The 244169-nt window shown below is 44.6% G+C and overlaps 2 protein-coding genes across 2 annotated transcripts; one reads left to right on the forward strand and one right to left on the reverse strand.

Annotated features, from left to right (window-relative positions):
• Positions 1–61743: 61743 nt before the first annotated feature.
• Positions 61744–79970, reverse strand: LOC119812272 (ADP-ribosylation factor 2). Its single transcript, XM_038326818.1, has 5 exons — positions 79870–79970; positions 77488–77654; positions 72212–72322; positions 65288–65412; positions 61744–63498 (listed from the first exon to the last, which is right to left on the reverse strand). Exons 2-5 carry the CDS (start codon positions 77633–77635, stop codon positions 63337–63339), a joined length of 546 nt encoding a protein of 181 aa, XP_038182746.1. The 5' UTR covers positions 77636–77654; positions 79870–79970; the 3' UTR covers positions 61744–63336.
• Positions 79971–93469: 13499 nt separating this feature from the next.
• Positions 93470–239930, forward strand: Nsf (N-ethylmaleimide sensitive factor, vesicle fusing ATPase). Its single transcript, XM_038327691.1, has 21 exons — positions 93470–93544; positions 119641–119726; positions 121573–121672; positions 124457–124496; positions 138765–138931; positions 143333–143440; positions 144241–144316; positions 146859–147014; positions 178071–178270; positions 186475–186640; positions 187276–187350; positions 187817–188004; positions 198345–198440; positions 200554–200710; positions 204195–204328; positions 214568–214634; positions 216405–216484; positions 233629–233763; positions 234896–235009; positions 237949–238004; positions 238430–239930. The coding sequence occupies exons 1-21, from the start codon at positions 93533–93535 to the stop codon at positions 238449–238451; spliced, it is 2235 nt and encodes a 744-aa protein (XP_038183619.1). The 5' UTR covers positions 93470–93532; the 3' UTR covers positions 238452–239930.
• The last annotated feature ends 4239 nt before the right edge of the window (positions 239931–244169 follow it).

Consider the following 244169-nt stretch of genomic DNA (forward strand, 5'->3'; position numbering starts at 1 on the left):
AGCAAGGGATTAAGCTGGGATTGAGCTAGGCCATCCCTGGTGTAGTACGATTTGTGGGTAAAGGACACGTGGGGAGAAGGCCAAGGCTGAGGACAGCCATGAGTTGTGGATGTCAAAGACCTTTAGTACACAAAACTGTATTTGTGGGACGAGGGTAGGGGCATCAGCTGAGATCTTAGGGACCATTTAGAAGAGATGTAAGGCAGGTGCAAAGAAAACACACAGATGGGGTGAAGTGCTGGGCTCTGAACAAAGGCTGTGGATCACAACAGAAAGCTAACCTTTGTTGGATGTGTGTTTTGGGACGAGAGATGGCATCATTTTAGGTAGTGGCGCCAGTAGGATATAGCATGTGGCAGGAGCAAGATAGAATTTTCATCCAGCAACAATCCCGGTAAAGGTCAGGCAATGTTGGTCCAGAGCTGGAATTAGTATACTGGCACTGCCCAGTGATTTAGAAACCTAGTTAGCTGGGTACTGTGTCTTTGCCATGGCCATTGCTCAACAACAGAGACAGAACAATTGTTACTCATAAGGCCCACAATGATGCTATTATATCCAAGTCTCTTCTCTTTTGCATATTCCCCAGCTTTAGGTATCATCTGGAAATCCTTCTAGACCAATGTCTCCACATACCACTGCTGAACCTTTTCTGGATGAATGGGTGTATGACTTCAAGTGGCCATCAGAGCTAGGGGTTCTCTCTCTCCTCTCTCTCTCTCTCTCTCTCTCTCTCTCTCTCTCTCTCTCTCTCTCTCTCCTCTTCCCTCTCCCCCTCTCCTCTCCTCTCCTCTCCTCTCCTCTCACTCTCCTTAGGTTGGGTTGCCTGGGAAACAGACTGAAGTGAAAATCTACAAGCAGCAAATTTATGTATGATGCTGTTGGCACCAACTCCAGAGGGTGGGACCCAGGAGAAAAGCGAAGGAGTTGGGATGAGGCAGACAGGGGTTGAACGGCATGAAGCTTCAACGAGGGACTCAGCTACTCCTGCAGGGAGTGAAACTGTGATGACTCTCCAGATGTCCTTTTCTGGGACAAAGGGATGAATGGCAAATGCAGACTTTCTACAGGAGGCGGGGTGGTCCTGGGTGGGGGACTGCTGAGAGTCTTCATCTGCCATCACTCTCAGAAGCAGCTGAAGTAAGAACCTGAAAGAGGAGTCCATGTCCTGAAGGAGGCACCAAGATGACATTCAACGACACCTCTGAGGTATGAGCGGACTCAAATGATGTCAGTAGAGGACACACATCAGAATTCCTGATGGGAATATAGTTTAAAACATTGTCTAAGGTCCAGAGAAGTGACTCAGTGGTTGAGAACACTCATAATCCGAGTTTGGTTCCTGGCACCAATATCAGGTGGCTCACAGTTGCCTGTAACTCCAGCTCCATGTGATTCAGTGTCCTCTTCTGGCCTCACAGAGCCCCTACATTCATGTGTGCATACACACACACACACACACACACACACACCAAATATTTTTTAAATGAGGGTAAATAACTGACTTACCAAAGTCAAAGGAGGTGACTGTCCCAAGGATAGAGCAGGCAAGTAGCTAGTAAGATTGGAGCCCCCTGAGAGTGGGAGACTTATTTCCTGGGGGACCATCAAAGAAACACTCACTCCTTGCTTGCGGCCTTGTCCCTGGAACCAACAATGAACCTAGCCTGCACCTGGTCTAGAGACAGCATGCATGTGCTGGGAAGAAGGACTCCTGTGTCACTAAATCTATGCAGAGATGAGCTGACTTTTGGAAGCATCTATAGACTTGGCCTTTGCGCTCGCTATGTAGCCATGACTTATCCATTTCTGAGCGAATCTCTTGAGTCTTAACTAGCCCTTCATTAACCTTCCACTTGGCCAAGTATAGAATGGAGGCCAGTGAGTTGGAAATGACAGCCTGGCCTCCCCTGGGCTCTGACTGACCTGGTGGGCCACCTGAGTTTGTAATTACCTGGGCCAAGGCTGGGAACTCTTATAGGCTAATGAACCAATAATCTTTCACTAATAGCAGCCCTGGCCACAGAGCCAGCTCTCCGTCTCTCTCTCTCTTGATTATCTTCTGTGAAGCCAGGGGCAAGATGAAATAATATTGCTAAAATTTCTCTCTCTGTGTCTCCTTCTCTTTGCTTTTAATAAAAAAGAGGCCATGTGGGCTGTGATTCAGGAGAAGCAGCAGGCAGAGTGTTCATGGTGGGGGGTTATGTTCGTCATTTGGGGGGCGTTCATCAGAGAGTCTTCTCTCCCCCTCCAGGAAAAACCAGATGCTCCAATCGCATCCTACAGAGGACCTAAGATATTTCTGGAATGTGCTCCTTGGTGGATGTCAAAGCAATTTTGGAAGGCTGGCTATTGGCCTACATCACAAGGAGGAGGTGGAGAGGTATCAGCTGTCTCTGGCTCCCAGGACTCTCAACAGACATGATAGAGGAGCAACTGGGAAGAAAGGAAGGAAATAAAAGCAATAGAATAAAGAAAGGAGGGGAAGACCAGGCAACAAGATGCAGGGAAGGAAGATGGGATTAGGAATGGGAATAGAGAGGTGAGGGTCGCAGAAAGGAAGTCCCAAGCATGGGTAGGGGTTCCTGTCACTGAAATAGGACAGATTGGCAGTGACCTCCAAAGGATGTCACAGGAAGCAGGTACTGCTCTTCCAGTTGTTCAGACAAGAGGCTGAGGGACTCACCCACAGACCACCTGCTAGGGCCTCGGTCATCCTAACTACGAAATGGGTGTGAGAGTTTCTGGCTCATTTCACAGCACCGATGCGGGCATTAAGACGATCGTGTTTGTGAGGGTCTCAACAAGCGACAGAGAGCTCTTCCTACCTTCCGCTGAGCCTCTTCTCCTTCTCTAGTCCTCTTTGTCCCCACGCACCCCTACCCACTTTCCAGGGCACTCACACTCTGCCAGCCAACTTTCCCTCACCCTTGTCTGAGATCATCATTTCAAACGTGCATGGGAGGCCACATGACCCTGTCCATGGCTCCTGAGCTCAGCCCCATGTGCATGCTTCCCTGACCTTGCCCCCCTTCTCCTGGCCTCATTTCTCATCCATGTAATCATCTCCTGGCAGAGGCCTAATGTCATACGGCTAGCTGTCAACAGATGTGACAGAGTGAGTCCCGGACTCTGTGGGAACTGGCTCTTCTGTGTTGGAATGTCACCTGAGGACTCAAAGCTAAGAACGTAGGTATGAAAAGCCCACAGATCTTAAGGGAAATTATTAGATCATAATAATAATTATAAGAAATCATCTGGGTAGCTGACATACTTGGGTCCTTCTTGACTCTGACCCCCCATATTTACATCTGGTCTGTGAGCCAAAGAAGACTGGGTATAGATTGAAGAAATAGAGGAGAGTGGGTTTTGTGACTTAGCTACTCTTAGTAAGGGTTGGGCTGGCCTCTTTATCTTTTCCTTCCCAAGCAAGGTCAAGGTGCCCTGATGGCCTGATGCCACCATGGAACTGGAGTATGACAATGACCTGGGATACCCAGAGCTGGGAGAGCAAAGAGAGTGGGACCCAGCTCTTGCTGGAAAAAGTCCAAAGCCAAGGCCACCTGCAGAGGTCTGTGTCTGTGCTGTGCAGGGACACATATCCTGAGCAGATTGTAGGGGGGACAATACCATGCTATCTGAGGACAGGCTCATACAAGGAAAGGCTGGAAGGGGGGAGCTGTGTTGGGGGTCTTCCCTAGCCATGGCAGCCTTAGCAGAATGCTATGGGGTGACAGTGAAGGAAGCAGGAGCAGGACGCAGGCTTCTGGGGGCTAAGACGGTGGGACAGTGTGCCACCCAAGGTCACCAGTTGCTTATCATATTACTCTTCTTGTCTTTCCCAGAGGATGTGTAATACTCAGGCATTCCCCAGGAGGTGCTCTAGGCTAGACCACTTCACCTGCTCTCCCCCCATTCTGCCTCCAACCTCTCTACTCACAGTCCTGCTTTCCAGAGCACCCCCTCCCCAACACCCCACTTCTTTCCAGAGCACTCCACCCCGACACCCACTTCTTCAAGACCAGTCTCTCCCCACTCACTCAGTGGCACCTGCCTGTCCCAGCTGCCAGACATCAGTCGTCCCTGGAAATTTAGTCTCCTGGTGGCCCTAGCCAGTGTCTCCTTTAAAACAGAAAAGAAAAGAAGAGAAGAGAAAAGAAAAGAAAAGAAAAGAAAAGAAAAGAAAGGAAAAAAAAGCATCCTTCTTTGTCTTCACCAGGTGAGAGGACATTGAGAATAAGGACTGATTCTCACAGTCTCTTGTTGCTAGGGATGGCAAACGAGGTGTAAACAGCAACAATCGGAGCCAGCTTCCATTCAGTTTCCCTGAAAGACTCCTCACAGGAGTCCTTTAGCCTGCTTTGTCCCATTTTCCTTCCTCCTGATTGGAATCAGATCTGATGGATGGAGGTCTAGTAGCTGTTGTTGGACTGTGAGCTGGCAGTGGAGTGGAAGCTGTGTGTAAGGGTGACGGGGCAGGAGGGGAAAGGCAGTGATTGACCTTGACTGTTAACTTGATGGGATACAAGTCCCCTAGGAGACAGACCTTGGTGGTGTGGGCTTTTCCAGAGAGGTTTAACCAAGGAGCAAAGACCTACCACAGATGTGGTGGCACCGTCCAACAGGCTGGAGGCCTGGATGGAACAGGAAGGGAAAAGTGAGCTGAGCACCTGTGTTCTCCCTTTTTGCTTCCTGACTACGGACATGACATGGCCAGCTGCTGCCTGCTCTTGCCGCTGCTCCCGTCATGATGGACTTAATCATCAAACTCAAAATAATCCCATCTTTCTTTGAGTGTCTGTGGTGGTGTGAATGAGAATGGCCCCCATAGGCTCATAGATTTGAATGGTCAGTCACCAGGAAGTGGCTCTATTAGGAGGAGTGACCTTGTTGGAGCAAGTGAGTCACTGGGGGTGGCTTTGAGGTTTCAAATGTTCAAGTCAGACCCAGTCTCCCTCCCTCCCTCCCTCCCTCCCTCCCTCCCTCCCTCCCTCCCTCCCTCCCTCCCTCTCTCCTCCTCTCTCTCTCTCTCTCTCTCTCTCTCTCTCTCTCTCTCTCTCTCTCTCTCTCTCCTGTCAATCCAGGTGTAGAACTCTGGACTCCTTCTCCAGTATCGTATCTGCCTGCCTGCCACCATGCTTCCCACCATGACGATAATGGACTAAATCTCTAAACCCTAAATCAGTCCCAGTTAAATGTTTTCCTTTATAAGAGTCGTGGTAGTTATGGTGTCTCCTCACAGCAATAGAAACCTTAAAGACAGTGGGGTTTTGCCTGATAGATTAGTACAGTGAAAAAAAGAAACTGATACAGAATATCTTGAGATTGTGATACTGTGGGATACACAGTAACCTTATGGGTTCTGGGCTAGTACTTTTGCTTTAAATGAGATAGACACAAAAATGTATCATGCTTGTGTATCCATCCCTTTGTGTTCCTAAGGGACTAATCCCTACTCACTCACAACCACAACCTCCCCAAAATAGTGCCATCAACTAGGAACCAAGGGTCGGAATCCAGGAGCCTGTGGGGGATATTTCTCATTTAAACCACCAAAGGAAGAACCAGAGAACGGGGGGGAGGGAGGAATGGGGAGGACTGGCATATTACTGTGTGTATAATAGGGACCATCAGTCAGTGTCCTGCCTACTGTGTGGGCTACGCCACTCCCAGGTCTTCTGAGTCACTGGTCAACATTCAAGCTCAAATGCATTAAAAATTCATTGACTTTTTTTCCTGTTTAAAAAAATAGAATAAATAAATAATCACACAACAGTGGCCGAAAGGAAATGGAAGTGTAACCGCCCCACCCCCAACCCCAATAGTCTGAAATCACTGCAGCCCCTACAAAGTGGTCCATGCTGTAATCCCAGTACTTGGGAGCTGAGGCAGGAAGATGGGGCATTCCAGACCAGCCTGGGCTACATCGAGAGACTTTATTTCAAACAACAGAAGCAGAAAGAAATTAGTTCAACCACCTCTGGCTCTGCTGTCTCTTTCTGCTCATGCACCTTGCTTTGGCACCAATCCTCTTGCTCCGGCTAGGCCCTCCAGCCCCACATCAGCCTGGGGTCCCCCAGCCCCGCATCAGCCTGGGGTCCCTTTCCATCTGCATCCCCACCTTCTCTGCACAGTGTCAATCCAACCAACAGATGCAAGCTCACCTTCCTTTTGGTAGACCTTGGGAAGTCAGGGCAGCTTGGGAAACAGGCAACAGGCCTTCCTCTGCCTCCTGGCTCTGGGTTAGGTGCACAGTAGGCCCATCACCAAGCCCCAGTTCCAGATTGACAGGGAGAGAGGATGATTAGTAGGTGGACAGGTTTTAGCTGCTGCACCATCAGCCCTGGGACCTGTGCAACTTCAGAAATGCAGCAGGCACTGACTGTTCCCTCGGGTGGAAGCTGCCCACTGTAAAGAAACAACATGGGTCTGTAGTGCAGAGGGGCTGCTGGGAAGTTTGGCTCCACCTCTAAGTGTGAGCTAATGCCAGCAGGGAACTATACCTCTGTTAGCCACAGTTTCCTCTTCTGTAAAGCAGCGCATGTCCGAGTGAAATGCCAGTCCCCATATAATAGGAAGCAATAATTGCAAAGTACAGCCAAGACCACAGCAAACTGCAGTTCTCGTGTCCTTCTGGGGAGATGCCAGTGAGGCAGCCACTATGGAAAACAAGGAAAACTTTCAACATAGCATTAAGGATGACTGAAATAATCCACCCTGGGTCTACAGCTATGAGAAGTGGGTATCCATATTCACCATAAAACTCATACGGCAATGAACACAGTAATTTAAAATTGACGATCTAAACACCCACCCTCTCGTGAATATTTAAAGAAAATACTGTATACTCATAAAATGCAATATTACTTGGCCATAAAAAGTACTTAAGTATCCCCCCCAATGGAGATGGGGGGTCAAAGTCCTGATATTACAAGGGTAATTACTTAGGAAATATTCTATTTAGGATCCAAAACACAAAAACACAAAGAATTTAGAAACCCGTTTGCATTCAGTGTCCAGAATGAGCAAGGCTGTGAAGAGAGCAAGTAGTCAATCAGGGGTTGTCTGAGGTTGGGGGAAGAATGGAGTGATTGAAATGTTCTCTCACGTGCACACACACGTGTGTGTGTGTGGTGTGTGTGTGTGTGTGTGTGTGTGTGTGTGTGTGTGTGCACATGTGTGTGGGGGTGTGCTCACCTGTGTTTAAATATGGGCTTGATATGAATGTTTGCCTGAGCTTGAATGTGGAGATTTTTTTCCATGTTCTTGATGCATGCCCTCCATTGCCATTCAGTAGAGCTTTGGATCCAGCTACAGAGCTGAGGTTCCCAGATGTTCCTATTTCAATGACCAGCAGGGCCAGGAGGGCATGACCCATGCATTGCCTGCCCAGCCAGGGTCATGGTCGTACAGTTGCAGAATCCAGCTGCCGTCTCTACAGTAGACATCATTTGGCAATGAGGATACGGAGGACACACCCAAACCACCCACTAACGCTGCATCCCTGGGTGTGAGTTTTGCCTCCCAGGGGACATTTAGAAATGGCCAGGAGACATTTTTGGTACTTATACCTGGGCTGCTGGCACTTAGCAGGCAGAGGCGGGGATGCCCTCACTCTTCTGTGCGACACAGCAGCCTCTCCTGCACCATGGGGCTCAGCCAGAAATGACCGTGAGGCTGAGAAAGTCCCTTCTCGAGGGCTGTACGGAAGCTCCGGAGGCGTAGCAACAGTGTGATACCCAAACAAGGAAGGAAGACCTAGCCCGGAGGGGTGGAGAGCTGTTGGAATCGGACCCTCGGAGCAGCTGCTCTGCACAGCGGCTGAGGGAGAGTCAGGATGACACACGGAAGTCCCAGATAGCGAGGTTTGACAGCGTAGGGCAGAGCTGAGAAGCTGTTACTAGACACAAATGAGGTGGCTGTTGTGCCTGGCACTGGTTCCTTTCACATGATGGACATACCCGCTGCCATCTTAGTCATTGGTCCATTGTCACCCAGCTGAGCTAACAGTTGGCGCTGGTCCCACCTGAATCATCCTGGCTTCCAACTGCCGGTCTTTGAAAGCAGCAGGTCTCATCTTGAGATGGGGACAGGATTAAGTGTCTGTTTCACCATTTTGTGGTGGTTGGGGGTCAGGGGGAGACCACCCAGTTCAGCAGCAGTCTTGGAAACAGCAGAATCTTGAAAATCTGAAGAAGAGGTCCTCTGGGAAGCTGAGGCACGAGGTGGGAGGCGTCTGTTCAGGCTGCAAACCAGGCATCGTCAAGGTGGCAGAAGAGGACAATTGCTTTCTAAAGAGGCTATGTTTCTCAAAGTTGCAGGGATGTAAAAACATACTTAATAATAATTCTAGTGCGGAGGAAATAGCTCAGCCAGTAAAGTGCTTGGCTTGCAAGAATGAAAACCTGAGTTTCATCTCAGAACCCATACTAAAAAGCCAGGTACAGAGCTGGGCATGGAAGGCATGACTTTAGTCCCAGCCCTTGGTGGGCAGAGGTGGGTAGATCTCTGTGAGGCCAGCCTGGTCTACAGAGTGAATTCCAGGACAGCCAGAGCAAAAAGCGAGACTCAGTCTCAAGAAAACAAAACAAACATACAAACACCTCCAAACCAAAACAACCCAGATAGCACAGGCTCCCACTAGCAACCCAAGGCTCAGGAGATGGAAACAGGAAGACTCCAGGGAACAGGGAACAGGTTAGCCCACCTAGCTTGCTCGGCTCCAGGTCAGTGAAAGACCATGTCTCAAAACAAGAGGTGGATGATACACTAAGAAAGACACCCGTGGTTACCCTCTTTCCTCACACATCCTCTTAAACATGGGCACTTGCGCCCATCACACATGTGCACACACAATTCATGTGTGGGGTGTAATGGCACACACCTGTGATCCTAGCATTTGGGATGGGGAGGCAGAGTCAGGAATTCAGAAACTGTCTCAGCTACACAGAAAGTTTGAGGTTTGCCTGGGCTGTGTGAAATGTTGTCAAAAAAATAAAAAGACAAAATTTTAACTTCAAATTACAAAAAAAATTATTCTAGAAAAAACAAAGCCATAACTTTAATATGTTTGTCTCTTACAGAGAAAGAAAATCAGCCCCAGGTGATCTTTCTCAAATCGCTTTTCCAGCTCTCTCATCCTCTCTGGCTCTGGTGTCTCCATCCCCCTCCACACACTGCGGCTGTCTGAGCTCTGTATGCTTTGTGTGTCTGCGTCTCTCGCTCTTTTTCCACTGTAATTTTGTGCTTCTTTGAATGCAAATCTGTCACCCCGTGCTCTGTCTTTTCCCAGTTCTGACTGTCCTCTCCTTGCAACCTCCAACTCCTGCTCAGCTGCCACCCTTCCCTGGCTCTCTGAGTCCCCCTTTCCCTCACCTCTGGCCTTTCTCCTCTAATTGGCTGCGCAGGAGCCCAGCAGCATTTCCATTCTGGCTGTATTTACCGAGAGATACAGACTCCCCATCTTGGTTTTCTGAAAGCAAATGACTGAAACATTTTTTAAAAATTTCTCTTGCTCCTCAAAGCTCCTAGAATGAAGCTGTTTTGTGCTCTCATTGTTCTCTATTGATTTATTTTCTCATTCTATGGGCCATACCCTTAATAAGAAAAAAAAAACTCTCTACTCCCCTTTTGCTGTATTTCAGAGACCAGTCGGCCAGGTTGTTTGCAGAGGGCTCTGGTGCAGGAGTGGCTGCAACATGGTGTATAGAATCCCAGGGTTCATCGCCTCCTTTGCCCCTTGGTTAATCTGACTTTGGTGGAACTGAGCCCTGCTTCAGGTTTAACACATGCCACCCTGAAGGAATCTCGATGGACTCCTCAGTTGTCCCCCAAGATTCCTTGGCCTTCTGGGCAGCCTGGAGAGATGGGTGGAAGATGATTGAAGGCAATCCTCAGCCAGAAAATCCTTCACATCTTAACAGGAGAGCCATTTCCAGCCTGTCAGCACTCAGAAGGTAAGCCCAGAGCTCTGGAAGCTGCACTTTCTGTCCTTTAGATGCTGCCAGCTTTGCAGCCAGGTGGGCCGCTCCTGTTCACGGAGTTTACTCTCTCACTTTGCCCTGGTCCCAGTAAGCTGCTCCTGGCCCTTGCCAAGGGTCTTTATCAACAGTCATAGGTCACAGAGCCTCACAACTGGGAGGCTCAGTCGGTTTGTCCATCTGGTAAGAATCCGGCTCTCAGAGAGGGGAAATGATTTCTCTGAAGCACAAAGCTACTTGACAGCTGGTGTCCCCAGACTCTTCAGTGTGTGTGCATGTGTGTGTGTGTGTGCGTGTGCGTGCGTGTGCGTGTGTGTGTGTGTGTGTGTGCGTGTGAAGTACTGCCTTTGCTAGGCCTGGCCTGCCTCCAAGTGGGATGCTTTGTGACCTCTGTGACCTCTGACCCTACCTACCACCTGCAACAAGCCCATCCCTCTTCCTCTCTAAGGGTGAGCCTAGAAAAAAGTATCCTGTTTCATCTTCAGGAAAACCAAGATATTGAAAATGAGCTTCATCTTCAAAAAGAGGTAGTTCAGAGAAAACCAACTCCCCTCTTCCTCAGATGAAAACACAGGCAGATGGCTGGAAGAGTTTCCTGGGTTCATTAAACATGCTTTGGTTCTAAGTTAATTATGAACAAAGGCAGGGGAAGGGAGAGATTCTCTGCATGGCACAGATCCAGGTAATTGCGGGGAGTCACCTGGGAAGGCTTAGGGGCTCCTTTGCATCTCCTCATGAATGAAGATTCTCTGCTCAGAGGCCTTAGGAGACCTACATCCTGCCAAGGCACCTGACCTCTGCTGACCCGAGTGGCTGCGGCACACGTAGATTGAGACACCACCGTGCCTCCTCTTCGAGTCTCTTCTGAGAACATGATCAGAAACTCGGATGAAGATTTCCTGGACCCACATACTCTCCATCCCAGCATTTTTAATGGTGAAATAGAAAGCCACCTAGACACCTGCTATAGCAGATCTGACTGCGTGAATGCCGGCCCAACCAGACAACGACATACTAGATGTTCATTATGTGGTGCTTTTGACAATGAGATGCTGGCATGAGAGAATGTCTGCTTGTGTGAAGTGAGAAAGAAGAAGAAGACACAAAATTGTAGGTAAAGTACCAAGTAATTCCATAAATAGTTGTACGTGCGCACACACACACACACAAAACTGGCAGCGCATTAAATGCTAATAATATTTCTGAGAGGTAAGATCCTAAGAGAGTTTATTTCTTTTAATGTACTCTTTTTGTGTTCTCTTAATTCCTGGCAGTGAGCATGTGTTACCCATATAATCAGAAAAAATAATCTTGTCTTTAAATGCCAGCCATAATGGATTTCCAAGTGGGTTTGAATAAATTTTAGACACTGTCTTGGTTTTTTTTCTCCCTTCTTTTTCTTTCCTTTTTTATTTTTTTAAAGATTTTATATAGCCCAGGTTGGGTTCTGATTCACTATGTAGTCAAGGATGACCTTGAATTCCTGATCCTCCTGTCTCTGCCTCTTAAGTGCTAGGATTGGCAGAGTGTGCCACCACATCTGGCTTCACAACCTCCTGCAAGATGAGCCTTATGAAAGTCTGAGCTTCTTTGATGGATGAAGATGGTCAGTGGTTGATTTCTAGAACTCTCCACTAGAGGTGCTTTCAGGAGGAGGCATGGCTGAGACAAGTGCATGTCCCCATCATGGACTGTGACCTCCTCTGTCATTCCTGGTAACTATAGGGGAGTTGAGGAGAGAGTTGGTTCAGTGAGTTCCTGGAACTACTCAGTCTGAGGGTTAGACAAGACCTTGAGGCCCATGAGAGGCCAGGACTGTGCTGACCAGGAAAAAGCCTTGTGGCTCAAGGAAGGACAAGATGTAGCCAAGCCAATGGGTGCAATTTTAGAGCTGGCTGTAACAGGGCCCCAGACCTTAGCAAAACTATCTCCATGATGGGAGTGCCATTCAGGCCATAAACCTCAGCATGTAGACAGCACCACCTGCCTAGACTAAAACAAAGACCTAATCCATCAGAGTCCACAGTTCTGGGGAAGTCTCTAAATGTGCCAACACCTAGCTTTTTAGCTTCTGAAGTTCCACTTCTGGCTGTTCTTGTTAACTGAAGTCATCCCTAAATGTGTTTTTTGTGCTTAAAAGCTCACCCTGAGAAAAGCTTGGGGCTGCACTGAGATCCCGAAGACCCAGGTAGCTGCCAGTCGTCTAATAAAGACTTTCTATTGGCTTAACCCATGTCTGAGCAGTTTTCTCTGGTGAATACCCCCACAACACTGGCCAGGACTATAGCACTATACTTGTTGGTCTCTGACACTTTCTTCGAATCCCCAGGATAACATAGTGACAGTGGCAGCTGGGAGCAATGGAAGAGGGAGTTGTTGGTCACCTATACTCACTGGCATGGCAAGAGGTGGAGACAGAAGTAAAAGAAACATTCACAGAGATTCATGTAGGATGCCCTCCAGTATGCTGTGAGTATGTTTTATTACCAGTGGTTAATTAAAAAAAAACTGATATAGCCAATAGCCAGGCAGAATAGAGCCAGATGGGAAACCAAGCAAAGATACATGGAAAAGGAAGGCAGGGTCAGGGAGATGCCAACAACCATTGGAGAAGCAAGATGTGAGGTAACAAGCCACGAGCCTCATGGTAAAATATAAAATAATAGAAATAGGTTAATTTAAGTAATAAGAGCTGGCTAATAGTAAGCTTGAGCTAATAGGCCAAGTGATTACAATTAACATTAAGCCTCTGAGTGTTATTCGGGAACTGGTAGACGGGAGAGAAACCTCCAGTTACAAGCCACACACCATGGGAACGGTATGGCAGTCACCAGTCCTTAAGCAAAACAACTCGAATTCCAGTATCAAGAAGTGAGGACCCTCACCCATGACACAGGGGAAATTGGGGTCCCTTTTTGAGATTCTTAGTCCAATAAAAGACTTTAAGATGGGCTCAGACGAAAGCACAAGGACAACTTTGTTAGAATTTAGATGAGAAACCCAAGGGCAGGAAAACTACGAATGCCTCAAAAGCCATACTGTTTTAGCCTAGCTTGGGGTTAGACACATGGTTGATGAGCAGACACATGGTGGCGGGGAGGGGTGGGGTGGGGGCTTTATAGTAAGACTGAGGAAGCCTGAGATGTTGGGGGGAAAGCCCAAAGAAGTAAGGAAAGCATGTAAGAAGAAAGGGGGCGTCAAAGTGAGCAGACTTGTGAGCCTTGACACAACTGTAAGCTTCTACACTAGGGGAGAGGATTCTGGGAAGAGACAGTCCAGCATCTCTCTGAACAACTAATAAGTCCACTCATGACTTAGGGTGAGCCAGTCTTCCTAGGGGTGAGCCATTAGTCAAAGAGACTGGAGCAGCCTGTCTGGAAAGTTAGGCCCTTGCCAGGCCAGAGAGTCTATTCTCTTGACCAGGAACTTTCTACTCTAACACTCAGAGAGAAAATGGAGGTTATGTTTGGTCCCTGAGGAGTCCTGTCTGGAGATGGTACCCTGTCCATTGGGCCTTTGGCTATTAGATGATGCGGCCAGTCTGTCAAGGAGCGAACACTTCTGGGTGGGCCAGGGTGCTCTTAGTATGTGCTGGGCACACTTCCCCGAGTCATTCACATCCTGCCTGCTCCTAGACGGAAGACAAGACAATCGGTACAATCAGTAGACTACAAAGCCCCTCTGACTCCAGCTGGCTAAACCTCCATCATGAGCAGCACAAGAAGAGGTAACACCAGAGAAGCAGAAACTGTAGGGTGCCGGCTATGGTGCGGTGGCAATGCCAGGCATCCTCCAGGACAGCGAGAGGGGCGAGGTCAGGCGGTAGCTTCGAGTGCCTGAGGTAAGTGCTTAAGCAGGGCACCCTTCCGGAACTCAGCGGAATTCCATTGATGCTCTCATTTTAAGCTCCTGCTACAGGAAGGAACATCAATTACTAAGAGTGCTTTCAACTAGCTCTCACCATAGTCCCAGCAGGACACAGCCTTGGCCTTAGCCACCCAAACTTCTCAAAACCATCTGTTTTCCTTGAGAAGACCACTTTAATTTTATAATGGAATTAAAAAAAAATCAACTCACATACTGAAGAGTTGCTTTATAGTTTTCTCTCTCAGAATGGGTCAGTTGTTGAAGGGAAGATGTCTGTCTCCTACTTAAGGGTAACAAATTGTTCTTTCAACAAGCAGATCAATGTGTGACCCTAGAAACATGTCTGGGTCTGCACGACTTGACCTTGGGATAATCTCCCCAGCCACAGGTTAGACTGACATCCCTATGCTGGTTTTCCTACAGAAAACTTGGGTCCCCCACCCCAATATCCTCTGAAATGTTGTCACCAGGGAGAAGGTCTACTTTTGCAAAGTGCTGTTCTCAGGCTGGGGGTATAACTCAAGGGTCGAGTGATTGCCTAGCATGCACGTTGCCCTGGGTGCAAAGCCACATGAAAGAAAGGAATGCTGTTTCCTTGGCCTGTACCACCACATGAGGATGGTGTGGTTGTCTGAGTAGACTGTTGTGTTTATTGAAGCAAAAAAATGAACAAGCTGGGCATTGGTGGTGCATGCCTTTAATTCCAGCACTTGGAAGGCAGAGGCAGGAGGATTTCTGTGACTCAAGCCCAACCTGGTCTACACAGAGTTCCAGGAGAAAGAGACCCTGTCTTAAAATAACCACAAACAAACAAACAAATGAACAAATAAATAGATAAATAAATGAGCAAACATAAGAAAATAAAAGTACAGGTACGAGTGATAAGAAATGAAAGTCCTCTACAAGTTAATCCAGTTGGCATCCAAATGAAAAAATGTTAGGGCTCTGGCAGTGGCAAACCCTTGCTTCCAGCTGAGTGTTACATGGACCCAAGTGATGAACTCATCCACTCATGCAGGAGAAGACAGGCTTTGAAACCCATGATTTGCTCTTCCCTTTTAGCTCTCTGAATTCAGAGGTCACCTTAAAATGTGACCCTATTATCACAGTCAGTAGGATTTGAACATGTGTGTGTGTGTGTGTGTGTGTGTGTGTGTGTGTGTGTAATATATGAGCAGAGGAGCGTTGGTGTGTGCAGGTGTATGTGTGTACATTCATGTGAAGTCCAGAATTCAACCTCAGGTGTCATTCCTTTGGGCTGTCCACTTGTTATTTTTGAGGCAAGGTCTCTCATTTTTCTAAAACTCTACAAGTAGGTTAGGCCAGGCTGGCTGGCCAGTGAGCCCCAGGGATCTGCTTGTCTCTGCCTTCCCAGTGCTAGGGTTATAGATGTGAGCCACCAAACTTGGTTTTTACATGGCTGCTGGGGATTGAACTCAGGTCCTCATGATTGCATGATTACAACTTTACTGGTTGAATTACTTCCCCAGCCCCTCTTTGATATCTTCTATCCCCTTGCACAAGAACATCCGTGGGAGCGATAGTAATCATTCCCACTTTGAGAGAACTAAGACACGAGAGTTCACTCAGCCATACACCCAGGAGTGCTGCCCATTCAGTCAAGGTCATTCCTGTGGTCCTGTTCTAGACTGAGACCGGCATCCACATCTCCATGGTGTTCTTAGACAATCCCAGGAACTTGTCACCTGTGAAAACTGATAGCTATGGTAAAATTTTACTGAGATGGGATAGTACTTGTGGAACATGCCCCCTCCCATTGCTGTTCAGTTCTTAGGAGTGGGCTGTGGCTGGATTCTGAAGCCCAGGTTAAAGGGGGATTCTAGGGAGATCAAAGCCAACTCATTGTTAATGGGATCAAGGCTGTTCCGGCTCCAACTCCGCTTTCCCTGACCTTCTTGTTAGAAAGATGAGTTCAGTTCTGGGCAGTGCATTAACACTCTTCCACAAGGCTGAACCTGTGTGTTGGACACCAGACAAAACATCTTTGGGAAAGGCTGCTCAGATAGATACACAATGTGTGTGTGTATGTGTGTGTGTGTGTCGGGGGTGAATTTTCCCATTGTTGGGAACATGGCCATATCTTTGCTGTGACATGAGGCTGACCCACCGTTACATGGAGAGAAACCAAGTTCTGCCTGCAGGAGACAGGGAGGGAGGCTGATCTCTCAACTCCTGAGCCAGTTTTGGAGTGGGAGAGGGGCAACTGGGTGACTACTTATTGCTCCTGAACTTGGACATCAGACTTCCTGGAAGGGAACATCATGAGGGTCCAGCCTGGGCAATGTGCACTAAATCAGAGCCTTAGACCATCGCAAACATCACAAGCATGAGAAGCTGCAGACACTCCAGGAAAACAGCGTACGCATGCACAGAACCCTGGAGCAACACGGGCAGCAGCCATCTCCAGGCTGATCCAGGCTGAGCATCCCTGCAGAGTGTGGAGTGTGTGGGGGGGTGGGGGTGGGGAATGAGTTGGGAAGGCTAAAAGGGCAGAACCACGTGGGTCGTGTGATCGCCTTCTGGCTCAAGGCCAGATCCGGAAGGGCAGACAAAGGTCTCTGCACCAGGCCTTGCGTCAGAGCCCCTTACAAGCTGTTCTTGTTCACACTCTCAGCATCTATGCAATAGGTATGGGGGTGACTGCCTCATCCCTCCTGCGGCCATTCGGGAAAGGGGGCAGCTCCATGTTACGTCCATCTGTCCATCTCAGAACAGCACCCCATGCCCTCTACCGACACCCTCCCCACCTGCCTCTTTCTCCTGGGGTGGGTGATGGATAGAGGGTGTCTCCAGAAAGGGGTCAGCCTGAGGAAACCTCAGTAAAATGGTAAACGAGTAAATGGCACTGATCAAAACCTTCTTTGGAAAGCAGGGGGCAGGAATGCTCCTGGCTGGCAGTTCTTCCACCTGTACACAGAGCCCGTAGAGGCTGAGTGTGAGCTGTGGAGGAGATTTTCCATGAGCCCAGTTCTGTCCATGCAGAAACTACAGATGGAAGAGACGGGGAATTGAAGGCTGTAATGAGGACTGGAAGACAGGAGCCCTTGAGTGGACTCTGGACCACTCGGAGCATATAGAAGAGCATCAGATATTGACAGTGATGCCCATGGTCCCTACAAAGACAAAGACTCCAGGCAGCTTCCCAGAAGCGAGCTCTCCAAGACTGCTGCAGGTCCTAGTCATCAGTTTTGTGCTCCAGAGCTTCCACGCCTAGGAAAGCCACCCTTCCGTGGGCTGCGTTTCCTTCATGGCCACCACCTTCCCCATCAAGACCTCCAGGCAGCAAGAGCCCTAACTTGAAACTGTAGGTGACAGGATTGTCTAGGCTACATCACCCCAAGTACATGTATCTCAACTAAGTGCCTACTGTTGGCATGGAGCCAGGGTAAAGGTGAAGAGAAGCGCCGGAAGTGGCTTACAAATAGACATCCTTAGATCCGCAGCAAACGGGAGTGCCTTCCCTGGGTGCATCTTACAGAGCAATGCAGACTCTATGTACCTTGCATCAGACAATCCGAGGCAGTAGGTCAGCAGGCTCAGCCTTCTCACTGGCAAGCCCAGAGCCTGCTCAAGTTCATGGAGAGGGCCTTAGAAGGGGAGGGGCTTGCTCAAGATCACTAAGCTCGTCTAGGCAACACACGGAAGGATGGGAAAGCTGAGACCGGGGCAGACAATCTGGGTCCAAATCCTGGCTGTTCCATCAAGCAACAAATGTTGGCCAAGCGATGTGACCAGCTGCACTCAGTATCCCGACCTGAACCACAGAAGCATTGGCAGCCTTGTTGGCAATTGACGGACATTCACAAAAGCAATGCTTTCCATCCTGAAATGCTTGTCCCTGTCTTCTATAGGGGCTAGGTCTTCAAGCGACATATCTTGGCTCTTTCACCGTGTAGATGAAGGCTGTTGATGATGCCTTGGATATCTGTCATCAATGGCTGCATTGAAAAATGACCCACAATTTAGTAAAACAACATATTTTTATTGTAGCACAGATTTTTTAGTCAGGAATTTAGAAGCAGGAAGAATGAGTGGTGCTGGTCCAGGATCTCTAGAGGTGTTCCATAATATACATTGGCCTAGGGTGGGGCAGGGGACAGCAACGAGATGGCTCAGAATGTAAGGGTGCTTCCCACCAAGCTGGATGACCTGAGTTTAATCCCTGGGCCCCATATTGTGGAAGGAGAGAATGGAGTCCTGCAAGTTGTGCGCTGACCGCTATACTCCTGCTGTAACACACACACACACATGCACACACACACACACACACAAACAAATAAACAAATGTAATATTTTTTGATTGGCCTGGGCTGTAAGCCTTAGGCTTGGCTACAGGAGTCGCTTCCAAGACGATACCTTCACACAGTTCTTAGGAAAGGCCTCCATTCCTCAAGAGCTTTGAATTCACTCTGTAGACCAGGCTGGCCTCGAACTCACAGAAATCCGCTTGCTTGTGCCTCCTGAGTGCTGGAACTAAAGGTGTGCACCACTACCACCTCACCTGGCTCCTGTAGAGCTTCTGGTTGAAGGCTTTGCTACCTTCTGGGGGAATATTACCTCCTCATCTCTCTGTTGCATAGCTTTAGTGTCTCCTAGCACCACGCTGAATTCTCCTTCAGGGTGAGCTTTCAGACACTTAACCCATCATAACTACAAAATGCCTGGAAAAAACAACTTAAAGATGGAATGGTTATTTCATCTTACAGGTTAAGGTACTGGCTATCATGACAGGGAAGTCCCGGCAGATGACAGCTGTCACATTGCATTCACAATTGGGAAGCATTGTGAGAGTCAAAGTTATATTTTAAGTTTTAATGACTCTACCATAGAGATCCATGAAACAAAAAAGCCTCTGATCTGCAAATCTCTCGTCTCAAGGTAGTGAGAGGACAGAGGTGACTGTTTATGGGAGATGACACGCCACATGTCTTCACCCCCTAAGCAAGTTTGCTTGACCCATCTGCACCGGATGTGCTTGATCACAGGTGGGTGATGGGTTCACAGGCAGGATATACGTCAGGACGTACACTTGTCCCTGATGAGATGCAGGCCAGAGGTACATCAGGATGTATGCTTGCCCCCGATTGGACCTGATGGGAAATATTTAACATCGCTGCAAATCCTGTCTTGGGGCCATTTTTCTGTGAAACCAGAGATGGACCTGAGCAGACAGTCCATCAACCTGGCCAGTATTTCATTAAAGCTTGTTCAAATTCAGCTTTAAATTGTGGCATTGGTCTTATTCCTGACCGGTGGGGTTAGCGGCATCCACAATGAATACTGTGCTCAGTCCACGCTCTTATTCTATCCAGCCAGGGCCCCGGCCCCTAGAGTGGTACCGCCCACATTAGTGCGTCTTGTGTCTCTAGATCTGTCAAGTTGACTGTATTAACCTTCGTGAGGAGAAGCCCAAGAAAGTGCCTTTTGGACCCGGCTTAGCCGTCACTGTCATCTCCCTCCAGCTTGTTCTGTGCCTCTGAATCAGGCCACTAAGTCATCCACACTCACCAAGAGGAGGATCAGGCCATACCCTGTCAAAAGGAGTGCCAGAAAGTGTGGGTTCACTCTCTGAACCACCATAACTCCTCCCTGACCTGTGCCTTTGGCTTTTCTTACCTAGCCCAGGACTATGTCCAGGACCTTGGCAAGCAGGAGACTCTGCTGGTCAGCTTTTCACTGTTGTGGCAAAATCCCTGAGAAGACTAAATGACCCGTCGCGGTCCTGAACTCAAGATGGGGGATGTCCTGGAGTCCACTGAGATCAGTCTTGGCCATGGCGTTCCATCTTCTACCGTGGTGGAGATGATTTAGCTTGGCTTAGGAGTTCTGAGGTTTCCAGTCCCTATCACTTGGCTTTGTTGTTTCTGAGCCTGAGGTGAGGCAGAATGTCATGGTGGAAGGGTTTGGCAGCTAGGCAGCAAAGAAAGGGTAGATAGTAAAACACGCCCTTGGGCTAGGGTGTAGCTCCATGCTGTTTGGCTCCTCTGCAGGAAGCCCAGGGTTCACCCCCCAGCACTGCAGAAATTGAGCTCAGTGCTACTTGTCAGTAATCCCAGCCCTTGGTAAATCATGCGCCCAGTAACCTACTTCTTCCAGCAAGATTCCTAAGTGTCCACGGCCTCCCAGCAGTGCCACCAATGAGAGATGGAGCCTTCAACCATATCTTTCTGGAATGTTCCAGATCCAAACTGTACTGGGAACCTGTTAATACTTGCAGGGTTTGGCTAAATGGGAGATAATGTACCCGTTATCTCGAGGAACCTGTCGAGGTCTAGGATGACTGCCAGCAAACATCCCCCAGAGGACACAGCTGATGTGCTCAGGTGAAGAGAGAGCAGAAACCCACCCTCACCACTGGACTAGCTCAGGGCTGACGTCCAAAGCTGACTGGAGTACCTGAGCAACGGTGCCCTGGAGACTATCACAGCTGTTGCGATATGACATGCAGGCAAGGCAGAGCCAGCCAGAGCGTGCACCTGAAACAGAGCGGGTGGTGGGTAGTGGGGGTGTCATCCCTGCTTCCAGGTTCCCTGGGCATTTCCAGGAGTGCTTGCTCAAGGGCACGGTCCTGGGCAGAGCACAGGTGACATCTTACCGTCGCTGACACTGGGGGAACATTACAGCACTGAGGGAGAGGTAAGTCGGTTAGGGGCCACAGCCGGTAAACGTGACTCCTGGCTGCTTAGCAGCAAACCCCAAGTAAACAACTTCTCAGGACTCCTTCCAGTCTTTCACAGAGTGGAGAAGTCAGAAAGAGTTCAGGAACCAAGAGTTTAATCTCAGGAAACTCCCGGGGGGCACTTTCATTGACTATGGGGCCCTGCACCCTCCCTTGGGAAAAGAATATACACGAGATAGATGACGTGGGCAGGCTCAAGTTTTCCCTTGAGTTCTTAGATGTGCTGGGGGAGTTGGTGTCATGGGGCTCCCTGGAGCCCCTCTGGGGCTGCCCACGCCCTCAACAGCTTTAGTAGGGGTGGGTGTTTTGGCTAGAGTTGGCAGCTCCCCCTCCCCCGCACCCTACAAGCTGGTTCTGAACAGAAATAAAACCTGTCACTCACTCCAGAGGGGCTCTCATGCTCCCCTGTGAGTCAGTGCTGCACGTGCAAGCCCAGAATATGTTGGGGGGACAGATGGCGGGGAGAGGGGAGGGAACCAAACTAGGCTGGGTACAAACTGGCAGAGCCAAGGATTGCGTGGGAGGAGAAACCAACAAAAGGAAGGTTTGGCCCTACCTCCCCTGTCACCCACTCTATGACCATAAAGAGTTCTTTGTGTCTTCAGTGTCTTCATCTGTAAAATGGGGCTGTCATGAAGAAAGGCGGCAATGCACGTGGCCGCCAGCTCGGCTCTGGAGCTAAATCTGTCTATCTGAGCTAAATCCTGGCTCTAGTCACCTGACTCAGCCTTGGTGGGTCACCTGAAATCTGAAGCCTCTGTCCCCTCGCTTTTAAAGCAGACAGTTGTGGAGACTCGATATGCTGTCCTACATTAAATGGGCAGAACATAGTATATGCCCAGGTACAGACACTATAGATCAGGGACCCTGGGGACCGTGCCTGTCGCTCTGTTGTGCTCAGTGGCCTTTTGGGTATGCACCTGCCAAGGTTTCCAGCAGCATGGTGCTGGAGACATTTGTGAAGAAGAGAAAGACATTAGCCTTTCTTGAACACTTGGTGTCAGGCCACCGTTCTGGGTATTTTCATTCCAAGTGTGACTGACTCCATGATAGACGTGTCATTTGGGCTGCAAAACTCAGCAGGTAGACAGGCAGCACCGCCCGCCAGAATGAAACAAAGACCTGATCCATCCAAGTCCATCGTTCTGGGAAAGTCTCTAAATGTACTGATCTTGCTTTTAGGTCTCTGTGGCTCTGCTTCTGGATAACTATTTCTGTTACTTGATGCATGTCATCCCAGGATGTGGTTTTTGTGCTTAAAAGCTCACCCTGAGAAAGGCTCGGGACCACATGGGGGTCCCAAACGCCAGCTGACTAATAAAGACTTTCAGTTGGCTTGAACCCATATCCAAGCAGTCTTCTCTGGTGGACACTGCCTAACACAAGTGTTGCTTCTGTCAGCTCCTTCCTTTCTCTCTTGCCTTGTGTCCCTTCCACGCTCCTTTTCCCTACCGGGAAGGTCTCTTGCCTCATTTCTCTGCAAGACTGACTAGTAGGATAATCTTGAACTGAGGTCTTTGTTAATGGTGAAATCCTGGGAGCCTTAATGACTTCCCAGGAAGGCAGTATGGTTAGAAAGCAGGACAAAGAGACCATAGCCCAGACAGACCTCAAGAGGTGCAGGGCTCCCCTCACCGGAAAAGCAGATAGATGTAGTCGTAGGCGCAGGAGAGAATTGGCTAGCTGTCCCAGTGCTAGCTGTCCCTCAGAGTCGTAAGGGAGTTTAAAAGGTGTGCAGACCTGGGATCTACCAAGTATACCTGGGATGTGGGAGACATCAAGAGCTGTCCTTGTTCCTTCGTGATGCTCACGCACCTTCTGCAGGGCCTGAGAGCCGGAGATCTGGAATCGCACGAGTTTGCTGTGCTTGAGACAGGCTCTCACCTAGCCAGGTTAGCCCTGAACTTGCTATTCATGTTGGTGGATATTTCATCACACTGTGAACCCTGAGCTTGTTTTGTGTTAATTAAATAATATTAACTTTGAGTCAGGAGGAGTCTGTGTTAGCAACTAGTTGACAGAAAGTAATCATTGAGCAGCAGAGGGCATTGGGAAGAGATAAAGAAACACACCGGAAGTAGTAGGGAGGGGCTTTTGAGTGGCTTGGGATTTTTCTGTTTTGGCAGAGCTGAAGGAAGGGCTTTGGGGAAACAATAGCAAGGAGATAAGGTTAGCTAGGTACTATTCAACCTCTCTGAGCTGGCAGGTTCTCACCCCAGCCTTTGAGTCTTGAGTTTTATTTAAATATAAAAGGAGAGAGATTTAATTAAGCTATCTTCAGCAGCAGTGGCAGAGCCAGTGCCTGGGGGGGGGGGGGAGAATTCCCGCCAGGTTGCAGCCTGAGCAACCAGGTTGCTGGTAACTGCAGTGGCATTGCAATTGCTGGCTGAAATAGCAGTAGATTAAAGCACAGCCACTGTACCAAAGATAAAATAACATCCTTTTGTCTCAGGCTCCCAAGTGCTGAGTACAGGAGTGTGTCAACACAGCCAACTTGAGCCACGTTTCTGTTTGTTTGTTTGTTTGTTTGTTTGTAGACAAGGCCTCTCTGTGTAGCAGCCCAAGCTGTCCTGGAGCTCACTCGGCTCCGTAGACCAGGCTGACCTCGACCTCACAGAGATCCACCTGCCTCTGTCTCCCAAGTGCTGGGATTCAAGGTGCCACCACTGCCTGACTGAACCATGGTTCTTAACCTTCAGAATACTTAAGAAGTATCAACAGGTCTTGTTGTTTTTAGGGCCCACCTGGGTCTTCTCATTCAGCAGGTCTGTGGATTGGCCAAAGGCTGCACTTTCTTAGAAAGATTTGTTTTTATTTCTAATTATTTCTGCTGGGTATATGTGTTGTGTTTTTCTACATGTCCTCGTGTAAGAGTGCAGTGGTACCCACAGAGACCAGAAAAGGGTGTTGATCGCTTGGAGCTACAGGGCTTGTAAGCTGCTAGATGTGGATGTGGAAACCAAAGAGTCCTCTGCAAGAGAAGTACACTTTCTCAACCACTGCGCCCTCTCTTCAGCCCCGGCGGGTTGCGTTTCTAACAAATCTCCAAATGCTGCTGATGCAGCTGCTTGCTGGAAAAACCGTGTGGATAAAAAACAAAGACACTTTGCAGGAGGACCACCAGCTTAACGACGGCTGCTCTTTGGGTCAAAACCAGCCTGTTCTTGTAAATAAAATTTGATTGAAAGCCAGCCACTCCATTTGCAAACTAGCTAAGGCTGCCATCAGAACGACAAGAGTTAAGCAAACAGAGACCGTGTGCCTCACATAGCCTAAAATGCTTCCTGCCTGGCTCTCTTTAGAAGATCCCTGACTCCAGTTCTAAGGGGCTTGGATAGGCAGAGAGAGCAGTATCCTGCTTTCCCGGGTGACTGCCTGAAATCATGCTTTCCTAATGCCCTGTGATGTCATATGAAGCAGAAGTACCCATCAGCATTGTTTAATCCACTGTACGGGGTCCTCTACTTCTAATGTATTCTAAATCATGGCTCAGGTACACCCTGGCTATCCTTATGGCCTCTTGAACCTGTTTCCCAATCTGTAAAATATGCTATGCATCAATCTGGCCAGTTACTGGAAGAATAAAATACTCTATGAAGCCTGAGTCATCAGATCTTAGGTCCCTCACTACCACAGTTGAGGGGTGCTCTGTGAACTTTTCCTGAGGAGGCAGGTACAAATGTTTGCATCCCCCTCCAGACAGGGCTCCATTGACAGGCCCCAGTTCAGATTCTACTCAAGTCTAGCAGGTGAACCAAAATGTTACTAGGCTTGTCTCCAGGAATATGGGCACAGCACCAGAAAGTCTCAGCCCATCATGGATAACGACTTCCCCATCGATGAGGCTCCCCGATAACCTCTCACACCCTATATTTTCTTGCACCTTCTGAGATAACAAGACTAAGTGTAGCTGGGGCAAGATTGTGTTCAGCCATCAGGGAGTGGCAGGAGGGTAGGCTGAACTCTCAAGTGAGGGCTGATGACTCTACCCACTATGAAGGAGCATCAGGAGCCCTGCCTGATCTTGAGGATCTCGTGTGAATCCTCATAGCTACTCTGATGTAGATAGGAATAGTTGTTACCGTAGGAGCAGGCAGTGCTCCCCAACAAGGAAAAGAGTCATTTCTGCTCATCCCCCTTGCCAAGAACTCCCAGTTGGTTCAGGAAAAGCAGGTCACAATCTGGCACGCAGCAGAAAAAGTTGCTGAATGTCCTAGGTGTGTGTTTTCTCTTGAAGCACACACCAACGCCACCCCCACTCCTGAAACAAATGAACACTGCTTTCTCTGACTTGGCGGCTGTCACCAGCTGTTCACTTACAGACGCGTCCTCCTCTGCTCCAGCGAGCCAGTCTGGGAACAGATTTAAAATAGTCTCTCCAGGTAGGGAACCCTCTGACTAGGCTCGAGACTGAGGAAAGCAGGGTAAGAGGCTGCCCAGAGCCAGGAGGGTGCTACGTGAGAGCCCTGCATGCCAAGGCCAGTAATTACAAAGCTTCTGTTTGACTCCACTTACTGCCGGCTCTGGAGTGGGGCTGCCTCTCCCTCCTGCTGGTGGAGAGAGGGTTGTTTGGTCAAAAGTGCATCTTGATCATCTGCTGCGTGTCAAATACTGCGCCGAGGAGCCCGGGGCTGGGGAGAGTGCGGGAGACTCAGACCCAGAAATACCTTCACCAGCTGTGCCTTGAAGGACTCGGGCTAGAAGGAAGCCAAGAGGCATCATCAGGTTTGTGGGCTCAGAGGTAAAAAACAGCGTGATGCCGCACATCTGTAACCCCAGCCTCGGGAAGAGGGGCGGGAGGATTTCAAGGTCAAGACCAGCCTGGACTATCTAATGAGACCCCATGGAAAACAAACAGACAGCTGCATGGTCTGTCCTTGTCATCCCAGCGCTTGGGAGCAACAGACTGAATCAGGAGCTCAGGGTTATCCTTAGACACAGAGCGAGTTTGAAGCTAGCCTGTGCTTTATAAATCACTGTCGCCAAAAAAACAAAACCAGGGGCTAAGGAGATAGCGATCAATAATGTGTTCATTGTGTAAGCATGAAGGCTTGTGTTTGGCACTCAGAACCCGCATAGAAAACTAGGCCTTGTCACACATACACTTGTAACCCCAGCACGGGGAGACAGGTGCATCCCTAGGGTTCAATGACCAGACTGTCTAGTCTAATCCTTTAGCCCCAGGTCTCAAAAAATCTCCTGAACTGTCAGGAACTGTACAGATAGCTCCTGAGGAACAGTAAGCTAGGTTAGCCCCTGGATCACTATATGTACTTGCTTAGACAGCACCTGCAAGTACATGGGTATACCTGGGTAGTGCATGCAAGTGCACGTACACACACATACACACACACACACACACACACACACACACACACATCCACACAAACCAAAATAATAACGGAACTATAAAGGCTTAGGAGTACATCTGGGCCCAGAATCTTTGTTCTGAGTCAGGCGTGTCCTGGCCTGTTTAGCTTTCTATCATTCTGAATGTGAACTTTGTAAAAAGGACAAAGAATGGATATTTCGCATGACTGAGCCCTCCTAGACTCAGAACAAGAGCTTAATACAATCAAACTATGTGGGAAACATTTTATAATCTTTTAAAATTTATATTGTGTGTGTGTATGTGTGTGTGTATGCGTGTGTGTATGCATGTGTGTGTGTATGTGTGTGTGTGTGTGTGTGTGTGGATGCACATGCCGCAGCACACACGTGGAAGTCAGAGGACAACTTTGTGGAGCTGGTTCTCCCTTTCCACCTTTTCAGGGGCTCTAGACACTGAACTCAGGTCACAGGCTCGCTGGCGAGCACTTTTACATACCAAGCCTCCTCAACGAGCCTCAGTTTTCTTTACTGGCCAGTGAGTACATGATATCCACTGTGTGCAGAGTGCTCTTCTCAGGGCTGACTTGACTGTCAAATGCTGATGGGGCAGATGCAGTGACTGTCTCCATGTCACAGCTGAGAATACCAAGGCCCAGCCATTCTCTTCCTTGAGGATACCTCCCTCAATGGCGCCTCCCAAATCTGTCTCTGTACTCTGCATTGAAGTATAATGAACAACAATAAGAAGCCTACAGCCCAAAGGGGCTAAGAGGTCACACCTGTGACTTGGCGGTAGTGGCACACACCAGCACTCGGGAGGCAGAGGCAAGTGGATCTCTATGAGTTCGAGTCCAGCCTGGTCCACAGAGCAAATTCCAGTACAGTGAAGGCTACACTGAGAAACCCTGTCTCAGTGGGGTGTGGGGGGGGTTGAGGTCACTCCTGATTGTCCCCAGCTGAATTAGCATTTGCTTTCTGCTTTATTTTTGTTTTGAGACACTGGTGTGGGAGGTTCTTCTGTCTGTGTGCTGCTTTTCTTGGTTAATGAATAAAGAAACTGCCTTGGCCTGTTGATAGGGCAGAACTTAGGTAGGTGAGGAAGACAGAATTGAATGCTGGGAGAAGGAAAGAGTCAGAGAGACACCATGGATCTGCTGCCAGATATAGACGTGATGGAATTTTGCTGGTAGGCCGGCCACAACCTCGTGGTGATATACAGATTAATAGATAGATTAAATTAAGATTTAAGAGTTAGCCAATAAGAAGTTAGAGCTAATGGGCCAAGCAGTGATTTAACTAATACAATTTCTGTGTGGTTATTTCAGTTCTGGGAGGCTGGAACAAACAAGCGGCCCTCTCCTCCTACAAGACACCATCACCTTGAACTGATTTGAACCTCCAAATCCCATCCTTCACCTTCTGTGCGCTGGAATTATAGCCATCCACAATCACAGCAGGTTTATAAGGTGCTGGAAATCAAACCAGGACATCTTGTATGCTAGGCAAGCTCTCACAATGGAGCTATAGTCCCATGCTGGATTTGTTCTGTATTTTACAGATCTGGTCTGATATCCACAGGAGACAGGGAGTTGGCACCCACACCCACCCTTCCACCCACACATTATCTGGCTAATTGTCCCCTCCTTTGTCTGCTTAAAGCCAACCTGAGGGTGTTCCTCAACAGCCCTCTCCTTGAGGCTTGGGTCCCCCAAAACAATCTGCTGAATGCCAGGATGGACACCCCGTTCTTGGTGTGCCTTTGCTTTGCTCTCTGTCCAGGATGTCTGTGATGGTTCCACCCATACTGCATCCTTATGTGTCCTCCCTGCTTTCATTGGGTGAGCTTGGAAGGGGACTGACCTGCATTTTTGTATAGGAGGAGTTTCTTGATTACGATAGATCCTCCTCTGGGCAAAACTTCAAATGTCTGACCCTTCCTGTGGCCTCTTCCATCACTGCCATCTTCAGCTGCCCAGGGGTGTTCCTGTTTAACCTGGTTTCTTAGCCACCATCCTGTGGGCTCCATATCTGGGTAGGAAGCTGTCAGAAGAGAAGAGGGAAGCTGATGACTCAGAAGCCCTCTGGAGCTCTTGGATGCACCCAGGTATCAGCCAGCTGAGAGCCATCTAAAACCACCCTAAGCAGAGATAGCATGTTGGGCAGGCAGGCAGAACCTATAGAGGGGCAGTTTGAAGACACAGCCTCCAAGAACCTTCTCTGAGCCTGGTCCAATGAAGGGTAGAGGAGGAGGTTGGATAGGGGACAGAGGTTCTAAGCATCAGCAGAAACAGTAGAGGCAACTGCAGCACCAGTTAGCTTTTCCCACTGAGGAGCCCAGACATGCTTAGTAATACCTCAACCATCACAAAGACATTTGCGTTCTTTTTCAAGACAGAGCAACCTGGCTGGGAGACAGACACATATCCAACATTAGTGCTCAGGACTCAAAGCCTGACATCTGCAGAGGCTTCTGGGAAGAGTCAGGCTGCAAAATAAATGAAACGTCTTGACAGGCCAAGAAGAAGGTGAACATAAACCCAGGCAAAAGAAAGAAGCTCATTCATTCATGTTCTTCCTTTCAAAAAGTGTTTTTTTGTGGAGCTAGCGATGCTTGCCTAGCATTCAGAAAGCCCTGGGTTCAATCCCCAGCGTCGTATTGTTGTAGAATATTAGCTAGAGATATGCTACGTTTGTTTGTGCTGTGAAACATTTGTTTAATGATACAAAGATGTGTTGCATTCTTTTCTGTTGCATTTCTTTCTTTTTTTTTTTTTTTTGGTTTTTCGAGACAGAGTTTCTCTGTGGCTTTGGAGCCTGTCCTGGAACTAGCTCTTGTAGACCAGGCTGGCCTCGAACTCACAGAGATCTGTCTGCCTCTGCCTCCCGAGTGCTGGGATTTAAGGCGTGCGCCACCACCGCCCGGCTTCTGTTGCAATTCTTTAACTCTGTGAAGCTGTGTTACTTTGCCTGTCTAAAATACCCGATTGGCTTAATAAAGAGCAGAATGGCCAATAGCAAGGCAAGAGAAAGGATAGGTGGGACTGGCAGACAGAAAGAATAAATTGGAGGAGAAATCTAGGAAGAGAAAATCAGGGAATGGAAGAAGGAGAGGAGGACACCAGGGACTGGCTACCCAACTACACAGCAAGCAATGGAGTAAGAAGTGAAGAAAGGTATATAGAATAGAGAAAGATAAAATCCCAGAGGCAAAACATAGATGGGATCATTTAAGTTAAGAAAAACTGGCTAGAAACAAGCCAAACTAAGGCCGAACATTCATAATAATAAGCCTCTGTGTGATTTATTTGGCAGCTGGGTGGTGGGCCCCCCAAAGAGCTAGGAATAAAAGACTAAAAACAACCAGCTACACTGTGTGAACTGGAGATGGTCGATGCACATCTGTAATCCCAGCACACAGGAGAAGGAGGCAAGAGGACCAGAAGGTCAGGGCCATTCTCTTATAGATAGTGAGACTGTCTTACACACAAAAACAAGGGTTTCTTGATCTTGACCTGGCAGGTTTTCTAGGGACACAAAGACAAGCAGAAGGAGGCCTCTCTCATGAGTAAAGTGGAAGGTGAGGCAAGCTGAGTGGCGAGGATGTAATGCGAGGAGGCAGTCGCTATCAGATGCCACCCCTGCCCTCTGGCATGACCAAGAGAGCAGGCCCGTCTCTATAGTCTACGGTTTGTCCCTTCAGGACATCAGAGACTATGGTGGGCAGACACCTAAGGGCGGGAAGCTGTGACCTCCTTAGCATGGCAGTCAAGGTCCAGGCTTTAATTCCATCTACGATTGGAGAACACTGCTTTTAAAAAAAGATTTACTGGGGGCTGGAGAGATAGCTCAACAGTTAAGAGCACTGGTTGCTCTTCTGAAAGTCTTGGCTTCAATTCCCAGCACCCACATGGTGGTTCACAACTGCCTGTAATCCATCTCCAAGTGATCTGACACACAGACATACATGCAGGCAAAGCACTAATGCACATAAAATAAAAATAAATAAATTGGTTTTTTTAAAAAGAAGATTTACTTTAGCTAGGTGATGATGGCACACGCCTTTAATCCCAGCACCCAGGAAAGCAGAGGCAGGCGTCTGTGAATCAGAGGCCAGCCTGATTTACAGAGCTATTCCAGGACAGCCAGGGATACACAGAGAAACCCTGTCTCCAAAACAAACAAACACATAAACAAACAAACACTTTATTTTTTATGTGTATGTATGTGTGTCTGTGTATATGTGTGTACACGTGTGTGCAGGGACCTGAAGATCCCCCAGAGCCGGAGTTACAGGCAGTTGTGAGCTGCCTGACACAGGAGCTGGGACAGAACTCTAGTCCTCTGCTAGAGCAGCAAGCACCCAGTCATCTCTCCAGCCTCATTAAAGCTACCCCTTGCCTTTTCCCCTCCTGTTCCTGCCAGGACAAACCGCACTTACTCTGGATGAGCTACACATCTTACCTCCACCTGCACCCCCACCTGCGCCCCCACCTGCACCCCCACCTGCACTGCGCACTCCTGGAGTTCACCTGCTGGGCCAACTCCAACTCCACCCTGCTACTCAGTGGAGTCCCTTCTGTCTCTATACCCTCAACCCCAGAAGCAGAGCTGATGAGTTCAGTGCCCAGGACAATGGCAATAAAGGTGTCCTCAGAACACGCTAGGGGTGCCTGATGTGTCTGTAGAGGAAGTGTTGTAAAGCGTGGCTCCTGGGAGTGCTCTGTCTTACAGTCGCTCTTCCTACCAGGCTTAGGAGGGCATGTCTTCTCATCTCATCAACAGCCTTTGTCATTACACCATCAGAAATCGTTTGACTCAAATGTCGAACCCTCTATTGGCGGCTGGTCTGGGTCACAGTTGGATCTCCCTCTGAACTCTGGGAGCCATTGTGTGCAGCCATTAGCGCAGCGCTTGGAGCTCTGGTCTGCATTTACCTCTCCAGGCAGCCAGTGCTCACGGAGCAGTCAGCCCCGCTCATTTCCAGATAGCCAGGGCCATGGCCGAGCCAGAGTGGTTGATGAGCTGGGGGATGTGCTGGGGAGCAGAGGTGCTGTACTACACGGGAGGGCCAGACAGACTGCCACAAGGGTGGCTGTCGCTAAAATGCCTTTCCAGGGGAAGGTAGAAGCAATGTTTACTCCTTTTCCTGAGGTCCCAACAGCAAACCAAGGCACTATTCCACCGAAGTTCAATCTTGGCAACCGTTAAGTTTGTTGGACTTCCTTACAGAGCATAAGTGAGAGGCTATTTGCAGGAGTGTGTGTATTCCTCCCCCAGTAGGCCACATCTGGAAAGGATGTAGGCTTTCCTATCACATAGATGGATGCCCCATTCGGTCCTCCATGGTCTATATACTCTAGCCCGGTTCCAAGATCACATCCAGTTAAGGCAGAGTTGCATCCAATGGATGGTAGGGAGCTGTTGGATCCTCAGGTATGGGTCTCATGACCCTCCTCTTCATTCAGGGCCCAGCTGGAATGATCATTTACAAGACAGCATAGCCAAATGCCCCAAGGTGGCAGTTGCTCGGCCCGGAGGATAGACACAACAAAGACAGATGCCAGTTGAGGCAGAGAGGAGTGGGGAGAGGAGGATGGGAGGCCACAGGCTGTCCACCTGTAAGACAGTCAGAAAAGGGTGGAAGAAGGAAGATGGGCCTCTAGGTGGGCCCTCTGGTTCAGAGCAAAGCCAAGCCAGCAGCTCTGGGAAGCAGATTGAATGAGCAGGCTTGTCACTATGAGGCCGACCGCCTGTCTGCTCAGGAGAGGCCCTCCTTCCTCAGTGCATGGCACCAGATGCTTTGCCTGGGAGAAACCACAGGGAAATTACAGCCCCTGCTGTCAGTTCTACAGAGCTAAAAACAGCCCGTTGATCCCACACGCTCTGCATCCAGAAGGCTCTGTGGCCTCTTCACCCCCAAGGAGGCTGAGGAAGAGTTGGGGGCACCCTAACTGGGAAGAGGACCCTTGGAGGAGGAGGGCCACCCACGATGGTGGGAGGCTGGGTTTGCTGCCGAGGAGGAAGATCACATGGTGGCCCTCTGTGTTCTCCTGTTTCTGTCTGGACCAGAGTAGACAAGGGGAGGCAGGATGGATTTTTATCTGCCCCTCTTATCTTGATAGGGTGCATGGAGTAGGCCTGGTCTAGTGAGGGTAGGTAAACATCAGATGAACACTGACCCTTCTGCCAAAGTACCCCTTGGGAAAGCTCCCTCTACCCTGAAAGAGGAAGCAGGGGTGAGGAGCATGGCCTGAGGATCCTGAGTGAGGTTAAGTCTCAGGAAGACCCCATGGCTATTAGGGTCTGGATGCTTAGCTGGTTTCACATCTTATGTCAGGATCCTTAAAGCAGTTAGAAATACCTAGGGGATAGGGACTAGGCTTCAAATTAATTGCACCCAGTCTCCTTCCAAGACCTCATGTGGGCACATGTGCCACCCCCTCTCTTTTCAGCTGGCCTGGCTGTCTATGAAGGGCTACTGAGGAGGACACACACTATGGAGGCTACCAGCATAAAGGGTCTACCCTTCTGTGGAGGCTGTTTTCCCAAGCCCCTGGGATCCAGTGAGCCCTCAGTGGGACTGATGGCAACTCAGGAGCTGAGGGAGGACCACAGAGTTCCAGGGGCAGAGTCTGGATGTGGACAGGGCTGGTGACATGCGTGTGGGTCTCATCACACTCAGCCGCTCGCACCCCATAGCCTTTCCTCCACCATCCCCACGTGCTTGGCATCTCCACCACCTTGCAGTTTGGTTCCCTGCCTCTTACTTAGCTAAACATATCGCGCAGAAGGCTGTGGAAGGCACAGAAGTAGACCTGATACCAAAATGAAATGAAAATACTGGCTCATAATAGCTGCTGTTTATTAGACCTGGTTCTGTGCCAGGAGTGATGCCTCACATCTCACACACAATCTCTCTCTGTGTGTGTCTGTCTCTGTCTCTGTCTCTCTCTCTCTCTCTTACAAGGTGGGCACTCTGTCCCTTCTTCTACAATCAGGCGAAGCCTCAGAGGGCTCCAGTAACTTGTCTGACCGGAGTTCTGTTTCTTTTCTCACGCCCACATCTGCGACTCTCCTTTTGCCCCCTCTCAGACTGGGCAGGACCCAGCTCAAAGCTCTGTTCTCTGTGCCCATGTTGTCATACCTACCTTGCCTGTGGCTGCCTTCAGACGTGCGGACCCTGCACCCTTCTCTGCGGGAAGAAGCGCAGAGGACAACCAGGCAGGCTGACTTTGTCATTGTGAAACACCAGCCTGAACTGATGAGGGGAGAGGTGCATTCCTCAGGGACCTGCTTGAACCTTTCTCATAGTGAGGCATTTATTTATCTGTCTGTCTGTCTGTCTGTCTGGTTGGTTGGTTGGTTTTTTGAGACAGGTTTTTTTCTGTGTTGTCCTGGCTGTCCTGGAACTCACTCTGTATATCAGGCTGGCCTCAAACTCAGAGATCCACCTGCCTCTACCTCTGCCTCCTGAGTGTTAAAATTAAAGGCATGTACTTGGGGCTGAATAAAGGTTAGGAGCACTGGCTGCTCTTCCAAAGGTCATGAGTTCAATTCCCAGCTCACAACCAACCGTCTATAATGAGATCTGCCCTCTTTAGGCCTGCAGGCAGAACACTAAATACATAATATATGAATCATATATATATATATATATATATATGTGTGTGTGTGTGTGTGTGTGTGTGTGTGTGCACCACCTGGGCAACTGAACAAATGGGTGAGGAGGGACATAATGATGACATAATGAGGAAGTACTGCCATCTTACCTGGCCCCTGGACACGTGCCATGACAAGAGGATGTAGCTCCAGGGCTGTGTGGAGGGACTGAGGCTTTCAGACACCCTTGCTTTTACTTCCCCCCTCTCCCGATTCTGTTTCACCTGCTTCCTTTTGCACCCCTCAACCCCAAACACACGGTCTCCACTCCTGCTTCCACGGACTAGCCCACGTGCGCTCTGTGACTCTGAACTGACGCTCCCAGGTAGAGACAGGATTTAACTGTATCTCTGCTGTGAAGCTCTTCCCGCTCTGTAACCAGGGGCTGAGTTTACAAAGCCAAGCACCACAGCGGAAGGAGTTGTAACTGGCATCTTCTAGAGGTATCTTTGTTTTCACCCAGGTCTCCTGGGAACTCTCTTCACATGGCCTGTGGCCTGGCTCCTCTGCTCCCGCTTCTCTTTGGACATTTGTAGCACCACGGGAGCGACCGCAGCAACAACTTATGGTGCGTGGGTGGAGATGCTCCCACCCCAGCGTGTATTCTAGCCCCAGAGACCCCACCAGGGCCTCAGAAGTGATTTACATCCTGGCCTCATAAATCTAGAAGCCTGGGCATCACATTTCCCAGAGCAGGAAAGCGTGCACCCGAGCCTTATAAATGCAGTCCCTCACCATGCCCCACCTACTCCCTCAGAGAAACAGCTCTCCCAAACCTGCCTGCTTTCTTCTCTTCTACCCTCCTGGCTCACATTAGAGCGTGCCAAGGGCCTCTTTTCTGACTGGATGATGTGCACTCTAGGTTTGCCCATCATACTCCCTGGCTGACTTCAGGAAGTAGAAGGAAATTTGATAAACAGAATATACTCCTGTGGGTGGCTCAAACTCCACTGGCCTTCCCCACCCTCTATGGTCCTAGGCGCACTAACCTTTCACATGGGACTGTCAAGAGGACATTGAAATAGATGCCTTTTCTTCTGTAGATTGCTTCTTCTATCAGACATGCACACACACACCACATACACACACACCACATACACACACACACCACACACACACACCACACACATACACACACCACATGCATAAGCACACACACATACTACACACATCACACATACACCACACACATACACACACACCACATACACACATACACACATACCACACACACCACATACATCACATAAATACACCATGCCCATACACACACCACACACATACACCACACATATACATACACACACACAAAACATATACCACACACCACACACACACACACACACACACATACCACTCACACCACACATACACAGCTGGAGATATAGCTTGATTCATAGGATGATTGCCTCGCATATGAGGTCCTGAGGTCCATTCTTGGCACAGGGAAGGAGGAGAAAGAGAGACAGAGGAAAGAAGTTGAGCCAAGCAAGAGCTGAGAGGCTGGGACTTTGTCAGAACTATTAGAGGCCAAGAGATAGCAAGAATTCCCCCCCCCCCCCCGCCGGGCGATGGTGGTGCACGCCTTTAATCCCAGCACTCGGGAGGCAGAGGCAGGCGGATCTCTGTGAGTTCGAGGCCAGCCTGGTCTACAAGAGCTAGTTCCAGGACAGGCTCTAAAAAAAAAAAAAAGCTGCAGAGAAACCCTGTCTCGAAAAACCAAAAAAGAATCCCCCCCCCCCAAATCTAGAGCTTGGGGGAAATGAGAATAGCAGGATTGCTTGGCTCCTGAGCTAAAACAAGTGTCTGGGACATCTGTGTCATACAGAGCACAGCACGAGGCTCTGGACCCTGAGAAAGGCCCTCTGCCCTCAGCCGAGGCCAGCTTTAGCTTTCCTTCAAAGCATTTCTCTCACATATTGCCTTGCAAAGGCATTTCCAAAGTAATCCCTCGCCACACTCAGTTTCTGTCAGCCACTTAACACTCTGAATAAAATAGCAAGCTCTTACCAAGAACAACTCCAAGTAAAAAAAAAAAAAGTGGATAAAATTAATCCAAGGCTAAAGCAGGGCCTTAATTCCTGTGACAGTGCAGGGCCTGGCAAAGGCTGGCTAGGTAGGATGCTCACATTCTGGACAGAGCAGGGCAGCAGACTGAGGACTAGGGAGGAACTACTTCCTCGTGGTCCTCACCCCACCCAGCCTACCACGGCCTGAGTTGCTGTGCCAATGCTGCCTTACTCAGATACGGCAAAGAAAGAACATACCACGTACCTAGAGTAAGACAGAAAAAGAGCTGCCTGGCAGCTGTGGCTCAAATGGTCCCTCGGCCAGCAGCAGCAGAACCTGGGCAGCTGTTGGATGCAAATTCTAGGGTCCACACTAGACACCTGCCTAATTAGAAGCCCTGGGGGACCCCAGTGACCTGTGCTTCCCCAGGAGACCCCGTGCATACTCAATTTGAGCGTAGCGGTCAGAGCACCCTATACTTGGGCTACTGCAGCAGTTCTGGGGCTGAGCAGGCTAGGGAGATAAACACCACTGAGGATCAGGCCCAAGGAGCAGATCATGCTTCTTTCCTTTCTAGTTGCTGGGGCAAAGATAGAGGCTCAAGATGGCAAATAGCAATGTGGCTCCAGTGGGTGGAGCACAGGAGTCTCACCAGCAAAGAACAGGGAGCAGGTAAAGGGTTGGGTTGTACAAGCCCACCCTAGGGCCTGGGTCATTGACCCCAGTCAAGGGGTGGGCCAGGGGAGACAGGCTCAAGCGGTCCTGGATCTGGAGGACTATAGGAATGGGGCAACCGTTGCAACTAAGCAGGTTTCAAAGCAAATGGCAGCTTCAGTGTCCCGAAGCTGGCCCTGGTGTGTATATCTTTACTCACACAGGGCTGGACAGAGGTCAGTCCAGATTGTTCTCACAGATCTCTTCACACCTGTCTTCAAGAAGGCTTCACTCTGGGGAGGCTAACCCTGCCTATCTTAGCCTCTTGACACAAAGGGGCACCAGGTGACCTAGGTGACAGAGGAAATAGCGTCAAAGGAGAGTGATATAGTGTGGGTGTGCATACCCAGCTTATCTGTGGCCCTTCCCTAGAGAATTCTACAGTCAAGATCATATGGATAGCCAGTGTGGGATAACCCAGGCCTCCTGGTTGGAGTCACAGAGCAGTCATGGATGTACTCAGGGTGCTTTTCTATGACTTAGAAAAGCAACTCCCTCCCAGTTTGGAGATAGAGCTCAGTTAGTAGAGTACTTGCTTAACACACACAAGGTCCTGGGTTCAATCCCCAACAAGGCATAAAACTAGGTGTGCAAGTGAATGCTTGTAATACCAATATTCAAGGGACCATAGCGAGGCAAGCCTAGGCTACATGAGACCATGTCTTTAAATTCTCTCCCATGTATGGGTTTTAATTTTTATCTTCCATACAGTGAGGAGCTGAACTAGGAGAAGTGGGGAGTCCTATCTGGCTCTTACCCTTCAGGACACTTCAAAGGGGTCAAGCCAGGTATTGTAACACATGCCTATAATCCCAGTACTGGGAGATAGTTAAGAGGACCAGGAATTTAAGGTTAGCCTCATCCACATATGAGTTCAAGACCAGCCTGGGCTATATGAGATCCTGTTTTGAAGAAGAAAACAAATCAACCAAGCAATGAACCAATGAGGTGGGTCATGGTTTATGACCAGTAAGGGAAGATGCTTGACTCAGAAATGTGGAGGGAAGGGATTAACTGGAAATGAAGAAGGTACCAGGTGGGCCCATGGAGTGTTTACCATCTGAACTCACCTCCATTTGCCCAGTCCAAAGGACTGGAAAGAAGAAAGTACCAGGTAGGCCATGGAGTGTTGACGATCCAATCTCACCTTCATTTGCATAATCCAAAGGTCCATTTAATAAATTATCCTATAAACACCATTGGGACCTCAATCCCCAATAAGCTCTCATTCATTTGTAGTAATGATCATTATTGTGATTGGCAGCTCTGATTTCTGTGCTGTCTACAGACCTCATTGTCAGTACCCACAAACCTTCAAACTGCTGCATCATCGGGCTGAGGACTGCTGAGTCATGGGATCCTAATGCTGCTGGAATGACGAGAGCAACTCCTAGCTGAATTGCTGAGTCATCCTCAAGTGCCAATCCCAGGGACACCTCTATCCATGCTGTCCTCCAGGTTTTCAGTGCCCTCCTAGACCTTTGCAAAAGCCAGATTCCACTTTGAAGACCAATCTCTAGGTGTACTGAATGGATGTGACCTCATCTGGTTTGAGAGCTTGGTGAAGAATTGCTGATATCATCCTGATAGGTACCCGAGGCTCATGACAGCCTGCCTTGCATCCTGGTGCTTGACCCTAGAAAGCATCTCACCTGACTCACCTGTTCAGCAGCCATTCAGCTTCCCCAGGAGGAGCTCAGTTCATCCTTCTCTCCCCAGCTGCCTAGACCTCCTTCGTCTTTGTTAGACAGTCTCATATAGTCTGGGTTGGCCTTGAAGTCAGTATGTAGTCAAGAAGGCCTCTTAACCCCTGACCCTCTAGCCTTCACCTCCCCAGACTTGTTTTTCCCTTCTTCTTCTTTTCAACGTGCTGATGTTGGACCCGGTACTTCATACACAATAGGCAAATACTCTATCATTCCAGCTACATTTCCAGCCCCTCTCACCTTTATGTATAGTACATACCTAGTGTGTGATAAACTTTTTGGGTGCCCCCAGTTCTCCAGTAAGCCACGTGGGTAGACAAGACCATATCTGATCTTCCTTATGTTCTCCACACCCAGTCTAGAACCTGGTTCACTAAGAATGTCAACTATGCAGAGATCTGCATAGGGCCATCTAAAGAAGGCCCCTGACAGCTTGCCAGAGAGAAGCACAGGGGAGAAAGTACAGCCATGTCCTGCCTTTTTTGGGGGTACCCAGCCTCACTCACTACAAAAGTGAGCACAGCCTGCACCCCCCTTCCCAGAAGCCCTGCTGTGATTATGGGTAGCCTGGCCTTTTCCGGCCTCCAGCAAGGACTAGACTAAGGCTTTCTGATTTGTTTCCTGAGGCCTCTGGAGAATTAGGCAAGAAGTTGATTTCTCCTTGCAAAAATATAAGTCAAAACCTAAGTACATGAAAGCTTTGATATACTTGAAATTTGGTATATAATATCCACGGGCTTTGAAGTTCACTGATGAATCCCCTAAAGATATATGGCCCCAAATTAGAGGCAGATTCAGGAGGTTTAAGTTTAAAGTAACTAGTGTAAACAGGGGGAGAGATTCTCTGGGTATATCTAGGTTCACTGGATCACTATGAACCCAGGCATCCCATCCCATAGCATCTTGAGCCATCCTGGCAGCTCCCAGCCCCCTTCGCTGGCTAGGACAGCCTCTGTCCTCCCCCACTCCTGCTCCACACAGAGGCTTGCAGAGCTGGAGCTGTTTTGCCTTTGTTTCATTAGGCAGCCTTTTAAAATGCATTTGCAAGTCTGGGCTGAGTACAGTGTGTTTCTGAGCGAGAAGATGGAGCCAGGTCACCTCAGGGATGCTGGCTGTTTTTCTTCCCTCTGTAGCCATGTCAGGTCCTAGCTCAGGGTAACCAAAGGAGTAGAGTATAAACCAGAATGCAGAGCTGGGGCTCCCAAGGGCCTAGTCGTCCCACTGCACTGAATTGGTCCCCCACCACCACCAGGCAATCACCTGCTCAACTTGACCAAAGACAAACTTGAGGTATCTGTATTTATTGCCTTTCTTCTACTCCTCGGGCTCATGTTGACCTTGACCTCGGAAACTAAAGTAGCTCTTCAGAGTTATTTTCTTAGGGAAAAGGCTCAGGGGAATGAATACCTCTGCAAGGACATTCTAGGAGTCTGTGGCAGGGCCTGGGTGAGAGGGGCCCAGAAACCACGAAAAGTATGCAATTTTCTATTGGTTAAAAACTCAAAGATAAAAGAAAATCCTTTTGAGTCTGTCTGCAGACTGTAGTGATTACAGTTTCCCAGACACCATGGTTCAGTCAGCTCAAAAAGTCCAGACAATGTCAGGGACAACTATGGCGATGGGGCTGTCAGCTGGGCTTCAGACCAAGTGTCCAGCGGAGCTGCCAACGACGCTGTATGGCCGTGACATCTGACTCCAGTCCCACCAGAGGGTGCAGGGGTGACAGGTGAATGCAGCAAACAACTGAGACTCTCCTTCCACGGTGGCTGAGCTCGCTGCACAAGCAGGGACGTTCCCTATCAGGGCAATGGCCTCCCTGTACGCAGGCGCTGCCTGGAGCCTGCAGAGAGCCACCTGTCTTTCAGCTGGGTCACCAGTGGTGCTGCTCTCTGGTCTGGCTCTGTTTTCATCCCCTCCTCTGCCTGTCACCACCTGCATGCTCATATTCCAAGTTAGGGCCAGATGCTTAACCAGCACCCGTTGGCCAGGCCAGTGCTTGCCTTACCAACCCCAGAGGCAGGTAACCAAGAGCCCAGCCCAAGCCCTTGACTATATGTGAGCGTTCAGCAAAGTCTGCAGGGCTAAAGATTTGGGGAAACAGTCCATGAAGGTGATCTAGGAGTTGGAAGCGCATGTTTTTGAGGGAAGACCCTTACAAGTCTACTGGACTGGACTCAGTCCATAAAGCATTTGCCTGGCAAGCATGAGAACCCATGTTCCATCCCCAGCACCGATGCAAAAACTTGGTATGGTGATATGAAATCCCAATGCTGGGGATGTGGGGACAGGAGGGTCACTGGGGTTCACTGGCCGGCCACTCTAGCTTAATTGGTGGTCTTTAGGCTAATGAGAGAATCTGTTTAAAGAAGGTGGACAGCATTCCTGAAGATGATGCCCAACGCTGTCCTCTGGCCTCTTCATGCTGTTGGGCATGAGCATACATGTGCACTCATACACATGTGTGCATGCATACACACACACACACACAGATGCACACATTAAAGGAAGAAGTCTCTTGACTCCTGGGAAGTCATGGGCTTGTCCTGGCCTAAGGAGGATTTATTAGGCAGCTGGTAAGTGTATCTTCAGGCTCTCCACTTGAGAATGCCCCTTTCTTCGTCTTGTATCTGTTTTGTGCACATGATTATATTGTTCTTCTTACAGAAGACACTCAAAATAGCACAAGCTCCAGCCTTCATGATGCCCAGATCATGCCTGGCCCTGCGACTTTGGCTTTGCAAACTAGGAGGCCCCACATGTGGGGGCGGGGGTAAGGGGAGATCCCAGAGTCAAGAGGGTGCTGCGGTTTGAATCTGAATGTCCTCCACAGGCTCCGGTATCTGAACACTTGGTCCTTGGCTGGCAGTGCTGCTTTGGGATTGAAGACTTGCTGGAGGAAGGGAGCTACTCTGGGTAGGCCTTGAAGTCTCATAGCCCAGCTCCACTTCCTGTCTGCTGCTTCCTGACCGTTGGTGCTCCTGCCTCAACACCTCCCCTTCTGTGATGGCTGACACCCCCTTAAAAACTGTAAGCTAAAACCCCTTTCCTCCCTGAAGTTGTTAGTGAGTGGCGGGGGGGGGGGGGTTGTCTTGTGTTTTGGGTCTTGTGATAGAGTCTTGTTATATAAGCCTAGGCTGGCATGGAACTAACTGCATAACTAGCCCCCAAACTCACAGCAATCCTCCTGCAGCAGCCTCCCAGTGCTGAGGTTTAGGTATGAGCTACTGTGCCCAGCGAGTGACTGAAATTTCCCTTTTCATTTGTGACTGTTTAACCCATCCTGATCACTCATCCCCAGTTACCCTCAAGTTTACCTTTCCATGGGTGCTTAGACATTGACGTGAGCACAAAATAAATCAGTGGCAAGGATGCCAGGGAGGATGTCACTTTAAGGAACCTGGATTCAAATGAATCACTCAACCTCCCAGAGTCTCCTAGTCTCCCAGTTTAAAGAGTACCAATGCTTCCCAATTCTCTACAGGTCAAAAGTCTGTTCCTTCAAACATCTCCTGCCCCTTCTTGGGATTTCCTTTATTTTCTGACATTCTTTTCATTTAAAAAAATTAATTTATGTGTATGGAGTTTTGTTTTTTTTTTTTTTTTTTTTTTGCCTGCATGTTGATGTCTGTACACCATGTGCATGCCGGTGCCTGTGGAGGCCAGAAGAGGGCGTTGGATCCCCTGGAACTGGAGTTAGCGGTACATATCCACATGCAGACACATACACATAATTAAAGAAAATAAATCTTTGCCAAGTTTGATATAGTGTGTGCCTTCAATCCCAGCACCCAGGAAGCAGACTCTTGTGGGTCTCTGTGAGTTCCAGGCCAGCCAAGGTTACACTATGAAACCTTGTCTCAGAAAACAAAACAAACAAAAACTTAGTCACTTAGATTCAAAAGGTCCTTTTGGCTTTGTCCAGTACAGAGTAAGTGAGCCTCCCACTACTGTACAGAGTAAGTTTTCCCGCTACTCTATAGAGTAAGTTTCCCCGCTGCGTCTTTTGTGTTGCAAAAACACAAGGTAGATTTAAGTTTCTAAAGCAGCAGGGCGCTGGCACCCCACTCTGGCAAAGAAGAGCTGGTACTGAAAAGACCAAAGGTAACCGGGGCAGGGAGGATATAAAGAAAAAAGAAGCTTGGCGCTGTTGGTGCGAGTGTAAATTAGTACAGCCATATGGAAAAGAACATGGAGTTTCCTAAAAATCAATAAATATATAAATATATAAAAATAGGTGGTGGCTTATGGAGCTGTAGCCATGTAGCTATGCTAAGTCTGCCCACTCGAAAGCAGCATTTCTTTTTCCTTTGGTTATCGGCCGTAGCCTGGGCATGCTTCCACAGACACGCTGGGCTTTCTCTTTCCCTCTGAAGCCACCTTCAGCTCCCGCCATGCGGCTGCTTATAAAACAGCATGTATTTCTCTCTTGTCACATCTTCCTCCTCTGGGAAGCTTTGGAGATTTACATATTTGCCTACCTTGGGTTCTTCTTTTAAATTCTAATGGAATTTTGTCCTTGAGCTTTAAAAACAAATTAATTAAATTAAAAGTGAGCCAAATATGGTGCAAAGCCCTAGAACCCTAGTACTTTGAGAGTCCGAGGCAAAGAGGATCATATATTTCAGGTCAGTCTGGGGTACATAGCAAGGCCCTGTTTCAAAAACCTGAGGGCTTGGGGGGTGCAACCCAGAGGTATAGTAATCCCAGCACTTCAGGAGGCAGAGAGTCTCAGAAGATAAAGTGGAAAGCAATCAAAGTCGACACCCAACATCAAGCGCTGGCTTACACACACGTGTAACACATACACAAAAAAAATGAGAAGTTGTCTCATGTACATGCAGAATCTACAAAAAAAGAACAGAAAAAAAAGTTGTTCTCTTGGAAGTTGAGACTAAGAATATTGGTTTCCAGGAAGCGGGGAGAGAAGTAGATACAGTGAGTTCTGGGGTGCAGTTGCACGGTGGGGTGAATAAGATGAGGGAGAAAATGTAATATAGATTACAAAAAGCCAGAGAAGAAAGATCTGGAAAATCTTCAGCATTACTGATTTAAGCATGTGTGTATAGAAACATCCCAGGGAGCCCCACAAACGTGTCTAATTTTTATATTTGCACTCATAGCTCACAAAGTAAATTTAATTGAACTTTAAAATTTTTTTAACTCTTTCAAACGTAGCAAGTGAACACATGATGACTTCTTTCCTGCAGAAACCCTACTAAAACGTGACCTAAGCAAGGGATAAAAGGTGGGGGTTGGAGGGATCTGTCCACAAGAAAAAAAAAAAAAGAATGAGGGAAAAGCTCCAGGAGAGGATCAAAGCTGTCAACAGATTTTTGAAGCTGGGAGGCAGGGAAGGAGGCATCATGGGCACCGAGGCATCGGAAGACCACGTGCCCACACAGGGGAGACTAGCGAGGATGGAGCCAAGACAAGCTGTGGAATCTTGGCAAGGCCTGAAATTTCAGACACTGGGCACTGCGGAGACAGGAAGGAGGTGTACAAAGGAAGACCAGGAACATACAGGGCACAGCGGTACACACCTCAGAGGAGGAGGAGGCAGGAGGGTCAGGAGTTCAAGGTCATTCTTGGCTACATAAAGAGCTGACGGTCAACTGAGATACGTTGAGACAATTGTTCAAACAAAGGAAAAAAGTTGAACACCCCAAGTTCTCCTTTCCATTCAGTTCAGTCAAGTGACCCACCTTTCTCTAACCTAAGAAGTCTATTTGGTGGAGAAATCGAGGGTCTAAAGCCCCAACAGGAAGAGCAGAAAAGAATAGCACCATCATGGAAACCAGACGACTAGATAAATCTGTCTGCTGGATGCTCATACCTCCTTCCCCATCTTAACCTCCAGGCTGCAACAAAGCTACGAGAAGCCAGAACTGCACTCTGTGCTCACCTATACCATCCCCTCCAGACAGAAGTTTATGGGCTTCTGGATTCTTAATTCTTTTTATTGGTAGGCTTTATACTGGTGCTTAAAGTCTTATTTATTTATGCTTGCATGCATGGATGTATGCCTCTGTGTATGTTCGCATGTGTTGGGGGATGCCTGTGCACTCATGTGGAGGCCAGAGGAGGGTACCAGGGGTCCTCTGTCACTCTCCATTGTTCCTTTAAGACTGAGTCTCTCCCTCAACCTGGGGCTTGCATTTTCATGGCTTGGCTAGCAGTCAGCAGGCCTCAGTGGTCCTCAGAGCTGGGTTTACAGGTATGTGTAGGAAACCTGACTTGTTTTGTGGTTGCGGGGATCTGAACTCTGGTCCTCAGTAAACACTGAGCCGTCTTTTTAGCCCCCTTACCTTGATTTTCTAAATTGATACATGATTGCACCTACTTTTGCGGTACACTATGTGTGTGTTTGTGTGTTCACACCCATGCGTGTGTGTGTCTGTGTGTGTTCACACCTGTGCATGTACCAGAGGCCAATCTCAGGTGTCATTCCTCAGACACTGTCCCCTTGTTTTTGGAGACAGGCTGGTCTCTCGCCGGCCTGGGGCTTGTTGAGCAGGCTAGGCTCACTGGCTAGCAAGCACCAAGAACGTTCCTGCCTCAGCCTCCCCGGTGCTGGGATTACAACTGTACATATACCACATATCCTTGGCTTCTTTTTCCGTGGGTTCTGGGGCTTGAATGCAGGCTCTTATGTTCTCACTGCAAGCGCTTGCCTAACCAAGCTCTATCCCCAGACTTTACAGTGTGATTTTAAAAATCTATTTCTTTGCGTTATTTTTAATTGTATGTGTGCTTTGGGAGCAGTTTGCGCATGTGAGTGAAGGTGTCTGTAGAAGTAAATGGCATGGGACGCCCCTGTAACTGGAGTTACAAGCAATTGTGAGCCACTCGACATGGATGCTGGGAATCAAACTGGTCCTGTACAAGAGTAGAAAGTGTTTGTTTGTTTGTTTGTTTTTGATTTTGTTTTTTTGAGACAGGGTTTCTCTGTAGCTTTGGAACCTGTCCTTGAACTAGCTCTTATAGACCAGGCTGGCCTCAAACTCACAGAGATCCGCCTGCATCTGCCTCCCGAGTGCTGGGATTAAAGGTGTGCACCCAGCTGTAGAAAGTGTTCTTAACCACTGAGCCATCTCAAGTGTAATGTCTTGCTAGGTGTACACCAGGCAGAATCAGCAAATCAGGGCGATTCACATGCCTTCACTGCTAATGTGTATCACTTATTTGTGTTGTGACAGTCAAAATCCTTTTTTTCTGCCATGTCAAAACACACAGTAAATTACTGCTAGCTCTAGTCACCCTACTGCACTGTAGAACATCAGAATCTTTTCTTCTCTCCTATTCCTACCCAATAGTCCCAGGGACATAAAATTGCCTCCAGAAAAGACTCATTGCAGCTGACACTGGGAATCCCCCCCAAAAAGGCCAGGACCTCTGGCTCTGAGGATGAAATTCAGCAACAGCAGACGATGCCCATGCAGAGCCCATTTGATTTTAGTGCGTTAGTCTGCATTACTCTCGATGCTGCAGAAGATAGCCAAGAGCTAGGGGAACATCTCCAACATAAAAGACAGATGCTAGAGCAGCACAGAGAGAAACCTGGACAGGACAGGACAGAAGATTGATCACAGAAGTACGAAAAGCCAAAAGGAGATGTGTCACTCAAGAACCTGAGGAAAGACTGTAGAGGCCAGAGTCATTCAAATAAGGGTGTGGTGAAGGGCGCTCGTCTCTGAAAACGTATTAAAAACAAAACGAAAACTACTGGTTTTGGGCTGAGAGAGGACTCAACAAAAGACTTGCCCTGCAAGCACAGGGACCTAAGTTCAATACCAAGAACATATATATATAAAGGCTGGGCGGTGGTGGCGCACGCCTTTAATCCCAGCACTTGGGAGGCAGAGGCAGGCAGATCTCTGTGAGTTCGAGGCTAGCCTGGTCTACAAGAGCTAGTTCCAGGACAGCTAGGACTGCTAGGGCTGTTACACAGAGAAACCCTGTCTCAAAACACCAAAATCAAAACAAAACAAAGGGACGGGCCCAGTGGTGTGTGTTTAATAATCCTAGCACCAGGGAGACAGAGACAGATGGGCGAATCCCTGGGGCTCACTGGGCAGCTAGCTTAGCCTATTTAGTCACGTTTCAAGCCAATGATAAACCTTGTCTCAAAAAAAACAAAAACAAAAACTGTGAATGCTGTCTAATATACATTGTATCGGTGAACTCTACGTGCTGCTGTTTGAGCTCACCGAGAAGCTGCCTCTGGAAGCGTGGTCCCACAGAGGCTGCTAATCTTCACCCCAGCATACAAAAGTTCAGCCAAGGCGAGAAAGCTGCGCCAGAAACTCCAGCTGGCTGCCTCAACTTCCCCAGCTGGTTTCTGCTGGATGCCATGTGCTCCTGACTTGTTGCTGTCGTTTCTTCCCTGCTGCTGTTCGTTTCTTTACTTGGAAGCATGACCCAAGGGGTCACTGGTCTGCCCAGGACTCCCTCTTAGAAACTCCAGATGGCTTAAAGAGACCCTAGTTGATTTCTACTGAATGCTTTGAGAACCCAGTTTAATGCTGCTTTTCTGCCTATCTACCTATCTATCCAGCAATACACCATTCATCCACTACTTACTGTTTGTTTCTTTATGCTGGCTTGCTGTGTATTTCATAAACTCACTTATTCAAAACCAAAAATAAGATTATCATAGAATCTTCTCCAGGCTTTGCACAACATGGTGTCTAAAGAATAATACCCAGGGTTGTTCTCTGGTACGCACGCACACACACACACACACACACACACACACACACACACAGAGACAGAGAGAGACAGAGACAGAGAGACAGACAGAGACACACAGAGAGAGAGATTCTCTTACTGTAGACAAATAAAGTAAAATATTAATTTTGCGAAGCAAATCTCCGATGATACAAAATGTGTGCATGCAAGTGTGTACGTGTGTGATACACATGCACAAACATATGTGCAAGTTTCCATCTTGGCCTCTTCTGGTCTTTTCAGCTGTCTCTCACCATCATCTCCATCACCCACCATCCCTACACACTGCCCTCCTTCCTTGCCCTCATCCCTTCCATTGTCCCTGCCTCCCCCCCTGTCCGCTCCTAAACCGGCCACCGCACAAGGCAGGGCTCTTCACTCCTCAATGTTAAAATCACTTTCTCTTCTCTGCTCTCCATCTTAAGAGCAAAACAAGCTGAACACTTTGTTTCTGCATCCCCACATCAAATGAAGATGCTTTTGTGCTTCTCCCTCTGTGGCCTCTGTTGGTGTCCCCCTGGATTTCTGCCTGGGAAGCCCTGTGTTCCTCCCCCATCCAATGGGAATAGTTTAAGATATGTAGGTTGCCTCAAATGGGAACAATAGGCTTAGCTAGTTGGAGCTCAGACTCGGCATTTAAAGACCAATCCAAGCTGGTCTTTTCTAATTATTAGGAAAGAAAAAAAAAAGTTTAGATTTCTGGAATCCAACAGAAAGCCTCATTGCTCTAGATCCTTCTATCCAGCTGGCTTTTTATAAAAACCCTAACCCTTACAAGCATGTCTGTGACCCTATGCCAAGCTTCTAACAGGATGAGATACTGTCAATACACGTGCAGAGGAAGGTGGTGTCCACCCCTGTCAAATCCACAGACAAACCTGCCCAGCTGTTTGTTTCAAGAATGCACTATCTACAGCACAGGAGACACTAGATAAGTAATGATCTCTCTCACTTTCTCCATCCCTCTGTTTTCTTGAGGCCAGAAATCTAGCTCTGGCTAATCTGGAAATCACTATGTAGACCAGGCTGGCATGGAGCTTATAGTGATTCTCCTGCCTCTACCTCCTGAGGACTGGGATTCAGGCATGTTCTGCCATATTGGCTTCAAATAATGGTCTTTCGGAGTGACAGCAGTGGCAGGAAACATGCAGATGGTGTCATAGCCACTCATAGGAGGCAGCGCTCCTCTGTCCTGGAGCACCAAAGAGGAGGAGACACCTGGGACCCTGGCAGATGCCAGCAGCCGAGGGTAGGAAAGGGCAGGCTCTGCGGAGGAACAGCATGTCCCAGGACACTGAGGTGTGTAAGAGCATCCTTTGTGATTCTCGGGGATGTGACATGATTCCATAGAGTTCCCCAAGCCTCTCTGACGCCTGTCACTTGCAGTGTCTGGCCCAGGATCATTTGTTGTTCTGTGAGTGATGGCTCTGTCCTTTGCTCCCTCATTAAGAAGCTTTGGGATGTGAAAGCTATACCAACAACCACCAGCCCCAGACTCAGCTCTGATGTCCAATCTGCTCGCTTCTTAGGGGAGAAAAATCTCAGCTGCCCCGGAGGCTGAGAGTGGGGCAGCCTTGTCTCTTGCTATGTGCTGCCTGTCCCAGTCTTCAGGGCCTCTCTCCAGGCCGCTCTCCCCTATGGAGGAGAGAGCCACAGTGTTTGTAATTTGCTCCGTGTAGGCTTCACCATGGAGACTGGGTGCTGCTCCTCAGGGCCCTGCGGCCTTCCAGCTAGGAAACTGCGGATGGGCGGTGGTGGTCATTTCCTCTCTCCACTGAGGGTCAACACATGACCATCAGAGTCTGATCCCGTCATTTGCTTTGCAGAATAAAACGTGACAGTCAGCCAGCTTGCTGCCTGGTGCCCAGATGACTGTCACAAAGCCCCTGGGGGTCAGCACACAAAGGGTGGGTTGGCAGAACCCCACCAAGAAGTCTTCCTCCACAGGACCCACCATCCCTTCTCTCTTGCACCCCTCCTTCGGTAGCTAGCGTGATCTGCTCCCTCCGACCCCATTATACCTGCTCCTCATTGAATAGCAGTTCACCACTAGGAAAGCAGCGGTGCTCAGTGCAGCACCATGCACGCTGCATGCAAGGAAGGTGTCATCTTCAGTTCAGACGGGACAGGAAGGGCTCTGGCTCCAAAACCCTACTCTTTAGACTGGACCTGTAAGGTCTGCCTTTGAGTTCTGAGCTCCACACAGGACACTGGCCCTTTTTGCCTTAAAAAGGAAACGTATCTATCTATTTCTCTATCTGTTTATCTATCTATCTATCTATCTATCTATCTATCTATCTATTTATCATATCTATATCTATCTATCTATCTATTTATCATATCTATATCTATCATATCTATATCTATCTATCTATCATCTATCTATCATCCATCTATCTATCTATCTATCATATCTATATCTATCTATCTATCTATCTATCATCTATCTATCTATCATCTATCATCTATATCTCTATATCTATCGATTTATCATCTATCATAGCATCTACCTATCATCTATTTGCAACTATCTATTAATCATCTATATCTATCTATCTATCTATCCATCCACCCATCTACCTAGCATGCGTGTGCATAGTCACCTACTACACTATGCACATGGAGGTCAAAGGACAACTTGAAGGAGTCAGTTCTCTCCTTCTACCATGTTGGTTCCGGGGACTGAACTCACATCCTCGGTGCTTTGAACAAAGCCCTTACCTCCATGATCCGGCTCACCAGCCTAGGCCTTTTTGCCTTTAGTGTTGGCTCACCTCCTTCCTAGACTGCCTAGCTTAAGCATGGCTTGGAAAGGAAGTCAAAATAAGAGGGTTTCCCAGTGTAGACTTCCAGGTAGCTAAGAGGCTCCCCAGGGATTGAGGGGACCGCAGACACACTGCCTGCTCCAGTTCCCACCAGCCAAATGTGGGCTAAGTGGCTCAGTTTTGGGGGTAGACAACCTGTCAACAAAGGGTCTAGCAAGTGGAGCCTGGGCAGGAGGAGACTCAGGCAGGACCTTCAGCCCCATCCACTGGTTAGAATAGAAAAGGAGATAGAAGAGAGTCTTGGTTCCAGGTAACTGGCCCTAGAAGAAACCAACTGTGACTGCTGGGGATCTTGAAGGAGGGACACATACCCAGGACATATAGCGCTTGAAATTCAGGCTGGTGTGATCTACAGCCTCTAAAACCTCTTGAATGTTATCATCAAGCAGCCCCGGGTTTAGCTCTTCCAGCATTCACCAGGCCACAGCGCCACCTACAGGGAAACCCCTGAATCAACTCCAGGACTTATTAGGACCAGTCCCAAGGGTCTGTGACAGGCAGCTTTATGTGATGATCGTGGACAGCAAACATAGAGGGAAAAAAAGTTCATTATCCGGGCCTCGCCCTTTCCAGCAATCCTGCCTGTGATTTGGGAAGGTATTACTCTATCCTTTTGACAGGTAGAGAAACCGGACTCCTGAAAGCTAGAACCAGCCAGCTGACTGATGGCAGAACCAGGCAGGACTGCAGCTGGGGCCTTTGCTAGACATTTCTGTGCTCTACCGTTTCTCCCTACACAGAAAACAGGAGAAGAGAGACATGTGGTAGGTGGGAAATGGAACAGAAATCTGAGGGTTGGAGGGTCTCAAGAGCCAGAATTTGAGTCGCATGACAAGCCCCACCCACTCCAGCCAGGGAGTAGAGCGGTCCCCAGACAGAACAGCCAATTATAACACATAGAAAATCGAGCTGCTTAGGATTGTCGAGGTGGGGCACATGGATTTTTTTTTTCCTAAATGTCTCAAAAGCTGGCAGGATAATTGAGGACATTATATTTTTCCCTTCCAGAGCTTGTCTCAGTAACAAGCCCTTGTCAGCCAGAACTCGGAGGCCAAGCTTGTCTTCCCTAATGGGAAGGAGATGCACAAGCTGTCTAAATTCACCAATTTTCCTGAAATATAAAACCTATAATTTCCTGAGCTATGTTGTTACTCGGCCACCCAGATCCCCGAGTTCATATTTAAGTACTGTCAGGAAGAAAGCTAGCTGCCCAGGCGGGTCAACACTGCTAGTTTGTGTTCAATTAGTCACCGGTGAAGTGTCCACCCAGAGAGGTTCTCGGTGAGCACACCCTCTGGGACACCTCCTGCCACTCTTCTAGTCTGCGTTTCTGTTGCTATGACAAGCACTGTGACCAAAAGCAACCTAAGGGAAGGAAGGATCTATTTTGGCTTGTTCTTCCAGGCCCCAGTTCATCATTGAGGGAGGCTAGGACAGACACTTAAGCAGGAACCAGAAGCAGAATTCAGGGAGGAATGCTGTTTGCTGGCTCACTTGCTGACTCATGCTTTCTTCTTGTTTAAATTTTTCAAGATTTGCTCTTACTTTATTAGGTAGATGTGTTTGTGTGAGGGTATGCCGTGTGCATGCCGATAGCTGAAGAGAGCAGAAGAAGGCATCGGATCCTCTGGATCACAGGCAGTTGTAAAAGGCACGATAGGGGTGCTGGGAACCAAACTTGGGTCCTCTGGAAAAGTCCTTTCTCCAGCCCTCAGCTACCTTTCTCACACAGCCAAGGGATGGTGCTGCCCACAGTGGGCTGGGCTCTCCCACATCAATCATCAATGAAGACAATCTCTCACAGACATGGCCACAGGCCAATCTTATCAAGACAATTCTTCAGTTGAGGGTCCCTCTTTCCAGGTGCCTCTGGGCTGTGACAAGTTGAGAATAAAAACTAACCAGGACAACCACCCAATTTATACGTCCCAGCAGTTTATTCTGGGGACAGAATCTTGTTGCTACAGTCCCCAAGCAGATAGCAATGTTATCCTGATGACAGTCTAACTGGAAGGCAGACCTGCCTGCCAGCTGGCACTTCCTCTCCTATCTACACAAGGAGCCTTCAGAAGTCTTTGGACTAGCCCCAACAACTCTGCTTTTTGACCATCTATCCTGCAGCTTTGTTTGACTAGCTCACAGCCTTCCATATTTATGTTCCCTAATTAGCCAACAGCATCTAGTAATTGCCTGCTGCATATACACCCCTAGGATGTTTGCTTAGTGGTGCGAAGAAAATATATGCTTTTTTTGGGATGCTGGTCTCCTTGGGGTCTTCAGTCAGATGACTAGATAATACACACTGAACAGCCACTGTGTACAAAACACATGTCTGGAAACACACAGATCTGAGAATGGATGCCCACTGGAGAATTCCTACAGTTGGTTAAAAATAAGAAAGAAAACAAGTTCTACTGTTATGGGGTCTTCCCTACTTCACTCAGCCAGGGGAACACAGACTACTTTGATTTTGAAGCTTAGGGAGTTTTAGCACAAAAGATGGCAGTCTGCTATACAGATGATTTTTTTAAATATTTATTTACTTATTATGTATACAGTGTTCTGTCTGCATGTATGCCTGCAAGCCAGAAGAGGGAACCAGATCTCATTCTAGATGGTTGTGAGCCACCATGTGGTTGCTGGGAATTGAACTCAGGACCTCTGGAAGAGCAGGCAATGCTCTTAACCTCTGAGCCATCTCTCCAGCCCACAGATGATTTTTTTTAAAATTGATTTTTATTGAGCTCTACATTTTTCTCTGCTCCCCTCCCTGCCTCTCCCCTCCCCTTCAACCCTCTCCCAAGGTCCTCATGCTCCCAATTTATCAGGAGATCTTGTCTTTTTCTACTTCCCATGTAGATTAGATCTATGTATGTCTCTCTTAGGGTCCTCACTGTTGTCTAGGTTCTCTGGGATTGTGATTTGTGGGCTGGTCTTCTTTGCTTTATGTTTAAAAGCCACCTATGAGTGAATACATGTGATAATTGTCTTTCTGTGTCTGGGTTACCTCACTCAATATGATGTTTTCTAGCTCCATCCATTTGCCTGCAAAAATCAAGATGCCATTATTTTTTTCTGCTGTGTAAAAATACTTCATTGTGTAAATATACCACATTTTCCTTATCTATTCTTTGGTTGAGGGGCATTTAGGTTGTTTCCAGGTTCTGAATATGACAAACAAAGCTGCTATGAACATAGTTGAACACATGTCCTTGTGGCACGATTGAGCATCCTTTGGATATATACCCAAAAGTGGTATTGCTGGGTCTTGAAGAAGGCTGTTTTCTAATTTTCTGAGTAATCTATGCTGATGATTTTAAGGGAAGGGTTGCAGAGACCAGGAAGAGCATCTACTGTGATGGCCCTTCTTCTACTGAAAGATCCACCAAAGGGGAAAACAATGGCCTTCACTCTCTTCTCCAAGGGTTCTTCAGACTCATAGCCCAGGAAGAAAAACTAAGGGATACCACCATGTCCATGCCTGGGCAGACCATTTCAGGCTATTGTTCATATCCCAGATCCATTCACACCTCCCAAAAAAATATCCAGGGGGCAGTGGAGATGGTTTAGTGGTAAAGTGCTTGCTGGCAAGCTTGAGGACTTGAGTTCAGATCCCTAGCAACCACGTAAGAGCGGGGCACAATGGTGAGAGACAGGGGGCTCCCTGGGCTTGCTCATCAGCCAATCTTGTCAAATCCATTACTGGCCTATATATGCACATGTGTGCACACACAAAACACACAATTGCGCACACACAGCCAGATATAAACACACACACACACGCACACATACTAACAGATATAAACACACACACACACAAATACAAGTGTCCATCCTTAGGCCCTTTTGTTCCCCCTAAAATTTGTTTATCATTCAAATGATCTACATCCTCCACCTGCCTCTGCCCTTTGAAGTAGACAGGAGTGAAATCCTGGTCCCACTTGCCTGTTCATATTAGATCCACGTACGCCTGATAAAGCTGTCTATCAGCTGCATTTATTTATTTGTAAGCCCATTCCAGTGAGCCTTCTAAGGCTCAGGTTCCTCTCATCCACACATCTTCACTAATTAACTGTATTTGTTGAACACCCATCTCTCCCAGCGTGGCCCCGGGAGAGGGTTTTACAAAAACAGGGGCTCTTACCTCAGATTTGACAGCACAGTGGGGAGGCTAGATCCAATTTTTTAAACATGCAAATTACAGAAAGGAACAGAGGCGCCATCGGGAGTGATGAGGAAATTTGGCTCCTGGGAGATTGTCAGAGAGACTCTCCCTGCTGGAAGGGAAGCACTGTGTGCAGGCTCACCTGCCTGTTGCCAGTCTCTGTGGGCAGCAGCTCAGGAAAGGGAAGGGAGCCTCTCTGGACCTAACACTGTGCCTCTCATAGGTAACAAAGGAACTCCATCTGGAATGACTTCCTTCTCTGTATTTCCAGATCTTTCCCAGAGATCCCGGATGTTAGCTTTCTGGCTTCTTCTGTTCCATTGCTCAGCCACTGTTCTGTCCCCGCACATCCATGGACGCATTTTGGTTTTTACCTTCCAGTATGAAGTCATTGGTTATTCCAAATAAAGGCCTTGCATTACCCAGCTGATCCTAGGAACCTCCACTTCTGCAGGTCTTGGAAGGCTGAACTCTTGTCTGACCTTAGAGATAGGACCTACCACGCAGGAGAGCGTGAAGACATGCAGCCATCTTAATTCAGAGCTGTGGCTGTGTAGATGTTAAGAGGACAGGAGTAGGAAACTAAAGGACAAATGACAAGAATAGGTGGCTTCAGAAGTCTTTACAAAATATAAGTATGTGTAAGAAATGGAACGTGGTGTTTCAAACTTAGTAAGTGTCCAGTGAAAGTTGTGTGGTATTTTATTTTATTTTTCTACACAGAGTTCCTCTGTGTAGCCCTGGCTGTCTTAGAACTCACCAGGCTGGACTCAAACTCACTGAGATTCACCTGTCTCTGCCTCTGCCCGGATTAAAGGCGTGCATGACTACTCCCTTGGCAGAAAGCTGGGTGCTGTTAATACTGTTGTTACTGAATCTCAGAAAGACGGCCCCGCAGTGAGATGCAAGTGTAAAAAAGATGAAAATTTTCAGAACAAGAATAACAGAGATATGGGCTGGAGAGATGGCTCAGTGGTTACGAGCACTGTCTGCTTTTCCAGAGGTCCTGAGTTCAATTCCCAGCACCCAGCATACGATGGCTCACAACCGTCTATAGTGAGGTCTGATGCCCTCTTCTGACACAAAGGGCAAATGGATAGGTACAGATATCAAGCACTTGTATACTCAAAATAAGTACTTTTTTTTTTTAAAAAAAAAAAAGAATCACAGAGGTAGACTCAAGATGGATGGTAGGACAGACAGAGGACACAATATTAGTAAGAGTCTGAAATAATTTAACATCCCTTTTCTCCTAATATGACTTCCTTTTATTTTTTTTCTTGGGGGCGGGTCTGAAACAGGGTTTCCCTACACAGCACAGGCAGGCCCTGGAGTCATAGCAACCCTTCTACCTCAGACTCCTGAGTGCTTGGGTGACAGATGTATTCTGTTACACTTATTTTCTTTATTAAAGAGAATGTGGCCAGGCATGGTGACATACGCCTGTGATCCCAGCACTTGGGAAGCTAAGGCAGGATAGCCTGGAATTTCAGGTCACCGTAGGATAAATGGGAAGTCCTTGTCTCGAAAATAAGGAAGGAAGGAGTGAAAGAGGAGGGAGAGAAGAGAAAGGGAAGAAATAAAAGAGGGACTTGCAACAGAAAGGGTAGCAAAGATACTACATCCATGATTGTAGGGAGGCTGCGACCCAGGATAGCTAACACTCTGCCCTGCCTGAACTCTGTTCCCTTAATATAATCAAGAACTTGACAGTGTGACAGTGTAGATCCCTTGCTGCTAAGTCCTGGGAAGCCGAGAAAGCTAGGGTAAATAGGTACAAGCAAATGTTGCCCAGCTTGAGGAAGATGGAGAGAAGATTCTGGAAATTACAGACCAGATGTCTTCTCTGGGTGCTGGAGGTGGAACCCAGGTCCTCACGTGTGTAAAAGGGTACAGCCCCAGCCCCTTGTTACATCCGTCATTGCTCTGTAATCAGATGAGCTCTGAGCCTTTATAAAACAGCAGGAATGACTAATGAGCAGTGGAACTCACCAATTAGTTAAATTAACTTCATCTCCTCTGTTGATAGCTTGGTAATGGAGGCAACACTCACCATATTGCACGCTCACTTGTAGCAATGCATCTGACAGAAACTTTTAAACAAAGGCTTACTTATTCCTTTTGTGTGTATATAAATGTTTATCCGTATGCATCCATGTGTGTGTGTGCCTGGTGTCCTTGGAGGTCAGAAAGCATCGGGTCCCTTGAAACTGGAGGTATACATAGATGTGAGTTGCCTGGTGGGAGCTGGTAACTAAGCCCTCCTCTGCAAGACCACAAGAGGTTCTCCACTGATGAGCCATCCTCCAGTCCCACTGAAAGCACTTAAATTCTTTTATATATATATATATTTTATGTGCTTTGGTATTTTGCATGCATGCATGTCCATGTGAGAGTTCCCTAGAATTGGACTTACAGACAGCTGTGAGCTGCCACGAGGGTGCTGGAACTGAACCACAGCCCTCTGGAAGAGCAACCAGTGCTCTTAACCACTGAGCTATCTCTCCAGCCCTCAAAAGTACTTAAATTTAAAAAAAAAAAAAAAGACTAATTTCTTTGTGTATGGGAGCGTGCCTGTGCCGTGGTGGACTCATGGAGACTGACTAGAGAACAACTTGGGAGAGACATGTGGATCCCAGGAATCGAACTCAGGTCCTTAGCCTTGGTAGAAACACCTTCACCCTCTGAGCCGTCTCGCTGACTTCTGACAGACCTTTCAGGACTCCTGGTGGACGAGATGAAGACGTAAGGACTGAGACTTAAACTCTGTAGCCAACTTGAACAGGGCTGAACATCCGCGTGTGCCCCGCCATAAAGCAAGTCCAGATGTTCGAGATGTATCTGCTCCACAGATGAACTCAGCTGGGAGAGGCGTCTATAGCCATGCCCCAATCTCATTCAATATGAAAAGATGACTCGTGTGTCACGGTCTCAATTTACAGAAGGCAAAACTTGGAGGGAGAACTGATCCATTCTACGGAGAGACACAAAGCAGCCAAAGGCTTAGGATGCAATGGAAGTGCAAATGAAATGAAGCAAATGCAAGTCACTCATCCGGTTCCTAAGACAGCTACATGCGCAGAGAAGCGGGCACAAGGCTGGGCCTCGCACCATGGCAAGTTCAGTGTGTCTTGTTAGTAGGAAGTGGCTGCTGCAGTCCTCGGCTAGAGGAGGAGGGGGAGGGAGCACAAACTGGCACGTACTGAGTGCTCCCTGTGTGCCTGCACAGTGCTGTGTCCACAAGCATGACTTCACTATGTGTGCGGTGTAGTTTTGATCCAAGAGGAAGCCCAGAGCTGAGGATGTGACTTGGTTGGTAGAGTACCTTGTGTAATATTTTGTTTGTGTTCTGACAAAGCTTGCCTGGAGTCAGAGGGTGGAGCGAGCCACTAGTTAACCATCGAGGTCTGGAGGTCTGTACAGACAGGAGACAGGAAGTGGTGAGGCTGGGTGGAGGGAGGCAGTGATAAAGAGGGGCCTAGACAGGATCTCGGCCTCTTGGTCTAAGAATTGGGAGAGGTAAGCAGTGACTGTGGCTGCTCCTTCGCGTCTCTGATCTTTCAGCTTTTACCCTGCTATCTGATTCCAGGTTTTTATTGTTAAGACTATCTAGATTCATACTTAAGTACTGCTTAGCATTTCTGAGTCCTGGGTTCAAGACCCAGCACCACATAAAACTGGGGCGCAATGGCCTATGCCTGTAATCTCAGAACTCAGAAGCTAGAGGGAGAAAGATCAGAAGTTAAACATCAAGCCAGAGTGATGACTCAGAGGTTAAGAGCACTAGTTGCTCTTCCAGAGAGTTCAATTCCCAGCAGTCACATGGTGTCTGACACCATCTGTAATAAGACCTGGTGCCCTCTTCTGGCATGCAGGTGTACATGCAGGCCTAACACTGTACGTAATAGATATATTTTTTTAAAAAAGTTAAAGTCATCGTCAACCATATATCAATTAGAGTCCAGCCTTGGCTATATAAAATTCTACCCCCCCACACACACAAAAAAAAAAGATTCCGAGGCCAGCATGGTGGTACATACATGTAATCCTAGCCCTTGGGAGACCAAGACAGACAGATCAGGAGTTGGAGGACAGCCTGGGCTATGTAGTAATAGACTGTCTAAAGCCAACAAAACAAACCATGTCTACTGCATTGGAAAAGGGAAGATCTGTTTTACATAGATTAAGTCAGTGGAAATACAATGTACGGAGTCAGAAGGCTGGGGGTAATATTAGAAGGGACAAGAGAACAGACTGTCAGTAGAAGAGGTTGCTGGGTTTTTAGTATTTTTTGTTTGTTTGCTTTGTGGGGGCAGAGTCTCGCTGTATATTCCTGGCTGGAGCTTGCTTTGTAGACCAGGTTGGTCTCAAACTAAAGTCACAGGCCACCACACCGTTGGGTGTTTACACTTGTGAAGCCCCCTTCGCAGAGGAAGGGAAGTCAAGCTAGGTTCCATTGGAATGGAGACATAGTCCTGGCCTCCATGGACCTGAGCATCCCCTCAGAAGCCCTCTCCTCAGATGAGTGATACCACCCATGTCTGGAACACAGGAACCAAGGATGGGGGGTACGTGGCCTGGCCGGCTCTGCTCTAGTTTAGGGGAAGGGTTTGAGCAGTGAAGGGAAGGTGAGATCAAAAGACTTGGAAAAAAAAACGGTCATCAAGATTAAAGAAAACATAATTACATGTAATGGATGAAAGTTGATTGGATCCTTGTTCAAGGAGGGAAAATCCATTACAGAAAACAGCAGGAGACAACTAGAAAGTAGACGACAGTAGAAAATGACTGAGGATTTCCCCAAGTAAGACGGTGAACTTGTAACCTTCTATTCTCTCTCTCCTGTCCTCCACACCGCAACCTGTGCAACCTAGGCTTGCCTTTTTACTTTTTTTTAGGTGTATGGGGTGGTGAGTGCAGTGTCTGTAAAGTCCAGAAGAGGGCGCCAGACCCCCGGAGCTGGGATTACTGGCACTTGTGAGCCACTTGGTGTGGGTGTGGGGGAGCAGTGTGTGCTCTGCACTGCGGAGCCATCTCTCTCTCCAGCCCCCTGAGCTGCTTCTGCGAAGAAGGCTTGAATCCCTGCTGATGTTCTCGGGGACAAAGGTTCACAACATGTGTTATTTTTTTTTTTAAAGAAGTCAGCAAAAGAAAAACGGAAGTGGAGGTTATAGAAGAAATGTGGTCAAAGTGAGCAGCAGTATTTACACAAAGATTTTCTAGATACTTTTAACTTCTATGTTTGAAATTTTTCTAATAAAAAATGTTGGGAGAGCCGGGCACTTGCTTGTAATCCCAGCACTGAGGAGGTGGAATAAGGAGAAACAGGAGTTAAGAGGCAAGTCGGGGCTGGGTGGCGGTGGCCCATGCCTTTAATCTCAGCACTCAGGAGGCAGAGGCAGGTGAATCTCTGAGTCCGAGGCCAGCCTGGTCAACAGAGCAAATTCTAGGACAACAGTCTCCAAAGCTACACAGAGAAACCTTGTCTAAAAAAAAAAAAAAAAAAAAAAACCGAGGCAAGTCGGGGCTGCAGAGCCAGACCTTGTCTCAAAGGAAAAATATGGGGGCAAAGAAGTGACAGGAGGTACTGGCAAACATGTACTTCCTGGGCATCGAAGGTAGCGCATTAGCACTGTGGACACAGGCTTTGTGGCCTCACCTCTGCCTGCCAGCGGTCAGCAGAGGCCCCAGCTGCTGTTTTCCATTCTGTAGCTTATCATTAGGTATGGCTGCTTGAGGCCTTATCTGCTCTGCTGTTTAACCATCACCAAATCAAGCTGAGCCCCCCAAAAGATTACGCAGGGAGACAGTGCATATTAGCACAACCCCCACAGTAACTCAGATGAAGTCCCGGGTTCCGAGAGGCAGATTTTTTATTTATTTATTTATGTTTTGGTTTTTCAAGAAAGGGTTTCTCTGCGTAGTGCTGGCTGTCCTGGAACTTGTTCTGTAGACCAGGCTGGACTCGAACTCATAGAGAACTCTGCATCCTGAGTGCTGGGATTAAAGCCTGGCTTTAGAGATAGGTATTTTTAACCATGGTCACACAGGTGGCCTGTGATGGAGCAAGAATTTAAATCCCGTGTCTTGACTCCAGTATCCAAGTCCCTGCATCTTAATAATGTTGAGAAGCCCCAGCAAGTAGAAAGTCAGCACCTAGACCTCTCCCACTGTGAGAACACGGGCAGTTCTTCTCTAGGGTAAAGAACTAGAGAGAACACAATGACTCAAGCTCTCAGAGGTGCTGCAGGACAGCATCACGAGCATGAGTGATGGAATTCCTGACTTGAGCATGCCATCCCGGCTGCAGTGGCCGGCCCTAGAAGCCCTGAGTTCCCCAGAACGAAGATTAGAGCAGGGGCCAGGCTCCACTCTGAAATGTTCACCTCATACTGTGGCCAACTCAGAGCAAATTCTTGTTCCACTCCAGGTTCTCTCATTCCTGTTGGGTCCATGACTGTGCATTTCATACTTAATGAGGTATAACTTCTACACCATAAAACTCAGCCATCGTTAACACAGCTCCGGCTCCCAAAGTTTTCCCTCTGCTTCCCTCTCAAGCTCCTGCCAGCCTCCGGGGGCCAGCTGCGTGGTCTTCTGTGGATTCTAGGGCAGCAGTGAGCACTCAGAAGTATGTGGGTCCCAGTGTCACAGAGCTGCATTTTAACAGTGTCCAGGCGGCTCCAGCAAACCCCACTAACTTCTTCCTCCCTTCATTTCTTTACATCACTGGATATGTAAGTGGGCATGCCATGGCACACTCGTGGATATCAGAGGATAACTCGCAGGAGATGTTTTCTTTCTACCACATAAGGGTTCTAGGGGCAGAACTAGGGTTCAGTCTTCCCTGAAGTGCACCCCTCCCCCATTGCTGAGATCACTTTATCTTTTTATACTTGAGTTTCTCCCTCTGTAATGCAGATGCTGCTCATGTGCCTGCCAGGGAAGAGAGGAGGTACACAGTGTAAAGCAGGAGAGCCACTGCACTCGGACTGCCCTTGAGGCTTCTGACATCTTATTACTGCCCTCAAGGCTCTCTGTTCTGATACTTACTTCGCCTTTCTCTTCCAGGCACCCCTGTTTACAGGGTCACCCCTAGTGGTGTACCGCCCTTACTACCTGTAAGGGGAGATGGATTCCCTATTACTTGGGAGCCCCATTGCTCATTTGGGCAGGGCTGTGAGAGGAACTGGGGTAGAGCGGCAGCACCACCTAGTGGCAATGAATAAAAGCAAGCCATACACAAGGGGTTGTGTGGAGGACACTGTTTTAAGTCTCCAGACATGCCACACATCAAAGACAAGGGTGTAAATGATGGCCCACCAAATCTCCAGAGACTTGAACAGTGAGCTAGAGGTATGAGGGATGGGGGAGGGGGGGAGCTGCTGGTCAGTGACTGCTAAAAGCTCCACATTGTCTTCTCTGTTTGCAAGTATATCTGTGAACCACGTGTGTGCCTAGTACCCTCGGAGACCAGATAAAGGTGCCGGGTCCCTTGGGACTGGGGTTACAGACAGTTATTAGTTGCCATGTGGATACTGGAAATTGAACCCGAGTCCTCTGGAAAAGCAACCAGCGCTCTAAACCACTGAGCCATCTCTCTAGCCCTGATACTGTCTTTCCTATAGAAAAGACTCTCAGACTGGAGAGATGGTTCAATGGTTAAGAACTCTTCTGGGTTCAATTCTCAGCACCCACATGGTGGCTCACAACCATCTGTAACTCGTGACGCCTCAGTTCCAAAGCCATGTGAGACATGATGTGGCAGTGCTAGAGAGGGGGTAACCAGGGGTCGGAGGGTGGGGCAGCAGCTCCTGGTGTGTTCTGTTTGTAGGAGAAAGTCAGAAATAAGAGGAAAGAGACTAGCCAGGCGGTGGTGGCGCACGCCTTTAATCCCAGCACTCGGGAGGCAGAGGCAGGCGGATCTCTGAGTTTGAGGCCAGCCTGGTCTACAAGAGCTAGTTCCAGGACAGGCTCTAGAAACTACAGGGAAACCCTGTCTCGAAAAAAACAAAAAAAAAAGAGGAAAGAGACTGGACTCAGTTCACACACCCAGGAGTAATCGCCATGTCTCCTCCTTCCCCAGTAAGTTCTTTATTGTCTAACCAATCACCACGTTTACTGCGGCCTAGCACCAGGCCAGCCACACTAAGCATAATTACAAAGGGCAAGAGACTCCCTGCCAACGGGAGGCGTACAATTTCAACATTTTGCAGGAATTCCTCTGTGTCAAAAATCACATCTGGACTCAGTCACCAGTATTGCAATGAACATTCTTTAAGAGGATTGTTAAAGAATCATCACAGCCCACATTCATAATGGCATGGAATTTTTCCTAGTATAACTTTTTTACCAATGAACAGGTTTATCATGTTCCTTGAAATTCAACTTGCATTCCCCTTCCTAAAATAGGAATCAAGATTCTTTTTGAAAGGGATTTTAAAAGGTTAAGCAGAAGGCTTAGGTAAAATGTGGCCAAGAGTTGTATGGCCAAAGGGCTTGGAGCTGAACCCAGACCCTCTCCAGACCTTCCTATCTATCACTATCCGCAGGACAACACAGCACACATTCCCAAACAGCTCTGGGAACACTACTGCCATGGAGGAGGGAGTCCATGTCACCAGAGCAGTCCAGGTAAAAGATGCTTCTCAGAGCAAAGTTTAGCACCAACCCAGGGAGTACGAGGGGTCACTGGGAGCTTCATCCCCTACATTAACCTCATGACTGTCTCACAAACTCAGAACTCATGGGTGTGCAGTTCAGCAAACAGACACTAACCAAAAGCCTACAGCGGACCAGGACAACCGGACACAGGGCGACTCCACCCAGGAGTAACCGCTTCGTGCGAAGAACATTCAGCACAGAGCAGGAGTGGGAGCAGCAGCCTCGAGGGCCGAGACAGTGAAGCCAGAACACAAGAGCCACCTCACTTCACTTCCTCCAGCCAACCTGCGCTCCACTGTGGACCATGTGGCTTGGGGGAAGAGTCCTGGCCTCCTGCTGGGCCACCAGCCCACAGGGTCTCCATTTGGCAAGTAAGGGACAGGCTGGAAACTTCTCTAGTGTTACAGTCTTGATATTCTAATGAAAAAGGTCACCAATTCCTTGGACTAAAACAAGCTAACCAAGTCAGGCTGAACTAACAGAACTTGGGAAGCGGTCCCCGGAGCCTCTTCACACCTGTGGTAATCACAGATCTCCTCTTGCGATCGCTTTAAAGCATACAAGTGAGCTGCTAGCTTTGGCACGATGGGGAAGAATGACAGTTCCTTCCTTTCTTTTCACAAAAGGATACTGAAATCCAACAGGATTCTGGGTGTGTGGAGATGCCAGACCCAGGATTGCAACAATGGGACCTGTCTGGCTCCAGCTCTCTTCTTTTCCAGCCTGGAGATGCTCTAGCTATCACATCCAGGGGAGGCCTCAGCAAAAATGACCATCAAAGCTAGTGAAATGGAAGGTAGCATTCAAAATGTAACACTGGTTTTCTTAAAATGGAATACTGGTTTTCCTATAGCGTGTATAAGGCACGGTGTGAGAAAGCCGCCCCCACTCCCAGCTGCACAGCCCCATGGGCTCCTCACACGCTCACATGCACACAGGAAAGGCCAGCTGGCTTTGCCACAATGCACGGGGAATGGGCTGCTTCTGATCACTTCTGGTTTTTGAGCTGGTTGGAGAGCCAGTCCAGGCCTTCGTAAAGCCCATCTCCACTGGTGGCACACGTAGCCTGAATGTACCAGTTTCTCTGGCGAAGGGAATGTAAGCCGAGCTTGTCTGTGATCTCTGCTGCATTCATGGCATTAGGAAGATCCTTAAAGAAAACAAGCAGACAGTTTACCAACTGTATCCGTGCCATACAATAGGACTTTACTCTAAAACATACCTTGACCCACCATCCCTGTTTCAGTTACTCAGGCCCAAAACCTTCACTTTTTTTTTTCTCAGTCCACACAACAGGAAATCCCAACGGCCCTACCATCAGAACTGGTTCAGAATCTGACCACCTCTCCCGGCCTCTCTGCCACCACCTTGATCTGATCCCACCATAGCTCCTCACCCGGATAATGGAAACAAGCTCTTCATGGCTCATCCTGCATCTGCGCTTGCTCCTAATGCCTAGTCAATCACACCCTCCTATCAAAGCCACACCAGAATGGCCCCTCTCCAGGGAAGAGCCAAAGCTGCCACCATGGCCTGCCAGGCTCTGGGGCCTCTAAGTGGCTTACTTCATCTTTTTATCATAGCATCCCTATGTGTGATCATTTGATAAAAGTTATTTACTCAGCGTATTAATTATACACCATGTTTCTTTTAACTAGAAAGTAAGGCAGAAATCTTTCTCTTTTCTCTGACCCATACCTGGGTTACCCACACAGTAAGCTAAAACTAGCTGGACTAGATTAGCCTCAAAGGAAGATCTAGATGTACAATATGAAAGAATGTCAAATGTATGCTAAGCAAAAATACAGGTTACAAAACAGTGATACCATAACCTCTGGAATTTAAATAGAAATATAATCACATAATTGCTTATATAGACATAGAAAGTTTTATCTCTAGAAAGACATACAAAAAAATTGACTGTTTTATCCGACAATCAAAGTGAGAGGAACGGAAGGTAGCATTCAGAATGTAACACTGGCTTTCTTTTAATGGAATACTGCTTTTTTTACGAGCTGTCTAAGTCTCAGTGTAAGAGCGCTGCCCCCACTCCCAGCCACACAGTCCCAGGGACTCTTCACACGTCCACATGCACACAGGGAAGGTGTTCCACTTGACATTCTAAACTGCTTTTCAAATTTCTACCTTGGACAGGTTCGGTTTTTAATCAATAAAAACAAAGCCATTATTTTCTTGCTTAAAGCCTGCTGTGTCCAGAGTGAAGCTGCCTGGCACCCTATGAGCACGACAGGGTACAGGCGAGTGAACCATGAGGCGTTCCCCTCAGGAGGACATATCTAGAGTGGAGCTGAGAAGAGAACCTGTGGCTGGTCAGTCTCAAGTGACAGCACTGTCCTTCCAGCACAACCTCAGCTGCAGGGGGAAAGCAGAAGAGGACGCACAGCCCTGGCATTGGGTTCTGCTCAGACTCAGAGGTTGGGCAGCTCTGCACCTGCCTTCCTCCCATATTTCATGGACTTCCCTTTCTAGATGAGCCTCTTCCTCCCCAAGCTGCCCTCTATCTAACCCCCATCCCCACATTTTGCTTCTGGAACCTGTGGCTCCCTTCCGTCCTGGCTCAGATCTAAGAGTCACTCCCAGCACTTCCCACAGCCCTTCTGCACCCCCTCACAGAACTGACTTCCAGACATATTGAGTCTCTATTCACTGCCTCTCCTCCCACTACAGAGCAAACACAAATGCAGGGCCTTGTGTCGTGTTCATTGCTAAGTACCCAGAACCTGCGGCAAAGCCAGGAACTTAGCGGGTGCCCCATTGATATTTTCAGAGTGACTATGAGACATTATAAAAAGGAGATGGAGGAAAGGCGGTGGTTGGGACTGGTGAGGAGGAGGCAGACATCTAATTTAGATATCTATACATTTAAATGAGTCATCTGGCAGTAAATTTCAGTGTTCGGAAAGCTAACAACTGCATACCTGCTTGTTTACAAACACCAATAAAACTGCATCTCGGAGCTCGTCTTCTGCTAACATTCTGGTTAGTTCTTCCCGGGCCTCATTGACCCGCTCTCTATCATTACTGTCAACCACGAAAATCAGACCTGAAAAGAAATCCCAAGCATGTTAGTAACACGAACCGGAGAGCGCCGCTGTTCCTCTATCCACACAGCTGCTCCCTGCTCAGGCCTGGGATCCCAGCACTGGGGGAGGTAATGAGACAGAAATGTCACACACAAGTTCAAGGTCAGGCTGAGCTGACCCTGTCTCTCCCCCTCCCCCTTACACCTTTTGGAAAGTCTATATAATCTCCACAGTTGGGAAGCTTCCACATTTGTCTCTCCTGTCTCATTCAGAAGGATCACAGCCCCTTACCAGACTAACCAGAGGGAACAAAGAAAAGTTAGGCTTAGTTACTAGTCACCTGCTTTCCACCTCAGAGGGGAAAGAGTTTTGGAAGAGCATGGTTTATACATGAACAGCGTCTGAGGATGTTGCCCTAAAACAGAGCCTGAACCAAAGGCCTGGGAGCAGGTGTGCTGTCTTGGAATGGGTTCTTCAGGAAGCAGGTGTGAGGCCTTAAGGGCGCAAAGGACTGAAGGAAGGGACGGTTAACATAAAAACAAGCAGTCGGACTGGCAACTCCCAAGTGAACAGTGTTGGATGCTGTTGGACATTCCAAGCCATATGAAACCTTTTATCCCCCCAAAAAGAACCCAAAAGCTGTGAAACCCTCAACATTTGTAGGTCACATTTCTGAGACCGTCAAGAGATTCTTATGGACACCTACGGTAAAGAATTGGTTGCTCTTTTGTGGCCAGCACTTACAGTGGGAGCAGAGTCCACCTCTGCTAGTTTACACTAATGAAATTGTCCCTGGGGAAGGGAGGGCGGCAGGGTTTGACTCACATGGCCAAGTGATTCACTCCATGCGCCTGTAATGAAGTCCAATGAAAACAATGTGTACAAGAGCTCAGGGAAACTTCCCTGGTGGCACTTCTGTTCACCGTCTCACATCCATGCACTAGCAGAATCAGGTGCCGCTCCCGGAACTTGGGGGCAGCAGCCAACAGGAGCTGCGGCTGGCAGGCACCCTCCCGGGTCTTTCCCACTGCACTCATACTGTGATCGGAAGGACAGCTCTGTGCTGAGTTCTGGGATTCATCCCCCACAAGCTATCAGACCTACCAGTGGGGTGAAAACTACCAGAATGTAACCATCCAGCAGGAAGTCAGGGTGGCTGGGGGACCCCAATCCTACCACAGCTGATGACAGAAGTGAGGGGACCTCATACAAGACTGTGTCTCTAAACTGTGAAGTGCAGTCCAGTTCTGGGTAGTGGTTGTCAGAGCCTTGACATGCCCATAGATCAGTAGAGAAGTCCCAGGAGGTGAGAAACCCAGGCAGGCTGAAGGAGGCACCATGAGCTACCACACCACACCTAGGGAATGGCTGACCCCTGTACAGATTTGCCACATTGCTGGAGGAAGCAGTAAGGCAGGAAGAATGTGCAGGGGTGAGCACAGACTGGGGAAGAGTCCCTGTCAGTATTCCACGGGACAACAACAGTAGCAAGTTGGCAGTTGGCTGACAGCAAGGCCTTTGAGACAGAAATGAGAAGCTGCTGCCAAAAGAACTTGCATGATCCTCGGCTGAACTACCAGTAGTGACAGCTACTCCATTTCTGGGGTGTGGGTGCTGACAGGCTGATTTTCTGGGTATCAATCAGATTGTCCCTGGAATATTACTCTGCTAAAGTCGGACCCAAACACTCTTAAGTCACAGGCACTCTGGAGGTCTCAAAGAGCTAGCGGGACAAGGTATCAGACACTGGTCACGTGATATAAGCAGGGAAACTCCTGGACGAAAACACTTGGCAAGAGATTGACAGCTATCTTCAGACATCAGAAGGGCCATGGCATCGATCAGGGAGCTCTGGAGGCCTCAACGAGGAGACAGAAGACAAGCAGAAGGAAATCACAGGAAGTCCCCAGGACAGAGGCAGAGGACTGCAGAGAAAGTGAGCCTCTGCTAGAACTCTGCTAGCGGTGACCAGCTTAAGGCCCAGCTCGTGGGGGGTCTGCAGGAGGAGACTCTGGTAGGGAAACGGAAATAGGGTCAGATGACACTGAGGTTTCACAACAGTCCAAGGGAGAGAACCAGGCCTGGCCCTCCGCCCAGGCCTCCATGTGTCCCAGGCCCTCCAGGCAGTCTACCCAGAAGACAAGCGCTCTCAGGATTTCTGACATACTTATAGTCTTCATGTGAGTCAAAGCCGTATCTGCTATATCACCAGATTAGAAAGAAAAACACTCAGGACCCCACCCACATAGGTCTGGGATGCTACTTGCAGTTCTGAACTCCAATTCTGACTAAGTACTCTAGCTGATGTGAAAATTCAAGCAGATCCTTAGCTGCCAATGCAAAACCCACAAAGCAGGAATGACTGTTAGCGCTCTGCTAGTCCTAACTCAAGGATAACTTTATGTCCTTGTTGGGGAATGTTATTTTCAGGTGTGTGACTTTTGTTTTGCTGCATTTGTTTAACTCCGTGAAGCTGTGTTACTGTGCTGTCTAAAACACCTGATGGTCCTAATTAAAAGATGAATGGCCAATAACGAGGCAGAAGCAAGGATAGGCAGGACTAGCAGGCAGAGTATAAATAGAAGGAGAACCGAGAACAAGGAGAACACTAGGGGCCAGCCACTCAGCAAGTCAAGGAAAAGAAGTAAAGAAAGCTATAGAGAAATAGAGAAAGATAAAAGCCCGGAGGCAAAGGCAGTCGGGATAATTTAGGCTAGAAAAAGCTGGCAAGAAACAAGACAAGCTAAGGCCAAGGATTTATAAGTAAAAACAAGCCTCCATGTGTGTGATTTATTTGGGAGCTGGGTGGTGGGGCCCTCAAAGAGCCAAACGTCATAAAACACATCCTTTACTGAATACTTCCATCAACATGATGTTGCCCGTGTGCATGAGACCCAAGCAGCCACAGATGGAGTCCTCTAAAATCAAGAGCCAAAATACATACTTCTTCCCTTAAAAATAAAGTAGAATTACATCAGACTGTATAGTATGTCCTACTTTGATCTAGGTCCTGATCTAAGAAGCTACCATCAGTGCGACCACACTTTCAAAGAGAAAAGGTACGCCGATACAAGAAGAGCTTGTTAAGCCCTACATAGTTGGAGAACCATGAGTTCCAGGCAAGCCTGACCTCACAGCAACACCCTGCGGTAGAGCACTTGCCTGGCATATGCAAGGTTCTAGGTTTGATCTCAGCCTTGCCCCTCACCCCGCTAGGAAAGGAGGAAGGTAGGGGGAATATATGTATTACATTTATTATATCATCTACACTTGTAGAAAAGGTATGTGTAGACACAAAAAATAAAGGTGTTTGTGTGTACGAGGTAAACTGAGAAATAAAACTTTTTTCTTTGTATCCTTTCCTCTTTTCTTTCTTCTTCTTTTTTTTTTTCTTTTGATACAGATACACTACCATTCAATAATGAATGAACCAATGTGAGTATAGTAGCTCACAACCTTAGGCCCAGCACAGGGGAGGCAGAGGCAGGTGTATCTCTGAGCTCAAGGCCAGCCTGGTCTACAGAGTAGGCTCAAGGACAGCCAAGGCTACACAGAGAAAACCTGTCTCAACCTGCCACCTCCATCAAAAAAATAACCCACAGAACAAGGAGAACAATCCACATTAGAAGTAATGAGCTATTTTATACACACTACAGTTATCAGAAAATCAGACAGTTTAAACTCTAGTCTATATAGGTAAACCCTCACGGGGCTGAGAAAGCGTTCTAGCCCTGAGCTTTATCCTTAGGCTTTTTGTTTGGAAACATCTCACAAAGCTGACAAGGCTAGTCCTGAATTTATTCTGCAGCCCAGGCAGACCCCGAATTTGTGATCCTCCCTTGACATTCTGAGTAGCCGGGATTTCAGGCCTGTACCTCCAGGCTCAGTTTTTGATGTCTTAATAGAGAATTATAAGCATTCATTAAGGTCTGTTATGACCTTAACAGACTGATGAAGAAAATTTAAATTAAAAGGCAGCCTGACCTTTGGGAAGTTGGCAGACAAAATAGGGACAGCATCCAACACTCCTCACAGATGAGGCGTGGGCCAGCTAGAGACGGCAAGTCCATTCTTCACAAAGTTCCTTCTTGCTATTTCAGAAGCCCAAACTACCACCCTTACTCCCAGAACACAGCTACTTCCTCCACCAAAGCAACAGTTACTGAAATTCTGTAAAATTAGGCTTGTTACAAACAGAAAACTGAAGACAAAATGCACCTCTGCTTGACACTGACATGCGAAAACTAAACAGGGAGGAAGAAGTGTGGCCAGAGAGCACTGCCATCTGGCTCCTGAGCGCTGCGGTCTCCGCCACACAACTGAGCTCTTCACAAAATTATTCTCATTTTAGCCCCAGGATTTGGGCAAAAGGCATTATCCTCTTTTTAACATGAGGGTATGGAGATTGAAGAAATTACCTGACTTTCCTAAGATTTCTTAGCAGCTGTGGTTCAAACCCAGCTGGACTAGTTTATTACAGAAGAGAAGGTGCAAAGTGGCCAAGCTGCCAAGCGCCAGTCCAAGATAAATACCCACTTCAGTGAGCATCAAAAATGCATCCTATTTGCAAGGCCTAAATCATAATATGAAAGTCTAGACTTCGCCACAGGAATGATGCGGTTTCTCTGGAAATAAAGACTCAAGCATTTTTCTTGACTTCCTTGTATAGAATGTACTTCAGAAAATTCCTTATTTAAAAGGATTTCAGCAGACAAATAGAGAAGGAGTAACAATGGGTCTGGGGGAGTGGCTTGAAGTCCTTGCAAAAGGCCCTGGTCAAACCCCAACAACACAAAGACAACAATAAAGAGTTCAAGGCCAGTCTGCAGTAGGCGGTCCTCTCAGAAGGAATAACACAATTTAAAGAAACCACCATTTTGCAACTCCTAACAAAACAGAGTACTCAACATCATTCAAAGTACACTAGGAGTACCTGGTAAAAGGTTGATAGGAGTTTCATTTGGGAAAGTTAGGCTGACATCATGTGAGCACACTTGGCATCAAAGTATGAAAACCCAGAAGCTGCAGGGGGCTCAAGGTGGGAGAGGCCAGTGTTTCATGGGTGCTGGATTTCAGTTGTACAAGATGAGGTAGCTTTTGAAGACAGGCAACGATTATGATGGTGCAACATTATGAATGAATTTAATACCAATGACCTATAAGCTTAAAAGTAGTTTATATCCCCCAAAAGAGAGTGTGTATAAACTTTATATATATATATATATATATATATATGTATGTATACATACACACAAACAATATGACAACATTAACAGAATACAAGTACAAAACAACAACAGAGAAACCTTTCATCCGATCATTCTGCTCATAGGTAAATCAAGATAATTGAAATAAGGACTCTGCTGGACCCAGTGGCGCACACCGTAATTCCAGCACTCAGGAGGCAGAGGCCAGAAGAACTCCAATACCTGCAGAAGAATGTTCACAGCAGCACTGTTCACGAGAGCAAAAAAGGGAAAGCAACCTAAATGTTCATTAATTAATGAACAAGCCAGGGTCAGGCAGTGGTGGCACATGCCTTTAGTCTCAACACTCAGGAAGCAGAGGCAGGTGAATCTCTGAGTTCAAGGCCAGCCTGGTCTACAAAGCGAGTTTCCAGACAGCCAGGGCCACACAAAGCCTGTCTCAAAAAACCAAAACAAGAAAAAAAAGTATATTTTGTTGTTGTTGTCATATTGTGTGTATGTATACATACATACATACATACATGCATATATATGTATGAATATATAAAGTTTATACACACACATACTCGTGGGAGGAGGGATAAAGACACACACTTGTCCAGGCTCATTTAAAACTCAGGATCTTCCCACTGCAGCCTCCCTAGCTGAATCAGCCAATTTTGTCCTATAGTGAAGGCTCACTACATTTTAAGTTCAAAGCCATCCTGGGTTACATAATCTTGTCTCAAAAGAAGAAAACCTTTTTTAAAACCCACCCTATTTTGAGGAAACATACTCTAAAATCTACAAGCTGGGAAAATAACTACAAATATAGTTATGTGTCAAGTGTGACAGCAAAAGAATAGCATTAAGATATAAAGGGACAACTAACCAGGGGGTGTGGTCCTAAAGATTGCAAATGTTAAGTCTTTACTATTAAACACATGCAATAAAAACTCCATCAGCTTTAGAATCTTCAAAAGCGAATATATCCTAAGTAGACTCCAAAGTGATTAATGTGTAGATGCCATACGGTGACGAGCCGACATGGGAACCAGGGTGTGAAAACCATGTGAACAGTCTATTTCAACTGACAAGACCCAGGAAGGCACCATTTACTGAAAACACAGCTCTGGGGACATAACTGAATTAGAACTACTTCCCAGAGATTACCGGTAAGGGAACAAGGTGCAGATCTGAGACGGGTGTCCATGCCTGCTCATAAACACCTGGAGCAGGGGGCCATCAGGGAAGCACTGTGGCCACACAGATGACAGAATTTGGGGCTCCAGCCATCCCTAGTCATCCCTTTCCCTATGGACGTGATTTCCAGATATTCTCAGGAGATTTAAAGGAGATGACTGAATTCAAATTCTTCAAAAACTGGCACTTGATCTAAGAGAACACATCCCTCAGTTAACTGAAAGATGAAACCCATTAAGCTAACCATTTTCCAACCTTTCTGCACTAAAAAGAGTTAAAACCCAGGTCTTTTTCTGGGCTATGTCTAGGACCAATGTCACAAAGACACTTCCCCGGTCAGAATGGCTGGCTACCCTAATAAGGCAGTGCCAGCAGGCATCACAGGTTCCCAATCTTCAGACACAGTCAGTAGGCACACTTCGAGCTTTACCTTGAGTGTTCTGGAAGTAATGTCGCCACAAAGGTCTGATTTTGTCTTGGCCACCAACATCCCAGACTGTGAAGCTGATGTTTTTATATTCTACAGTCTCCACATTGAAACCTAAGTAGGAAAGTTAGAAAAACTTTTCATTATGATTTTCACTGGTTCAACAATTCAAGATAACTCATGGATAGCACTGCTAATTTATAAAGCAGCTTGTAAACCAAAGAGTTCCCGGTCACAAGAAGAAAGTCCGCACTCTGTCATTCACTGTGCCTGGTGTCTCAAAACCTCTCTACTCTGACCACCACCCATCTAGTCAGCAACTTCCCAGCTCTGCTTTCTCCAACAGAAGACCTTCCAGGGAGCTTCTGAACAAAGAGCAGCCATTCATGGAAGTGATTCCCACTGCCCAGCACACAGTGTAAGAGTGTACTGACTTCTTCCCCAAACTATTCACTTCTAGCTTAGAAAATCGAGACTGTAATGACCATTTCCCCCACCTCTGTACTGGACTCACCTACCCAGACAGTCTGAAGACTGCTACACAACGCTCATCTCTCCTGAGTCATCTCCAGCCTGTCCTCTGCACGTCTGTGCACTTTCATATTCCACATTTTAAAAATTCAATCTAAGCTGGGTTTAGTAACACATCCTGCAAACCCAGCACTCCAGACAGAGGAAGGCAGACCAGGAGTTCAAGGTGATCCTCAGCTGCCTAAAGAGTTCAAGTGCAGCTTGGGCACAGCCTCATTAAAACCCTGTGCATCCCTGTTAATGCCACATCTTTACCTCCTATGGCTTTCTATTTGCTCTTCTAAAGTCAAGGAAATTTCTGAAAATGAGTAATGAATTCTTTCTAATAATACTTGAATAAGGGCTAGAGAGATGACTCAGCAGTTAAGAGCACTGACTGCTCTTCCAGAGGATCCGGGTTCAATTTCCAGCACCTACATGGTAGCTCACAACTGTCTATAACTCCAAGATCTAACACCCTCAGACATGCAGACAGACAGACAGACCAATACACATAAAATAAAAAAATAAATTAAAAAAAAACTGAATAAAGTTTAAACAAATATAACAGGAAGTGGTACAGAAAGGCACACCTCTGAATGACAATTTAGTATATGACAAGGCATTTCACATTAGCATGGAGAAGTTATTCAGTAAAGATTGTTGTGTAATTCTACACTCTTGAAAGTCAAATACCTAGGCAATGGTCACTTTATCTGTTCTTCAAAAAATTTTAGTTATTTTATGTGCATACATGTTTTGTTAATATGTATTTATATGCACATTTGCATCTGGTACCCAAGGAGGACAGAAAAGGGTGTTGGATCCCCTGTTAGAAATGGTTGAGAGCATCATCTGTGGACTAGGAACTGAACCTGGATCTTCTGCAAGACCAGCAAGTGCTCGTAAATGCTGAGCCATCTCTCTAGTCCCTTGATTGTCTTTTTAATGAAAAATATAAACCTTGTAAAGTTAGTAGGAAAAAAATACCAGCAAATATTTTATGTGTTTAAAGGTACCATAAAACTCAGAAAGAAAAAAACATAAATTTGGTTATCTAATAATATAAATTCCCTTTTTGCTATGTCAACATAGCAAAAACCAAGGTTGGAAGACAAATTTATCAACAGGAAAATAAGCACCTGACAAGAGTTGATCATGATCTTAGACTGCACTTCTTCAAGTTAGTAAGAGAGTAAACATCACAACAAAAACAACTGGACATTCAAAAGAAAAAGCAGAGCAAAGGAAGACATTTTGATTGATTCGCCTACAATAAAACAATCCTAGTAGCAGTCAGTGTCTTCTCCGTCAGATGGCAGGTTTCCACTGTCACTGCTGGGGCACAGCCTTTGGAGACTAGCCTGGGAGCCTGGGTGTGCACATTAAATATTCACCCCTCATGTGAAGCCGTCTTCCAGAGCCTACCACAAAGAAATGAAGTACATGTTTGCAAATATGTAAGGCAGGGTCTGGAGAGATGCTCAGTGGTTAGAGCACTGGCTGCTCTTCCAGAGGGCCTGGGTTTAATTCCCAGCACCCACATGGTGGCTCACAACTGTCTGTAACTCCAGTTCCAAGGGATCAGATGCCCTCTTCTAGCCTCTAAAAGCACCAGATCCACAAGTAGTGTACAGATATAAATGCAGGCAAAATACCCACATACATAAAATAGAAAATAAAAATAAATGTTTTTTAAAAGTAAAAGATACTTACATAAAAACAAACAAGTGAGCCTGCCATGGCAGTACAGGCCTGAAAGTTTAGCGCTTGAGAGGATGAAGCAAGAAAATGGCTGCCAGTTTAAGGTCACCTACATAGCAAGACTGTGTCTTAAAAGATTAAACAACAACAGCAACCAAGTCCAGCACACTAAGGGCTGGGAAAATAGCTCAGGAAATAAAGTGTGAGGGCCTAGATTCAGTCCCCAGAAGGAGGGCGGGGATGGGGTGAGGTGGGAAGAGGGTGAGGGTAGGGGTGGGATGAGGTAAGGTGGGGTGGGGTTTGGAAGGGGTGGGCTAGAGGGTTTGTAATCCCAGAAGTGGAGAAACAGAGACAGGAGGGTCCCTGGGGCTTGCTGACCAACCAGCCTGACCTGGTCAGGTGAGTTCCATGCCAGTGAGAGATTCTATCTGAAACTTAGGAGTGAAGGGTGGAGAGGTAGGGTTAGATAAGACTGAAGAATGATACCCAAGGCTAAACCCTGGCCTTGACACTCTGAAAGGCAGGCTTACATGTGCTCATGAATACACACACACACACACACACACACACAGAGAGAGAGAGAGAGAGAGAGAGAGAGAGAGAGAGAGAGAGAGAACTGCAAATAACCTAACCACCTATCAATGAATTAGTTTAAAATATAGCCATATAATGGAATACTAAACCAGTTATCAAAAACATCCTGCTGCTGTCCCTTTTAATCTAGTGAAGGCCAGCTCATTCTTTTGGTCTCAGTTTAAGAGTTAAGTCTCTAGGGCATCTCTTCATTGGTGGCATCAGCCTTCTGTTTAGCTCTATTTACCTAGTGAGCCAGCAAGTCATACTGCTCTCTTTCAAGGTGGTTTTGTCCTCTAGAAGCACTGGCTTCTTTAACATGGTGGCAGCTTTCAATGCTGGCGAAGTTTCACTAGCGAAGGAAGTCATGTGGCCAAGTTCAGCTCCATGAAGGAAGCGGTGCAAGGGCAAAGATGTTGAGGAGCGTGATTCATTGGAGGTCATTAGTTCAACAACAAACTATCACATCTGTATGCAATTCATTTACCAAAGATTTATCAGACACCTAACATGGCCAGGCGTCTTAATGAACGCTGGGGACGGTGAACAAGTCACGCATGCTTCCTTACTTACACTGTTAGGAAGAAGACAGTGAACAATCAATAAACCACAAACATTTCAAGTTTTATTAAGGACTTCAAGATACTCTGGAAACTTAGAGCAAGGGAAAAGGAAAGGAGCCTCTGAGAAAGAATGTTTAAACTGAGACACAAAAGAGTAGGCTGGCAGCGTTCTCTAGGTAAAAGGGAAGAGGCAAAGAAAGAAGGCAGGAGAGCATTCCAGAGGGAAATCTCAACACCGCTGAGGAGTGCAAACTGAGAAAACAGCACTCATTTTACAAACATACCCAGCAAAATCCTTCAACAGAATATTTAAAGACTATCCAAAACCTGTATATATTTTTGCATATAAAAATTTATAGAAGCATGTATTTTTGTCTTATTTGCATGTGTGTGTGTGTGTGTGTGTGTGTGTGTGTGTGTGTGTGAGTGTGTGTACAGTCATGCATGTGCCATGTAGAACATGTGGAGGTCAGAGGGCAACTTTGTGGAGTTCCAGGAATCGAACTCAGGTGCAGGAACCGAAATCAGGTGGTCAGGCAGGTAGCAAGAGCCTTTGCCTGCTGAGCTATGTCCCAGCCTATTTATTGTTTTTAGAACTGGGGAGAGCTGTTTTCATCTTGAACTAAAACATTTTCAAACTGTATGTGTGAACATTTCTATCCATTTACAACTTTCTTCAAATGCTTCAACCTCTGAAGCAAGCGCCTCAGGTCAAAGTTGAGCCATCTCAGGCACACCAGAAAGATGGTGCGCAAAGGCACATGACAGCCTGGGGATCTGGTTTTGTAGGCAAGTCACAAGGCAAAGATTAAGTTGTCACAACTGCTTTTGCAAATCTCCTAAAGAGTCCACAAAACACAGTGCTGGTTCAGTGAGGGCAGGCTGCTGAAACCCTTCAGCTGGACACCATCCACCTCGCGGATCTGTCCTGAAGCAGGGCGAGACTTTAAACACTACGAGCACACCTGGTTCAAAGAGATGCTCGCAAGGGAAGTCAGGTAGAGCGAGGCTGAGAAAGGCAGGGCTAGTTCCCACCTAAGGCTTGACCTAGGTCCGACTCCATAGCGAGAGTAGAGAGCAGCGCTTCCTTCCTTACCATCTCAGTGGTTACTCTCTTTTCCTCATTGCCAAGCAAATAGAGCTAAATCTGCTTAACCTAAACTTGTTCACGACTCTCGTGTAAGCCAAGGAAGGTGCCAGGGATGCTAAGAAGCACTTAGAAATACCTATGGTGGGGCACAGTGGTACACTGAGGAGGATGAATCAGAAGAAGTGTTACAAGTTCAAAGTCAGCCTGTACAGTGTAAAACCTAGTCTCCAAAAACAAAATAACACAACATCATCTGGGGCTTCAAATGTACATTCTTGAAGCAGTCAAAGTTTTTTTTTTTTTTAAAAAATATTCAATATAAAAAGCACATCAGGGGCTGGAGTAAAATGCTTGTTGATTAAGAATGAGGACCTGAGGTTAGATCCCCAGCTCACAAGTAAAAGCTTGGTGGGCAGTGGTGGTACATGTCTTTAATCCCAGCAATTGGGAGGCAGAGATAGGAAGGTCTGCCTGGTCCACATAGTGAGCTCAAGGACAGTCAGAGCTACACAGAGAAACCCTGTCTGAAAACACAACAAAAGAGATAGACCTGATGGCACGTCTGTAACCATGTTGTCGGGAGGTGGGGGGACGGGGGGCATACAGGAAGATCTTCAAGCTTAATAGCCAGTCAGCCTTGTCAAAATGGCAAGCTCTGGATTCAGTGAAGAGGCTCTGTCTCAAAAAAATAAGGTGGAAGGTGATAGAAAAGACACCTGATGTGAACATGCATACACACTCATGACACATACATATGCAAATGAAACTTTTGAAAAAACAACACATCAAAGTACAACATGCTAAACTATGAACTGGAAAGGCCACAGGCATGGACATACCTATGGTAGGGATGGTTGTCACAATCTCTCCCAGCTTCAACTTGTACAAAATGGTGGTTTTGCCAGCTGCGTCCAAGCCCACCATGAGAATCCGCATTTCCTTCTTCCCAAATAGGCTTTTAAACAGTTTTTCAAAAACATTCCCCATTGTAGATGAATTCTGTAACCTGAATGAAAAGCAAGTTAAACAGTTATTTTCTGATATATATATATATATATATATATATATATGTATATATATACACATATATTCATTGATAAATGTATAAAAGCAGAATACATAAAATACATGGCACAATTAGTAGTGATTCCTAGTAAAAGTTAAGTACAGCTTGGCCACTAAGGAAAAGTGTGTCTTGTTTTCAAAAGGAGACAATACTAAGCCCTCCTCTGATGTTTTGCCAGAAAACTGTATTTTCCACTGCAGCATCCAAGTGGGAAGTGAGAAGACAGTCAATGCCATGCTATGGTACAGCCTTCAGTCATCTTAAGCATGGAAGAAATGCCACAATATATACTATACTTTCTTCTAAGCCCATCTGAAATGAAAATTTAGGGAGCAGACACCCTGTTCTCCACAATATGAAGCAAAGTTCTTAAGGTGGGTAAAACAGTGATATCTCTAGGAAACTATAGCTGCCCTTGGCTGGCAGACCATACCAATACTGCGAGAAGAACTAAAGTTCCAGAGTTGAAGATACCAAGTACTGGGGACACACATCAAGTAGGTAGGTTGAGGGAATACTTTAGTATCCAGCATTCAATAGTGTTGACCATCTGGTTTTTTTGTTTGTTTGTTTGGTTTGATTTTTTTTTTTTTTTTGAGACAGGGTTTCTCTGTAGCTTTGGAGTCTGTCCTGGAACTTGCTCTGTTTTCCAGCCTGACCTCAAACTCACAGAGATCCTCCTGCCTCTGCCTCCCGAGAGCTGGGATTAAAGTCGTGGGCCATCACCACCTGGCAGAGTTGACCATCTTAGAATTTATGAACAGATACAAATATGAATGATTGACTCTAAAGGTCCACGAATGTTCATGAACCAAAGACAGCTACTGTAACCATGTCAAGGAAAAGGTAATTAATTCGCAGACCATACCCCTCCCTGTCCCCCCTCCAATCATTACTCCCTAGAAGGTAATTATTCTGTTGACTGTAACAGCTTAAACATCAGCAGATAGTAGAATACCCGGCAGGTCACCTGACAAAGCAATGCCGTCAGATGAGTTTTTGCAGAACGTTCCTCGAATAGGATCTGCCTATTCAAACGGTGTGATATTTCAGACTGAAAAGCTGAACTACTTGCACCCCAGTATACTCTATTCAACAATGACTGTTCAAAAACACGTTCTTGAGCCCAAAGCCCAAACAAAACAAATCCCCACAATCTCCTTTGTTCCAGAAACCATGGTTTGCCTTTACAAATTGTTCACCAAGGAAAGCTGTACTGGTGTGTGTGTGTGTGTGTGTGTGTGTGTATGTGTTCATCCAGATTCTAGTGACTCAGAGGGGAGAATGACCAATTCCAGAAGTCCCGCTTTTGAAAGTCAACAGTTCCTACAACAGTTTAATACCGTGGACTATGGCCAAGTACACACCACTCCATTCCACCACGAGAGAGGGTGAGCACACTTCTGTACACATATAGGAGCCAAATGATCAAAGAAAGAATGACTACTTTCCTCATTCACGGGTCTGTCATGCTCTAAAAACCGTCCAGTACCTTGACGCATTCAAAATTCCTAGATTCCTTTCATGTTTCCGAGGGGTGTGGGGGGCGAGAAGTGTCATAGACCAGGAAACTCAAAGGGCCATTCATTCGGAGGAAAGGGAGGAACCTCCTGCTTCCAGTCCCCTGGAGGCCCAGTGCCAGAGTCTCCCTGCCACCACACAGCGCATTCATGGTTGTCCCGCTCGTTTCCCTTCGTTCATCACCCCGCTCCGGTGCCAGAGGTCCTAGGACGCACGGTGGGCAAGGGGACCCTCTGGAGTAAGATCCATCAACTCTAGAGCCCTTTTCCAAACGTCCGCAGAGAAAGATCACAAGTGGCAATGATAGTGAGACCTCAAGGGCACGAGCGACAGCAGTAGTCAAGGTGAGCGCGCGCAGGGGCGGGCACGCGCACCGTGAATCTGGGGCCGGTGAGGGCTCTGTCTGCCCGGGCCACCAGGCTGGCTCCCTCGGGACAGCGGACCGCTACGCCGCAGAGCCCGCCAGGCGTCAATCCGCTCTGCGCCGTCCGGCCCGACGGAGGCGGGGAATCTAGTGGACCCAGCCCCTTTCGGAAGGCAGCCGCCGCCGCTCTCCGGTGTTTTGCCCGCTGACAATCAGGACACCAGCCGGGCCTCGAGACCAGCCATCCCTCCCCTGCAGCCCGCCACTCACCTGTCTCTGCTGTGTTCACCTCCACAAAGCCAGTCCCGAAGGCGCTACTCAGCCGCGGCCGCTGGGAAGAAGTCGGCTCTCAATAAAATGGCGACTGGCTGGGGGCGGAAACAACAACCAACCAATCATCTGTCGCCTTCTGGGAACCCTTGAACCAATAACCTCGAAGTTCCTTGAGTGACAAGAAGTTTGACCAATGGAAAAAACAATAAAGGGTGGGCGCGAGTAGGCCCGACCCCCGCGACCTAGGCGACGGCACCAAGCTCTGGAAATGCCGGCTTCATCTTCCAATGGGAGCTCACTGCCATCCGGGCGAGCCGCGCCTACGTGCCCCACCCCAAGGCTACAGGCAACCAATCAGAAAAGCAGAAAGAGTTCCGATTTGCCCCGCCAATCAACTCCGGGAATTCTCAAGGCTCGAACTAACCCCGGGAGCATTCTGACCAACCCAGTACCACTATGTAGGCGGGGCAAGGTTGACAGAGATATTTAAGGAAATTTGCAGCAGTTGAGCTAAAAGTAGAAACTAGTTTGGAGCAGAGTTCCTGGTCGGAAATACCCAGATATCAACATCGAAATTAGGCATAATGAATATTTCCTATTTAGTTTGAAGTTTGATTGCCGCCGTTCTTGTATACAGACTTTCAACAGTAGGGAGGAATATAGTCACCAGTACTTTTTCGGTGTCCCAGAGTTGCAGCGTGCATTCCTTGAGAAATGCTTTAAATTACTCACTCCTCCAATTAATACCAACCTATTTAGTTAAGATGCTTACGAAGACCTGTTGATGTTGCGTAACTGACGTAATCAAGGATTAAGGGTGTAGCTCAGTGGTTGAGCACAACTGAACAATCACGTGTGATGACGGGTTCAGTCCCCTAGCGCAGCATATAGAACCTAGTACATCAGTTACCAGCTTCATTCAATGCTAAAACAAACAAACAAACAAACTATCGAAAGCTTGAAGAGACATGAATTGTACATTACTAAGTGAAAGAAGCCAGTCAGAAAAGGCTTGATATACAGTAGGCAGTAAAATCATTAAGGATCTCAAGATTTTAGTAGGGAAGGAAAGATGAATAGGTGGAGCACAGGGCACTTTTAGAAAAGCAAATGTGTTCTGTAAGGTAGTCATGATAGGCGGTGCCAGTATACAAGTGTCCAAGCCCAGGAGTGCGCTTCCATCGTTTGGTTACGCTGTGCCTCTAATGGGGGATATTGGTATCTGGAGAGGATGTTAGAAGGGGAACAGGAGAACATGGGAGGTCATTACACCTCCCTCTCAGTTTTGCAGTGAATCTAAAAGCACTCTAAAATGACCCTTAAAAAAAATAGGTGTGGGGGGGGAGCTGGAGAGATAGCTCTAAGGTTTAGAGCACTTCCTACTCTTGCAGAGGACTCAGGTTTGGTTCCTAGAACCTATGTCAGGAGGCTCACAACCTCCTGTAACTCCAGCTCCAGGTGAGCTGATGCCTTTCTCTGGATTCCTCAGGCATCCACACATATGTGACACACACACACACACACACACACACACACACAAATAAAAATAAATATTTAAAACAATGTCCATGTTCACTTGAAAGCTAAACCATGGGAATCCTGAAAGCATGTCTCAGTAAGCATGGACTCAGTCCCACGTTGGGTGCCAGATGAGGGGAGCACATCAGATTGGGGAGAGGCAAATAAAGAAATCCCACACTAGCCGGGCAGTGGGGACACACACCTTTAATACCAGCACCCGGGAGGCAGAGGCAGGCAGATCTCTGTGAGTTCGAGGCCAGCCTGGTCTACAAGAGCTAGTTCCAGGACAGGCTCCAAAGCCACAGAGAAACCCTGTCTGGAAAAAAAGAAAAGGAAAGGAAAGGAAAGGAAAGGAAAGGAAAGGAAAGGAAAGAAAGAAAGAAAGAAAGAAAGAAAGAAAGAAAGAAAATCCTATACTAGCTCCAAATAGGGTATAATAAATAAAGGGTTATTTATTAAAGGAACTCACAGATCACACAGGGAAAAGGAACGAAATCCAACATCTAGGTGTGGCGAGGGGAGACAGACCTGCACCTTTTTGGTACCCAAGGCCACACCCAACCTGGTCCAGCTCCTCAAAGGCCATTGGCTGAAGCAGGTTCCCCATCAGTTTTGTATATATTACATATGCTTTCTCTCTTGTTTGCCTTTTTATGGTGGTGGAGATCAAGCCCAGAGCCTTGCTCAGGCTGGGCAAGTGCTCTACCACCAGCTACGTCTCTACACATATATGCAATATATATTAGTCTGCTTTCCATTGCTGTAACAGAGTATCTGAGATAACTGACTTAAAAAGAGAGAAGGCTTATTTTGGCTCACAGTTTTGGTTCTTTCCATGGTTGACTAACCCCATTGTTTTGTGATGGCATCATGGAGGGACGACATGGTGGAAAAAGCCTGTTTATCATGCATGGGAAGACACTTTCTCTCTCTCTCTGTGACACACACACACACACACACACACACACACACACACACAAAGTGCTCTAGTCACCGTCTACTGTTAATTTGGCACAGCCTAAATTCACCTGTGATAGAGTCTTAATGGCAGGGTTCTCCCAGATCAGATTTCCACGTGGGCATGTCTGTGGGATTTTGTCTTGATTGTTAATTGATGTGAGAGGATCCAACACACTGTGCTTGAGCAGGCAAGCCAGCTCAGTGCTCCTCCATCGTCTCTGCTCTGCTTCCACAGCTGTGAGTGAGTTCCCTCGTTAGAGAGGATGCTGTGTGGCATAGCAGACAGGCCCACCTGAGGTTCTTGCTTCGGCATTGCTCCATGATAAACTGTGACCTGGAGGTGTAAACTAGATAAATCCTTTCCTTCCCTAAGCTGCTTTGGTCAGAGTATTTCAATCACAATTAGAGAGAACACCAAGTTCTCATATCCATCTAGAGCACCCCTTAAGATTTCCCCTTTGGTCCCAAAGCTCAAAGGTTCCACAACCGCCCAACAGCACCACGGGTCAGGGATAAAGCTTTTAACATCTGGGCCGTGGTGGGAACATTCTAGATCTGAATTGCAGCAACACTATAGTTATTTAATGATAGTCTTGCCAGATGTGGAGTGGGGAAGTCTAGAAGAAAATCGTCCTAGGGGCTGGAGAGATGGCTCAGCGTTTAAGAGCACTGGTTGGTCTTCCATGGGTCCTGAGTTCAATTCCCAGCAACCACAAGGCAGCTCACAACTGCCTGTAACTCCAGTTCCAGGGGACCTAACACCCTCACACAAACATATAGGCAAGCAAAACACTAATGCACATAAAATAAAAATAAATAAATTTTAAAAAGAAGAAAATAGGCCTGATTTAGCAGTGATGGGATTGAAGAGGCAGGGTTATGATTTTTTTAAAGTAGTTGAGAGAAAAAAATGTTTATTGGTTTTATAATAGGAAACTCAGCTTTTTTTTAAGTGAAGAGAATTAAGGATATAGCTCAGGGGTAGAGTGTTTTTCTGTTATGTGCAAAGTCTGGATTCCATTCATAGTACAGAAAGAAAAGGAAGAAAGGTAGAAAGAAAGGTAGGTTACAACAAGCATGGATTGCTTGTGGTGACACTGATGTGGTGGCAGAAGCATTTCTCCTAATAAAATATTTCCTGTCAATCAACTGCTTACAAAGCAAGGAAAACGCAATGTGCTCTTGGGGAAAAAGGAAGAAGATTTCACACTTAGTCTTATTGGGGAAGGCTCTCCATTCCGAGTCAGACTTTAAACTGCGTAAGGCTCTGGGTTTCATCTTCAGCACCAAAATAGAAAAAGTAAACAAACAAACAAACTTCATTGTTGATGTGACTTTGTCTGGCATCATCTAGGAAACACATCTCTGGGCTTATCTATGAGGCTATTCCCACAGAGGACTGACTGAGAAGGGAAGGCACACCCTGAATGTGGGTGGCACCATCCTCTGAGCTGGGACCCTGGAACGGTACACATGCTGGCTAGTTTTATGTCAACTTGACACGGCTAGAGTCATCACAGAGGAGGGAGCCTTAACTGAGAAAATGTCTCCTTAAGATTGGGCTATAAGCAAACCTGTAGGGCACTTTCTTAATTAGTAATTGATGGGGGAAGGGCTCAGCCCGTTGTGGGCTGGGCTACCCCTGGGTCGGTGGTCCTGGGGTCTCTAAGAAAGCAGGTTGTGCAAGCTGTGGGGAACAAACTAAGCATCACCTTTCCATGGCCTCTGCAACAGCTCCTACCTCCAGGTTCCTGCGCTGCTTGAGTTCCTCCTGCCCTCACTGCTTTTGATGATGAACTGTCAGATGGAACTGTGAGTGAAATAAACCCTTTCCTCCCCAGGTTGCTTCTGGTCACAGTGTCTCATCACAGCAATCGTAACCCTAGCTAAGACAGAGACTGGAAAGGAAGGAAGGAGACAAGCATGTGAACACCAGCATTTATCTCTCTGCTTTCTGACTGCAACTCCCAAGTGGGCAGTAGGCAGCCTGACACTCCTGCTGCCTTGCCGTCCCCACCATGGCAGACTGTCTCCCTCAAACTGTGAACCAGGCCCTTTCTTTTCACACTTCCTTTCTTAGCTTAGCTTAGTTGTAATAGCTGAGGAAGGGTATAGACGCTAGCTCAACTGTGTGTCTGCTGGGTCAGCTACCGAGTGCAAAGGCTCTCTGGGTAATTCTCTACTTCTTTTTTTTTTAATTTTTTGAGACGGAGTTTCTTTTTAGCCCTACTTCTTTTTAAAAGGTTTATTTATTTATTTATTTATTTATTATGTATACAGTGTTCTGTCTGCGTATATGCCAGCACACCAGAAGAGGGCACCAAATCTCATTTCATTATAGATGGTTGTGAGCCACCATGTGGTTGCTGGGAATTGAACTCAGGACCTCTGGAGGAGCAACCTGTAGTTTGAGGTTTTATTCTTTTGGCTTTTGGGGGACCCACCACCCTGTTCCCAAATAAATCACACACAGAGGTTATTCTTAGTTATGAATGCCAGCCTTAGCTTGGCTTGTTTCTTGCCAGCTTTTCTAAACTTAAATTATCCTGACTACCCTTTTCCTTTGGACTTTTATCTTTCTCTATTTCTGTATAGTTTTCTTTACTTCTTTCTCCATGGCTTGCTGTGTAGCTGGGTAGTTGAGCCCTGATGCCTTTCTCTCCTTGTTCTCTTGCTCCTTCTTCCTCCTCTTTTCTCATTCTATTTACACTTTTCTTTCTGCCAGCCCCGCCTATCCTTGCTCCTGCTTCACTATTGGCCTTTTAGTTCTTTATTAGACCATCAGGTGTTTTAGACAGGCAAAGAGTCACAATTTCACAGAGTTAAACAAATGCAGCATAAACAAAAGCAACATACCTTAAAATACTATTTCCTAAAAACAGCCAGTGCTCTTAACCTCTGAGCTATCTCTCTCCAGCCCCAATTCTCAACTTCTTACATACAGCATTAGAGCTTAGAGGGTTTGAAATCCAAGTAGGAAATGTAAGCCAGAGTGTTTACCTAGCACGTTTGAAGTCCTGGCTTTACTCGTCCACACCAAAACCAAAACCACAGCCAAGCAGGTAGTATATCCAAACTACCTTCCCCAAGCACTATTCTCCTTAGTAACTGCCTTCTGCCTCTGGAGAAGCCCCTTCTGTACACTGCCTTTGTTCTAGAAACAGCTCTACAGGACATGCATCATTTAGGTATAACCTTAAGACATACCTCCACTTGCCCCTGGGAGGCTTACTGAGAACCATTACAGTCAGTGATGTTATCCCAGTTCACCGCAGCAGGTGAGCTGTTAGGGTTCTAAGTGACTCAGCCCCTCCCCAGAGACTCCGACCCAGATGAAAGAAAGCCCAGGGGACCAATATCTGAACACTCCCTTGGAAGAGATGCAGGCAGTTTTCCGGCCCCACAGTGTGGATGTACAGAGTTAGGCAGGCTGGCAAGTGTACCAGGGCTCTGATCACAGAAAAGGATCATCTGGTTTCCATAGCAACAGTCCTTCCCTTCTGCAGGGAATCCTATCATGCACCCTGCCTTCTCAGACTTTCCAGAACGAATTGATTTTTGTTGATTCCAGGTGTTTATCTGTATCTGTCAAAGAGCAAATGGCCATTCCTTTGAAAGCTGCTCTTCCTGTCCCCAGCCCACCCCTGCACAGCTGGAATGTTGTTGCCTTCCATCAACGGTTCTTCCTTTTCTTTACAAAGTCCACAGCCTTTCTCCATTTTGTTCCCTTTGCTAGCCCCGTGCCTCACTTCGGGAAGTAGATTTCACTGACAGAAAACAGACAGATGGCAACTGCATCATCCCAAGACAGGCTGTGTTGGAGCTGTGAAGCTGTTCCCAGGGTGGGCTGACCTGCGGGTTAGGATTAGAACGGCAAGCTTAAGGCTGTCTGCCTACGCAGTGTCACAGTCTCTGCCATTTTGCTATTACAGCTTTGTCTCTTCCACAAAGTCACTGCCTTCCTGGCGGCATTCTCTTACATTGCACCTACGAGTACATTAGGTTACCAGTGTGGAATAATCTGGACAAAGATGCGAGGCGCAGAGGCAAGGGTGTAAAAGGAACGCTGCAGATTGCCTTTGCTGCACAATGACAGCGCCAAGACATTTTCCGATCCTGGGCTCTCGCATCCCCTGCAGACGCCTCTGAAAATTAAAACACAGTGGAGAATTTGCCAATGAGAATGGTTCCTGAACCATCTGCATCCAAGCCAACTGGAAGACCTTTGAAACCTACACCCTCCTAGGACCTTAAATTCTGTCCCCAAAACCATTTCTCTAACCCTACAGTTTCCACAAAGCAAAGGTACCTCCCCCTCCGTTAGGGTAGGAAGTATCAAACTGTAGCATAGCAAAACAAAATCAAAAACAAACAAAACCCAAAATGTACCATGATAAGTCAAGCGTATCACAATGAATCAGCTCAGGTCCTGTTGTTGCTATTAGCCCACCTCAGGACACAGGACAAAGTTCTTTCCTTACTGTGAAATGAAGCCACCACTATGGCCATCAAAACATCTATGTCATCAAAACCTTACTCATCCTTAACGGAACTGCTTACTAGGCAATATGTGGAGTTGTAATAAGTGTTTATCCATGAGCTGTGGCTGTCATTAGATTGGTGACCTCCCAATAAGCAAGAGGAAATGCACAGTGTCCTGGGTAATCGCTGGTATTACTTCCGTGTCACTCACTGACAAGAGACGGACTGTCCTCCGGAGAGGTCTTCAGAGAAACGGGCCTGAAAGGATGTATGTACAGCTAGGAAGGGGCTATGGTTGACTTTGTGTAGTTACGGAGGCTTGGCAAGTCCAAAGTCAAGTTTGACAGGACAGGCTGGAGTTGCCTTGGGGCATCCAAGGTATCAAAGGTGGATATCTAGTCAAGCAGCATCTGAATTATCTCTTGGTTTAAGAAGAGATGGGACTATTTGTTTTGTTGTTTGTTTATTTTTATTTTTGAGATGATGTCTCACTGCATAGCCCTGCTTTGCTTGGAACTCTGTTATGTAGACCAGGCTGGCCTCAAACTCAGAGATCTGGCTGCCTCTGCTTGCTTACTAGGTGCTAGATTAAAGGTGTCGACTGCCATACCTAACAATTAAGGTCTTTTTTTTAGATCAGGTTGACCTTGAACTCACAAGGATCTGCCAGCCTCTGCCTCCCAAGTGCTAGAATTAAAAGCATGCACCACCATGCCCAGCTGAACAAAGTGGGTCTTTAAAAAATTGAAATATTTTAACATAAATAAAATCATGGCATTGCTAAATTAAAGTAGGCACTCGGGCAAACAAACACTTTGGGTTTGGCTTTTTATTCTGTCCAGAGCCATTCACTGATTGGACAAGGCCCACCAACACTGTGGAGGGCAATTTTTTTTTTTTTTTTTTTTTTTTTTGGTTTTTCGAGACAGGATTTCTCTGTAGCTTTGGAGCCTGTCCTGGAACTAGCTCTTGTAGACCAGGCTGGTCTCGAACTCACAGAGATCCGCCTGCCTCTGCCTCCCGAGTGCTGGGATTAAAGGCGTGTGCCACCGCCGCCCGGCTGGAGGGCAATCTTTTTATTCAAACTCCACAGATGTAACTCTCATCCCAAAGTACTCTTCATAGCCTAGAGTAGTGTTTGAGCAAGTATTTGGCTACCATGGCCTAAACATATAAAACAAACCCTCACACTGGGTCACAAATAGTTAAGTTCAGCAAGAGCTGCCTGTGGTCAAACCCTGTCCCCACATCGTGGGCCTCACTCTTCTTTATCCTGGATTTGTCTATTTCTTTGTCTTTTCTTCCCTTTCTTTCTTCCCTTCTTCCTTCCTTCCTTTCTTTTTTTAGGGGGGGGGGTGTTGTTGTTGCTGTTTTGAGACAAGGTCTCACTTTGTAGCTCTGGCTGTCCTGGAACTCACTCTGTAAACCAGGATGACTTTGAACTCACAGAGATTCACTCTGCCTCCTGAGTGCTGGGATTAAAAGCGTGCATCACTATGCCCAACTGTTCTTACGTCTTTTGTTAACATTTTCTTTACTGTGCCCCTTAGTTTTTATAAACTTGGCACAACCTAGAGTCATTGGGAAGAGAGAGCCTCAACTGAGGGACTGACTATGAGATTAGCCTTGTGAGCTTGTCTCTGGGGGGATTTTCTTTAATGATTGATGAGAGAAGGTCCAACCCACGCTGGGCAATGCCATCTCCTAGGCAGGTGGTCCTGGATTGTATAAGAAAACAAAGCTAAGGAGGGCGGTGGTGGCGCACGCCTTTAATCCCAGCACTCGGGAGGCAGAGGCAGGCAGATCTCTGAGTTCTGAGTTCGAGGCCAGCCTGGTCTACAAGAGCTAGTTCCAGGACAGGCTCTAGAAACTACAGGGAAACCCTGTCTCGAAAAAACCAAAAAAGAAAAAAGAAAAGAAAAAAGAAAACAAAGCTAAGCGAACCATGGAGAACAAGCCCGTAAGCAGTCCTCCGTTGAGATTTCTGTTTCAGCACCTGCCTTGAGTTCCTGCCTTGACATCCTTGGATGATGGGAATAAACCCTTTCCTTCCCAAATTGCTTCTGGGCAAGTGTTTCATTACAGTGATAGAAAAGCAAACTAGGACATTCCCCACCTTTCATGTACCTTTTGTTTCTGATCCTATCCTTAACCCTCTCTCCTGGCTCCCTAGAAAAACCTCCAGCCTTGTAGAAAGTGAGGTTAGTCATTTCCATTGTAGTGTACATTTAAAGCAGTTTTCTTACCTATCTTCTCACTGTAAAAGGAAAACATACTGGGCTGAAGAGATGGCCCAGAGATTAAAGCGCTGGCTGCTCTTCCAGAGGTCCTGAGTTCAATTCCCAGCAACCACATGGTGGCTCACCAGCCATCTATAATGAGATATGGTGGTGTGCAGGCATACATGGAGGCAGAATATTGTATACATAATAAATAAATTATTAAAAAATAATTGATATAACACATTAAAAAGGAAAACATATTAAGAGAATTTCAGAGGTCAATGCAGAGCTGAGGGAAGTAGGGTTTTAATTTTGCGAGTTAATGAGTGTGTGTGTGTGTGTGTGTGTGTGTGTGTGTGTGTGACTTATACAAATTAAGGCAAAGGGGAAAATCACATTTCAGAAGACAGAACAGAGGCAACCTCCAGAGAGCAGGAGAACTTGAAGATGGCCTTGCCAGAGTGTCATCCCAATAGTAAAAAAGCTCCGACTCTTTCACTACAGTTGTTTTGGAGAGCATCTGATTGAAAGTAGGTTTTTTTTGCTCACACCAGGGACAGCTTGGGTCTGATCATCCTTCCAAGGCCACATGAAGTGAGCAAGCTGCTACAAGACAGAGTGAACCAGAGGTGGTAAAGGTATTTGTCACTGCCAGAAGGTGATGTGACATTAGCTCTTTTCTCTTTCTAGAATGACCTTGAACACGAGCCAGAGCTAGGCACAGATGGGCTACAGAGATGTGGGGACAAACTGGAGCAAGGTCTCCGAGTCCTTCCCTCCTGGTTTAAAGAACAAGCTGTGTCTGCCTGAGGCATCACTGGCAGATCCTGCAGGGCTCGGTACAGGATCTGTTTTTAGTTTTTAACCAGGCAGGCTGGGTCTTCCAAGATGATAAGCATTCATCCTTGTTGGAGACCTGGAAGAAATTTCCCCTTGCAATTCTTTTACTGCGCAAAGCAAGACAAACAGGCCATGGTAGAAATAGGAACAACAGCCTGGAAAGTGATGCTAGATCTTTGGGCTGAGAGCCAGTGTCATCTGGATCTGGTAATTGGGCAGAATCGTTGTGATTTATAAGTTTAAGTTTGAAGTAACAGCAATAAAAAGAAAAGTAAGATGTACTCATTAAGTTTATGAATCTGTCCTTCTCAGTGGACCTTCGGAGGGCTGAGGTTCAGGAAGGACACAGCCGAAGAGTGACGGAGGAGGGCAAGAAACCTCCTGGTTCTTCGTTTCCTCTCGGATATTGTTCTTTTCTCTTTTGTTTCTAAACAGCCTTTTGCTAAGGTAACATTAGAGTTCAGCTGTTTTTCTCCCCTTCCTCCTAATCCCTGAGGTCACTCGTGGCTTAGCTATCACATCTGAGCTGTCCAGCACAGCACCATGAAATCCACATAAACTCTTTCTTCTGTTCTTGGTTTATCTTGAGCTCACGCTTTGATTTTATCAGGGTTTGTTGTTGTTGTTGTTGTTGTTGTTTCCTTTTCTGAGACAGGGTCTCACTGAGTAGCTCTGGCTGTCCTGGAACTCACTACTCTGTAGATCAGGCTGGCCTCAAACTCACAGAGATCTGTCTGCCTCTGCCTCCCAGGGCTGGGATTAAAGGTGGTCACTACTATGACTGGCTTGATTTTATCAGTTCTTTATTTTATATTGCTAAACATGCTTCTTCAGTTGGAACCTCCAGCTCATTCCTGCACAGTCTGAGAAACCCTATTCCTGTCTCTTTAAACCCGGTCTACTCAGAGAATTTCCAAATAAAGGGAAGGCATCAAAAAGCCCAGTTCTGAATTTTTGTTGGCTATAACAGCTTCTTCCCTTGAAGTTGCCAGCTGAAGTGCTCAGCTTTTGACCATACTTGGGCACAAATGCAGCTTGGGGTGAACAGGTCATCATGCCTTGCCTACATCCTATAACGTCTCCCTGCTTTTGTTTGTGGGTGAGGCTGCTCCAGCCTCCATCTCTGGGACTGGAGATGCTTTGTGCCAATAAACCTGTTCTTGTACTTTTTCAGTTCAACTTGACCTGACTTACTCTGTCAGTGGAGAAACCTGTTATGGGTGGGGGAGGGCAGAAAACCTATTAATGCTGAGCTTTAATTCTTTTCTTGTTTTTTTTCATATTGGCTAAAAATCCACCCCCCCCAATTAATTACATGTCAGATCCCAAAAAAAACCCAGGACAAATCTCACTCACTACCTGGGTGTTGCATGGAGGGTTGCTTGTTTATCCGGGCTGCCCAGCCACAAAATAGCCACTTAGAAAACCATATAATTTGCAATACTATTTGGCCAATAGCTTAAGTGTATTTCTGGCTAAACTCATATCCTAAACTAACCCATCTCTATTAACCAGTGTATTGCCACGTGGCATTGGTTTACCAGCAAAGTTTTGGCATGTCTGACTCTGGCGGCTCCATTGGTCTCCCTGACTCTGCTTTCTTCCTCTCAGCATTCCGTTTAGTCCCTCCCCACCCCCCACCCCGCCTAGCTCTGTTCCCCTATAGCTCTATAGGCCCAAAGCAGTCCCTTTATTCATTAACCAATAAAAGCAACATATAGACAGAAGGACCTCCCACACCACCTGGGGCTCCTCCCAGCATATCTAACTCCACTCCCTGCCTTAACCCTCTCCAGCCCAGGGGCTGGGCTTTGCTTCCCTTCCCCCAGCTTCAAATTCCAATTCCCATATAACTCAGCCATTTTGGTTACACTCTCTCAGTTCTCTCTTCTGGTTCCCTCTCCTCTCTTTCTTCTTTTCCTTTTTTGCTCTCTCTCCTCTCATAACCCACCCTGTTTTGTTGGCCTGTTCACTCTGGACTCTTCCAGATGCCTCTGGCTGTGTTCTCCCTCATATCTACAATAAAACCCTCCTCAACGATACAAACATTGAAGCAGTCATAATCTCCCTTCTCTTCAATGAGGAATTAAAGCCAAGCCCTAATATTCCTTATCATCTCAGGCAAATGTGAAAGGAAACATTAACAGGGGGACTTACTGTAGAACTTTAAGACAATTCTGAAGCCATTTCTGACAATTCTCAGTCTCAGCAGTAATGTCTCCCTCCCCCCCCACCCCCGCTTCCCCCCTGGGAACCAAGGACTTAACAATTGCCCACACACGTACTGAAATGTTGGGAACTTTCCATCATCTCCCTGAGTCCTTGTGAATGTTCTCCAAATAGAACTCCGTTATTGAATAGGGGCAAGATAACCCTTAGGTGTTGACTCAGTGACTGATGTTTTGACTTAGGCCCTGGGAAAGGGGCAAAGTGACCCTCAGATGTTTTCCCTTACCTCATCTCATCTGGCAACCACTCTCCAGCCAATTATTGGTAATAGCCCTTTTGAATAAGCCAATCATAATAGTTAAAGAACAACCCCCAGACATCCCTTCCTTCTGTGGTTTTTCCTTTTAAAAATAGCCTGTACCAGACATTCAGGGTCTTCTAGCCTCCCGACTGCTAGAAGACCCTGTCATGACAGAATTAATAAAATCCTCATGCTTTTACATCAGCTGTGATATGAGACATGGTCTCCTCCTCCTTAGTGATTGGACGCTAGGGTCCAACATTATAAGCATCTGCTGTAGAATTTTTCTTCCTGCAGCCTGAAGTTAGAGCTTCAGAGATTCCAGTGAAGAAATGGTGTGAACGAAGGCAGCACGGAGGTTAAAGACTGAATTCAGGTTTGGGGAGAAGGTGGAGTGCTAAGATCTCTCAGGACGCCTGACATCCAGGAGCCTGGCAGCACATGTTTGTAACATCAGTGCAGACAAGGTAGAGACAGGAGGATTCCCTGGGAATTGCTGGCCACCCAAGCCTACGTGGTGGATGAGGGGTCTTGAGACATAAGGGGAACAAGTGATTGAAGACATCTTGGAATCTTCTGGCCTAAACACATACATGCACACACAAACCTCATACACAGACCGGACCTATGGCGTTTATTTGCAGAGTACTCTAAAATGGAACAGTCCTGGGAAAAAGATCACTAAGGATATAAATTGTGCTTCTAATTGAAATTACCTAACCATAAAGCAACAAATATATATGATTCACTTTCAAAACAAGTACTCCTGAAAAAGAAAAGCCTGGGTTCGAATAGAATCCGAATTCAGAACCAGCTTCTGGCTGTTGCCCGTCCTTGGGGGAAAGGTCAGTAACCACGCGGGGTTTTCTCAGCGCAGAAAGCTAAAAGGCCATTAAAGGCCACGTGGCCAACTGTCATGGCTTCTGCGGAAACAGGGTAGCAGTGAGGATGGAAGCCAGCTTGTCTTCAGCCAAAATGGCGTTGCTCGACCTGCGCGCGCGCGCACTGGCTGGGGAAGGGCGCCGGGGATGCGGCCGGGCGCGGGCACGGTTCCCCGGCGCCTGCGCGCCTGCGCGAGGGCGGTCTGCAGGCGGGCACGCGCGCGGCGGGGGCGGGCTCAGCCGAGTGCGGAGCTGCAGCCTCGGAACCGGACGTGTCCGCGAAGATGGCGGGCCGGGTGAGTGGCGGCCGGGCAACCCCAGTTCGCGGCCGTTCGCGACGGCTGCGAGGTCCACGCGGGCGCCGGGGAGGGGACGCGAGGCTGAGCACCGGGGAGCACTGAAAGAAGGGAGGTCAGAGCAGGGCTGGAGGCGAGACAGGGCAGCTGCGGCAGGGGATTAGCTCTGCTCGCAAACTCGGTCCTCCCCGAGGGTTCTCTCCTCGTCCCCCTCGGGTCTCCCGCGCCTCCCTTGCCATCCCCTGGGGCTCGTTTCCCTCGTCCTCCAGGCACCCTGAGGGTGGTGGCCACTCGAGCCCCCTCGGACGAGTGCTGAGTGTCCTCCGCTTTCCTCCGAGGTTTCTGAGGTGGCACTGCCGGGTAACCGCGGGGTGTAGTCTGCTGCAGTCAGGGCAAGGGTGTAGAGGGACCCATTTCTCGTTCTTCCTAAATGAATGAGGGCCCAAATGAATGATGGTATGAGAAGAGGAGGGGGGCTGCAGGTGACTTTTAGGGCTAACCTGAGACCATCCCCTGGGGAGAAACCTGTCAACTGTCGAGCGAAGCTGCCATGTCTTCAGCCCGGAGTGCAGATGGATTTGGGGTGTCACGTTCTGTCTTGCTAAATGACAGTCGCTTCGAATGCGGCAGGCAGTGCTGTAGTTTTAGGGATTTACATTTTACTTCTTTCTTAAGCTTGTAGGATCGCGGGGTAGGATGGGGTTGGCAAGGAGAGATGGGGCCAGGTCACTGCTGTTATTGCAGTATGCATCAGAGCTAACAGCTCTGATGGATGGAGCCGGCCCAGAGATTACACTGGTGGAAAACCTGGGGATATTAACTGCGTCATTACAGACTAACGACGTGCTTGGCCCATTCACTTACACCTGAATATTTGAATGAGTTTGCATACATGCATGCACATATGCAAATATCCTGTCTATAGTGTAGGTCATGAGATTCTAGAGTCCCAAAGAGACCTTAGAGGTCATCAGACTAGTTCCATCTCTTTCTATTCCTTTTCTCATAACCCCCTTTTATCTCGAGCTGGCCCTTCCGAATGTGATTCAGGGTCTGTTTCTGCCTCCCTCAGGAGCCCCTCTCCTGAATCAGAACATACTGGACCTTCTCTTATCTTAAACCCTCCCTCTGCCCCCACATGTCACCTCTACTCTTCTTATTTTACAGCAGTAAACACTGATGATTTTCTGTGTTTATTGAAGCATTTATTTACCACCTGCGCCCACAGTCTGACTGAAACCTGTCCCTAAAATTAGTACACATTTTTCAATCCTTGTCATACTTGATGCCTAAGCAGCATCTGTCATCATTGACCATTGCCTTTTTTTCCCCCCCAGGGACAGGGTTTCTCTGTGTAACAGCCCTGGCTGTCCTGGAATTTGCTTTGTAGACCAGGCTGGCCTTGAACTCACAGAGATCCACCTGCCTCTGCTTCCATAGTGCTGGGAATAAAGGCCTGTGCTACCACCGCCTGGCCTGACCTTTGCCTCCTTGGTGAGAGATACTCTTCTGTGGTTTCTGTGGTGTGTTGCTACTCTCCTGACTCATCTCACTGCAGACGCCTTTCTCCACCCTGTCATTCAATTCCCATACTCTTATCCTCCAGTAATCCCTTCCGAGCCAAAGGTACGACTACTGTGTGTATGCCTGAGGTTCTCAGGATTTCACCCATCCCCCACAGAACTGCCCTCTAAATTCTAAATCGATCGTGAAACTGCCTACTTAAATTCAAGAGCAAGGCTGGGCGCCTACCTTTGATCCACACGGAGGCAGAGGCAGGTGGATCTCTGACAGTTTGAGGCCAGCCTGGTCCACATAGTGAGTTCCAGGACAGCCAGGGCCACACAGAGAGACATCATCTTAAAATAGCAAAATAGATAGATGGATAGATAGATAGATAGATAGATAGATAGATTAGGTAAATTCGAGACCACTTTAATTCTTGTTCAAATCTAAAGGTAGGATCCACCTACCTGATACTTTTCTGTTTTTCTTTTTTTTTTTTTGTTAGGATTTTGCTTTATTGATATAAATTTAATCTCTGTTTTTCTTTCATTGAATGACACCATCACACATCCAGTGGAAACCTGGTGGGTATGATGTGTGTGTGTGTGTGTGTGTGTGTGTGTTATGCATGGTCATATGTGGCCATCAAAGGACAACACTGGGTTAGTCATCCCTCCACCCTGTTTGAGACAGAGTTTCTTTAGTTGTTCACCTCTGCTTATACCCGGCTAGCTGGCTTTCCAGCTCCTGGAGGAACTTTTTACCCAGGATTATAGACTTGAGCCATCTTATCTGGCTTTACAGTGGTTCAGGGGATTTGAACTCAGGTCTTCACACTTGCAGGACAAGTGCCTTATCCATCCAACTGTCTTCCTGTCCCTGCTCTCTCTATCTCTTGGCACATCCCTTGCTCTACCCTCTGTACAATTTTTCACTGCCTTCCTACCCACACACTAAAGATAATAATTTTTAAGGGTCTTTAATTAGGGCCCCGAAAATGTGGACTTGTGAGTATTGTTGCTTTAAGCTGTCCTTGATACTAAAATCATCCACTGCTGTCATTGCTCTAAGCCATCCTTGATACTAAAATCATCCACTGCTGTCGTTGCTCTAAGCCATCCTCGATACTAAAATCATCCACTGCTGTCGTTGCTCTAAGCCATCCTCGATACTAAAATCATCCACTGCTGTCGTGGCATCTTTTTCCCTGATCAGTTCACCGTTCTGCACCTTCATTTCCACCCTCTTTTCTCTCTCTGCTCTGGTTAACTGCAGGAAGTTTCCAAGTAGTCTCCTTTTGGCATTCTACCCCACTTCTGTTCCCCACACAGGTTGTTCTTTTAGTGCCCCTCACTGTTTAAACTGCTCCTCAGCAACTTCCCATTAGTTTTGGGGAGAAGATCAAATGCTTAACCTTGAGGCTCTTTGCAGTTTTGCTCCTGTTTCCCTCCCCTCCCTTTTACTGTCTGTGCTCAGGTTATATAAGCCTTTCAATTCCTTGACTCTATAGTAGTTTCTTTGTAATGTTCTGCCCCCAACCATTTACCTCCTACTCAGAGAACACTTAGGAAGCCTGTTCTGATCTCTCCCTTTAAATCAGGATACTTTGTTACACACTCTTGAAAACCTGTGTTCCTATTTTAGAGATTTATCTGTTCTCATTGTAACTGTGCTAGAGTGCTGTACCCGGTGTGTTGGCGCAAGTCTGTAATCCCAGTACTTAGGAGACAGAGGCAGGAGGATAATTGTATGTATGAGGCTAGCTTGTTGTACATACAGAGTTCTAGGCCAGCCCGAGCAACAGAATGTTGTGGAATATTACTTTATGTAAAGATGTGTTGAATCTGTTTATGTTGCATTTGTTTAACAATGTAAAGATGTGTTGGTCTGCCAGCCTAAGATACCTGATTGGGCTAATAAAAAGCTCAATGACCAATAACTTGGCAGTAGAGGGACAGGCAGGGCTGGAGGACAGAGAGACTAAGTAGGAGGAGGAATCTAGGCTTGAGAAGTGGAGAGAACTGGGAGAAAGAAAGGGAGACGCCCTGGGCCAGGCAGCTGCCAGCCAGTCAGACACTGAGTAGGACATACAGAATAAAAGAAAGGTAAAAAGCCCTGAGGCAAAATGTAGATGAAGAGAAACAGGTTAGATTAAATTATAAGAGCTAGCAAGAAACAAGCCTAAATTAAGGCCAAGCATTGATAATTAATAATAAGTTTCCATGTAATGATTTGGGGGCTGATGGTCCAAGAAAGCCCGTTACAGTGGAATAAGACCCTGACCCAAAAATAAAGTATTTGTGTTATTACTTGCCTCCACTTCAAGAGAAGAGAGGCCTTGTTAGATAGTTACCCATCATTATCTCTGTTTTATACCCTTACTTTTGTGCCTCAGTTTAATAGAAATTTAAAAAGAATCATCAAGTGCAATAAATTTTAGAAAATAAAGTTTAATTCCTTAAAGCACTATTTGATATATGGATTCATTCTTTTTTCAAATATTTAAGGTGTAAAGTATATTATTGTTTTTACATCTGTCTGTATACGAGTGTGTGCATTTGTGCCATGGGCCATGCGTAGAGCTCAGAGGACAACTTGTGGGAGTCAGTTCTTCTACCATGTGGTCCCAGACTTGAATTCAGGTTGTCAGGCTTAGTAGCAAATGCTGGACCATCTCACCTCTCTAAAGGTATATTATTTTACTATGCAGAAATCTTTGACAGAGGAGTAACCCATTGGAAATGCCTGCATTTGGAGTACACCAAACTCTTGCTGTAATGTTGGCTGTTTTTCTTTCTTTGTTTTTGAGATAGGGTCTCCCTGTGTAGCCCAGGCTGGCCTGGAATTCACTTTGTAGAATGGTCTAACCTACTTAACAGAGATATGCCTGCCTCTGAATGCTAGGACTAAAAGTTTGCACCACAACACCCAGCCCTATAATGCAGTCTCTAAAACACCCATACTCGAGGTTGCTGACATTAAACTTAATCTAAGAAATACAACACGGTCTCATCAATGTAATTTCCGTTTTATGCTGATCACCAGTGAGGTTAAGCGTTTTTCCTTTTGGTCTCTGAAGAGTTCCTCCATGCATTATCATTGTACAGCTTTTGTCCATTTTTTAGTTGGGATATTCGTATTTTCTTATTTATATAGATTTCCCTTTAGAGGAGGGCAAGATTTGCTTTAGATTTGAGTTGTTAGTTGCAGATAGCTTTTAGATGCAAACAGCTTCTTCATGTTTACAGAGTCTTAGATTTAAGTATTATTGCTATATTTACCATTTTTTGGCCTATATGGTTTGTACCTTTGTGTGATCTTCAAGAAAGCTTAACTTTGAAGTCATAAAGATCTTATTTTAAAGCTTTATTTGCCTTGCCTATTTTGGTGATTAATTCATCTGGAACTTATTTTTGTGTTTGGTGTGAATTATGAAGTTAATTTTATCCTTCCATATGCAGGAACAGTTGTCCCGATGTTTATTGAGTCCATCCTTTATCCCCACTGATTTGTGATGCTCTCTCTGTGTCACAAACCCATCATCTTTGGGGGGGGGGCGGTCAGAGTCGGCACCTTGCTTCATTACTATCCTCCTTGCTGTCTCATTGAGTGCACCTCTTCCTCATTCTAAAAAATTTAAAATCCCAATGATTTACTTTTTATTTTTGTGTATATGAGACACATGTATTGGATATGTCCTTTCCTTTCACTGTATGGATCTTGGGGATTGAGCTCTGCCTTTTCCTCATGGAGCTATCTTTCCTGGCCAGCCCACCCTTGTTTTTCTATGTAGCATGAATAATAAAATCCAGAGACAGATTTCAACCTGAACATCAGAAAAGTAAAGCAGCTAAGCCACTAAAGAGCTCTTATCTCTGTGAAATCTTCAGACTGAAAGAGAGAGATCCTGTCTCCCTCCACAAATCCTCAGACACCACACTTCTGAGTTCCTATCCCTTCCCCCTTATATTCCTCTCTCCACCCAGCCACATTGCTCCTGTCTCCACCTCCCTAGTGCTGGGATTAAAAGCACTTGGAATTACCTTTGTGTGAGCTCCATTTATTTTTTAGACAGAGTCAATCGTGTATCACAGGGTGACCTTGAATTTACAGAGATCCATCTGCCTGTCTCCCAAATCCCAGAATTAAAGGTGTATGCCACTGCTCGCTGGCCTGTATGGCTGACTGGTATGGCTACTTTGCCCTCTGATCTTCAGGCAAGCTTTATTTATTAAAACACAAATAATATACCACTATATTTGCACATTTTAGATTTCAGCCCTTTCCGTGTGAATTTTAGGAGCAATTCATCCCCCTGCTTCTTGAGAAGAAACCTGTATTTTTCCTGTGTTTTACAAAGATAGATACAAAGACTTTAATAAAATTCAGCTAAATAACTTTTAATACTGATTTTCCCTTCCTTTTTTTGCTTGTTTGGTTTTTGTTTTTAAGGCAAAAGGTGTAATAGTTTATCACAGCTTGAAGCTGTCCATTTGAACCACATGATGTAGCACCAGCTCTTTATGAATCATGCAAGGTATTTCGGTCTTCTGCTGTATTCAGAATGAGGTGCTAAGGGTCAGTGGATTGCACTAGTGAAATAGAGGAGGAAGTAGGGAAATCATTCAGGTAAGAAGTAATAATGAGTTCTGAAATCACTAGAGCAATAGGATGTTTTACAGATTCAGTGGTAGGATTAGTATTAAGAGCTCATGAACATATAAGTTCTATGTGATTGACAAACTAGGACAATATTAGCACCAAGTTCTGGTCTTCTAAAGAACCCTTTCTTGGGGATTTCTCTTTCTTTCTTTCTTTCTTTCTTTCTTTCTTTCTTTCTTTCTTTCTTTCTTTCTTTCTTTCTTTTCTTTAATTAGTCTCAGTTACTAGGACATATTCTCCTAAGGAATGATACTGATAACATTTGTGAGATAGGAGCAGATTTAATTACCCTTGTTGAGAATGAGCCTGGAATGGATGTATAACACTCAGTAACAGTGATTGCTGAGCAAACCAGCACCATTGAAGTATAGTTCAGTCTTGATGCTATTTTCTCTCCTGAGCTGTTGGATAATCCTAGGTAATGCTGTTGTTTCTTGAGTTAGCCAAACCATTAATAATACAGAACTAAATGTAAAGACAATTGCTCAACTCTAATATAGTTATTTTTCTCTACCTGTAGATAAATTGAGTCTCTTTTATATTTAGACTTTTAATCAATTTACAGTGAATTGACAACAGTATAAGCTTAATTTGTATTTGCTAAATTAAATGATGTAGTATATTGCTTGTGTTCTTCTGTAGAAAGAATAAAGGGAACTGGTCTATGTTACAGATATATACACATATATTTGAGTATATATTCAGATGTATATTTGATTAAAACATATATTTGAATATGTATTTGATAATTTTTTTTCCATACAATATATTTCGATCATGGTTTCCCCTCCTTCAACTCCTCTCAGATTCTTCCCACCTACCCAACTCCGTACCCTTTCTTTTTCTATTTCTTTAGAAAACAAACAGGCAAACAAAAGAAATAATCCAGAACTTTTTTTAAAGAAGAAAAAGAACAGAAAACACACACACACACACACACACACAAATAAAACCACTCAAAACTCATAAAAACACAAAATCAGAAACCATAATATAGAAGCTTTTAGGCCAGTAAGACAAAGGATGCCCAAAGTCATTTGAGACAGAAAGTCTATAAAAATATCATTGAGTTCATTTTGTGTTGGCCATCTACTGTTGCGTAGGATCTACCCATAAGTATGGTTAATATACCCCTTGAGATGCCATTGGAAAAACTAACTTTTCCTTTGCACGTGGATGTTAATTGGAGATAGTGTTTTGGTTTGGAATGGGAGCCTGTGTCTGTTTCCCTCTCTCAGTGCTGGGGACCCTGTCTGGCTTAAACCTGTGCAGGCCCTCTGCAGGCTGCCAAAGTCCCATTAGTTTGTATGTGTGTCAGTCTTTTTTAAAATTCATACATTATTTTATGGGTATATGTTTTGTCTGCATGTTTTTCTACACTATGTGTTGGCTTGAGGCCAGAGGAGGGGATCAGATCCCCTGGAGCTGGAGTTATAGACAGTTGTTTACTGCCAGGTGGGTACTAGGAATTAAACTCAGGTCCTCTGGAAGAGAGATCAATGCTCTTAACCACTGAACCATCTCTCTAGCCCCTTAGCATTGCTTTTATGATGTTTACATATCCCTGGTACAAGGATTGTCACAGTGTTTCTGCAAACCAGCGTCACCTGACAACTTGTCATGAAAGAACTTCTGAGGCTTGCCCAGGCTGATAATTAATGTGCTGAGTCTGGAACTCTGCAGTCTCCTTCAGCAGACCTTCCAGTTGGTTGTGCTGCATGGTGGGCTTGGGAACTGTTGACTTTGTATTCTGCTTCTCCAATGTGGATTGTTGAAGGTTTTTTTTTTTTTCTTTTTTCTTTTTTGGTTTTTTTGAGCCAGGGTTTCTCTGTAGCTTTGGAGCCTTCCTGGAACTCGCTGTATAGACCAGGCTAGCCTCGAACTCATGGAGATTCGCCTGTCTCTGCCTTTCAAGTGCTGGGATTAAAGGCATGTGCCAGACGTATATTTTTTTGATGCATATGCAATCTTGATGTTTGTAGTAGGAGGCTTGCTTGTTTGTTTCCTGGCTGCTCAGTCTCCTGAAATAATCACACAGAAACTATATTTTTTAAAATTACTATATATTTAAATCACTGCTTGCCCATTAACTCTAGCTTTTAAATCACTATATATATTTTAATCACTGCTTGCCCATTAGTTCTAGCTTTTTATTGGCTAACTTTTACATCTTAATTTAACCCATTTCTATTAATCTGTATATTGCCATGTGGCTGTGGCTTACCTGCAGAGTTCTGTCTGGTGTCTGTCTCTGGTGAGCCTACATGGCTTCTCCTCTCTTTACCTTCTTTCTCCCAGCATTCAGTTTAGTTTTCTCCGCCTACCCTATTCTGCTCTGCACAAGCCTAAGACAGTTTCTTTATTAACCAATGGTATTCAGAGCATACAGAGGGGAATCCCACATCACCTCCCCTTTTCTGTTTAAATAAAAAGGAAGGTTTTAACTTTAACACAGTAAAATTATATATAACAAAACAGTTATCAAGTAAGAATTTAGTTACAATATTTATATTTACTTTATCTTTTATCATAGCTAAGGAAAACTATAACTACATATTCCTCAACTCCATCAAAGACTCCAGAAGAATATACTATTACCTAAGTAAACAGGAAGTGCATTATAAGCAACTTCCAAAACTCTAGAATTGACAGAGACATCTCACTGCCTGGATAGTCACCCAAAGTTCTTCTGTACCGTTGGGGCATCCATCTTCAGCCTACAGGCCCATAGTATCCAGCAGACTTTTCCATGAAGCAGGAAATTTCAAAGACAATTCCGCCTATATTGGCAGTTTGACAGTCACTTTCTTCTGTGTCCTGTAGAATGTCTGTAAGTCTGTTTTGTGAAACAGGAACCCCGAAAGATATCTCACGTTTAGGCAAGTTCAGCAGTCATTTCTCTGTTGGTCCTGTATGTCCAGTTCATATAGCATACCATCAAGCAGTCCAGGCAAGAGCAGTTTCTTGCCCAAATGGTTAGCAAACTCCATAAGGAGCCTTTTCAGTGCCCATCTTCCTCTTGAATTAATTGGTGCTGTCAGGGGCAGATGTGTCTGTCATGAAAAGTCCTGTTTTGAAACTGTGGGTTTTTTTTTTCTGCTACCGCTGAGTCAGGAAAACCTCTCTTAAAGGAGCTATGGTATGCCACCGACAAATAGCAAGAAGCTGTGTTAAGCTCTGTTTTTTTTTGTGGGTGTGTGTCTAGAATTCCTTTTCAAACTCTCTCAGGTTTTATGTGGATTTAGCGAGCACATGTTGGAGTGGCAGTTTGTAGTAGGAGGCCTACTTGTTTGTTTCATGGCCGTCCAGACTCCCAAAATAAGCACACAGAAACTATATTATTTAAATCACTACTTGACCCATTAGTTCTAGCTTCTTATTGGCTAATTTTTATATCTTAATTTAACCCATTTCTATTAATCTGTATATCGTCACGTGGCTGTGGCTTACCAGCAAGGTTCTGTCCAGTGTCTGTCTCTGGTAGGACTACATGGCTTCTCCTCTCTCTGCCTTTTTTATTCCAGCAATTAGTTTAGTTTTCTCTGCCTACCCTGTTCTGCCCTGTGCAGGCCTAAGACGTTTTCTTTATTAACCAGTGGTATTCACAGCATACAGAGGGGAATCCTGCATCAGATGTTCATAAGCTTCAGGTTGTCTTTTCTCCTTTTTAAGACCCTGCCTGCACCCAATTTTTCAAATATCTGAGAAGTTGTAGTTATTTCTTACAGTTGGTGAATTATATCATCTCATCAATCTTCCCACATAAAAATTTTAAAATGCTAGATAAAATATGTTTAAAAAAACAAACAAAATTGAGTTCAAGCCAGGCAGTGGTGGCATACACCTTTAATCCCAGCATTCAGGAGGCAGAGACAGCCGAATCTCTGTGAGTTCGAGGCCAGCCTTGTCTACAGTGCTGGTTCCAGGATAGCTAGGACTGCTACACAGAGAAACCCTGCCTTGAAAAACCTAAACAAAGAAACAACAACAACCTGAGCTCAGAGCTGAAGAAATGTCTTAGAGGATAAGAGCACTTTTGCTGCTGCTCTTTCTGAGGGCCCAAGTTTGGCTGCCAAACAGCCGTATTGGGTGTCTCACAAGCACCCGTTTCTCAATTCCAGGGACTCTTGGTGTCCTTTTCTGGCCTCTGCAGGCTCCTGTACATGTGCGACGCACACATATACATAAATAACAATAAAAATAGAAATAAATCTTAAAAATAATTGAATTCAGGGTGGTAATCAGCCAGAGTTTAAAGAATAATCAGGCCAAAACCTGTGTGCAAGTAGGAAATATCAGCCAATGCTTTTGCCTTGAGGGGATCATTTTCACCTTTGCCTTCAGAGAGCAGGAGATAAGCATTGGCAGTTTTAGTCTCTCCAGGGGATACACCTCATAGTAAATGTCAGCTAATAGTAAACTTCTTTCACCCAGAGATCTGAAAGGAAAATTTTCTGTTTCACTTTGCTGGGTAGGGTCACAAAAACAACAAAAATAAAAACCAAAATCCCCTTTAATATGTTTATCCACTGAGTCACCTTGAAGTCTGGAATTCTGATTTCATACTCCCTGGTTGGTATGAAACTCTTAAGCCAATAATTAGGTGTAAAGTAGTACAATAGTGGCAGTGCCCCCCCACATGCCCGCACACACTCCCACATGCCCCCACATGCCCCCACATGTCCCCACATGCGTTGGATTCCCCAGTAGCATCGAGCATAAAGCTTCTTGGAAGAAGTCATCTTCTGAGAACCCCAGGAGTCCAAAAAGTCCTAAAAATGAAAAAATATTTTTTGAAAAATATATTTTGTAAAGATAATAAGCACAGAGTCACAAATGGCACAAACAAGCATCGGCAAATGAAAGTCAGGTCAGCAGAAACAGTAAAGAATGGGGCTAGAGAGCTGGTTGATGGCTCAGTAGGTTAAGGTGATGGCCGCCAAGTCCAATGACCTGAGTTCAATCTCTGAGACCCACATGGTGGAAGAAGAGAACCGAACCAAGTAAGTTCCAAACCAGCCATGGTTACACAGTGAGCCTGTTTCAAAATAACAAAAACCAAAACAAACCACAAAGGAGCTAGACTTTCCAAGGCTTCAGATACCGAAATGAGCAGACATAGTAAGTATATGTATTTAAAATGCTTCTGGAAACCGGAGTTTAAGATGGTGAGCGAGAGTGTGAGATGACAGCTTCACGCTATCATTGAAGAGTTTAGGAAAATCAATTTGGTTTTTGGTTTTTAGAGACAGGGTTTCTAAACCCTGTCTGTAGCCCTGGCTGCCCTGAACACAGAGATTCACCTGCCTCTGCCTCAGATTCCTCCCAGATCCTCCCCACCTCCCCGCCCACCCAACTCCACACTCTCTAAAACTCTCTAAAACACACAAACCCAAGAAACATACAAAACCAAACCAAACCCAACAGAAACTGAGATATACAAGCAAAAGACCAATAAGGAAAAAAAAAAAAGCCTAAACAAAGCAAAGTTAGACAGAAAGTCTTTGAGTTTATTTTGTATTGGCTAACTACTTCTGGTCAGAAAATAAAAAATTGAAAAATTTTTTTTATGGAATTCAAAGAAAGTAGAAAGCAACAAAAAGGGTTTAGGGGAACACAAAAGGCAGGAAAGGAGGCCTCGTGTAATCAGGCTGCCTCTGGAGGAGTGAGGCCAAGGCTGTATTTGAAGAGAGAATGCAGGAGATGAAGTAGCCAGGCATAGGGGCTCTTCCCCTCCATGCAGGGGCAGAAGGGCTGCTGGGAGGTGAGGCCAGGCTGGACTACATAGCAAGGCCCGGTTTCAAAACAAGAGCAAGGGCAATGATAGGAGTCAATAATGGCAGTTGTAACTAAATGGGGTGGGGACAGGCTTAGACTCAAAGTATTTTATGATTTTTGCTCTATTCAGAAAGGAGTTAGAACTACTTGGATGGCTTTAGGCTTAATATGTATATTTCCAAGGTAACTACTGAAATAATAAAAATATGAATAACAATGGGAAATTAAATTATAAAAATTTAAGAAAGTGAAAAATAAACAGAAAAGTGCAATTAAGAGGAATCAAAATGATAGAAATGAAATAAACAGAAGCAGTGACAGGTGTCATGAAGCTGTGTTAAGTGAGAAACCTCTCAGTCTTACAAATATGTTGTGAGTGTGTGTGTGTGTGTGTGTGTGTGTGTGTTTGTGTATAATTACAGGGCTTCAGATTAACACAGCAATTAAGGTAACTATCATGAGACCTGTCAGTATATTTTGCCGCTTTGAAGACATGGTACTCATTAGACCTCATATTTTGTGATGTCTTTAGGTGCATCGCTGTATTTTCATTTATTTTTGAAGAATTGGGGTCAATTTGTTTTAATTTCTTTAGCAACTTTGGGAGTAAACTCTTTACAGAATAAGAACTCTGTGTTGTGGACTACAATCCTAAAGTGAACAAGCATTTTGCAGTTTTGAAAACACCTTTACAGATCATTTTTTGTTAGATTCTCAGAGCAACCTTATGAGTTGGCACTGTCAAAATTTGGTTCACAAAACAAAACTGAACAAACTGGAAACCCCACAGCTGTCATGGAGCTTCATGGTGAAGGTTAAAAGCCTCCCCTAGAGATCAGTACCGAGACTAGGATGTCTCCTTTGGTCACTTCTGTTCAACGACGTTGTGAGTTTTAGGTAGGACCAACGTGCAAGGAAAGGAAAGGAAAGGAATGAAAGGCACCTGCAACCACCACTATGCGGGTGGTGCGGTGTTGCGGTTTTCCTTTGTTGGTGTTATTTTGGGTTGTGCTGGGGATTGAACCTAGAGACTCAGTGCATGCTGGGTAAGTGCTCTATCATTGAGCTCCATCTCTAGCCCCAGATGGCACTCCTAAAGAATTTATCTATCTGAAAAAAATGACTTAGAGCTAGTAACTAGGTTCAGCAAAGCTGTACCATAGAAGAGCAATATCCAGAAAGCAGCCACGTTTCTATATGATGGCAATGGATAATCTAAAAATGGAAATAAGGAAACAGTTCCCTGATCTAACATCGGAAAGAGCAATTCTTCCAAGGAAGGGTAGATTTTTAAAAATGCATGCTTTTGGATTAAGCAATGGTTTTTAAAAGATGTAATACAAAAGAATAAGCAATCAGGAAAAATAGAATTTTATCAAAATTTTTATGTGTCTAAGGAGATGACTAAGAAAGTGAAGACAACCTCCAGAATCGAAGAAGGCATTTTTAAATGAGACATCAGATGAGGATGTATCAGAACATTGAAGACATATGTTCATATGTATACTTGGATGTAGAACCAGGCATGGAGGTACACACTGTAATCTTGCCACTCTGAAATTGAGGCCGGAGAATCACAAGTTAGAGACCACAGTTGGCTGTATAGTGAGGCCCCGTCTCAACACGCAAACAAAACCCCCAAATTCCACATAACTCCTGCCTGCATGGTCATAGCAGTTTTATTCTTAAAGCCCCAGATGGAAACAATCTGAATGCTCATGGAAGATGCAGTGATGCACAAAATCAGGTCTATCCATGCAAGGGCATGTAGCCCGTGGTAGAATGATGAAGTATAGGTGATATGTGCTACCTGGTTGGACCTTGGAAACATACACTAAGGTTTCCTGTGGTCTTTCTCTGAGATAGTCAGTCTCGCCTTAAAATGGTCTGGTCAGAAACTTGTGGTCATCTTCTTCCTTCCTCAGCTTCCCCAGTGCTTGGATTACAGATGTGAGCACCACCCCCCACCCCTCCTCCAGCAAACACACATACACACAGTAAAAGTGCAATTTCAGACTGTTGGTTTTTCAGAAATGATTTCTTAGGAGAAATAACTGAGTGGGGCTTGTCATCTAGCCTGGCCCTGGGACAAGCTCTCCCCTTTCCTGTGGGAATATGCTCATCTCTGGAGAAGTGTAGCCAAGGCCTGAGGTGCCAGAAGAAGAGATGATGTATTTTTAAGGGTTCTAATCAGGGTGGTGGGACTGTTTAGTGAGGAGCCCTTTCTAGTCGGCTAGTGTGCTAGCACACTCCGTTTTTCCTTTCCTCTCCTTTCCTCTCCTCTCCTCTCCTCTCCTCTCCTCTCCTCTCCTCTCCTCTCCTCTCCTCTCCTCTCCTCTCCTCTCCTCTCCTCTCCCCTCCCCTCCCCTCCCCTCCCCTCCCTTCCCCTCCCCTCCCCTCCCCTCTCCTCCCCTTCCCTTCCCTTCTTTCGGGATAGGGTCTCATTGAACTCAGGCTGGACTTTAAGTCCCTGTGGAGGATTATCTTAACTCCTGATCTTCCTGCCTCCACCTCTCCAGTGCTGAGATTACAGAAGAGTGTTACCACTCCTGCCTCATACTGAATTTTTTTTGCGCTGTTATTCAATTTAAAAGTTTACTTAAGTAATCCATTTTCTTCAGGGAACCTTGACACAAGAGTGTGTTATTTAAATTCCCAAACTTTAATATTGTCCAGAGAAATCTTACTTAAGTCCTCCTCTCACACTTTTTTTTTAAGAGAAGCAAATTGTCTGTAGTTTAAAGCTTTTGGCATAATTATTTCCACCGCAGTTCCCTTTGGTTTGTTGACATTGCCACATTGGCATTCTTTCAAATAACCAGTGGGTAACAGCAGTCTGTAATGTTTGGTATTTTAGACATTTCTATATTCTTAAACAGTCAGGGGTTCTAGTAGCCCAAACAACTCAACTTAATAAAACTGCCTATCACTGATTGCAATTTCATGTTGAAAAGGCTGTATGTCTATGGTGGTTGGCTTTTATTATTGTCCCTAGAGGCAAAGCCGGTGTTAGAAAAATTGTGGAATTTTCCCTTGGCATTTCTATGGTAAGTAGATAGATAACTCCACTATTTATAGGGATTTACACTTTGTTTAAAAATGAGATCCCCTGCTTGGCTTACCATAAACACAGATGCTTCTGGGTTCTAATGGGAGGCCTTTCAGTCATAGCATCTGTTTCAATTGGCCAGCCAGATGATCTCCACAGATACCCACCACCCCCCTCTTTCTCATTAAAGGACATTAACAGTTAAACGGGTTTACAAATGAAAAGGTTAGCTTAACATTTGTAAAGTTTTTATTGTGTTGGCTTATCAGTTGTTTAATTTTTGCTCTATTTATTGTTCTCTGATTTTCCCTGTGTGTGTGGTATGCATTCGTGTATGCATGCTTTTGCATATGTGTAGGTGAACATGTTTGTGTGTGCGTGCACATGTTCTGAGTGTACATGGAAAGCAGACAGATTATGTCAAGAATCATCAACTGCTGTTCCTCTTTATCCATTGAGGTAGCAGCTCTCAGCCAAACTCAGAGCACCCAGATATGGCTAGGCCCCTTAACCAGTTTTCTCCATGGAGTGCCTGTCCCCACCTTCAGAGCTGTCTTCCTCGCTCCAAGTTGTATAACTTTGAACTGTGAAGTCATTTGAGTCACATTATGTCATATCCTAAATGACCTTGTAGTGCTGTGTACACTTGTTCTTTGTGTGGTTTATAATGCAGTTGAAACAGGTTTGTATTACTCTATAATGTTTAAAAAAAGCACTCACTCTGTGCCAGGCCCAGGAAGGACAGACATAAACAAAATCAGGTCTCTGTTCTTAAGACTTGTTCTATGTATGATCCAAGTGTGCAGGAAAACAATAAGGATATATCCAGGTCTTCCGTTTGCCTTCTGTCAGTCTAGCTGGGAGCAGGGGGGGAGGGCAGCTGTCCAGGATGCCTCCTAGAATAAGTGTTGTCTACACTGGGTACTGTGGAGTGTGGAGGAACTGGCCAAGTAAGGGATGCAAGTTTAGGGGGAATGGTCATAAAAAGAAGAAATCTGAAGGGGAAGAGACTCTTGGAAGATAGAAACTTTATTTTTTTTTTTTTTTTTTTTTTAGTAGACTAACAACGAAAAAATTTTATTGTTGAATATTGAAGCACACTTAAATATAAATATGTACTTTGGGCAAACACAGATAAGTGGAATATGATAAGTTTGAAGGAGAGTCTGCCATTTGTTCTGTAGACGTTCTTTATAATTGTTTGAATTTTATATTGTATTTTTTTTTTCCTCATGGTTTATTTTTTTTTATATTTAAAAATTTCCATCTCCTTCCCTCCTCCTCCCCCCTCCCTCCCCTCCTTCTCCCCTTTCTCTCCCCTCCTTCTCCCCCTTCCCTCCCCTCCCCTCCACCCATACCTCCCCTCCCTCCCTCTCAAGGCCAAGGAGCCATCAGGGTTCCCCACTCTATGCTAAGACCAAGGTCCTCCCAACTCCCCCCAGGTCCAGGAAGGTGATCGACCAAGCTGAGAAGGCTCCCACAGAGCCCGTCCATGAAGAACAATCAGAGCCCAGAGCCATTGTCCTTTGCTTCTCAGTCAGCCCCCGCTGTTGGCCACACTCAGAGAGACGGGTTTGGTCGCATGATCCATCAGTCCCATTCCAACTGGAGTTGGTGATCTCCCATTAGTTCTGTCCCACCGTCTCCATGAGTGAACGCACCCCTCTCGTTCCTGACTTTCTCCCTCATGTTCTCGCTCCTTCTGCTCCTCATCGGGACCTTGGGAGCTCAGTCCAGTGCTCCAATGTGGGGCTCAGTCACCTTCCCCATCTGTCGCCAGCTGGAGGTTCCCTCACGGTCCTGACTTTCTTTCTCATGTTCTCTCTCCTTCTGCTCCTCATCAGGACCTTGGGAGCTCAGTCCGGTGCTCCAAGGTGGGGCTCTGTCATTTTCTTCATCTATCGTCAGGTGGAGGTTCTTCTTATTATCTTCTCAAGGATCCCAAACTTATAGGCTCGATGTCCTTTAATCATGGCTAGAAACCGAATATGAGTGAGTACATCCCATGTTCATCTTTATGGGTCTGGGTTACCTCACTCAGAATAGTGTTTTCTATTTCCATCCATTTGCCTGCAAAATTCAAGATGTCATTGTTTTTTACCGCTGAGTAGTATTCTAGCATGTATATATTCCACAGTTTCTTCATCCATTCTTCCACTGAAGGGCATCTAGGCTGTCTCCAGGATCTGGCTATTACAAATAATGCTGCTATGAACATAGATGAGCATATGCTTTTGTTGTATGATTGGGCATCTCTTGGGTAGATTCCCAATAGTGGAATTGCTGGGTCCTGGGGTAGGTTGATCCCGAATTTCCTGAGAAACCGCCACACTGCTTTCCAAAGTGGTTGCACAAGTTTGCATTCCCACCAGCAATGGATGAGTGTGCCCCTTACCCCACAACCTCTCCAGCAAAGGTTATTATTGGTGTTTTGGATTTTAGCCAATCTGACAGGTGTAAGATGATATCTCAAAGTTGTTTTGATTTGCATTTCCCTGATAGCTAGGGAGGTTGAGCATGACCTTAAGTGTCTTTTGGCCATTCGAACTTCTTCTGTTGAGAATTCTCTGTTCAGTTCATCGCCCCATTTTTTAATTGGGTTAATTGGCATTTTACCGTCTAGTCTCTTGAGTTCCTTATATATTTTAGAGATCAGACCTTTGTCAGTTGCAGGGTTGGTGAAGATCTTTTCCCAGTCAGTAGGCTGCCTTTGTGTCTTAGTGACAATGTCCTTTGCTTTACAGAAGCTGCTCAACTTCAGGAGGTCCCATTTATTCAATGTTGCCCTTAAAGTCTGTGCAGCTGGGGTTATGCATAGGAAACGGTTCCCTGTGCCCATTTGTTGTAGAGTACTTCCCACTTTCTCCTCTATCAATCTCAATGTGTTCAAATTAATATTGAGGTCTTTAATCCATTTGGACTTGAGTTTTGTGCATGGTGATAGATATGGATCTACTTTCATTCTTCTACAGGTTGACATCCAGTTATGCCAGCACCATTTGTTGAAGATGCCCTCTTTTTTCCATTGTGTACTTTTGGCTCCTTTATCAAAAATCAGGTGTTCATAGGTTTGTGGTTTAAGATCCGGGTCTTCTATACGATTCCATTGGTCAACTTCTCTGTTCTTATGCCAATACCAAGCCGTTTTCAATACTGTAGCTCTGTAATAGAGTTTGAAGTCAGGGATGGTAATGCCTCCAGAAGTACCTTTATTGTATAAGATTTTTTTGGCTATCCTGGGTTTCTTGTTTTTCCATATAAAGTTGATTATTGTCCTCTCAATCTCTGTGAAGAATTTTAATGGGACCTTGATTGGGATTGCATTGAATCTATAGATTGCTTTTGGTAGAATTGCCATTTTTACTATGTTGATCCTCCCAATCCACGAGCAGGGGAGATCCTTCCATTTTCTGGTATCCTCTTCAATTTCTTTCTTCAAAGACTTAAAGTTCTTGTCAAATAAATCCTTCACTTCCTTGGTTAGCGATACTCCCAGATATCTTATGCTATTTGTGGCTATTGTGAAAGGTGATACTTCTCTGATTTCCCTCTCTGCTTCCTTATCCTTTGTGTATAGGAGGGCGACTGATTTTTTGGAGTTGATCTTGTATCCTGCCACGTTACTGAAGGAGTTTATCAGCTGTAGGAGTTCTTTGGTGGAGTTTTTGGGGTCGCTTATGTATACTATCATATCATCTGCAAATAATGAAAGTTTAACTTCTTCCTTTCCAAATTGAATCCCCTTGATTCCCTTATGTTGTCTTATTGCTATTGCTAGAACTTCAAGCACTATATTGAAGAGATAAGGAGAGAGTGGACAGCCTTGTCGTGTTCCTGAATTTAGTGGGATAGCCTTGAGTTTCTCTCCGTTTAATTTGATGTTAGCTGTCGGCTTGCTGTAAATAGCTTTTATTATATTTAGGAATGACCCTTGTATCCCTAATCTCTCCAAGACCTTTATCATAAAAGGGTGCTGAATTTTGTCAAATGCTTTTTCAGCATCTAATGAGATGACCATATGGTTTTTTTCCTTCAGTTTGTTTATATGATGGATTACATTAATAGATTTTCGTATGTTGAACCAGCCCTGCATCTCTGGGATGAAGCCTACTTGATCGTAATGGATAATTTTTCTAATGTGTTCTTGGATTCGGTTTGCCAGTATTTTATTGAGAATTTTTGCGTCCATGTTCATGAGTGAGATTGGCCTGTAATTCTCTTTCTTGGTTGAGTCTTTGTGTGGTTTAGGTATCAGGGTAACTGTAGCTTCATAGAAGGAATTTGGCAGTGACTCTTGTGTTTCTATATTATGAAATACCTTAAGGAGTATAGGTATTAGGTCTTCTTGGAAGTTCTGGTAGAATTCCGCATTGAAACCATCTGGTCCTGGGCTCTTTTTGGTAGGGAGGTTTCTGATAACAGTTTCTAATTCTTCGCGACTAACAGGACGATTTAGAGCATTTACCTGGTCCTGGTTTAACTTTGGTATATGGTATTTATCTAAAAAACTGTCCATTTCTTTTACATTTTCCAATTTTGTGGCATACAGGCTTTTGTAGTAAGATCTAATGATTTTCTGAATTTCCTCTGTGTCTGTGGTTATGTCCCCCTTTTCATTTCTGATCTTGTTAATTTGCGTGTTCTCCCTCTGCCGTTTGATTAGTTTGGCTAAGGGTTTGTCAATCTTGTTGATTTTCTCCAAGAACCAGCTTCTTGTTTCATTGATTCTTTGGATTGTTTTCTGTGTTTCTATTTTGTTGATTTCTGCCCTCAGTTTGATTATTTCCAGTCTTCTACTTCTCCTAGGTGAGTCTGCTTCTTTTTTTTCCAGAGCTTTCAGGTGTGCTGTTAAGTCACCAATGAGTGCTTTCTCCGTTTTCTTTAAGTGGGCACTTAGTGCTATGAACTTTCCTCTTAGCACTGCTTTCATTGTGTCCCATAGGTTTGAGTATGTTGTGTCTTTGTTTTCATTAAATTCAAGAAAGACTTTAATTTCTTTCTTTATTTCTTCCTTGACCCAGGTGTGGGTCAGTAGTTGACTGTTCAGTTTCCATGAGTTTGTGGGCCTTCTGGGGGTAGCATTGTTGTTGAATTCTAATTTTAATCCATGGTGATCCGATAAGACACAGGTGGTTACTAATATTTTTTTGTAACTGTGGAAGTTTGCTTTGTTACCAAGTATATGGTCAATTTTCGAAAAGGTTCCATGAGCCGCAGAGAAGAAGGTATATTCTTTCCTATTTGGGTGGAATGTTCTATAGATGTCTGTTAAGTCCATTTGGTTCATTACCTCCATTAAGTCTTTCAATTCTCTGTTAGGTTTCTGTCTGATTGACCTGTCCATTGGTGAGAGAGGAGTGTTGAAGTCTCCAACTATTAGTGTGTGTGGTTTGATGGCTGCCTTGAGTTCTAGAAGTGTTTCTTTTACATAAGTGGGAGCTTTTATATTAGGGGCATAGATATTCAGGATTGAGACTTCATTCTGAAGGATTTTTCCTGTTATGAGTATAAAGTGTCCCTTTCCATCTCTTCTGATTGATTTTAGTTTGAAGTCAACTTTGTTGGAAATTAGTATGGCCACACCCGCTTGTTTCTTAGGGCCATTTGCTTGATAAACCTTTTCCCAACCCTTTACTCTGAGTAGGTGCCTGTCTTTGTGGTTGAGGTGTGTTTCTTGTAAACAGCAAAATGTTGGATTCTGTTTTCGTATCCAGTCTCTTAGCCTGTGCCTTTTTATAGGTGAATTGAGTCCATTGATATTAAGTGATATTAATGACCAGTGGTTGTTAACTTCAGTCATTTTTAGTAGTAGAGTTTGTGTGTTTCCCTTCTTCTAGTTGTGCTGGTGAAGGGTCGCTAGATGCCTGAGTTATTGTCGGCGTTGTTGGACTCCTTGGTTTGTGATTTTCCTTCTATTACTTTCTGCAAGGCTGGATTTGTGGCTGCGTATTGTTTAAATCTGTTTTTGTCCTGGAATATCTTGTTTTCTCCATCAATGGTGAATGCAAGCTTTGCTGGGTATAATAGTCTAGGCTTGCATCCATGTTCCCTAAGTGTCTGTAGCACATCTATCCAAGCTCTTCTGGCTTTCATGGTTTCCATTGAGAAATCAGGTGTAATTCTGATAGGTTTCCCTTTATATGTTACTTGACCTTTTTCCTTTGCAGCTCTTAATATCTGTTCTTTATTCTGTATGTTTTGTGTTTTGATTATTATATGGCGTGGGGATGCTTTCTTTTGATCCAGTCTATTTGGTGTTCTGTAGGCTTCTTGTACCTTCATAGGAACATCCTTCTTTAGGTTGGGGAAGTTTTCTTCTATAATTTTGTTGAATATGTTTTCTGGGCCTTTGAGTTGTAATTCTTCTCCTTCTTCTACCCCAATAATTCTTAGGTTTGGTCTTTTCATGGTGTCCCAGATTTCCTGAATGTTTTGTGTTAATAATTTGTTAGATTTGTTTAGTTCTTTAATCTGTGAGTTTATTTCCTCTATAGTATCTTCAGAGTCCGAGATTCTTTCTTCCATCTCTTGTATTCGGTTGGAAATACTTGTCTCTGAAGTTTCTGTTCGTTTACTCAGAGTTTCCATTTCCAGTCGTCCCTCAGATTGTGTTTTCTTCAATACCTCCATTTCATTTATCAGGTCTTGTACTGTTTCCCTTACCTGTTTGATTGCTTTTTCTTGTTTTTCTTGTTTTTCTTGGGTATCTTTGAGAGATTTATTTATTTCGTCTACCTTTTTGTTTGTCATCTCCATTTCTTTATGGCAGTTTTTTACCTCCTGTTTAAGGTCCTCTATTATTTTTATAAAGTACTGTTTAATGTCGGTTTCTTCTATATCTTCTGGGGTAGGGTGTTCAATTCTTGTTGTTTCGGGATGTCTGGCTTGTGGTGATGTCATGTTGCCTTTCATGTTGTTGGAGGAGCTCCTGCATTGGCACCTGCCCATCTCTTCCTTCAAAAGGAGCGCGGAGGTGTTTGGTGTCCCCAAAGAATGATGGATCCTCCTTGCTCCGGGCAGTCAAATGAAGGAGGGGACCTCCCACCGGCCTGGGTGCACTCAATTCCAGGTCCCCAGAGCCCAAACAGGCTGAGCTGTGGGATTTTGTGGCCCCAAAGACGGGAGGATGAGGCAGGGGGAGGGGGGGAGGATTCTGGGTGCAAGCTGGGAAGGGACAGGAAGAGAGAGGCAGTATCCGGGGAGAATAACCCCTGCAGGAAGAGCAGGAAGTGTGCTGGTGGCAGGGGGAGTTGTGGAGAGTCGGTGGTCCCTCTCCGGGCAGCTGCCGCGGTTCGGGCACTCACTCCTCACTCACCCCAAAGAACGATGGATCCTCCTGCAGACTTTCAGGTCCCCTTGCAGGCCAAGCAGCTCTCAGACAAAGGCCTACCTTGCTCCGGGCAGTCAAATGAAGGAGGGGACCTCCCACCGGCCTGGGTGCACTCAATTCCGGGTCCCCAGCGATAGAAACTTTAAGTTACTTGATGTGTTTCTGACTGATGGCTGGTCAAGATGTAACCTTAAGCAAAGGGCTGTTTCGTTTGGAAGGTAAACTTGTGACCCTGACTCTGTTCATGTCGTGGGAAATCAGTGATTTCCAAACATATGATCATGAATCCCACATGCAAAAAGTGTTTCTATAACCCCAGTTTGTCCACTTATATAATCACTGATGATGTACTAAGATTTTATACACATAGTGAAACATACAGAAAAGAAGCAAGCTAATGATTAAATGTATAATCTTATATTTTTACTTTACTAGTAATCCATAAAATAAAGTGATGAGTCATTCTTTTTTGATATCTTTTTTTTATTTGTTGTTTTGAGGCAGAGTTTCTTAGTGTATAAGCACTGGCTGTCCTGGAACTCGATTTGTAGACCAGGCTAGCCTCGAACTCGGAGAGATCTGCCTGCCTCTGCCTTCCCAGTGCTGGGATTGAAGAGGTGCACCGCTGTCACCTGGCTGTTCTTCAATATCTTACTTAAATGTTTTTTTTTTAATGCATCTGTTTAGAGGCCTGTTCCTAAATTTAGCTTATTTTGACACTCCATTTTAGTGGCAATCAAAGCCTAGTTCACAGTAAGGGAATTTGGCTGCACTTTTGAAATTATGTTATTTTGTTTCTTTTTTAAAAAATCGAACTAATCACCATTTATGGAAATGTTTTACTGAAATGTGGCTAGTGCATTTCCATCTGTCTACTTGTTTTTCTGAAAATTAATAAAAATGCATTACACTTTTCATAGTGCTAATAAATGTGTTCAGAAAAACTCTTGGAAGCTATTATGTGGATGAACTATTCCGTTCCTGGCTTTAAAACACACATGTTTGGGGTTTGTTTTTAGGTTGAGTGTGTTCACAGGTGTGGAGGTCGGGGAAGATTTCAAGAGTCAGTTCTTCATTCCCGTGTGGGTCGCAGGGATCACACTCGGGGTGCCAGGCTTTGGCAGCCAGTGCCTTTATCTGTTGAGCCACTGCCTTTTCAGCAGAACAGTCACTTCACAGTGGCACTGTTTACAGATACCCATTTTTGAAATGTAATATTCATTAGAGCAATGTTTTTTTTTTCCATTTTGAAAAGCATCTTTCTTTTATGGGGTGGTACAGGACAAGCTTTTGTTTATTTAGTATCTTTTTGGTAATACATTACTATGCTCTCTTTAGAAACAGTTAATAATGTTTGAAACAGTCACTTTTTATAAAAAAATTTGTAACTCATTGCTGTTTTCAAATTCTTTTTGTTTTGTTTTGTTTTAGTGACAGGTTTCTCTGTGCTTTAGGCTGCCTGGAACTCACTGTGCTGTCCAGACTGCCCTGGAAGCTGTAGTCTTCCTCAGCTCAGTGCTTGTGAGCCCTTGCCGAACCAGAGGGCCAGTCTGGTTCCCAGCGCCACACATGGTTGTCTGTGACTCCAGCTACAGGAGATCTGACCCCCTGTTCTGGTCCCTTAGGTATCCACGACACATGGCATCAATCCCACAGACTGACACATGTACCTAAAAATAAAATATTTTTTTAAAAAGAAATATTTGATAGTTGTTTCCTATCTCTATGTGGAGTATAGGAAAAGATTCAATATTGTAAAGACTTTGTTTAGATTAAATTGACCTCATTGACATCCGTACACCTCTTTGGTTCTGACCAACCTATAGCAGTGATTTACCTGTTAACAAGACAGTAGCTGCCGTTTTGGTTTTTGGTTTTTCCCCTTGTACTTGCACTTCAGGACCCTGTGTCTCTTCCCCTAGGAAAACAGCTGTTTGGGCACCTAATTAACATTAATAGTTTTGGGAAGTGCTGGATTAACTGGCCTGTGCATTTCGACAGATAGAGAAGTTAATCTTGTGTTATGAAAATTTCACAGTCCTGACACAGTTTGAGGGCTTTTTTAGTGTCATTAGGCCTGGAAAGCTTATCTTCAATAAATACTGTAAAACAAACATAAACGAAAGTACTGAAGTCATCTTGTGTCCCTTAGGATTGTCTTACAAACTCTGAGAACACATACCCCGCTTTAGAGACTAGCAACTGAGATAATGATACTAAAAGTGGCCCTTTAAGACTCAAGTTTGGATCCGGGTAGTGCTGGCGCACACCTTTAATTCCAGCACTCGAAAGGCAGAGGCAGGCGGATCTCTGAATCTGAGGCCAGGCTGGTCTACAGAGTGACTTCCAGGACAGCTAATGCTACACTGAAAAACCCTGTCTCAACAAACAAACAAACAACACACCATAACACACACACACACACACACACACACACAACTCCTAAAAACCTACTGTGGGCATGCACATTTATAATCCTAACACTCCAAGGCCAAGGGAAAGATCCATCAGTTCAAGGCCAGTTTGAGCAGCCCAGTAAGAACATGTCTCAATCAAAACATAAAAATAAATGCAAAAAATTAGGTCAAAGTGTATTATATATATTTAAGGGTTTGGCTTGAAGTTTGAAGAGTAAACAGCAATGACTACGGATGTTCACCAGAACGTCCTAGACAGGTCTGACAAAAGGGTTGCTAGATAAAACACTCATGAGCCCAGGAATTTAGCTCAGTTGGTGGAGTGCTCTCCTAGCATACATGGTGCCCCAGGTTCAACCCCCAGCACCATATAAACCAGGTACTGGTCCACTCTCATATTGCCAGCACTTGGGAAGGGGATTAGAAGTTCAAGGGTCAGCCTAAGGTAGCCATTGAGTTCCAGGCTAGCCTCATCTACATAAGGCTGTGCTTCAGAAACAAACAAACAAAAATTGTTATTTAGAAGAATGTTTGGCTAGTAGGTATTGTCCCAAAAGGCTGTTGGTTGTTGTTTTTCTTTTTGGATATGCCTTATAATTATTTTTGTTGAGAAATGTTTGGAAGTTTTTTTGTGTGTGTAGTTTTGGTTTTGTTTTGATTTCCCTTTCGAGACAAAGTCTTGCTGTGTAGTCCAGGCTAGCCTCAAACTTACAGTAATCTTCCTGCCTCAGGATGGAAGATGATTTTCTTTCATCTATAGGAAAAACAACTCATAGCCTCTTGGGATCTCTTATAAAAAGATGCTCTTTGTAACACCTTTTATCAGGTTTATTACTTGACTTTATTTCATTTTATCAGTCATGATTCTTTTCTGTGAAAGAGATAGAAAATCAATTCAAATAAACTTGAGCAAAATAAATTTATTGGCTTTAAGCAATAGTCCCGACTGGCCTCAAGGACTTACTTGGTTGTCAGGTCTGTGTTTCCAAGTGTGTATTCGTTGTCTGGGGGCTGTGCTTTATCCGGGACACTATTCTTATTTAAAGTGCAAAGTCTTCATGTAGTAGTGTTCCAGGGAAGAGTGCTTTCTTCCAGTGCTGTGAGGAGGGTAGGAGTGTGTGTGGCCGCAGAGGTCCTGTTTCCTGCAGTCACACAAGCCACAGTAAAGAGAGATGGGCAGCTTCCCAAAGGAAGGGCTTGCTGCTCCCCAGGAGGAAGAAAGGCAGGAGTTAAGATGGAGGAATGCTTGCTATAGCGTCTGTGGTGGTTGACAGTAAAGAGCAGGAGGCACGCCATGTTCTTTCAGGTTAGAAAGCATGGTTTAATCTTGTATTTCTAATCATTATTCTTACAGAGTATGCAAGCTGCGAGATGCCCTACTGATGAATTGTCTTTAAGCAACTGTGCAGTTGTGAACGAGAAGGATTACCAGTCTGGCCAGTGAGTTGCTCTCTGACTTGGTTCTTTGAACTTGCTAAGATTTATTTTAGAAACTTCCAAAGAATCACTGTAGGGAAATTACCTTTCATATTACCCTTGCCGAGTTAGAAAATGGAGATGAGAGTTATATGTTGTAGTTATTGCTATGTCAAACCTTGCTACAGTACACGTACTACATAGAGCCCTTTTAGAAGCCGATTTTCCTAGCGTAGGCACTGGGCATAGGGATCACATAGCGTGGTTGGTAGTCATCTTGCTCTGGAGTCACTTTGGCCAAGTTTGGATTCCAGCTCTGACAGTCACAAACTGATGACCATAGGGTAAGGCCTTGGCCATCTTTGTGTTCCTGCATCCTGATCTATAAAATGGGGGTGTGGTGAGGAACAGCTCACTCCAATGAAACATATTTTCATCAGTGCCCAGCATGTTAGCAAGCCCGCCATAATTTTCACTAGTGTGAGCTTTGTTACTATGATAATGTAACAGGTGCCAAAAGTTGAAGATTTACAAAACCCTCAAATCATTAAAGCAATTTTCATCACAATTTATCCTAACTGATTCACATCCCCTCCTGACCTTCTAAAGATTGTTGGCAAGCTCAATGCCATCTACATCAAAAGGCTGCCTAGGCTCTTAAGGAATTAACCTCAGCATGAGCTGGAGACAGTATTGAGCATTCTCTGATGCTAAATTGAAGGTAAGATTTTCAAACAAATGGACTGAGTGTCAGTGATCAATGGGAGAGTTTTATGGAATTCTTTCACATAATATAGTAGATATAAGGGGTTTGTGTCTTAGCAGCAAGTCAGTATATACACACACATACACACGTATAAACTAACTATAACATTAAAAAATACAGCATTGTAAAAACACCATTTGTTGAAAGATAGGTGGGTCAGGAGGTGACGCAATGACAGAGCTTGTGCCTGGTGTGTTTAGGCTCTGACAGATTTGTTCTGCAGCTATCCCCCATCCCCACTGTCATTTATATACAAAAGGTAGTGCTGGCCCATAACAAGATCTGGGGAGTCTATCTTAAAGGACTCATTAGTTTCCTGGGTAGAAGATTATCATGAGATGCTTTATATAATATGTATGTCATTGATAAATTATGAAGATTACCATGAGATGGCTTTATATAGTATATATGTCATTGATAAATTATGAATTGTCCAGAGGTAGAGGATTATCATGAAAAAAATGATCATGAGATGGCTTTATATAATTTTTTTTGTTTGTTTTTCGAGACAGGGTTTCCCTGTAGTTTCTAGAGCCTGTCCTGGAATTTATATAATATTTATGTTGTGGATAACATCTGATAACTTATGAATTGGTCCAGAGTTCTTTGAAATTTTGACATCTGTATGAAAGTTGATATATTTGGGAAAGTTTTCATTTTTAATAGCTGTTTTATACATGCTATCATAAATGTTCAAGCTTTGAGAGAGTCTGATGAAAGATTTAATAAATAACCTTAGAAACTAACCACCATCTCATAGCCTAGCTCTTCTGCCTTTGGTTCCCTTGTGTTTGTTTTATTGGGACGTGGGAAATCACCCTCAGGAATAGAATTCATCTTTCTTTTACTTACTAGCAGGGACTCTGAATCGCTGCTTCAGTCCCTGTTACCTGGAAACATCACCAAGTTGGTGTTTGAGCAGGATGTGTTTGGCTGGATTTTGTCTGGGCCAAGGAGTCTTTATGTCGAGAAGATATCTTGAGTTACAGTTCTTGAGAGTCAGGACTCTCATGTGATACCATGTTTCTGTCTGTGTGTGTGAAGAACACATGCAGAAGACATGTTCTTGTTGAGTTGGAGTCCTGACTATGCTCTGTGTTTCAGGCATGTGATCGTGAGGACGTCCCCCAATCACAAATACATATTTACACTGCGGACCCACCCATCCGTGGTTCCAGGGAGCATTGCGTTCAGCTTACCCCAGGTAACAACCCACAGTGTGTTTCCTTGCAGCCTAGATGTTTCGGCAGAGTTGATTCATGTCGAGCAAGCATGGCCCTAGAACTGTGGTGACTCATTGGAGACAAACACCTAGATTGTTACGTAAAGAAGTTAAAGATACGTTCTCTTTTGAAAAAGTGTTTTATTTTATTCATTTTGTTTTGAGGGAGGCACACAAGCCATAGTGGAGGTCAGAGAGCAACTGGCAGGAGCCACTCTATCATGTAGGCCCTGGGTCTCAGGTTCATGTCATTAGGAAGACACTAGACCCTTCTGAATCATCCCACTGGCCTTGAAGATACAGTCTTAATTGTCAATTATTTGCAACAGTATCTTTGTATTGCATTAATTTTTATTCTAATTTAAAAAATGTCTGACATAATATCAGTTAGCTCTCAGAAAAGAGCTAAATCCCAGGGTAACAGTAAATATATAAAACAACACCTCGTTTATCTTATTTATAAATTGACATCTAATAATAGAGGTTTTATTTTTTAATAACTTATTTAACTTTATTTTATGTACATTGGTATGAAGGTGCCAGATCCCCTGGAACTGGAGTTACAGACAGTTGTTAGCTGCCATATGGATGCTAGGATTTAAACCCCGGTCCTCTGGAAGAGCTGCCAGTGCTCTTAACTGCTGAGCTGTCTCTCCAGACCCAGAGGTTTTTTCTTTTTTTTCTTTTTTTTTTTTTTTCTTTTTTTTTTTGGTTTTTCGAGACAGGGTTTCTCTGCAGCTTTTTTAGAGCCTGTCCTGGAACTAGCTCTTGTAGACCAGGCTGGTCTCGAACTCACAGAGATCCGCCTGCCTCTGCCTCCCGAGTGCTGGGATTAAAGGCGTGCGCCACCACCGCCCGGCTGACCCAGAGGTTTTATAATGCTGTAGTGTCAGACCTAACCTGCAAAGAGTCATTGCTTAGATTACTGTCTAACTTCCTGGGCTTCTCCAGAGCTGGGAAGGTGGTGCGTGTAGTGGGTGGATTGTGCAGAATCCCCAGTGGCATTGCCCACTGCTCACTCAGTACCACAAGTGCCACCTGACACTGGCGAGCCCATACCCCTAACAATGTCAGTCTACATTTGTCTCTACAGATTGAAAGTTTGAACTATATGAGACCCTAGCTAGCTCTGTCTGAAAAATAAATGAACTGATTAATTAATTTAGTTTAGTAAAAGTTTGGGCAGTCACTGAGTTTGCCAGCTTTAAACAGTTCCAGACTAGCCAGGGCTACATATTGAGATCCTGTCTCAAAAAAAACAAAACAAATTCCTCCCAAGATACACTGCAAAGTCAGGCATTGTTTTAAGTACGCTCGAATGTGGTAAGTGATTCAGTTCTCAGGACAGCGCTGGAATCTGTCACTGTCGTCCAAAGACAGTCTTTGCAGGAGAATCCCAGAACCTCAGTGTAGCCACACTGTATCCCAAAGTCTAGGTTTGACTAGCATCATGAAATGTCATCTTGGCCAGATAGAAGATGGGATTTTATGAAGTGTCTTTTGGGAGATGTGGGCAGAGGAAGGAGTGTGACCCAGGGAAGGAAGTTGAAAGGGAAGCACTCATGGTGCATGTTCATGGTGTAGCAATCTCCCCCCCTCCCCCGAACCTCAGAACCCACTGTGGTCACACAAGTAGGCAGACCATGGGTTTTCAGCCAGAAGTTGTTTTTCTCAGCATTCTCTGGGGTGTTAATCAGTATTAACAGTTTAAATTTGTGTCACGGTAGCCCTTGAATTCTTACCTAGATGCAGTGTGTCCTGCCTCCTGCCAGTGTATTCAGGACTGGGGACTGGCTTTACGTGCTACAAAGGGTGATACTGACCAGTTTCTGGTTTGGGTTCCAGCTTAAGTTTCAGTGTGACAATCTGACTAGTTTTAGTTTAATTTCATGAATTGAATTTGTATTTGAGCTATTCTAACAAGTCATACAAAACTAATGGCAGCCATGCACTTGAAACAGAAGCAGCTGCTGGCATGAGGACAATGAGGTGTCTTAATTTGTCCAGAGCTTTCCATGCCGTGGCCAGCTTTGTTCCAGAAGGACACTCCAGGCACTGTCGTGCACGGTGGTGCACTGTGGCACGCACTAGGAAGGATTCCAAGTTCCAGGTCAGCCTGGACTATATAATGGAACCCTGTCTCAAACAACAGCAACAGCAATAAAAATCAAATCCCCAAAATTAAAAAAAAAAGCTTTGTACATTTTCTGTAAGGTTTAATATACATTTATTTCTGGATTATCTATAAAAAAAGGGACCATGATTTGGTTAGCTTAAAATAATAGAAAATTTAAATGATATAGAAAATGATAAAAAGAAAACAAAAATGGATAGAAATGAAAAAGTATTATTCTCTAATAGTCCCAAAAGGTAGGAGCTTGAAAAGGTACCCTGGAAGCAAGCTGCCTCTGTGGGCTCTGGGAAGGCTGGCTGTGCCCAGTTGGTGGTGGTGTTGGCAGTCCTTGGCTGGCATCTCTTCAGTTTCCACCTCTGGTAGTACATGACATGCTCCTGTGTCTAGGGTTTATCCCAGTGCAGTCTGCAAAGACCCTAATTCTAAATACAGTTAGATCCACAGGTCCTGGGGGCTAAAGACTGGCATTTGCGGTGTGGGTGGGTGTGGGGTCACAGTTGAGCACATAACAGCACCCTGAGTCTGGGCTTTATAGTGTCTGTCTGAAATTCACAAATCTTCATTTTTTTTTATGTCTCTGATTTTGATTGTTTTGATTTTAACAATTTTTTTCTCTCATTTATTTTTTTTAGCGAAAATGGGCTGGACTTTCTATTGGGCAGGAAATAGACGGTAGGTATTTTTTTTTTAAGCTACCTAAAGCTGATTTTCTGTGTTTTTTCATTCATTAATCTCTATATAGTTACTGATTATTAGGCTTTAACCCTTCATTCCCTCAGAGTAGCAGTGACAACTATGTAAGTAACAAAGGTGTGCCGGCCGTAGCCTGCCTCCTCTCTCAGTGAAGTGTGTCCTAAGAGCGTTACAGCTCATAGCCTTCTACCTGCTCGCTGGAACTGGAGCTCAGCTCCTCGCGCTTCAGGGGCAAGCATTTCGCTAGCTGAGCGAAATTTTTGTCTTTTAAAAAATCTTACCTTCCCTTTCTTCATTCACAGAATCTTAATAAATTCATTTTAACATATTTTCTCTTGAGTAGTTTGCTAAGTTCATTGCCTTTCTCATATCTCTGTCCTCAGGCTTAATCCTCTGACTTAGTTTTGAGGAGGCTGGTGTGGCTCAGTGCTAGCCTCCTGTGTTGATCTGACCTCTGTTGCTGCGATAAAGGTCATGACCGAAAGCAACTTGGTGTGGAAAGGATTTGTTTGGCTCACAATGTTGCTATCACAGCCCAGCATTGATGGGAGCCAAGGCAGAAAGTCGAGCAGGGCAGGAACCTGGAGGCAGGAACCACAGCAGAGGTCTGAGGAATACTGCTTAGGGGCTTGCTCTCCATGGCTCTCTAAGCTTGCTTTCTAACTGATTACCTGCCTGAGGGTGACACTGTCCAGAGTGGGCTGGGCCCTCCAGCATCAATCATTAGTCAAGAAAATGCCCTACAGATTTGCCTACAGGCCAGTCTAATGGAGGCACTTTCTCTTTGAGGTTCCCTCCCCCCAGATCACTGTAGCTTATGGTGACAAACTAACTGGCACACCTAGCACATATGTGCCGATGGCCCCCATATTGAATCCCCAGATCATAAAAAGCAAATAAGAAAAAACAAGATCACAGGTTGGAAAGATGGGTTCATGCTCATGAGCACAGGAGGACCAGTTCAGATCCCCAGCACCCACACCAATGTTGGGTGGGTGTGGTAGCCTACTTATGATACTAGCATTTGGGAGGGAGAGACAGTAGAGCAAACAGACAGACCAGCAGAATCAGTAAGCTCCAGGAATTACAAGACTGCCTCAATTAAATAAGGTGGAAATCAGTGAAGGAAGGTCTTCACATGTATGTGCATGTAAATGTCCCCCTACACACATGGTGCCCAGATATGTATATACACACCACACATGCATACACATGCAAAAACAAATAACAATGAAAAGCCCAAGATTTGTCTAAGCATAGATAGTTTAAATTGTGATGTGTGTTTTTGTGTGTATGTGTATGGTGTTTTTGTTTCATTTTGTTTTCTATTTCATGGATATTTGGGGGAAGACATCACAATTGAAATGGTGTGATATTTTGTTATATGTTGCTTTCTTTTTATAGTAACCTTGCAAGCAAGTATCTTTCCCATAGTCTCTGGGTAATATTATTGGTCTAGGAACATTTCTTTCTGTTATTATAGAGAAGTACAATCCCTTTGTGGAACATTTTTGAGGTGGAAGGGAAAGGTTGGTTGACATGGCTTGTTTCTCTTCCAGGGGACCCAGGATTAATTCATAGGACCCAAATAGAGGTTCACAACCCTTTGTAATCCCAGTCCCAGGGTATCTGATGCCCTCTTCTGGCCCCCAAGGGCTCTGTATGCATTGATGCATGGGCATACATAAAGGCAAAATACCTATGTGCACATTAAAAAAAAAAGGAAACAATTGGACTGGAATAATGGTTCAGCTAGGCTCACAACCAGTGTTTTTTAAAAGAGGAAAACGATTGATATGGCTATCTTAAGTCTTATTTATTTTTAGATAATATCTTTGTATCTCAATCTGTAGACTGCCATTTCGTCTGTCTGTCTGTCTTGAGACAGTCTCTCTTTGCAGCCCTAGCTGGCTGGAATTCACTATGTAGACCAAGCTGGCCTCAAACTAAGAGATGCTCCTGTTTTTGCCTTCCGAGTGCTGTGATTAAAGTCATGTACCACCATGCCTGGCTGAATTCCAAATATCCACTTTCCTGTCACTTGATGCTGTATTTATCTTGTAGGGGGGTGATTTTGCCTGGGTTTTGTCTGTGGTTATCCCTCCCACTCTCCTTTTCTGCTCCCCACTTCCCACAGTGGGAGCACTATGTGTTCCTATCTCTTTTCAAATAATTCAGTTTTCCTGGTGTCTTATGACTGTGGACTGTGTGTGGTATTATTATCCTCCTTGTTGCCATGATAGGGCCACTGTTATCTCTCAGCCCAGAGCTTTTGAAGATATTCTCAGATATAGTAGCTTTAACCTGGATCAAAGAAGATAATATCTGGGCCCGGTGGCGGTGGTACACACCTTTAATCTCAGCACTTGGGAGACAGAGGCAGGCGGATCTCTGTGAGTTTGAGGCCAGCCTGGCTTACAAGAGCTAGTTCCAGGACAGACTCCAAAGCTACAGAGGAACGCTGAAGATAATATCTGAGAGAAGCTGGTAAAGTCGTAGCCTGTTGTTCATCTCTCTCAGAAAAGCATCAGAATACCTGGGAGCATTTGCCTAGAACATGACAGCTGGCTTTTTTTTTTTCTGAGTTGGAGGGAAGGTAAGCCTTGAGATTACCTTTAGTTGGCTCTTTATTCATTGTGGAATCAATAAGAGGGATAAAAAAAATTGGATAAAAATGAAGGGGCTCAGACTAGGTAGGGGCATTGGATGGGACAGAATGCATAGTCAGTGCTTCCCATACTAGCCTGACAGGATTGCCTGGAAGGTTTATTTTTAAAAACAGTTTCACAGGCTCTTGGGGGAATCTGATTCATGTGTCCGTGTTTTTAACAGTCACTTCTAAGTGGTTCTTCTCAGCCACATTTTGGGAAACACTGACATAAGCGATTCCCTTAGCTATCACCTCTTCACCTGAGGCATAGTGCGAAGCTGGGACAGCAGAGGAGTTGGCACCCGAGCAATGTAGGCCAGTGTGTGAAGCCAGGGTTCCCTGTTCGTCAGAGATGGAGCCAAAACTTGGTGAAATACTTAATGAGGTCTGAATGTGGGACTGATTTCTAGTTTCCTTAAATTTATTTGTTTAAATGAAAGGGCAAGAATGTTTTTAAACTTAACTTCCAAAAGGTTTATTTTTTGTGTATGTTTGTGTGCCTGCATGACTTTATGAGTGTATGTTCACCTACATGCATGCTGGGACCTTCGGAGACCGAGGGCGTTGATGCCCCTGGAACTGGAGTTCTAAGCAACTGTGAGCTGCCAAGTGTGGATGCTGGGAACTAAACCCAGGTATTTGTCTTAACCTCTGAGATATCTCTCCAGCCCTTAAAGTTAACTTTCAATACAGTTGTTTTCTATTTGAAAAAGTATATGTGGTGATTTGGATGTCAGTGGCCCCCACAGGCTCAAATATTTGAATGCTTGGTCCTCAGTTGGTGGAACTGTTTGGGAAGGATTAAGAGGTGTGTTGGGGAAGATGTGTTACAGGGGGCTAGCTTTGAGGTTTGAAAAGCCCATGCCCTTCCCAGTTACTTTCTCCCTACCTTATGTTTGTGGAACAGAATGTAAGTGCTGTTACTGTCTCTCTGCCTCTGCCATGCTCCCTGCCATGATGGCCATGGACTCTGGAATTGTGAACCCCCAAATAAAATGCTTTCTTCTATAAGTTGTCTTGGCCATTGTGCCTTATCAAGCAATAGGACAGTAACTAAAGACATTATGTTGTCAAGTTTGATGGGTTAAAATACAGATTTTATGGCTGACAGTATGTTACAAAAACAGTTTTCTTCTACCAGAAATGGATTATTGTCTAGAATCAGATTTTTTTTTCTTTTCTGAGAAAAGGTTTCTCTATGTAGTACTTGCTATCTGGAACTCACTGTGTAGACCAGGCTGGCCTTGAACTCACAGAGATCTGCCTGCCTCTGCCTCAAGTGCTGCCATTAAAGGCATGCACTACCACCACCCACCTGAGTGTCGGATCTTTAGAGAGGCGAATCAAGGAGACTTCATGGGTCAAACTGTAGTCAAGTGATTGAGCCACACTAAGGCAGGTCAGGCAGATGTGTGAAGCACGGACTGGGGCCTGGCTGATGTGGATGGTGTGGTCCTAAGGGAGGAGCTGCTAATCAGTGCTGGTGGTGATGCACATGTGCTTTGGAGAAAGGTGATTCAGGGATGCTGGGCATGGGAGTCCTAACTGTGAGGTTCTGGAGATACATCAGTCGTTTTAATGTGAGTGTTTTCTGGAAGGGTCACCTCATGTGCCATCTTTCTGTCTGACAGTGTCATATTGTATCAGACTTAATTCAACTTCCCTGAACCTGGAGTTACAAACAGCTTTTAGACGACACGTGTAGGTCCTCCCTAAGATCAGCCAGTGCCCTTCACTGCCGAACCATCTCTCCAGAAGTTGGAAGAATCACTTTAATTAGTACTATATTTTTTAAAAAGTTCATCACCTTCTGCTTTGTTCCCGTGTGGAACTTTCAGACGGCTAAGTCTTTGGGACTGGCCATGGTGCTGCCCTCATGGGCACTGTCCGTGGTGCTGACCAAGCCTTGGCTAATGCAGCAGCTTGGTTTTTGCTATTTAGGAACATGACTTTAAATTAAAATGAGTTTAATATATACAGTTTATTGATGATATTTTAATATACACATTAAGATTTCTCAAGTTGAAGATACTACATATGCATGTGAATGTACACACATGCATACATATTATTATACTGCTTTGGAGCCTTTAATGCCCAGCATGGTATCACAGTTTACAAATATATGCAATATATTTGTCATTCAATATTTTAGAGGCTATATATCTTTATTAAAGTATATAAAGTTTTTATTCTAATAAAATTGCTATATAGTGTTTCACTTATGAGTTTACTGCATTTCGTTCCTTGTTCTCCTACTGATCAGGGTCTCTCAGTGTTTGGCCATTTGCAGATGATGCCATGGTGAGTCTCCCTGTAGATCTCACTTTAGACAAACATTCAAGGGTGTCTTCACAGATACCTGTAGTGGGATTACCGACTCATTTGTTTTCATAATGTTTCAAGCTATAAATATTTTACTACATGGGAAGAAATGAATCTATCTTTCTTATAAAAGTTTTCAACATATAACTATAACCTATAATTGCTACAAAACTTATCAAGGGACCAAAACATCAGAATTGGAGTCAGGAGAGTATTCTAAAACTTTTGGCCAAAACTTTGAATTTATTCTTCCATCTTTAAGTTCATTTTCCAGCCCTTACTTGGACTCTGTTATTTTGTTTACGAAATATTTAAAACATATTTGTCCTCATTTAAAATGCCAAGTCAAAGAATAAAAAAAGTGATTACACAAGCAATTCCATTAAAAGAATTACAGAAAATCTTTGTGCATAACTTGAGTGGCTGTTAATACATAAAGTAAGTTTAGAATAGAATTTGGTGTTTTGCTGATTGTTAAGACTTACAATCCAGTCTTCTTGGTGAAACTTGTGGCAGTTGAAGGCTCAGAGAGATTAAATGATTTATTTAGATTCTAGCAGGCTCTGTTGATATGCAGACTCAGAATTCCTTTGGAGAGAACATATTCATGAACCACTGGAATCTTTGTGTCAGCTATTTCATTTGAAAACCATCCAGTGGCTCTTTCATTTCATGCCTTACTATTTGACCAGTGTACCTCATAAATGAACCATACTCCATCTAAAATGAATGTTAAAAATCTATTTTTTGTATGTTTTTAAGATTTATTTTTTGAGGCAGGAGAGATAGCTCAGCCGTTAAGAGAATTTGTTGCTCTTGCAGAAGACCTGAGTTTGGTTTTCAGGACTCACTTCAGCCTGCTTGCAACTGCCTGTAACTCCAGCTCCAGGACCTCTGGCCTCTGAGGGCACTGGCATGCACACGTACATACACATATGCAGACAGACATGCACAGATGTACTATACACATAATACAATAAGTCTTAGAGTTAATTTTTCTTTTTTGACAGTTTTATAGATACATAATTTTAGTCATTCTTGCCCTCCCGTTATCATCTCTCATCTCCCTTCCCTTTCTTCTTTGAAATAGTTCTCCCCAGCAGCTCTTAAGATACACATAATAGAATTTTTTAAAGATTTATTTATTTATTATGTATAGTGTTCTGCGTGAATGCCAGAAAAGGACACCTGATATCATTATAAATGGTTGTGAGCCACCACATGGCTGCTGGGAATTGAACTCAGGGCCTTTAGAAGAGCAGCCAGTGCTCTTACTCTCTGAGCCAAATATCCAAATATCCAGCTCCATAATAAAATCTTAAAGAGTTTATTTTTTTTTCTTTGGCTGTTTCCTAAGGTATATGATGAAGGATGAAGTTTAGCCATTCTTGCTCCCCTGTTATTCCTTTTATTCTCATTCTTCCCTCTCTTCACAGAAACCATTCTCCCCAGCAACTCTTTTACTTTCGTTCTGGGGTGTGTGTGTGTGTGTGTGTGTGTGTGTGTGTGTGTGTGTGTGAGAGAGAGAGAGAGAGAGAGAGAGAGAGAGAGAGAGAGAGAGAGAGAGAGAGAGAGAGAGACCACCTGAGTTTGTTTAGGGGTGTTTGCATTAGCATGGTTGGGGGTTAGTTACTGGAGCAGGGACAACTTATCCATGACTATCAACTGATGAAAATGATACCCCTTCCCCCAGCTCTCATCAGCTGTCTGTAGTCCTTTCAGGACTACAGGTTGGGATCCTGTGAACCCTTCCTTCTTCCATGATAAAAGGTTCAAGGACCTTTAATAAATAAACATTTATTTATTTAATATTTGTATAGGTGTGTGTCATGGTGTACATTGGAAATCAGAGGAGAACCAGTGAGATTCAGTTTTTTTTCTCCTGCCATGTGGGTTTTAAGGATTGAACTCAAGTTGCCAGGCCTAGCAGTGAGTGCTTTTGCCCCTGAACTACCTTGCTGGCCCAGATGTTCTTTTGCACTGTATCTCCATATCCTCTGTCCCTTTCATTCTTTCTACCCCATATTCTTGGAAAAAGATCCAAAAAATTACTTAAAGATTTTTTTATGTTTAATCATGTGTATGTGTGTCTGTCAGTGTGTGGGTATGTACAGGTAAGAGAAAGTGCCAGTGGCCAGATCACTAGACCCCCTGGAGTTAGAGTTAAGAGTGTGGGTCACCTGATATGGGTGTTGGGAATTGAATTCAAAGCCTATTGCTTAGCCACCTAGCCCACTGCAGCCCCTTTATCACCTGTCTTATGAGCACTGTAGAGACAAGTATTTGGTGTGATTGGGGCTGGAAGCTAGTCAATTGCAAGGCTGGTTAAAGGCCTTTTCCTGAAGCTTTGGTCTGTGGACTAGAGTACTGTATTTCTTTTGTGTGTAAATGTCAGTCATGATTTCTATATGGGTTTCTTTGAAATGGAAGGAGAACTTGGACCTTTTGAAACATGTGGGAGACCATGTTTAAATACTTTTAGATTTTAAAATGTTATCATTTTGTTTGTTTATTTTATGTATGTGGATGTTTTATTTGCATGCATGTTTGTGTGTCATGTGTGGGACTGGTACTTGTAAGGGCCAGAAGAGAGCATCAGACCCCTGGAAACTGGAGTCACAGATGGTTGTGAGCCACTGCATGGATGCTAGGAGTTGAACCTAGGTCCTCTGGAAGAGCAGTAAGTGCTCGTAGCTTCTGAGCCATAACTCCAGTTCCTCTGTTAGATTTTGTATGGATTTTATCCATAATCTTCTCTATTTTTTGTTCTTGCCTAGGTGATGTTTTCTTTTTAAAGAGCAAACTAAAAGAGTTTCCCACTATTTTATAACTTCAATTATAGTGTTAATCCCATCAATCAAGAATAAGACCACTACCACAGTTTAAAGCTAAATTTGAAACAAACTTAATTGAATACTGGCCAGGTAGATGGACTCTGGCCATGTTCATACCCAGGTTCCCAGGAAATGGCCCAGAATCAAGTATGACAGGGGCTTAAGAAGGAAAACCCATAACTCATTACATTTCCCATCAGGCCCAGTCATGGACAAACATATATCCTGACATTATACCCTGCCTACGGACATCCCACACACATGGGATCAAGCATATCCTGTGCAGATGGACTAAGCAAAATTGTTTAGGGGAGTGAAAACATATGGCTTATTATTGCCCATAAACAATAACCTCTAGCATTTCAGAAACTATCTGTCCTTGGGCAAAGGACTTTCAGATCAGAGGCGTTTTTGTCTCATAGATCTCTATGGAATAGTAATTAAAACTTAAAATCTAACTTTGGCTCCAACATCCTTCCCTTCAGTTGTATTCTGAGACAAATCCTTGACTCTGTGATGAGTACCTGTTTACATTGGGATCTAATAAACATCTTAATGGTACCCAGACCGGAATTATCATTTAGTTAAGGCATCAGTGATGCAAGAGCCAATGCAATTAGCAGAAGGAGACGAGCCAAAGGTTCTGTGATGGCTGTCATCAGAGTCACTTCTATCTAGAAGGAACCTGGAATGAGAATGGGCCCCCTTATTTACTTCATCTTAGATCTCCCCCCTTTTTTTCAATGATTTTTTTGAGTACAGCCAGATTCTTTCTAATGATCCCTGAGTAGTTTATATAGAAACAACAATTTTATCTTATAGCTATATAATAACCTCTCTGTTTTACATAGATCAGGTTGAGTGCCCTATCGTGCTATGGAACTATTTCAGCTAATGAATCTACCTGTTGATAGATCTGGATCTATTTGGTTTTAACAGGTACCTTTCTTGGTATGCCAGTAGGTACTATATGTAGCTATTTTGTCCCATATGCCAGGGATTTTCCTTTTGATCTAACATTCCAGCCTGCTGGGGGACAAGGGGTGATGTTCTCTCTTCTGTAACTATTTCCTGCTGGAACTAGGATGTTGTTGTCAGGGTCCAGGAAGGCTAGAATGGTAGTCAAAAGCAAAGAGGGAATTCAGGCATCTGATTTGCTGGCCCAGCTGAAAAGACAGGGAGCATTCACATTGGCTGAATTGGTCCACATCAGCTTTCAGCAAGTCCAGAGCTTGCAGTCATTTGAGGCATGTTGTAGTCAGAAGCTGATGCTTGAATATGTCTGTCAGTCAAGTGTAAATCTGCTGAAACAGAGATAGACTAGGGGCAAAAAATAAAACTTAGGAACTTAAAGGAAAATCTTACATTTGGAACTTTCAGGCCCATAGTTCTAGTAATTGGGGAATGGGAGAAGTTCTATGATCAGGAGAAAAAATAGACAGGTGGGAAAAATTAGGCTATACTTATCTGGAGTCCTATTTATTATTTGACCTGTGAGAAGTAGAGCCAAGTCTTATGACTCCTTCGATTCTCTGAAGCTTACATGAATACTTTTAGTTTACAAAAAGACATGAAGGTTTTAGATATATTAGCATTATCAATCTGTACTGACATGCACATTGTAGAAAAAGCAGGTAATAGGTATCTGTAAAACAGCAGGAGTAAATTCATAACTTTGAGTCCTAGTTATAATAGCTGTAGATTTAGGCTAAAAAAGCATGAACATTTCCCCCTCTGTCCAGAGAGCTATATATAGATTAGACAGAAATATCTTTGGCTGGATGAGAAGCACCTTTAAGTCTATATTTAGAAGACAACCAAAGGAAATTTTAAATCTTGAGCTTGTGACCAAACAGTAAGTAGTCATTGCTTTACCAGCTTATCAGAACTCCATTGATCAATGGTAAAACTCTGGACTTTTGAAATCTTAGTGTAAACACAGCATAGAAGTGGAAAGAAATATGAAATAGTTCCCATTTTCACATACCTTAAATCATTTACTTATACCTGTACAACTTGCTCTTCTACACTTTAAATCACTTTCTGAGACCCTCAAAACTTATTTAAGCTTATACATCCTCAGACCTTCGTATACCTTGGACCTCAGTACTTTCATGGGCTTTAGCATTTTCTCTTTCCATTAATCATCTACCAGAGACCTAAGCAGTTATTACTGAGAACAGTCATTGTAAATCATGTTCCTTTAGTGGAAAGTTACATCAGAAACTTGTATATCTTTTAATATGAAGTCTGTGAGCAAGGCAAACCTGTCTACCTTTTCTCTACAGGAGATTTCTAGATTTTCTAGTATTTCTAGAAAAAGCAAGACTTTATTTTTATATATGATATAAACTAACAAGGTGGCTGTAGCTTTGGGGAAGAACCTGGTTGCCTGCTGCTGCTGAGCTGACAAAGCTATAGTTAACCTTGCCATCAATGCAGTCAGAGACCTGAGAAGGATAAATTATAGCATCAAGTATAATCCAAATGTTCTATGTATCATTAAAATGAGAGAGACTAGCTCTTTACCGAGACAGCCATCCCAGGCTCCTGTGGTCTCCGTGGCACTGGGAGCAGAGGCACCACGACAGCCTCAGTCTTCAGTCGCCAGGCCCAGAAAGTGAGAGACTTTCCTGGGGAACTGACCTTACTTTGTGTGGGCGAAGTGGGGCAGTCAGCTCTTCGGTGTCCTGCTTGTCCACAGTTTGGGCCAGGTCCCGGTGGCAGGGATTGCACTGGGGAAGTCTTTCCCATGTTTAGTGTTACCACGATCCAGGTGGAGACGTCGTGACAGCCCTACCCCATCATCTTCTCTGGAGACTTCAAGGTCACTCCTAGGATCTGGGAGTCTCTGTCTGTCATAGTAACCTTTTTCTATTTTAAATGCCATACCCATCAGATCTCGGACAAGTTTGAGTACCATTGTCTATTAAGTATATCTGAGCTAAACAAACCTAGGTTTGAAAACATATCTAACATGGCTACAAGTTCTGTTATTATAGATGACTAACTTCTCACCTGTATTTCTTAATTATACCTTATATTTTTAAATGAACTGCATAGATACAATATCTTAAACAAGAGTAGAAACATATATGCAGTATTAGAAAAATAACCATAAATTTGTATCAATTTACAAAAGTCTATACCAATGTGAAATATTTGAGACTATAGTTTTTCTTTAGTTTAAACGTAAATTCAATAATCTACCCTTTTATTCTATCACCCCTTCCTAATATCTTTCCCCCTTTTGGAAAAAGATCCCTGAATCTAAGCTCCTTTGCTTAGTTTACTCCCTGACCATGACCAATAATAACTTGCAACCGGCCCCCTAAACAATGTCAAACATCCACCGAATGACCAGAAACCATCTGTTCCACCTCTTGGGAATGTGGGCATTCTGTTTTCTAGACTGCTTCCTATTGTCTGGGGGTGATGACATCCCTAGGGTACCCTTAGACAATTGGGATAATGGTCAAGTCCTAGGAGAGCTAGCTGTATTTTTCTTGTTGTTTTGTCTCTGTGTGGTGGGAAAGCAGTGCTTATCTGGAGTCCTGGCTGGAATAATCTGTGAGGCTGGACATCTCAGCTAGCAGCTTTGAAGTTGTTGTCCATACAGATTTTTAAGGAAACTGTAACTGAGGCATTCTGAGGCTGGATCACCTGGGCTAATTTCCTTCTCTTTATTCATGTCCAGTCCTTTTGTTCTGAAAACACACAAACTTTTAAAGGTAGCATACATATTTGTATTAACGCAAGTATGGAGTGTACGGTGTGCACAAGTCAGCTAAAGATGATTTGTTTTATGTTTGAGCAGGTAAAATACATTTGTCAACTTTATAAGTCTGTTTGGACTGCATAACCAAACTGTTACGAGGACTGTGAGACCAAGAAGATTTATGTCTCATCCAGTCTCAGAGCTGTCACCATGCAGATCAGCATACATGTCACCTGTCTGTAGTCTTTCCTGACTTCCTCTCTCATGTCTGCAGCAAACATCCTCAGGAGATCTCCCCGAGTCAAATCTGATCTTTCTTAATTTTGAAGGAATCCAGTGACCAGAGACAAAATCTGAATCCCGGGCCATAAATGCAGCAGTGGCAGTGGTGGTGACTGACTGCTGTTGGCAGCAGAGACAGCAGAAACATCCAACCCATTTCTGTCTCAGCTCCTGCTTGCAACAGAAAACCTACAGACACTAGAAAACACAGACAAAACGTTTTAACAAAACAGGGAGACATGGCTCTCATAAAAAACAGACAGAACTTTCCAACAAGACAACCAATGCAATGGAACTTATGGATACATCAGAAAACGCAGAGACAAAACTTTCAAACTGCCGGGCAGTGGTGGCGCACGCCTTTAATCCCAGCACTCGGGAGGCAGAGGCAGGTGGATCTCTGTAAGTTCGAGGCCAGCCTGGTCTACAAGAGCTAGTTCCAGGATAGGCTCCAAAGCTACAGAGAAACCCTGTCTCGAAAAAAAAAAAAATACCAACCAACCAAACAAGCATATAAAACTTTCTTGAGAAATAGACAAAGCTTTCCAACAAGACAAACGAAACTTTCTTTGGGAAACAAAACTTTCCATCCATAAGCAGATGGGTGGGTGACATCTCACTATATGCCCTGGAGGGGAGAATATTGGGGTCCTGTCAAATCCCCTCCGCATCCAGATAAGGAATCCCACAAAACAGAACCAGTCTATGACTCACCAGGAGGCCTCCATAGATGCTTGCTTCATTTCACAGCGTGGAAGTGGACTCCGGTAGTCCACTAATTGAAGGCAACCTTGGAGCATTGGACAGTCTCAAGGCACATGCCATATGCCTCCTGAAGCAGCCCCTCAACCCTGGAGTCCAGAGTGAAGGTCTAGCTTTAGAATTTGGGTGGATGGTCAGAATCTCACTGGGGCCTCCAGAAAACGTTAATCCCACCAGCCAAGAATAAGACACAGTTTATAGCCAAATTTGAAGCAATCTTTAATTAAATATTGTCCAGGTAGATGGGCTTTGACTAGGTCCATGGCCCAGCACCAAGTATGGCAGGGGCTTCGGAAGGAAAATATATAATTCATTGCATGGTCATTAAAACTTAAAATGTAACTTTGGCTCTCACAGTAGAATGTCAAAATTTCATATTCTGTTTAATTATATTGTATAGTTACTCTACCAAGCATAAATTCCACAAACAGATTAGTGAATGAGCATGGCTAACCCATGTTACACACTGCACAGCTCTAGGGCCTAGAGACCTGCAGACTCAGGGCATTAGGCAAGGCATGGGCAGGTATATTGTAGAGGACTGAAGCCAAGTCAACTTCAGAGGCAACTGATTGAAAGCACTTCCATTGTGTTCTTGGGGGCTTTCAGGGAACACGAGAAAGAAGTACACATGCCTTAGCCTCACTGAAGAGCAGGGCTGGGCTCTTACTGGGCATGAACAAGTTGACCTATTGGGGAAAGTCAAATGCAAAAGTTTCTTTGGGCTTTCTTGGGTAGCTTTCTGCTTTTCCGAGTGCTTCCAATATCAGACGCTATAGTGTAATACCTTTTGCTTTAAACGTTTGTTTAGAAACTGGCACATATGCTCAAGCTGATTTAAAAATCAGCCTTGTTTTCTCTGAAAATGCTTCTTTACAATTATGTATCGTTGAGATACATACTTTTAAGTCCCGGTTCTACTTATCTGTACAATATGATATATAAACTTTGTGTCCTATAGCTAAGCATTTGGGGCTGAATAGTTATTATATAATATAAAATTATATGTAGTGCTTTAATATTTAATTTCATGACATTATAGCCTAAAAGCCATCTTAAAATTATCCCTAGGCATAAGCAGGAGTTTTCTTACTCAGAGCTTTCTATGTGCTAGTCTTGTGGATTGTAGGCATATGGCTGCAGCTCCCAGATCTGGTGGGTGTTCCGTAAACACACTTGCAGTGTTACAAAGGAGTGTAACTTACCCCTTACCTCACAGGAAATAACCCCTGGGAAACATCGTTTCTTAAAACCGCCACCCTCCCCCCATATGGTAGCACGTTCTTAGATCAAACAAAAATCATCTTCGGTAACCACATGCTGCGCCAACTCCCCGGGGGCCACCCATCTCGTCGCTTTGTCCTCTGTTAAATGAGGAGGAGGGGGGTGCAGGAACTGTGAAGAGAGATGTGATTTTTTTTTCTTTGTCATGGCGGGATGAGGGGTCAAAGGTGAGGGAGAGTATCGTTTAATATTTTCTTCTTAACTCAGGTGAGTAAGGCAATCTCTGGCTATTGATTTTTAGGTCTGTGCAAGCGTGTTCCTCCAGTGAAGCCGACGTAAAAGTTCTCTTTTGGTCAAGTACCGCTATATTCCTTCATGTTGAATTCTTTGTACTAGAAACCCAAGTTTCTGGTGTTCCCGTGGTTCTTAAAGAATGTTCCTTTTTCTCCTAGTCGCCTTGTACTCGTTTGACAAAGCCAAGCAGTGCATTGGCACGATGACCATCGAGATTGACTTTCTGCAGAAGAAGAACATCGACTCCAACCCCTATGACACTGACAAGATGGCAGCAGAATTCATCCAGCAGTTCAACAACCAGGCCTTCTCAGTGGGACAGCAGGTAGACACTTCACAGGCATCTGAATGCTCGCCGATGGCCAGAATTCTGCTTTGGAAGAACTAAGAGGAGCTTAGTTTTCATAGGAAAAGTCCCATGGAAACTGAGGAGAGAGTTTACTGAACCAATAGGAGTCTGTTTAGCAAAGACTTCATGCCAGGCGGTGGTGGCTCATGCTTTCAACCCCAGCACCTCAGGCAGAGGCAGGCGGATCTCAGTAAGTTCAAGGCCAGCCTGGTTCTCAGAGTGAATTCCAGGACTGTAGTGGGAAGCGGCGGGCTGCGTTCCCGCCGCCCAGTTCCCAGCAACCGGCTAGCTTTCCGCCACCCGGCCGCCGGCTAGCTTTACACCCGAAATAATTACACGGAAACTGTATTCTTTTAAAACACTGCCTGGCCCATAGTTTCAGCCTCTTATTGGTTAACTCTCACATCTTCCTTTAACCCATATTTAGTAATTTGGGTAGCACCACGAGTTGTGGCTTACCAGGAGAGATCTTAACCTGCATCCATCTCGGAGAGCAGCAGCATGGAGCCTCACCACGCGACCGCCTGAAGCGTCTCCCCCTAACTCTACTTCCTTGTTCCCACAATTCTGTTCTGTCTACTCCACCTACCTAATTTTCTGTTCTTAAAGGGCCAAGGCAGTTTTCTTTATTAATTAACCAATGAAAGAAACATAGACAGATAACTCTCCTCCATCACAGGACAGCTAGGACTGTTACACAGAGAAACCCTGTCTTGAAAAACAAAAACAAGAACAGAGAGAGAGAAAAATCTTCACTCAGCTTTAGGAAGCCAGAGAAATGGCCCAGCACTTCAGAGCACTGCTGCTCTTCTGCAGGAAACCAAGTTTAGTTCCCAGCACCCATTTCAGACAACTGACAACCACCTCCAGATCCAGATCCCCTGCTGTCTTCCGGTGTCCAAGGGTACCTGCCTATGGCACACATGCATATACACGTAAATTGAAAAAATCCTTTAGATTTTAGATTGTGTTAAGATGTCATATATAGGCACAACACAGAGATATTTTTCTTTTCTTGCTGTGGAACCTGAGATTTGTTTCTGGGTATCTTCGTGTGTCACTAGCATGTTTCTGTAGAAGAGCAGCACTTAGGGCTGGGGAGATTGCTCAGTCAGTACAGGGCCTGCTAAACAAGGCTGAAGGCCTGAGTTTGACCCTTAGCATCCAGGCAAAAAGCTGGGAGTGGTGGGATGACCATACTTGTTCCTAATCCCATCCCCAGGGAGGGAGAGACAGAGCATCCCTAGAGGCCCCCCCCACCAGCTGCCTAGCCTGATCAGTGAGCTCCAGGTTCAGTGAGAGACCCTGGCTCAAAAAAAGCAAGATGGAGAGCAGTGCTTGGAGTTGCTCTCTGGCCTCCACACATACGTGCACGCATGCCTGCACACACGTGGACCTGCACACATATGTGCACGCATGCCTGTACACACATGGACCTGCACACGCATAGTAGGTTGGAACTTCTGGTGGAGGCTGGACTCCCCAAGATTTTTTTTTTTTTTTTTTGGTTTGGTTTTTCGAGACAGGGTTTCTCTGTGGCTTTGGAGCCTGTCCTGGAATTAGCTCTTGTAGACCAGGCTGGTCTCGAACTCACAGAGATCCGCCTGCCTCTGCCTCCCGAGTGCTGGAATTAAAGGCGTGCGCCACCACCGCCCGGCACTCCCCAAGATTTTTAAGAAAGCTTTGTACGTATACTAACAAATTCATCACAGAGACCCGCAGCTTAGCCCCTCACTGAGAACACCGGTGTTGCTGTTTTATGCTTCAGTTAACAGCAGATGGTTAATCTAGGAAAAACATTCTTTTAGCCATAAGTGTGCTCGGATGGAGAGGGCTTCCCATGCAGGAAGCCCTGGGTTCTATCACTAGCCCTAGCACCACCTAAAGCCAGGCATGATGGGTTAGGTCTGTAACCCCAGCACTTGGACAGTAGAGGCAGGAGGATCAGGAGATCAAGGTCATTGTCAGTTACGCAGCAAATTTGAGACCAGCAGGGTTCCACAAGACCCTGTCTCAAAAAAATAAAAATAATATGAATTCATACATTGTTTGTGCAGGTAAATAATTATAGCCCTTTTGCCCTCACTGTTAGTCTTATTTGTGATTTTGTCTTTTGAAAACAGGGTTCTTCCTATGTAGCCCAGGCTGACCCTAAACCCAGCCCAACAGCTTCACCCACGCAGACGCTGAGCTAACAGGCGTGAAGCACCACACCTGCCTTCGTGTCTGTCTCAGTTATTCTGCTGCTCTTTCCCACACCGCAGCTCCGCAGCAACGGTCCTCACATGTTGCTGGGAGACCCGTGCAGGCGAGTCCTTTTCAGAGGACCTAGGAAGTCGAAATGACTTCTGTAACGTACTGTGGTTGTTTGCCATCTTTCTTTTCCTCTGCTGCATGAGTTTGGTGCAGTTCTGCAACGATCTGTGTGTGTTAGCGCAGTGCCCTGGCTGCCAGAGCAGACGGATGCATCCGGCTGTCTCCAGTAAGCCAGACAGGAGAGGGATTTGCAAAAGTGGGACAGCAGCACTTTTTGCCCTTGCAGTTTTTTTTTTTTTGTTTGTTTTAGAAAGTGATTTTATTTTAAATGGATACATAGTTTTCTTTTCTTCTAATCTCTAGTATGGTAATCTAATCTCGGCAGACACATTCCATATAAACATAAGCTCTTTGGGTCCTCAAAAGTAAATAGCGGGATCCTGGGAGCAAAGCGCCTGGGATTGCTGGTTGTCAGTACTGCCATGGCTGCTGATGGACCTAGACTGCCCTGAGGTCTCTGTCTCAGAAAACAGCTGAGGAGGAGGGGGGGCAGAAGGCAAGAGCTAGTGGGGTGAATGATAAATATGGAAGGATAGTGGTTTAAAATATTCATATATTCATGTATTATGGTATCAAACTGATGTACAGGAACAAAATACAATATATATTTTTAATGAAAACATTATAATTAACTGGGCATAGTGTCATACACCTTTAATTCCAGCACTCAGGAGACAGAGGCAAGAGGAGCTCTGAGTTCGAAGCCAGCCTGATCTACAGAAAGTTACAAAACAGCCAGAGCTACATAGTGAGACCCTGTCTCAAAAAAGAAAAAAGAAAAGAAAGAAACAAAATGCAAATAAACAAACCAAAAACCCCAAAAGAAGAAAGCATTAGAATTAGAATGAACCGTAGATTTTTCTTGTCTGACTTCCTCCCAAAGGAGAAATTTTAGGTTCAGAGAAGATGAATTCTGTGCCCATAGATGCACAAGCAGGGACATAGAAAGGGTGTAATAAATAATTAATAGCACAAAGTATGTTCCGGTTACTATTTTTGGCATGGCAGATCAGCAGGGAATGGAGTAGACACTGCTCCTGCTGCTGTAGAACTTTCTAGTTGAAACAGGCGAGAACCATGCCCACAGACGGAAGAAACCCGCTGCCGCGCTCAAGCTGCTGGAATTTGTAGGTGGTCTAGAAGGCTCCTGGATGCTACCTAGCTGTCTGGTTGTTGACTACTGCCCATTGCTGTGGGCTATTTTGTTTGTTTTGTTTTGGTTTTGGATGTGCTATGTTTCTTCTGGATTCCTAGATATTTTGAGTATAATTGTATTCTGATTGTGAATTTTAACCTTTGATTTTAGCTTTGTTATCTTAAGATACCATCCTAAGAAATTATGTGATATTTATAATAATTTAAAACCCAATACACCATGAAAGAAAATCCTTGAGAAAGCAGAGAAAAAAAAACCTATCTGACCCCACTTAAGTCACTGTTCCTTGCAGTAGTTGTCATGGCAGAGTCACCTCAGCACGCAGGAGAGGCTTGGCCTCTAGCAGGTACCTATAAGTATTGGTAAATGAGTGAGTGAGCTTTCAAAGCTGCCCACACTTGTGTGGCAAGCATTTTGTATTAGTTATAGGAAAGGCTAACTTATTTGGCACTATCATTTACTGGGCCTCAGCCATGGTGCTTAACCTGTTTCTGGATTGATGCTGGCCTGGTTGTTGTTGTTATTGTTGTTGTTTTGAGTTTTTCTGTGTAGCCCTGGCTGTCCTGGAACTAGCTCTTGTAGACCAGGCTGACCTCGAACTCACAGAGATCGACCTGCCTCTCCTTCCCAAGTACTGGGAGTAGAGGCGTGCGCCTCCATTGCCCGGCTGGATCTCAGCTTTCTTACTAGTAGTTTCCCAAGTGTTTAAGTGTTGACTATGTCACCTCCTATCAAACTAATGCACATGAGTTTCCTTTTCCTATCATTTGGGTCATGAGTGCTGTGACCGAGGGGTATTCAAAAGAAAACTGTTTTTTTTTTGCCTTTGGAAAACCTTGGTGTTGTGGCAAGAAGCCCATCCTGGCATGAGGTAACTTTCCTCCCATTACTTCTTCTCTTCCCAGCTTGTCTTTAGCTTCAATGATAAGCTTTTTGGGTTACTGGTGAAGGACATTGAAGCCATGGACCCTAGCATCCTGAAGGGAGAGCCTGCGTCAGGCAAAAGGCAGAAGGTAGGCTTTATCCCTAGTCTTTTCTAGGCACTCTTTCTGATGGGACTTGAGCAGCCTGGTGGGTTCCGGGCATTCTCCTGTGCACAAGCTTGTTATAGTGTGCATTCTTCCCTCCGAGTACTAGCCCAGTGGCTCTCAGCCTTCCTAATGCTGCCCCTTGAGTACAGTTCCTCGTGTTGTGGTGACCCCCAACTATAGCATTATTTTGTTACTACTTCATAACTGTCATTTTGCTGCTGTTATGAATCATAATATAAATATCTGGTATGCGACCCCCAGGTTGAGAACCTCTGTGCTAAGGCCTCGCTGTTGGGTATAGCTATCATTGCTACTGAAATAGAAATTAAAGCATACCTAGCTGCAGATCCACTTGTAATTTGCAGTTTTTAAAAAAGATTTATTTATTTATATGAATGCTCTGTATGTACACCTGAATGCCTGTAGGGGCATCAGATCCCATTATAGATGGTTGTGAGCCATCATGTGGGTGCTGGGAACTGGACTCAGGACCTCTGGAAGATTAGCCAATGTTCTTAACCACCGAGCCTCCTCTCTAGCTCCCATCATTTGTACTTCTAATCTTAGTTGAATACAGATATTTGTTATAATCAAGGAGAACATAACTGTAAAGATACGGACATTACCATGTAGGAGTTGTGGAAAGCAGCCTCAAGAAAGCAAATGTAACTTAGATGACTGGGCTGAACGATTTGCTTTGCACGGAAAGACTTCCTTTCCCCCACGTGTCTAACCTTGCTTTGAGATGTCTATAGCTCACTAATTATCATCTTTCTGTACAGATTGAAGTAGGACTGGTTGTTGGAAACAGTCAAGTTGCATTTGAAAAAGCAGAAAATTCATCACTCAGTCTTATTGGTAAGTCACAGTTTTAGGGAACTGCAAATGAAGCTGAGATGTCTCTGATATTACATGTGACTCGTGGGAAAGAGGAGGGACCCCTCCCTGAAGGTTTTTCCAGACTTGGGGCATCTGCTGTCAGATATGCTGATGCAGGGTCCAAAGCCTTCGCCTGGAGCACTCGGTCCAACAAACAGAATGTGAAATGCACAGGCATATTTTAATTTCCTTTTCTCATAGCCATATCAAAAGTGATTTAAAAAAACAATAAAATTTTGTAGTTTGAAATTCTGAGATAATTTTAGGCTCACAAAGATTTGTAAAAGTAGCTCAGAGAATCCCTGTAGTCTTTCCCCAGTTTCTCCTGGTATCAGCATCTTAGAATACAGTTACCAAAGCTGACAAGTTCACATGGATTCGTTGCTGCCCCCCAGAGCGCTGTCTTTCTGGGATTTCACCAGGTTTTCCCTTATGGGGCCTCTCTCTGTTACAGGGTTTCCTTTGGGGTCTTTCCGCACTCCATAGAGTTGTTCTGTGAGCGTCTTCCCACCTCTGACACCTTCTCAGATTTAGCTTTTGTGACCTTCAGCACTGCTAGCCCCCCGGCTAATTGCTGTGTTCCATGAAACACCATTCTTGTTCTTTAGTGACTGAGATGAGTGTGTGCTTAAACTCCTCCCAGTGGATTTGGCTCTTGTTTACTGGCCTTACTTTGATATGCTAAAATGATACAGTTTAATCTCTGAGAATAGCAACTCATTTAAATAATGATGTGCTAACTTGAATTTATGGTTGACATAATTATGTTTGTGTCTGTCCCAATAGAACAGTGAAGTTTCTCATTGGGTGCATAGTTGTGTCCCAAGTTACTTAACTTCGTTTAAATGTGGGTTGTTGTTGCTGTTTTTTTTTTTTAATCAGTAATTTACCAGTCTCTCTATTGCTATTTCTCTTTTACTTTGTGTGTGTGTGTGTGTGTGTGTGTGTGTGTGTGTGTGTGTGTGTGTATGTATGTATGTGTGGTCTATAGGGGCCAGAGGATGGCATCAGATCCCCTGGAACTGGAGTCGCAGGTGGTTATGAGTGGTTCAGCATGAGAGCTGGGAACCGAGCTCAGGTCCCTGCTAGAGCAGTGTATGGTCTTAACTGCTGAGCCATCTGCTGGCCCAGACATGCGCTGGACTTGTAAACCTTCTGTTCTGAGTGCTCGGCATGCCAGGACTGAAGGCATATGCCATCATGCCTCTATGGCTAAACGCTCACTGAAATGCAACTCGCATTCTAAATTTGACTTTATTCTTATATTATTTTATAATTTACCTTATGTGATTATTATGTATGGGTATATGTGTTTGAGCACATGTGACATGGTACACCTATGGAGGCCAGAGGACGCTTTCAAGAGCCAGTTCTTTCCTTCCACCGTGTGAGTCTGGCCACAAGCTCCTTAATTCCCCAATCCCCATCAGTAACCCTTAATTTGATTTTTTTCACTTACCGTGTTTCAAGGCTCTCAAATATAAATGATCTTAATACCCACATATATACCATTTTTATGAAGGAGTTACTGTAATTTCCAATTACTGGATATTTATGATGTGATTTACTTGTATTTTCTGTTTGTATAATTTTTGTTAAAATGTCTTATCTCAAGGCAATTCTGTAACTTTTGGACTGTGTAGGTGATTTCAAGTAACTTATGAAATGTGATTTTTGTTGGAAAATGAAATTGCGGTAATTTGGCATGCAGTAGGTTTGACCACAAGAGGGTGGTAGAGTATAAGTAAAATATTTTTGATCCCCTTCTAAAGGCTAAAGGAAATCTTACCTCTGCAAAACTCTAACCAGAAAATTATTATCTACAGATTTTTTTAGTGTGATATTTTCTTCCTCAACTTTATAAAATCTATGCTACCCCCTTTGTTTGCAGTGTGCTAGGGTACCTTGTTCCTTATGTCTGGAATAGGCGTGGTTCTCTTGAGCTACTTTAGGTGGCGCTCTCACATTTAAGTGAAACAATTTGTATCTTTATGAGAGACTTTGTAACTTTCGCAGTCATTAAAGCCTTCAGAATGTTTTTAGATTTTTGTGTTACATGTGACAAGACGTCAAACTCATTGCACACATGTTAGGCTGATTGACTGTTCTAGGTGAGTACATAGGTCTTCTGTACACTTAGCAGGCACTGTGAGCGAGTGCTCGCCCTCAGCGGCTTTCCCGGAGCTAGGGGAATTTACATCAGATATGTGAGCCGTTTCCTTTCATCAGCTAAGTTCATTTGGTTGGATTAAAGGTTACTGAAATGGAGTTCAGTGGACTGATCACAGATAGACCAGACTAGCATGAGTTTAGTTGGTTTTGCAAGTTCGTTACTGACCATGAATGGAGGGCAGACAAAATAGGTAAGTCAGCCTTATCCTTCTCTCTAGAGAGATCAGCCATGCGTGGCCTCCACTTTACGTAACAGCCGTGTTCAGTTCACTGAGGAGGTCCGGGGGCATCTACCCTTTTTATACTGAACCCTGTGTTTGTTTCACAAATTTGTGTTTGTTTGACACAGGCAAAGCTAAAACCAAGGAAAATCGCCAGTCGATCATCAATCCAGACTGGAATTTTGAGAAAATGGGGATCGGCGGTCTGGATAAGGAGTTTTCTGATATTTTCCGGCGAGCATTTGCTTCTCGGGTATTCCCTCCAGAGATCGTGGAGCAGATGGGTGAGTTTTTGACCCAAGGCTGGTGTTACTCAGGAAGCACACAGCTAACAAGGCGCACTTCTCAGTAGTTCTGAGCTGAGTTCTCAAATCCACACAAGTGTTTCTAATTTTAACTTCTAAAAAAAAAAAAAAACAAAAAACAAAAAAAAAAACTTAAGTTTCATGAAAAACTCTCAAAAATATTTACTCTACTGGGGGAAATAATAGAAATAATGCTTACACCTTCTCCATTTTCTTGGTTAGCTTACAGTGTTTTATGTGGGTAGCTTTAGAAATGGTACCTCATTCTGAAGCCCCACTGAGGGTCAGGCTTACCTGCACACTGTCACTATCCGTCCCTGTGGACCTTGCACGGATGCTGGCGGCTACTTCGTGCTGCAATGCCTTACGGGCCCCATCAGCACTTCCTCGCGTCTAGTAAATGGATACTTGGCAAGGTTTTTAATTAGATAAGTCTGCTCCCCAGAGACGAGTGCAGGAGACACATGGGAGTTTCCGTGCCGCATGTGAAGAAATCCGCGCTGTCCTCATTTGTCACTTTCCTCCTGAAGGTTTATTTAATTTATCTGTGTGAAGTGATTCGCATTGCCTAGTGGAAATACTGTCAGGGCTGTTTTCATATCTGTATCGTTCGCTGGATGGGAATGTGAGCAGCAGAGTATCTGAGAAAGGAATTCATAATAGCTTCTTGCAGAGCGAGTGTGAAAACAGAATCCAGAAAGCTGGAGGAATACAGTGTCCTGTCCCCTCTCCCCCATTCGTTCTCTGTAAATTGCTACTGGGAGATAATAGTGTATTCATCATGGTGGATGAGAGCCACTTTCCAGGCACTGAGCTCTGGGCTGCATTAGCTGGCCGGGCCAGCCGCTTTTCTGCCTGGTTGCTTACTCTGGTAAATTACAGGCATAGCACACACCTGTTCGCTGGGTAAAGGTCGAGTTTAAAGTTGGATTAAGTCAAAATGACAGAGACCCTCATCACCTGAGTTTTATACATCTTGAAACGACAGAGACATACTTCTTACCTGGAAAATACAAAGGCCAAACCCATTAAAAAAAAAAAAAAAAAAAAAAAAAAAAAACGCAGTAATTCAGAAAGAAGAACTGTGGCCATTCACTGTCCCTTAAAGTATATTTTGAGGACTAATAAATCCTTAAAATGTTTTAATCAAGACATAGAAATTTATTTAAATATATTTTAGGTAAAAACAGAGCTCATGGGATGGTTCTAAATGTTGCATGTTGTTCTTGTGAACTATTTTTACTGGTTTTGTGTCTGAGAGCTGGGAGAAGGTTTCCATGTCTTTGCTGCTTGTGAGGTCCCGCCAACAAGTAGGGAAACAGCTCCTCATGGAGGGAGCCTGCGTGTGTTACTGTAAACGGCTCCCCAGTACTGAGGAGCCGGTTTAGGCGCTGGCGTCCTGTGTGTACCCTGCTCATGGGCGCTTGGCTGAGCTGCATTTAGTGCATCAAGGAGCAAACCTGGCAGCTGGTTTGTGATTCTGCCACTTCTCAATTGAAGTTCAATCGAGCAGGTTGTTACCCTTTAATCAGATCTGTGTCTGATGTATTTCAGGCGATGTTTGTGAGCACTTGTGCTTACTGACCGAGGATCGCTGATTTGAATCTTAGTGCTACTCTCCAGAGTCTTGTTTATGGCTTTGTTTTTCCACTACACTTAAACCATTTTAAGACATAATAATAATAATAATAATAATAATAAGTTTTATCATTTTGAAAGCACCCCACCATGACTTTCTTTTATCAAGAAGCACATATTATCAGTTTAGTTTAAATGACAGTCTACTGTAAAGAAGCCTTGACTTTGAACTGATTTAAAAACAAAATAACAAACAAACAAACAAATGAAAAAAAAAAGCAAAAAAATTTGCTGTTTTCTTTACTTTAAAGGAAAAGCCTGCGCGTCTGTTTTAAGAAGGAAGCGCTACTGTTTAGAGTTGATGTCAGAGAAACAGTCGTCTGAGGAGATGCCGTTCATTGAGGGTTTCTTTTCCTTTAAATGTTAGGGGAATTTAATAAAGAATTTCATAACCCTCCAAGAAGAATTTGGTGACACAGCTACCACTTGGCTTGGTAAAAAGTGAAAATTGCTACATAGGAATCATATATGCCCTTGATCTCTCACAAAAGGCTGAAACAATCAAACCAAATAGAAATAAAATTGCATGTGTTCTTTATGGATATTCTGTGTTTTCCTCACTCTCTTAGGTAGAAATAAAATGGGTTGATTTTTTTTCACACTCTAGTTCACTAAATGGATTCAATAATGTATTTCATGGTTTTAATAGGCAGTGTATGATCAGCTAAATAATTAAAATGAGAAAAATATTTAGGAAATAATAATTTATATAGATTGTTAGGTGTTTGTAAGCAGAAAACTTTATTTTGGACTTAGCAAATTGTCTTTCCTGTAAAGTCTGGAGTTACACTCACTTTGAAATATGGATGTCAATTGGATTTTTTGCATATGTGCATATATATGTATTAAGATTTCTAATTTAAAAATTGAGATATCAGTAGTTTCCTTTTCTTCGGCCACTGTGTTTATGAGACTGATGGTCATGTCTGTAGGTTGTTTATGTCTTTCATGTGGTTGTAAAATCTTATGTTTCCTTTTTAAAACTGAAAATAGAAATTAGAAACAAACAGAAAATTGTGAAGGGGTCTGAGATGAAGGGCTTTGACCAGAGACTTAGGTGAGGAAAGCCAGAGAGCGAGTGAGCAGTGCACATGAGAACAGCCCAGCGTCCTTGACTCCAGCCTGGTGTATCTGTCTTCGGGGACCTCCAAATACCTGGTATCTGCCTTCCTGCTTTTTAAAATGTTTGTTATAGAATTAAAACAAAGGAAATCCTTAAAGAGAAAACAAGCCACATCAAGCGCTAGAGACTGAGGGATGGGGGCTGTGTGGGAATAAAAAAGGACTGTTACGCGAGTGTCAGCTGAGGCTTCTGTTATTGTGTCTAATCAGTCTATTTATCCCTTTTCCTTTTTCCCCCCTTTTTTTGTCTTGTCTGTGACAATTAGGCTAAGTCACACCCAAGCATCATAGGTTGTTCTTAGAAATGATGAAAACTAGCCTGTATTTGACACCCTTTGAACATCAGAAAGTTAGCTTGTCTCCCAGCCCCGTGATGACAGATGCTTAGTCAGCAGCTCCCTTCAGTGCGGGCTCCATGGGGTAGCAGTGCCACCATCTGTGGCACAGCAGTGCGAGCTTCAGAAGCTAGCCTTGGAAGGTAAGGTGCGTGTGCTCAGTGGTTAATGGCTGCCCTTGAGCGTTCCCGGGTGTCCTGTTCAGACACTTGCCGCACTTACTCCTTGCGTGCAGTTTTGTGGAGAATACTCAGGATACATGAGTGATGAGTCACCTCACTTCTCCTTGTTGCAAAGGGTGTTTCTACAAAGAAACTTCATTTTTCAGTGTCCCTGGCAATAGCCTCGAAGCTGTAAATGTTAGAGCCAAAGAACAAATCCTTTTTAAGAGCATGGGAATAACGGCTGCCAGGCTGCTCAGTGGCCCACAGCATCATCTTGGGAGTAGGTTCACATCTCCCGTGGGCAGGTGCTGTGTCTGGAGAGCTGGGGGAAGCTGTAGGGACCCAGAGTCGCAGATTGACTGTCTTTCAGGTACAGGTAGGAGCTGGGCGTCCAGGCTACCATGCTGGGGTGAAAGCCCCTTCCTTCTCACCCACTCTTTGAAACTGACAAGGGGTTCTTTTTTGTCTCCCTTTCCCTGACCCTCCCTGGCTAAGCCTGTTTCCAACTTCCATGTTTAAGATTTCTTTTGAAAATAAAGAGGAAAGCAACTCTTCCCTAATATAAGCGAGCCGGCAGTTCCTCCGAATGAGAGAAGAGAAGGAGCCTTTCGATCGCACCCAGACGTCTTCACGTGCTAAGAGCAGCGCAAATAAAACAGGGAGAAAGGGCAAGGGGCTCTGTGCAGCCGCGTTTGGGAGAAAGGGAGTGCTTGCTAAGAGTAACATAAACACCGACACTCTGAAAATGCATTTCACACCCCACTCATGAGGAGAGATCGCAGTTTAAATGGGGGTTAAGACATCTCTGCGAACTTGGGGCTCTGTAAACAGAGTCCTGAGGCTAAAGAGCTTATCTGAAATCTGAAAAAGGGGGGGGGGGGAAAGAAGAAGGTTTCTGACATTCGTCTTTTTTCCTTGTATTAGTCATAACTTGCTTTTCAGCTATATTTTAGGTTTCGAATGCCAGCCTGACATCTGTTCAAGTCTGCCTGTAATTTATTAGCAGAGGGAGAGCAAGCAGTTGCTCGCCATTGGGAGATGCAAGCTTCTCTTCCTGCCTTTGCGCCTGGTCTGAGGAATGCAATGATTTACTAATTCTCACTTCAGCTCAGAGGCCTTAGAAAGGTTTATTTTGTTTTGCTGTTTCTTTCTAATGAAAAAAATAATAATGGTCATGTAACTCTCAGAGTCTCTAAAGGGGATTTAAGAGGCAGAGGGTACGTGTTTGAAACAAAACAAAACAAAACCCCTAAGGTAAGGTAGCCTTTGTGCACATAGAAATCCTTTCTACCTTGGGTTGATTTCCCCATGCTTGCTTCCCCTCCCCCCTCCTTCCCACTTTTCCTTCTTCCTTTCCTTTCTTTTACAGCCCTGGCTTTCCTGGAAATTACTATGTAGCCCTGGCTGGCCTCACACTTTTGACCCACCTGCCTCAGCTTCCTGAGTGCTGGAATGAGAGACCACAACACCTAAGGTCCCCCGACTTTTGACTTTTAAGTTACATTTATATTTGAATAGGAATAATGTAGTTGCATCTGTATCTCAAAGTCAGACTATACTCAGATTCATCTGGCATTTTAAAGTCTATAAGCAGGCATTTGAAAATAAAGCTTTCACAAAGCAGTGGAGCTGACAGAGTTCACAGTGGGTCAGAGTTCCTGGTTACGGCCGTGTGATGTATAGGCTAATAATTGGATTATTATAGAGCTGGACTCTGATCTCTGGTGATGTAGCTCAGTGGTAGAAGGGCCAGCATGCATCAGGTCCTGTGTTCAATCCACAATAGCAGCAAACAGCCAAACAACCCAGCAACCAAACAACAACAACAAAAAACAAAAAACGGAAGTTGAAGTCTAAAATATTGACTTGAGTGTCCACCAGTAAGGAAAACACCACATGAGCTGTGGTGCACAGCACTGTAAACTACAAGTGAACCCAGGTGAAGCAGTTTGCTCTAGATGACAGACATACTGGGTTAATAAAAATATCTAAACCAAACAAATGTAGTACGAAGATCCCAAAGGACACACTGAATAGAAAGAAAATGTTCACCTCTAAGAGAAGAGGGAGAGGACCAAACGGAGACCATATTTTTTTTTCTATTTCCCTTGTGTATTTTATTGGGACTTTGTATATCTAATGTACAGTTTGAAAAATAAGCAAACAAGTACAGCTAGCACAGGCTATCTCGGCATGGCCCTCAGTGCAGAGCTTTGGTCTGTCCTCAACTCTCACAAAGCACAAAGGGTTCCTGTCTGGATTCCCAGGACCCTGGTGGCAGCATGACAGAGGGCAGGCAGAAGCGCCTGTCCTGCTCTACTGAAGGAGACAGGGTTTCTTGCTGGGTAACTTCCTGCCAACTGTTCCTCCCAGTAATTTCCTCCTAGTGATGAATGTGAAGGCCTTTGTCCTCCCGCTAAACGGTGAGCATTCGTGTCAAGGCCTTTGGGTGGGCAGCTGAAGGAGCGTGAGGGGAGAGTGGGAGAAGGGCAGCCTGGGAGAACAGAATTTCTGAAGAGCTATGCCCCATTTTATCCTCAGTGTTCAAAGTCTCTGAATATTGAAGCGACTCCCAGTGCAGCAATGCCACTTCTGTCTTCCGCGTTTCGATTGTTGATGACAGCTAGTACTTGTGACGTGGGACACACCATTCTAAATGCTTTGCTTGTATTTTTTATATTAACTTATTTAATTCTCACAACAACCTTACGGGGCATGTACTGCATCGTTCCCATTTTATGGAGAAAGAAACCGAGGCTCAAAGAAGTAAAGTTGTTCATCCAAGACCCACAGTAAACGGTAAGGGCAGATTTGAACCCAGCATGGCCTCAGCGTTCAAACCGGTGACCCCATGTTGCTCGTCTTTCATGAGAGCCACCACGCGAGATCATATGTGGGCTTCTTGAGCCCAGTGTTGAGGAACCGTGGCCACATCTGTTTCAGCAATGGCATCGTTGATCTGTTGGACCAGATAATCATGCAGCACAGAAACTAGCTGCCCTGCGCACTGTAAATTGCTCTTCCTAGTAATCTGATATGTTCAGACTGTCATGATCTGGACACATAAAGAGCCAGCAGTAGCACCACAATGCTTAATTTAAAATGCGTGTTTTTAGCACTAGGTGTGGCATAATGCAAGAAGTGATTACTATGCTGTGTAGAGACATCTTAAGCTGTCAACCTAGACACAAAACATAGTCAATGTCAAATGACCACTTAAAGTTAAGCAATAGAACCTAATAGATGGTGTCAAAGCTACCATGTGATTAAGTACCAACTAAATAGTGGAGACAGAGTGAGTCGTCTAGGAACTAAGGAAATTCACTAAAGGCTTCACGGAGAAGTAAGAAGTCGAGTGAGGAGCCAGGCGATGGTGGTGCATGCCTTTAATCCCAGCACCGGGAGGCAGAGGCAGGTGGATCTCTGTGAGTTCGAGGCCAGCCTGGTCACGTCATTCTTACTGTCCTGTAATTGTTTGCATTATACTCCTAAGACAAGGTTTCCTGACCTTTGCCCTGTGTTTACTTCTTGCTGGGTAAATCTTTGCTGTGAGGAGCCTGCCCTGTGTATCATACATCATAGGATGTTTAGCAGCTTCTGTCCTCCCCGGGAGTCTTTCCTGCTGTCCGCCTGCGTCAGTTAAATGATGTCTTCCCACCCGGCTGGCAGAATCATCCTGTACATGCCGAAAGGCTTCGAAGGAAATAGCCACCCTGTCATCTGCCCTTGAACTGGTGGGGCAACCCAGCAGCCATTGTTGGACCAACAACCACTGTTGCCAGTCTGCGATAAGATGAATATTGAGAGGCTGAGAGTAAGCAGTTAGAAATGCTTATGGCGATTTGGCATTACCAGGGTGCTTTAAATTGTATTTTATAAAAATATCATAATAGATTGAAAGTTTAAAAGAAACAAACAAGTAGACCAAAGGTATTTAGATAGTTTGAAAAACATGGACATAGATAGGTAAATGATTGTAATGAGAATCATCAGAGACTTCAGCAGTGGAGCAGTGCTAGGAAAGTTAGAGCCCTAGGGCGACCTTTGCGGTTATCCTGGGTGAGGGACCGCTGGGAGGAGGCGGAGGACAGGATGGCCCGGGAGACAGCGGGTGCTGGCTGTCCAGTTGTGCTAACCGAACCTTGGCTAGCACGGCACTAAGAGATGAGAACGATGGTGAAAATCAGGCTGACAGGACTTGGTGATGAGGCATTACGGATGACAGGCTTGGAAATGACAGTTGGGCCGGGTGAGAAGATACGGGAAGTAAGGAAATCCCAAGGTTCTGCTTGTAGGGCAATGGGAAGATGCCATGGCACATCTCAACACTGAAAGGACCAGGAAGCAGAACTGGAGAAAGGCAGAATTCTGACAGTTAAATCTGGCCAGCATCTGTCAGTCAGTCTGCATGTACTTAGGAAACACCCACTGGCACTGTGTGTTTACTTGGCCTTTACTTGGCTTCTCTCCAAGGTTTTCTTATCTCTCTGCCCCTTTCCCACCCCTTTTGTGTCCCTTAAGATGTGTATGTAGCGGGGGTCCTCAGGAGTCTGCCTTAGATCTCTTTGCTTGATTTGTGTTTTCCCTCAGATGGCTCGGGTCCACTTCCATAACCAGTACCTAGTGCTCTCACTCTTACGCATGTGGCTTCTCTGTCTCAGCCTAGAGCTCAGGGTTTTCACAGACATAACTCCCCGCTTGTTTCCCCATCTGCAGTCAGTTCTAAATTAAACCCATCCCACTGCAGCCTTCCCCCCCCCCCCCCCCGCGTAGTTCCGCTTTTCAGTGTCTGTTCCCAGAAGTGTGATAGCCCAAAGCTGGGACCTACTCTTTACCCCGCTTCTCTGCCCAGAAATGGGGTGCCACTTCCTGCCAGTCATAGACAGACCATAAGTGCTGCAGTTTCCCACTGTCGCAGGTCCCCCACTTCTCTCCGTCTTCAGGACATCATTATCTCTTGCCTGAACTGCTCTGTGAGCGCCAGCCTTGCCCTTCTCTAATCCATTCTCCACACTGTAACCGGAGCGATTTTTTTTTATAAAAAGGCAAGTCTGGTCCTGTCATCCCACTGCTTCAAACTCCTTAGCAGCTCCCGTAACTCCTCTCACAGTTTACAAGCCCTGAGTGTTCTGACAGCTGCCAAACTTTCCTGCCTCATCTGGGCCTGCACCCTTCCCCCACGCACTGGGCTCCAGCCAGTGTGCTATTTTCAGTGCCTCTAATTTGCTGTGCTACTGTCTCTTCCCTTTGTATCTCGGGGCGTGTTTTGACCATCATTTTGCTCAATTCTGTTCATCCTTCAGGCCTCAGCTTTGATCTGACTTTTTCCAGAATGCTCTGGCTTTAGTGTGCTTCCTGTGTGTCCCATATGCTCCCTTATGCATTGCTACATTGCGTTATGGTTGCTTATTACATAGCTATGCATTTTCCAGAAGTGAATAGATGCCAGTAGCTTGATTAATCTGGTCTAAGTGGAACGCTTACGCTCCTGCTCTGCCTTCAAGATGCTTACAGTCTCTCAGGGAACGACACTGCAGTTGTGTATCCCAGAGCAGTACATAAAACACAGGGCGCCCGTGAGCCAGGCTGATGAAGAAGGCCACGTGGTAAAGCACACATCCATAGGAAGAGTGATGCTAAACCCCGTCTTTCACAAGTCAGAGCAGGGAGGGCGGTTCTGGTTCCTTGCTAAGTTCAAGTAGATACTCTTCAATTCGTTTGTGCTCTAGGAAAGACTTCTTGGAATGGTTCCAGATAAATCTCAATTCCAGAAATAGGAAGGGGGCAAGTTTTCTTAGGCATTTCCCAGCTGCTATTGGTTTCTTTGACAATAGCTGTTCGTATGTTTGGGAGTTAGAAGAACAGAGTTCAAGGGTCAAAGCATCAGCTCAGGGGTGGGGAAGGGCACAGCCCTCATTGCTGTATGTTGTACACATTTGCATTTTCTGCTTTACAGATTATAAAAGTAACATTATCCTCATAAAGCTGTGCTGATATGCAGAGTATCATATAAAGCCTCCAGTGTCCCCGCCCCCGTTTCTGTCGGAAGGGCCACTGTACTATCAGTGCATGTTTTTAGACCCTTGCATGAATGTTTACACACATATGCATATTTGGTTCTAGCTACTCATGTATAGGGTTTCTTTTCCCCTTAAAATAAGATCACAACGGATACTGTTCTGTGACTTCTAATAGTGTATCTTGGTCTTTCTTCCCATGATAAAACATGGGTAGCATTTTATTTTCTTAGACACGTAGCACTAAAAAGATTATCTGTCTGCATGCCCTTTAGCGATAAGTTAGCCCATGATCCTCGGCAGTCAGAGGGTCCTCGAGCACAGCAGAAGGTTGGCTTAGAGTCTTCTTTTACTGCTTGTCACTGTGAGACCCTGGACCTGGAAATGCTTCAGGACCCCAGTCCCCAGACGCTCTGCACCTTGCATCCTAACCCATAGAAGTGTTTCTTGGCAGACTCATTGTCAGGGTAGCGTTAGCGTGAGCATTTTCTGGTGCCTTACTTATACTCCATAGGCAGCACTTGGTATAGCATCATTGCCAAACATAGCTCTACAAAGGGCAAAAATGTATAGCCCAATCCCTTTAATCGGGTGCTGAGATGTTTCCTTTTCATCTTAACCTTTCCTTGCTGTTGAGAAAAGCTAACACCTGGGATTATCTTCTTAGGCTGTTTTGTAATTACCCATTCTGAATGGTGTTTGTTGATAGGTAGTCAAGGGGACACTTGGCGATCCTCTTCTGTTTGTGAACTCAAACCTGAGCTGAATGTTCATTCTCTGTCACACGCCATCAGAGAGGACTGATAAGTGCTCCGCCATAAATCTTGTGAGTTCCTTATATGTGAAATACTGACTTGGAAAAACTACAGACTCGGTAGACACAGTAGAGAGTACGGTGCCAGACAGGGAAGTCGAAGAAAGAATTAGCCGTGTTAGCAGAGTTGCTTGGGAGTTAGCTGCTCATTCGAAGAGTACTGCCTCGATTCAATAAGACTCTTCCAGAGTTGCATACAGTTTGTTATTATTGATATGCTTAATATGCACATACATTAAAAATGCCTTGGTTTCCTTTGTTTTCTAAAGAACTAGCCTGGCCCTGTGAGATGCATAAAGGCGCTTGTCACCAGCCCAGTAACTAGAGTCGTATCCATGCAACCTACCTAGTGGAAGGAGAGAACCAACTCCTGCAAGTTTTTTTCTGACTGCCACATGTGTACAGACACATAGACACACACAGACACACACACACACACACACACACACACACACACACACGTGTTAAGAACCGACATGGGCTGGCTGTGATGGATGCTAGGGGTGTGGGAAGAGGATTTAGAGACATAAGACAGGGGTAAATCCCTTCTACATATCATTTTACAAATATTGTGTAATTTTACTTTGAAAGAAATGATTAAGTAATATATCAAACACCCAAAGATTTACTTGTGACTTTGAGTTCTACACCAGCACCTTTGTTTTATAAGAAAGTCATAGTTTGAGTCCTGTTCCTACTTCAGTGACTAAACAGAGGTCTGTGCATCTATCTATACCTTAGCCTTCTATTTACATGTGTGTCTATTCTAATTTGTCCACAATTTCTTTGATTTTTAAAGTGCTTTGTTTTAAAAACCTGTCTAGAACTCTGCCATGAAAGAAATCTTAAACATAAGAGCCTTTGTCTGTCTGTGCGTGGCTGTGGCAGGACAGGCCCGTCATTGGTATGTTGCCACCCCACATGATGTGTGACTTCTTCTCTTTCTGCTACCAAATTACATCACTTCCTGCGTGGATCTTATTTAGGTATCAGTTTTGGCTGTGATGAGCTCAGAGAAAGAGATAGTCAGTACTGCCCGCATGCATCACAGGCTCTCTGCGGCTGCTCGTCTTTATCTGGCTGTAGCAGGCTGGCCATGCGTGATGAAAGGTGGCTGTGGACCTCAGTTTTTGAAGATTCGTGTGTGTCATAATTGGGAAAAGTTTTAGAGGGCTACTGTCCATCTTTGGGGGAAAGACTGTAGTTTATAGTTGCAGTTCAAAGACTAGCCCCTTCTCTATATTTTCTAAAAAGAAAATCGTTGTTTAAAAAATGTTTTTAAAAATTGAAATGGTTTGAATTGGTATTGGAATAATTCTGTTTCTAGAAAAGTTATGAAAGAATTTGAAGAAAAGTCTGATTTGGAAGAACAGATGAAAATTTAGCGAAAGACGCTGTTGAGATTTAGTGTTTCTATTGTCTTAACCAATGGTTTTAGCCTCTTGCTGGTAAACCCCTGTTTTCTGTTTTCCATTGCTGCTGGCACACTGTGGGTGGCTTTTCCCCCCGGCTCAGGTAGGTTGTCACCCATCCTGCATTATTTAATACTCCTTTCTCTTTCCATGAAGAAACCAAAAGTGGATGTGTGTCTGTACATACAGGTTTCATCAGTGCATCAGGGAGATGTATCGTTGACTCACATCTAGACTGTGTTGGAATGGGGACCTCAGAGATCTCTAGTCTGGCATTTCCTTAATTAGCAAATGTATTGGCATAGAGATGATACCCCTTTGTGTTCCACAGAAGTCCAGGCTGAGAAGTGCTTCTTTTCACACTGGAGAGCACCAGGCTCCCAGGAGACCCAGTACCTTATTTAGGCTGAAGTCACAGGTAGAGCCTAGGCTACCTGGCCCCCAGTCTGCTGCCCTGTGGGCTTTGTGACTCAGACACATAAATGATGTAAATGATCTGATTTATTGTTGGCTCTTCTTTAAATTTCAGATTTCACAACTTGATTGAGAAATTCTTGAGAGCAAGCATCAGTCTCCTAGAGTCTAGGCTGATTCACAGAGCCCATTCTTGCCTCTATCAGTCACTGCAGGTTTGGGGGAGAAATTTTTTTTAACCTAGTCATTTTTAACCTAGTCATAAAAAGTCCCTTGATTTTTGCATAGATCACTTAGATCTCTGTTTCTGAAAACATTTGTAGTATGTTCGTTACAGGTTTCAAAAGCACAGGTGACCAGAAAGAAAAATAAGAGACTATTTTTAAAAAGTGAAAACGGTTAGTATTTTTCAGTGTGTCATTCGTTAGTTTTTTTTGTTTTTTTTGTTTTTGGTTTTGGTTTTTCGAGACAGGGTTTCTCTGCAGCGTTTTTAGAGCCTGTCCTGGAACTAGCTCTTGTAGACCAGGCTGGCCTCGAACTCACAGAGATCCGCCTGCCTCTGCCTCCCGAGTGCTGGGATTAAAGGCGTGCGCCACCACCGCCCGGCTTATTCGTTAGTTTTGTTATACTTCTACGTATATGTTCATATGCACACAATATTTTTCATTTTGTAGCTGATTTTTCTCCTTATATAACAAGTTAATTATTTTTTAAATAGGTAGCATCCTGTATTATAAAATGCTAATGCCACCATTTATTTAACCATTCCCCTCTAATTTTTTGAGTTTTTCACTATTATATACCATTTATAACAAGCACCCTTGGAACTATATATTTCTGCCTAACCATAGTTCTTCTTTTGATTTTTTTTGAGAGAGGATTTCTCTTTGTAACAGTTCTGGCTGTCCTGGAACTCACTTTGTGAACCAGGCTGGCTTCAGACACACAGAGATCCTCCTGCCTCTGCCTCCCGAGTGCTGGGATTAAAGATGTGTGCCACCACTGCCCAGCCTAACCATAGTTTTGCTTTTTTTTTTTAAGATTTATTAATTATGTATACAGTGTTCTGCCTGCATGTATGCCTGCAGGCCAGAAGAGGGCACCAAACCTCATTACAGATGATTGTGAGCTACCATGTGTGCTGGGAATTGAACTCAGAACCACTGGAAGAGCAGCCAGTGCGCTTAACCATTGAGCCATCTTTCCACCCTCTAACCATAGTTCTTTCAGGTAAATTCCTGGAAGAGGACTTGCTGAATCGGAGAGTGTTAATAATTATACCTGTTTTTGTATACACTGGCAAAATTAGCCTTCCTTTTTGTTTATTAATTATCATCATCGTCATCATCATCATCATTATTACTGTGGGTTTTTGAAGACAGAGTCTCACTCTGTAACCCAAACTGGCCTTAAGTTCCTGGCAATCCTCCTGCTTCAGCTTCCTGAGTGCTGAAAATACAGGCTGAGACCACTGTGCCAACTTTAGATTTCCTTTTTTAAAGTCATAATGTCACATAGATGACAGCAGACACCAGGGAGGCGCTGGAAGAGGAGTAGGACACTAAAACAACGTCAGGGAGGCTGAGCAGTGTGGAGGCGCTAGTGTGGTCTGAGATTTACGTTTGCGTCTCGATTTCCTTATCACTGTAGAGGGGAAGGGAGAGCCGGAACCAGAACTTGGTGGAATCGCCATGTGAGTGCCTCTTTCCAGTGGACTATGAAAGCCGCGCACACAGGTAGGGAGGACTCCGCATGCACTCATCCGCGCAGCTCGACTGTCTTTGGAAGAATCATCATGCGGACGTGCTCCCAAGTAGAGAGAGTCGTTTGCCTTTGGCTTTTTGCAGCATTTTAAAAGCTTGCTTCTTATCATTGTAGCTTTGGTTTTTACTATAGAGCCGCTTCTAACAGAGGCCGTCTCGTGTCCTGAAGGAACTTTGCTTAGCACAGTTCTTGATTATGTGCTAGAGCAGTGGTTCTCAACTTCCTAACGCTGCAACCTTTAATACAGTTCCTCATGTCGTGCTGACCTCCAGCCAGAACATGGTTTCATGGCTACTTCTCAGCTGTAGTTTCGTTACTGCTGTGAATCCTTATGTCTCTGACATGCAGGATTTCAGACATGCAACCCGCAAAGGGGCATGACCTACAGGTTGAGAACCACTGTGCTAGAGACAGCAAATATCTGTGCAAGTTGAATGTGACCCCACTTCCTCGGCATGTGAAAGCAGATGCCCTACCCATTTTTCTCTTCTGAAGACCACACTTCCTACTCCATTTCCTGTTGCTATAACGGGATACCCGAGACTGGTCTGCTTACAAAGGAAAAGGAGTATGTAGGTGTAAGAACTGAAAGTCCAAGATCAGCAACTGGCCAGGGCTTCGTGCTGTGTCCTAACACAGGGTAAAGCAGAGGGACTAGCAGACACATGCAGGAGAGGGCACGTACAATGCCGGCTCCTGTAGCAGCTCTTAGAGTAACTAAATCAGTCCCACAAAAGCGAACCTTGCTCACTGTGGCAAGTTATTAGCCTGCTTCCTTGAGGGAGGCGTTGCTTCTTCTAAACTCAGTGGCTTCTTTAAAAAAATTTTTAAAAATTAGTTTTATTTTACATGTTTGGGTGTTCTGCCTTCATGTATGTTTGTATACCATACGCATGCCTGGTGTCTACATTGGATTCTTTGGAACTGAAGTCACAGATGATTGTGACCCACCATGTGGGTGCTAGGACTCAAACTTGGGTCTTCTAGAAGAGCAATATCTTCATCCCCAAAATGTGTATTTGGTAACACTAGCTTATTTTTTTGTTGTTTGTGTTTTGAGACAGGGTCTCACTACGTAGCCCTAGCCGTCTTTGAACTCCCTATGTAGCCTGGCTATTCTTGAACTCACAGAGATCAGCCTATCTACCCAGGGCAGGGATTAATATGTGTGCCACCAGACCTGGCAGCTCGGTGACCTCTTAAACATCCCTTCACCTCTCAACATTTTTATTTGGGGAGCTACACTTCAACATGATTTTAGAGGGCACATGCCATCTTCAAAGCTCGGCACCCACCCTATTTCCTCATTTTGAGAAGTTATCCAAGTGTCTCCCGTCTCTTCCGGTGCTTCGCCTATTCAGTAACACGGTATCCCTTTCTCTGGTGCACATAACAATTTGTGAGGCTTTAAAGGGATACAGATTTTCAGGTTGCGCCTCAAGCACACTGAGTCTGAGGCCTAGCTCCAGCAGTAGCAGAGCCTTCCTGGGGGTTCAGCTCCGACAGGTAGATTGGTGCTCAAGCTCCAAATCTGCCTCTTCCTAGATGTCTCCATGAAGAAATCATTTAGGCTCCATGCTCTTCCCTACAGAGAGGAGGAGCAGGGCCCTGTCCTGGAACTCTGTGACTGCATGAGAACACACACTGGTGATTCAGCCTGACTCAAACACTACACAACAGATACACACTCCAAACACTTCACAGAATCCCTTAATAGGTTCAGCTTTGGTGTGTCTGCATATCAATTATCTTTTTAAGTAAAATAAAGTAAAGGAAGACTATATTAAAACATTTCACATAGTCCTTCTTGTTTTGTAGTAACTTTAATCTCTAGCTTCTTGGATCCTATATGCATTTACTATTTATTTACTTATTTAAAAATAATGTTTGTATTTTTCAACTTTGAGGGTCAGTATGTTCATAGAATACTGAAAAATCATAAGAAGCAAAGCACTAGAAAACTGCATAACTACCAGAAATTTTGATATTCCTTATATATGTGTATATATATATATATATATATATATATATCACAATATACTACATTTTTACATAACTGAGCTCATGTAATATGTATCTCATTTCCCATTTGTCATGAATATTTACTAATATACAAGTCCTAAAGCCTTGAGCATTTTTATAACCAAGCATATAATACCAATGAAATTGAAGGTATATTTTATTACCTTTCATGAAAACAAAACAAAACAAAATCTTCAAATCCAAAGACCATTAGGCCTCTGGAGATACACTCTGGCAGACCGAGAGCCACATACTCTGTTCTTGTAATGCCTGATTTAAAACAAGGTGCATGGCATTGGGGTGGAAATTTTTTAGACGCTTTAGTATCAGATTTGCATAATATTTTATGTCATAATATTTTTATAAGCAGGGTTTTCATTTAGTTGTTTAATGTTGTATTCCTATTCTAAGCCAACAGAAAGGCACCATGTGTCAGTGGTTCTAATCACAGTGTAGATATGAATGCATCTCTACTTTCTAACAACCTAGTGATCATTGATAACACTGCTCAGAGGTGGTTTAGCAGGTGCCACATCCCGGATGTTTCTTTTCTCTTAATTTTCACAAAAAGATTTGCTAATTGTTTAATTCCCTAGTTCCACTTTTATCACACATTATTATCTGTAAACACCTTAAAGCTTGGGGTTGTGAAATAAGGACTGATAAACACAGGCACGTTACCAAAACAAATTATGTCTATAGAAGTAGGCTATTACTTGAAAGTGTCCGTAGGTGTGAAGACACTAGTTTCCCTGCCTTCCCTCTCCCTTCTCCCTGTACTCAGTGTGAAAGTGCAGAACTGGGGTAGCTTAGTAGTGGTCACTACCAGAAGACAAGCCTTCCTGACTTAACAAAAGGACAGGCATGAGCCAGTCATGTACTACCATGTCTCATTGTTGAGGACCTGTTTGTGCTTTGCCGAGACACCACCACTTAGTGCCCTCAGATAGTCTGAATTTCTCTAACAAAAAACACATGGAACCTTTCCTTTTCCATTCCCTCCTCCTCCTGTACCGCCCAGTGACCCAACAGTATGCAAAGAGGTGAAACCTAACAGTTCCGTTTGAACTGACTTAGAAAATGCTTAAAGTGGGGGCCAAGGAGATGGTTTAGTTGGGCAAGTGTTGGCCATACAAGCATGAGAACTTCAGTTCAGATCCCCAGCACTTGTGCAAAAGCTAGTTTGGCCTCTGTAACTCCACGCTGGGTTAGGGGGTGGAGACAGGCAGATCCCTGGGGCATACCATCCAGTCAGTGTAACCATGGAATCAGTGAGTTCCAGGTTCGTCAAGAGACCATGTCTCAAAAATAAGGTAGTGAGCTAGAGAGGTGATGGCCCAGTGATTGTACAGCTTACTGGTCTTGCTGAATACCTGGCTTCAGTTTCTAGCACCAATACGGTAGTTTACAGCCATCTGTAACTCCAGCTCCAGGGGAGTCTGACACCCTCTTCTGGCCTCTTTAGGCACCAGGCACACATGTGGTGCACATACACACATGTAGACAACACTCATAAAATAAATAAATCCTAAAAAAAAAAAAAAAAAGAAAAGAAAAGGCGTGGTGGCGCACGCCTTTAATCCCAGCACTCAGGAAGCAGAAGCATGTGGGTCTCTGTGAGTTCGAGGCCAGACTGGTCTACAGAGCTAGTTCCAGGACAGCTAGGGCTATTACACAGATAAACCCTGTCTTCCCTGTCTTGAAAACCCCAAAAGCAAAACAAAGCAAACAAACAAAAAACAAGGCAGAGAGTAATGGATCCAGACACCCACTGTGAGCCCAGACAGCTGTTCCTCCATTGGTTGCTTGTGTCAGGTGTTTGGGCCTAAGGAGCTGAGACACCATCCTGGAGTACTTTCTTCAGATCCCTGCAGGACCAGCCGGCCCCACCAGAGACCATCAGCTCTGTGTGCTCGCCACATTGTACCAGTCAAATAAGGTGTCTGCGACCAGCACACAGAAGGAGAACAAGCCTACTTCTTCCTCATAAAAGTTCTTCAAGTGAGTAAAGAAAGCAATTGTGCCAATCTCAGCTCTCCTCAGACCCATAGTTTCTCCATGGCACCTTTTCCAGTCAGGTTGGCTCCTACAACCTTCTGTTGGAGGCCTGTTTTCGCCCTCTACCGTCCTCTCCCGTCCTCTGAACTTCAGTGTCTGTTTAAGGTTACAGTGAAGTACTGTGAGTGTGGATCCCTTAGACCAGACCCTGCCCTCTGGTAGACATCAGTCCTTCAGTGCGGGCTGGGACTGGATTCGCGTTTCAGACATCCTCATCTTGTCTTCACTCCCATTGAAGTTACCATTGAGTAAAACCGCGAGTCATCTCTCACAAATCCTTATCGCTCCCACAGCAGCACAGTGCAGAGGAGACTTCTGTCTGCTCCTGACGATTTCATCTCTCTCGACTTGCTGTCTTCTGCAGCTACAGTTGTCAAAGGATAAGAAATGTATTCTTATCAGATTGTGATTCAATGGAGGCCAAGAACATACACACGGAGTGAAGTAAAAGCTCCAGGATGCTCAGGCAGCTGAGTGCATTATCAGTCATAACGACACTTGGCATGTCCTTGGCTTGCTTTTAGAGACGTGTAGGGGCACATGTTGCATGTTCACCTACCTCAGGTCCCCTTCAGACTTCATGAATTCCCATTTCTTAGAGCGATGCCTAGAAATGTGCATTTAAGTAAACACTGCAGAACCGTGATGCACATTAAGTTTTGACAATTGTTATAGTAAGTATTGAAGAACTGAGTCCACAGATGTGACCAAAGTCACATAGTGTGAATTAAGAAGTGATTTCTTTGGTAGCCCAGGCTGGCCTTAAACTTACTTGTTTAGCCCAGGTTGGCCTTAAAATCACAACAATCTTTAGTCTCCCGAGTGCTGGGGTTACAGACATGTAACACATGTCTGGCTTAAGGCTGTGATTTCTGATTTCTGAGAGTGGTTAGAGGTTCCAGGGGAAGGAAAAGAAGCCTAGAGTTGTCTGCTCGAGCAGACGGTGTGTTTTGGCTGAAGCGGATGTCCTGCAGAGCAACCAGAGCGCTAAGGCCGAGGAACAGAGGAAAGAGAAGGGCCAACTACAGACTGCTGAAACCCTAAAGCACCCGATGCCAGATGGCAGCAAGGCAGGACCTGCTAGAGAGGAGCATGATCTTTGTCATCAAGAATTCGTGAAATACCAGGCAACACCCTAGGAGGGAGTGTAGAGGGTGGGGGTGTCAGCAAAGATTAGTTGGGAAGGGTTGCTCCACACATCCCATCTCTCATTCTAGGCTATCTGATGAGAAGATCTATACTGAATTTCAGTTGACTAATTTGGATATAGACCAGTCAGATGGTAGACAGCTAACACAGCTGCTTGGTGCCCAGGGCATGCATGGGTCTTTCTCGCCTGCTCAGAGGAGAGCTCAGTGCGCGCTTGCAGCAGCACATTCTCCTAGGCTAACTGCTGTGCAGAGAACGGGATCTGTACTTGAGTGGTCTTCGTCTTCAATGTCTCCTGAAGGATTTGGAGAGTCTGCAGATGAAGGGGTGCAGAGGGTGGCCTACCTTCTGTGCTGATCAGCACTCTTAGAAGTTGACGAAAGTCGTGCTCCAAGTCCTTCCTGTGTGGCTAGAAAAACAAAAGCTGGCACCGCAGAGACGGTCAGTGTTTAGAGCATGTGCCCGAGTGTGGGTTCCAGCACTTGTTCTGCAGCACACAGTGGCCTGTAACTCCAGCTTCCAGGAGCTAATGCCCCTTCTCACCTGCACCTCCCCAGTCCTGCACTCGTGTGTACATAGCAACACACACCAAAGTCAGTCTTGCTGGGCAGTAGTGATGCACACCTTTACTCTCAGCACTTGGGACACAGAGACAGGTGGATCTCTGAGTTCCAGGCCAGCATGGTCTACATAATGATTTCCAGGTCTACCTAGATAGATCCTGTATCAAAATAAATAAATAATATAAATAAGTAAACCTTTTAAAAACCCTGTTTTTTAACATAATCACCCTGTACTCTGGAAAGAGAAAGTCAAACAGAACTATATTTGTTAGTTCCAACTCATACTTTTTTTTCTTTTTTTCTTTTACTTTTTAAAGTCGCAGAAGCTAAAATTATAAAAACATAGAGAGATCAAATATTAATAATAGCTGGCACTGTACTTTGTACAAGTCCATGCACTTTTTAGTGTTAAACATTCAGACCTGGTTTGCACACCTGCTTAGAGAAGCTTGCAAGACTTGTGATGATGCCCTGACTTGCACCGGTCTCGACAGACTCCTCCTTGGCAAGCGCCGTTGTCTGTGTTTGAGCTGGAAGCCACTTGGGATTCCCCTTTAAATATCACTAATCATTCATATCCTGCCCCCACCCCTGAAATGAATTAGGCACTCCTATCCCAATGCTAATTTGATAGAGATCATTTCTAATTTATTGACATCCTGACAGTGAGTTTCCCCCTTTTAATACCTGTGATTTTTCTGACAGTTTTTCCTTGATGCAGTTGGCCTCTGGTGACATCTAGTAAAAAAAAAAAGGTTATTTAACTCACATTGACATGTCTCATTTTGGACGTATTTTTAAAGATTATAAACAGCAAACACTACTGTTTTTTTCCTTGGGTTACAGAACTAAGGTTATGTTCTTTTTATTATGCTATTTTAGGAAATGATAATGAACTTATTAGGTGTCCTGTAAATACTTTTGTGCATTATCTTCATCAGTGGGACCAGAAATGCCTGTCATTGTGGTGAAGCCCTGTTCTGTGTAGAATTTTAGGCCAGAAATCCTATCATGCTGTCTGTAATGTACACCTTAGCATCTCTTGAAGTTTGCTCCATCAGAATTTTTACAGGCATGCTAACATCTGGGTCTAAGTGTGCACCCTGATTTTGTCTGTTGTTGAAGGATTGTTGACTTAGCTAGGAGACTAGTATTTAGAAGGGGGAAACAATGTGTTACTGGTTTCCCTCACACTAATGGGAAGGATGTGCTGTGCTAGTCTAGACTGCAATGATACACTTTTGGGCAAACCCTGAGAAATCGTTCATGTGGTTCTCAGTAGAATCAGGTCCTGTCAGGTGAGCTCAAGCAGAGCAAAGAATATGCCCCTTAAAAGCCAACATTACCTTTCTAATACTGGTAAAGACTTTAAGAGGGGTTGCAGTTGGGGAAATGAAGAGAACTTTGGAAAAGAAGCCTATCAAAGATACTGGGAGAAAAGATAGAGGGACATACACCAGTGGAACTGATCATCGCCGTGGCGTGGCCTTTATGGAGGAGCTACATGCTGATGCTATGTGAGCTTAGGAATTTGAGAAGTTGGTGGACTGAGCCTGCTTGAGGTCCAGAGAAGCAAGGGAATTGATTCCGATAGTCCAGCTAGAAGAACAACTAGCACTGTGGGGAATCCTGACTTCACTGAACCGCTAGGACCGTCCTTGTAGAAATGTTATGGTGTAGTGTATGTCTGCTGTGTTCATCTGGAGCTTGAGTTTCATCAACGCAACAAACACTATAACTCTCAGCACTCCAGGACAGTAGTTGTGCTAGGGAAAGTTTTAAGGTGCAAGATGGCCACCTTGTCATGCTCAGAAGTCATGAGCCGTAAGCAAAATAGTCAATTATTTTAAGCTTTATGGTTGCATCTAATGTGATCTAATTCTTTTTTAATTTATTTATTATGTATACAGTGTTCTGTCTGCGTGTTTTTTAAATTTTTTTTTGTTTATTTTATTGAGCTATACATTTTTCTCTGCTCCTGTCAGCACACTAGAGGAGGCCACCAGATCTCATTACAGATGGTTGTGAGTCACCATGTGGTTGCTGGGAATTGAACTCAGGACCTCTGGAAGAACAGCTGATACTCATAACCTCTGAGCCATCTCTCCAGCCTGTGATCTAATTCTTAAGTAGCAGTTGAAGGTCTGGTTCTATTTCATTCTTCATCCATAGCCAGATGATTAAAAATGAGCTAATATTATTTAGCAGCAAATATCTAGACATGTCACTATGTGTCAGCAGTTGCTTTCCATGTATTAGGCTTGATTATCACAGTGGCTTTCAGGTACTTATTTCCACCTCGTAAGTGGAAAACCAGGATTTTAATCTAGACAGCAGATTCCAGCATCTCTACTGTATGTGCGTGCATTTGTGTATGTGTCTGTTTACGTGGTGCACATGTCCAAATGTGTGTGGAGGCCGGAGGTTAGCATTAGGTGTCTTTCTCAGTTACAGAACCTCTTCCCCTCCCCACTTTTACTTTTTCATTTACTGTAGATGGAGCAGCGGGGCTGCATCCCATCACCCAGCTAGCTTTACACCCGAAATAATTACACGGAAACTGTATTCTTTTAAACACTGCCTGGCCCATTTGTTTCAGCCTCTTATTGGTTGATTCTCACATCTTCCTTTAACCCATATTTAGTAATCTGTGTAGCACCACGAGGTGGTCCCTTACCAGGAGAGATCTTAACCTGCGTCTATCTCGGAGAGGAGAAGCATGGCTACTGCCTGAAGCGTCTGCCTCACTCTCTCCCAGAATTCTGTTCTGTCTACTCCGCCTACCTAATTTTCTGTCCTCTTAAAGGGCCAAGGCCGTTTCTTTATTAATCAATGAAAGTAACACATAGACACTCTTCCATCAATTTACTTTTGAGATTATAATATAATTACATAATTTCTCCCTTTTCTAGAACTAAGTTTAACACAAAAGACTGCCTTTATTCTGAGATTACTTCTGTCATTCCTTTTGATACTAAATATGTTTTCTTATATGAAACAATGGTCATATCTCTTATTTGTTTGCTTGTTTTTGAGGCTGTGTCTCACTGTGTCATCTCGGCTGTCCTGGAACGCATATTATAGATCAAGCTAGTCTTTAAACCATAAAGATCCACCTCCTCTGCTTCCTGAGTCCTGGGATTAAAGGCATACATCTTTTTTTTTTTTTAAAGAAAAGATCTTCACCTAAGAAAATGAAAAACAAACAAAAAAAACCCTAACCAACACAATTACAACATTTCTCCCCAATCTGGAAGGGGTTGCTTTTCTTGTTTATGAGGAGTCGTTTTGTGGGTATGTTTTTTAAATTGTTATTATATTTATTTATTGTTTGTGTTTATGTGTGCGTGCATGGGCACATACCATAGTTCACATGTGTAGGTCAGAGAATAACTTTCAAAGAAGTTGGTTCTCTCCGTCTACCATGAGGGCTCCAAGGGTCCTGCTCAAGTCTTCAGCTTGCTGGCGAGCATCTTCACTCCCTGAGCCATTGCAGCAACCTGCCCTGGAACTCTCCATCCTTCTGCCTCCACCTTCTGAGCACTGAGTTGACAAGTGTGCACCTCCACAACTGGTCCTTACCTGTTTTAAAGCATATTTGGCTTCATTTTCTAGTTTGGGAAGTCCAAGTCTAAGAACTGGTTAGAAACTCAATGCATAGTAATTTTTAATGTTCATCTCCACATGATATGTTTCCTATTTAGTCCAAACAACCTTCAGTCTTTCTTGCACCTTACCACAAATCATACCCTCAGTCTTCTTGACAGGTATCTATTGAGGCGCATACTTAAGATGTAGCTTTGTGTTTCAGATTGTAGGAAATGTCTGGAAATGCTTTATTCTAAAGGATCTCTACTGAGCTGCCAATCAGTTTCCAACCATCTTCCTCCTAGACAGTCTCCCAGTGTCTCATCACCTAAACCATTGTTAATGCAGTCTATGATCATTTGCTGGGTGGTGCTTTGAAAATGGCCCCAAAGACCCACGAGGAGTGGCCTATTGGGAGGTGTGGCCTTGTTGGAGGAAGTATGTCACTGGGTGTGGGCTTTGAAGTTTCAAATGCTCAAGGTAGGTCCAGTATCTCTTCCTGCTGCCTATGGATCCAGATGTAGAACTCTAGGCTCCTTCTCCAGCACCATGTCTGTCTGTATGCTTCCCACCATGATAATAATGTACTAAACCTCTGAACTGTAAGCCAGTTCCAATGAAACATTTTCCTGTGTAAGAGTTACCATGCAAAAACAAAAAAGGGAAACAGCCAGGCAGTGGTGGTGTATGCCTTTAATCCCAGCACTGGGGAGGCAGAGGCAGGCTGATCTCTGTGGGTTTGAGGTCAGCCCGGTCTACAGAGCGAGTTCCAGGACAGCCAGGGCTACACAGAGAAACCCTGTCTTGAAAAAACAAGTAAACAAAACAACAACAAAAAAGAGTTGCTATGGTCACGGTGTCTTTTCAGCAATAGAAACCTAAGACACTCTGTTTGGTATCTTGTGTTATTTGTATCTTTGTAATTGCTAGTGCATGTTGAATCAGTGAAAGGCAGGACGGTTGTCACTAGTGTTCAGATAACAAAGTGAGCATGAAGGTAGCCGTCCTAGAGCTGAGCAAGCAGGGGAGCCCGGCAAAGCTGTCTGTATCACTCGTTCCTAAGTGTAGTCTCACTGTGTGTTTGAGTCATCTGTATTGTTGGCAACTTTACCACCCTTGTTATATTGTTTTGTCCATTAACCTCTACTCTTGCTCCGTCTCACTCACTTTGATTATACCAAAGACTTTGCATCACCAGTAACGACTTCAGATTTGAACTTCCTGCCATCTTCCTTTTTAATTTTGTTTTCCCTCCCCTTAGTTCTAGTATACACTCATGCACGCACACACACACATGCACGCATACACACACCATCCCAACACCAGTAAATTAGATTCCACTGGAGCCTCAGTTAGTCCATTCTGAAAGATCCACATCTCAAGTGGTCCCTGAGTGTTTCTTTCCTGTGTCTCATCCAGACAACTCACTGTCCTGTTCGCTGAGATGACTGGGTCTTTTCTACCTTCCTCCCACCTTCTATCTTCATGGGTAACCTAGAATCTTTAGAATTTTATTTCATGGAAAACACAGAAGCTTACAGGAGAGAATTTCCTTGTCTGCTGTGGTATGTGTCATCTGTAAGTGACAGAACTGACATCCGTGCTTTATTTACTCCGATAGTCAGCTAGAATCCAAGGCCTGGAAGGGTAGCTGAGCGGTAGAGTGCAGGCCCTGGATTGCTCTTCACCACTGAAATGTAGACACATGTAACATAAATGTAAATAATGTTATAAACATAAGCGCTTACTTCTATCAGAGAATAAGGGAAGTGACTTGGAGACAAAGGCTAAAACCTCAAACTTGATGGAGATTAAAAAAATGTTGAAACTCAGCACAAGAGTTTATCTTTTCCTGTTATTTTCAGACAGGGCCTCTCCATATAGCCCTGGCTGTCCTGGAACACACTATGTAGACCAGGATGGCCTCGAACTCATAGAGATCCGCCATTTGCCCCTGCGTCTAGAGTGCTGGCCATTAAGAGAGTGTACCACTAAGCCTGGCTTGTCTCACACCTTTGACTGGAAAGTTAGGCAACAGAACTGAGTCTAAAATATCTTGACTTTAAGTGAACGCAGTGCTGTTATTTACCCCATGTTGCCAATCTGTGAGACTTGGATCATGTCAGGAAGGAAAGGAAGGGTGGCTAGAACAAAAAGGCTGAGATTCTCATGTCAGCTTAGGTAAAGTTTGTATTTATGGAACCAAGAATCGACACCTTACCTGACACTCTAAGTTGCCTATGTAGTTATGTACGGCATAGAGGCTAGTCCTCCTTGACCCGAATCTCATGCTGGGCCCACTTCTTTAAGGCTGTCCGTCTTCTCAGGCTCCTTTCTCTCATCCCCACTTCTTCCAGTTTCCTTTGTTTTGCTTTTCACCAAAACCTTTCTATGTTGCCCAGAACCCTTAGCTCCGATGGCTTGGCACACTTCAGATTCCTACAGTTAGCAGACTCCAGGAGGCATGGCCTTGGCTTCCTTCCTCTTTCCAATTCCTTGACTGCTCTTGAAAGGAGAGCCATCCTGATAAGTTTTTGTCTCCCTCAATCCTATCTCTTGAGAGTTCTTGGAAGTGAACTTGGTGCCTGCCTAAACTGCTTAGGTGCTTTGACCCCAAGTGTTCTGGCCCTGATAGAGGACTGTGGCCCAGGTCAGCATGAGCTTCCTGGGTGTGTGTGTGTGTGTGTGTGTGTGTGTGTGTGTGTTGTGTGTGTGCGTACTTGTGTCACAGCTCTCATGTCAGAGGACAACTTGTGGAATATAGTTCTTTTCTTCCACCATGTGGGTCCTAGAAATTGAACTCAGAAATCATGCCTCGAGGCTTGGTTGTAGGTGCCATCTCACCAGCCCCGTCATTCCTTTCCACTCCTTGTCCAGATTGTTCAGTAGCGTTCAGAGGGCTTTCTTTACTTTCCCCTCCCTCTCTCCCTTCCTCCCTCCCTCCCTCCCTTCCTCCCTCCCTCCCTCCCTCCCTCCCTCCCTCCCTCCCTCCCTCCCTCCTCATCTATGATGTGGCATGGATGTGGGGTATGCATGTGCCATGACAAAGCACACATGTGGAAATCTGAGGACAACTTTCTGGAGTCGGTTCTCTTCTTCCATTGTGTGGGTTCTGGGGCTTGAATTTATGTCATCAGGTTTGGCAGCAGGTGCCTTTACCCTCTGAGCCATCTTGTTGACTCCTCTATATTGTTTGTCCGTCCTCCCTCCCTCCCTCCCTTCCTCCCTCCCTCCCTCCCTCCCTCCCTCCCTCCCTTCCTTCCTGTCTTTTTTTACTTTTTCTTTTTTGTTTTTGTTTGTTTGTTTGTTTTTCAAGACAGACCTCTGTATAGACCAGACTGGCCTGGAACTCACAGAGCTCCATCTGCCTCTGCCTCTCAAATGCTGAGATGAAAGGCATGCACCACCACCACCTTGCTTTTGTTTGTGTTTCTAATGCCACAGGTCAAATCCAGATTCTTGCAAGTGCTTGGCAAATGCTTTAAATGAGCCATGTTCCTCGGAGCCTTTCATTTAGTCTCCATGGCTGTTTAGGAATCGCCTCAGTTGTGTGGAGATGCATGTGAGCATTCCTAGGGAGGTCCATTAGACTGTTCATGGGAAAGAAAAGAGGAATTGGCTGAGCATGAAGTTGTATGCCTGTAATTCTCCGACATGGGAGATCTGGGCAAGAGGATTGGGAGTTTAAGCCCCCCCTTGAGCTGTATGAGAACCTGTCCCAAAGAAAGAAACAAGAGCAACACAAACACACACACACACACACACACACACAGAGTGGATGGGAGAGGAATGGAATGAGAACGAATGAGAGAATATTTCATTTCCACCAGTTTTTTTTCCTTTTATTTCTTATCTTTTATATTTAATTTACTGGTCCAGGGTACTGATCATGCGGGATCTATACATCATTAAGCGGGGGGGGGGGGGGGGGGGGGTAAAAAGTGGCAGCAGATAGTTCTACAGCCTGGGATCCGACCGAGGGCCTCCAAAATTAGAGCCAGAAAATGCTCAGGAGAAAGCTGGGCATCAGCAGTGGAGTGGGCTTCCTCCTGAGGCCTTCAGGTCCCCAGTCCCAGAGACCTTGGAGTGATATGACAGTTCAGCTAGCAAAAATCCAGCCAATTAGTGACTCGGTCTCTGCAGAGAAAGGCTGAGTTAGCCTTCAGCAACCCTTCCATCCTCTGCGAGTTCAAAACTCGACTCAGTCTCTGCAGAAAAAGGCTGAGTTACCCTTCAGCGACTCTTCCATCCTCTGCAAATTTAAACTCATGGATTGAGTTGGCGAGGAGGCTCAGTGGCTAAGGGTGATTGCTGTCAAGCACAATAACTTGAGTTCAATCTCCAGATCCACACGATAAGAGGAGAGAATCAATTCCCTCTAATTGTCCTCTGGTCTCCATATTTTAACCATGGCATGCTTGTGCCCTCCCCAAATAAATAAATACATAAAATTTAACTCATTGGCATGGTGTGGAGGACGGCCTCAGAGCCTGCCAGTCTCTAGGCACCTCCAAAGGCTCTGACTGTAGCAGATCACTGCTGGCATCTATATCCACACCTCTGTGCCTGTGGCTCCCTTTAGTCTCTCTATTATTTCCTGTCCACCGCCCAAACATGACCCCTGCTCATCCTTCCAGGCCAGGTTCAGTATCCCTTTGTCCCTGTGTCCAGTCCTAATTTTCTCCTATCACCTGGGTGGAATCAGTCTTTCTTGGGTAGATGCCAAACATAGTTCATACATTTCACTGATACATTATGGTTTATTGGCTGTGGGCTTTCCTATTAAGCCAGGAATTCCATGCAGGTAGGGACTGCTTTTTGCATGTCTCTATCCCTCACACTTCCCTCGGTGCTTCTCAACAGGAGCTTAATAGACTTTTGTTGTATGGAATCAGTTTATATGACTCACTGGGAATTAGAGACCAGTGCTTGTTTAATAAGTCAGGACAGACTTTAATAATAGTAATAACAAGTCTCATTTCCACTGCTTATTCAAATAACTGATTCCTTTGTGGAGCTGGATTTTGAAAATCTTCTTGTCAGTGTGTATTTCTTTGATATGCTGGAAAGGACCCTGGGACTGGCACTGCCTGAAGCCGCTAAGATGCACACTGTTGGCGTCGCGCTGACTGTGTTGTCAAGGATCGCATAGAGTGCGCCTCACAAGCATGCATTTCAGCCTCTCCTCTTGGCTTTCATGGCAATATTTTGCGAACTATTTATAAGGTCCAAGTTAGTTTAGTTTAAATCACACTAAGCATTTTCCAAATACAAAATGGAATTGCAAAGTTTCAATTCTAGTATTCATGTACAGTTTGTTTTGCCAATCTGCAAAGGCTTGGTCACCTCAAATAGGTTTCATTTATTTATTCTTACATTCATTCATTCATTTTACTTTTACAGATTTAAATTAGTTCAATAGTGAGATCCATAAATTAAGGGCTTCAGATAATTTTGAAAAATGGTACTTTTCTCCCTCAGACTCTTTGGATTTCTAAGAAAAGGAATCAAGAATTTACTTATTTGGCCCATTTTTGAGTGTGTGCTACAGGTGATGCATAATGCTGGGTCAGTTGTGATTCAAGATCAATATAACAGTATTTTCCCTTAAACAACACAACACACCATCCCAGAGAGAAGGTATATAAACAAATGATTATAATTTGACCTCAGAGAAGAGAAAGGAAGACTCCTTTGAGAGCCACGGTTGAGGTTAAGAATGGCTGTGTCTGCTGGCCCGGGTCTGCAGACGAAGCAGAGAGCTGAAGCGGGGTTGTGATTGATAATCTCTTTTTTGAAATAAGCAAAGTGGGAATCTAGGTCATCTCTGAGAATTAGTGGCGTAAGGTGGCTCTCGAGAAGAACTGAATATTTCAATAATTCATAAGGAGAATTAGGAAAGAGATAAGAGAGACAAGTAAAGGATGCTGTGTGGTACGAGGAAGCCGCGAGAGCTGCGCTGAAATCGGATAGTGTGGGGGAGGAGGCTGTATCAGTCAGCATGGTGCTATAATTTGCTCTCGCTGTGCTCTGTGGCCATATTGTACTCAGGGCTCACAGGTTGGGGACAGCATAAGAAGCCATGGGGAGCCTTTCCCAGAAAGCGTGGCCTGTTCTAGACGGGGTCTCCTCAAGAGGAGGTTGACAGACTTGGAGAAAGTCAAGACGAGATGAGAATAGGCCTGCACTCTGTAGGTCCTCTGTAGGTCTCTGTAGGCCCTCGGCAAACTTTGCTCTTCCTCCTCTTCATGTTGGTCTATTTTTATGTGTATGTGTATGGGTTTTGCCTGCATGTATGTAGGAGCACCATGTTCATGCCTGAAGATGGCATAGTCCCCTGGAACTGGAGTTACAGACAGTTGTGAGCTGCTCTGAGGGCACAGGGAACTGAACCCAGATCCTCTGGAGGAGCAGCAAGTGCTCTTAACCACTGAGCCCTCACTGGGCTTCTTTCACTTCCGCCACCTGCCTATGGTCTGTGCACGTGACAGTCAGATGTTAACAGTTGGCTTAAACAGGACGATCAAGAGTCACTTTCCAAAGCTTAGTTGTCCTTGAGGCTTGAATGTGGGCTGTAATTGGTGGCGCCAGCTTCTAGGAGAAGAGCCAGGTTTGCCCCATAATGCAGTATGAACCTCTTGCTTGAGGGCTGGGCCAGAGGACAAAGACATTTTGCTTGCCATGGTTCTTGGGGTGGAGCTTTACTCTGATGAGAAAGGTTGTGGCACAAAGCCTTCATGAATCTCTGGTAAGTTCCCTTTCTGCCTACGAGCTTAACCGTGAGTAACAATTTCATGGTTTTCAAGAATTTTTAGTGGTGTCTTTTCTTGACATGAAGATGTTACATATGGATGTAACTGTCAACCCCAAAGATGTCCCTCCTCAGAGCCTAAAGCTTCTAGGGGTTAGTTGTATCATCTGATTTATTTTACTTCCTGTCAATGGTAGGTACCATTGTACTTTCCCCTGAAAGGTAGAATTTTTAAGGCTCTCGTTTCAGAAAAGGATAAGCCGTTTTCACAGGAACACACCATGTGTTTCACTTCCTGTGTTTTCACCTGTAGTTATGAGAACAGCACTGAAGTCCAATCATGAATTACCTCACCGAGTGTATTTCAGTGTAGCAGAAAGAAAACCTGTTCATCAGAAACCAGGACCAGAACAGTGAAACAGTGAAGGTTGGTGCTCCCAGGAGAGTAAAGAATCACAGGTCGTCTCCACCTTAAGAAACTGAGCAAACAGCCCTGTGGCGTCGGCCGGAGAGACTCAGGAGTCTAGCTCATCAATCAGTCTTGCAGTTTGGCTTATTAGTGACAAGTAATTGAATACTGTTTTTGAAGCTTCATTTTTATCTGGGTGTCCCTAAAAAGTCATCTACATTTGTTATTGGCCATTTGTTCGATGAAGCCGTATAGCCTTAGTCACATATGGTGCCACCCATCTAGACCTCAGGACTCTGTGCCCATCCGGCCCACCCAACACTCTTGCTTCTCCAAGTTTGTGCTGGCTGGCTGACCCATTATCTTGTGATGAGGATGTAGTTCCCATAGCCCACTGTTTTGTGATAGATATATTTTCCATTAGAATTTCTGCAAGGCAGACTTGCCTCCTGCTCTCAAAGGATAAAAAGATAATAATTCCTAGTTAGATGGTAAGTCAAAGAGACAGTTCCAGAGTAAAAGTGTTCATTCTAAGTCAAGTTAAAGAGTTTTCCAAAAATCAGTAACTGGCAGCTTCCTTTCCTCTTTCAAATCCTGTAGCGGTTAGGGCTGCTTTTTGGATTTTCTGTTCAAAAAAAATAGAAGAGGCTTGACCGATTACTCATGTCTGTCCTCAGCATACAGCTGTTGATGTATAGAAGTGACATGGGCATCCCGTCCTGAGATGCAGGTGCGTGTACGTGAAGAAGGCGGACCCTCCATTAGATGTCCTTGATGTCAGTAGCTGGCTAAGTCTGTCTCTTTTTCCTTCCTAGGTTGTAAACACGTTAAAGGCATCCTGTTATACGGACCCCCTGGTTGCGGTAAGACTCTCTTGGCTCGACAGATTGGCAAGATGCTGAATGCGAGAGAACCCAAGGTGGTTAATGGGCCAGAAATCCTTAACAAATACGTGGGAGAATCGGAGGCCAATATTCGTAAACTTTTTGCTGACGCTGAAGAGGAGCAAAGGAGGGTATGTGAGCTTAAGACTAACATACAGAAACTTAGTATGGCTTATGTGACGAGTGACACCCAGAGACACGGAGGTGGCCTGCCATCTGCACTTTGAAACAACTTGCAGGAAAACTTTAATGGGTACCAATAGTTCCATACAGTATTGCCCTAGAGCAGTGGTTCTCAACCTGTGGGTTGCGACCCCTTTGGGGCCAGATGACCTTTTCACAGGGGTCACATATCAGATATCCTGCATATCAGATATTTATATTACAGTTCACAGCTATAACAAAATTACAGTTATGATGAAGCAATGAAAGTAATTTTGTGGTTGAGCACCACTGGCCTTGAGGTTTTGTGGGGCTGACGTGACATGAAATGCCGTTACTCCCGTGTTCAGAAACAGATATATTTTCAAGTGATGCTTTTGGACCACACCGCTTCCAGACACTTGCGCTCCTTTGTCTTTTGGGAAAGGAGGAAAGTTAAGTCCATCAATAGACTTTAGGGTTTCTCCGTGTGTAAAGTCCCACACAAAGTAAATCCCTCCGTCACACTGAGTCAGCTCAGCTGTGGAGTGGCACCTGTCAGATTGTGGTGTCACCAGCTCTTCCCACCTGTAATGAGATGGAAGCATGCGCAGGGCATTCAGAGCCAAAGGGCTGCATTGAAATTGACTCAAGTTTAAAAACTCAAAAGCTGCATTTGGGTCTTAGGAAAAAAAGGTATTTAAAAACCAGACCTGAGTTTCTTAACTGTGACAGTTGTTTGATACGTTGCTTTGACTGCATCACAAGTTGCCCAGAGGTTTGGTTGTACATTCTGGGTGTGTTTCTGGTAAAGGTAACTTTGAACTGGTAGGCCAAGTAAAGCAGATTGTCCTTTCAATGTGAGCGGACGTCTTCTAAACAGAAACAAAGGACCTAGAAGCCACTGAACGACATTTTAAGGATGAGAGAAAAATCTTTTTTTTTTTTTTAATTTTAATAGAAGTTACTGAGCTGGGGGTATATTCAGTGGCGGAGCACTGTGTAAGGCCTAGCTTCATACTGCAAAAATAAATGAACGAGTCTCTCGTTCACTTTAGCACATGGATGATGTTGTGCCTCCTGTTATGAGGAGGCCAGGATGTTTCCTCTCTGTTGAGTTTTCTTTGCTGTATGTGGCCAACCATGGGGTTACGATGTCAGTGGAACTCTTGCCTCATCCGTCCACTTTAGACCATTAGAAACTTCGTGAGCTCAGGGGGAATAATTGCTAATGCTGTCATCTCAGAGACGAGACGGTGAAGTCGACAATGCATCTTAGAGTTAAGAGAAGGTCCAGTGGACTTTGTGGTTACTGAAAGATAAAGTGAAGTTTAATATATTCTTAAGAATACATGTTTGAGCCGGGCGGTGGTGGCGCACGCCTTTAATCCCAGCACTCGGGAGGCAGAGGCAGGCGGATCTCTGTGAGTTCGAGGCCAGGCTGGTCTACAAGAGCTAGTTCCAGGACAGGCTCTAAAAAAGCTGCAGAGAAACCCTGTCTCGAAAAACCAAAAAAAAAAAAAAAAAAAAAAAAAAAAAAAGAATACATGTTTGTTGTTTGTTTGTTCTTTGGAAATTTAGAAAAAAGAAAAAGCATGAGGTAGCCATCCCTATAAATAGTGTCGACTGCTAAAAAAAAATTACCTAAAAAGGTAACACTGAGCCAAATGGGCCCTGATAGTTTTACACTAAACAAAGATGAGTTGAACTGTAGTCTAGAGGAGCAGCTCATAAAATCGCACTGTGAGGCTCCATGTAGCGACATAGATGACTTGGATACTGTTTTTAAATGCACAGCTTAAATATGGCACTGCTAACGATAAAACTGCACTGGCCAAGAATTTCTAGGTAGATGCTGATCACACCCAGCCTCTTGTGGTATACCCAGCTAATGACCCCATGGAAGGGAAATGTCTACTGCAAATGCCTCCCCTCTGTGACTCTGGACAGTCCAGGCTGACAGAGATGAGTACTTCCATATAGGTCAACTCGATAAATTTAGAACAACCACTTTAGAAGTCTGTTGCCACGGGCTCAATAGCACTGGCCCTGTTTCTATGGGAAAGACTGCAACTGGTAAAAGCAGAGTCAGAAGCCGCTAAGTTGAAGAGGGCTGCATTATGGAAAGCTCAGTCCCTTGGTACACTGTTAATTGATGATCCAGCTCTGTGGATCTGTGAACCTGAGTCCTAACTTACTATAATAAGAACTTGTCTTAACCTAATACTCTGTAAAGCTTGACGCTATTGAACTGACTAGGTGGGGGAGAGGAACAGGTAGCAAGTCACAGGGTTAGTAAGGCACTGGAAAGGTCGGGATTGTACTGACTTGTGTTTAGGACAGATTGCTCCTGTGATCAGTTTGTCAGACAGCATCTTGTAGTCTTCAGCATCCTTCTTGACTAGGCGACATCAGGGTCAGACGGTGACAGAAGTTGTGATGCCACACAGCTCAGGGCATGTAGACCGGGACATGCCGACAGTGTAGCTCCTTTCTGTTCCTTGACATTAGGCAGACAAGCCTGGGCATAAATATCCTTTTATATTTCAGACAGGGTCTCACTGTGTAGCCCTGGCTGGCCTGGAACTCACCATGTAGACCAGGCTGGCCTCAAACTTAGAGATTCACCTGCCTCTTCTCCCATGCCCATCCAGGCTATGAAGGTCTTTTAAAAATGTGAAGTCCTACAGTTTTCAGTCACAAACAACCGTGTCCTGGTTTTGCACTGAGTTAATTATACTTCTGTGAAGAAGTGTGCTCTGGCAAAGCCAAGCTTGAAGATCCAGTTTTTCTGTGGGTGGAACAATGTCAAGTTTTTGGCATGTTTCTTTTTTTTTTTAAGAAGCAAAGTATCATTTGTCTAGACATCTATTCAATATATATCGAACTGAGAAATGAAATGTTTTAAGCTTAGTTTTAAAAATGTTTGTGGAAGGAGAATAATTTTGGTTTTAGTTTGGCTTCTGAGACAGGGTTTCTCTGTTTAACAGCCCTAGCTGTCCTGGAACTCACTCTGTAGACCACACTGACCTCAAACTCACAGAGATCCACCTACTTCTATATCCCGAGTGCAGGGATTAAAGGCGTGCGCTACCATACCTGGCTAATTTCTAAAACAGAATTTCTTCACTGAGCCTACAGCTGCCTTTGGCTAGGCTTGCTGGCTGACAGGCCCCCAAGGTCTCCCTGTGTGCCCATATTGTCTGGGGTTTCAGATGCACACCACTGGCCAGCTTCTACACAGGGACTGGGGTCTGAACTGAGGTCTCGCTCTCGTGCAGTGAGCACTCTGCCCACCCAGTCATCTCCCAGCCCTGTTCTTCATTTCAGTTTGCCTTTTGCTTTTTGGTTATAATTGCTGGAGGTTTTTCCTTCCATTGGCATGATTCTAATGTTCCTTTAGAAGTAATCATGATTCAAAATAGTATTTTAAAAGATTTATTTATTTTATTTGATGTGTATTTGTAAGTTCGTGCCTGTATGCATGTGTGCCATATATATGTCTGGTGCTCTCAGAACCAGAACAAGGCATTGGATCCCATAGAACTGGAGTTAACAGTTGTTTGTGAGATGCCACGTGTGTACTAAGAATCAAACCTAAGTCCTCTGCAAGAGCATACACATACGTATACACACATGTGCACACATACACACACATACACACCACACAGAAATCCCATTAGACAAAAATTACTATGTATTATAAAAATTTAAAGAGAAGAAAATGTAGGTTACCATCAGTTTATGTAATGGGATAAATTTTTAAAAAGTAACAAAGAACAATAAAAATAAAAACTGATATAGACTGTTGGTGGTAGTTTGAATGTATTTGGCTCCCAAAATCTCATAGTGAGTGGCACTATTAGGAGGTGTGGCTTTGTTGGAGTAGGTGTGGTCTTGTTGGAGGAAATGTGTCACTGTGGGGGTGGGCTTTGAGGTTCCCTATGCTCAGGATACTGCCCAGTGTGTCAGTCAACTTCCTGTTGCCTGCAAGATGTAGGACTCTCAGCAATTCCTCCAGCACCACATCTGCCTGCATGCCGCCATGCTCCCTGCCACCATGATAATGGACTGAGTCTCTGAAACTGTAAGCAAACCACCCAGTTAAATGTTGTTGTTGTTGTTGTTATTGTTGTTGTTGTTTTAATAAGAATTTGCCTGTGGTCATGGTGTCTCCTCACAGCAATAAAAACCTAACTAATACACTGTTTAGATACTAAAAACAGCGAGAACACTCACCTTCTACTTAGCAAAAAAGTATGCTGTGAATAACGTCAGACAACAAAGGGCAAAGTGAAATAAAATATTTATAAAATATGTTAATAGACTTAATTAAAAAGCATTTTTACAAATCAGTAATAAAAGACAAACCAAATAATAGAAAAATTAGCAGTGGTAAAAATATATATAATTTCTATTTTTGGTTGTGAGCCTAGCTTTTAACTGCTGAGCCATCTTTCTAGCTCAAAAATATTTTTAAAATGTGCCAGCATCGTCGGTAACTAGAAATATGTGATTTAGAAGCAGAAAAGTCAGTTCCTAGTCCCATTGAAACCAACCAAACACAGAAAAAGATGCTACTATTGATTTGTCACATTGGTAATTAGTTTTTAATGTTTTTGGTATTTCTTACTTATAAGACCATACTGAAATAGGCAGTCCTACATTATGGAATTCTAAACTGATTTAAGGAGGAGGGGAGGAGCCTGAGGATGTAACCCTAAATTTATCCCCAGAACCACAAAACAGCAACACAAATTATTTTAGAAAAGAATTTGACACTCTATTTAAAGGTCTTTAAAATAGTCAGTATACCTTTTAACCTAACAGTTGAATATAGGAAGTAATTATGTATTTTGTCAAGAATTTATGTATGAAAATGTTAATTGCAGCAACATATATAATTAGAAATAATTAAATATCTAACAGAAAGGAATTAATGTAGAGCGTGGTGGTTGAACTACGAAACCAGTCATGATGAAATATTAGAGAGCTACTACTAATCACGATGTAGTTCTGGAAAAGCAAGCCGACTGAGAGTATTACATGCTATTACATTTTGGCTAGTTGACTGTGGTGCTTATGATCTCTTCATGTTTTCCTATCTTTTCCCAGATTTTCTCTAATTGTGTAGTTTGCAGAGAAAGCGAGCGATTTTGGTGTACTCAGCCCTAAATGGAATGTCTATCAAACCCCTCTCCTCTAGGGTCAAGGGTCAGTAGGGAAGAGCGGCAAAAAGATTGTAAGAGCCAGAGGTGGTGGGTGACTCCACGGGAACCACCTTCCAGACACACTAGGTCTGATGCACACATGACAAAGAGACCGTGACCGCATGCACAGACCTGCTCAAGTTCACCGAGCTAAAAAGCTCTTCACAGCTGATAACTGCTGGAAAAGAGCAAATCCGTTCTCTCCTACGGAGCGGAGCTCCACTGGGTGCACCAGCACACCCCAGGGCAGGCCTGCACGGGAGAATTAGCCAATACAAAATGGACCCCATGCTGTGCCTGCGTGCGTGCGTGCGTGCGTGTGTGCGTGTGTGCGTGTGTGTGTGTGTGTGTGTGTGTGTGCTTTTTCTCTTGGTATTTTTTGCCTTAGATTTTGTTGTTGTTGGTTTATTTTGACTTGTTTTTGTATTGTTTTTGTTTTGAGAGAGAGAAAGAACTTGAAGTTGGGTAGGTAGGATCTGGGTGGAGTTGGGGGAGGGCAAAGAACGTGATCAAAACATTTTTCTCCCCTAGTTTCAGTGTTTATTCCTAGAGTAAGATGAGGGTATGATAAATAAATAATATCCAGACATAGGTGCATGTATGCATTCACTTCCCTGTGCCTAAAACTGATTAACATAATTGTTTTGCTGGTTAGAAATAGATTTATTGTGATAATTACTCATTTTAAATTGAAAATGAAATTTTATACATTGGTTTCCGCTTTATGAATGCCAGCCATATCTCTTACATTATTTTATCATAAGGAAGAAACTGGAGAAAATGCTTTTATAGAGTACTCTACATTCAGACAACCATCTTCTCAAGACAGTAAAGCATGAGTTTTAAAAATCTGTTGTGCAGGGGCTGGAGAGATGGCTCAGCGGTTAAGAGCATTGCCTGCTCTTCCAAAGGTCCTGAGTTCAATTCCCAGCAACCACATAGTGGCTCACAACCATCTGTAATGAGGCCTGTAGGAAGAATACTGTATACATAATAAATAAATATAAAAAAAATCTGTTGTGCACATCATCCTATTATTATTGTTATTTATTATCTTTTTTTGAGCTAGGCTTCATTTCATAGCTCAGGCTATACTTGAACTCACACCTAGTAGCACAGGCTAGCTAGCTTTCAACCAGTGATAGTCCTCTTGTCTCAAGCTTCCACATTTCCGGAATTACCTTGTGAGCTACCACATCTGACCTAATACCCTAATTTTGCACACTTTTCTACCCCTGGTTTTCTTTCTTTTTTTATTGTTTTATTGAGATATATATTTTTCTCTGCTCCCCTCCCTCTCTCCCCCTCCCCTTCTGCCCTCTCCCATGATCCCCAAGTGCCCAATTTACTCAGGAGATCTTGTCTTTTTCTACTTCCCATGTAGATTAGATGAAAATAATCTTAATAAATAAAAGCAACACATTTTACTTTAAAACAGTTAGAACAAAAATAAGTACTTGAAGTTGTTTTCAAAGAGCAAGAAGTGTTTAAGAGAATACAAGGTGAAGTGAGCTCCCATTTTTAAAGTTAAAGTATAGAAGTCTGTAGAGGAAGCTGGATGATTTCATGGGTAAAGGACCCCCAATTCCCACAAGATGTCTGCTCATCTCTTGTGATCCCTGACACACACACACACACACACACACACACACACACACACACACACCAAACCATAAATAACTGTAAGTCTAAAAAAAAATAGAAATCTGTTACAACATTAATAGCATTTATCTTTAGGTGATAAGAGTAGTTTTTAACTTTATTTTTAATTGTTTTACAACTTTTGCCAAGTTAACACATTTTCTAAGGTAAACATGCATCTCTTAATTTAATTTATTATAATTATTTTGTGTGTGTTTGTGTGCATGTATATGAGAGGAAGGTTCTTCCATTTGGGAGCCTGCATTCCACCATAGAGGTTTCAGGCTCTAATTGGGCCCTTGAGCTTGGGTCATCGCTCACTCCTAAACCTCTCTTTTAAAATTGTGGGGGGTGTACATATGTGTATGTATATATGTATGTATGTTTGTGTGTATAAGTATGTATATAAATATGGATATGTATGTACCACGGCATGTGTGTGGAAGTGAAAGGAAAACTTGTGGGAATCAGTTCTTAGACTGTGAGGGTCCCAGGGATTGAATTTGGGTCAGGCTTTACCTGCTGAGCCATTTCAGTGGCCCCTTAAGCCTTTTGAAAGACTGCATTTTTACAGGCTGGATGTACAGAGGCAAAGGCGGGTGAATCAATGCTCCAGGCTAGCCAGTGATTCATAGAGAGACCTGTCTCAAACAAAACACACATCTCATACCCCAAAACAGGGACTGTATTTTTTATTAGAAATTAATGAATTCTAACCATATCTAATCCTTTGGTTCACTATGCTTATCACGTAATTTATATTATTCATATATATTTTCACATTTAGATTATGTCCATTCTCTTCTGTTTTGTTATTCTTGGTTGTTCTTTGTAGTGTTAAACATAGAAAGTAGAAGAATCATGATTGATGTTGATTAATTCTATCTTTCAAAATAGTAGAGAGGATTTTGATTGCCTCCCAAATGAAGAAGCATTGCATGTTTGAACTGGTGGTTATGTCAGTTATCTTGACCCGATCGCTACACATTGTATGCCACATTGAAATGTCATCACACCCCATATTAACCATGCAGTTACAATATGTCGGTTAAAGTAGCAAGATGTTTTCTAGCATGTTCTCTCTGGTCCCTCACAGGAGGCTTAATTACTAAGTATAAATTCTAGAAAGCCCATGTTAATTTAAGCTAATGAATTATTAGCTGTTTTGCAATTCCAACACCTTGGAGAGGGCAACAACCATGATTTAATTTATACTCATCTATATTAATTAGCCAAAATGCAGCAAAAATCAACCTGTAGAGTGCTTTGGTTTGTGTTTCTTGATTAGTTTGTTTAATAATGCATTAGATTGTGACCTTTAATACAATATCCTTCCTTCATAGCTTGGTGCTAACAGTGGCTTGCACATCATCATCTTTGATGAAATTGATGCCATCTGCAAGCAGAGAGGGAGCATGGCTGGTAGCACAGGAGTTCACGACACTGTGGTCAACCAGCTACTGTCCAAGATTGATGGCGTTGAGCAGCTGAACAACATCTTGGTTATTGGTATGTCTGGAGTAAAGGGTGACACCTGCACATTAGCCTCTGGCTCACCCAGCTGGACTTGGGGCCTGTGCTGCTCTCCTAGAGAGCTTGAGCTGTTGTACATTCGGAGCTGCTGCTTAAGATGCTTTTTAGGAGGGAAAAACATTACTGCTTTACGGACATTGAAACCATGTCGCTTATAGGAGGGGAGACCTGCGAGCTGGAGAGGCCGTAACCCTCTCTCCTTTTAGCCAGTTAACTTGCTCTTGCTGAATCTTATAAAAGACTTCTCTTTTTAAATGCACATTTCATTACAAAGTCTTGCAGTGTTTCCTACTACATAAAAAATAAATGTTTTAGTTTAGTGTTATTTGGTTTGTGTTTGACTTTTAGAAAATGATCTTAGGGGAGTTACCATTCGGGGGGTGTTCGAGACAGAGTTTCTCTGTGTAGCCCTGGCTGTCCTAGAACTCACTGTAGACCAAGCTGGCCTCAAACTCATAGATCCACCTGCCTCCACCTCCTGAGTGCTGGGATCAAAGGTGTGTGCCACCACTGTCCAGCTGGAAAGTGACTGTTTTTTACCTATACTGAAGTACATTTTATTTTACTTTAATTATGATTAATTGCTCACTGTTCTTAATATCTGCATTCAGGAATGACCAATAGACCAGATTTGATAGATGAGGCTCTCCTTCGACCTGGAAGACTGGAAGTTAAAATGGAGATAGGTAAGTAAAGTAGATCACTGGTGTGGATGCATGCGTGTGTGTGTGTGTGTGTGTATACATGTATGTGTGTGCTTGCATGTGGTGTGTGTGCATGTGTTTTATGCAGTGTGTGTACATGTGTGTATGTGTGTGTGGTATGTGTATATGTGTGGTGTGTGTGTGAGCGTGTGTACATGTCTGTAGTGTGTGTTATGTGTGGTGTGTGTATATGTGTGGTGTGTGTGCACATGTATGCATGTGTGTATGTGAGTGCATGTGTGTGTGATGTGTGTGTATATGGATGGTGTGTGGTGTGTGTGAGGGGGCGTGTAGCATGCACTTGTGGCTTCAGAGTTCATTAATGAGAGCAACAGCATATTAAATAATGCTCACTGTCAGATTAGCTGGGAGAAAAGCATTAGGATCACAACCGTATCTTCTGATGAACCCTGAAGACCAGGAAAGTGTCTGCTTTTGTTTTCCTCAGGCTTGCCAGATGAGAAGGGCCGACTGCAGATCCTTCACATCCACACAGCCAGGATGAGAGGGCACCAGCTTCTGTCTGCGGACGTGGACATCAAGGAACTGGCCGTGGAGACGAAGAATTTCAGTGGTGCCGAGCTGGAAGGCCTGGTGCGAGCAGCGCAGTCCACGGCCATGAACAGACACATAAAGGTCAGGAAACTGAGTGAGCGGTGGAGCCTATGGTCTGAGTGCCTGCCACCATCCTTTCTCTCTCTACCACACAGGCCAAGGTCAGGAAACTCAGTGAGCGGGCAGGGCCTATGGTCTGCCAGTGCCCGCCATTCTTTCTCTCTTTACCACACAGGCCAAGGAGAGTAATGCCCACTGTTGGGGTCAAGAAAGGTGGAACAAGGGTTGGTTGTCCACTGGAGGACAAATGGCAGTGCCTGCCCAGTGGTGACCACCAGTTTATTTGGTTGCTACCGAATGACAGACGGAAGATCCCGAAGGTTGTTGTTTTGAGCCTTTGTCCACTCTTAAGTTATAATATGTTAAAGAAGCTGAGTCTTCCGCATCCAGGAGCTGTCTCATGTAATGAACACTGAATAATTGCTATTTTTCAAGTTTTGAGCTGGAGATCCAAGATGTGAATCTTGAACTTTTCCCTCAAGGGGTTCAGAGTCAGAAAAACGGACTAGTAGAGTGTGTTAGTTCCTGATGTGTGTGTGTGTGTGTGTGTGTGTGTGTGTGTGTGTGTGTGCTGCTAAGGGTTGAACTCGGGGCTTTAATGCATGTTTTGCAAGCGCTCTACCGCTGAGCTGCAGCCCTTTTTATTATGGTCTTGTTAATTTGCCCAGGCAGGCCTTGAGCTTGCTACATACCAGAGGCAAGCTTTGAGCTTGTGATGCTCCCGCTTCAGATTCCTGTGTAGCTGGGATTGCAGGCAGCTTCCACTATGCTTGGCGTAGTGCAGGCACATTATAGATACTGTGGTAAAAATATGTATCGGGGTCCTGTTATTTTGCTAGGTAAGGTTCGATAGATAAGTGCACTTGGGTCTTCCTCATGCTGCAGTTACTCCGTAGCCCAGTCTTCTGTCTCGTCTCCTGACGTGCCTTTCTCCTAACCTTTTGATTCACCTGTAGGAATACCACCTGGGTGTTTTCTCTGATCTCAGAAGATTCTCGAACCACTTTCCCTTCTGCTCCTGTTTCTTTTTATCCAGCTCCCCAGGTTAAGATTGCAGAGTCACCTCTGCTGCACACCTATGTCCTATGTCAGGTCTTCTGCTCATCAGGCGGTCTGTCCAGAGCCGTGTTTATCCACTGCTGTTGCCACCGCCCACTTCCTCTTCTTCACTAATTGTCCTGGTTCAGATCCTTTTACCTTCACAGCAGCCATGTCTGCAAAGCAAGGGCATAGTCCCTTGCCTGGGACGAACTGGCCACTCCAGATGTTCTCCCAGTTTATCTCTACGTATTTCAGCCAAACTGAAATACTCACTGGCCACCAAACTTTATTTTGTTTTTAGCCTTTCCATTCTTGCTGTCTTGTTTTCGTTTTGTTATTCTTCTGTGGACTGCTACAGTCTTTGTTTACCTAGTATGTGCAGTCTTTTTGTTTTGTTTTGTTTTGTTTTGTTTTTGTTTTTGTTTTTTTTTTTTTTTTTTGAGACAGGGTTTCTCTGTGTAACAGCCCTAGCTGTTCTGGAACTAGTTCTGTAGACTAGGCTGGCCTTGAACTCACAGTGATCCACCTGCCTCTGTCTCCCGAGTGCTGGGATTCAAGGCATGTACTACCACTGTCCAGCACTTAAACCTTTTCTGATTTTCCCTTTCAAGAGTGCCGTACTGTCTTCCTTCCTGAAGTAGTCACATATCATGTGTGATTCCTCCAGCTGACTTTGACTCCAGATAGTTTATCAGGCAGGTGTGGGTCTCAGTGAGAAAGGCACGAAGCATGCAAGCCTTATGACCTGAATTGAGCACCAGACCCATGTAAAGACAGAAGAGAACCAAGTCTACAAAGTTCACATGGATTGTTACCCCCACACCCACATACACATTAATATTTTTTAAATGTAAATAAAAAATAGGTTTATTACTTACTGTACTTGGTGGCTATGAGCTTATAGCCTAGTAGTTGGAGGCTAAAGCAAAAGATTTGCTTAAGTTTAAGGCCTGCTTGAAGTACAGACCAAGTACCAAGCCAGCCAGGATTACATAGCAAGATTCTGTTTCAACACCCCCCTCAAAAGAAAAAGTTTATTTAGTACCAGCTATATGCCATATGCTGTACAAGGAGTTAAAGCTATAACTGCAAAGAATTTAATTGTCTACTGTTGATCAGCATACATCCATATACAAGAATAGAAAATATGCCAGGCAATAGTGGTGCACACCTTTAATCTCAGCATTTGGGAATCGGGTTCAAGGCCAACCTGATCAACAGAGCAAGTTCCAGGACTGTAGGCAGAGATTGCTCGTTTGTTTCCTGGCCTCCTAGACCCAAAATAGTCACACAGAAACCGTATCAATTAAAACACTGCTTGGTCAGTTAGCTCATGCATATTTCTAACTAACTCTTACATCTTGAATTAACCCATTTCTATTAATCTATATATCACTATAGGGCTTATAGTAAGGTGCATCTGTCTCCTTCAGCAGTTACATGGCGTCTCTGTGACTCCACCTTCTTTCCTCCTCTCTCTGCTTGGAATTCCTGCTTTACTCTATTCTGCCCTGCTGTAAGCCAAAGCAGCTTTATTCATTAACCAATGGTAACAGAACACATTCACAGCATATAAAGGGGAATCCTACATCACCTCTCCTTTTCTGTCTAATTAAAAAGAAAGGTTTTAACTTTAAATTAGCAAGATTACATACAACAAAACAGTTATCAAGCAAGAATTATAGTTACAATATTTAGTCCATTCACATTTGGCAAATTAAGGAATATACTCTATCATCTATTCTATCTTTGTGAGCCTAAAGTTTTATAATATATAGCTATCTTTCTTTAACTCCATTAAAGACTTTAGAAGGATATACTATTACCTAAGTAAGCAGGAAGTGCATTGTAAGTAACTTCTAAAACTCTAGAATTGATAGAGACATCTTGCTGAGTGGACAGTCACCCAAAGTTCTTCTGTAACATTGGGGCATCCATCTTTAGCCTACAGGCCCATAGTATTCAGCAGACTTTTCCATGAAGCAGGAAATTTCAAAGATAGTTCTGCCTATATTGGCAATTTATCAGTCACTTTCTTCTGTGTCCTGCGGAATTTCTGGCAGACTCTTATGAAGCAGGAACCCTGAAGGACGGTCTCACCTTTAAGCAAGTTCAGCAGTCATTTCTCTGTGGGTCCTGCATGGCTAGTTCATACAGCATAACTTTGACCAGTCCAGGCAAGAGCAGTTTCTTGCCCAAATGGTTAGCAAACTACATAAGGAATTCCCGCCTTTCTCTATTCTACCTTGTTGTTGGCCAAAGCAGCTTTATTTATTAACCAATGGTAACAAAACAAATTCACAGCATACAGAGGGAAATTCTACATCACAGGACAGCCAGGGCTATACAGAGAAATGCTGTCTGAAAAACAAACAAACAAACAAAAGAAAATGCAAGAATAATGCATGGTAAAGGAAATGATGAGGCTTCTGATGTGATCAACTCACGGGATGAGAGAAGCCTTCCCAGAGGTATTTTCCAAAAGGATGTGTGTAAGGGGGACGTTTCCTGAGGCACAGGGACACAAATAGCAGGATAGGTTAAAGTGACTTCACATCGCTTAGGCGTGGACGTTAGTGGAGGGAGCTAGGAGGCAGCACTGGGAAAGTCAGGAGACGAGAAAGGAGGACGCGCACAGAGAGCCTTCCGTTCTCTCGGAAAAGGGCAGACTCTGCTGTGAGCAATGTGGGTTCTAAGAATAGTAGTGACATAGTATTAAAACAGAAGGTATCTCTGGCAGCCGTGTCAAGTGGGAGTGAAGTTGGTGACACAGGACAAGACATGAGGACTTTGATCAGGCCGGAAGTAACAGACCGAAGAGTGAGGTTGAACAGACTGTCATTATTTAGGGGCATCCTGTCACTGGTGCTAGGCCGCACTTGACCAGGCCCAGAAAACCACTAGTTCTTCTGAATAAAACTTCAAAAATACATTATGTCCATTAACTGTGTTTATTTGTGGCTGTATTTATGCTATCATGGCAGAACTTATTTTGCAGTCAAATTCTATGTGAACTGTGAAGGCTTTTACAGAAAAACGTTCCTTGTCAGTATTCGAACCTTTGAGTCTACATCTTATTCATCTTGGAAATCCCACGGTTACCTTAAACACTGAGCACATGGTGCATGTAGTTTTTTAAATTTTTATTAAATGTATCTATTTATTTGTGTGTGTGTGTGTATGGTAGGAGGTTGGGCAGTAAGTACCTTTTACTTGCTGAGTCTTCTCATCACCCATGTGTGTTTTGTAAGAAAGTAATCCTACGTATGTATCCTTTTTAAAAGTATCATTTATTATTTGTGTTTATGAGAGAACAAAAAAAAGAGGAGGAGAGGTGTGGGATGCTCACATGCCAGGGCACTTGTGTGGAGGTCATGGACAACCTTGCAGAAATTATTTCTTTTCTTGCAGCTTTGTGTGTGGTGTGGGTCCAGAGAGTTAAGATCCTCAGGCCTGCACATCAGGCACCTTCACTGGCTGGGTTGTCATGCCAGCCCAATATATGTAGTGAGGAGCTGCGGGGCCACTTCCCAACACCCGGCTCCTGGCCCCCCAACTAGCTTTCCCCGAAATAACAACACACAAACTGTATTCATTTAAACACTGCCTGGCCCATTAGGTTCAGCCTCTTACTCACATCTTGACTAACCCATATCTAATAATCTGTGTAATACCACAAGTGGTGTCTTACCAGGAAAGATTCAGCATGTCTGACCTGGTGGCTGGCTCCATCGCATCTGGCTCAGAGAGGAGAGGCATGGCAATTGCCCAAGGCATCTGCCTCACTCCCAGCATCCTGTTCTGTCTACTCCACCCACCTATGTTCTAACCTATCAGGCCAAGCAGTTTCTTTATTAATTAACTAATGAAGCAGTAGATAGATAGAAACACTCCTACATCAAATATATGTATTCTTAACCAAACTCTGTCCATATTCATAATTTCCTTACTCAGCAGCAGGAACTCTTTAACCCGTTTTCCCAAAGGTTTAGACAGTATGAGGATATAGTATTGGGCCTGGATAGTATGGATACATCCAGCCATGACGATCTTGTTTTTTTTTTTTCATTCTTCCTCCTTGATATAAACAGTATAAATTAAGGGGCCAGTGAGGTGACTCAGTTGGTGAAGATGCTTGCTCCCAAGCTTGACAACCTGAGTTCTAGCCCCAGAATCTACCTGGTAGAAGGAGAGAAGTGATTCCTGTAAGATGTCCTCTGACCTCCACAAGCACATAGGGTCATGCGTGCCTCACCCACACACACACCATATATACACACACTAATTGTATATGTGTGTGTATATGTGTGTGTGTGTGTGTGTGTGTACATTTTTTTCTCATTAAAGACAGGGTTTCTCTGTGTAGCCCTGGATGTTCTAAAACTCACTCTGTAGACCATGTTGGCTTCAAACCCAGAGATCCACCTGCCTTTGAAATGCTGGAATTAAAGGCATGAGCCACCACTGTCTGGCTCACTAATAATAAATTTAAGAAATAAAATTTAAAAGTTAATTAGGACTTTAAAACACCTATAGCATTCAGTAATTTATTATGATATTCAAGTCTTCAGGGCACAAAAATCAAATTTTATTTCTACGCCCTTTTCAAAACATTTGGGCCAAAGCAAAGATTGAGCGTGGCCGACAAGCCAAACCTTCCTGGTGGTCAGTAGTTTTAGGTTCCCTGAAACAAGCAGGACGTCCATGAACTGCCCGGTGTTTGTGTCATCGTACTTGAGCGCGTGTTCTTGCTCAGCTCACCCTCACATGACATTTGGCTGTTGAGAGGGATTTCTGCTTCAGGTGGAGAAGACTCCTAACCTGGATTTCTTCTCTGATCTGCTGAAAGGACTGACAGGCGAGGCCCAGCTGGAGCAACTCCCCGGGCTGCGTTTGTGAGCTTCGGTGTTCTCCTTTCCGTAGACCTTTTGGCTGACTAAAGCCATTCTTCCCTTAATTTCGGAGGAACGATAAGAGCCTGGAAAGGTCAGGTTTAGAAGGTTACGAAGCGTAAGGGTGACCACTTGATATTTGCTGGTGTCGAAATACAAGCTTATGAGTTTGTGTCTAAGCTGGAAGGTGTTGCTGCTTCTGTATTGATTAGCCGGCACTAATAAAATGCAGAAAATAGCTTATTGATGCAACCAAAAGGGAAAAAAAGGTTTTTTGAATGAGTAGAAGTTCAGAATTGTGGAGTTTTAAGAATAAAATTGTGTTGATATTGATAAAATAGTGGGCATTAGTTAGGAAACACTGCATTTATTTTAAAGAACAAGCAGAAATAATTTAGCACTAAAATATTATTTACAGTTAGATAACTTTAAAAATTCCTACAGTGCCTAAAGACAATTTTTCCTCCTCCCCCCACTCCTTGCCATTTTAATTCATTTATAATCTTCCGTTGCCGTTGACACAGCGTCTCGTCCTGTCTGTCTTCACTGTGAAGTCCAGGCCGACCTAGAGCTCTCTCCTCCTGCCCCAGCCTCCCGAGTTCTGGCACTGCACATATAAGCTACAGTGTCTGGCTTAATTTATATATATGACATATAACAGTTAACCATATTTATAGGCTAATTTTGGTATATGCACGCAGTGTACAATGATACTCATGCACTTGTTGGTTTGGGGAACATTCAGAATCTCTGTACCAGCAGATGTGAAATAAGCACTAGTACGCCATCCCTCAGAACCACCCTCTCCTCCCCCACACCTAAGGCCTCTGGGAGCCATTGTGTTTGTATTTTTAGCCAATGTCTCAGTGGATCAGGCTGGCCGCGAACTCTAGAGCCTCCTGCCTCTGTCTCTTTACTTGCTAGGTCCCTGTGGGTACTGCCTTTAGGGAAAACTGGGATACCACCCCAGGGGCCTGTTAGAAAAGCAAGCCCTCCAGCTTCTCGCTTGGAGATGGGAATTCTTCCTCCTACACATGCCCTTCCCCCAGAGCCCTTGTCATGTTTAGGATTTCAGCATCCCAAACCGAAAGCTCCAACAGCCCTCCGTTCCCTTCTGCTCTCTAGAGTTAGCCAGCATTCGGGAGCCACCTTTGCTGTGCGCTTTCTCCACGTTCGCATTCATAGACACACTTACTCTATAGAAAGGGCATATGTATAATTGTACTGAGATTGTTATTTTTCATTTTCCAGTGTTCGGAAAACAGTGCATGTCAGTGCTTCTGATGTCCCTCCATTATTTTGGACTGATGTATAGTAGTCTAGAACACTACCACATAAAAGATGGCTAGACTGGGCATGGTAGTGAACTCCTGTGGAAAATGGTAATAGGAAGTCCACTCAGGCCCAGGAGTTTGAGGCTAGCCTGCACAAACCACAGGGCCAGAGCGCATGCACATTTGATTTCATGCTTTAGTTTTAGTTTATTGGGCACTCGATAAATATAATCTGTGAATGAGCTAGTAATCTATTTAGCATTAAATTCTTTCTGGCTGTGACTGTTTCAGAATGCTGTCGGAACAGTGCCCGTCTGTCTCCTTATCCAGTAAGAGAGCCGTTTTCTAGAAGGGACATCTAGCTGTGTTTGTGGATACTGGTTTCACTGTCTCCTGATATTGCCAGCGAGAACCACCACACCAGTTCTATTCCAGGTTTCGGGCTTGTTTTTGTTTCTCAGAAAGGCTCTGGGACTTGGTCTTCTTCTTTGATGTTCAGTGGGTTTGCCCCAGTGTGTCTAGACAGGCTAGATCTCTTTCTATTGATCCCGATCAGCATTCATTGAACTGCAAAGACACACCTTTCTCCAGCTGTGGGAAATTCCCCTCCCCTTTTAGTGCGTCTTCTCTATTAGTCTGTCCATCCTCTGCTTCTGAGGCTGTTTAGGTGAGTGGCAGATTTTCCTTGTGTTTTCATCTTTCTTGTGACTGTCACTTGTTGGGATTTGGAGCAGAAAAGGAAATAAATACATATGTTCTGCTTTGCCTTCTTGATCCAGTTTCCTAACATAATTCTTTTTATCCCTCAAGGCTGAGTTTTTCTTTTTAAATGTCTGTTTGTGTGTGTGTGTGTGTGTGAGAGAGAGAGAGAGAGAGAGAGAGAGAGAGAGAGAGAGAGAGAGAGAGAGAGAGAGAACAATCTATTTAACAATCTATTTCTAAAGGAACACGACTCATATTTTATAATATCGATGGAAGGCTGATATGTGCCTAACATAGTTTTCTTTTATAGTCACTGTTTTTTTAAGTTGCCATTTTAAAAAAGCCATGATATCAATTTTAAAATGAAATTCTCCTGCTTTGTGCTGTTGGGAGTGCGCCCAGTCACATTAGGAAACTGTGCTGCTATCTTACCCACTCATCAGGTCCAGGCGGCTCCACGTGCTGAGAGAGGCCTTGATGCGTCTCCATATGTGCAAGTGTCAGCTCCAGGTGCATGGAGCAGAGGACTTGGGGCTGGCATGTAGGTTCTTCAATACAAATCAGTCTCCTGGTAACTCATGGTTCTTAAAGTCAGCTCAGACCAGAGTCATCTGTGGTACCTTCTGAAGCACAATTAATAAAAGTTAAGAGAGAGAAATTGGGATTCAATCTGAAGATCTGAAAAGCAAAACAGCCAGCCACTGGCTCTTACTTTGACCTCAGTCTAAAATGGCGATCCTGCCTCCTAGAATCTCAGAGTGAGACTGTGTCTGAGAGCTGTCTCCCCTGTTTTATATTCCTCTCTAGGACTGGGATTAAAGACATGCACCACCTGATTTCTATGGCAATTAGTGTGGCTACTGGGATTAAAAGTTTGTGTCAATGTGGTTACTGAGATTAAAGGTGTGTGTTACCATAACCTGGTCTGTGAGGCTGGCTGACCAGTGGGACTGTTTTACTCTCAGATCTTCAGGCAGGCTTTATTGAAATACAGTTGAAATGCCACTAAAACCTTCTAAAACTAGAGATGCCTGGGCCCTCCACTGAACTGTTCAGTGTCCTGAAGGGTGGGGCTGCTGGCACCTGCATGTCTGCAAAGACTCTCGGGGTCATCCTGATGTGCAGCCAAGGCTGGGCATCATTGTCCCTCAGTATTTCCTTGTTGTGTTAAAACAGATGTAACCTTAGCTGTTTAATTGCACATTTTAGAGATATTAAATACATTCATAATGTGCAGCCATCACTACCACCTATATTCAGAACTCTTTTCATCTTGTAAGTCTGAAGCTTTGTATCTATTTTTTAAAAAGTAACTCTCTATTCTCATCTCCTCCCAACACAGGGTAACCACAGCTCCTCTTTCTGTAGGACCTTGGGTACTCTAACTATGTAATTCAAGTGGAATGACACAGTGTTTGTCTGTTTGTGACTGGGTTGTCTCCATTAACACAGTGTCTTCAAGGTCATTTGAGTTGTATGGTGCTCAGATTTCCCTCTTTCTCAGGCTGAATCGTACTCCACTGGGTGTCCTTACCATGTCTGCTTGTCTGTTCATGTGTTGGTGAGCATCTGGACTGTTTCCTCATCTCCACTGCCCCGCTCCATGCTCTTGTAAACATGGCTGTAAAATGCCAAAGACCCAGTTTCTGCTCTCCGGGTATGCATCAAAGGAGACGTGGTTGGATCATGAGACAGTCTCAGTTTTCTTTCTTTTTTTCACATGAGACAGGGTTTCTGTGTGTATCCCTGGCTCTGTAGACCAGGCTGGCCTTGAACTCACAGAGATCCACCTGCCTCTGCCTCCTGAGTGCTGGGGTTAAAGGGATGCACCGCCATGCGGCCTCAGTCCTGGTTTTATTTTTGTGAGGAGCTTTTGTGTTTTACGTTCCTATCAATAGCCCAAGGGCTCTAGTTTCTCCAAACTCTTGCCATCACTTATTTTCTGACTTGTTTTGTTTGGTTGGGGTTTTTGTAGTCATAGCTGCCCTGTGACTATAAGGTGGAATTTCATTGTTTTTTTTTTTTTTTTATGTGGGGGTTTGAAAACAGGGTATTGGTATGCATCCCATACCGGCTTTGAACTTGCCACCTTCTTGCCTTAGCCTCCTGACTGCTGGCATGCACCAACCACACTTTGTGTAGTTCTTTAAGAATGGGCGGTGCCGGCCATCTTTTCTCCTGGGCATTCACAACATCTAGGAAGGCTCTAGAGGACAGGCTGACGTTTGTCCATGGTCAGATGCCTTGTCTCCTTCATTAGAGGAAATGTCTGTTCAGGTACCTAGTTTTTGTTACTGGGTTTTAGGAGCTGTATTTATTCTAGCTCTCAACCCCTTTAACATATATGATTTGCAGATAGTTGAGAATTTAATATGTGAAAACATTCTTTTAACCTATTTTTAGGCTGGGAAGACTGCTGTTTTCTAAATTCTTTTGTTTTGTTTCTTCTCAGGCCAGTACGAAAGTGGAAGTAGACATGGAGAAAGCAGAGAGTCTGCAGGTGACAAGAGGAGACTTCCTGGCTTCTTTGGAGAATGACATCAAACCGGTGAGTGTGCACGAGTGTGCACGAGTGGGTGTGGTCCACAGAGTAATGACTGCTACTATGGAGGGGGGTGAGTGCCCTCGCCTTGTGCTGCAGGACCTGCTGGTCCCCATGGCTTTCTCTACACCCTGGGAGATCTTACCGTAGTCCCCTCAGCGGAATACTGATAGCTCGGCCTTCAACCAGGCCTTCCTGTAAGAGACCTTACTGTCTTACAAGGCCGCCCACTCAGCTTTGAGATTTTCTATTTCTTGGTTCTTCATAGAACTTAGTTATCTTTCAGGTTTTTACATAACCTCAACTACAGCGACTTATTCAGTCCTTCCTTTCCATGCCCACTACCATGACACTGAGAACCAACCCTCGGGAATCGAGACGATGGCTCGACAGTTACATGTGCGCTGCTCTTACAGAGAACCCGAGTCAGTTTCCAGCGCCTGTCAGGCAGCTCACGACTGTAATCCAGGGCCAGGGGATCCAATGCCCTCTCTGGCTCCAGGGGCCCTGCATACACATGACATTCCCACACACTCTCACACGTGTACACACAAACACATGCACTCTTACACATGAATAAATAATAAAATGAAATTTGACAAAGAAGAGAAAATGCACACTCATATCTTGCCCTTTCTCACTCCCTGCCTCCCCACGTCTCCAGAACATCCCAATTTGTGCTCAACACCCCCTCTGGTTGCTGTAGTTTCTAAGATTCTTAACCATCCTAGATACCTTTGGGGACAAATGCTAGATTGTCTTAAAATGCACTGAAATCAGCCATGATTAGAACTGGAAAATATATTGTTACGTTTAACTCATTGTTCTATAAAATAACCAGCCACTAACATTTGAGTCACCATTGTTTAGAACCCAATAAAAACTGCTGAAAAGCCTAGGGTGGTGTGTGTGTGTGTGTGTGTGTATGTGTGTGTGTGTGTGTGTGTGTGTGTGCGCGCGCGCGCGCGCGCGCGTGCGTATGCGTGTGTATACACAAGTATTGTGTAGCTAGGTTTTTGTCCCTTTGAAATTTTTGTTTTTTCAAGACAGAGTTTCACTGTATAGCCCTGGCTGTCCTGGAACTCACTTTGTAGACTAGACTGGCCTCGAACTCAGAGATCCACCTGCCTCTGCCTCCTGAGTGCTGGGGTTAAAGGTGCGCCCCACCACAAATTTTTTTCTTTATTTTTTTTCTGGCAAACTTTTTTCTTTATCATAGAAAATAATGGGTTGGGCTGGAGAGATGGCTCAGGGGAGATCTCTGCCTGCTTTCCCAGAGGTCCTGAGTTCAATTCCCAGCATACATGGTGGCTCACAACCATCTGTAATGAGATCTGATGCCCTTTTCTGGCTTGCAGGCATACATGCAGGCAGAACACTGCATAATAAATAAATAAATAAATAAATAAATAAATAAATAAATAAATAAATCTTTAAAGAAAGAAAAGAACATGATGGGTTACACTGTGATCTCTTCATACGTGTATATTATTTGGAGCTTTTTCTCGTCATTCTTAAATGAATCTTGGGTACACAGAATTACACTAATCTTTCTGATTTTTTATTTTTTGATTTTTTTTTATTTTTTGATTTTTTTTTTTTTTTTTTGGTTTTTCGAGACAGGGTTTCTCTGCAGCTTTTTTTTTTTTTTTTTTTTTTTTTTTTTTTTTTTTAGAGCCTGTCCTGGAACTAGCTCTTGTAATCTTATTTTATTTTATTTTTGGTCTTTCAAGACAGAGTTTCTCTGTGGAGCCCTGGCTTTCCTGGAACTCACTCATGTAGACTAGGCTGGCCTCGAACTCAGAGATCTTCCTGCCTCTGCCTCCACAGTGCAGAGGGATTTGCATGGGCTACCTGAACTCCTGCCACTGTGCTCAATCTCAGCCCTCAGCTTGGTGCTTCTCCAAAGTCTCCGTGGGATTAGACCTGATTTTATTGCCAGTTTTTATCCAATGCCTTGGGAGATGAGAAATCATTTAATCTAAAATGTCTTTCAGGAAGACATGGCAAGGAATGGGTTGTGTGACCCAAACAACACAGTGACAGAGACAAAAAGATCAGATAGTTTGGTTTCAATACCAATGACTAAAATGCTTTAAACTGCCCTTTATCTCAATAGGCATTTGGCACAAACCAAGAGGATTATGCAAGTTACATTATGAATGGAATCATCAAGTGGGGTGACCCTGTGACCCGTGTCCTGGATGATGGCGAGCTGCTGGTCCAGCAAACTAAAAACAGTGACCGTACACCGCTGGTCAGCGTCCTTCTGGAAGGTATGAGGAATGGCGTGACAGCCTTAAAGTTTAAAAAATACAGAAAAGGCAGCATTTGTTTTCAAAAGCTATTTGGTACTTTTCAGAAAGGTAAGTAGATTTCAGTTCTAAACTTTGTTCATGATCAGCAAATTCTATCCCAGCCTATGTGCCAATATTGGGACAGATTGAAATAGGGGAAAAGAATGTCACCGACAAATGACAACAACTAGTTTTCTTACAAGGATGTATTTCCGTGGTACTTAATAGATTGATACTGTGTAGCTCAGCAGAGGAACTTGTGATGTGGATACAAATACATGCGAGCACCAGTCTTGTCATAGAAAAGACTTGGAAAGGAATCCTGCAGGGCAGTGGTGGCTCACACCTTTAATCCCAACACTCGGGAGGCAGATCTCTGTGAGTTTTAGGCCAGACTAGTTACAGAATGAGTTTCAGGACAGCCAGGACTATATAGGTCTTGAACCACCCCCCAAAAGAAAGAGAGAGCGAGAAAGAGAAAGAGAAGAAGGGAGGGAGGGAGGAAGGAAGGAAGGAAAAAAGGAAGGAAGAAAAATCCCTAGTAAAGGTATGTGTGGGTGCAAGCTGCTTTGCCCAGGAGTGGTCAGAGAACTAGAGGTGATGCTTAATTTAGGCCTTGAGGGGTCGGTTCATATTTTATCAAGTAGACAAAGGGAAGGACATTCCACTCACAACCAGTTAGCTTAGTATTAGTATGACAGCAGAAAATTCCAGGGAGACCAGATGACAGGGGAACCTAGCTCCCTCTGAGGCCTAGAGGTGAAGGCTTCTGAGAGAAGCATGCTAAGCCAGGAGCCAAAGGATGTGTAGAAGCTGGCCAGGCAAAAGAATTGAGAAGATAGTCTACAAAAAGAGACTTGCATGTGGACAGTCCCTTGGCAGGAAAGATTAAGGAGGAGAAAGATTAACTAGAGTTGAAGATACGGATGCGAGAGGCCGGTGAGATGGCTTGGAGGGTAAAGGTGCTTGCTGTCACCAGAACCCACAACAAGAAGATAGCTGCTCACTGTTGTCCTCTGGCCTCCGCAGGCTTGCCATGCATGCCAATACACACGTTACAACAACAACAACAACAAAATTGAACTGGATAGCTTACCAGGGCTAGGTTGTAGCTCAGTGAGTGTGTGCTTGCTTGGCACGTGTGAAACCTTGAGTCTGATCTCTGTCAGCACAGCGGGGAAAAAGAAGAGATTAGATTATGCTTTAGGGGCACTGAGCAGCCACTTGGAAGCTTTTTAGCAGTGAAGTCACATAAGCAGGTTTGTATTTTGAAAATGTAACTATGACTGCTTTAGATGGAAAATGGATAGGAGGAGAAAAAGGTGCAGAAAGCTACTGGGTAGAAGCAGGTAAATTGGCCTAACTGGTGGCACAGGGAACTGTTTATTGAGAAATATAAAGAAGGCACAATAAGAGCTTGATGAGAATTATTGTTACTATTATATTTTTTTAGTCCTTTATAATCGCCAGTTACTGTGTTAGCACCTCTCATGCACTGTCTCCCTAGTCCTCACCTCAGGTTGGGAGTGCAGATGCTGCTTATTTTATTACTATTATTATTAGCTTTTCAAGACAGGGTTTCTCTGTGTAGCTCTGGCTCTCTGGAACTCTATCTGTAGAATAGGCTGGCCTCAGTCTGCCTGCCTCTGCTTCTTGAGTGCTGGATTAAAAGTGTGCTCCATCCACCCAGCTGTAGATACTGTTTTTCCCCTGTATCATCCACAGGGAAACAGAAGCTTAGAAATCCTGCTTAGATTAAGTATCAGCAGGGTGCTGGAGAGGTGGCTTGGTAGTTATGGATGCTTTCTCGTTTTGCACACAAGCTGAGTTCAGTACCCAACCCTGTGTCAGGCAGCTCACAACAGTCTGTAACTCTAGCTCCAGGGGCTCTGACACCCTCTTCTGGCCTCTTCAGACACACTGCACGTATACACACTCACACACACAAAGATACGTGTAACACGCACATAACTTTCTAAAAGAAAGTAAATCTTTTAAAAATAAAAAGGTTGCCGGGCTGTAGTGGTGTACTCCTTTAATCCCAGCAATCAGGAGGCAGAGGCAGGTGGATCTCTGTGAGTTCAAGGCCAGTCCAGTCTACACAGTGAGTTTCAGGACAGCCAGTGCAACACAGAGAAACCCTGTCTTGAAAAACCAAAAAATAAAATAACATAAAAATAAAAAAATAAGTATGGGCAAAGTGTCAAACATGACCCCCAGCCTGATCCGCAGGGCTGTTCATCGGAGACAATGGCAGAGAGACAAGTTTTAGGAAGAAAGGTCACTAACTCACTTTTGAGCAGCTAGATTCCAGGTTCCTGTAGGATAATGTGATTGTCAGTGTTGACTAGCTTGTTTGGGTGCAGTGTGGCTGTCCTAGCTCGGGATCTGCCCTGTAGTCACAGGAGTGGAGACAGTCCTTTAAAGGGTGTGGATGAGATGCAGACAGGCCTGGGACTTTTATCTGAGACTTATCAACTGTTCAGGACTAAATAGAGCAGGGAAAAATGACAAGGGAGGCTAGGCAAGAATAATGGAGGGAGGAAGAAGGGAGAGGGCGTGCTGTCAGGAAGCCAGGAAAGGCATTTCAGGACAGAGGCCTTGTATCTAATGCTCCTAACAGGACAGAAAAATACCTGTGTGGAGTTCAGTGACCTTGATGAGACTCTGACCAGTGTTGGTGGAAGCCTTACTGCTGGGTGAGAGTGGGAGCGAGACAAAAGGTCAAGCAGATAGGAAGATCGTAGGGAAGTTTCCCTTTAAAGATGAATGAAGGGGTAATGTTGAGTATGAAGTCCAGGAAAAGGATTTGGGTTTATTTATTGTGCTTTCAGATCTTCAAAACATATTTAAATGCCATTGGAAATGTGGCAGGGGAGAGAGGGGCTGTCACTAATATCCCATTCCAGAGAGGATGGCAAGGAAGGATTGATTGGCTATGACGAGGAGGGACATGTCTTCCAGTGCGTGGGAAGGGGGTCTAAGTGCAAGTGACTTTGTGGATTTGGTTGCCTTTGTAAGAATGAATGAGTTCAGCCTTCTAGTCATCTAATAAAGCAGCGTTCCCCTGTTCCCCGTGTCACCTCCCAAGAAAACTGCATTTTTGTTACCAAGAGAAAAAAAGATTTGATACAACTAATAAGTCACGTCCTGATATGCATCTGGATACATTTTCTTCTTTTCAGAAGCAAAATCCTTGTGTTCTTGCTTAGTCAGAAGGTTGGAAGATTAGGGACTGTGAGGAAGTGGGAAGGCATGCATTTCACCATACTTTGGAGAAATGCTAATCAGTTCATTAAGTGTAGTTGCTAATAAATAAAAGGAAACATGTCTGCTGTGAAACTGTCAGGAAATGTTAATGAGCAACTAGTTGAGACCTCAGAGCCTTGTGGATAAAAGTTTCAACTTGTTTGATGCCCGGTGCTTAGGTTGGCTTTTTTCCCCCACCTGTCTCTTTACGCAGGCCCTCCTCACAGCGGGAAGACTGCCCTAGCTGCAAAGATTGCGGAGGAATCCAACTTCCCCTTCATCAAGATCTGCTCCCCGGATAAGATGATTGGCTTTTCTGAGACTGCCAAGTGTCAGGCCATGAAGAAGGTATCAAGATTTTGATTTTCATTTTAATTTCTAGTCTCAGGTGAGTGTGTGCATATGTGCACACATACATGTTACTTATACATACATGGGTACAAAGCTGGAGCAGCTCTGACCTCAAACAGACCTCTCAGTAGAACTTGAGAGTGGACAGTGACTGCTTCAGATCCTAAAACTTTATCATGCATTTTAGCCTTCCAGGTTTTACTGTCTTAGTACATATCAACATTAATTTTCACCTCTTGTCTATCTAAATTCGATAAAGAAAAATCACTTCAGACTGTCGGGCAGAGAGGAACAAGTTCTTTTATGTTTTGTTGTTTTAGTTCTTTATCAGCATACAAAGCCAAACTGTTCAGAATTGACCGTAGTTTTGAAAAGAACAGAGATTAAAATGCCTGTCGAAGTTTTTCCCAAGAACCCCTGCACAGGACAGTTGTGTATGACATGGGAAAGAAGACCATGCTTCTCAGCAGAATCCCCTTCTCACCCTTCTCCAAGCTGCTTTCTGAATCTGCCTCTCTAAGCCGTTAGTGGACTTAGAGAGACACAATAGAATTAGGATCTTCTGGTCTCGCTCACCTGCATCCAGGCAAGAACCGTGTAAGACCTCTGGAATGGCAGCTGCGGTGGTGGTGCATGCCTTTAATCCCAGCACTTGGGAGGCAGAGGCAGGTGGATCGCTGTGAGTTTGAGGCCAGCCTGGTCTACAGAGTGAGCTCCAGGACAGCCAGGGCTATACAGAAGAATCTTTTCACTTGGTAACCTGTGTTGATGTTGATACTCTAAAAACTTTTTCATACTTTTGGTTTTTGTTCTGTTTTGTTTGGATGAGCACATGACAGCCAAGTGCTTACACTTGAACTCTTTCTCCAGACCGCCCCCCAAGCTAGTGTTTTCCCTCTAAAGGTGACCCTTAAGCTACTTGTGTTGAGACTTGAAGTGACCCTTGGAATGTGTAGTCACTGAACTTGGCACCCAGGGTAAAACTGGTTGTATCTGCATTGCCTTAAACCACTTCTGTGCTTGTTCAAAATCAGTAGCCTGTGCAGATGGCAGCTGACTCCATTGCTTTCCAGCTGCTGCCCAAGATGTGGGTGGATGGCCCTTGTTGTTCTATAAAGTTTAAAAGTACTTCAGGCTTCTGCAGATCAAAGCTACCTTGTGAGTGTGAGATAGTATCATTTTTATTATTTTAATCTCTTGCAAATTGACTTGAGGGGGGGAAGGTACTATGTGCCGATTTTAGAGGCTTAAATGGTTAAATTAATGACTTAATAACTTATGATTTAATCTTTAAATTGCTGAAGCCTTTCAAGGTAGAGTTTTAGATGAGCAGAAAGCTAAGGAATCTGAAACTAAGAGCCTGTGTGAGCTTCTTCAAGATCGTTCTGTTCATGATTCAGTGTCTGGATCATCCGCGTGCTCTTCAAATTACAAACAAAACAAAACCCAAAAAACTGCATTGACAGAATAATAAATAAATCTACATTAGACTTTTTGTTTTCTTTGGAGGGGGGAAATATTATTTCCTGTAACAAAACTTCAGAACAGGGAAAATAATGGAACATAGGTGTCCTAGAAACATGTCAGGAATATTGTGAGGCTTTGCCAGCACTTTCCTTCTTGTTACCTAATGGCTGCCTGACTAATGCCTGAGGCCTCAAACCGGTTTTAGTACTCCAGGTCTCCCAGGTTGATTCTGAAGGTGAAGTGTAAACACGCCATTCTTCAGTCCTTATAGCTGTCTCCCCCCTCACCCCACCCCTGTTCCCGTCCCCACAATTTCAGTGTGAGGATGGGAATGGGGTCTTTTAACATTCTTTTCAGACCACAGATTTGTATTGTTTTATTCTGAAAAAAAAGTATTTCTTTCCTTTTAAGTATCCTCTCTCCATATAACTTTTCTTAGTAACAAAAATAATGGGGAGGGGAGGTGGGAGGAGTGGGAGGAGGAAAGGGAGTGGGAACTGGGATTGATATGTAAAATGAGAAAAAATAGTTTCTTAAAAATAAATAAATAGAAAATACAAAAATAACAGATTAAAAAAGTAAAATATACCTTTAATCCCAATACTTGGGAGGCAGAAGCAGGCAGATCTCTGTGAGTTTGAGGCCAGCCTGGACTACAAAGCAAGTTCCGGGACAGCCAGGACTGTTACACAGAGAAACCCTGTCTCGAAAAACCATTAAAAAAAAAAACAAATAATCTGTATTTGAACTTATCCTTTAGTTTTCTGTTAAGAATGCTGTGCACATACATACACATGTTTGTGTGTGTGCACCTGTGTGTACTGAAGAGCACATTGGGCATACCACTTCAAACTCAAGATATTGTTGTGGCCACACCTTCAATCCCAACACTTAGGAGGCAGAGGCAGGTGAATCTCTGTGAATTGGGGGCCAGCCTGGTCTATAGAGTGAGACTTTGTCTCAAAAAAAGGAAATCATAAATAAATGAAGCATAACTGCCGTTAATCTCGGTATTATTAACTGATAATACCCATTCACACAGTTCCCTCTGGGAAGTGAAGACCGCATACTACAGAGATCTGAGTTCAGTTCCCAGCACCCACACCAGGCAGCTCACAACCACTGTAACCCTGGCCTTAGTTTTAAGGGGACTGGATACTTCTGGCCACTACAGGTACCTGCACTCACATACCCAGGCACATACACAGAATTTAAAAGGAATAAAAATATTTTTTAAAATAATTTTTGTTTAGGTTGTTTCCAAGTTTTTTTTTTCACGGTTAGAAATAATATTCTGGCTGGGTGGTGGTAGCCCATGCCTTTAATCCCAGCTTTCGGGAGGCAGAGGTTGATGGACCTCTGTGACTTCTAGGCCAGTCTTGTCTATAGAGCAGGTTCCAGGACTGCCAGGACATAGAGAAACCTTGTCTTGAAAAACAAAACAAAACTCTGTGTGTGTGTGTGTGTGTGTGTGTGTGTGTGTGTGTGTACATACATATATATACATATGTATATACATATATACACGTATACGCACATATGTATGTGTATACATATGTGCGTATACATGTATATATATATATTATTCTATAAAATTATCAAGCTAGAAAAATCATTGCCCCACATTTTTGTTAGATTTTTCTTAGGTTGATTAGCATCATGTGACTAAATACTTGGGTTTTGATTCAGATAGACCTGAATTTGAATCCCATCCCTGCCACACTTACTAAGGTCTCTGTCACCTTTAGTAAATTATTTTCTCTAAAAGCCTTTCAGCCTTTGTCTTTTCATGTATGAAGGTGATGCTTCTTTAGAGCATGCTAGTACATACCTCAGTCCCGGCACTCAGTAGGCTGAGGCAGTAGGATTGCCACATAGAGGCAGCATGAGAATTAAATGAGATAGTAATTCATGTAAAGTAACATGGTATTCCTCGCACGGAATATGTACCTAATAAGTATGATGGTCAATTTTACTTATTATTGTACAGGTTTCTGCTTATTACTTTAGGATGAATCTTCAGGATTTGGATTGCTAATATTCACTGATATTTTTAATATAAAATTTTATTTTTTCAGATTATAATAAAATTACACAATTTCCTCCTTCTCTTTCCTCCCTTCAACCTCTCCCAGGTACCCCCTTGCCCATTCTCAAATTCATGGCTTCTTTTTCTGTAATTGTTGTTACACATGTGTGTATACATACATATCCCTAAATACATAAATACAACTTGCTCAGTTCATATAATATTACTTGTCTGTATGTGTTCAGGGCTGACCATTTGTTATTGGGTAACCAGTTGGTGTGCTTTCCAAGGAAGACTATTAATCTCAGCACTCCGTAGTGCCTGGAGTCCCTGTGAGCTTTTCTCCTTCCATGTTGTTAGCGTATATATCTGTTGGTGTCCCCCTTGGACAGGTCATGTTTAGGCAGCCATGTTGGTGAGACTTGATGTAGTTTCTTGTATTTCTAGGAGACATATTGTCATAACAAAAGAAAAAAATCTTAGTATTTGTGAAGATTTTTGCATGTATTGCTATCAAACCTTTTATATAAAGATAATACTGATTTTACACGGCCCATTCCTCCAGAAAGTTGTGCTAATTTATACTTGAATAAAATATGAAAAGAATGAGTTTCTTTGGATTTTTGCCCTAGTTTAATGTTATTAAATTTTTCTTTTCCAATTAGTTAGGTTTTTAATTTAAGTGAAATTATAGGCGTCTAGTTCTTTCTTTAGGTACATTTTAATGGCTCTGGTAGAGTACCTGTTTAGCATATATGCAAGGCCTGGTGCTCCATCTGTGTGTGTGTGTGTGTGTGTGTGTGTGTGTGTGTGTGTTTTCAAATGTTCTGTAATTATAATAGTGTATAAGCGCAGAGATAACACAATGTGTTAATTTTGTTAAGTAGGAATGGTCTAAATTAGTTCTTTCAACATTTTGGTTATCATTTTATTTCTTGGACCAGTAGCAGGTAGATTATATAAAGAAAGACAGTCATAATTACACTATTGCTTTTCCCCCCAAAATAATGGTGCAAGAATACATGAAAATAATTTATTTTCAATTCAATTTAAATAAATTAAAATTTATCTTTTACTTCTGTTTCTTTCTTTACTAAATCCTTTCTGCGTGGTTAAACTCAACACTATCAAGGTCTTTCTGAAGCATTATCCTCTCATTCTGGGTGGGGAGGGGAGTGCAGTATGCTCACTCAGACATTTGAAATATTCGCAGATATTTCTCCTTTCCCCTATTTTATGTTTGCTTCCCAAACTGTATTTTGTTCTAAAATTTTAATTCTTTTACCCATTTTTGCATCTATACTGTAAAATTTTATTTTGCTGGCTGTTAATGACATTAAATGACGGGGATAGAGCAATAGAATTTGATTTCAATTAATTACCTAATCATGGTGCTTCTGAGTACACACTTAGTATGGAGACAAAATAGACAAGCTAGATATTACTAAAATTGTTAAAATTCAATTAAAAAACATTGGCAATTTATAGAACTTCTATTAATAGCATGATTATTCTTATTTTCAAAGGTTTGGAAATTAGCGGAAGAAATCTTCCTTCCCACTAGCTTTTCGAAATAATCTTCTGTGAATATCCTACTGTGAACCCACTGCAAACTGCAGTCTGCACAGACAGTCATGGTGCCTAATCCTCCTCCTTTCATGCTTTAGTCGGTACAAAGAGCAAAGCTGGAAACTGGATCTTCTGACAGCAGTTACTAAGCAACAGAATTTGGATGTTTTGGGTTGACATCCTAATATATCATGGAGCGATTCAGTGAAGTTTGAGTGTGCATGAGTTGAGCGGTGTGGGTGCTCCAGCCCTGGTGGACATCCCTTGGCTTTTGGGTGAACACACCGCCTTTTGCCGCACCTGTAAAGGAGGAGCAGAGCTCCGAGACCACGTGGCTTTTAGACGGTGAAGCACACCCTCTCTGTGGATCATGATAGTAAAAAATGTAAGACTTTTTCTTGAAAAGCAGGGAGAACAAATAGGGGATTTTAAGGTCAATCCAAGAAGCTTTAGTTCTTTGCCAGAACTTGAGGTCCACTTCCTGCACAGCCTGTTTGCTTGGTCTGCTCCCAAATTATTTTTAGAGACCAGAGATTATTACTGATAGTGGCAGTTTAAATTTGCTCATTTACGTTTTTATATGCTACCAACTATGATTAGCATATGTTTTCCACTAATTGCTGACAGATTTACTGCATTAGGGATTTTCAGGCCACGGGATTCCTCCTGTCACTAGATTTCTGCTAACTAGGTTGAGCTACTTTATGCCAGCTACTCCAAAATTGGAGTGAACCCTTCCAGGCTCCAAAAGAGAGAGCTTAGCCTCACTTCCTTAAGAGCACTAAAGAGGTTATAGAAAGTGAAGGATAGAGCTCCTTAGAGCACTCTTTGCTGTGGCTTGTGACTCTGAAAGGCCGGGATTAACATGGAGCTAATAATGCTGGCATCCTCCCTGGAGCATTCATGTCAGACCAGAGAAGCAGCTGCTGCCCCGCCCCTCCTCACAGGTGGCTCTAGCTAGTCTGAAGAGTCCAAGGCTGAGTGAGCTCTGTGCCCTGAACACTTGCCGCGCCCTGCCCCCTCCCAAGCCTGCCTCAGTCTCTGCTCCTCAGTGCTTACACAGTGTGCTGGAGAGGAGCCCCGGTTGTCTCTTCTGACCCTTAGGTCTGTGGACTGTCTGCCTTTACAAGGAAGGGAGGTGGTTCAGCATGTTTAACAGTGCCGGGCTCCTCGGTGTCCACAGTGGGATCAGACTCTGGGAATCTGATAAGAGATTATCTTCATCCTTCAGGGCAAATCTCACCATTTCCACACAAACCCAGAGTGTTCTTCCTTCCACTCCTTCTTCAGTCCTTCCTTTTCCCTCCCTCCAGGCTTTCTTCAGGCTTCCTGCCTGATTCACTTGGCCCCCATCTGTCTGCCTGTCTGTCTGTCTATCTATCTAGTTATCTCTCTACATAGTTGCTGACAGCTCTCCTGCGCTACGGGACACTCCTCAATGACTGAGAATGATCACATATCCCTTAGATTATTAATCTTTTTGGAGTCTGTGAGGTGCGGCTCCTCGCTGTAGCTTCAGCCCACCTGGCTGCTCCAGGGTTGTGACATATTTGATCTAGAGCAGGCACCATGCAGCTGCTGTGTGCTGCTGCTGATGGCATGCCGGGATGGCATTCTAACTGGGGCAGTTTGCATGATCTTGTTGTTTTTTTTTTCCTGTATCTTTTCTTCCAATATCTCACCTCCTTATGAATTGATTTACATAAAATTATGGTAGAACTTTCCAGCTCAGTATGTAAATATCTCATTAGATTTAGGCTGGCAGCTAATCTCCTGTGTTTGCCCGTCAAGGTTGAGTCTTGTCTTAGTAAGCACTGTGCTGGGGCCTGGGCCAGGAAGCAGTTTCTGAGAAGACTACACTTAAGTCAGGGATCCAGGGGAAGAGGGAAGACCTCATGTTAGACTGGTGACCAGATAAAGAGGGGCCTGTGTGTGTAGGGAGTGAAAGGGGGGTGTGTGCACATTCAAATCAGCAGAGGAGTCTGGGTTGGCTAGTCAAGTCAACCGGTCTTGGTGTGGCCTTGTCATGGTGAGTACATTGTTTGCAGGGCTGACTGTGAGCACTCCTCTCTCTGTAGCATTGACCACACTGAGAGCTGTTTGTCTTTTAAAATAAAAGTACAGAACACTTTATATTAAATGAATATCATTGGTATTTTTCTTCTAAAATTCCAGGTAGCCTATGTAATGAACTGTGAAGTTCCTTAGTTGTTTCCACTGCATGACAGGAAACAATCTGTTTACGTAATACATATCTCTCTCTCTCTCTCTCTCTCTCTCTCTCTCTCTCTCTCTCTCTCTCTCTCTCTCTCTCTCTCTCTCTCTCTCTCTCTCTTTCTTTCGAGGGCCCCGTGTGAATCACAGCTAGCCTCAGACTCTCTTATGCAGCTGAGACTGGCCCAGATCTGAGCTTGCTGCCTCCACCTCCCAGGTGCTAGAAATGCAAGTGGGCACCATCACACACCCAAATATGTCCCACGTTTGCTACTAAAAGTTTGATATGTAAATTACACATTGCACTGAAAAAGGAGAAAACCTGATTCAGGGGGCATGTAGACTTAAAACAACCGACCAGGCCCTGATGCCCCAGGCTTCCGTCACTCTAACCTATGACTTCCTAGCTTGAGAGGCAGATGATATGCCTGCCCCAAAACCTTTAGTGGAGCTCTGAAAAGTGTTTCGCAAAGCATTATTTTTACTGACTCCCTGCGTTTACACAGTATGACAGTGGTTTTAATGCCAGTGCAAACTTCAGAAATAGGAAAGAACCACTGCTCTCAGGCCTTCCCATGGTCTTGAACTCACTAACTCAAAGCAGAAAGTAGCCACAGAAAACTGAACAGCTCTTTGTCCCATCTCCTCTCCCTCTTTTTGAGCTAGGGAGGGGCGGGCCTGCTGAGTAGTACTCTCCTTCCTGGCCAGATGTATTCAACATCCATTCCCAAACTGATGCTTTGCCTCCTACTCCTCCCTCATCGCCACCCTCACTCTTCCCTAGGTTGTTCCTCTCCTCCCGCCCCTCTCCCCAGCTGCAGAATCTACTCACTTCTCCATGCATTGACTTCCAGCCACCATTTCTCTCCTGACACTCCACCGTCTCAGACTCTAACTCTCTTCTTGCTTTTCTGTACAGCAGCCTGGGAAATGTTTCTAAAATGTAGAACGGACATCTCAGTTCATCGTTTAAAACTCTAGAGTGTGGGGGCTGGAGAGATGGCTCAGAGGTTAAGAGCATTGCCTGCTCTTCCCAAGGTCCTGATTTCAATTCCCAGCAACCACATGGTGGCTCACAACCATCTGTAATGAGGTCTGGTGCCCTCTTCTGGCCTACAGGCATACACGCAGACAGAATATTGTATACATAATAAATAAATAAATAAATTTTAAAAAAACTCTAGAGTGGCTTTTTAAAAAATGCCTTTACAATAAATTTTTAGTTTGCTGAATATTTTGGGATCTTTTTGGTCAGGCTGGGTGGTGGCAGCGCATGTCTATAATCCCAGCACTTGGGAAGCAGAGGCAGGTGGATCTCTGAGTTCAAGTCCAGCCTGGTCTACAGAGCGAGTTCCAGGACAGCCAGGCTACACAGTGAGACCCTGGATTTTTTATTTTGTTTGGTTTTGTTATGGATGCTGTGTGTTCAGTTTTCTTGTCAGCTCCTCTTCTACTTTCCCCCTCCCCTACCTCTCTGCCCACATTGATATCTGCACATCTTCATTTTAATTCATCAGCTAAACTCCAGCTGACTCCACAGCCTTCCCGAATTTCTTCTCTCTGGAACCTGACATGCAGTGTACTCATGTGCGCTCCTCCTTATTTAGATTTTGGCTTCAGTGTCTTTTTTTATTATTATTATTTGGGAAACCACCCTTGATCCTTGTCTCCTACATTCCTGTGTGGCTTGGGATACCTTCAGTTCTGCAGCAGTCGGAGCACCCCCAACTCTCCAGGTTGGAGAGTACCCCTTCCAGGTAGTCCAGTTAGGCAGGACCTCTTCCGGGCGGATGGGCTGGTCTTTGTTTCCTGGAGGCTCGGCTTTTCTGAGAGCCCTCGTTGCAGCTTGGCTTGCCTGAGAGCGACCCACACCCACTTTCTGTTTGGACAGTTTGGGGGAAGGAGGGTCCTAGCAAATCTGGCCGGCTTCAGGGACTTTCTGAGGCGGTATTGAGTTGTCGCTTCCTTCTTAAGAGCCTTCCCTGCAGAATTGTTTCCATCTGCAAGGAAACAGCGACACAAGAGTGACAGAGGGTGAAGGGCGTGTACCAGAAGAACGAATCTCTACTAGAGGGGCTGATCTGACTGAGTATATGGAGATGGGAACTGTGTTTGTGTTTATACCACGGAAGAGGTCACAAGGAACTGAGTGAAGACGGTGACTGTGGAAATTCCATGGTAGCCTTTCTTAACTATTAAGGACCATCTATGTGTGGGTTATTTTAGTATGAAAAAAATGTTAGTATTATTAGTTTGATTGCTTTATTTCTACACTTAATTCTAAAACTTCTACGGTTTAAGGATACCAACCAGGTAATATTGTTCCACCTAAAGCATTATGTGGTGGGGCTGAGCAGTTTTTGCCACTGTGGTTCACCAAGGTTGTGCATCATCCAGAGAGATTAGGCTGGATGCAGAGATTACTTTGTATTTGTGACACTGGTGGGTGGCACTGAGCACCATTTACAGTGTCTAGAAGAGACCTGTCATCATTCACAAGAGGCTGGACTGAAGGCCATGGGCACTGATTCTTCTGTCTGATTAGAAACTGCTACTCCATGTTTGCCAGGACATGCCAGCTCACTTTAATTTACTGACTGTATTTGACCGCCATATGGCTGTGTTGTCTGATCCAGTTGTTTTACTGCTTCCGTTTCCCCACAAGTACTCTTTACGTTCTGAGGTCATGTACTCATCGATGCGTTGTAGTATGGGCAGTTAGTGCTACACTGCTTTGTTGAGGTATTGTTTAAGAATCAAGTTTACCTGGGCATCGTAATCGTGCACATTTTTAATCCCAGCACTCAGGAGGCAGAGGCAGGTGAATCTCTGAGTTCGAGGCCAGCCTCGTGCAGATAGTAAGACCCTGTATCAAAAAAATGAAAAAAAAAAAGAACTAGGTTTAATCTTCTTATTGTGGAGGACAATGATGTCATAGATGGTTTTCTTTCTTCCAGATCTTTGATGATGCATACAAATCTCAGCTCAGTTGTGTGGTCGTGGATGACATTGAAAGACTGCTTGGTGAGTTGTAACTTTGGCTGTAATGCCCTGACGCATGACAACTGAAATCTTGAAATTACAGGAGAAAAGTATTTGCGTGGGAACTTGTAGACGATGAGACAATAGAAATTCTTGTTCTTCAGGGACTATAGTAGTGTCTCTTACGTGACTACTACCATCAGTAGTCATGATGAGAGGCCTCATTTTCTACAGTGAATGAGCTATGTAGGGTAGTAAAGTGGGGATTCTGGGGGGCTGGAGAGATGGCTCAGTGGTTAAGAGCACTGACTGCTCTTCTAGAGGACCCAGGTTCCACTCCCAGCACCCACGTGGCAGCTCACAACTGTCTCTAACTCCAGTTCCAGGGGCACCCTCACACAGACATGCAGGCAAAACACCAATGCACATAAAATAAAAAAAATAAAGTTTAAAAAACATTGGAATTCTGAAAATTAAAGGTGCTCTACAGTAATTTTTCAAAGGACTAAGCACCTCTTAGGTTGCAGTGCAGTGGATACAATGATGAATGGGACTCAGTCCTTGCACTCCACTCAGAAGTCACCTGGTAAATGTCAGCCAAGTTTTGTCAGTTTTACATTTCGTTCATTGGAAATTAAGTCAGTCTGGTGTGTGTCATTATAACAGTAGATCAGGACAGGACAAACATCTGGTGACCTAATGAACCCTGGGGAGAGCCCCAAGCCCTAACTGCTAGTAATGATGTCAAGTTAACTGCTCTTCCCGTCCCTGTGGTGTTCAGCCTTATGCTGTGCCCTCTGCTGTTTGCCTTTTACGCCTTGGTAGTATTTATTGTAAAACAAAGCAGGTATATCTGAGATCCACTTAAGTTAGTAGTATTTACCTAGTGGCCAGGATTTGGGGTGTGCCATGTTTGGGGCATCTCAGTTCAGCATTATTTCCTTAAGGACTTTCAGCCATGTTCACAGCTCTGTGCAAACCCCTTTATCTGAACACACTTAAGGCGGGTGGTCACACAACACACTGTGTCAGGAATGTGTGCCCTCTGAGTATATTTCCACATGTATAAATAGTTACTTTTGTACTTTGTTCCTTTGTTCAAGTACTACTGCTGTACTAGAATTGCTACTGCTCTAGAGAGCTCAGAGGCAAACAATACCACCTAACCTGTATGATAAGAAGTAACGTAAACTAGGGGATGCCTATATCCTGGGTGTTCAGAGAACACTGGGATGCAAAGGACGAAGCCTGCAGGGCGCCAAGCACAGGACAAGAGTCATACGCAGAGGAAGCTGGGGACATGGCATTCGTGCTGAGGTTCCCCAGATAGAAAGTTCCCTAATCACCTGCTCTGCATTTTCTGAAGGCCAGTCTGGATGTTTCTCCACCCCGCAGTTATGCTGCCATTTCTTTCTGTGTCAGTTTCAGTTCCACCCCTTTCTGCTCCTGGGCTCTCTACCGCTGAGCCGCATCCCAGCCTGTTTGTACCTATTGTTTCTGTCAGACTTTGTCATCAGTGTGATGCGTGTTGGTAAATACACCTGGATACTCTCTCCTTTGGACGAAAAATAGTCCCTGAAGACCAGGAAATATGTTTATGTGAATCAAAGGATATTTAGAAGCTTTTTTAAATGTACAGATAAGTTCTTATGTACTGTTTTAAGAATGCCGATTATTAAGGGTGTCTTTTTCACGGCATAGCTGCCTGCCTCTTACCACAGCTGATGTTTGGTCTCGATGCAGACAGATCTGCATGTTTGGACGTGTGCCCCAAGATCTCAATCCTGAGCCACAGCCATGTTTCTCTTTCAGATTACGTCCCCATTGGCCCCCGGTTCTCCAACCTGGTGCTGCAGGCTCTTCTTGTGTTACTGAAGAAAGCGCCTCCTCAGGTAATTCAGTAATAATAAGGAACATTCTTACAGAATCTGCCGTGAAGTTTATACAGTGGTACACTCAAATATGCAGGTTATCACATACATAAAGTTCTGTTGTTGAAGGATTCCGGGAGGGTCATCTGATCTAGCCTTCTGTCTAAAGGTAGATTGTTTTCCTTTTCCTTTTCGTCTTCTGAAAACACCGAGATCTGCAGTTGCAGTTAGTATTAGATCTTGTTTTTCGAATTCCCCAGCATATTCCACATCCTTAACCCCATCACCATCAGCGGGAGATTATGATACTAATATAGAAGGAATTAAATGCGTGTTCCCATTTGTTTCATTTAGCATTTCACGGTTTTCCTGAGGGTTTGTATTTGAGAGTTACACACGAGTTCACTAAGCCAGCAGCCTATTTGCTGTTGAGGTTTCGCCTGGTGAGATGACATGAAGGTTCTCATGTACCACGCGCTGCTCTTAAGGAGCAGAGCTGGGATCATCACTGTGTTGCCTAGACTCCCTCAAATTTCTGGGTTTGAGTCAGTCTCCTGCCTCATCCTATTGAAGTCTTTCCTATATTAAGGCTGATGTTAACAGAAGTGAGTATATTTTTGGCTTCTCTTGAGTCCTTCTGTTTTTAAATAAGTAAATAAATGTGTCTAAAACAAAATAAACAATTTATACATACTCATACACATACTCATAATTTATTTTTTATGAAGCTAGCATATTTAAAATTTTTAGAATGGGAGATATTTTTCAGGCATTTAAATATATTATAATATTCACTTTTTGGTTAAAAAGAATTTATACAAAAGTTCACTTAGGAGAAGAATGAATAGCTTTTCAGTGTTATTTTCAAATTTCTCCTTTACCTGGTCATGTGCTCTCCACTTGAGTCTAAATAAAGGTGAATTTCCCCCCCCCCCCCCGAAAGCTCTTTATATCCAAAATAGATATATATGGAAGATACTAATAAATGACATGTTTTAAAGTATCTTTTCATTGTGTTTATAATTGGGGTTCATGCCATAGGCCCTGTGCAGGTCAAAGGACAGCCTTGAGGAGCCGGGTCTCTCCATTCACCTTTATGTGGGTTCCAAGGATTGAACCTGGGTTGTTAGGCTTCCTCGAAAGCACATTTGCCCCCAAGACATCGTGCTGCATTTTGATTAGAGACTAAATAATAACTGTTTCTACTTCTTAAAATAATTTTAAGACTCTTAAGGGAAGGAAAAGTTTCTTATGCTTCTAAGTCTCCCAGCACATGCCCACACACATCCCTCATAGTTTATCCTGCAAACACATTGAATACATATTTATCACTCTGTGTGCATCTTCTCATGCTGATGGTCTTAGGTAAAAACAAGATATGTGTAGTGTAAAAACATTTTAAAGGTTCAGGGGCCAGCAGAGGGCTCAGCAGATAGAGGCGCTTGCCATGCAAGACTGAGGACCCGAGTTCAATTCCCCAAACCTATGAAAAGATAGAAGGAGAAAACTGACTCCACAAAGGTGTCCTCTGACCCCCACCCATCTGTACCATGGCATGTGCTATCCCCATCATACACACACACACACACACACACACATACACACACACACACACACACGCACGCACGCACGCACACACGCACAACACACGCACACACACACACACACACGTGCGCACACACACACACACACACACTAATTGTTTTTAATTTTTTTATGTGAAATTCAAATGACCAGTTAATACTGAGAAGAATGTTCATTTTCTTGTTCATCAGGGACTGTAAATCAAGACCAACATAGTGAAGTACTTTATATTTTGAATTATAGGTGTCTATGATCCAAAAGTCGGATAGAAGTAAGTATTGGTGAAGAGTTAGAAAAATTGGAAGCCATATAAACTGTTAATAAAAATGTTAAAATCGTGTTGTCTTTGGGAAAGCTTAGCAGTGCCTCTAAAGGCTCAGCCGAGGTCAGGAGGTGTCTCATCAGTCCCCTTCTAGACCCCCACAGCAAGGAAAATGCACGCTTGCGCCAAAGCTTGTTCACCAACGTTTATAGCAGGGTTATTTATAGAAACCCAAAAAGAAAACATTGTGAATCTAAGTGGAATAAAATATAGTATAGCCATGAAGTGGAATCTTATTCAGCAATGAAAATGCACTCAGAACATGGTTCAGCATAAACGGACCTTGAAAATGTGCCAAGTGGGAAAAGACAGTCACAAAAGACCACATACTATGATTCCATCTTTTTTTAAATCTTTAGATCTATCCATTTTATTTTGTATGGTATGAGCGTATATGCATATCTGCATGTATATCTGTGCACTCTATATGTGACTAGTGCCCTCAGAGACCAGAAGAGGGCATCAGATATCCTGGAACTGGTTACAAATGGCTGTGAACCGTCATGTGGGTACTGAGAATCAAACCCAGGTCCTCAGCAAGGACAGCAGTGCTCTAAACTGAGCCACCTTTCCAGCCCCACTAGGGTTCCATTTCTATGAAGTGTCTACAACTGGCAGTTCTGTAGAGACAGAAGGCCCATTTTCAACAGTTGCCAGGGTCAGGGAGGGCTGGATTGTGAGAATAAGAGGCAGGCAACAGCTAATGAGTATGGGATTTCTCTTTGGAAAGATGAAAATATTCTGAGATCAAGCGTGGTGAGAGCTGCCCATATCTGTGAACGGGCTGAAAACTGTTGAGCTATACACTTTAAGCTAATGGACTATGTGCTTTGCAAATTATATCTCAATAAAAGTGTCACATTTTTTAAAATGTAGTTTCTCAAGCCATGTAAATGATGAAAGGAGAATTATATAGAAGGTTAAAAGTAAAGGGCGAGTCACCAGGGTACGTGGAGAAATCCCAGCTTGGGAGCAGTCTTACACCCAGCAATTGGATCATTAAAAAGGGCTCTGGAATGAATTTCTCTAAGAAGTAAAGATGTATGTAAGAAGTAAGAAACCTGGTTACCTTAGTTACAGGGAATGGCAGGGATTCTCTTTTAAGGGAACACTGGCCTGTCATTAGTCAGAACTTGGTGACTCTGACCCCGTCTGCCAGGTGACCTACTGTGTAAGTGAATTTGTGGCAGAAGAAATTAGTATTGGAAATATTTCTAGTTGGCAAAAGTTAAACAGAATAAAAATACGTCCTGGCTACACCACTTCGCTTCGTAATTGTATTCTACATTGTGTCAAGAAAATGAGAATAATTCTTAAGCGTGGAGAATGTTGGTGACTCTACAGTGAGAACACTTGCTTGAGCAAACCATTTGTGCATGGATTTTTCTATTTAATATTAAAGCCAGAGGCACCAAGTCAGGTAGAGAGTGTGGGTCACAGAAAACTGTTCTTTCTGGCAAGAAAACAAAAGCCGTGGGCGTCTTTCTTTAGAAAGCCCTGCCGTCCTGCAGGACAGAGGTCTCCCGGGCACAGGGGCCTTCAGTTGGCATGTGTTGTAAGGCCAGCTTTCTCGCAGAAATATTGTGTGTGCGTGTGTGCACATGCTCCGATGACAGAATCCCTCCGGGCCGGTGTTGTTGTGTTTCCAGAGACTCCCTTTCCACTTCCCTTCCCCCACCCTCCCCTCTTGTAAATTGGCTTATTAAAACTGGGTCTCAAGCCCTCCTTTCTTTCCTTTGTGATCTCCTTGTTCTTGGGTTTTCGGTGTAGAGCTAAAAATTCAAGGCAGATTTCAGTTACTAGGATAATTTTCTTTGAATTTTAAATTTTTCTAAGCAAATGCATAGATTTTTAATGAACCTGGTATTCAGTGGGTTTGCTTTAAATTTATCTGGAGTGTTACTTTCATGATTGATTTATTAGCTCTTTGAAAGTATGAAAAGTGGTATCGGTAGCTCATGAAGACTGAGAAACATCATCACATTTTGTTTAGCATCTTTTTAAAACCAATTAAAAGCTTTTCTAAAATGGATTGAACAGGAGAAAATAAAACATGTTCCCTAGGTCTTTATTTCAATCAAGTTTCCCTGTGTTGTGCGGGAGAAGAGATCGAGGGGGGGACAGAAAGACTGAAAAGGGCTGTCCCAGCAGGGAGCCGAGCCGGAGAAAAGGCCTCTCTGAGAACTCCGCCGCCACAGCTCAGAAAGCTCCCAGCCTGCTTCATCTACATGCAGAGTCACACAAGGCATGGGGGCGCTCACCGGCACACAGGGCTTCACATGTGCTTCCCCGCTGATTCCTGTGAAAAGCTAACAATTGGCTCGGAGGGTGAAAGACCACTGCAGTTCACCCTCCCTGAGCTGGACGTACAATTTGTCCAGTGTTAGGAAATGTCCGGCTTAGCAGTGAGAGGCTTGAAGACACCCCTCCTTGCAGTGAGATCCTAATGCCGGCGCTTTTACTCCATAACACTGGGACTCTTTTCAAGGCTTGCAGATTTATGGAAGTTGTGGCGGGGGGTGGGGGGGTGGGATGCTTTTCCAAATCTGGAGGATGAAAGCCGAGGTCTCCATGTCATGGAAAAGCCCCAATAAAGCGGGAAGGACAGGTGAACCGCCTGTACCAGCGACACCAGTGGCTTTAATGTTTCCCCTGGGGTCTCTAATGTCGTGCTTAAAACAACAGCTTTATCATTTGGAAGACAAGTACCTAAAAAGAGGCTCTCCAGGCCGTAAAATGGCACAATTTCACCGTTTCCTTGACAAGTCTAGGGGGTGTTCAAGCCATTAATTGGCTTCTTAATTCTGGGTGTTCCTAACATTGTTTGAGATCACACTGGAAGCCCCATTAGAATGGAATAGAATGGGATGGGATAGGATAGGGTAGGGTAGGGTAGAGTAGCCTTGCAGTCAGTGAAAAACCAATCCCCCTTCTCAGTGCCTCCCAACCTTCTTTTATCATGGCATATAGAAATGGCACCTGATCACATATGTGAGTAAGGTCAGGGACCCATGACACAGGTACCCTTGGCCTTCTCCTCAGCTGATGGGAATGTAACTTGTTTGTGCCATAGCAAATGCTCTTTGGAACTATAAACTTTGAAAAGACTATCTCCAAATATTCCTAGCGATATATTACTGCAGGAAAGCTCAGACCTGCTAGTTAAGAGCTTAAACTGAAGTTGACTGCGAGACTCTACTGCTCTGGTGCCTAGGAATGGGTTTTGTTTTTGTTTTTCGGAGGAAAGGAAACTTGATGTGCTGGGCATGCTTGTAATACTGACTCTCAGGGAGCAGGAGCAAGTGGACTGAGTTCAAGGTCAACCTGGGCTACATTGTGAGACCCTGTCTCAGAGGTGGGGGGGAGAGAGAGAGAGAGAGAGCGAGAGAGAGAGCACCAGGTGTGGTGGGGCCTTTAGGAGGTAGAAGTAGGAGGATCAGAAGTTCAAGGTCATCCTCAGCTGTATAGACTGGTGAGGCCAGCCTGGGCTATATGAATTCCTGTCTCAAAAAAGATTTGTGAGGGAAGGTATTTTGGGGGCATAACTGGACCAATAAAAAACTATATCTAGGCAGGCAGTAATCTAGTTACTATTCTTTGGGAGAGTATTCAATGAAATATTCTTTAAAAAATAAAAAGAGAAACTATAGATCTCTGGACAGGTCTGTGTTTTTCATGGGTTTTGTTTTAACGGCACTTGTCTATAGACAGCACTGTTTTTATGTAACTCTTATTGGACATTTCAGCTCAGTCTCAGAGTAGCTGCGTTATTAGGAAGGTAATATTGGGCACCTCCTCAGGCATTTGGGTGGCTTTAGTGAATAAACAGATAATGGAAGACTGCAAGCCCTACAGGCCTAAACATGAGAATCTCTCCATCTATCTGTTTAGAATTAGCTCTGACTAATGACGGCAGCGTGACTCAGTGCGACGTGTAACCGCTTCAGCAGGGCTGCAGTCATTTTGCCAGATGCATGCATTGTAACCACTTGACAGGGTGACTTCTGCAGTGGGCTTCTTTTTTTCTTTCTTTCTTTTTTTCTTTTTTTGGTTTTTCGAGACAGGGTTTCTCTGTAGCTTTTTTAGAGCCTGTCCTGGAACTAGCTCTTGTAGATCAGGCTGGCCTCGAACTCACAGAGATCCACCTGCCTCTGTCTCCCAAGTGCTGGGATTAAAGGCGTGCACCACCACTGCCCGGCTGCAGTGGGCTTCTTTTTCTTTATTATTACTAATTTTAAAAATAATGACTGACAGTTCGGTGGCCTAATTGTTCCATTTAGTAAGTCAAGGATATATAGTTACTGTGCTTCATAAGAGTATTTTATATGCACTTTTCTTAGAATAGGCCTTCTTGAAAAGTTACATGTAAATCAAATAAAATATGTAAGTGTAGAATAGTTTCAAGTGAATCAAAAAATAGTAAAAGACATTTGATGAACCTTTTTATAAAACATTGTTACAAATATCTGAGTAAAATTAGCAGATATCTCAAAGGGTTTGAATATTTTAAACTGGTTTTGGAAGAATACATCTACGGTAGGCATTATTACCGAAATGACTTCTAGGGTTTGTGTGTGTGCATGTGAGTGCGTGTTCACGTGCATATGTGTGTGGTGTATATGCCATTTTCCAGTAGCACAGAATATCTGAACTTTAATCAGCAGAGACATGTTAATGAGAATTTTACCTCACAGCTAGAACTTGGCCTTGATCTCGTTCATCTTCGGTCAGTTACCCCACTATGACACCAGCTCTGGAGGTGACGGTGCCATTCACCTCCTAGGGATCCCTTCTCTGCAGAATGCACTCATTGCTTTGGACTTAGGTCATAAATCCTGAGTTCGAGTCTTGGTTCAGATACCTTCTGGCATTATTGCCTTAGACTGGCATCTTAGTTTCTATGTGTATTTCTTTATCTATAAAAGTAAAAAGAATTCTTCTTTTCCTATGCAGTTGAATATCAACTAAGATATCATATAGTGAAGGTCTTTATAGATGTGGCGCACACCTTTAATCCCAGCACTCAGGAGGCAGAGGCAGGTGACTCTCAGAGTTCGAGGCCAGCCTGGTCTACAGAGCAAGTTCCAGAACATCCAGGGCTACACAGAGTAACCCTGGACGGGGGCTAGAGTATGACCTTAATCACATAAGATGTTAAAGCAAAGACATGCTGTGAGGCATCCCTGGGACCTTTTCAGCTGTGAGATAGACAGCTGAGGAATGGGCCTGCTGTGCAGAGGGAATGCCCAGAGTTCCGCTCTGTCCCCTGCTGTGCAATACTCGGGAGGGAGATGGGTTTCTCACCTATGTCCACGTTCAGTGAGATTTGCAGGCTAAGTCCTAAGACAAGCACATTTGTCTGGATATTAGAGATTATTATTATAAAAGAATGAAATAAAGGCAAGAATTTCAGAGCTCAATAAGGCAGGGTATAGAAGTGGGGGAGGGGCTTCCAGCCACCGAGCTCCCTGAAGACCTGGTGCTGGGTGCACTTGTGCCGACCCACCTGTTGCCTTTCCGTGAAGCCCCTGGAGACTGTGGCCCGTGTTCTTCCTCCCAGTTCCTGGTACAACTGAATGGCAGCTCATCTTCCTTCATATGCCCCTGTGCCTAAATTCAGGACACCAATCTCTCAGCATCCCTGGGATGCTGCTTAACATGCAGTTTGTGCTTAACAGCCTTTGGGTAAAAGCCAATCTTATGAAAGCGCACAGTCTATCCGGAGTCCTGGTGTTGACTGGAAAATAAGTAGCACTGGAACTTGATGACGTTGTCAGTTTGTCTGTACCCCACACACTGTGACAGCCCTCCTTGTCACGCAGAGTCCTTTGCTCTGGGTGCCGAATACCTGGTGTGTAAATATGCACATACGCACGCGCACACATGTGCGCACACACACATACTTGTTTGTTTTGTTCTGAGATAGAAGTTCTATATAGCTCAGGCTGGCCAGGAATTTGCAGTTCTCCTGTCTCCCAGATGCTTGGGGCCTGCAGGTATGTACAGCTGTCTCAGTTCTGTAGATACCATTTTGGTGGTGGATATTTTGAAAACCATGGGTCTTAACTACACATAGAACTGCTATTAGCAATACAAATAAGAGAACGGGAAAAATCCAAAGACATCTGAATCCAGTCATTTAGCTTCTGCATCTCAGTTTTTTTCATTTGTAAAATGAGAATGACCTTCAAAGGTGTCTGAGTTGTGGGAAATACGAACCATACTTATGGTCTCTCTGTGTGCATTGTACAGATAGACATGCACATATATGTGTGCACACATGTATAAGCACACGTGGAGGCCAGAAGACAACTCCAGGTTGTTTCCTCAATTGCTGAAACAGGTTCTCTCTCTAGCCTGGAGCTGGCCAAGTAGGCCAGGCTGGCCGGCCAGTGAACTCCAAGAATCAGCCTGTGCCCTCCTTCTCAGTGTTGCAGTGGGAAAGTGGGCTGCACACACAGCTCCCCGTGGCTTCTAGGGGTCAAACACAAAACCTTGTGCTTGCATAGAAAGCACTTTACCAACTGAGCTATCGTCAGGATCAAGAACCAGTTCTTCATGGACTGCAAAGCGCAGCTCAAGTATTGCCTTATTGTTCATTTCCAAAGAAAACAGACTCCCCAAACAAACAAATAAAGGCAGCAGAGAAATTCACCCTGTCAAACGAGCAAGGCTTCAGGGTCTTTGTGTATGAACCAACCCAGAAAGGTCACAGGAAAGAGCACAGCCATGTGTCCTGCCTTAGGCAGCTCAGAGCAAGGTGCAGAGGGGCCACTCAAGACAGAACAGTGCTATGGGAGGAGACAAGAGAAAGCCACTCATAATGACAACAGCGCCCTCTGTACAAGGGCCCCCAGATGTGTGGACAAAGGTAGGGGTATTGACATACATTTGAGGGTAGCCTGGGCTACAATGTAAGAAAGGGGTCTTGTATGCATGTGGCACACTCTTGGGAGGTGGGAGCAGGAGTCTGCAAGTTTAAGGAGAGCCTGGCCTATGTATATAGCATGACCTGTCTCAGAAAAATCACAAGGGGTGGAGTAGATAATTCCCAAACTTTTGTAATTGCCTTTCCATCACAGGCCTCCAAACTTTCTGTATGCATTCCAGTGCTCTTACAAACAATTAAAATTGGGCTCAGCCTCCCCTAAATTCTCATACAAACATTATTCTGAAAGATGGTGTTCTCTGTAAAACACAAAAAAGCAGTGTCTTATGGTAACAGAAGTTCTACTGTTTCCATCTTAAGAAAGGCTGCTCTATCTAGATGGAAACATTGTAGCTGATTTTTATTTCTGCTTTGCTGTTTCTTATATTTTATAAAATTTCTGCTGTAAACCTATATTACTTCAATAATAAGAAAAGAATTTTAATGTTTATATATAGTTATTTTCATTTTTAGCCTAGCAACAAAAAATTGTTTTATTTTGTTTGCTTTGTTGAGATAGGATCTCATGTAGCCCACCATGGCCTCAAACAGCATCCTCATCCTCAAACAGAGGAGGCCGCCTTGTTGGAGTATGTGCGATGTGTGTTTCTAACCCTGCTTTTTCTTGTAAGATGAATGCTGTACTGTCAGTAAAGTACTCTATGGTAGTAAGAGGGCCCTTTGGCCCTCACAATTGTCCCTGGCTCTGCTCAGTGCTGTGCTTCCAGTCTGAATGGATAATGGTTGAACACCCGTGTAGCTAAAGGTGACCAAGATAAATGGCAGTTGTTATGGTTCAGCGGATGGAAGAGTTGTTTTCCCAATCTATAACATGGCTTTAGACATCTGAGGTTGAAAATGCTTACTGCCATCTGGGCAGTGGTGGCACACCTTTAATCCCAGCACTCAGGAGGCAGAGGCAGGCAGATAGATCTCTTTGAGGCCAACTTGGTCTACAGAGCAAGTTCCAGGACAACCAGAGCTACACAGAGAAACCCTGTCTCGAAAAAACAAAACGACAACAACAAAAAGACATCAAATGAGTTCCTGTATCCCATGCATAGGACATGTGTTCTTATTCTAGGGTCTCTATGGCAACCCCAAGTATGAGGAAGAAGTAAAGAGGAGCTCACTTCTTCACACAGTGTGCTGGTATGGACAGCAGTGGCAAGTGTGGCTGGGTTTGCACAGACCCCTGGCTGTTTCCACTCCTCACTCTCGGGAGTCTGTTGCTGTTGTCCCTGTTGCCGTGCATAAACTGGTGTCCCTATGATACCCGCCAGTGACGAGGATATGCCTGTACCCAAATAAGCAGGGTGTAGTAGACTTTCATACAAAGGTTCTTGGAAATTTGAAGATATGTTTGGGGTAAGTAAACCATCTTAGGGTTTCACTGGGGCAAGAACAGGAATTCATAAGAAAGCAGGGGCTTCAATTTTGATTGAATCATTGGGTGTTTTGTCTTTATGTGTTTCTACATCGCATGTATGACTGGTGTCCTCAGAGTCTAGAAGAGGGCATTGGATCCCCTGGTACTGGAGTTACTGGAGTGAGTGCTGGTAATTGAACCTGGTCCTCTATAAGACCAGCCAGTGCTTCTAACCACTGAGCCATCATCTCTCCAGCCCCCAAAGTGTATTCTTATTTATGAAATGTTATATGTTCAGGCTTGGAAAATTTTGCCACATATATATATATATACATATATATATATATATGTATATATATATATATATATATAGAGAGAGAGAGAGAGAGAGAGAGTCGCAAAATATGCTAAATACTGTGCTAATGAATAAGAATGGTCACCATCCGTGTGTCGGTGTGCTCAGCAAAGCATGTTGGCATATGCAGACTGTGTAGGGAAACCCATGTGCCCTGTGTGTTAAAGGATTTGTGCCCCCTAGTTCCTTGGTGACATTGCTGACAGCTGTTACTTGCAGGATTCCAGGGAGTGAGGTCATCTGCTCGTCTCTGAAGGGCCTTCACTAGTTTGGTGCTTCTGTCTGGAAGAATTAAGCAGAGCAGCCACCAGGGCTCAGGAGTGTCTTACAGTTAGAATCACAGGCTGTGGTGTTAGCAGAACAAGAACACAGTCACTGGGGATAGGGAAGCCTTGTCCATGGACAAATATTTAGAGTTTATTTTTTTATTATTGCTATATGTTACCATAATGTTAAAAAACCTCTTCAACCTGAGAGTCCCCCACTTGCTTGTAAAAGAAATTAAAATTTTTCATGGGTCACTCAAAGTCTTAGGGGCCTGGGAGGGACACTGTCCTAGTGAGGAGGTTGTAAGGTTGTGTTCAGTCGTAGACATTAGAGAATTTTGCTTCTTTCTTAGTTCTTATCTGTGTTCTGGTTAATTGAAATTGTTTAGCAAGTTGCCTCTTCACAGGTGAGACGCTATTACTGGACACACTGGATCATGGTCTATGGTAAATGAGGACAGGGTATGGGGGGAGGGAGGTTCTGAAATATGAACATGATACAGACACACATTGGTACAAAACTCCTAACAGATTGTGCAAAAAGAGAGGTTCCCTGGGGTGAAACCACAGAGGTGGGAATAAAGTTAGAACAGCGATGCCTTCAGAACAGGGGTTAATTTACAAATATCAAGCTGAAAACTGAGCTAGGTGCATCAGGGGCTGGACCAGCTAAACAGCTTGGGGAAGAAGTCTACACAAGCCATTCCTTTGGCATTAAGAATAGTGTGGCATGGTCAGTACAACTTTATTTTCTTAAGTTATTTAACCTTTTCTCCTAAGAGTTCAGAGGTCATTTCTAGCAGATGTCTATCCCAAACTTGTAATTAGTAGGACAGCTATTGTAGATACGGGTTTAAAATTGCACGGGGAACCAGGTGTGACGGTGCACACGCTGTTAATCCCAACGCTGGGGAGGCAGAGGCTGGAGGAACTTGAGTTTAAGACCAGCCTGGTCTACAAAACAAGTTCCGGAACTACACAGAGAAACCCTATCTCAAAAAACAAAACAAGACAACAATAAATAAATAGGATTTCACACTCCTGGCTGCTGTGTCTGAGGCCCCGGGTTCAATTCCCAATGTCACAAAACAAATAAGTGCCAACCATGAGCCCCCGGAAGGTTAATGGAGTCAGTGGGCACGAACTCCAGATTCAGCCCCTTTGTGGAGCTGAGTCCAGATGTGTCACCTCCCTCCAGGTTCCTCAGCTACCCAATGAGGAAGAGAATAAGAGGACGGGGAGAAGGGAGCCTCCTTAGATGCTGCTCCAAGGGACCCCGGGTCTTTCTCATGAATTGGTTGACAGATTCTTTAATATCACAAAGTTGTCTGCTTTGGCCCATTTCAAATCATCTGGAGTCCAGGCTCTGGTTTCTACCCCATCAGCCATGAGTGCCTTCCCTTGTCCTCTGCTCTGCTTACAGCACCAGGTTGGCTACAAAGGGCTAAGCAAAGAATTCGCTCCAGGGTAAAGTCTAATGGAGAATTTAAGTGTAGTTGTCTGCCTAGTTACAGCATGATTTATTTGGAACATCCTTCCTTTGGTATTCAACTTCAGCATTTAACTGGAGGAAAAAAAGTGCAAAGAGAAGAAGGAGCCAGTATAGCACCAGACATCTGAGCCATGATCCAAAATGCAGGCTAGACGTGGAAAGGCTCAAGAGGCCATCACTGTGGCTGCCCGACTCTTGTTGCATTTGTTTGTTTGTTTGTTTGTTTGTTTACAGTGCTGGGCCTTTAAAGCCAGGGTTTTCCACTTGTGAGCAAGCTGTGTGTCACTGAGCCACACTCGACCCTGTTGCTGGCTGGTTTGCACTGGGTTACAGCAAACCAAGAGTTGAAGGAGGCAATAATACTCCTTATCTCACTAACTTGGATTCCTAGCCTCGCATAAATCTCTTTTCCATTGCTAGAGAAGTCGATAGTAGGCAGTCAGTAGCTAAGGGATTGGCTGGCTAAATAGAAAGTTGTGACAGCCTTGGGCAATGACTTAAATTGTAAACAAAGCCCACACACCACCTACGCTAGAGTATTTTCACTAAATGTAGTCGTCATAGCGTTCAACACTTAGTGCTCAGGGCCGCGGACACTCTGAAATGAAGGTCTCCTGATAAACATTGGTGTAACGTACATTTTTCTAGGGCGAGAAGAGAGATCTACCCTTGAAACCTGAACTGGATTGTCATCCTTTCGTTCAACATGTGTTTATTAGCTGTCTGCTGTACAAGGCCCTGTGCTGTCCCTGGGTAGTTCAGGAAAGCCAAACCCACTTCAGCATTTCCTACTAAAGACTCATGAGACATACAAGAATAAGCAAATATAGGGCATGAAGTTAAGCAGATAGTATATAAAAGGTGATTTGATCGTGCACCATCAGAGCAGAGTAAAGGAGAGGACGCAGGGTGGGTGGAGCTTGAGAAAGCTGTGGAAAGCTGGCATTCGAGCAAACCCTTGGCAGAGGGAAAGCCATGCTGACGGGGAAAGGAAGTGTCTGGGGAAAGGGACTGTGCGTGCCCATGCGTATGCCAGGCAGCTGGGCCCAGTGCTTCAGAGACTGGGCAGGAGAGATGAAGTGGTCAGCTGTCTAATTACTGCAGTGAGGGAGCAATGAATGGGACCAGGCACAACTGTTCTTAAGGCCTCGGTAGCAAATGACACAAGCTCTATATACCCTTCCCAGGAGTATGCCATTTTTGTGGAGGAGTCTGGCGCTGAGAAAATCTACTCCACATCCGTCGCATAGCTGCAGATGATGGTGCTTGTTACCTTTTTACTGTACATGCTTCCCAGCCTTCAGAAGAACTCCATTGCTTTCCCCCTTACACCCAGGCTGGCATCAGAAGCACCCCAATATGTGTAGGCTATGGATAAAGAGTGCAGGACCCTTTGGGGGAGATTTACTCAGAACTGACATGGTACCCATGTGGCTGCTTTGTCCCATGCTACGAGAGGAGAGCATCCTGCAGGCATGTGCCAGGATCCCTTCTCTCCATCAGTCCTTTCTCCTTAGCACCCTTCTTTGGTTTCTCCTGATGCTTTTTATGTTAACGTTATCCCCTTCCTTTCTTTAGCATTCCAAGTCTTCCTTTCATTGGCTGCCCACATTTCTCCAGAGAGACTTGGTGCTGTGGCTTAGGACCTCCCAGTACCCACATAGGGTTTGGTAGCATTCGAGATCTATCCCGCTCCTTGGGGGCCTTGTCGGTGCCCAGTCATCACTGACCTGGCAGCTCTATGTTGCTAGTCCAGGTTGCCCCACTCTGAGACACTGCACACCTCTCCAAGTCTCCACAGCCATTGTCACATAATGTTTTCTGGTACGTGACTTGGTAGTGGCCCCTGTGTGCTGGCCAGCTAAAGTGCAATCGCTTTGAAGATGCAAACTAAATTTCATCATTCGCCTACCTAAAAAGAAGAAATTCTTGCTAACGTTCCAATTAGTGAATGTTAATGTCATCTTTTTCTTACTGGGTTTACAAATTTCTAATGTTCTAACATTTTTTTCACTCTTTTACTAAAACATCAGATTGTAATCATTAGAAAATAGAGGTTAAGGCCCATCCCACATGGCAGATTTGAACCTCGCTTTTTTAAACTCACTTCTTAATCCATCCCAGGGTTTCCGATTGTTCCGGGTTAATTCTTCTTACCGAGGGTGTTACATTTGCCGTGGTGAATGGTAAGAGCAGCCTTTCGTTCCCGCATAACTGACTTCACTTTTGTTGCTGGGTTGGAGCAGCCCTTCCATTTCACTGCAGTTATTAGATTGCTGGCATTTTTTTATTTAGGAAAAGAAAAAAAAAAAGCTTTATTCCACATGAACTTTTGTTACAAATCAGTTGATTGGGGCCAATCAATGGCAGACCTCTGAAAGGCTGCGGATTATCTGGTCAGCCCTCTGTGTGGCAAAAGGCTTAGATGTTGCTTGGCGCTTGGTTCATTCTTCGTCCTGTAAAGAAGTGGATTTTTGAAGGATCAACACCTGACTGAGCCCTGCCTTTTTCATGGTAATGTTTTCACCTGAGTTGCTCCTTATAGTGCTAAGACTTGGTTAACTAATACTTATTTAACCTTGGAACAATGTTCATCGTAATCCGATTGGCAGATCGTCATTTTATTTGGGCCTTTTCTGTGTCGCCTCAGGACCAGCAAATCTCAGGAGAGGATGCTGGGAGCGACTCCCTGCCCCCCAAGTAGGTTACTGCTGCTTTGTTTCCTCCTTCCATGGGACGTGTTTGGGCACTGTGGTCTTTCAACCCGTAACCACACATTAGCAAGATAGATTTCCTCTTTGGATCGATCCCGCCTCTTCTAAAGCCACACTCCCATGGCATGCTGCTGGCAGCTCCTGTCCTTCAAAGGAGACCCAGTGTGGCTCCCTACATTAGTCCATCTGCAGCTGTTTCTCCATGAGAACACTTCCAGATGAACATTACCACTAATTAATACACAAAACGATCCAGCACAATTTAATTATTTGGTAATGTTTTTCAGTGTTTTCTTAAAGATGATGCTTTACAAGTCAAGGCCTGAGCTTGCCTGGGTCATGACCTCTCCACAGTGTTTGCAGTCTTGTTAAACAAGAAGACAGGCAAAACATAAATTAGCGTCTCCATTATAAGTTACCCCACACTTCCCAATCTTTCAACACCGTGAAGACATCTGAGTGGCTGTAGGAAAAGTTGCTCGAGGAAGATAGTGGTGGTTGGGAAGTCCAGCTTTCTATAGAGAGCCAGAAGCGTCTACAGAGCCGCTCTTGAAAGAGCCCAGTGTTTCTGTCCGTGAGAGGAGAGCGATGAGGGAGCCGGGCAGAGGGTGCTAGGCACCTAAGGGGCGGAAAACAGCTGACATTCCTTAGTTATGGCCAAGACAGGAGCATCACCAAGCTCAGGAGTAGAGGGCCAGCCTGGGCACAGAACCAAACCCTAAAAACAGTATCCATTCTAATGAGACTGAATGAGATTGTCCCAGCTTTTGTATCTGTTAGCTTTGGGGAATGTGTTCCAAAGTTAGCATTAGAATTTATTGTTAAATGTATTTTTTTTTTCAGTATCAAAGCCTTTTTCGTTATAGTAAAAACATATTACTGTGTTCATGGGTATGATTACCTCAGCACCCAGCTTTTGTTATATTTTTGCTGTTGGACCTCTGCTCCCTCTGACTTCATGTCTTTCCTGCTCATCCTCTGAATCAGCTCACCCATTGCTTAAGACTTGGCCTGCAGACTCCTCCCCACAGAGAGCCCAGCCTCTTCTGCCAGGTTCCTTCTGGGTGTTGAATATGCCTCCTTTCCATGTGGTGTAGTCAGTGGGCTTTCCTGTTGTTTTTATCTTTCTACCTCTCTATGCAAAGTCATTCAGGAACTTGGCAAATGTCTGTTGATAAGCATTTGATTTTTTTTTTTTTTTTTGGGTTGGTATGTTTTTTTCTAGTTAATTTATTGACCAGTAATAATGATTGGCCTTTAATCTGTATATATCACAAATAAATTTCTAACGTGGAATCTTTGCACAGTCATATATTAAACCAAGGAACTAATTATGTCATGAGGGTTTCTGCATGTGTGCGTGTGTGCGTGTGTATGTACGCGTGTGTGTGGTGTGTTTATGTGTGTGCACAAAAATATTCTAGAACTTGAACATAGTCTCTATGCATGTAGGCAAGTACTCTACCAGTGAGCCACAGCCTGCCTTCCACTCTGTTTCTTATGGGACTTCATGGTGGGCATTGTTATTCTTGGCACAGAGTGGACAAAAGCGGTGAGAAAAATTGACAAAAACCATCCTGCTGTCAACAATTAGCGGTATAATGTGTGCAAAGCCCACGTTGAAGGTTTTAGAGGTTTGGGGATGCAGAGGGGATTGTTTTATTTTGGAGAGAGAATCTCACTATGCAGCCCTGGCTAGCCTGGGACTTACCATGTAGACCAAGCTGGCAGAGACCGGCAGATCTCTGAGTTAGGGGTCAGCTAGTCCACATATTAAGTTCCAGGCCAGCCACAGCTACAGAGTGAGACCCTATATAATGCTACTTCCCATCACGCCTGCACCATGCTGCCTTGCGGATGGGCCTGTAGCATACACTCAGTGTCTGGCTTTGGTTTGGTGGTCCCCGGTTTACTGGTGGTCCGCTCTGCTGGCATCACTGGGAAGGGCCTACTTCATTGTTGCTGCTTCTGAGTTGTGGCGTCTATGCCTTGTTTAGTTTTATTCGGAAAATTCTGGGGGTTTGTGGGTTTTACATGCACAAATAAGTGGATTCTGCTCATTTTATTCAAGCTTCCTCCAGTCTTCTCATTGCCTTTTTATCTGCACTATAACACATCTTTCTTTCGGTAACCAGGGCCGCAAGCTTCTCATTATCGGGACCACCAGCCGCAAAGATGTCCTTCAGGAAATGGAGATGCTTCATGCCTTCAGCACCACCATCCATGTGCCCAACATCGCCACGGGAGAGCAGCTGCTGGAAGCTTTGGAGGTAAAGATGAGTCGCTGTTAGAAACTGTTTGTCAGAAGGGAGTTGAGGCCTGAGATAATGCAGAAGGGCCCTCAGCCACAGCAACCAGCATTTAGTGGAACATCAAGCTAGAGTGTGGGACCCCTCACTGCTTTTCAGAAGCTAGAAGAAGAGGACACAAAGGAGAGCGGATAAACTTCTCATTCCTGGGTGTGGGCAGCACAGAGACTGCGGGGGGGATGGGTGCAGTGTGGGGGTCAGCCACTCTCTTCCCAGCATCTGGTCCTTCTGGATCTCACAATGGGGGTGTAGATGGGTGCACCGGTGGGGGAATGGGTGCAGTGGGGGGATGGGTGCAGTGTAGGGGGCCAGTCACTCTCTTCCCAGCATCTGATCACACAGCAGGGGCATGAATGGGTGTGATGTGGGGGTCATCATTATTTCTTCACAATGGCTGTCAGCCCATTTCATTTCATTTAATAAACTAGAACAATGATTAAAGCCTTTGAAACTACAAAAAAAGCTACCCAAACTTCACAACTTTATAACATGAAAATGTTTCTCTAATTGTTGAAGTGTTTAATTTAAAAACTGAATATTAGTGTGCACATGACTAGATGAGATCCGTTGGAAAATATGATGTAAGTTGTTTGGTGTGGGAAAGTCAAGGAGACTTTTTAAAGGTCCCACCACTTAAGAGTGGCTGTGTGCTCCCACAGAGCACCTAAAAGAGGCCGTGTGCTCCCACAGATTATTGAGAAGCTGTGTGCTCCCCACAGAGCAGAAGTCAGCAGAAGTATTTCTGGGTCACCTGTTTGAGCAGCCTTTTGTAGCTGGGATGGGTAATCATAGACTGGAGCTGTCTTCCCCCAGAAAATATGTCTTAAGTTTACTGAAGGTCTCTAAAAGAAAGCGTAAGCTATGTCTCTTCCAGACAAGATAATCTTAGTATCAGGGAGACTAAGGCAGGAGAATTAACTTTGAGTTTGAGGAGAGTCTGGGCTATTGAATAAGACCTTGCCCTTGTATGGTCACATGTAGCTAGGAGGGTCAGTACATTCTGGTCAGCTAGCTCCTCCCACTGTTCACGTAAAGGCGACTGTTGGTGTGCGTGCTGTAGACAAGTCTTCATTATTGTTTATTGCTTTTGTAGCTTTTGGGCAACTTCAAAGATAAGGAACGCACCACAATTGCTCAACAAGTCAAAGGGAAGAAGGTCTGGATAGGAATCAAGAAGTTACTAATGTTGATTGAGATGTCCCTGCAGGTAAGCTGATTTCTTCTCTGTGGAATCGCAAGAGTGGAGGTGGCACACCAGGAGGGCCTGTGTTCCTCTCCCAAGGCTCAGGGACACTTGTGCCATCCTTAATCTTCAGAAACAGATGAGAAGAGTGTAGTGTGACTTTTAATTTTAATGTAGAGTTTTTAGGCCTGACAGTCAGAAAGGACATCAAAGAGCAATCTAGAAAATAGGAGGGCCATGTCTACAGGTTGTCAGTGAGTTAGTCCAGGTCACAGACTCTCTACTGTGGTGCTCTATATCAGGGTCAGTAGTGACTGCACAGGCCTGAGAGATGTATAAGGACAGACACAGGGACTTGTGCAGATTAGACATGGCCTCTGTGCATGTCATAGAAATTTTTTTTCTTTTCTTTCCTTTTTGTTTTTTGAGGCAGACTTTCTCTGTGTAGCCCTGGGTGTCCTGGAGCTCTCTATATAGATCAGGCTGGCCTCAAACTCAGAGATCCGCCTGCCTCTGCCTCCCTAGTGCTGGGATTAAAGGTGTGCACCACCGCTGCCCAGCTTCCTAGCAGTTCTGTGCAGACTGCTGGAGGGTTAAAGCATCCCGACTCCCGTAGACAACACATCCTCACAGGCGGAGGAGACCACTTGGGTACTTCCTTGTATCTACTGCAGCTCCCTCCCTTCTTCTGGAACTCCTTGCTTCCATGTGCCTCCACACGTGCACACGCATGGGCATCATACATGTGTGCAGATTAAGAAGGTTGTGTGTTCACACACCTGGGCTGCCACCCACTGTGCACGGCCCCAAGGCCAGCTCAGCACATACCAGAGTACTCAGGAAATCTCCCTCAAACAAATGAATGGATGAATGAATGTGTGATCGATCCATCCCCAGACTCAAGTTTGGAAACTGGAGTTATTCTAAGCAGGTGCGTTGCTGGGCAGCCCTGCCCTTGCCAGCGTGAACAGTGGGATTTCTCGCTTCACGTTTACAGCCGAAGGAAGCTCTTGGACCAATAAATATAAACTACAGAAAGAATCGTTTTCATTCTCTCTGATAAACTTAAAATTAAATTTTTGTGGTTTTCAGAAACCAAAAGTTTCCCTAGCTTCTAGCAACTATTTTTAAGTTGATTTATGTATTTTCCATTATGAGCAATAATTAGAGCTGTAGACTGAGCGCTGTGCTGTGCTTATTCCTGGTAAAGGCATACATACAGGTGTATTGGCTCTGTCCCTGAGAAAAGATAAATCTGTCAGAAAGTCAGCTCTACCCTTCTTTTCTCAGTTTCAGTACAATCTTTTAAAATAATTGCATAGAAGAAACTATGTGAGTTTTTCTCCCCACCCCGCCTTCCTCCTCTTCCTTTGATGCCCGCAGCTCAGTGATCATCTTAATACCTCTTGTGTTGGTGGGGGGAGTGAGAGGGGGTGTTCGGCCTAATCGCCAGCGACTGACACTTCATCGGCCTGGAGTTTGAACCCCTTCACGTCAAATGGATTCCGCGCAGCTGAGTGACTTCTCTTTAGATCTGCCTCAGGAGCTGAGCTGGGGTGGAGAGACACGTAGTTGAGCCGAGTGGAAGTCGTGCTCCCACTGCTCGCCGTACTGATTTTGTTAAAACTTGCTCGGTGCTGAGGATCTGCTCTGACTGGATGTCACCTGAGGGAATAAAGTCATTTATCTAGATTACTTTTTTCCTCCCTTTCTCTTGACTTTTAATTCCATAGCTACAGGCAAGTCAGTAAGTCGTTCCTCACACATATTAAATATAGTTAATGGGCGAAGACCTGCATGTACTGACTGCAGCGAGCTCCAGCCAGTTCCATTTTTTAGAGAGAACTTTGACAATTGATTCATGTGTAATTCTAGTCCCCAAGAGGTAAAATGGTTCTTTAGTTAGCTGGTCGCACTTTTTCCTAGTTCTTTGTAGTCTGACCCCTTAACTTTGATACATTTGAAACTTCTGTTCACTGTTTTGCTGGGGACAGAGGAGAATCTTTTTTACAAAGTGATTGGAGGGGAATTTGATTGCACAGCTGCCCGCAGCTGCGCACAGCGGAGTGTTTGCAAGCTGCTCTCAGAGGGCGGGGAGTTCCTCTTGGGAATGGACTTCTGCATACATGCTTTAAGGGTGAGGTGTTTCTCACACGAAAAGTTCATTCTAGGGAATTAGAGATTTTTGTAATGATAGTCTTCCAGATCACCTCTGGTCTTGTCTCCATCAGGTCAGTAAGAATACCACACACTTTGCCACAGTGGAGTAAACTGGTTACAAAATGACGACTACGGGAGCTGAGTAGTAATATGACTTGAACCAAGCTCCTGTCTCAGAGCCCACCATCTTGGCTTGGGTTTGTGATTCACTGGCAGCCAGAGACCAGGGGTCCCAAGAGCCCAACAGCACTTTCCGCTCCTTTAGGTGTGGCAGCATCTCCACCAATCCCAGAGGAACACTGCCGCTGGAAAAGCCAGGTCACCGAGTATGTGGAAGTCAGAACTGTTATTTGGTCCCTCAATCAACCTCAATTAGGTTTCTACAAGTTCTGTCTTCCTCCATCAGTAAGATGTATGAAGTAGATGTCATTTGAACTCCCATGAGTCAGAGCACCAGAATGCCTCCAGGCATGTCTGGACCCCCTCCCCCCCCCCCCAGCACATCGGCTGGTCTGCGGTGATACCTTCCTGGTGTGTTTCTCCTCACAGCAATATAGCCGAGGGAGCACTTGACTGAGGTGCCCTTGAATGACCGGTGGCTTCTCCATATTGGGAAGTCCCACTGACTTCTAAATGACATAATCTGTTCTATTATGCTTCAGTACATTGGCCAGGAGGCAGGTGACACCTTTCCAAGTGCCACTGGAAGCAAGCGGTCAAACCTGGCCCTGGTGTGAAAGAAGTGCTTTTTTTTGTGAAAAGTGCCACCGACATGTGCTCTCTATTTCTTCTGATGATTTTAGATGGATCCTGAGTACCGTGTGAGGAAATTCTTGGCCCTCTTGAGAGAAGAAGGCGCGTAAGTACATGCCATGCTTGGGAGCACCCATTGCAGGTCCCCAGTCTGCAAGGTCCCAGGGGTTCCCCGGAGCACCAATGCAGTGCTGTGCACAAGTCTGACGGTTTCTTTCCTACATAACCTTCTTTCTGTGTATCAACATCTCCCTGTGTTGTAGGTCTGAGGGACCAAGCAAGGAAGCAGGCTGTTCTGTCGGTCTGCTCTCCTTGTCCTGCTTCTCAAAGCGCAGGGAAAACTTGATGGTACATATTTATTGGAACCGCTCCTAAAATGCATGGAGCTGTGGCCATTGTCTTTCAGAAGTGCCCATCAAATAGCAAATGCATGGGAAGTGCAGAGAAGACCCAGAGCTCTTAGTGATTTCTCGGTGAATGTGTTTTTGCAGAGCTCATGGTTTTGCGTCTGCTTTGGGATTTCTTTTGCAGTAGCCCCCTGGACTTTGATTGAAAACGGACTGTTTACAGCAGTGACCAAGGGAAGTGACCAAGGTGAAGAAGGCCTGGGATCGTCACTGAGCGTACTCAGGACAGCGGACGAAGTGAACCGCTCACCACCCTCAGCACTCGTTCTGCATGATTAGTGCGACCACCTCCCTCGTGCTCCTCAGATCTCCTCGTGTTTCCTGGAAGGCGTGAACTTCTTTAGGCTACTCCGCTTGCCCTCCCATGCTAGCTAAGATGATCCCTGCTTACGTGGGAGGCCTGCTGCACCTGTGCACACTGCTCTCGCCACGCCCACCCCCAGCAGGTCAGCTTCTCCACATGACCAAGCGCAAAGGTAGAAGTTCCAAGGGACTCACTTGGTGTTCCTCCTCGCTAACGGCTATATATCTGGTTAAAAGGTTCTTCCGCAGGATGTTGTTATCTGTGCCTGAAGAAGCAGGCTTTGAATACCTAAGATGCTGTTCTCAATCATTTTCAGAGATATTTCCAAGTCACAATCAGGAGAGCTTCCCTAATCGGAAGTCCGATCATTCCTGCCGTGGCTGTGATATGCCCTGAGTGTAATTAATTTGTTCTGTGGTAAGAGATATGCTAATCATTACCACTTGGTAGATGCTGTTAAAACCTTATGAAAGATACATATGGAAAGCTGTACATCCCTAAACAGAAAAAAATATTAAAATAATCTACAAGCCTCTCAGCTCCAATTAGTGTCCAACTCTAAGTGGGTCAGCTCCTTGGGATGACGTCAGAGGCTTATTAGGGCCATACTCTTCCTTTTCCTCAGCCGAGTGGCTTACAATTTCCTCTCCCTGTATCAAGCGATCTGTAATGTCTAAAGCACATAACTAAGACACTATTATCCAGCGAAGCCAGCCACCTCCTAGTCCTCTCCCTCAGTCCTTGAATATCCATTCCAGTGCATTCCGTTCTTCCGAAACAGGAGGAACTCACCCAGCCCTTTGGAGGGAGATTTGTCTAATCAGTGGGTTAGAAGAAATTTAATTAGGTCGTCATTCATGGTGATGAGTCTTAGGGAGCATGCCCCTCTCCCCACTGCTGCTGCTGCTTAAAACACAAAGACAGTGATCAGAAGCCAGTCAGGGGGCTTGATGCCGCAGGGGTACCTGGGTATGTCTCTGACACTGTCCCCACGGTAGAAGGCAAATCATCTCCTAATCTTGCTGTCTGTGTACTTCGTTCTGGGCTTTCATCCCTGGCTTATTTTGTGGCTTTAGAGGAGTGAACTGTGAAACTGTGGCGCCCGTGGCCAGTACTGTGGTCCCCGTCCATCACCATGGTCCCTCTTGTCTGCGGTCCTGACTTTCTCCTATCAACAAAGCCGTGTATGGGTTAACTTATGTTTCTTGTTCAATGAAGTTAATGTCTTGTGTTTTTGTCCAAAATTATATTGAAAAAAGATAAATATTATATTGTGTAATGCAAATTGAAGGAATGCAATAAAGAGTAAATATACTTGAAATGTTGTGTAGGCCAGTATTTTCTGCCAAGCAGCACCAGTCACTGACAGGACTGTGAGATGAGAAGCCCCTCCTTGTTTTGGCACAACTAGTGCAGGAGATGGGTAGTATTACGGGGGCTAGAGAGATGGCTCAGCAGTTAAGAGCACTTACTGCTCCAGAGGACCTGGTGTGATCCCCAGAATCCACATGGCAGCTCACAACTGTCTATAACTTACACATTTGGCACACACACACATATATGCAAACAAATCACATAAAAATAAGTTTTAGGCCAGGCTGATGGTGCATGCCCTTAATCCCAGCACTTGGGAGGCAGAGGCAAGCCGATCTCTGTGAGTTTGAGGACAGCCTGGGATCTGTAGAGCAGTGGTTCTCAACCTGTGGGTTTTGACTTCCTTGGGGGTCAGACAACCCTTTCACAGCGTCACCTAGACTTTCGGGAAAACACAGAAACTTGTAATTCACAACAGTAGCAAAATTACAGTGATGGAGTAGCAACAAAAGTCACTTTACAGTGGGAGTCACCACAACATGAACTGAATTAAAGGGTCACAGCTTTAGGTAGGTTGAAAACCACTGCTGTAAAGAGACCCTGTCTCAAAAAAATAAATAAAAATAAAAAATAAATAAAAAATTAAAAGATGGAAAGAAAATATTTTTAAAAAGCTCCTTAGTATATGCTAATATGCAAAAATCTTCATACTCGTGTTTGATAGTTATTTTACCTTAAAAATATGAGCTTCTGAAGCTATGATCTCAGTCAGAAACTGGAGGGAAGCTGCTTCTTAGTAAAATGGCTCCTCCTCTAAAACGTGTGAACTGGAGGCTGCTGCACTCCAACGTGCACAGTGTGAACTGGAGGCTGCTGCACTCCAACGTGCACAGTGTGAACTGGAGGCTGCTGCACTCCAACGTGCACAGTGTGAACTGGAGACTCCTGCACTCCAACGTGCACAGTGTGAACTGGGGGTTCCTGCACTCCAATGTGCACAGTGTGAACTGGGGGTTCCTGCACTCCAGTGTGCACAGTGTGAACTGGGGTTCCTGCACTTCATGGCTCACTTTGTTGTCCTTCATACTTTCTGCATTTCTCAGACATCAGATGCCGCAGCCCCAGTCCTTTGCACAAGTAAGCCCCCAAAATGAAGGCTGTGCAGAGAAGAGGCTAGCTCCTCCTTACCTCCAGAGCATGGCCACTCTGATGAACGTCTCCTACAGTTTTTTCACTAAGTCATCCAAAGAGATTATTTACTAAATGTTTATGTCTTCGTTTAGGGTGGTAGCTTAAAGATTACAGTGAGCAGCCTCTCAGTTTTAACCATATGTCACAGGATTATGGAGGAGATTCAGTTAGGTCTGATAATCAAACCCTCATCAACAGACCTACAGAAGCAGAGTCAGCCATAAATGGCCACCTGACCAAACACAGGAGGCAAGGGCAGGATTTCAGTTTGCTCGTCTGGCAGCTGGGCCACCCTCTTCAAACAAGAGACTGGCCAAGGTTTGTTAAGGGTTCAAAACTGCATGTAAATTTTTATAAGTTGTTGTAAAATGAAAGCCACTGGCACCTGCTGAGGCTGAGTCCCGGTGACAACCCAGGAGGGTGTGAGCACACTGAGAATGGCGTCAAGATGCACCAATGACACCCGTGATCTGCAGGAGACGTAAGGGGGTGAGGATGGGGTTCACTCCAGAGGCAGAGGCTGGAGGATCAGCACAACTCGGAGCCAGCCTGGTCTACCTAGTGCCAGAAGATCCAGCACTGCAGTGAGACTGTCCACTCTGGGATTGCAGTGGCATGCATTTGTGATTCTCTGGCCCGGTCCCCATAATGGACAGCCACTCTTCCGGGATTAATCAGTGGTGAGATGGCTGTTTGCCTCCCAGATTCTGTTAAGCCAGACATAGCAGTGGAACACAGTACTTAGGCTGAGCTCACTTCCTGAGTGTAGACCACTCTTGATACGTGCCGATATGCCCAGGAACACACGAGACAGCCAGCGGGTCCACCCAGAACAATCTCACCCCACTTGCCTTGCTTTTCCTTGCTTTTGCCTCAGCTCCTCTCCCCGTATTTCTGCCTCATTCTGGAACTCAACAGCCTGTCTTCAGAATAATGTTGCTTTGAATAAAACCTTGCCCCTTCTTTCAATTTTTTCCAAAACGTTGTTTAAATTTTATCTCTCTCTCTCTCTTTTTTTTTAATACATGGTCTCACTACATAGTGCTAGTTGGCCTGGAATAGATATCCAGTCATCTCTGCCTGCCTTATACACCACTATGTGCAACATAAAGCTTCCTCTTCCCGTTGTTTCTAACTACTTTTCAAGCATAGCTTGAACACTGTGTTCTTAATAGAATACAGTGGCCATAGGATACAGATAGCCTTAGTAAGTATGAATAGAGACCATTTAAACATTTGGCAATCTTGTAAGTTTAAAAAAAATTTAAAAAAATTAAAACCCAGAATGCTAGGAGAGGAGAGTGTTTACCTCTTGGAAAAGTAAAATGAAATAAAAGGGGGCCAGCCGCCAAAGCTAGGAGCTCTGCCTCCACTCTCGGGGGGCTTTGCACAAGTGGTACGGGGTGAAAGGTACATCAAAAGGAGGAGGCTCTTGTGGTCATTTCCAGCAGAGGGGTAGAAGGCCAACCATCTCCACCATCAGAAAGAAGAAGATCGTGTCATTTTCTGACGATGTAACAGTTATTTCTGAGTGGTAGAGCCGGAGAAAGAGAAAATTCTAGCCATCCTCTGAAGCATTGTGTCAGAAACACTGAAGGGGGTATTCTGTAGGTAGGTCTGAGAACTAAAGGACCATATATCATCATAAAACTGCACGCCTTTAATCCCAGCACTCAGAAGACAGAGGCAGGCGGATCTCTGTGAGTTTGAGGCCAGCCTGGTCTACAGAGTGAGTTCTACAGCCAAGGCTACACAAAGAAACCCTGTCTTGAAAAACAAAAGCAATAGCAACAAAAAAGATGGCAGGATGAGGGCCTCAGGTGAGTCTTACTCAAACTCCAGACCAAGGAGAAAGTGCCCTTCCCAGAGTTCCCAGCAAGTCCTGTCCAAACCCATCTCCAGCTCCAATGTCAATTGGCCCAGTGCCCAGGCAGGACACACCATCTTGCAACCTACTTACCTCTTCCACAGTTCAGCTGTTGTATTGAGCTGGCAGGAGAGCAGCCATTTCTGGTGCAGCTTCATTTTCAGTAGACCAGCTCCTTGTCCCCAACCAACAGTGTGAGTGTGGTAAGGAAGGAGGAGGAGGAAGACAATGGCTGGCCCTATGACCCGCTGACCTGGGCCAGATCTTTTAGAAATACCTAAGACATCAACATATATGTTGAAAATGTTCAAGGCTGTGAATGAATTACTGACCAGATGTGTGCTTCCCCAAACTGGAAATCCTTTGTGGTGACTTAGTATCAAGTAATCTTTTAAGTCTCATGTCACACCTGCTGTCCGTGACATCTCATCTTGTTTACAGAGGAGGAAATGACCATAATTTGGCCATTTAATTAACAGAGGCCACCACCTTCAGATACCCTTCACCTAAGGATGAATCTGGAGACTCCACACAATGTACAATGTATCTGTTTGAAGTTTACCTTTTCTTTAATGACTTAATGGAAAAAAACTGCATGATGAAATAGATTTTCTCCAAATATATATATATTTATATAATATATAATCTTAGTTAACTCAAGGTATATACATTGTATAATAAATAATATTTATAAAAAGAGACTTTTTGAATATAAAATCAAAAAGATCAACAACTTCTACAACTTTTTACAAAACTTTGGATACAGCAGGTTGGTAGGAAATTCCCAGTGGATTCTATTACCTGACTATGGCGAGGATAATTACAATGCACTCATGTACTATTATTAAATAATTACTTGTCAGCTACTTGAATACGCCCCAGAAACATGACTTTATCACTTTTAATATAGAATACAGATATGAAAAGACTTGTAAATTTTGTATCCATTCTGCTGAAGTGTCCTCGTATAAGCAAGCATTATCCGATTGACTTGATTTCAGACTTCTGGAAGGAGAGATGGGAGGGGCATTTGGGATGCTGGGAAGGGGTGGGAGGTGTACCTCGAGCACCGCTCCTGGTCACAGGGCAGAGAGTATGGGCAAGGGCCTACTTGGGCCTGCTTGGCAAGTCACCTACACAACAGGAAAGTGAGTAGCTGACCTGATGTCAGAGTTAGCAGACCCCAGA

The sequence above is a fragment of the Arvicola amphibius genome, chromosome 4, assembly GCF_903992535.2.
Source record: "Arvicola amphibius chromosome 4, mArvAmp1.2, whole genome shotgun sequence".
Classification (NCBI taxonomy): domain Eukaryota; kingdom Metazoa; phylum Chordata; class Mammalia; order Rodentia; family Cricetidae; genus Arvicola; species Arvicola amphibius.

Excerpts from the sequence above, each read along its gene's own strand:
- LOC119812272 (XM_038326818.1), bottom strand. The coding sequence starts at position 77,635 with ATGGGGAATGTTTTTGAAAAACTGTTTAAAAGCCTATTTGGGAAGAAG. Across the intron at positions 72,323-77,487 it reads GACAACCATCCCTACCATAG|GTTTCAATGTGGAGACTGTA; the intron begins GTATGTCCATGC and ends TTTCCTACTTAG. Across the intron at positions 63,499-65,287 it reads TGGTGTTTGTAAACAAGCAG|GATCTTCCTAATGCCATGAA; the intron begins GTATGCAGTTGT and ends GTTTTCTTTAAG.
- Nsf (XM_038327691.1), top strand. Across the intron at positions 204,329-214,567 it reads AGTGTCAGGCCATGAAGAAG|ATCTTTGATGATGCATACAA; the intron begins GTATCAAGATTT and ends TCTTTCTTCCAG. Across the intron at positions 235,010-237,948 it reads TGATTGAGATGTCCCTGCAG|ATGGATCCTGAGTACCGTGT; the intron begins GTAAGCTGATTT and ends TGATGATTTTAG.